The 229,720-nt window shown below is 49.8% G+C and overlaps 2 protein-coding genes across 8 annotated transcripts; both read left to right on the forward strand.

The window, feature by feature from the left end:
- Positions 1-48,494: 48,494 nt before the first annotated feature.
- Ano1 (anoctamin 1) lies at positions 48,495-195,141 on the forward strand. 7 transcript variants are annotated; one of them, XM_085841125.1, is made up of 27 exons: positions 48,495-48,685; positions 104,411-104,556; positions 113,583-113,915; positions 126,397-126,495; positions 127,768-127,919; positions 129,261-129,315; positions 133,030-133,081; positions 134,924-134,989; positions 135,485-135,540; positions 138,809-138,850; positions 144,913-144,977; positions 146,262-146,396; positions 149,714-149,874; positions 161,713-161,795; positions 164,461-164,532; positions 167,609-167,686; positions 168,659-168,733; positions 171,771-171,972; positions 172,140-172,251; positions 172,686-172,743; positions 174,641-174,741; positions 175,529-175,674; positions 179,932-180,084; positions 186,416-186,468; positions 187,992-188,176; positions 190,819-190,924; positions 193,483-195,141. In XM_085841125.1, exons 1-27 carry the CDS (start codon positions 48,550-48,552, stop codon positions 193,747-193,749), a joined length of 3,189 nt encoding a protein of 1,062 aa, XP_085697251.1. In that variant the 5' UTR covers positions 48,495-48,549; the 3' UTR covers positions 193,750-195,141. The 7 variants fall into 7 exon arrangements, with proteins under 7 accessions (XP_085697251.1, XP_085697250.1, XP_085697245.1 ...); XM_085841124.1 differs by having other exon boundaries at positions 48,495-48,682; XM_085841119.1 differs by lacking the exon at positions 167,609-167,686 and having other exon boundaries at positions 48,499-48,685.
- Positions 195,142-200,926: 5,785 nt separating this feature from the next.
- Fadd (Fas associated via death domain) lies at positions 200,927-205,280 on the forward strand. The gene is made up of 2 exons (XM_021167337.3): positions 200,927-201,495; positions 202,732-205,280. The coding sequence occupies exons 1-2, from the start codon at positions 201,210-201,212 to the stop codon at positions 203,061-203,063; spliced, it is 618 nt and encodes a 205-aa protein (XP_021022996.1). The 5' UTR covers positions 200,927-201,209; the 3' UTR covers positions 203,064-205,280.
- Positions 205,281-229,720: the final 24,440 nt, after the last annotated feature.

Below are 229,720 nucleotides of genomic sequence, written 5' to 3' on the forward strand. Positions count from 1 at the left end.
CTCAGATAAGAGTGTGCTGGTCTGGAGCCTCACCAGGGGCCAGGCACCACCTACACACTGTGCATGCCTTGACTTACAGGTCCAGCTATCAAAGAAGCAAGTGTGAGGACCAGGGTTAATTGGGGCAGGGAATGGCCACAAAACTGAGTCTCAAAGCCAGAGCCTGTGTAGTCAGCCATGAGGTCTCCAGGGGGAACTCAGTGACAAGTGCGTTTGCCCCACATCCCTGCCTGGGATCCACAGCTGTGGTAATCTGTCTGCTCAGCCCTGTCTGTTCATCCCCAGGGAAGATGAGCTCTAATACCGCTCCTTGGAGGAGTGCATGGAGCAGGAGTTCCCCAGGTTTGTGGGATCTCTTGGTCATGATGTGCTTACACCCTTGTTTCCTGTAGCAGGAGAGCTGCTCTGTGCATGCTGTAAAGGAATGGTGGCTTTGTGTCACTCTGTACCAAGGGGTGCTGGATTTGAATCCAGCATCATTTAAAGTTTTAAAGAAATATTCTTATTCTCTCTGACTTCTTTCTAACCACTTAAAGCTATCTCTTCTCCATTTGTGTCTGCCTTAGGCCCAAGGCTGCAGCCTGCCAGTCCCTGGAGTAGAACATGCTCAAGCTGAGATATTCATGACAGTAAAATAGGCTTGCAGGGTGGTGGTGGTGGTGGTGGGGAGTAGCTACGACGATCCTGGTTGTGGTATGTGCAAAGAGCCTGTGGCAGGAGCCTAGTGTGGGTAAGGTGTGACTAGGAGGTCAGGGGCATTGAAGGCAGGAACTCATGAGAGAGATCCAAGGGGCTATTGACCATTGGATGCTTTTGTTAGGCAAGGGTTCAGGGGTTAGAGCCCAGCCTGCCTTGTACCAACTGCAGTGGCCACCCTGTGGAGTCCCACTGCCTCTGTGGACTCCGAACAGTGTGGGTACGATGTTTGGGACCAGTCTGAGATCAGAGGAACATAGAGTTCAGGATGTTATCTCTGTACCAGGGGTGTGTGTGTGTGTGTGTGTGTGTGTGTGTGTGTGTGTGTGTGTGTGATTTTCTGTGTAAACATTGTCTTTCACACAGGCTGGGCATGTCCTTCATCTTTGACCCACTCTGTGACCTACACAGATAGCAGGGAGGCTCTGTGGCACATTGTTCACAGTAGAAAAGCTGCCAGGACACAGGAAAGGAAGAGGTGTGTGTGTGTGTGTGTGTGTGTGTGCGCATGCTCGCGTGCGCATGTGCATGCACGAGTGTGTGTGTGTATGCATGTATGTGCACATGTGTTTGTGTGTGTGTGTGTGTGAGAGTCACTGCCCCCATGTAAGAGGAGAGACTGAATCCTGAGAGTGAAGATGGGCCTGAGGTCACCTCATGGCTCAGGCAGTGTCACTAGGGTATGGCTGTCACTCTGTAAGTCTGCACAAGAGTCAAAGTTTAAATGGAACCTTCTAAGCTTCTCTTCAGGGTCCCCAAAGGCATCCAGGTCGTGGTTGGATGGCCTGCTCCTATCTTCCCCAGGGTACGTTCAGCAGGCCGTAGGTGCCCAACCCTGGGGGCTCTCTCTAGTGTGCTCTAGTGTGGTTCCTGGAGGGACAGACCTCTGGCTCACAATATGCATGTCAGCAATGTTGCTAGCAATGTGGTGGCATTTGAGCTACTGGGGAAGAAGTATGTACCTCTCTGTCAGTGAGCCCCTGAGCCTAGGAGCTAGGAGTCAGGGAAGAGGGACCCACAAGATCCTTGGCCTTAGGCCTCTCTCTCTCTCTCTCTCTCTCTCTCTCTCTCTCTCTCTCTCTCTCTCTCTCTCTCTCTCTTTCTCTCTCTCTCTCTCTCTACCAAAGGGTCTGGCCCTGATGGATCTGCTCCAGCAACTAGTGATGTTTAGTTCCCAGAGTGCTCTAGGTTCTCTGTCTTCCTGTCTCATTGTTTCTCTCTTTCTCTTTGTCTTCCATACCCACTGGAACAGCCTCCCATCCTATACCCTCTGGGACCTCCCTCCCATCCCATACGGACTGGGTCCTCCCTCTGCAGCAGGGAGTCCACCAATGCATAACAGGGCCTCAGAGCCACCACCCTGGGCTGGTCCTCACTGGCCACCGCTGGTTATGAGCTCTGATCTGAGTCAATTCACACTTCAAAACTCAGTTCCCTTTGGGTCAGATGGCTGAGATAGTAATGACTCCCATGGGAAGCTGTCCCTATGGCCTTCTGGTGGGAGTCCCATCCCCAGCTTTGGTTCCTATCTTAAATGGGCTATGACAGCTGTAGGGAACCAGGAACCTCAGCTGCCCTCCTAGCCAGAGCACTAAGGATCCTGGGGACTGAACTCCATCTGGACAGGTCTCTACTGGACACGAGCCACATCTTTGATATGTGGCACTGGCCATCCCCTCCCCCAGCTTCAACCCTTGAAAGGGTGCTGTGACAAGACTCCCTCAGCCCACCCTGACCCTCGATGATAAGACCCTGGGGCTCAGGGACCTCCCTGTGATATGTGAGTGGCTGTCCCACTAAGCACCACAATAGGGAGCTGGGAGCACTGCAGAGGGATGGGCACTTAATTCATCCTGTTCAGGGGAGGCTTGTGGGTAGATCTGACCAAAGGCTAACAATGTGCTCCCAGGGGGCAGAACTAAGGATTGTCTTCCCCTTCACGGGGTTGTGACTATCCCTCATTTACCCTCAAGACAAGGGCATCAGAGCCACTGTCCCCATCTCAGATGAATCAGCTGAGCAGATCCCAACTCCAGCAGGGAGAGCTACTGAGCCTCCTCACTGTCTGGGAGAGCCTGTGCCTCCTCCAGTCTGCCCATTCTTGTCCAGCAGAAGCCAATCAATGGCTGTGCCTTCCCTAGGACCAGAGGAAGGAGAGCCCAGGGGTTAGGTATGGGTGGGAATGGTGCTCAGCCCCATGGCACTGGCACCATCTTAGGGCCACTCAGGTCCATCACTTGGCTCCTCTAGCACCTCCCAGGGGCTGCCTGGGAAGAAGGGAGATGAAGTTGTCCCCTCCACATCACCAGAGGCCTCTGGGAGAGAAGGTCACACCCGAAGGCCAGAGCAGTGGGAAACCTTGATTCTCTGTTACACTTGGAGCTGGGGCAGCATGAAGGAAGGTTGAGAGATGCAGGGAGGACAAGAGGTTGCAGAGCCAGGGAGCAGGGTTGACAGGTTGTGATGGAGAACTGTGTTTGTGACTGCAGCTGCCTCCAGGAGTCACTGCGGCTCAGCGGGAAGACATGTTAACCCAGCTGAACACAGTGAGACAGGGAGATGCAGGGGTCTGGACCAGGGGCAGCTGCGGTATAGTTATGTCCTAGTCAGGATTACTATTGCTATGATGAAACACCATAAACAAAGCAAATTGGGGAGAAAAGGGTTTATTCAGCTCACACTTCTACACCATAGTTCATCATTGAGGAAGGTAGGACAGGAGCCCAAACAGGGCAGGAACCTGGAGGTAGGAGCTGATGAGAGACCTTGGAGGGGTACTGCTTACTGCCTTGCTCCTCCTGGCTTGCTCAGCCTGCCTTCTGGTAAAATCAAGACCACCTGCCCAAGGGTGGCCCCACCCACAATGGACGGAGCCCTTCCCACTTTATCACTAATTGAGAAAATGCCTTACAGCCAGATCTTATGGCGGCATCTTCTCAATTGAGGTTCCCTCCTTTCAGATGACTCTACTTTGTGTCAAGTTGACATAAAACCAGCCAGTCCAAAGTACCTAGAATAGTTAGCTTTAAGGGGTGGCAAAGCAAGGTAGGGGACTCCTGGAAGGGCACCCAATGTCCCTGCTCTGGCAGAGGGTTGGTAGCTGAGCCTTCTTCTGACATGGCACCTGGAGGAGAAGGTAGCTATACTTAGGAGCAGAAAGAGACAGCCCTGTGGGACCCTGTGGTGATTGGATGGTGGATCCTGATACCTTCTAGAGATACTGTCTCCACTTGGACTTTTTACTGCTATTTTGAGCCATATCTCCCACTGGGAGCATAGCAGAGTGGCCCTATGGGCTGGGCTGGGACCCTGTGTGAGTGCTAAGCCTGGGTCTTAGTCATCCTCAATGATACCTGGCACACAGTTAGTGCTCAATAGGTAACAGAGGAAGAGATAGTTCTCCTCAGAATATGTAGGCACAGCACACGCCCAGGCAAGCTTCCAGTTGCATTGTGCTGGCTTAGCTCTGGGGTGTGGCTAGCACCTTCCTCCTCAGCCCTTAGCCTGGCTCAGAGTCCAAACAGCTGGCATCCCAGCTCCATGTCCCCCTAGGTCCCTAGCTATTTTCACTGAGCATGCTCTGTGTGTTCATGAAGGACAAGGGGGTTTTATGAAGCCCCAGGCCTAGCTCAGTCACCATGGGACACTGGGGAGCCCTTGCAAACTCTAGAGTAGAACAGGACCTTGCTGAAGAGAGAGTCTAGCTGACACCAGTTCATACTTCCCAGATAGCAAACTGAGGCCAGGCCAGTTCTGGGGTGGGCATCACAGCTATGTCTCTTGCCAGTAGTAGCTAATACCTGATGGAGCTCACACTGGTAGGGAGCTCACACCACGTATATTATGAAGCGGGCCTGGCTTGCACTGCAATCCACAGCCCCATGAGCTGTGGGGACAGCGGGGAGATGGCCGTGTCTCCATCAGTGACCATGGTCACTGCGACACCCTGTCTGTTCCTTCCTGCTATGGGCCTGTATAGTAACAGAAATGACTAGGCTACAGTGGACTGAGCCATTGTGTGGCTGCTGTCTGGGTCCTGTACCACATTTCCAGATGAGCCTCCTGGGTAGATCCCAGCATCTCAAGGCCGGCAGCAGATGCCCTAATCAGCTGGGGTACCTAGAGCCTCTGGACTCTCCCCAAGTCCTATACAGGAGGGGAAGCTCATGCTCAAACAGGCTCCAGGCTTTAGTGAGAGCCCAGCAGATATCTTGGCCTCCTTTCAAGTCCACCCCCAACCCCCTTTCTAGCACCTCCATGGTGCCACACATCTGCTCTAGGCAGGACTGAATAGGAAAGGCTCCCTGTTTCCCTCCCTTGACCACTTGTTAGGCCCTCTGTGCTCCAGGCTTCATCCAGCCTGTCTCCCCATTACCTCGCTGGTGTCTGCCAGTGTCCCACCAGCGAGGCAACCCCAGCAGTGGACAGCAGCTGGGAAGTCCAACTGGAAGGAAATCCCAGTCTGTGGGTGGCCTTCCCTGGGGTATCCTCCAGTTCCAGGTTGGGGCAGGGAAGGAGCCCTGTATGGGAGAAAGGGAGTCTGTGCTGCCCACTGGAGGTCATCTTTGGAAACTGCAAGTACACAGCTCCCTTGGCTCAGGCCTGGATCCACACACAGGGACAGAGTGGAGGTCTGGAGGCCTGGGGCCACACCAGGGCTTCCATGATCTGTTCCCTGCATGTAGAGGATGGTTACTGTGACCATTCCTACGATCCACAAGACATGGGTAGCATTATTCATGGGCAGGGAAAACCATAGGGTTAGCTGCTGGGTGGCAGGATCTGAGCTGTACCCCCTCTCTGCATCTGGAGCCTGGACCACCACACCTGTAGAGAGCATTGCTGGGGGACAGTGCAGCTGGGCTCCCGTATGAGTGGGAATATTGGCTCGTGCGACGGGTGTAGGAGGGAGCCCACTCAGGCTTGGGCTTTCCAAGGCTCCTCCTGTTAAGAACTGAGGGCAGAAGTCAGAAAATGAAACTGAGGAGAAATGAGCCCTTCAAAGCCTCAGGGGTTATGTGGGGACAGAGGAGGTAAGAAGTCACTGCCCTCCAGCAAAGGGCTCCCTGGCAGAAAAGCCGCCTCACTGTCACCGTCAGCTTGACATGGTCTCTTCTAGAAGCTGGATAGCCTGGACCCAGAAGTCCCCCACCAGGGACTGAGTGTCACCAGTTGAGAAAGGCACAGTGTGAACTTTGGGGTTGTTTGAGGGGAGAGAGAGAGAGAGAGAGAGAGAGAGAGAGAGAGAGAGAGAGAGAGAGAGAGAGAGACCACATCATTCATAGCACCTCCTGTGGGCTCTCAAGGAGCCTGGGCTGCAGGGCATATGGTCATCCCACTTTTACAGACAGAAAAAGTGAGGCTTGGCAGATGTTGAAGGAGCAGGACAGATAGATGGACCCAGCATGCTTGGGCTTCCAAGGCCACCTCTCCCACTGGGTGGGGACTGGCTGGAATTTCCTGTCACTCCTTAACTCTGAGAGGTGTCCTGGCCAGGTGGTGCCAGGCTGGGAAGTCTCTCCAGAGTTTCACACCCACCCACACCTGGTATTTTTATTCCCAAGCAAGCCTGGTGCCAGGAGAGTTCGGGGAAAGCCCGAGGCCCTGTCGCCTTCTCTGGGGTCAATGGGGCCCTTATCTGTTCTGATCTTATCTGCGTGGCCTTGACAGAGGCTGGAGCTGGCTCCTGGAGGTACGGGGAGGCCCAGGTGGGCAATCACGAGAGGGGGTGTGGTTTCCCTTCCCCTCCCTTTCCGTGGAGTTGCCCCAGAGGTGGCAGAGCCAGATCGGGTAAGGAAGTCAGGAAGGAGAGCAGAGCCACCTGGGAGGAGAGATAGCTCCTCTGCCAGGGGTGATAACTCAGCCCTTGGTTATACACAGGATGGGAGCTTCCTGGTAGCCAAGGCAAAAGGGAAAGAAGATGGGAGAGCTGGTGGTAGAGTAAAAAGGTGGTTGGTAGCCATAACTAAGACATTGTTTGCTGTCGTAAAAGCCTTCTTCAGGAATGCTGAGAGGTCCTATCACACAGCAGGGTGTGAGTGTCCCCTGTACGTCCCTTCATTTGCCTCAGCATGGGAAAACCAGCTGAGCAGAGGACACAGGCCAGGTTTGTGTTGGGTGCTGGGGACAGAGAAATCAGAGGTAACATAGTTCCCATTCCCTCAAATGAGGAAGAACTACCTGTCAATCAAACATGGGAAGTCACTGCACCCAGACTGTGGGGATTGCAGAACAGTGTGGAATTAGAGGCAGCTCGCTCCTGTCACCCTGATACGGGGAAGCTCAGGCAGGAGGACTGCCACCAGTTTAGGGTAGCTTGGGCTTTCATAGTGAGTTCTAGCTCACAGAGGTATAGAGTCAGGCATGTCTCAAGACAACTAACAACTGAGACAAATGAAAAGAAAGGACATAGCCAGGCGTTGGTGGCACACGCCTTTAATCCCAGCTCTTGGGAGGCAGAGGCAGGTGGATTTCTGAGTTCGAGGCCAGCCTGGTCTACAAAGTGAGTTCTAGGACAGCCAGGGCTATACAGAGAAACCCTGTCTTGAAAAACCAAAATAAAAAAAAGAAAAAAAAAACAAAAGAAAAGAAAAGAAAAGAAAAGAAAAGAAAAGAAAAGAAAGAAAGAAAGAAAGAAAGAAAGAAAGAAAGAAAGAAAGAAAGGAAGGACAGCTGAGAGACAGAGAGAGAAACAGAGGTGCTGGCTAAGGGAACAACACACTTGCTGTGTGAGTGTGAGTGTGAGGACCAGGGCTGTGTCCCTTGTATTCTCATGAAAAGCCAAGCACACTTGATGGTATCCCAGTAGCTGGGAGACTGAGGCAGGGCATCCTGGAGCAAGCTGGCCAGCTAGGGTAGGCAAATTTTTTAGCTCCAGGCTCACGGAGAGATACCTTGCCTTAGTAACAAGGTGGTTGTTGAAGGAGAAGCTCGAATCAACCTCTGGTCTTCACGTACATGAGCACACACAAGAACACTCATGTACACAACAAACACATACACATGAGCAAAAAGAGAGTAAGAAAGATCAGGGGTAGATAATGCCTGTGTGTGACCCGAGGTGCCTTGCCCCTCGAGGAAAGAGCTGTGGGTCACGATCCTCCTCAGGTTAGAGGGTACCACCCAGGGGCAGGGCTGCACTGATTCATCTTTCTGTGCCTCGGTTTCCTCATCTATAAGAAGCCACATCCCTGTAAGGGTAGTCATGAGAACTTCACAGTGTTATCCCTGGCCCAGGGAAGCTGGCTTTTTCCTGGGGACATTGATGTGGCCTCAGCTCTCAAGTCTTCTACAACCTGAGCTCAGTCCATGGTGTCTCCCCAAACCTGGCCTAGCCCTGACAGAAGGTTTAGTGGTGTGAAGAAAGGGAAGAAGCTATTGAGACACCAGGGCCAGGGCAGGGCAGGAACAGCCAGGGTGTGTGAAGCAGTTAGCCCCATCCCTAGCTATGCTAGGGAGCATGGCTGGCTGGGGATGGGCAGAGACGTGAGGGCTGAGCTCGAACCACAAGTACCATAGGCTATACCACAGCAAAACTGCATTTTAACAAGGTGCTAAACCACTTTAAAAATAGCAGTATATTTTGTTTGTTTGTTTGTTTGTTTTTACTTAAAATATTTATTTTATTTTATGTGTATGTGTATGCACAGCTTGTAGGTGCCTGAGGAGGCCAGACAAAGTCATCAGGCCCTGAGTCGTTAAACTTACAGGCAGTTGGTGAATTGCTTTATGTGGCTACTGGGAACCAGATTCAGGTCCTCTGCAGGAGGAGTGTGAGTTGTTAGCTGCTGAGCCATCTCTCCAGCCTCATTAAAAAAATGTGTGTATGTGTGTGCGAGTATAAGTTTGTGGGAGCAAGTGTGCATGTGAATAAGAGTGTGAGTGTAAGTATGTATGTGTGAATGAGTGTGTGTGTGTGTGTGAGCATGTAAGTCTGTATGAGTGTGTTTGAATGAGTACATGTGAGAGTGTGTGATGTGTGTGAGTGAGTGTGTGTGTGTGTGTGTGTGAGAGAGAGAGAGAGAGAGAGAGAGAGAGAGAGAGAGAGAGAGAGAGCATGAGTCTGTGGGAGCAAGTGTGCATGTGAATAAGAGTGTGAGTGTAAGTATGTATGTGTGAATGAGTGTGTGTGGGGGCGTGTGAGCATGTAAGTCTGTATGAGTGTGTTTGAATGAGTACATGTGAGGGTGTGTGATGTGTGTGAGTGAGTGTGTGTGTGTGTGTGTGAGTGTGTGGTGTGTGTGAGAGTGAGTGGCGTGTGAGTGTGGAAGCCAGAGGACAGCTGGCAGGAACTGCTTCTCTTTCTCCACCTTGTGGGTTAGGGGACTGAATTCAGGACGTTAGTCTTGGCCACAAGCACTTTTACCAGAGGAACCGTTTTGCCGGCCCAAATACCAGTATCTTAGAAACTGGTTCCAGCAGAATGAGCTCAGTTAGGGGCTGTCAAGGGTCAGACCTCAGGAGCAAATGGTGGTTTCTTTCGAGAATTTCAGTGGGAGGTGGACTTCAGCAAAGTCAAATAAAATGATTCATTAGCCTCGCCCCACCCAGATCCAGTCATGCTCAGTAGCACTCCAGAGACTCTCAGCCTCAAGGTCAGATCCTCTCTGTTCTCCATCTCCCTCCATTCAACCCCCCTGGGTCACCTATCTATGCTTCTACCCTAGCACATACCCTCCCAATCGTTTTTCTCTTTCTCTGAATCTGGATCTCCTCCCCCTTCCCTTCTCCCTCTTGCTCCAGCCCACTCGCTCCTGGTCCCGATCACTCTGGGCCCCTGCATGCTCCAGGTCTCATATAGTCCAGGATGGCCTCAAACTTGCTACTCATGCAGCTCAAGCTGACCTTGAATTCCTGACCCTCCTGCCTCTACCTCCCAAGTGATGGGATGACCGGCCCATGTCACCATCCCTGCTTTGTGTGATGCTGAGAACTGAACCCAGGACTTTGTGAATGCTAGGCGAGCACTCTACAACTAAGCTACATCCTCAACTCCACTGGGGGCTCTTAGAAAAATGCCTTATAAATACATACCAGGTTCTTTTCTTCCCCAGGGCCTATTTGCTTGAAATGTCTATTTCTCTCTCTCTCTCTCTCTCTCTCTCTCTCTCTCTCTCTCTCTCTCTCTCTCCTTTTCATCATCATCTTCTTTTTTTTTTTTTAAAACGAGACACAGTCTCACTGAACCTATAATCCACTTTTGTAGACAGGGCTGGTCTTGAACACACAGAAATTCCCTGCCTCTGATGCGAGCTTCCACACTTGCCCTAGAATTTTTTTTTTCAAGCTTAAAAGTCAGAGGTGCCTTCTGACGACCCCTGCTGGCACTGTCTCTTAGACATGCCTTCCTCTTACATCACGTCCTGTCTTTCTTTGGTCTTTAAAAAGACCAGTGTTCACCAGCCAGGCTCCACCCTACCTACACTGAGCTGTCTTCCTCTGGGAGCCCACACTTCCTCGTCCTCAGTTCTTGCCTTACTTCCACACAGTGTTTCAAAGCAAATCATATATTTTGGCTTCTGGTGGTACCAGAGGCATAGCGATCTCTGTGGAGAGGAAGGCTGAATGGAGTTGGTGGCCCCTGCTCCTTCCCAGGCTCCTCCTCATCCCCAGAGGAGGTTCCTGGTCCCCCAGGGCATAAAGCACTGCAAGAAGTGGCTTAGGAATGGGGTGGCTCTTGGATGCTGGATGTTAGGGACAGCCCTGCATGGGTCTCAATTTCTTTTAAACTGTAAAGAGGAGGATTGTAGGACATAGTGGAGGGATGGATTAAAATCTAGCAAGTGACCAGGACAAACTGTGACCAGGCAGAGGCCCTGCCTCAGTGGGGGATGACCTGTACTATTGTCCCAGGTCACAAAACCCCACTAGGAAGGCCTCACCTTTAATACTTATCCAACAGTCCCTGACGGGCAGCTGCATGGAATAGGCATGCTTTGCCACCAGGGGGCAGCACAAGCCCTCACATTGGCTTCCCTGGGGACCTAGCTGTCTTCTCACCACCCAGAGTCCAGAGACCAACTCCCCAGAGCCCACCAGACAGTTCTCAGCCCCTTCCCTAGTTCTCAAAAACTCCAGAAGGGACCCCACAACATCCTGGCCACAGGGACTGTGTCTGCTCAAACCACAGCAAAGATATCAGAGGCTCCGTGCTGTGGCGTTCAGGCCCACCTGGGTGTCTGACTGGCCTCCTAGCCTGCCTTTCTACATGCTCCGGTGTGAACACACACCTTCTCCCAATGTACACGCATGCTGGCTCACATGTTCAGTATAGCTCCTTGTGCACACACTCCTCCAGGACTCTTGGGCAGGCCCTCAGTGTCACCAGGCTGCCCGGGCAGCATCCCCTCCCTGCTGAGGTGAAGGCCAGCAGATTGGTTCCCCTTCCTGGTTGTATCTATCTTCTTCACCATGATCTTCCTCCCCTGGATGAGGCCTCCCTCTTAACACAGGACTCTCTCTCCTGGAGTGAATCCTTCTCAAAGTGAATCCTCCCCCCAGGTCCTCCCCTAGAATGAGTACTTCCTCCTGCACAGGACCCTCTCTCCTAGAGTGAGTCCTTCTCAGGGTGAGTCCTCTTTGCCTGGATCCTCCCCTGCAGTGAGTCCTCCCTTTGGATTCAGCTGCTTCTTCCTGGATAACTCCTCCCTCTCTGGGTCTGCCCTCCTAGAGTCCATCTTGGCAGCCAGCTCCCACAGACTCTCTTCAGTTGCTCTTACAGACCCACATTCCCCAGGAAGGCAGGGCTCATACTCTCCTTTCCTCACTCTGTGCCTCAGAGTTGCAGCTCTGGGGGCCTATGGCTGCCCTGGCTACAGTGTTTGAGCTTGCCCCTCCCAGCACCTATGCTCACACCTGCCCCTCCTCGCAGCAACAGGTTCTGTGAGGTCAGCAGAAGCTCAGAGACGTGGCCCTTCTAAATCTTGGTTGAGGGAAGGTGGGGGGGGGCGGCATTTGAAGGCCACCATTGTCAGTATACACAGTGTTTTGGAGGCAGGATGCCAGTAACGGTGGCCTGCATACCCTAAGACATGCAGAGAGGGACTTGCTGTAGTCCCCGACTCATCCCAACTCTCTGGATAAGGGAGGACCCGGCACTTCGGTCCTCATAGTACCTTGGTTTTTCAGGGTCTCTGGTTGCCACTGTCTGTCAAATATCAAATGACCTATTTGTCCTTCAGGGAATAAAGCCCAGTGTTCAGAGAGAAAGAGAAGAGTCAGGACTCAGTCTGAGAGTGGAAATGGCCCTAGATCCAGAAAAGTCTTGAAGGGAGGCATGGCTCTAGGTGGCTGCAGAGTCCAATGTTGCATCTGGGGACGTGTGGATCCTGCAGCCAATGGACATTAGACAGAGCCTTTGTTTCAAGGACAAGGTCAGGAATGAAGTCCCTCTCTGGAAACCTCTATGCCTAGGGCCACTAGAACTGTGGCCTCAGCCACCCATTTCTGGGAGATTGGTGCCCTTTGGCCTCCAGGTCTGGGAGAGATTCAATTCCACGGTGATGAATGCAGTTCCCCAGTTATTCATCTAGACTGAGGGTTGGGACAGACCTGTCCTGCTTGTGGTTTATGTTCCTGAGTCACTTGGCTGAGGGGCTGGAGCCAGGGTTCCCACAGCCCTTGCTGATCCTGCAGCCCAGGAGGAAGGCTGACACACTAAGGGAAACAGCATCAGGCAGAAGGCCAGCACTGTCCCTACCACAAGTGGGTGGGGGACATCCAGGGAGTCCCAACAGGGCTGCCACCAGGGAGTTCCAGGATGGAGAAGGGGACAGTGTAGACAAAGCCCTGGGGATGGAGAGTTCTGGTGTGCTGGGAACACAGAGAAGCAAGTGTAACAGGAAGTGGTACCAGAGGGGGACTCAGATGACCTCTCCTGTGGGAAGCCAGACCTTGGTAAGTCTCTTCACTGCTTCCTGTCAGTTCAGCAGACTACCTGAGTCTGGAGTTCATAAAGAACAAAACTCTCTTCATCCTGAGGGCCAGGTCACCTGTGTGAGGGCCACTTGACAAGCACATAGTCTTCAGGGTCCTGTGGGGGCTCAGCATCACCTGGAGAGAGGACCATACACCCCACAAAGCTCTCAGCACTTACTAGTGTCTAGAGTCCCCAGCCAGCCCTCTATTAACACGGTATGGGGCTGAGGTTTCCACATGGAGTCTTGGCGAGACACTCAAGCCATGTGTCTGGTGGACAGTCCTGCAAAGTATCCTTCTAATCTTCTGACATTGCTGTCTTCCTTCGAGTGGTTCAGGGACCTTTGGGACAGGTAGGGCCCAGGTCCTCAGTGTGACAGGGCTAGGCTGGCTCTGACCCAAGAGCCTCTAGGCAGGGCTGCACCTGACCAAACAGTAGGAAGAGGAAGGGACAACTTAGCCCAGAGTCCCTTGGGGAATAGTGTCCTTGAGTTGGTTCCTAGAACTATGGACACTGAAAAAGCCCAAAGGCGGAGGCTTCTGGGAATTGCCTGTGGGAGACTGAGTGGCAGTTGGGCAGGTAGAAGGTACCGCTGATGGCCTGTCCCCAGCCTACCTCTTCTAAGCAAGTACCTGGCCTAGTGCCCCAAAGGAGATGGTATCTTCCAGGCACTTGTAAGACAGCTCTAGGAGGCCACGGAAACTGTTGTTCTCAATAGCCAAGAGCCGAGTGTCCAGGTTCAGTTCAAGGCAGGGTTGGGATGAGAGAGGCCAGTTCTCAGAGCCTGAGCTCCCATTCATCCTAAGAGGGACTCAGCAGGTGTCACAGTCTGAGTCCTGCTCCTTCCCCAGTGAGCTGCTTAGTTTTTGTCAACTTAACACAAACTCCAGTCACTTGGGAAGAGGGGTCTCAACTGAGGGATTGCTCCCATCAGAATGGCCTGTGGGACATTTTCTTGGTTAATGATTGATGTGGGAGGGCACAGTGGGTGACACCATCCCTAGGCAGGTGGTCCTGAGTATAGGAAAGCAGGTCGAGCAGACTAGGAGGCACAAGCCAGTAAGCAGCATCCACTAATGGCCTTGGCTTCAGGCCTTGCCTCTGTTCCTGCCTTCACCTTCCTCAGTGATGGCCTGGGGCCTGTAAACCAGATAAACCCTTTCCTCCTCAGTCATTCTCAGCCACAGTGTTTGTCACAGAAACAGAAAGCACACTAGAACATTGGGTTCTCATGGTTCAGTCCTAGACCCCAACATCCCAGAACAGGACCATCATCAGGGTGATGTCACAGCACACAGGGTGGCATTGATCCCATATCGCTGCTGGCCCCCTAGAAGGGGAAAACAGACAGATAGACAGACAGACTTGATGATAGGATCTCTGCCACTATGGAGTCAGGCTAGACCTGGGTAGACCCTTTCAGGCCAGCCTGTTCCTAACTACATCATGACCTTGACCTCTGACCTTCAGAACTGCCATGGGATCACCTCACAGTGGTGTACTACCACAGGAATCCTCCCACATTTGTGCTCTACCACAGGAATCCTCCCACTGTGGTGCTCTGCCACAGGAGTCCTCCCACAGCAGTGCTCTACCAAGGAGTCCTCCCACAGTGGTGCTCTGCCATAGGGATGCTCCCACAGTGGTGATCTGACATGAGGTTCCTCACACATTCACCTGGAAGAAGGCAGGCAGGACTATCAGAAGGGTGCCTATCCATCTTTTACCCCACCCTCCCACAGAGGGTCAGCTGTAGTGGGGTGCCCTTTCTCTCCTGCTCCCACTGCCTAAGACACTGATTCTCATTCTCTAAGCCCAGGCCCCTTCTCTCTGAGGCAGAGGCATTGTTGCCTTGGGCTTGCATGCTAGGTGACCAGTCAGGGTCTCCCAAGATGACTGAGCAGTGAGTGACAGTGTCTCTGGAGGAGCTAGCGGTCCCTCCGGGTATTGTTCCAGTATTGGGGCCTGACCTTCTGACATTCCCCTGCTCAGCTCTCTCCCATACTCTGGTCTGTCTCCCAAGACAGCAGTTCCTCACTAGAACAGAGCCACACTCAAGTCATTATGTTCAAGCTCAGCCTTCACCCTGATCCTGAGCATCTGTCATCCAAAGTGTCCAGGCAAGAAGCAATGAGGTCACATCATTAAGTAGTTGAGGTGCCTTTATCCCCTGAGCCATAGAGCCTCATGACTGTTGGGCTGTCATGGATGACAACCTATGGGGCCATGTGCTGGGCCAGAAGTGGTGAGGTGCCACCTGAGGCCAGGGCAGCAGCCGAGTTCCGAGTCTGTATACTGTCTGGGAGCTTAGCTTATGCTCTCCATGTTCCCAGACATGCAGAGGTATTGGGATTCCTGTGACAATGCCAGGTTATGGGAGAGGGAACCCAACTCTCCAGGGCTGGAGGGTCCTTCCCCTAGCTGCTCTATTAGCTGCAGCTTCGTGTTGACCTAAGGCCAGCGTTTCGCACACTCCTACGGCTGTCCCCTGGTCTCTGATGACAGCAAGCATGGCAGGGGCTGGCCAACCTTGAGCTGGAGGTTTGGTGGTAATCCAGGCGGTAGGCCCCACAGAATCAGGAGAGACGGACAGGGACTGAAGAGAGAAGCGGTCTAGGGGACAAGTGCAGAAGGTGAGTACCGCATCGCCTCATGGGCTGCACCTGAGGCTGCCCTCGCAGTGGTTACCTGCAGGCACAGCTGCAGCCCATCCCTTCCTGTACTCCCCAACTCAGAGGGGATATGGTTCTGTCCAACTCCAGCTCTGTGGGGCCGGCCAGAAGCCCCTTGTCCCAGCCTCATCACAGCGGGTAAAGTACAGAGCTCCGCTCAGGCTACCGTGGGAAGCAGCCTGCAACCCTCCAGGCTTGATACTTGCTCCTGCTTGTCCAGCCCAGATCTGATCCTGGCCTGAGGTGCCCCCCTCTGCTCTTCACTTTATTGGCATCACTTCCTTCACTCTGTTTCTACAGTCCATCCCCAGGATGGTCTACTCGGCTCTCAGTTACATGCTACCTCTATTTCCCCTTCATATATCACCCTGCAGTTCCTCCCAGCCCCCTCTTGTTCTGTCAGCACCCCACAGGCAGGGGCCTATCCTTTTCATCACATGACCCACAGTGTGCACATCTGGCCTGGGAAAGGCAATAAGTTCTTGGAGCATGGCTGGCTGGCTGCATGGATAGATGGGTAAATGGATGGATATGAGAGGAGGCACATGGGGAGGTAGGTGGGTGGGAAGATGGATGAATGGATGGGTGAGAAGAAGGATGGATTATTAAGTGTGTATAGATGCCATGGATGCTGGATGGACGGATGAACAAATGGATAAGTGAATGGATGACTGAGTGGGTGGAAAAATGGATGGTGAATGGATGGGTGGATGGGTGGATGGACAGACGGACGGATGGACGGACAGATGGAAGGATAGATGAGTAGACATTTGGATGGGTGAATGGGTGACTAGTGTATGGGTAGACAGATGTGAAGACAGATGGATGGAGAGTTCATTTACCTTATGGTCTCTTTCCTGATCACCTCCCCTTGAGAAGGCTGGAGGTCTGATGCCCCGTAATTCAGGAGTTGCCCTTGGCTAAAGAGCAAGGGTATCCAGACCAATACAGGTGACTAGTTCCTTCCATCACTCTTCACTGATTGTTTCCATTTGGAAAATTTGAGAAACACTGGCATTCCTATGCTCTTTAGGGTGGTGGCTTTGCAGACCCAGTAGGGCATCCCTACCTACCAGCACCCAATAAGCCCCAAGGTTTACATAGCTCGCTCTGTTCACTCTGGTCTAAGGTGATGGCCTGGCCAGCCTGTGCTACTGGGACAGACCTCTAAATACTTCTCCTACAAGAAGTAAATGTATGACAGAATTTATCTCAAGGAGGAAGCAGCAATAATTGGAGACACCCAGGGAGCAAGGCACATAGAATTCTGAAGACAAAAACCAGGTACGGACAGAGAGCGGCCCATTATTTAAAATTCCCCTGGCTGACAGATTGGAGAGTGAGTGGGCCAGACACCGCTGGGAAGAGATGAAAAGACTTCATTTCCTTCCTGCAGATAAACATACCAGCAGCCAGATCTCCAGGATGATGAATGGCTTCCTCCTGCCACCAGTGGGGGCGGGGGAATGCCTTGCCACCGTCCCAGGACTTGGGACTCAAGGAAGACCCAGAAACAGCCTGGGCCCAGGCACTCTAGCCCCACCATGACTCTCAAAATCCTGGCAGACACAAAGCTAATAGGGGTCCAGCTGTGACATGCTGCCAGCCTATGGGGTAGAGAACCTCCTGTACTAGTGGGTTCCTAGAAGGGACGGGTAGACAGGAGAGAAGGCAACACAGTCACTCAGGATGCTGTAGGTCTCTCTGTTGGAGCAGAGGATCCATAGTCCCCCTTCTGCTCCTGGCTCCCAGGAACATAGACTGCATTTATTTGGTAAAGTTCAGGTGTCCTGCACCATTTCAGGAGGAAATTGGTGTGAAGGGTATGGGGAGCCCAGGGCCATCCACCCACACAGGCAGCCTTTCAAACAAATGGAAGCACAGCTATTTATGAAGGCAAAATTACTGACAGATGCGTGGCCTCCGGAGCAGGAGATGGTGAGCCACAGTCTGAGCTCACAGAGATGCTCTTGCCGCCTCTGTTCATCCTCAATATTCTAGGAGCATTTGTGGTTTCCTGTCTGGATGTCCACCTGGGGTCTGCAGGATGCAGCAGAGAGCCTCAAGGAAGAGTTGTAAGGAAGCAGTTCCCCTTGTGGGTCTAGGCCAGCAGCTCCCGGCTCTGCAAAGAGAGGCAGTGGGGTAATGAAATGAATGGAGCGTGTGTTGAAACAGTGTGTGAACCAAAGCCACACAGATGAGGCCACGTGTGAGCTACACAAAATGTCCAGGATCAGGGGATGCATTGACGTGAAGTCTGGTACTGTATTAGTTAGTTAGCCCACCCCAGTGCAAAATGCCTGATAAAACCATCCTAAGGAAGGGAGACTGATTCTGGCTCACTGTTTGAGGGCGCAGTCCATCATGTTGGAAAGCCAAGACAGAAGGCCCGGGAGGTGGCTGGCCACATTGCTTCCAGTCAGGAAGCAGCGAGGAATGAACGCTGGTGCTCAGCTCACTTTCTCCTTTTTACTCAGTGTGCACACCAGTCTATGGGATGGTGCTGCAGACACACTGAGCAAATATTCACACCTCAATTTTCTCAATCTAGAGCCTACCTTATAGACATGTTCAAAGTCTCCAAGGCAATTCTAGATCTTGTCAAGTTGGCAACTATATTCACCATTTCAGGAGTCATTAGGGGCTGGTGCTGTGAAGATGAGAAGTGATGATGTAACAGGACTGGGAAGTGACGATGTAATGGGACTAAGGATGATGTAACAGGACTGGGAATGATGATGTAATGGGACTGGGAATGGTGATGGTACAGGTCTGGGAATATGATGTAACAGGACTGGGAAGTGATGATGCAACAGGACTGGGAAGTGAAGATGTAACAGGACTGGGAATGATGATGTAACAGGCCTGGGAAGTGATGATGTAATGGGACTGGGGATGATGATGTAACAGGACTTGGAATGATGATATAACAGGACTGGGAAGTGATGATGTAATGGGACTGGGGATGATGATGTAACAGGACTGGGAAGTAATGATGTAATGAGACAGTCTCCTTTTGGGGCGATGAGGTTTGAGGGCTTCATGGAGTGCATGCGGCCTCATTATAGGCTTTGAAATGGTTAATTTTAAGAAGTGGCAACTTCACCTTAAGGTTTGGAAAAGTGCAAGAGATGTTGGCAAGGCCTCCTGTCTGCTCAGCAGAAGGAGGAAACACAGGTGGAAGTTCACTGTCTGCAGTAACTCTGACCTAACAAATGCTGTTCTAGGCCCCGGACACTGTCCTCAGAACTTGTCTTACTAAGTCCTGCTCCACTGCTAGTAGAACAGCGGGCAGACAGGGTACCTGGAGCACACCGGTCGCAGTAGTCTGGCTGAAGTGAGGCTAGGCCCCTAGGAGCTCTGGGCTTCCCTTTTCATACTGCCACCTCAGAGGAAAAGGTCTCCCTCACCACTTACTCTCAGGGGCTGAGAACTGGAGACTGGAGGCAAGAGACATACACCACTTTAGAATCCCATCTGTCTTACTCTGTAGACAGGAGAGGAAAAGAGCCTCTTGCAGAACACAATAGGAGTTTAAGAGGCCACCCGGCGGCAGGAGCCAGAGAAGAGTGCTTATTCCAGAGATGAGCTGATGGCTCTCGGTTCTGTGAGTTCTGAGCTCTCCTGGTAGCCTCCTCTGGGGATTTCCAGGGCGGAGCTGTAGAAAACACCACTTCAGCTTTTTGGGATGGGACAGGACCACATACCTACATTCTCCTCACAGCCACAAGAGACAGGAAGGCACTTGCTCTCTGGCCGCTGTCCCTATGCTCACAGTGCCCCCCTGGAAGTGAAGGTGAGCCGTGCAGCAGAGTCAGTCTTGCTCTGACTTATGGGCAACTGGGTGTTTTCCATGCCTGTTCCTTCTCTTGTATGCCAAAGCACCCTGAAAACTCTAAGGGCTTAGAGAGGCAAGACCAGATGGAGCCTTTGAGTGACTTCTCAAAGCTGGGCTCCGTTTCTACATCACCTGCCTGCATCAACAGTACAACAAAACAGAAAACTCCCTGATGCTTGTGGTCTAAGCTAATTTCCTGGGTCTGGTTTCCTCCAGGCCACAGTGGAACAGACACTAAGGTGATTTTCATGGGGTGGGGGGGTCTTACCCAACCTCTTTGCCTTAGGCTAATAGTGGGCCTATCTGAGGTCTCTGGCCTTTCTGAGCTGTTCCAGGGACCATTGTCAATTGTCTGTCTCACTTGTCCACGATTTAGCTGCTCTCAGAACAGGAAGAGCTGAAGGGCGCAGAGCACATGTATCACCCTTTGTCTCTGAGTCTCACCTGACCCACAGCTCTGAGAAAGAACATTGACAAATGACAAAACACAGTCTCCCTGGTCCCAAAGTGTCAGAACTGGCCATTGTTCCCTCCTGCCCTGCCACTGCCAGCCAGCCATGTGCTGTCCTTTCAGATCCAGCAGCAACTGTGTAACCTGACACATTAGGGACTTGGTGGTTCCATTACCAGCCAGGTGCACAGATGGGACTGAACACAGAGCTCTACAGAGGGAGGAGGTAAGAGAATGTCGGGGAACATTCAACCACAAGGTAGATGGGACCTACGAGGCAGGAAGACAGTGCTGGGCAGCACAGCTCCTGAATGAGCATGCCGGGACACCTCTGTGGTTGTGGATGAAATGTAGAAACGGGAGTGAAGAGTTGTTTAGGTCAGACACTGCTAATCAGCCTGGCCAGAGCTGGGAGCTGGGAAGATGCTGATTTTCTAAGAAAATGTAAATTAGGGAACATAACCACAGAAGAGACAGAAAAGGACTACCCAATTTCCATTGGGAGAGAAAAAAGAAAACAATGAAAATCTCAGATAGGCTTCTTATCAGCTGCCAGGCCGCAGCCCGGCCATTTCCCATGGGAATTCTCTCTTAGGTTGAGGGAACAGATGAATCCAACACTTTTTACATTGCCCCAAGTCCTGGGAAAAGCCAACCATTTCCAGAGTCTTTAGCGTGGTGGGCCATGAATATCAAATTCAATAAAGAGAAGAGAAGAAAGGTAACTAAGCAGCTACAGTAGTTGTTGCCTATGATCCCAGCGCTAGGCAGACTGAGTCAGGAGGACTGTGGTGAGTCCAAGGCCAATCAAGACTACATAGTAAGTTCCAAACTAACCTAGGCTACAGAGTGAGAAAGGCCATCCTGGGCTACAGAAGAGTAGGACCTTGTCTCAAAACAATAGCAACACCAAAAGCAATAAAACAAGCACAGTTATACATGTCTACAAACCCAGCATGAGGGAGGTGGAGATAGGATTGGGAGTTCAAGGTCAGCCTGGGCTACAAGAGATCATAAATAAATACATAAGGGCACAAATACATAAATAAAATGTAAAACTACAGGTCAATCTCTCTCAAATATTAATTCAAAAATCTTGAGTCAGTGAGATGTTTTCAGGGGGTCAAAGTACTTGCTGCCAAACCTGATGATTTGAGTTAGAATCCTGGAAGCCATGTTGGGGAAGGGCAAACACCTACTCCCCAAGGTTGTTCTCTGACCTCTACATGAGGGCCATGGGATATATGTGCACCAACACCCAGATAGACACACATGTGAAAACCTCCCAAATACAGAGAAGGCATATAACATTTACTAATGGGTCACACACAGATACACACACAGATACACACACACACAAACATACACATACACACATACACACATACACATATACACACACACACATACACAAACATACACATACACACATACACATACATACACATACATATACCCATACACACACATACACTCATATACATATACACACACATATACACATACACACACATACACACACACACACACACACATTTTAAGGCCACACAACAAATTAGGAATGATAAAAAGTTCAGCAAAGTCCGTCCCTGAAACCTGGGGTTGGCAAGATCAAACCAGAACCCCACTCTCATGTCTCCCAAATACCACACTGAAGGCTGTAGCCAGAGCAATCAAACAAGAAAAAAACAAAGGAGAGGTTGCTCATCTGGCCCTGGAATCACCTGCAAGCCACATGTCTGGGCATGTCTGTGATGGTGTTTCCAGAAGGGTTTAACTGGAGGAGAAAGACCTACCCGGAATGTGGGTGGCACCATCCCCTAGGCTGGGGAAGGAGCAAGGGAACTAAGCTCTGGCATTCCCTTCTCTCTGCTTCTGTCTGCAGCCACGTTCTTTTCCTGCCCTATGCCTCTCCTGTCAGAGGTGGCAGCACACACTTATAGTCCCAGCATTTTGGAAGTGCTAGGAGTTTTCTCAAGGTTTTGTTCTTTTTCATTTAAAATTTTAATCTTTTCCTCCCCTTGAGAAATATTATTTTATGTGTATGAATACTTGCTTGTATGTATGTGCATCCTGTGCATGCAATGCCACTAGAGACCAGAAGGGGGTATTAGATCATCTAAAAATGGAGTTACAGATAGTTGTGAGCTGCTATGTGGATGCTGGGAATTGAACTCAGGTCCTCTGTAAGAGCAGCCAGTGCTCTTGCCCAGTGAGCCATCTCTCTAGCCCCTCATTCATTGTTCTAATCTTAAAAGGCATCTTAGCATACTCACTGTTTTCTGGCAAGTATGAGCCCAGAAGGAGACACACAGAGTCCTATATGCATCCATGGCTTCATGTCAGAGTACTTCAGAAACAGCAGGCAAGTTTGATCTCTGCTCAGCAGCTTCCAGGCATTCTGAATGTGTTGCAAGTCTAGGCCTTGTTTTCCTGCCAGGCGACCTTCTTGGGTTCAGACCCCTGCCCTAGGCCAGACCTCTAGAAGTTCTAACAGCATCAAGCAGGCCTGGCTGCAAAGGCCACGCGGCTCAACATAAACAGCTTGGTAACTTAGCAAGTGTCCCCGGGGTCCCTCCTCTGTTGCTGGGAGACTATCTGCACCAGAGGCTGCGAGGCAAGTGGCTTCACAGATCAAGGAGTGTCCAGCCATCTTTAGTTGTAGACCTTGTCTAGGGTCCTTGACTCTTCTGGAAACTCACGGGACCAGCACAACTGCAGGGTCATGCAGAAAGACCCAAACTGGCCCCTTGCACCAACCTATTCCCGCCTGTCCACTATGAGCATGAGCCACTGTCCTGGGAGAGACCTCAAGCTGGCCAGGGCTGTCTCTGGCTAGATGCCAGAGCTCATCAGCCAAGCTATCCGGGTGTTTAGTCCAAGAGCAGGGCTGGAGATGCTGGCTTTGAAGTCTTGCCTTCGTGTTGTTGGGTTGTGACCCAGCCTCTGCCTTTTATAATTAAAACTGCTCGGCTGACGGCATTCTCTCTTCAGAGATAGACTGGTGAGAAGGGAGGAGGCACGTGGGGCAGGGTGCCTTCCAGAGTTGGCACAGACACAGCCTTTCCTTTGCAGGAGCTTGCCCATACCCTTTGTGTATGCTCAGCCTTGCAAGAGTGCCCCCAGGACCTTTGCTGTGCTGTGCCTTCTGGCCTGTATCTGGCTCTGTCCCTTTTGACATGAGTTCATGGTTTTTATTTGTTTTGTTTTGTTTTGTTTTGTTTTTTTCCCCTCATCCTCATTGATAATCCTAAAGCCCGGAGCTCACAGCAACCTTTTATTAAAGAGAGAGGCTGCAGTCTCCAGGCAGAATCCACAGAGGCCAGCCTAGGCTCAGAGCTGGGCTGTGCATCTTTGGCACCCTTTACACTGATACAGAACTTTCTGTGTTGTGGGCTGTCCTGGTCTCTCTACATTACATCTGTCCTAGTTTTGATGACACTAAAGTTGTCTCCATCCACAGTGTCCCTTAGGGGCAGTCTGTCCCCAGGGATGGTGGGTTCATCTTAGTTCAGAGGAAGGAGAGGGACCTGGAAGATCAAGAGAGAGGGAGGAGGCCTTGGCCGTGCTGCATGCTCTCCTGCTGCCTGAGGGATTGCGGGACAGACCAGCCTAAGACCTGAGTCATCGCCACCCCCAGAACCTGAGCTTTCCCCCTTCATGCCCTCCTACTGACTGACCTGAGTCCCTTCCAGGATCTACCTTTACTTCCAGACCCAAGCCCCCAGGACTGAGTTCCCCTCCCAGGATGTGATTTTTTTTTTTTTTCAATTTCCCAAATCACAGGATCCACCGCACCCAGGAAACATGCCACAGGCTGGCCCAGCGTGCATTCCTCTAGAGTCTGAGCTTGCAGTCAGAAGAGAAGGTAGCTGCTCTGAATGGGTCTGGTCTCCTGCCCAGTGTGTAACCTCCAGAGCTGGACTGACGATGCTCTGCACCCCAGCAAGAATAGCTGGCCCCAATGTGTCACACCCTAGGGATGGGCCTAGATGTCCCTTTTTTGTGTTTTATGTCATATTTTGGTTGATGTTCACGGCTCCTCTTAGGCTTCAGTTCAACGAGGGCTGCATACAGCATGTGAGTGCAGAGACCTTTCTAGGTCCACAGGGATGGTCCACAGACAGGCAGGATTTCAAGAGTCTGGAAAAGGGAGCTCAGCCCGGACAAATCCTGTTGCTTTCTCCAGCTGCAGAGGGAGGGCCAGCTTCCAGTCTGTGGTGGCTTTGAAAGCACTGTCCAGCCCCTGTCACTTCCATACTCAACCATGAAGTAAGGCCCCAGATGACCAGCATGGCATAGGCTGACAATCTTCAGAGTTCTCAGATAGCTCTGAGGTTGGGGAGGATACGATCCTGAGAGAAGATGGAAGCTGAAATCCAAGAGTGGAAGATGTAGGCACATGGGCTCCTGAGGCAGACACTTTGCCTGTGGGATTCCCAGGCCAATTGGAGTCCCAGGGCACCTCTGTAAGGCCATGTTAAACCCAGATAATGATGTGGAGTGACCCCTCTGCTTGCTCCAGGGAAGCCGACCTGAAGGAGGCAGGCACAGTCTCCCAGACCTCGTGGCTGCCTAGCCACCCGAATTTCCCACGCCTCCCCCTCAGCTGCAGGGGACAGACCAGGCCCCAGGAGGGAGGCTATTACAGGGACTGACCCAGGACACCCGGAAGCCAGCACCGTGAGAACGCGTGGGCTGACAGAGAGGGGCCCAGAGAGCCCGCTGTGGCTCCGAAGCCCGCAGGCTGGGAGTGGCCTGTCCATCAACCCAGCCTGGCTGGAAATACCTCTCCAGGTCTCAGTTTCAGACTCTATAGAGAGTCCTACCTGCTTCTCTACCTCCACCTGTGGCTCCCCAGGGAGCATGCTTGTAAGAGGGAACCAGGTGAGGGCCACAAGGATGAGACCTGCTGGGATCTCCCAGCTTCAGCTAGGGGTGAGTGGCCTGGGGAGACATGGCGTTCTTTGTGCATGACTGGCTGGAAGATGATGGCTCATTCTGGCAGAATGGAATCTAATCTGACCCTGGGAAACTGATGGCTGGTAACAATGGCCTTGGAGATCTTCACTTGGGTCAAGCATATCCCTGGGAACAGACGCCTGCTGAGAAAGCCTGTTAAAGCACAGAGGCCCATCCCTGTGACTGCTTACCCTGGCCTGTCATGTGCCTGGCATGGTGTCTCCAGTGCGCAGTTTCTGGGGACAGAGAGGGCTGCCAAAAGATCCTGCCCAAACTGTCTGGGTTTCAGGAAGATGGCTAGCACACTGAGAGAAACTGAGGCAGCCCAGAGGTGGGACAGCACACAGGGGCATTCATAGCTGGCTGACACTCTCCAGGGTTTAGGAGGCTGAAGTATTCAAGGGACCAACTTGGAGAAACACCAGTCAGGGATTCCTTGCAGGGACCAAAGCTCTGGGGTTTGGTGTATTCTGTCTGAGAGGGTAGGACCTATCCCATGGAGGAAAGCACACCAGTGTTCACATCAGCTCTATAAAGCAGACTCATGACTCTGGACCATTATTAGTCAGGTGGAGAAACCTTCCCCTCCCAGCTGTGGCCTCCAGGCACCACTGCTGCTCTGCTCAGACCCCTTCTCCCACCTCAGACAGTGTGGAGAAGGGATGTGAATGGGTGAATAGATATATGAGTGATGAATGGATGTGTAAGTAGATGATGGATGGATGAGTGGATGAGCAGATAGATGAGTGGATGGATGGGTAGGTGGATGGATGAATAGGTGGATGGATGGACAGAAGGATGGACAGATGAATACATGGATGGATGGATGGACAGACAGATGGACGGAGAAACGAATATGTGGATAGGTGGATGGATGGACAGGTAGATGAGTGGACAGATGTGTGGTCAGTGGATTCCATTCTCAGTAAGGGACATGGCTGCTTTGCATTCTGTAGGGTTCCTGGGATGTGGAGGTGGAGTGTCTTGAGCAGGGATTTGCATAAAGGTGACTCGTTCTTGAAGATGACCTTGTTCTTGAAGAGACAGAACTCAGCACTACAGACTAGAGGCACCTATATATGGATTGCATCTTTTCTAATTGTCTATAGACAGACAGACAGATAGACAGACAGACAGACAGACAGACAGACACACACACACACACACACACACACACACACAGAGGAGAGAGAGGAGAGAGAGGAGAGAGAGAGAGAGAGAGAGAGAGAGAGAGAGAGAGAGAGAGAGAGAGAGAGAGAGATTGATTAGTGATCTTCTTGAGGCATGATGGAACATTCCAGAACACCCTGGAACCCTATGTTTAATACTCCAAGCATTAGTTCATAGAAATATTGCTGAGGCTTTAGCCTGTGTTTCTGAGTAACAGGTCTTCAGTTTCCCTCAGGTGCTCCTGGAGCAGAGAGCGACCACCTCTGACTCCATACTCCCTGAGCTGTGGGAGCCCTGTGTGTGCTAGCCAGCACTCCACCCCTCGGACTAGCACTAGCTTAATCCCTAGGCTCCAGGCAGGGCCTTCCCAAGGGTCTGTTGATCCACGTGGGTGGGCTCTGAGGTCTGTACATAAAATCCCCATTGGCAGCAAAGCCTGGCCCAGCAATGGAGAGGCCACGAAGCGAACAGACCAGGAGACACTTTAAAATAGGAGCCTGGATCCTGTGGGGGATGGGGGTGTGTGCTCAAGAGTGCTGGACACTCAGGGCACAGCCCTCTCTCCATACCACCAAAGGCAGAGGTAGCTAGTGGACACTGGAGTTGATGAAATGGCCCTATGAGATAATAGGCTTACACTGTGGGGTTGGGCAGTCAAGGGAGGAGAGAGGGGTACCTGCCAAAAGAAAGAACAAATGAAAAACATGAATGAAAGAAAGAGAGAATATTCAAAGTTTGTTAATTGGCCTCAAGAAATTAAAAATTTAACTTTGCTGTGCAGGAACAGCAGCATTTTAGATGGTGTTTAGAGAGGCAAAAAGCCTTGAGTTTCTTTCGTTTTTTTTTTCCTTTCTTCCCTTCCCTTCCTTCTTTTCCTTCCTTCTTTTCCTTCCTTCCTTCCTTCCTTCCTTCCTTCCTTCCTTCCTTCCTTCCTTCCTTCCTTCCTCCCTCCCTCCCTCCCTCCCTCCCTCCCTCCCTCCCTCCCTCCCTCTCTTCCCTCCCTCCCTTCCCTCCCTCCCTCCCTCCTCTCCCTCTCCCACTCTCTCTTCTCCCTCTCCCCCTACCCTCCCCCTCCCTCCCTCTCCCTTGGGTCTGGTAGTCCAGGCTGGCCTCAGACTCACTACGTAGCCATTGATGACCTTGAACTGACTCATTTGCTGCCCTGTGTGCGTTCTGTGCTGAGTTTGTCAGTGCAACTGAGTGGGGAGCACGGGGACAGTATGGTAGGATAGCAGTGCAATGCATGGCTGGCTCTGAAGACAGGCCTGCTGCCCACCTGTGCGCACTGTCTGTGTGTGATGCCTGCAGGCTCACCTGCACCCTGGGGCCCTCTGTGTCTCGTGTCCTATAACCGCTATATAACTACGTTCTGGGGGTTAATGAGTGGTGACTTCCCATCAGGAGAAAATTAGAAAGAGGGATTTAATCTAACAACTTCCTTGTCTTTCTTTTTTCTTTTTAATATTAAGCTCTCTAGACCTCACTTCTTATTTTAATTTCAACCAGCCTTTGTACAAATCCCTGAAGAGCAGCAGGGTAGCAGGCCCACATCTCCAGGAAGGTAGGAGGGAAAAAGGAGGTGGGGAGGACAGGGAGGAGGGAGGGCAGGGAAGAGGGAAGGGGCAGCAGCAGGCCCACAGCAGGCCTGGTAGAAAGGCCTGTGAGAGTCTAGTGAGAGAACATGGGTTATCCCTGGCTACACCCCCCCACACCCAGCAGGACCCTGCAGGAGCTGAGGCCGCATTCTGGTGGGGCCTGGTCAGGTGAAGCTAGGGCCTGTGCCATCAGGACTGTCCAGCAGCTGCCACCTCCCCCACCAGGCCTCTATCACACCCCATTTGTAACAAGCAGATGCCACCTCCTGGGGGTGGACAGCTGGCATAGTGAGGACTTCATGTATGCTTGTAGCCAAAGGCTTTTGCTGGAGGTGGGGTGGGGTGGGGTGGGGGTGGGGTGCCAGTGGAGGTGGAGTATTCATTCCAACACCTACATCATCACTTAGGACTGGGAGGGCTGCAGGCCTGGCTGACACCGGGTAACAGGACAAGTCATCCTGCAGGGGCCCAGCTGTGACAGACTCCCCAGAAGTAGGGATGTGCCAGGCACGGCCACCTAACAGTGGGGGGAAACCAAAGCAAGAAGGCAAAAGCCAGGCTGGGATGTTGTGAGTGTTCCTGGAGCTGTCAGGGTTGGAGCCTGGGCCCAGGCAGACCCAACAAGTCAGGCTCAGCTCCCAACACTGTCATCAACAGTCTAACAACTGAAGGGCAGGACACCTGCATCTCTAGATTATCTTGATTCCTGATGGAACTGTGACAGGAGAGTCATGGCACAGGCTTGTCATGGGTGGCAAGGATGAACCCAAGGCCACAGAACTGACAGGAGGTGGGGGTGTGTCACATCCAGGACTGTCTGTCTGCCATGCAGTAATGCTCAAGCAGGCCAGGGCCCTGGGTTGCCACGAGAGAGATGGTGACCATTGTGACCTGTCCTCAGAGACTCAAGTCTACCTTCTCTGTTGTAATAGTCCGTGTCTCCCCAGTTCCTGTGGTCCTCCGTGCTCCAAGCTGGGTAGCAGGAATGGAAGGATTAGGCCACAGCCCAGAAAGTTCCATGGTGGACTCACCTAGCTGGCTTCTGGTTGGGACTACATCCCTCCACAGGCTTGGTGGCAGCTGTCTCTGACTGGCCCACAACAGTAGCAGAGCAGCCACCATCAGCTCAGGTGTGGTCACAGGGGCTCCATCAAAATTCACAGTGTGCCTCTGAATGGACCAGCCTCAGTCACTGGCCAATCTCTACCCTCGCTGGTACTCAGGACTTCCAGGGTCAAGTCTGGTTCCAGGCCACACACCTTGGCTTCCAGAGAGAGGTCAGCTTGTCGGGGCCTCACGGTAGGGGAGAGGTAACCCCAGGGGAAACTAGGCAGTAAATTAAGACAGTGCCCACCATAGCCCAGGGCCCCTTGGGTACTCTTGCTATCTCTAAGACTGACCTGGAAGGGCCTACAAGGCCACAGGTTACACCGTACAGGTCACTAGACTTTATCCTAAGCATTCTTGGTGCTGTCCCTGGAAAACATCTGTGATGGCTAATTTTGATTGTCTGTTTGACACAAGCTGGAGTCATCTGGGAAGAGTGGAGCTCAACTGAGAAAATGCCTCCATCAGATTGGCCTGTAGGCTAGTCCGTAGGGACATTTTTTTGATTGATAATTGATGGGAAGGGCCCAGCCCACTGTGGGTGGTGTCATCCCTAGGCAAGCAGTCTAGCAAGGAAGGAAGCTGAGAAAATCTCTGCTTCAGTTCCTGCCTCCTGGTTCTGAAGGCCTTGACTTCCTACCCTGACTTCCTTTAGTGGACTGTAGCCTGGGATGTGTAAGCCAAATAAACCCTTTCCTCCTTAGATTGCTTTTGGTCATGGTGTTTATCACAGCAACAGGAAGGAAACTAAATAACATCCCATAGCTTGAAAGAAGCCAGGCTGGGCCAGGCCCTGCTGTGGCCAGTAAGCTCTGCCACTGGAAGAGCACAGGGCACCAGCACAGGGATGCTGCCTGCAGTCCCAGGAGCTCAGGACTCTGAAAGACTCTTGCTTCACCCTTCCCACATGCTTCAGAGAACCTTCCAGAAGGCTGTGTCTCAGGCGAGACTGGTGGGGACTCCCACATCCAGTCCAGAACACTACCTACCTGCTTCAGAATGGACATGGATTTGGCCCCTCTTCCTGACCTCTTGCAGCTCCTGGTCATATACTCAAGGGACATTTTTATTTTTAGTTATGTGTGTGTGTCTGTGGAGTTTGTGCATATGAGTGTGGTTCCCGTGGGGGCCAGAAGGGGACATCAGATCTCCCAGAGCTGAAGTTTCTGATGGTTGTGAGTTGCCCAATGTGGGTTGAAACCCAAAATTCTTTCCTTTCTTTTCCTTTTCTTTCCTTTTCTCTCCAACTTTTCTTCCTTCCTTCCTTCCTTCCTTCCTTCCTTCCTTCCTTCCTTCCTTCCTTCCTTTCTTTCTTTCTTTCTTTCTTTCTTTCTTTCTTTCTTTCTTTCTTTCTTTCTTTCTTTCTCTTTCTTTTTCTTTCTCTCTTTCTTTCTTTCTCTTTCTTTTTCTTTCTCTCTTTCTTTCTTTCTTTCTTTCTCTCTTCCTTCCCTCCTTCTTCTTTTTCCTTTTCCTTTTCTTTATCTTTTTCTTTTTCCTTTTCTTTTTCTTTTTCTTTTTTCTTTTGGAGAGGGTCTCACATTGTAGACCAAGCTGGCCTCCAACTCACAGAGGTCTGCACACCTCTGCCAATACATAGAATTAAAGGCATGTACCACCACATCTGGCTAATATCAAACATTTCTATCATCTCCCAAAGTGAACTATTCCTTTTTAGCAATTGCTGCCTAGCCCCTTCCCAGACCCTGCAGCGACCAATCTTAGTTCTGTATGTGTCTCATAACTGTGTAGTCTCATAGCCTCATGTGATAGGCCTACTTCTGAATTGATAATTATCATGGTCCAGTAATATTCCACAGTGCAAACAGACCCTATTTTACCTGTTCATTAGCTGATGGACAGCCTGGCTGTGTCCCAGGGCAAGTTACTTACTGTGGCCATTTACACACAAGATTTTGCCTGGATGCTCTTTCATTAAGGTTCAAGCCTGAGGAAGGAATACTGCCTTGCAGAGCAGCTCTATGTTTGATTTACTGAGAAAATTCTAGGTGTTTCCCACTGTGCCTGTGCCATTAAACACTCTGCAAAGGGCATCTTTGAGAGTCCCGGCTCTTGCAGTAATGGGGACACTGTTGCGAGCAAAGGTACCTGATGGCCTAGGAATGCAGAGAAGAGGAAGACCTGCTCCCTCCCTGCTAGGTTGCAGCTTTACTCAGGCTTGCAGACTGTGTGCTCCACGGCAGGTTACTTAACCTCTCTGACCCTCCCAGGGAAAATGTGAGCTCTTGGCCACTGAGCTAGGCCAGGGTTGGGCCTTCTGTGTAAGAGTGAGCTTTTGGCAGTCTTGGCTGACTTTCTGCCTGACCTTAGGTCCTCAGCCTGAACTTTCTGTCCCAATCCTTTCCTCTCTCCTCTTTCCTCTCTCCTCTTCCTCTCCTCCTCCTCTTCCTCCTCTCCCCCTTTTCCTCAGCATCTCCTCTCCAGACATGGGCCGGTGGAACCTCCTTGCCTTCCTGGAGGAAGAAAGCCGTTCTTAGGTCTCCTGGTTCCTCCAGTCTACACAGAGCCAAACCTGAGGCCTGACCTATCAGTTTCTCCTCTTTCATGGTTGGCCTCCAGAGACAGCACCATCACCACCCCCACCCTTGCCCCACAGAATTCATACTCCCATGCAAGCTCAGAACCCAGCAATCCCAAATAAGGCGTCTGTGCATTCTTGGGGAATCGACAGTCTCCCAGGCCTCAGCTGTCATCAGATCTCGAGGCTCAAACAAAAGTGTTATGGGGGCGGTCAGCCAAGCCACACCCCAGGCAATTCAAACAGCCACAGAGACAGGCGATAAGCAGGTTCAAGTTTAGTAGGAACGAAGTCTATTCTTCCTCGTTATCGCTTCTAGAGAAAGGAGCAGGTCCCAGATGAGAGGAGGGCATCGCACCACCTCACTTAGCCACTTAATGAGTGTTCTTTCTAGAAGTTTCTAAGAGAGCCAGAGGAATAGCCAGGTCTGCTGTCCTAGCTCTCCAGAGAAAGAAGCAAGGGGATTAGGTAATCTGTGGCTACACAACCAGTTTGAGAGCAGCCTGGGCTACGTGAAATCCTGCCTCAAGCAAACATTTCTGAAAAAATGGTTCTGCAATCCCAGCACATGGTGGGGCTGTGCCCCTCCTGGAGGTAGGAATTCCTGGCTCTTCTGAGATTAGTCTCCTTGCCCTCTGATATAGGAGGTTGAATAGGGTCAACATAAACATAGGCTCAAATCCTCTTCCCACATCTAACCTGCAACTGACCAATCCAGGAATAGCATGTCTCCAAATGTAGCCAGGAGTCCCTTGGATAAATCCATCTTATGGGAGTAAGGGTGCCTCCAGTACTGAGGATCCAGAGGGCAGAGAGGGATCTCCTAATACCCTGCTGCTCAGTCCTTCTCACTCTGAACTGAGCAGAATTAAGAGGAGAGATCAGACACACACACACACACACACACACACACACACACACACACACTCACACTCACACACACCTCTTGCCAGGGCCAGCACACAGCTCACAACCGTGGCCAGGTGCACTGCCGTGGTTACCAACTCATCCTTGGATGTGTTGTAGTGAGAGTAGGCTCTAGGCAAGAACTAAAATCAGACGTGCCCAAGGTCCTCCTGGGTCCCAGGTTCTGTAAGAGGTCTGCTCTGAGTTCAGGGACAGGACAGCAGTGGGCATGGGAGAGGGGCAGTACGGGGCAGTGGGGAGGGCTGGGCACCCAGGGACAACACTGAGCAACAGAAATGGGCCCAATGAATGCTCAAGAGGAGGTGGAGGGGAGGAACTTGGGAGGGTGATGGGAGCTGGGCCTATTTCAAAGGCAAGAACAGCGGCCACTGAGTGTCAATGACCTTGTCCCTCAGCCTGGCCATCTGGATCCTGGCCATCACATACTTCTGGAGTTCTCTTCATAGTTCAGAATACTTCATGTGTTGAAGAAAATGGAAATTTGTTTTCTGTCTTAAAAGCCTGGGGTACATGGATGAGACTGGGTGATCCCTAGTTCCAGAGGCCAGCTTCTTACATAGTGTTAGTTTGTGTTGTGAAGCCTGCCATTGGCTTCGAAAGGAGCCATCTTGCTCCTGCCATTGTGGCTCTATCTCACTCAGCCCGAGGTGACAGATTCTTACTTTGTGGTTTATTTAATCTCACTAACCAGGTGCCGAGGCTCATGACAACCCTTCAGGGTCATGGAGGCTTCTCAGCAAGCCCTTTTTACAGACAAGGAAACTGAGGCTCAGAGAGAACAGATGTGAGGCACATCTGTGCTGCAGTGTGGGTACAGGGCAGCTGGTTCTGCCATTCCATTGCTTGTGTCCTGTGGTTCCCTGCGACGTGTCCTGTTTGTGAGTCACCGTACTATGGCTTTAGGTCCTTCCCAGTGACTCAGGTCACCACCAGAAGGGGCACCTGGGCAGCCCTCAGCTGCTTTGAGGAGAGCATCCTTAACAGGGCCTTCTGGTGGATGACAACTAAGGGACGCATCCATCTCGAGAGGCTCAGGGGCTGCAGTCCTGTACCAAGGGGACAGACATGCAGCCCAGAGAGAGACCTTTGCAAGCCTTGATGAAGGAAAGCACATCCTGCTTCTGTCCCCAGCACAGAAGGCTGATGTCAACCGTACGGGATCTAGGACCATCATGGATACCTCTGGGCGTGCCTGTGAGGAACTCTCCAGACTAGGTCAACTGAGGAGGGGAGAAGTACCCTGAATGGGCGGCACCACCCCATGGTCCAGAACTAAACAAAGAGGAGAGAGCGAGCTGAGCACCAGCCTGTGCTGCGGCTGCACTGTGGCCATTGGCCTCATCCTCCTGCCGCCATGCCAACCCCACCGTGATAGACTGTGCCCTCACGTTGTGAGCCAGATAAGCCCCTCCTCATTCGGGTTTCTTTTTCTCAGGTGTTTTGCTAGCTCTTGGTCACTGGTGCTTTGGGGACATTGCTCTCTTAGCACCTTGCCCCACCTCAGGTCACACCTGCGCTGCCAGCACGGAGCTGTATAAAGCAGCGATGTCTGTGCAGCACCCCGGCTCTCATGCACAGATCCTCTGCAGCTGTGCAGGACCCCGAGGCAGTGCCTTCCCACCCACCACCCCAGCCAAAGAGGGGGTGGAATCCGTCCTTTCTCACACGGTCAAAGGCAGAGCGGCCTCTCGGTGATCACTGGGCTCTATGACCAAATAAGGCAATATTTCATTTCAGTGTTTATAGCGCGTGAGCCGGGCACGCAGGGCACCGCAGGATCCCAGAGCATGCTGTTTGCAGCTGGCAGCCAACAGCTCTGCCCAAAGCCAGGCTGGGGTCTCATGAAAATGGCAACCTGTCACTTATCAGATGGACATCAATAGACTTGTGTTTGGGGGGATGTCCAACCTGGATACCCGGAGCAGAGCCAGCACTGATGTCCAGCTGGAATAGGGTTTAAGTCTCCTAGAGGCTGGGCAGCACTCCTGGGGGTTCTTTGCTGTCCCGCCCCCAGCATTTACCACCAGCCATCTTCTCCCTGGGAGACAGACTCAAGCCCCTCCTTTCTGACAGTGTGAGATTCACCAGAGGGCTGAGCTGAAGCCTCGGTATTAATAATAAGACTAGTGTTGAGGTTTAAAGCCATCAGAGGCTCTGAACATCAAACAAATCCTCAAAGATCTGGCCTATGCTGGCTGCAGCCACAGAGACCCACCACAGGGACATGTGGCCAGGAGCACCAACGGGTGCCTGAGTGTGGGACATGCACACAGTAGGTACTCAGTAAATGTCAACTACATCTATATCACCTGGGAACAGAGCCCAGAGCAACACTGTGGTACCTTCCAGAGAGAAATCTCACCTGTTCCTCTCTCCCTGGGAGTCCCTACCTTCTTCCCAGCCCCCTCTTCCATCCCTGGGTGACCCTAGTCTCCTCTAGTCTCTGTTGTTTCAGGAATGTCATGGCTGAATGCATGGACAAGTGTGTGACTAGATAAACACATAAATAAGTGAATGAATGAAAGCATGAACAAATGAATGAATGTGTAGCTGGATGAAAGTAGGAACAAATGAATGAGTGAATTGGTGAATGCATAAACAAATCAATGCATGAACTGATGAATGAGGGAATGCACGAATGAATCAAGGACAAATGAATGAATGAATGAATGAATGAATGAATAGATAGATAGATAGAAGTTTCATTACCTCTGTCACTGAGCCTTTGCTGAGTCCCCTACCCATCCACTCCTGTGTCACCCTTTCCCTTCATTTCCTCAGCACCATGAGGCTGAGATCCTGCCTGCAGTTTGGCCTGTGAAAAAAGACACTTCATCCCTGTGTTCAAGGCTGAGGGGCCTGGAAGAGCATGGGGAATGCAGGAGGCACTGGATGAGGGCTAATGACCATGGGCAAGTAGATGCTGGCCAGGGGGTGTGAGAACTGAGGAGTCAACAGTTCCTGCTGACCAGTGCTGCAGGGCGAGGGTCCCTGGATGCCAGTCCTCGATGCCAGCGTCTAACCTGGACTTATGTCACAGTACCCATGGGCTTGTTCTAGGTCAGGAGGCCTGTCTCTATGCTCGAGGAGTCAGCTCCACTCTCAGGGGTCTGTTCCCACCTTGGGGTCTGTCTCTGTAATAATGATTAACCACCCTGGGACGCCTGTCTGAGAGCCGCTGAGTCATTTTGTAAACTCTTCTCGCCCTGGGTGCGGCTTCCCTGCCTGTCTGAGCTACCAAGGTGTCGCATGCCACCTCAGGTGGCCCTGGCATCAGAATTGCTGCAGGGAGCAAGAACCACCTGAGGCCGACGTGTGGAAGGCAACAAGATGGAGGAGCCAGTGAGGGAGCTTCTGCTGACCAGTAAGGTTGGGGGCTGCCTAGAGACTGACAAGGGAGGACCTGGGCTGGCTGTGACAGGACAGGCAAGGTGACAGTGGTCCAGGCATGGATGTACAGTACACATGCAGCTGACCTCTCAAGTGGCTCCTGGGGTGTCCTCAGGGATGAGTTCCTGTCTTCTGAGTGGCTGTGCAGGTTACAGAAAGCCTTGAACTTAGTTGCAGCTCTATCTTAAGTGGTATGGGACACTTTTAGCCTTCTCCCTGGCCTCTGCCCTTCAGAGCTGGTCTCCCTTGTGTAGCAGCTAAGTCACTCAGAGTATGGTCTCTACTTCTCTGTGACTTGGCAATCCACTGAGACACGGGCTCAAGTGGTACCCACTCTGGGAACCCAGGCTACAGAAGGGACAAGAATGAACCATCCAATGGCTACTGGAACAGGGCTCACTAGCTCCTAAAACTGGTAATATGGCTTTATTAGGAGTAAAGACAAGGCCCAGAGAAATTAAGTCACTGGTCTAAGGACACACAGTAGGTAGACTGGCTTGCGTGGCCTTTGTGTCTCTATCTTGAGACTCCTGTCAAGAGATGTGATAATGGAGAACAGAACTCAGAGGTGGAGACCTGTCCCTCCCTTTAGCTGTGGGCAGATCACAGCCCTGTCTGCTGCTTGGCTTCTTGAGATTGGTACCCTTCTGATCTTTGGACTCTGGGGTCCTTCCATGGGGTGGGATGGGACCTCAGAGCCAAGCTTCCTACCTCTGTCTCCTGGGAAGCCATCTGCCACACTTGACTGGTGTCCTGCTGGTTCTCTGATAGTGACCCACTAGTGCCCACCTAATTCCTGACTGCTGCCTGGCTCTCAGCCCCACCCTGGACCAATGATTGATGTATAAATGAAGGTCTTCACTCCTCCACTTATGAGGATGTGAGTGGTGGCCAGATAAGCAACAGACCAACATCTGGTACTCTGGCTGAGCCGTCTCCTCCCACAGGACAGAGGGAAGACTCCTCTAAGTGAGGCCTGTGCTGGGAGGTTGCTGCTTCCCACAGACTCTCTGGGCCAAGGCTGGCATACCCCTGAAACTAACCCCCTACTTCCAAGGGCAGATGGGAGAGCCTGGAGCTGTCAGTCCTAAAGTAAAGCTGGGGCCCAGAGAAGTGAAGTAAGTGCTGGTCTGCAAGTGTCCGCAAGTCCAGACTAGGGGAGGGGGCACTCACACTGGGCAAGGACATCTTTAATCTACAATCTGGAGTAACCTCAGGGGTATCCTGTCTTGAGGTCCTCGGCTATCTGAAGGCCCCTTCCTCCCTGTGGCCCTCAACCAGACACACTGGGTGTTGGACACAATAGCCACACTGGGTGTTGGGAAATAGCCTTACGGGTCTGTTGTTTGCTAGGAAGTCTCCCAGGTGGTTCTGGGATGCTTCCTGGCCTCCTTTGGAGAATTCTGAAAAATGGGGGTTCCCACCTATAGCTTTTGAGCTGAGTGGGTCAGGAGTCAGGACAGGGCTCTCTGGGGGCTCTCTATGGCAGAATAGAGTTTGTGTCTCAGCCATTTAGACCCTAGGGGTGGCATCCAGAACCTTCAGGGTGATGGAGGTTCAAATCGAAGGCAGACTTTTTTGCCCAGAGCTGCACAGGGAATGGGTGATATTCCTATGCTGACTGCAAAGCCCGTGCTTACTCCTGCCTCAGACACCTACTGGCAACACAGGCCTGTGACTTAGGATCCTCTCTCGTAAGATCTCTGGCCACACAGTGAGTAGATCACTAGCTGCATGGTGGGAAGTCACATCCTTTAGTCTTCTTCCCATTTCCCTGGTACTCTACACTTGATCTTAGCCAAAAGGCCGAGAAGCAATCGCCCTGGTACTCTAGAGTGAGACACCTGTCAGTCACATTCTCGAACAAATAAGGTTATCCTCTTTCCCTGGGGAGTGTGGGTTGAATGGAAACAGTCTCCTCTTCAGGATGCGAGGTTACCAAGCAACAGTGAGGGGTGTAGGGGACACATGAAGGGTCCACGATTTTCTTTCAAGGCAAAGGGAGTGAACTCCAGCCTGGGAAGGATCTGATCTGAGGCAGGGCATCTACAGATGCTGGGACTGCGCAGGTCTTGTCTCCTCTTTGGCAGAGTGGACACCACACTCTGCCATGACAAGGTCCTCTGATGACGCCAACTGTGTGACACCAAGAAGGGAAGGGAGACAAGAACCAAGCTGTAAAATGCCAGGCAAGGCTCTTGAGGACAAGGGCAGTGTGGGACATGGGTGATCTGTGTCACTGCCCTGTGAGTGTGGGGGTCTGTGGTGAATTCAGTATGGGTTAGAGATAAGGACAGCATCAGGATCCCCAGGTTTAGACCATACACTGGCAGTGCAGATGACAGGGGAGGAAGAAGGGGACCCTGAAGGAAATGTCCAGCACCCATGGCTGTGTGTGCTTGAGCAACATGCTGGCTGCCAGCTTCCATGGTGAGGCTTTAGGGTGTGTGCCTCATGGTCCTGTCTTTCGTGAGCTGTTGGGAAGGCCCAATGACCCTAGGGCATCCAGCTTGATGTTGCAGGTGTCTGCAGTTCTAGGAAGCTAGAAAAGGCCACACCCTTCTCATTTCTCAGGGACCCAGGGAAGGCCCTGCTGACCAAGCAGCAAGTCTTTCCGAGGTCCATCTTGTAGCCCAAGATGGCTGCCTGAGGGCAAGCCATTGAATCTGTATCCCATCCAATAGAAGATTAAAGGGCAAATAAGGATTTCCTTCCCATCCGGGGGCTGCCCACATTCAGTTTAGTCTGGTTTGGTTTTGGGGTGTTGTGTGTTATGCTGTCTCATACACACTAGACAGGTACTCTCTGCTGACTATACCCCACCTCATATGATATCACTCATTCTCAGGGACCAAGAACAAGTCAGGCCACATGCAGCTGCAAGGGAGGCCAGTAGAGGATGTCTGAGGCCTGGATAGTTGCCTGCTAACTGAAAGCTGGGGGTTCTTCTTATTATTAATATCTGCAAGCTGTAGGTTTGCATCAGAATAGAGGTCAGGGCTCTATATTCTTCTCTCAAGCCTTAGTTTCCTGACCTATGAGATGGGTTGGCTGAAAACCATGGCTGAGATTATTCTGTTTAGCTTGTGACTGTCCCAAGAAGCCTTCCTCATGGAATCTTCTAGAGGAGGGAAGGTCAAATGCCATGTAAACTGTGTATCCTAGGGGCTGGGAATTCTGTCACATGGCCTGTGTGTTTGTTGAATGACTGACAACTGCTCAAGCAGAATGAGAGGGGACTACTTGACTCTGTAGAAAAAGAAATCTTTTTCTTCTGCCATTTTTCTTTATTTCCCTTCATCATTCACCTCTCCTTTTTTCATTTAAGATTCCTAGATGACCTGTGTCCCAGATCCCCGATGTGGGTTATAGGAGTGGTGGCATGTGAGTGTCCTGGGCCTTATGATAACCCTCAGGCCAGCCTGGCAGGCTGTGGCTGACTTGGAGTCCTTGGCTATGGAAACTCTGAGCCCCTCCTTAGGCAGGAAGGTGGCTACAAGTTCATCAGCTGTAGTTAGATGGTGAGACCTAGGGCAGCCTGGGCTACTGAGTGAGACTGTGGCCCTGTGGAATGTGTGACCTGTGGGTACATCTGGAAAAGTCACTGTCACCTTGGGTGTCTGGGCTACTCCAGGACACATGGTCTTTTATGCAGGGGTTCCCCTGGAGTGGCCAGCACCTGCCCTGTCCACCTGTCTCCCTCCTTCCCCAGTTCTGTGAGCTCACGCCTGCATTCCAGTCAGAATCTAGGAGGCCCTGTGAGTGCAGTGGGTGGCCTTTCTGGAGCTGTGAACTTGTTTGATTTGCCATCAACTGGATGGACGCTCAGCTGCTGAGCTGTGTACGTCTTGATAAGAGCTTTCTGGGTAAATACATCTTACTCAGGGGCAGTGCCTGAGGCCTGAGTCACAGGGTGGAACATAGTCCTCCCCAGGATGGCATTCCAGAGAACAGGAGTGGATTTCAGAAGAGCAGCTCTCAGGGCCTTTGTCTACCTCTCATTTCTGTGGGCCTGATCTCCACCCTGTGCCCTTCAGGACCCATCTATGACAGTCACACCTGCCACCCTTGCCCAGGGTGCTGTCTTCTGACCTTTTGTTTCTTCATTTTTCTTTAGACTCTTCTTGTCATGTGTTTATTTTTCCTCTCACTCTGAAAAAACGCAGTGACCTTTTTCTCTTTCACTCTTGGGGACAGGACACAGAGTCTGGGAGATCGCTGGCTCCCCCCCTCGAACGGAACCTTTCAGAGCCTGTGCTCTGGTCCACTGAATCCACATTTTGCTTAGATTCCAGGCGGGTCAGCAGGGGTGGAAGGGACTTGATTTAAAGTCTCCTGCAAAGCAGACTGTGGGAGCACGGAAGGAAAGAGGCAACAGTAAAGCTCTGAGAGGAAGACAGCCCAGCATCCTCAGGGGCCTGTGATCTTAGTATTGGGAAATGAGGCAGGAGGGTTGTTGTGAGTTCCAGACTAACCTGGGTTACAGAGTGAGACTCTGGCTCCAAAACCAAAACCAAAACAGAAAAAAGAAAGAAAACAAAAGAAAGGCTCAAAAGAAAAAGACTTGGCTCCAGCTGTGAACCAGCTCCATCTTCCCCTAGCCCTGGTCTCTGCTCTCTGTAACACCTTGATAAGGACACAATCATGGATGTCCCTTGGTTCAGGCACTACTGTGGACGTCCATTTTCCGTATGAGGAAACTGAGGCAGGAGAAAAACAAGCTCTGGTCTAGGATGTCAGGGTTGCTCAGCTGGGCTGAGTGCTTTTGACACTGACACTTGACAGAAGGACCACGAGTGACTAACATGGGGATCTGAGTACCTCCCCAGCCCTGCCCCATGTTGTCTTCAAGTGTTCCACACTCAGCCCAAAGAGGGAAGCAGGGATCTCACTGTAGTTTACCCTGAGGGTCTATGCTGGGCAGATAGAGATGCTGGCTCAAGGACAAGCTCTCTCCAACCCAGAACCCCCAGAGACCAGAGAGGATGAAACAAGTTAGAGGCATGGACAGAGGCCCGGGGAGGCCGGTGAGCCAAGGAATAACGGTCCCACACAGTGAGGCAGGCCACCATTGGTGCTGGTCAGCGCCGCCTAACCTGTCTCCACAGTCCCATTTTGGCAGCTCCTGAGGTATTCAGTTGGTCACACCTGAATCATGTGACCATTCTAGTTGCCAGGGAGACACAGCAATGGGCTACCTTCTGCATCCTGAAGCAGGTACCATGCAGAAAAGGTGGAATGGGGATTCTGGACTAGACAAAGGACCCTTTCCTTCAGGTTAGCCCCTGGGAATGACAGGCTCCTGCAAGATTGCTGGTAGCCATACACAGTCTGCAATGGCTTGGGCTCCTCCTAGCATAGACTCTCAGGGTGACAGGGTCCCACAGGGTTCTCCTCCCCTTTAATAAAAGGGAATAGAAATATGAAACTTCTAGAGGTTCTCCCCTTGAAATGTCTGGAACAGTGGTTCTGGGACCCATGTCCTTCTGGAGGAATCCCCCTGGTGTGGAGACTGAAGCTAGCATTATCTGCCCAAGGAGGTGACACCTGCTGGATGGTGGTCCTTGAATTCTCAGGGCATTTGTCACAAGCTGCATGCCAGGCAGGGAGGAGGCAGGGGTGAGATTGAGGGGAAACAGAGATCCATCCTTCGTTTGTAAGGCTTAGATTTTTGACTGGGACAGAATGCCTACATGTTGTGTTGTGAGGGATTTCCTCAACAACACAGTCTTGCTCTCTGTACATGCTGGGCAAGGCCAGCCCTGGTGGACGATAAGATGGTAAATCCTCCTCTGACTTCCACCCAACTGCACACTCACATACAACAATAATAAACATTTTAAATTTAAAAATGACCCTTCAGGGCTAGGAAGATGGCTCGGTGATTACGAGCCCTTTCTGCTCTTGCAAAGAGCCTGGATTCAGCTCCCAGCACCCACATGGTACCTCACAATAACTTTGCCTCCAGTTACAGGGATCAGACAACCTCTTCTGGTCTCCATGAGTGCTGCATATAAGTACTACACATACATACACATACATAAAAAAAAAACTCTTTAAAGTGACCCTTTGCTGGGTAGATTGTGTCTCCATCCAACATCCATGACACTGCAGTGCATGACTATATTAGGATAAAACGGGGTACCTGGATGTCCCCAAGCCACACAATGGGTCCTTACATGAACAGGGATCAGGGCACAGACACAGAAGAGGCAGTAAGGGAACATCATTTATGACACAAGAAGAGAGGGCTTGTGAGAAGGCCACCCTCACATCCCCCCATCTGACTCCTAACATTCAGGACAGCAGATGGTGTGGGTGATTGCTATTGAAGACCCCATCTGTGACACTGGTCATGGTGGCTGCAGCTGACTCTGGTCTCTGGGTGATAAGAAGGCAGCTGTTGTACCACTGGGTCACCTGGGCTGGCAAGCTGTTATACTAGGAGTTTCCAGGAGATGGGCTCAGGCTGAGAATCTTGCAAATGTCACTCATGCTAGGGAGTGACAAAGTCTAGGCAATATTTAGTGGTCCCCAGCTGTTCCCCTGGTCCTCAGAGATCCCTGCTGGTCTCCAGTGGTCCCCAGTGGCCCCCAGTAGTCTCCAACAGTCTCCAATGGTCTCTAGTGGTCCCCAGTGGTCCCCCGTGGTCCCTAGTGACCTCCAGTAGTCCTCAGAGGTCCCCACTCACTTGTTTCCCTGAACGCAGGGGATGCATCTGTTGGAACAGGTAGGCTGCACTCAGCTGGCCAAGACTGTTATCATAGCTGTCAAAAATTAAGGCCAGAATACGACGTGGATGGAGTCCAGTATGTCACCTGACAGGTCAAAGTGCCTAGTATGACAACCATTTAAGTGGAGTTCTGAGAGCCCAGGAGTAGCTGACAGAACTTCTGTTTGTCAATCCTGGAGCCATTCCAACCTCTGCCAGCAAAGACCCCAGAACCAGCAAACCGCTTGCTCCAACTGCCAGCTGCCCCTCTGGACCACAGTTCATGGTGGCAGCACATTGGGCCTCCTACAGCTGACCTCAGCCAGGTGTGCCCAGCCATGGGCCTGAGTACCCAGTTTTCTGCTATCCTGGTAAGAGATGGCTTTAAGTCAAAATACCCATACAAGAACTTGGGGGCACAAGTGGATCCTTTAAGGTAGAAATAGACATATAACCGAGCCAGGGCAACCAAAGTCAGTGGGCTCCCACCCTTGCATGGGTGGCATTGAGGTCTGAGTATGGGCCAAAGCTTAACCCAGGTGATATTTGAAGTCCTAACCTCTCTCAGCCCTCCAGGGTGGCCTGGGGACATGCTTCACTCTCTGCTTCTTAAGGACAAAGGGACCTCCTCCCCCGCAGGGCTGTCTCCGGAGGCCTCGTGGGCAGTGTGTCCACTAAGATCCCTTTGTAGATACCTGAGGAGCAGTTCCAGCCCACTCTCAAGTTCCCTTCTCCTCTGGGAAACTGACCTAGCCCTGGAAAGTAGGGCTTTTGTGAAAGTGGCCCCCAGAGCCCTGTCATTTGCAAGTGGTGGCTGAAAGGGTCTGGGAAGATGTTCCAAAGGGACATACAAGGAGGAGACTGAGAGCAGCCTTTGGGAGAGGAGGTTGAGCCACAGGGCCTTTGTGTCCCTGAGGGCAGCCTGACCCCAGGAATTGTTACAATCCAAACCCACATTAAAGGAGGGAGAGGTGGCACGTGGGACACACTTGGGACAGACTGCTCCCTTCTACCAAGAACTCAGTGACTTTGAGCTTTGCCTTCTGTTCTTGGAAGGGGTATCTCAGGCCACCCCAGGGGCTGTCTTCCCAAGGCCACTCCTTAGATCAGATGACCACGGGACTGTTTCCAATGGCCAAGTCCATCCCAAGGCCTCGTTGGGAACAGTAGATATACAGATTGCAGCCTCTCCACTGTCTTATTTTAAACATTCAAAACTAAGTCTCTCCCCCAGAGGCATAGAGCCTGAGATCCCTTGGGCCATGGCACAGCCTCGTGGTCTTCGGGGGCTCCCTGTCCACACCCCTACTTTGCCACTGGAGATTCACCTGTGTTGCTGTGCTGAGCCTTCCGTCAGTGGTATTTGCTCTGTGCAAAGGCATCCTGTTTTCTCTGATGGCATAGTGAGGGCAAATATTTGCCTCATTAATTACAGTTCATTTAACTCCAAAAACTCAAGTGGAGTGGGCAGATTCTACGGTTAGATGTAAGCCAGTACCAGGCCATGCCTGGTGGACTGCCTTCCATGTTAGGCCCTTCACTGCCTCATTCCTGTGAGTAAACAAACTAAAAGTTAAGGGCAGGACAGAATGCCCAGGTGCAAGCTATGACAGGACAGGGCAGCACTTAGCACTCTTGTTTCTAGAACCTTCTTTTCACTACTCCTGGCAACCATGTGTGGTCACTGGTGTGTGTTCCCTACCCCTAAATGCCAGGAAGAAATGGTGCAAGGTTACACAGTGCCACAGAGAAAGTTCTGGAATTGAGCAGAACTTTCTAGAATAGCTGGACCTGGGATTGGATCCAGGGTCTCCACTTACTGTGTGGGTCCTGGCATGTTCTTCTTCCTCTCTACGTGTCATGTTCCAAAGCAGCTCATGGGAACAGTCATTTAGACATCACGTGGCTGAGACTGTGGGTAAAAATCATACGCTAGGGTTGAGACTGGCTGTGTTGTCTGGCCGGGCTTCTGAACCTCAGGCATCTAGCTTTTTCTCTCTAGAGTCAATGCTGGTGTGGGTTCACTACATAAGGTGATAAACTTCGTCTTAAAACAAAACAAAACAAAACAAGGCACAGTAGCATATGCCTTTAATCCCCCAGTGCTTGGAAGGCAGACTCAAGACCATCTCTGTGAGTTCAAGGCCATCCTAGTCTACAAATTGAGCTCTGGGACAGCCAGGACTACATAGTAAGGCCCTGTGTCAAAATAAATAAATAAATAAATAAATACATACATACATAAAACAAAACAAAAAAAGTCAGCCAGGCATGGGGGTGCAAACCTTTAATCCCAGCACTCAGGATCTCTCACTCTGACTTTGAGCTAGCTTGGTCTACAAAGCAAGCCCCAAGATAGCCAGGGATATATTGAGAGACCCTGTCTTAAAAACAAACATCAGACAAAACGGCCAGAGAGACTAGAAAAGGTGTTTGCTGTGCTTAGATCAACCTTGGGTACTCACATATGCCTACAATCCTGCCAACCTGGGATGGACAGAGACAGGAGAATGGCTGGGATGCCTTGGCCAAATGGAGATCCAGGGTCAGTGAGAGATTGAAAATTAAACTGAAAAGGGATGAGGAAGGTACTCAATGTCAGCCTGTGGCCTCTACTCAGATGTCACACATACACACATGCACACACACACACATGCACACGCACAGAGAGAGAGAGAGAGAGAGAGACAGACAGACAGACAGACAGACAGACAGACAGACAGTGTAGCCAAATCTCTGGCCACTTACCTGCCCCACTGACCACCACCATCCCTGCCTAGACACCGAGCACCCCTACTCTGCACTAGAGCCCCCTACGCCAGCACCTGTCACCTAGTAGCCTCACATTCTCTTGGACAGCTTCCTCAGACAAGGCCTACTGTGGGCCTAGTCAGCCTGTCCAGAGACTAGTCTTCCACCATGTCCTGAAGGATATGAGTGGGGAGGATCACCTGACTCTCACCCAAGGTTCCACAAACTCCCTCCCCACCTCCCTGCTATCCGGGGATCAACTTCAGGTCATTGGCTTTGGCAGCAAACACCTTTACCCACAGAACCATTTCACTGGCTCTGTTTATGTCTTTTGAGGCAGAGTCTTATGTCTTAAAGTTGACTCTGAAATCGATCTGTAGCTGAGGATGACCTTGAACTTCTGATCCTCCTGCTTCCACCTCTCAATGCTGGGATTACAGCTATGCACCTGCACCACTGAATCTTCCCTGCCCCTGCCATCCTCTGAGTGTCAGCCTCGAAGCCCGTGGTGTCAGTGGCCTAACCCACAGCAGATGCTCACAGAGCCAGACTTCCCTTGAGACGATGAGAGAAGTGTGTATGACATCAGGGGCAGGGGAATGAGATGGCTTGATGTTCCTTGGTTTCCCTAAGGGACAGAAAAGATTCAGGAAACCTAGAGGTTCAGAAAAGGTTGCTGGGAGAGTCTGGAGGGGAATGGAAAGGGAGGGGATAAGGCTACTCCTTATCCTCTTTGAACCAGGGGATCCATTTTCATATAGCAAATAGCGCCTTTAATGGTCTGGACATCTCTTAAATACTCCATTGGGAAGTTTATATTAAGAGTGAAATGTGTTTGAATTAGCCTTTGTCCCACTGCCTAGGTTCAGATGGGTCACAAGCACAGCACAGAGATGTTTCATTTCTCAAACTCAGTGTCAGCAAGCCCTGAGCGCTTAGATCCACATCTGGTTACCCTCTGCAAGATGCTAGCATCTCAGACCCTGAACAGTGTGCTTTTCTCTCAGTTTCCCATGACACTGAAGTCTCTAAGAGCAGATAATGGAGTGAGAGCCCAAAGACAGATGCAGGGCGCTCAGAGGGGACCCAAGGAGACACCTGTGAATTGAGGTATTTTCTTACTCTTGCAACCATCTCCCAATCCTGCCAGCTCCAGCCTCCAATACGCACCAGGGCTTGGCCTTCTGGTTACATGTGACCTTAAGTGTGACTGTGGGCAAAGAAGCTACAGGCCTTAATATGCCACTTGGGAGGACTGAGCTTGTCCATCTGGGTCCAGGGCATCACTAGCAATGTCTATTTTAAGCTGCACCAAACCCATGAGCTGTGTTCTGGCCACAGCCTCACAGAGTGCTGCCTCCTCCCTCCCTCTCCACCTCACCAAAAAGGGAAACCATTTTCCATAATGACACGCTGGGCTCTCTGATTACTGTATTCCATAATGATGGCTGTGTGTTCCAATGACAGGCACGTCACCTCCCTGCTCAGTCTGCTCACTCTCCTTGCTGCTGGTATAAATACCTCCCTCAATGTACGCAGGCCGGGGAGGCCCTCGCTGCAGAGGGTCCCCACCCCAGGCCTTCTTGGGACCTAGGGAGGGCATTCCTCTTAAGAGTCACTCTATCTGTGAGGGCCACATGGGCAGCCCCCCTTTGCCTAGCCTGGCAAGGCTTGCATATGACCTCATTGGCTAAAACAGTGGTTGAGAGCAATCATTTAAAAAAAAGGGGGGGGGGGGACTGTTCCAGGTGTTTGCTGTCATGTCTTTAGCATGATATGCCCGTGAAGTTTGGAGCAGTGCTCAGGGCAGTTGTGCATAGATTGTACATAGTTAAGGGATTTATATGAATATGACATAAGTTGGAAGCAAGATAATGACAAGGAGAAAGAAAGAAAACCTGGCTTCAGTCTGAATGAATCAACCTCTATTAAAGACTCCTTAGCATACTTCTGATAATAATATGTTTTTTAAAAAAATGTGTATTTTAAAACCTGGCTCAGTAGACAATAGCCAGCCCCGGCCCCCAAAGGTAAACAATGAGGGAGTAAAAATAGTCCCAGCAAGTGTTTACATTTTTGTCCCCCTGAGTCTTTTTGGTTTATAGTTCATCATTTCAAGGATAAGAATTCTAGAATTTTCTGTGTATTTATACAACAGAGCTATTGCTGTGCACCACGTTAGTGATCAGACCCTTCCAAGAAAAACCAGTTTTATCTTGACTCCCACACACTGGTCAGATGGATCATGACTGACTGTGGGAGGGAACCAGGGCAGCCCCTGGCTCCACGTGGTCTCCTTGGCAGACACCAGGTACAGGGCACACTATGGAGGGGGGGGCTTCTTAAGACTCCCAGTGAGAGGAAAAGTCCCAACCTGGCACCAAATGTCTCAGGCCAGACTCAAGGAGGCAAGGTCAAAACAACAGCGCCCACTTGGCTGGGGATGGTTCTCTGTGGTTCACCCACTAGAGTCTTTTCTATTCAGAGCAGTGTAGAGGGGGATCAAGCGGCCCCCTTCCCTCCCACCCACCCCTGAGGCTTGGCAGGGGGAGGAGCCATGGCTCATGCCCCTAGCTGGGAGCCCCTTCCCTGTGAGAGTGCAGTAGGTGCCACACAGTGTCTGGGACCTGTCTCAGTTAAGGTCTAACCAAAGCATTAGTGGAGAGTCCACTTGGCAGGTGACCCTGGGTCCTTAGCACTCTCTGTTGTCAACACCATCCTAATTCGCCTCCCCTGGGGATTACAAGAAGAGTAAAATGACTCTCCCACCCCAAAAGTTGAGACTGGACTCCCATCCGCCTACTCCCCCCCCCCCCAACCAGCAGATTAACGTTTTGTTTATGGTCCTTCTGTCCCACAATTTATGATAGTTATTTAGAAATGTCACACAAGAGGCACCTCCTCTGAGCAGTGGGGTGCTCAGAGTGCCCATCCCACAGAGCCTCCCAGAGAGCAGGGTCTCTGGATCCCTGCCCAGACAGAGCCTGCTCAGCAGCAGGGGCCCAGGACAAGCTAGCAGCCAGAGGCTCAAAGCTCTTGGCTAAATCCTCTTTGCTGCAGTTAATGAGAATCCCCACGTTCCCTTCCACCCTGGGCTATTCTCAACTATCCAGAGTCTTAAGTTCTGCACAGGTGGGGGTTACCCTAAAAGGTACCCTAAAACTCCCTGGATTTTTTCCAGAGGGTGATGGGTCGCATCTATAATCCCAGTATTTGAGAGATGAAGGCAGGAGGATTGTGGCCAGTTTGAGGCCAGCCACAGCAACATAGCATGACCCTCTCTCAAAATCCTCCCCCCTCTCCATATATGTAAAATAAAAATCAAATAGTGAGTGTGATGAACCCCCCCCCCTTTAATCCCAGCTCTGGGGAGACAGAGGCAGGTGAATCTCTGTGAATTCTATGACAGCTAGGGCAGCAAAGTGAGACCCTGACTAAAAATAAAATAAAACACCGCCGCCCCCCACCACCACCGCACTGGCGTTAGTTAGCCTTTTCATCTCTTCCCACAAACTGGCAGAGTGGTCGCCCAGGGTCCTGCGGGTTAGAGGCGGGGCTGGCCCACCCTGTGAGCCTCCCCTGTCCAAGGCTGCTCCCTGGGGCCAAGCTAGAGTTGGGGGCACCTCCCATGCAATGGGGGGCGGGAACAGGGCGGGGCGAGGGCGCGGCTGCAGGTGACCCCGTGACCCCCGGGGCGGAGAACTGGGGGACCCCAGGACCAGAGCGCTGGGGGCGGAGCAGCGCGGTGCAGGCAGCTGGGCTCAACCTTCCTCCCGCCTCTGCCGGTCCCTCTGCTGGACCCAGGGCGTCCGGAGTGAACACATCATGCAGGACGCGCAGGACAGCGATATCGGCCTGGAGGGCTTGACCCGAGAGGGAACCTCTGCGGACCGAGAGTGCCAGCGGGGACCGGAAACAATCGTGCACGAGGCACAGGACGCAGGAACCCCCAACTCAGGTGGTAGGACCTTCCCTGAGCCGCTCTGCAGGAGGAGAGCGCAGGGACTTGGGTGGAGGTTGCAGGGGACATGGACGGAGGGACAGACAGACAGACAGACAGAGAGACATGGTCAGTCGCTGCGCGGGGGTGGGGTGGGAGCTAGTAGTGCCCCCTTGAGGGAACCTGGCATCCCTAGAGGGAGTCTGTAGCATCCTGGAGAGACCCTGTTAGACCCCCGAAGAGGGACCTTGCCTGTCCCCTGGGGGGACTTAGGTCACCTGGTTTCGGACTCCCTCGGAGGCATCCCCAGCTTGCTACATCTAACTGCTCCTGGCAGATGTGAGTCTTCGGATGTTTTTACAGGCACTATTAATACTCTTAATATTTCCGCGCTGTTGTGGAGATTTATTTGGGAAGTAAAGTAACTCGATGACTCGAAGTCATAACGGAAACTGCTGGCAGAGCAGGGAGACAGATGAGGTCGGGAAGCCAGGAGGGGAGGGGGAGTCCTGGCTACTAAGTCATCACCTTGGATGTTTTTATATGAATAATTTTCAAATAAATGACCCAGGAAACGTTTCCTGCATGTTATCCTCCCAGTTCAGAGGTTATTAAATAAACCCAGAGTGGGGTGTCAGGAAGACGTGCACTTGATCACACAGTTGGAGTTTGCTGGGGCTGAGCCCTGGAAAGGATGCTCTCTCTACCGTCACAGCCTCCCTCCCTGTCTTCACTTAGACTCCCATGAAGCAACTTATCCCATGTTCTTTTCAAGACGACCCAATTTGGCTTTTTCAGCATCAAATTAAGGTAGAGGGGCACACCAATACCAGGGTAAGAGCCAGGGCTTCTGCCAAGGCTGGTGCTGGTTGGCCAGACCACTCTATCCCCCTTTCCCTCCCCCTCCAGCTCATATTTCTGTCCTTTTTGCAGCAAACCAAAAATGCCAGCACTGGGCTGGTTCTGGGTGAGCATCTCACTGGGTGCTGGGCACTAGAAGCAGGACTGTGGGTGTTAATCCTCTGACAACTGTAGGCAGTGGGACATGGCCTTTCCCACTCCACAGACTGGAAAACTGAGGCTTCATAGAAGACAGGGTGGCATCACCTGGGTGTAGCTGTTGTGAGGGTCCCCAGACTCCATCTCAGGCAGAGTCTAGATCATGCAGCCAAAATCTGACGAGAGAGCCTTATCTTGGCCTGTGTCTGCCAATCATTGTAGCAGGGAGGCCTGGGCTCTGCTTGCTTCCTGGACGTAGGCCAGGTGGGTCTCAGGTGTGGGCATCTGGGTTTCCTTCTGCAATAGGCTGGGTAGAACAGATTCTGGATGGGCATGGGGGCAGGATGACCACCACATTTGTAGAGGGAATCCCTCCGGTCCATCCCTCTACATCCCAACATTTATTCGGGCCATGTGCCAGGCAGGCTCTTGTCTCTCTGCCACCCTGGGCATCACCAGAGACAGGAGTAAGATCCGAGGACTGGTGGGCCAGCTTTAATATCTGGGTTTACATGGGTGCATGGTCCCACCCCACAGGCATGCAGAAATGCTGGACATGTGTGAGAGTGGGAACAGCTTGGGATAGAATCAGAGACCCGAAGCTGATAGCATTAGCTGGTACAGACTGCAAGGGAACCTCGCACTGCAGGACATAGAGAAGCCCAGTGATCAAGGTTGCTCCGTCGTCGAAGTTTGAGCCTGAGAGGACAACCTCGTGCAGTGCGGTTGTGGAGGACAGGGTGAGCAGGAATGGAGACTCCAGAGCTGGCCTCAGCTCTGAACCTCTGGTTGCCTCCATACCTACTCTGTAACTTATCCTCAAAGCCTAGAGTATTGTGAGAGTGGGCTCAAGCCTGTCACCTGCCTCTTGTCCCCAGCTCTCTTCCCAGTGTGAGTGAGGACTGTCCTCCTGGCCATCTTATTCCCATCCTTCTGAGGGAGGACACAAGCCAGGCAGGGGGAATGTGAAGTGTAACTGCTGTTGGGGCTCCTGGATTGAGGACCTGACAAAGACAGAGGATGGAGCAGGGAGACCCAGACATCCCAGGTGCAGCTTGAGCTGGGTGTGTATCAGGGGGATGGTCAACCAGAAGGCTGGAGCTGTGGAGTCAGCAGAGGCTCTGCAGTGCTTCACTGTGTTGTGCAGATGTGCATGATGCGGATGATGAAGGACACAGGATAGTGGGCAGGGGTACCCTGAAAGCAGAGCCTGAGGCATGGGCACAGGTGTGTGTGAGTGTGTGTGTGTGTGTGTGTGTGTGTGTGTGTGTGTGTGTATGCATGCATGTGTGTGTGTATGCATGCATACATGTGTGTGTGTGTGTATGTGAGAGAGTGTGTGTTTGTGCATGTGTGTGTGTATGTGTGTGCGTGTGTCTATTGTGTGTGCAAACATGTGTGTCAGTGTATGTGTGTCTGTAATGGATCTAGAGTCACTAGATTCAGGGCTGGGCAACTGCAAAGCTAGGGTTATAATGACTGAACTTTGATGGGATGGAGGTAGAGTGGAGCGGATCTTTTGGTTTATTTTTGTCAAGTTGAGATGCAATATATAAGATTTTTCACAACTGTTACAAGTATGCTCACTGCCATCAAACCTTGCCAGGTGTCTTAGTTAGGGTTTCCACTGCTGTGAAGAGACACCATGACTACGGCAACTCTTATAAAGGCAAACATTTAATTGGAGTTGTCTTATAGTTTCAGAGGTTCAGTTCATTCTCATCATGGCAAGAGCATGGTACCATCCAGGCAGACAGGCATGGTGCTGTAGAAGGAGCTGAGAGTTCTGCCTCTTGTTCCAAAGGTGGCCAGGAGAAGACTTAGCAACCTAAGGCAGCTAGGAGAAGGGTCTCCAAGCCCACCCCCATAGTGACACACTTCCTCCAACAACAAGGCCACACCACCTAACAGTGCCACTCCCTGGGCCAAGCATATTCAAACCACCACACCATGTCAAGTAACCACCACCTGACTGTTCTCACCCCACTACTCTGTATATCAGACATAGAATGTGTTTTCTTCCCTGGCTCAAGGAAGAGTAATTCTCCCACTAGTCTATGAACCTGTCCAGAGTCCCACATGTGTCAATGACAATGGCAACCATCTTTGTGCAAACTGTCTGTATAGCCTGTTCTCAGAATGCTTCTCCATTTCTTTTCTGCATGGCAGAGTGATACTCCACTGTACCAAATGTTTTACACAGCCACCATACCACAGCCAGTGGCCCAGGGAGTAGATACCTGGTGTATTTTTACCTTGGAGCTGTCTGCAACAATGCCATAACAGAGAACTCCAGACAACTCTACCCAAGAGCCTGCCCTCAGTTCTTTAGTGTAGCTACCTAAGTGAAATCGCTGGGTCTGACAGCTTTGCCATCTTTAACTTTAAAGAATTACTATTACTGGGCTGAGAGGTGGCTCAGCAGTTAAGAGTAAGTGCCACTCATGTAGAGGACTCAAGTTCAGTTCTCAGCACCCACATCAGATGACTTTCAACCACCTGCATCTCCAGCTTCAGAAGGATTCCATGTTTCTCACCTCCTCAGGCACCGACACTCATACGCACATACCCCACATGGACACACAGGGATATAGCTAAAACTAATAAAATAAATATTTAAAACTTTATTCTTATTATTTTGTTGTTGTTGCTGTTGTTGTTGAGGGTATGTATGATTGTGTCGGTATGCATGCATGCTGCTGCACATGTGTGAAAGACAGAGGACAATTTTGTGGGTTAGTTCTGTCTTTCTACCTTGATGTGTGGGGTCTGGGGCTTGAACTCAGGTTGCCAGGCTTGTGTGACAAGAGCTGTTACCTACTGAGCCATTTCACTGGCCCTCATTCGTTTCTACAGCCACTTCCTTATTTTATATTCCTGTTAGGATGGCACAAGGGTTCCAACATCTCTAACAACATTTGGCATTTATATAATTTTATTTGTTTGAGACAGCAATCCTGAAGGGTGTGATGTGGTCTTGCTTTGAGTTTGTCTGGTAGCTGGTTGCCCTGAGCATCATCAGGCTATCTGTCACCTATCAGCCTTCTATGGAAAAAGGTCTCCCAAAAGACAGTGGGAGCAGACTTACTTCTAAATGTTTGTCTTCTTGTTCTTTTCTAGAGTGTGGATATCAACCTTTATCTATTGTGTGGTTTGCAAATATTTACAGATTATGTCTTCCCCTTCTCCATAATATCCCATGATACACAGAAATCAATTTTCATGGTGTTAGGTTCATCAGTTTAATCAGTTTAGCATCTCTCTCTCTCTCTCTCTCTCTCTCTGCTGGTGTCATTGGCATCATCTCTAAGAACCTACTGCTGGTTGCAAGGTCACAGACTCATCCCAGCCATAAGAGTTTTGTGGGTTTTGTCTTATATTTAGATCATTGATCCAGGTTGAGTTAATGTTTATATATGGGGTATGGAAAGGGCTCAGTATCATCTTTCCTGTGTGACTATCTAGTCATCGAGGCACTGTCTGTCAGATGTGCCACCCTTTGGGGGTTTGCTTTTGAGCATATTACCAACAGTCACAGTCACCAAAGCTGACCCTCAACTTTTGATGAGCATGTGCAATTTATTAGTCTGGGTGTCTAGGTGCTCTGTGGACACTTCCTGGGAGGCCAGAGACACTGAGGATGTGTCTGGTCGGCTTGACAGCAGCCCATGCTCTGTCTTCTCCAGCAGTGAGGAGGCTGGTGCAGACAGCACTCCAGCAAAGCCTTATCCCCCTAGTCTCCAGGTGACCACCGGATGTGGTCAGAAGCTGATGCACTGTGTACGTGGCAGGTTTCCCTACTGTATTATAGTGAAGTAGAGAAAACTGTCTTCCTGCTCTGCAAATGCATACAGAATTCCATTATCATCAAACAGACACCGTGGGGCACAGGGTAACCACCTTCTCAGTAGTAGGGCATGGGATAGCCACCTTGTCAGGAGCAGGGTATGGGCTAGCCACCTTCTCAGGAGGAACAGGGTATGGGGTAGCAACTCTGTAAGGAGCAGGGAATGGGATAGCCACCCTGTCAGGAATAGAGTGTGCCGTATCACAGTTCTGTTCTCCATGTTTATTCCATGGTTTATACTATGCCAAGGACAAGTCTACCCAGCAGAGTAGTGACCCTCATCCCCACCTATGATATGGGGCATGATGAGAGTCAACCTCTATCCTCTTTAGATCCTGTGGCAAACTGGCACTCAGTTATTTCTTCCTACTGTATTGGCCTCTCTGGCCAGACTTGGACCCCAACTGTCTGGACTGGCATCTCACTCATATTTTCTAGTGCTAGCACAGGGTCTGGTCATGGCAGTTCAAAGAAAATCAGATAGATAGATGAATGGAGAGATAGACAGATGGATGAATAGTGGGTAGGTAAATGGCTGGCTGGTTCATAGCTGACTGGCTCACTGGCTAGATAATGTACGTATGTGTGGATGATGGATGGATGGTTAGTGATATATGTAGGTAGATGGACAGTGGATACATGGATAAATGATGGATGAAAAGTGAGAGAATAGATGGATGGATGGGTAGTGAGAAAGTAGATGATGGAAGGAAGGGAAGTGAGTGGATGGATGATGGATGGATGGATGAGTAGATGGATGGATGTGGATAGATGGATGTGGATGGATGAAGGGATGAGTAGATAGATGGGTGGGTTGGTGGATCAAGGATGATTGAGTAGTGAGAATAAAAAAAGGCTGTATGGGAAATGGGTGAGTGGTTGGACGAGTTACAGATGGATGAATGATGACTGAATAACAATGAATGATGGGTGAGTGGATGATGGATGACTGACAGATGGACAGGTGGAGGATCAGGTGGCTGAAAGCAGTGCATTTTGCCTGCTCTTCCTGCCTTGCAAGCCCTTTCTCATCTTAGACTCCCCTAGCACTCAATTGTCAAGTTCTTAATCTTAGGAGACATTTGACAGTCATGGGTTTGTCTTCAGTCAGGGGCTCATTGTTGGCTGCTAGAGAGCAGGGAATGGATTCCAATTCATACAACTAACAGCTGTCTACAGATGCTCTGCAGAGCCCCTGCCTAGCCTGATTCATGGAGGCTTGGGTACAGAGAAGTGAGGCCAGGGGTGAGGGAAGTCTGGAATTCAGCTTGGGCCCCAGATCTGGGGTTGCTGGCTTTGGTGGAAAAGAAAGTTTTCTGTGACTATCTGGCTGCTGCAGGGAGCCACACCCAGAAGGCAGGGCTCACCATGGTCTCCTATCTCTCCCCAGCCCAGCACCCAGCATTGTTCACCATTCCGTCTCCATCATGCCTCGGCCTTTGGTGCCAGGCACACGTGACAGTTTTCATGCTGTGTAATGAATTGCTAAACGCCTTTCCAACCTTCAGAGATCCATTTGATGATGGTCACGTGGCTATTAGGCAGACAAATTACTAGTTTTGTGTGTTTGTCAGTGGGTGGGCTGGGGTGGGTGGGTGTGCCCAGGAGCTGGCTCACCAGTGTTTCCTTTCTTCCTCTATCAGCTCATGGGGGACATTCACTCTCTGTGAGCCTTTTCCCATGGCTCCACTGGGCTCAGGGTTTCCCTTGTACAGCCCAAGCCACAGAACCCCCACGCACCAGGATCCCACCCCACTGGGCCAACAGCTGTGTCCCTATCTGCAGCACACTCTGCTAGGCCCTGGGCATGGTGTGCAAACACAACCTCAGCACCTGACTTTAATCCTTTCCCTATTCACACCCAGGAACAGACTCTACACACACATCCCCTGTGGTTCCTAGTGATTTTAAAACTCGTTCAGTGCAGAAGTCTCTGAAGGGACTGGAGATGTTTATCCACTATTGGCGTGGCCATGAGAGAGCAGATGACACAGGTCACCATTATCATGCTGCTTCCTGGGAGGTGAAGAAGCAGGGCTGGGGGCAGGTCCAGCATAGGTCCAGCCTGTGACTCTTCCTTGCGAACTCAGTGCAGTATCTCTAACCTGAGCCCAGAGGACCCCTTCTCTGCAGCACAGAGTGATCTTCAGGCTCTTCCTAGGGCAGCTCATGAAAGGGTGGGCGTCTGGGCTCTCTTTCCATGGTTCATGCCCCCACTTTCAGACAGGTTCCCTTCTATTTTCCCTTCAGCTCTGTCTACTACATGCTCATGTCAATGTCAGTTATTGCTTGGCCCCATCTGCCCTAGCCTGTCACTACTGAAGTGGCAAGAGGGAAGATGTCAAACAGAGCAAGATGACTCTACCCCTGGCCTTTGCAAGGCTCCTTGAGCCGCCTCTGGTCCTGTCCTGCAGGAGAGCACTCCTGTCTCCCTTCACTGTCTTCCCACAGCTCCTATCCTCTGCATTCAGCCTGCCCTGGCCCGCCATAGCCTGGCCCTCCCCATAGTCTCTGTACATCAGTTCCTCTCCCTGCTCCCACCAGGAGCTCCTCATTCTGCTCTGTGGTCCATCCCCTCCCAGGCTATCTCTGATGCAGAGTGGCCACTCTCTTCAGCACCAGTCTCCTCTCCACAAGCACAGACACGGCTGCTCTGTCATTCTTGTGAGCACTGTACCCACATGGCTGCTCTCAACATGGACAAGTTCCAAAGGACAGGGAGGATCTTTAGCCTCTTACGCTAAAGTTGAATGAGACCCTAACAGGTATTGCCCAGGGGGCGCAGAAAGCCCTTATACAGGGCTTTTTTTTCTCAGAAGACCTCCTAAGGAACTAAGCCACTGTTTTGTTCTTTCTTTGTGATCGATGGTAATAAAGTGGCATTTAGTGACACATCTTCAATTTGGATATTGGTCTATTATTGAAAGGTGTTCCCCCTGATGTTCGAGTGAGAGGACTGGGCAGATAGAGTAATGCATAGATAAATGGATAGATGTGAGTATGGATGAGTGAATGGGTGAATAGGTAGCTGAATAAGTAAACGGGTAGACGGTGGCAGTATGGGAAGATAAGCAGACAGAATGAGTGGGGAGATGGATGTGTGGATGGGAAATATCTGGGTAAATGGATGGATGAGTAAATGAATGAGGGTGGATGGTTAGATGGAGGGGGTAGAGGGATGGAGAGATTAGTGGATGAAATGGATGATTGCATAAATGGTTAAATGGGTAGATAATAGGTCAAAATAATTTGATGGATAGGTGGATGGGCAGACAGATGGATAGATGGGTGGATGGATGGATGGATGGATGGGCAGATGGGGGTGCATGGATAAGTGGATGGATGTGTGGTTAGATAGGTTAAAAGGATGAGTAGATGGTGGGTAGATGGAGAGACTGGTAGGTGAATGTAGAGATGGCTGGAGAAATTGAGTATAATATATGACCTCTATAGACCTAAACATATGCAAATAGAACTGTCTCATTCATGCCTGGAGCAAAATTTTGCACTAGCTCCTGTGTCAAATGCAAATGAGAAAACACACATCGAGACTGGTTTGTGGTTATGTGGTGACAGCACCCCTCATATTGCTTCCGTGCCTGTGGGTGTTCCTGTTTGTTTTCTGTTTCAACTTTTTCCTCCTCAATGACTCTAGATTTGTGGAATTACTGCAAAGGCAATTCAGGAAGTCCTCATGCCCCCACACCCAGGCCAGCATCTCACACTAAAGCAGTCCGTGGCCGATGCTGACATCTGATTGTTTCAGGAGACTGGAGGGTATGGAGATGTGTTTTTCACGCATGTCCCTTCTGGCCCTTTTACTCCTGTTACTTCCCAGAGGCCCAGGGCACATTTACTCAGCCTGATTCCTTGGAGTTCTGTTGACCTGACGGTGTCTCAGGCATCTGTGTATGGCAGCTGCTCAGACATGGGTAGACAATCAATCAGTAGGACCTTCTCCATGTGATTGGCCTGAGACTGTAGGTTTGGGAGAGGAAGGAACAGAAATGAAATGCCATCTCATGCCATCAAGTTGAGGACACACACTGTCAGCATGGTTTCATTTCAGTCAGTGTTGACCATGGTCATGTGGCTGAGGTGTCACCAGGCTTCACTGAAAAGTTTTTGTCTATATTTTGCCATTTTACATAGTAGAAGATTTCACAGATCTTCCCTGACCCCTGTAGCAGGGATAGAGCCCACAGGCTTGGATGCTCCAGGCTAGGCAGGCACTCTGCCACTGAATCATACCCCAGTCTCTCACTGGAGGATTCTACCTAGAGGCTCTACTACTGAGCCAATCTCTCATTGTAGGATTCTAGGTAGGTGCTCTGTCACTGGGTCACTCCCCAGTCCCCTCACTGTGGGAATATAGTTAGAACCCTACCACTGACATACACCCTAGACCCCGTAGAAGGTCGTAGGTCAGAACCATCAATTTAGAAGCTGTTTTCACAGCTGCACCTGTTGTGCTGCTGACAGTTCATTGGGTATATAAATTAAGCAATATCTGATTAAGAATAAAATCAAGCCAAGCAGTGGTGGTACATCCCTTTAATTCTAGCACTCAAGAGGCGGAGGCAGGTGGACCTCTGTGAATTTGTGTCCAGTCTGGTCTACAAAGCAAGTTCCTGCATAGCCAGGACTACACAGAGAAACCCTTGGGGGGGTGGGGAGAAATAAAAAAAAATCTACTTTAGACTCTCACTTGGGCAAAGCTCCACAGAGCTCTACTTGACCTCAGGAGATATCCCAAATTCCCATGAAGGCGTCCCAACTCTTGTCTCAACAAGAGAAATATTTTAAAATGTCGTTGGTTTTAGCAGTAGGCACATCTCTACCCTAAGAGAGCCAGAGAATGTTCTGGAACTTCTACAGAGATTCTTAAATAAGTAGGCCTATTGGAACAACTGGGGTATGGCTCAGTGGCAGCCTTCATGCTTAGAATTCACCAGTAAGTATTCCTAGGGTCAGTGGTTTGGTGACAGAGATGAGACTAGAGTTTAAAATGTTGGCTCTGAATCCAGTGCGTGCTCTCTCTCTCTCTCTCTCTCTCTCTCTCTCTCTCTCTCTCTCTCTCTCTCTCTCTCTCTCCTTTCCCCTCCAATCCCTCCCTCCCTCCCTCTCTCCCTCCCTGTCTCTCCCTTCTCTCCTTTACTCCAAATGGGAATTGTCTAGAGTGTATGAGTGGCAGTCCTTAAGTACCCCCAAGGAAGACCTGGAGATCAGCCTTTAAAATAGTCCTGGCCATCTCTCCCATTTTCAAAGAGACACACAGCTCAGTAGCCAGAGGCCATGTGTTAGTCTTTGGAGGAAGTGCACAGAACACCTTGGGCATGGCAATAGCAGGTGGCACATTGGCTACCTGCTGAAGGCCGAGGGTCCTGAGATCTCAGTGGGACATCCAGTTTCCCCCAGACATCCTGGAACAGCTGCTCCCTGGGGTGGGAGTCAACAACTGCAATACAGCTGTGCTTTATAACTGGTACTCTGCAAGGCAGACATTTTAGTGAGACTTACGTCATCATAGCCAAGAGTAGAACAGGGTAGTGTCTCCAGAGCAGACCCCAGACTGGATCACATTGCACAGTCATGCCTGGACTTTAAAATTACATTGTCTGGGACCTAAGAGACAATGGGTCTCTTGTGGTTAAGAATGCTTGCTGCTCTTACAGAGGAACCAGGTTCACTCCCAGCACCCACACAGTAGCTCATGACTGCCTGTAACTCCAGTTTCACTGAATCCAGTGCCCTCTTCTGGTTCCCACAGGCTCCTGAATACACATAGCCACATAAACTCATGCAGACACACACACACACACAGAATAAATGTTTTTAAAATTGTCTTGCTTATTTAACTTTCTTTACTTACTGATTTGTGTGGAAGTCTGAGGACAACCTGCAGAAATCAGTTCTCTCCTTGAACCGCATGGATGGCAGGAACTAACTCAGGTCTCAGACTCGGCAGCAAGTGCCTCACTCACGGAGCCATTACAGGAAAGACCGTAATGTCTGTTTGCTTGTTGTGTAGCCCAGGCAGGCACACTTACTATGTAGCCCAGGTTGGCACACTTACTATGTAGTCCAGGCTGGCTGTGAACTCCAGCTACTCCTGCTCCCCCTCCAACCCCCTCCAGTTGCTGGCATCACAGACAGGTAGCGCCACACCCTCATGTTACCTTGCCTTGTCTTCCTACCCCAAATAAATCCAGGAGCCAGCTTGCCTATGTGAGCAAAGTGTAAGAAAATAGCTCGTGTTAATCACGAAGGAAGGGGTGGGTGAGGGGCTGAGAAGTGGGAGTTGGCCCAAGTAAGGCAGAGCTCACCCTGGGCCCCTTGAAGCCAGAACTGCTGGTCCCACAATGCCTCAGGGCTGTGAAGTGAAAAAAACCCACCCAGTGGCTCCCAGCACTAGATGCCATGTGGTAGCCCCAGGGCTGTTGCTCAGCTCTCTCTACAGACCAGTCCCCAAGTCTCCCAGGGAATGTGTTCCTGGAACTGGATGTGCCCAGTAGACACTCTCAACACCTACCCCTCCCCTTTACAACCTGGAGGTTTGACAGCACAGTGTCATTTCCACACAGTGTCACACCCCGATGTTAAATATATAATTTGATCAATTTAACACAAACCCACGTGTCCTTGTAACCAACAGCAGCTGAGGTAAGGACAATGCCCATGCCCTGGAGACGCCCCCTCTCCTCACTGGGGTATGATGATGCTTTCATATTCTTGAAAGTAGATCCAGTTACACAAGACAAGGGTCTCGTGTCTGATGTCATATCTCCGTGTTTGTCACCTGAGCGTCTCCTTGTCCCTTGCTGGCAGCTGGAGAAATGGCTCAGTGGGTGTAGTCCCTGCCACACATGCATGAGGACCAAAGTTTGGATCCCCGGAAGCCACATAAAAAGCTGAGCTTGGTGTACACCCTGGGGAGATTGAAGACAGCAGGATACCCGGGCCTAAGTGGCTGGTTTAGTGGAGCTTCAGGTTGGGTGAGAGACCTTGTTTCAAAAGCTGAAAGCGGAGAGCGCTGGAGGGAGACTGGATATCAAGCTCCACAGGTATACGCATGCACACATACCACCCCCCCCCCCCACACACACACACGGACCCTGGACTGTGTCCAGTCTAGATTCAGTATGATGACACTGCAGAGAAGGTTTTGAGAGATGCAGGGCTCCATGTCTTAGGAAATCCCCACAGGGGGAAGCCATCGTCCTGGGTCATAAGACAGAAGTGAGTCTGCTCAGAGAACAGCAGCACAGCAGGTCTCATCCGATGGATCCTGAGTTTTGATTTTTATTTTTTTTTTGGCTGTATCACGTCTCTCCTTCTCTGTGTAGATGCCAGGTGGGCTTGTGTGTGGCTGAATGGGTACTTGCTCAGCAATGGTCCTGAGCAGATGGTGCTGGAGGAATGAATGAAGCATCCATGCTGCGCTTTGTTTTCTGTGCTCACAGCCCAGGGCCCATCTTGGGATGGAGCTGCCTGAGTTGACTTTTGTGACAATGGGGATGTAGTGAGATTGGAGGGGGAGCTGCTCTTGTCCACTGTAGACCCTGAGTGGGTGTCTGATATCAGGGTCAGGACTCCAGAGCTCTAGAGAGAAGGGTGAGTGGGCCCCAGAGTGGCCTGGTCAAAGCAAACCCCTTCTCTACCTCTGAGAAGGTTCTGGGTCCTGTGTAACTAGGCCCTGCTTTGCCAAGACCAATTCTTCAGAGGGTCTTTCTGTGGCGTCACAAAGGACCTCCCGTGAGAAGACTCCCATAAGGGTGACTGGGTTTGCTTGTCTAGGACATCAAAGGCTCATCTGAATGAGCTCCAGCAACCACTAAATCCACATGACTTGTTTCTGGAAGTGTCTGCAGGATGCATCATTGTGTGTTAGGGTTCCTGGGAGTAGAGAAGTAGAAGCCCCAGCCTGAGAGAGAAAATTTGTTACAAGCTCTGGATCACCCCGAAGTTGAGTCAGCTCATTGAAAAGCTTAGGGCTAGGGCCATAGCTCAGTTGATAAAGCACTTGCCTGACCATTTTGTAAAACTGCTCCTTTTGGTTGAACCATGACAGATCCCAAAACTACAGCCATTTAGTTTCCAGAGCTAAAGTGATTTGTTCGTCTAGACTCTTACCCTTCTCACCCTCATTGCTGATGTAGAGATGGCCTAACTACAGGCAGGTACCATGGGCTATTCACCAGTCACATTGCATGAAACCCCACCCCTTCCCTGGAAGCCTATACAAGGGACCCTCACTCTGCTTCATGCTTCACTCTGCCTGATTTCTCCTTAAGAACTGGCCATGCTGCAGTCTTTCCATGGTGACAGGGATAGAAGGATGGATGAGAGGGTGAATGGAAGGGTGAATTTGTGGGTGGGTGGGTAGATGGAAGAAAGGGTGGATTAATTGATGGATGGATGGATGAATGGAAGGACTCATGGATGGATGGATGGATGCATGGATGGATGAATGCACTGATGGATACTTGGATGGATGGATGCATGGATGGATAGGGGATGGATTGAAGGATTGGTGGATGGGGGATGGATGCGTGGATGGATGCCTGCATGGATGGGGATGAATGGATTGATGGCTGATAGATGAATGGTGGTTGGGTAGATAGATGGGTAGATGGATGAATGAACATACATTGTATACATATATGATGGATAATGGTGGGTGAATGGATGAATGAATGCATAGGTGATGGTAATGGTAGATGGTGATGGCTATTCTTGGTTGTCAACTTGACCAAATCTGGAATTAAATAAAGCCCAAGTGGCTGGGTACACCAGTGAGGGATTTTTTTCTTAATTAAATTATTTGATGTGGGAAGACCCACCTTTAATCCGGATCTCTTGAGGTAGGAAGACCTCCTTTAATCTAGGCCACACCTTCTGCTGGTAGCCTGTATAAAAGACATGGAAGAGGGAGGCTTCTGTCTGCTTGCCCTTGATCTTGCACATTCCCTCCTTCACTGGCATTAGAGCCTGCTTCTGTGAGGTTTAAGTGTATGCCATAGACTAGCTGAGACATCCAACATCATGGACTTAACAATTGATGGACTAGCTGTACCACACCCTTTAACTTACTCTGCAGACAACACAGGGATTGCATGAGGCTGTTGCTGGCTCTCAGCTCCTATCATGAAACAAGGCTGGACAGCACCTGTCCTGCCTTAAGGCACATCTCTCCCCCTCCCCCTCCTAGTATCTCATATCCAAGAGTTCAACAGGAGACTGATTAGCACCTAGCAGCCCACACCCTGTGGTGGGTGCTCATGGACCAGTGTTCTTGCCACCTTTGACCACCACAGAACTCACTCTAGGGCTCTTTCCTCTGTCTCTATCGCTCACACATGGCTGGGCTAAATCAATGGTGCTAGGCCTCTGTGGAAGGATGGACGGATGATGCTTCTCTGTTACTGTATTTTCGGTGATGTTCATGGAACATCTGGCTTGTTGGCTGTGGGGTAGTGAATAAAGCAGACCCCCTGAATATATGCATGTGTGCACACAAAGAGACAAGGGGAGCCTGCATGGAGTTTATCTTGGTGTGGACAGTCTGTAACTCTTCCCTGACAGGTGTCATCTCGTGATTCATCTTTGAACCCTATGAGGGGCTTCCTTCACCCCTCCCACTTCTCATTGAAGGAAGTACTGAGGTCAAACAGCCTGAAAGTGGTGGTCAGGGTGCAAATCCAAGCAGTGGGCCACATGCTTGCAGCTTCCTGACCCAACTTTCTGAAGGAAGCAATACGAAAACACATGGAGACACAACCTGTGAGTGTCTCTAAGTCTCAGGGTGTCCCTGTTGCTCTGCCTCAGACCACAGGACTGTGAGAGTCATTCCCTGAGATCATTTAGGGCTAGCAGTGGACTTTCCAGTGCTCCCTGGAGGGGGGCTAGCACCTGGGCTAGTGAGACCGACCACACCAGTGCACCAGTTGACAGAATCGACTGCTCCAATGTTTGTGCCGCGAATGTTATACAGCTGACTAGGGATGTAGCTCAGTTGGTAGAGTGCCTGCTTAGCATGCTCAAAGCATCCCCAGCACACATAAACTGCATGGTGGTACACACCTGAATCTCCACACTCAGGAGGCAAAGACAGGAGGGTCTGAAGTTCAAGCTTGCCCTCACCTATGTGATGAGTTAAAGGCCAGTCCCGGCCAAATGTACCCTGTCTCAAAAGATTGACTCCTGGTCATTGGTCATTGGTCATTAGACATCTTCTGAGTGTCCAAAGCTCTGTATTTTACTAACTTGTCACAAAATCTGTGAGGTGAGGAGTTAGATGTTGATGAGGAGATATTATTTTTCTCGTTACATAAGGGGGAAAATCCTAGTTCAGAGAGGTTAAATAACATAGCAAAGGTCACACAGCATTTGTTAATCTGTCAGAATGTAAAGCCTTTCTCTACAGCTTAACTAGGGGGAGGTAGTGTGTGTTAAAACGTCAATGAAAAAGGAAAGCGCTTGTTGGTCCACTGTCCTGGATCATTTCAGGGCACGTCTGTGAGAAATTCCTGTGGACTGAAGTCTACAGTCAGCCAAGCATGGCCTCATTGTGGACCTGCATATTTTTGGTGTGAGGTGGGTTATATTTGTTTCTTTTTTGATGAACAGCAAAATGAGATTTCTATAAATAAAGCAGTAGCTTTCCCCATGCCTGTGTTACAAGTGAGTAGGCCAATCCTGTGCACTTATGTCAGCTCTGAAGACTTCAAAACAGAAAGTTCTGGCTGGGTGGTAGTGGTGTACATCTTAGTCCCAGGACTTGGGAGGCAGAGGCAGGTGAATCTCTGTGAGTTCAAGACCAGCCTAGTCTACCAAGTGAAATCCTGTCTTAAAAAAAAAAACAGGAAAGAAAGAAAAAGAAAGGAAGGAAGGAGAGACAGAGAGAGAGAGAGAGAGAGAGAGAGAGAGAGAGAGAGAGAGAGAAGGAAGGAAGGAAGGAAGGAAGGAAGGAAGGAAGGAAGGAAGGAAGGAAGGAAGAAAGAAAGAGAAAGAAAGAGAGAAAGAAGGAAAGAAAGAAAGAAGAACGTTCCCCTGAGCAGTTCAAAGGGACATCTGGCCTCTGGGCTGCAGTCCTTTGGGAGGGACCCCTGCATGACTCTGGACTTCTTGCAGGGAGCCAGCGAGCCAGCACTCACCCATCCAGCACCCACCCATCCTGCCAGGGGAGACAATGCACATGCCTGTGAAAGCAGTTTCTCTCTTAACCTTGTGTGGCCTTGCTGGAATAGGTGTCCCCTTATTGGAGAAAGTATGTCACTAGAGGCTTTGAGGTCTCAGAAACTCAAGCCTGGCCAGTGTCTCACTCTCTCCCTGCTGCCTGGATCCAGATGTAGAGTCCTCAGCTACCTTTCCAGTACTGTGTTTACCTGCACTCCACCATGCTTCCCTCCGTGAAAATAATGAACTGAATCTCTAAAATATAGCCAGCCCCAGTAAAATGTTTTCCTTTATAAGAGTTGTGGTGTCTTGTCTCTTCATAGAATAAACCTCTAAGACAACCATCCTTTTCTACTTTAGAAGACCATGTATAGGTCTTCTATAGAAAAACGTCTATCTGGGGTCGGGATTAATTACTTTCCTGCTGCTGTTATAGAACACCCTGACAAAAAGTAACTTGGGGGAGAGGGTTTATTCTGCCTCACAGTCCCAAGGGAACACAGTCTATCATGGCGGGAAAGTTGTGGTTGCAGGAAGATGAGGATGGGTAGGCAGTCAGGAAGCAGACTGGTCAGTCACATCTCATATCCGCACAGGAAGCAGAGGGCTGACTGGAAGTGGGGTGAGGCAATAAATCTTCAAAGCCTACCCCATTCCCTGCAATATACTTCTTCCCCCAAGGCTCTAGCCCTAGAGTTTCCTTAGCACCCCTCAATGTACCAACTGCTGGGGACCAAGTGTTACGCACCTGTGCCTATGGGAGACATTTCTCATGATAACACCCCCAGAGTCCCTTGCTTGTTGTTGATCTCAGACTTGGTATCGTGGTTGTGTTCTGGATTTCGACCCCTTGTGGGTCACAGGGTTCCAGAGGGTTTTCTCTGGGCTGCAGATGGTCTCTTTGTCATCCAGAGGTTTTGAGTTTGATGAAGCCCTGTTTACCAGGCTTAACTTCTGGTGTCAGATTTCAGAAAACACCTGAATATTGCCTTTGTGCCTGAGTTTGGTAGCTTCAATCTGACATTTGGTGCTTGAACCATTTGGAGTCTGCTTTTTATATGCAGTCTCAGGTAGGTATGTATGACAGTCCATCTTCACTGTCAGCCTGGATGCTTTTGGAATCACTAGGGCAGTGGTTCTCAACCTTCCTAATGCTGCAACCTTTAAATACAATTTTTCATGTTATAGTGACCTCCCCCAACCCATAAATTACTTCTGTTGTTACTTCACAACTGATTCATAATGGCCACTGTTCTGAGCTGTAATATCAATATCTGATATACAGGAAATCTGATAATCAACCCTTGTGGGGGTCGAGACCCAAAGGTTGAGAACTACTGACCTAGGCGCCATCCCTCTTGCCCTGCCTGTAAGGGAAATTGAGGGAAGAATGTGGGAGGCAGCAACCTGTGGACTGGGCTCAGCATTCACCTCGTCTGCATCCTGACTGGGGATGGGACCCGATGCTTTCTTTACACTCCTGCCACCATGACCTCACAACCATGGTGGACTAAAACTTTCCTGAGTCAGTTGCTTTGTTGGGTTCTTTGTTGCAACAAGGAGCGAGACACAGACTCAGTATCATTGCCCTGCACACAAACAAGCAGCTGTCTCTGGCACTATATGGCGGACAGTCTTTCCTGGCAGGTGGCTGAATGAGTACCTTTCGGGGTCTCTGCTTGGCTTGGTCAAGGTCCCTGTCTTAATGCCAGGGCTATAGGGTTATGCTATTCTTTTTTTCCCTTTCTCCCTCCTCCTCCTCCTCCTCCTCTTCTTCTTCCTCCTCTTCCTCCTCCTCCTCTTCTTCTTCCTCCTCTTCCTCCTCCTCCTCTTCTTCCTCCTCTTCCTCCTTCTCCTCTTCCTCTCCTTCTTCCTCCTTCTCCTCTTCCTCTCCTTCTTCCTCTTCCTCCTTCTGGCTGGTTGGTTGATTTTTTTTTTTTGAGACAGGATCTCACTGTGTAGCACTGGCTAGATTTGAACTCGTTATGTAAACCAGGCTGGCCCCCTAGTCACAGAGATCCACCTGCCTCTGCTTCCCAAATACTGGGCTTAAAGATATATGAGACCACACATGGCTTTCTTCTTTTATAAAGATGTGATTATTCATTTTCTCTTGAGAGTGCACACCTTACACTACATCAATTTTGTATCTCTGTGTGAGCTCAAGCATGTGTGTGTGCATGTGCTTGTGCGTGTGCATGTGTGTGTGTGTTTGTGTAAACCTAGAGACTTGCTCATAGTAAGCAACCTGAGCTGCCAGGGGAAGCTCTTTCTATCTAGTTTTGGACAAACTATCCTTTCTGCTTAGTAGTGCTTGGTGGTCCAGAGACCTGGTGGATGTGGAGTCCGCATCCTCTGTATCTAAGTGGAGGACATCAATGAAGCAGTGCTCAAAGTGGCTCAGTGCCATCAGTGCCATGACAGAAGAGCATTCCTCACAGAATTAGTGTGTCCTGGGAGCCTGCAGGGACCAGGTACCTCAGCGCTTCCCACATGTACCCTGGATGTTGAAAGAGGAAGGTGTGTCCTGGGCAGGTTGGGTGATTTGTGGTAACACAGCAGGACTCTCTCCCCTGAGGAACAGTGGAGCAGCCATCAGTGCCCCAGAGTAGGAACCATGACATCCCAGCAGCCCAGATGAGGCCACACACATACCTGTAAACTCATACAGGAGCCACTACCTAGAGGACTTTTGTTGGTACCCCCAGAGCTCCTTTAGTGCTTACAAGATGATCAGTATTCTGAAATTCTCCATCTTCACTGGGGCACTGGGCAGAGGGGTGCAGAGGACTCTCTTCAGTGGAGGGGTGCCGGTTGGGAGCAGGAAGCTGAGAATGGGGCCTGAGAAGGGTCTTAGTGGCACGAACAGCCTCCTAGAGTTCTACCATGGCAACGGAGACAGTCAACACAGCAGGTGTGATGGCCTTCAGCCTCCTTGTTCTTCCCATACTGAAAGCTATTTCCTCCTGACATCCCTGTCTTGGCCACCCCTCTTGCTTCTTGGCACAGTTCCTCGGGAGGGCTTCAGGGCCAGCCCTACCCTGCAGTGTGGGGACGCCCTGAGTCCCTCCTTCTTGTTAAGTCCCCTGTTTATTACCATTTGCAGGTCTGGCCAGCCCACAGAGGCGCCTGTGCTAGGATATGGGACTTTCTGGGGTGGGGACTGTCTGCTTAGTTCTCCACTGCACTTCCAGTGCCTGGGTGGAAATCTGCACAGAGTAAGCACCCTATAAAAGCAGAATGAATGTTTAGGGTCACACTGGGTGTCTTGAGCCATGGGGAAGGGGGTAGTGTGTGGGAAGAATCAGGGCCTTCCAGAGGAAGCGTAGGCCTCCCCCTAACAATGCACTGGGTGAAAAGGAGTTGGTCAGATAGAAAGGGGAGGAGATGTTGGACTGATGGAACAGTATGTGAGGCCTTAGGAAGGTAGAGATTGGAGAGGAAGGGAGGAAAAGACAGTGTGGGTTGAACTGTCAGGGCAAAGCCTGGTGAGTGGCTAGAAAGACAGTCTCATAAAGTGGGTGAGGTGCTGGGGCCTACCCACCCTGTCTATCTGACCCTGAAGTTTATGGACTATCCCTTGGGAGCTACTGCAGATGTCACCCCACCATACACAGTAACAGCTGCCCACATGCTTCGGACTTGCCATCGAGATTGCCACCCTGACACTCAGGAAGTGTCTTTCAGTCACCTCCGAGAACTGGTTTCCTCCATTCCAGGCAGCCTGAGGCCTTGGCTGACATTCTGGGACAGTATGCCGTTAGTGTTTTCTAGGGGTTTCCAAACCTTAGCACTTAAAAAACATAAATATTTAAAGAACTCCCCATCCAGCCATCGGTGGAAACCTCAACAGCCTGTTCTTAGACCATCCCCTGAGGCTTGGCAGGGTATGGATGCTGGCCTGGACACACAGTGCTCACTCCTTGGTGAGGGTGCTGTCTAAATGCACGGGGCTGAAGATGTTGACTCAGAATTGGTAGTCACCCATGCCCATCTGATTTTAAATCTATCCACTTATTCTTCCAGCCAACCATCTACCCATCCACATGCTCATTTTTCTACTCTTGCATTTGTCCATTCCCCATGCATCCTTTCATCCATTCATCCCCCAGCCATCCACTCAACCACTCATCTACCCATCCCTTATCCATCTATCCTTTATCCATCCATCCACCATCTTACCATCCACCTATCTCCCATCTACCTATACCCACCTATCCACCGGTCCATCCATCCATTCATCTATCTATCACCACCCACCCACCTACCATCCATCTATCCACATGTCTCTTAGCCAGCCAGCCTGTAATGCATACGGCCATCCATCCCCCATTTATCTACCCACCTAAACTACCTTCACAAAAAACACAAGCTCATTGACCCCCACACTCATATATCTACCATCCTGTGCACCCACCCACCCATCTACGTGTTCACCCACCCCCACCATACACCCATGCTCCCACCTACCCTTCTACTCATCTACTTTTCCATCTATGTGTTGATCTGTTTATCTATCTACTCATCCATCCATCATCCACTTGGCCTGAACACAGTGACCAGTTCTATGGGGAGAGCAATCAGCAGGCTGCCTTACTTTGTTTACTTCCTCTTGTGTCAGGCATCAGGAAGGACAGAAGGTTTACACCAGAGGTGTGACTCATGCTGGTCAGAACAGCCTCAAGCGGGCATCTTTAAGACAGGCACTCTTAATCAAATGCAGAGCTCATGAATATCTCCAGTTTTTCTAGCCAACTTGCTCTGGGGACCCTATCTCCCACTTCTGAAGAGATGCAAGCTGCCACGCTCTCCCGGCATTTATGAGAACTGGGGATCTGAACTCTGCTCTTCTTGCTTTCATGGCAAGCTCTTTACCCAGTGAGTCATCTTCCCAGTCCCATATTTGACTTTCAGAAGAAAGTTTTGTTTGTAATATGCAGGCTGAGAAGAGTATAAGCTCCCTAAATGCTTGCAGATAGGTCTTCTCAGCAAAGATGGGTCTGCCCAGTGCAGGTAATACCTGACAGAGGATGGTCACCATTGACACACATCCAGGGTCCTCTGCAGTGGCTTCCTGGGCTTCAGTTCCTATCAGCTCAACCAAGCACATGCCGGCTCACCCCAACCTTGCTCACAGAGTTGTTCTTCATTGGTCTATCTTCAGACAGGCCTGACAGGAAAAATTTCAGTAGCCTTTATCATAGACTGAAAATAGATTTGGTCACCTCTGTCACCCATCTTAGACCCTTGAATAGTCTAGCACAAGGTACTGGATACTATTTAGAATAGGACCAATAGTCCTGGGACTATTTAGAATGGGTAAACTGTCTAGTTCTCTGTGTGACTCAATGGCAGAGCATATTTGGTCTTTTCCTACTCCCCAACCAGTTGCAGCAGAGACCTGGAGGCCTCCATGGGGAGAGAAGCATGGTCCTGGCTACTATGCCCCAGTCCCTTGCCTGATCCACAGCAAAGTGGGGGTGGACGCCACGGGGCAGGAGCCTGTCTTGGCAGGCTGTAAGGATCAGAATGTATCATTTAGGCTGGTGTAGACCCATCAAGCTAAGTCTTTTGAAGAATTTTTCTGGTATAATGAGAGCATCTTCCCAAAGGAACACACACACCTAGGATAACAATATCGAGACACTAGGGTCTCTGGCCAGCTCTCTGGGGAGCACTTCCTGTCTGTAGGAAGCCCTCTGACCCCTCCTTCCTGGCCACTTGATGTTCTTGTCGTTGGGACATATATTCATACTCAGTGTTGTACCTACCCTGCAGCCTGCTGTCTGGCAGAGGCACAGTCAACTGTTCCTCAGCTCTGGACACAAATCATCTTCCTCCCAGAAGGCTCTTTGAAACCTCCTCCAATCCACGTCAAGACGAATGCACCCTTTCTGTGGGCTGTGATTCCCCAATAAGTGGGGAGTAGCTTTTTCAACTTTGAAAAAGTTCAACTTTCAACCCAGCTACCCAGCTACCATCACAGACCATGTCCTATGGGCCACTTTCACTTGGTCCCTACACTTAAAGTATCATCCAGATAGATCTCAAAGAACCCTTTCTGACAGCCTGCTATCAAACAGATGCCCAGGGACACCAGGCTGGGTAAGGAGATGCCGGAGTGGATACTGGAAGTTTCTCTATCAAGCCGTATCTAAGCAGAAGCCCAGGGGCAGAAGTTAAACCAACACAGGACCAATCACATGTCTCCAGGCATCAATAGTTTTGCAAAAATAAGAACAAGCCGCCCCCAAGCCAGGCAATAAGCACCATCACTATCCTTGAGCGGCTATCATCAATGTCCAGTATTCTGCCACTCTTGGCTCTGGCAGAGATCTGATGCCAAGATATCACCAAGGAAACTGGAGTCCATTTTCCAGAGAAATAAAGGGACTTGCCTAACCAAAGGCACTCAGTCACTCAGGCTGGGTGGGGTGTGACCTTCCCCTTTCCAGAGGCCAAACAATCCCACTCATCTTTCCCTGCAGAATTGATCCGGGAAAGGAAGGCCACTGACCTGAAGAAGGATCCCGGAAGCTGACAGAACGTTGGAACATGCCACATGTATCTGTCCCACATAAGGCTAACCTCCTCATTGGTTCAGTATTGGTGTGGCCTTACTGTGTGCTGGGGACCCCAGTGGCCTCAAGTCAAATCCCTGCTCTGACCCACATTCCAGCCCCACCCTCATCTTTTTCTTTTGTAAGCTATATATAAATTTCAGTTTTTAGAATGAGGAGGGTTATTTTTAGCTCTGTTAAAAGGAATAAACAGAGACAGAATGGAAAATAAAGTATATTTTTAAAAAAAAGCCAAGGGCTGGGTTCGCAATCTCCCCGGAACCTGGGTCCATTTAAAACAGGCTTGTTATTTTTAATACGTCTGCTTCCTCAGCCTCCTCCATTTTCCCATGTTAATCGCCTGAGACACACCATCAGGAAGACTCGTTAAACACTGGTCAATGGCTGAGGGAGGTCCAGGAGCCACCCCACACCCAGGGGGGCTCCAAAGATGGAAGCAAGAGTCAGCGATGCCCAACCTCTCCACGTGAGCCCTGTGTGTCCGGACTGGCTAGGAGCGCCTTGGCTCCCGGCACCATGGCCACCAATGTCAAGAGCGTGTGAACTGACTCCAGAGGAATACATGGAGAGTTTGAAACTCCAGCTGCAGTCCCATGAGGGCTTGCTTCCCAAATGCCAACTGTCAGAGAAAAGTAGCTGACCATCTTTCCTGCACTCTTTCCTTAACATCTTCCTTCCAGGGGCACCCCCTCAGCCCTGGCCCAGAGAGCGAGGCCAGGGATGTATCACAGTGGCCTTAGATGAAGGGGTGCTCTCCTGCTAGGACTTGGTAAGATAGGTTCATTTGTTCCCTTTAACCTGTTTATTTTAATGGAAGACACTCAGTGGGACAAGGCCATAGCCTGGCCTCTTTGCTGCTGACCCCTGACCCCTCCCCAGGGCACCCAGCATGTGGCCAGTAAACAGCTAGAGATCTGGATGGACTACCTGGCCCAGGCTCTTTCCTCATGTGCAAATATATTCACATTAGCCAACGTGCCAGGCAGAGAGACACCTAGAGCCTATGAATATCTTAGATTGTACTTTGGGAAAGACATAATGTCAGAAGTGTCCCTGACAATAAGCTGACCAGAGCTGGGAAGTGGCCCTAGACTGTAGGTGACCTGGTGTCATTACAAGGTCCCTTGTGAGGAAGCGGAGGCAAGAAGGCCATAGTCAGAAGGCAGAGGTGGAGACAGAGCCAGTGGAGGGATGCATTTGCCTTGAAGATGGGTGAAAGCTTGCATGTCACAGCAGTTCCCCTAGAGTAGGAAAGGAACAGAAAGTGATCCCTGACCCAGACACACTTTGGCTTTAGCCCACGGACAATCCAGAATGTGAGAGAACCTTGTATTGCTCTAAGTTACTAAGCATCTGGCAATTCGTTACAGTGCAATAGGACATTAGGAACTGGAAAAGACCACACTAAATGCTTTGACGTTCGATTAGGGTCCAGCAGATATTTTGAGCATGTGTTGTCTCAGTGTAGACCCCCTTCCCAGGAACACGGCATGTCACACGTCAGATTCAGCCTCTATCCCTCAGAGCCCAGTTACACCAAGGCCAGGGTTCCCTACAGCACACCTCGGCAGAGGCCTCTCCAAGAGGATTGTGCAGAGTCAGCCTCCCAGATTCAGATGACCCTGGACCTTTATGTGGGGCTGGGGGTCACTTCCTTTCCTCTCAGAGCTGGGGTTGGGTCTGGCAGATGCAATGGCAAAGAATTCGCAATGTTGGCTTTGGTTCTGTTCTGGATTTGAAGTGGATGTTACATGCTCAGACTCAGAGACGACCATGCAGGAAGAGCTCGGCTTATTTTAAGAAAAGTCAAATATTTAAACTATCACTACATGGCTTAAAATAATGAGGGTGCTCTGCTAATGAATTCACATAAAACTTTATTTCCCAGAATCCATTCGGGAGAGTGCCTGTGTCAGGCCAGGCTGTCAGGCAGTCAGTGGCTCAGTGTGGGATTGGACAGGGGCTCATATCAGACACACTCCTGGAGATGTGAGTGGGTCAGTGGGATCCACCCACTCTGTTCTCTGGAGCGTGGATTGTAAATAACAAAACAAAACAAAGAAAAACTGGGTCTGCTTGTGCACTCCTGTGATCCAAACACTTGGATACTGGAGGCAAGGAGAACAGAAGTTCAAAGCCAGCCTGGTCTAAATAGTGAAGCTAGCCTGGGCTATACAAGACTATCTAAAGACAAACAAACCAATGCAAATTAAACTAGCTTCAGGCACAGCTGGATCCAGGGGTCCAACATAGCCAGAGTTCCATCTGTGACCTTCTCTACACTCTGCTGCCCTTGGGCTAGGCTCACCCTCAGGAGGCAGCTCTTGGTCCCCACTATGATTGATCCCAGTCTGTAGAAAGCACCACCCCAGGCCCCTGTGATGGAGTTCCATGGTTACTGTCCATTGTCTAGACGTGTGTCTGTTGTCATCCCAAAAGAGATGATGGCTGCTTAGACTATGTTTGTCTATAACCGACCAGAAGTAGAGCCCATGGGCTCCGGAACAGTATGCTTTCTGTTTCTGAGATCTGGGGCCACAACTTGACTGGAGTTTTTTCAGGAACCATGAATCCTAGCACCCACTTCTGACCTTGAGGAGACCCTTCTAATCCTTCTGACCTTTGACCATCAGGCATGACCATGGTGCACAGACAGTCATGAAGGCAGAACACTCATGTACACATAATAGTAAAATACTTTTTTTTAAGTCAGGGAGGAACTATTGAGCAGAGGAATCCCAAGGCTAAGAGAACCCACAGAGCCCAAACTTGCAGTCTACTGTGGGGCACCAGATCCTGCCAGGGACTCTCAGAGCTCCTTCTATCTCTACCTTTGCAACTGCTTCTGGTATTGGGGCTGACTGTCCCACTGTTCACAGAGGAGGAGGAGACTGAGACCCAAGTCCTTGCCCACCCATGTCCTGGCATCTTGTCCTGGATGGTTACTGCACACAGAGTTCTAGGATCATCCAGAAGTCTGGATGGGCCTGGGGTTCACTGCCTAAGCTGGCACCTTCAACAGAAGCACCACTGTCATGACCACCAGACTGCCTTGTGCTCCTGTGTAGCTTGCTTTTTTGTCCGCTTCTCTCAGCTTCACTATATACAACAATCTAGTAAACTGCCTGTAGCAGCAGGCTTCCTGTAAATGGCCTGTGGGCTGCTGAGGTGGGACTCCATTTCCCACCCAGCATGCAACAGGCTGCAGCCTGTGAGCCTGGAAACATGGGGAAGGGGCATGGACAGGGTCTCTGCCAGGTATGCATGCTACTGGAGACTCAGAACATGAGCATTTCCCGCAGTGAGAAATGTGTGTGTTCTGTGGTTGCCTGTGAGCCTACACTGTTAGCCACCCACCCCCAACACTCTGTTAGGAACATCTTCATAGCCCAGTCGCGAGCCCATCCTGAGAGCCCTAGTCTGGGTAGCATTGTTTGTGCATTTATATAGTTTTATGTCATTAGGGTTGGAAGCCTCTGTATTTTTTTATTCATATTTAAAATAATTGAGTTAAATATACCCATGGGCTTTTTTTTTCTTTTAAAGCATCTCTTTTTCATTGCTCTTAAGAGAAACTATACCCAGTGAGCGAACGTGGTTTAGGGGGTGGAGTGTTCTCCTAGGGTGCACAAAGCTCTGCGCATGCTAGTTCCACACCAGGACCTCATAAACCAGGCATGGTGGTGCTTGCCGGCTCTCTCAGCACTCAGGAGGTACAGGCAGGAAGATCAGGCATTCAAAGTTATCCTCAGATACACAGTGATTTTGAAACTAGCCTGGGCTAAATGAGACCCTGTCTTTAAACAAAAACCCACAAAGCAAGCATAAGCACATTGACAGGGCTGTCACACATTTGTACCAATATTGATAACCGCCCACAAGTGGCAGAAGGTGCTGGGACACTGGCCTTGGTGACCATGACCTTGTGTGTCATCTTGTTCCCAGAATAACTGAGCTAGGATAGAAGGCAGGTGTGTGTCCTGGGCATGCAAGTATGTGTGAGCATGTGCTGTGTGTCTTAGATCCTCTGGGCTGGCCATGCCTTACCTAGAAGTTTTTGGTGGGATCCAGAATGTAACTCATATGTAAATCCTCCCCTGGTGCAGTGACTTGAGTAGAGACTGAGCTGACAAGGTCATCCTCAATGCCTGTCTGGTCTAGGCCTTCAGGAGCTGGTGGCAAAGCTGGGAGGAAGTGTCACAAGGGGATTCTGGGGCCAGCTCAGGCAGAACCCTGATGGCCCTTTCTCCTGTAGCCTGGTCACCTCCACTTAGAGATGAGGACACCGAAATAAAGAGCACTTGAATGGTGTGCCCAAGGCTACACAGCTTCTGGGAATAGTTCACACTGTTAAATGGATCTCCAGTTTTAAGCCCACTGAATTTGACAAAGTGCCAAACTCGCTCCCCAGTGAGACTCCTCCAGGCTCTTACAAGCTGGTTGCTTGGTCTTTAAAATGCCTCTTGTCACCATCTTCTTGGGAAGATACCCCACCCATCCCCCACTTCAACCTAAGTTCCCAAACCCAGACAGCAGGCCCTGCCCCCACCGCACCCCCTCTTCTGCCTACTCCCATCAAGTCTGTGAGTATGTGGGGGTGCCCAAGACTCAGGTGCTTGACGCCAATGCCGGGAAGGGCTGGGTGAGTTTGAGGACTGGGAAGTGGGCTGTCAGAAAAGTGGTAGCCATGGAAGAGGTCGGCACAGATCCATGCCCCACAAGATGCAAAGACTTTCCTGGACCATGGAGAGGATGAAGGGTTTGCAGGAGTTTTTTGGTCTCCGCTTTGGACACTGCTACTGGGGAGAGTGGGGAGGAAGCTAGGCTAGGGGAGAACATGTGGGGAGGGGACATGTGGCCAAGGGCCATGAGTGTGAGGAGAAGTGGATGGACTGAGATGTCTTAAGACTGTGACTCACAGATTCATAGAGACAGGGTGGGAAATGATGGACTAGAGGTGTCTGGGCCTCTAGCTCTGGTTCTGAGTGGCTGGGTGACCCTGTGGGAAGAGCAGCATCCACTTCCAGCATGTTCTAGTACAAGGTCAGTTTGACCCAGTCAGTTTATACAGGTGTGGAGGAGGCTGCCTGCTGCCCTTCCAGCTGGGCAGATAGTACTTGGAGAGCAAGGGAGGAAGATAAAGACGGAAAAGATGAAGGGGGAAGGAAGAAGGGAAGAAGAAAGACAGAGGGAGGGAGGAAAAGCTATTTCATTATTGTATATTTGACGTCTCCTTGCCTGGGGACTAAGGGCCATGGGGAGAAGCAATCTTGCTCCTTCTCTTCTCTCTGTGTATCAGAGTAGCTGCTTCTCCGAGGGCACCCTGTATGGCCCAGTAGGTCCCAGAAGTTTCCAGACATGGGTTCTGTGCATCTCTTAGGCCTTCATTTGTGCTGCCTTACTCAGTCTCATGACACTTGCAAGGAACTCTGCTCACTCCATCTTCCTGAAGGGAACCCGAGTCAACTTCCCAGAGCACAGAAAGCACAGTGATGATTGGCCCCAGCCCGGGTTTGTGGCTCATCTAAGACAGGAGTCACAACTCACACGATTCACTCTGCACCTCAGTTGGTGTCTGTTCCCCTATCTAGGAGTCCCTGGAAGCACATGAAGACAACTGTGTTGATGTCCTCCAGACTCCTGCCAAAGTCTTGGACACTAGAACGCCAGAGTCTTTTTGAGCCCAAGATGTCTGAGACCAGAGGAACGTTCTCCACTGTGCGCTCTCACACCTAATCCAGATGCATGGTAGATAGGTTAGTCACCAGTGCATGCTATGTAGGCAGATAAGTGGGCGAGTGGATGGATGGATGGATGGGTGGTGGATGGATAGATGAAGGATGAAGGATGGATGGATGGAGGATGGATGGATGCATGCATGCATAGATGTGTGGGTAGGTGGAAGTTTTCAGGATAGATGCACACATGCACACATGGATAAATAGATGGGCAGAGGAGTGAGATGGGTAGGTGGGTGGGTCCATTCCTGTATAGTGGAAGGTGGAAGCAGCCCTGAGGTGCCTGCCTTGCAGGAACTGTTACAGAGCAGGGGCTGGTCTCTGTCTATGGAGATTTATGAAATGCAGCTGTGCTCGGTTCTTGTGGCAGAACCAAGTCCTTGTCATGGATGGACTTTGCAGATGTGTGACCAAGCACAGTTGTGCGTGGTCCATGCTTAGAAGTTACCCACTGCAACCCTCTGCCCTAGCAGAATTTCTTACTAGTCCTTTAACCAGGTGTCTCAGTCAGGGTCACCATTCCCTGTGATGAAACACCATGACCAATGCAGCTTGGGGAGAGAAGGGTTGTTTTGGCTTATGCTTTCATATCACTGTTCATCACTGAAGGAAGTCGGGACAGAACTCAAGTGAGGCAGAAGCTGATGCATGAGGGGCTGCTTACTGGCTTGTTCCTCATGGCTCCATCAGCCTGCTTTCTTTTAGAATCCAGGACCTCTAGCCTACACATCATCCACAATGCGCTGGGCCCTCCCCATCAATCACTAATTAAGAAAATGCCTTCCAGGCTTGTCTACAGCCTGATCTTATGCAGATGGGACTTCAGTTTGTGTCAGGTTGACATAAGACCCGCCAGCACACCAAGAACCTGCATTGTCACCTCGTGGAACCTCACCGATTCCACAGCCTTTTCTGCCTACTCGGCCCACATCGATTTTACAGAGGATGCTGGCCGCTGTCTGCTCTGGGAAACTAGGCAGGCATTTGACTCAGGACTGTTCAAGGTAAAACGGTCACTTGCCACTTGGGAGGAGCAGCACAGGGTGTCAGGATTCTAGGCAGGCTGGGGGAGGATGGGGTAGAGCCTCACTCAAAGCTGAGGAAGTCAGCAGTTGTGGACCTGGACCCAGCAATGTTCTGGAAACTTCCAGAAAAGACAACTGAGCAAAGTCTCTGAGGTCAGTTGGGATGCCATGGTATAGGGAGGGAGAACTGGCCTTTCTCCTGCCCTGTGCAATGCAGAGTGGGTCCAGCCCAACATCAATTATTCATCTCTAAAGCGAGAGGAGCCGGTTCACATTGATTCTGCTTACCTTCCTGGCGTGTGTTTCTGTGGTAGTCACAAGCTGAGCTGGTCTTCTCTGCACGCCTTGAGTGAGGTTTAAGATGCTGTTTGTACAGACAAACAGAGGTCACATGTGACAGAGGTCAGAAGTGGGATCCTGAGAGGTTAGCAGGGAGCTGAGACCATCATCCTGCACCCCAGACTGTCTGAAACATCAGCCATCTCCCCCAATGTTGGATGGAGCTGGGGATGCCGGTGCTGAGCCCAGGAACCACAGCCGCAGTGGCTGGGAACTGCTGGAAATGTATCTGCTTGGTAAATATTTGCTGAATTGACAATGGATAGTTTTCTCTCTCTGCTTTCCAGAGATATCTCCCCACCAAATCTCCCAGGAATACCTCACCCCACCCCCAGCTCAGTGGCTTAGTGAGGACCTTGAGGGGGCAAGTGTCCTAGTCCAGGTCTGTAAGAGGCTGGAGTTTACTATGCAGGTTTCCCATGGTCACCACATCAGGACACCAGGAAGCTCAGAGTCAGAAGAAGTCTGGCCTGCACCAGGGCTCTCCTCAATTATCTGCACCTACCTGTGATATGTCCCTGGAGTCCCAGAATCAAATGGTCACAAGCTGGGCTTTTCTGAAACAAGTTTAGTTCTCACAGTGAGAACCCAACCTGTGAGAGGCCCCATTGCAGGCCCCTTCTTCCTATCTGGCTCCTAAAGATCTTACATTCCTTGGCCTGTGGTCCTATTCCCCTTATTCCCCTCCCCCAGCCTCTGCCTCCCATCACTAGGGTCTTTCCCCTCTGACTCTCTCTATGTGTGTCTCTCACAAGGACAAGTTGTCTTTTGGGTTACGGTCACTTTGGAATGATCTCATCTTTGAAAATCCTTCCTTACCTCAACAGTGACCCCTTACTCCAGCATGTTCACATTCACAGGTCAGGGAAGTTAGGGTGCAGGTGTAGCTTTTAGGGGACACCAGTCATCACACAGGTCAACAAGGCCCAGATATGATGGGACAAGACCAGATATGACAGAAGACCTTCCTGCGTGGCCCAGCTCTTGTGCTTTGGCTTCATGTGACCTTTGGTGGATGTCCCTTCTCTCCAGAAGCCAGAGCCATACCCCTGGGTGTCTAAGCAATTATCAGCTGAGGCACTGACAGTAATTGGATTACCTAGATTATGTGTTCAATGGACCAGATACCGTGTCTGTGATTTAAGCTCTCAGAAAGCTGAGACAGGAGGATTGCCACAACTTCAAGGCCAGCCTGATCTATAGAAGACAACTCTGTCTTAAAACACAAAGCCCTGGGGATGTGGTAGTGCTTTACTTGGTATTCACATACCACACAAAGCTGCGTATAGTGCATGCCTGTAATTCCAGCACTTGGGAGGTAGAGGCAGGAGGACTAGAAGATCAAGGCTAGCCTGGACTACAGGAACTGAAGGTCTAAGGTCTAAGGCCAGGCCGCAGATGGGCACAGCACTGTGAGCCTTTGAGTTCCTGGGTGCCAGGGTCTCTACATTTGGCTGCTGAGTCTTGGGGTTGGGAATAGACTGTGGCCAGAAAGAGGTTCTCAGTGAAATGAATAGGAAGGTTCAGCCTGCCTAGTCCTCCTTTCTCTATCAGTGGGTAGGTGTGTGGAGAACACTACCTTGGTTGTAGTCATTTCAGCAAAAAGGGACTCAGAGCTTCCCACGTTTCTGGCTGTTTGCCTGATTAACAGTCAAGGGTGCCGGGCTTACCTTTTTATTACATCTAATTGTGGCATGAGAGGGCCGTATAGGCCACTGTGCTCATGTGGAGGCCAGCAGACAATCTTCAGGCTCACAATCCACCCCACCGTGTGGGTCCCTGGGATCAAAGGCAAGTTGCCAGGCTTGGCTGCAAGAGCCTTTACTCACTGAACAACCTCTCAAGCTCTTTGATTATTTTTTTTAAGTAAGTGAGGCTTTGTTGAAGAAGAAAGTAATAGCAGCCCAGTTCCAACTGCAATAAAGTCACAATGTCTGGTACCAATCAAAAATTAGCTGGAAGTGCTCATGGTGACACATGCCTTTGATTCCAGCACTTGGGAGGCAGAGGCAGGCAGATCTCTGAGTTTGAGGCTAGCCTAGTCTTCAGAGTGAGTTCCAGGACAGCTAGGGCTATACAGAGAAACCCTGTCTCAAACAAGCAAACAAAAATTAACAGGGAGCAAAAAAGTTAATAAAAAAAAAAAAAGCAATCTAAAGTCAGAAGAAAAGCTGCCAATGAAAAACAAAGCCAGAATGGAAGAAAATGGCAGTGTCAGAAGAAAAGCTGTCAAAATGATTCAAGATGGCCACCGTTTGTTCAAGAAGGTAGAGAAATTGTGAGCAGAGAAGAAAAATTAATTTTAAAAAAATCCAAAGGGAATTTCTCCCATGGAAACCTGCACAAGGGGCAGGAGAGCCAGCTCAGTGGTTAAGAGCATTATCTTCTCTTGTCTCATTCCCCAGTGTTTGCCTGGCAGCTCATGGCCATCTGTAACTCTGGTTCCAGGGGATCCAATGCCTTTTGTGGCCTCTGTTGACACCAGGCATGTATTTGGTGCATACAATACACATACTTGAAGGCAAAACACCCATATGTGTATTTAAGCAAACAAAGGACTGCACAGAATGGGATTGACAACTCAAGGGACACTGAAAAATAAAGTCAGAACTGTTATTGACTTATGACTCGGATGTAGAATCTTCAAAGTCAAGCACACAGAGGAGAAGTTCTGGGTAAAGTCATGGAATATTGGGGACTAGGGATCAATGGGAGGGGCCTGTAATATGCATGTTCTAGAAGCCCAAGAAATGGAAGCGAGGTACAGAAATACACAATGTAACCAATGAGCAAGAGTTGAACCTTGTCAGTGAGAGCTATAAAACCACAGATCAAAGAGACAGACAAATTTAACATAAAAAAATGATGTTGACACAAGACAAGCTGGTCAGTGCTGAAGAAGGGATTGAGGAAAAATCTGGAAGAGCAACAAGAAGGAAAGAGGCAGAGATGGTCTAGGTAAGGAGAAAAGTCATGGACTCAGAAGATTAGAATCAGGAGGACCAGAAGTTCAAAGCCACTCTGCGTTACTTGGTGGGTGGTGGATAAATGCCAGGTATTGTGGAGCACACTTGTAATCTCAGTACTTGGGAGTTGTTGACAAAAGGATTAAGAGACTAATGTCATCTGAGGCTATGTATCAAGCTCAAGGATACCCATCTCAATCATCATCATCATCATAACAAAAAAGAGAAACCAAGTCAGAAATCACTGAAAGAAACACAGAACCAGCCCATAGTCAGCAAAAAGGTATTTATCAGGCAGGGTAAACGGAAGGCTTCCCAAGAAACACAAAAGCTGAGCGAGCTCAATGCTCACAGATTTCTATCATAAGAGACGACAGAGAAAGTTTTTCAGGCAAAGCAAGAGATGGTAACAGATGTACTTTGGGCCTATTTAAAAAGATGAAATACACAAGACCAGAATGAATAAATAATAGTAAATATATGGATTGACATAAAGTATACTCTTGCTCTAAGATAAAAGATATCAAACCATAGCAAAAATGAGAATAGCATATTATTAGAGTTATAACAAATATTGAAGTAAAATGTAAGAGCTGGAGAGATGACTCAGCACTTAAGTACTTACTACTCTTAAAGAGGACCCAGGGTTCTGTTCCCAACACCCATATGGTGTCTCACAGCTACCCCTAACTTAGTTCCAGGGGATTCAACACCCTCCTCTGACTACAGACACTACACTCAGGTGCACATATTTTTAAATAGAAAGCATTTTAAAAAACAGTATATCAGTAAGTATGGCAACAGGAAACACAAGAGGCAGAAATGGTAGCATCTTGCAGAAAGGTTTTCAAGTTGAGTGTGACGTGGCATATTATTTGGAAGTAGACTATTGTTAAGATTAAAATGTATCTTGTAAACTAAAGAGCAACCACTAAATAAAAACAAACAAACAAAAAACATTGTAACAATGAAGAGAAAATGGAATAGTCATTAATATTCATTTAATACAAAGAAAGTACACTTGTGCATAAACTTATCAAAATAGTGGGTTTATATCCAGCTTTATTAATTATTACAATAAATGTAAATGGTCTATACTCTCCAACTAAAAGGCTCAGACTTTCAGTTTAAGAAAAATCTAGACCCTGTTGTGTGTTAAGTACAAAAAGGACAGAGGGGTTACCTAGAAGGTTTCAAGTGTAAAACAGGTTTTTAATAAAAGTAAACAACAATGTAACAGCTGGTTGTCCCACTCCCCCAATAACCACTACTGAGATAGCTGTCTTCAGCTCTCTTTTTGCTATTTATTTTTAGATATCATTTTAATAATTTGGCCAGGCTGACCTTGAACTTTAAATCCCAATGCCTCAGGCTCCCCAGGAGCTGAGATAATAGGCCTGTGCCACAAGTCCTGACTTAATATTCTTGAAAACTATTAAGGCCATGAATAGTAAAGAAACTCTAGATCTAGTGGGATAGGGGCAATATACTGGAATGCTGGCTCTGAGACAGAATTGTGCACCCGGGAACACTAATTGGAGCCTTGACATAGTGTGACTAGAGGCTGTAGAATTAGTCACAGTGCTTCATGTATATCAAGTTTCCGATTCCCAGGACTTTACTAAGTTTATCTAAGAAAAGATGTTTAATTATGAAAGACTATCCAGTGAATAATTCCAGCCCACACTCACATCTGGATGAGAGAAAGAGTAACATGGATAAACAGTCAAATACAGAGAATGAGGCAGAGATGGAGGTATCTGAAGGTAGGAAGAGACTATAGAGATAAAGAAAAGAAGGTAAGAAAGAGAAAGATCTGGAACAAACCAGGAAGAGTGTGTGTCAGCAAGAAGTGAACTAAGTTGAGCCCCTGATCCCCTTTTGCAGCCTATTTGTGCCTAAAACTATACTAGTGTGCATAGTTTTATACAGGCAAGATGGCTTGTACTTTATTCCTAGGGTGGTGAGATGGGAGGCAGAGACAGGTGGGTCCCAAGCACTCCCTGGCTAGACAGTCTAACTTTCTTGGAGAGATTTCAGGGCAATAAAAGATCTATGTCTCAAGCAAAAGGTGGAAGAAACCTGAGGAAGGGATGTCTTCTGACTTCTACATATGTGTACCTATATTTATGTATGTACAATTCCTGTACACACATGTTCTCAGGCACACAAAATTCATCAGTACAAAACTGCCCTCACTAAAGACATGGCATAAGCATTTAAAAGCACAGTCCTGGGGCTATGGAAGTGGTTCAGTGGGTAAGAGCACTTGCATTGCAAGCATGAGGATGTGAGTTCAAATCCCCAACACCCATATTTTAAAAAGGTGGCATAGACACAAATGCCTGTAACTCCAGCACCGGGGAGACAGAGACAGGCAGATCTCAGGAGTGCACTAGCCAGACAACCTCATCAAATGTGAGACCCCGCCTCAAAACCATAATACAGAGAGTGATTGAGGAATACACCTGAGAGCCCGCTCCAGACATTAATATATATATATATATATATATATATATATATATATATATATATATATACTGGAGCCTGGAATTTAACTAATGGCATGGCAGTGCTGGCTCTCAAATTCTGACAGCAGAGCCGGGAGATGCTAGCACAGGAGATTCAGCTGGCTATGCAGAAACTAACCATTCACTTCTGAAATCCAAAGCTGTTGTAAAATCGGAGACTCATTGAAACTACGTGCAGAATGGTAACTACCACACACTGAAACACTTCAAGGGCACGAGAACAAGAGAGAAGAGAGAGAGAATGGAGTCATCTGGGTGCCCAGACCTTGAAGAGAAAGTGGACTGAATAACTCTTTCCCTTTGCTCTGTAGGTGTAGGTGATGGGAGGAAGAGACCAAAGAGGGTTCCTCACTGAGCCTAGCATGTGGTCCTGTCATCTCACCTGCAGGAAAGCTGAAGCAGAAGGATTGACTGGGTTGTGGAATGAACTTCAGGCCAGGCTGGACAACTCACTGAGACCTTGCCTCAAAAATGAAGAGGAAAGAACTGGGGGGTAGCTCAGTGGTAAAACACGTGCCTAGCCATGCACAGGGCCCTGGGTTTAATCCCCAGTACTGTAATCATCAATTAAACCTTCTACATTAAGAATAACTTCCATTGACTGGAGGGATGGCTAGGCCCTTAAGAGCACTGGTTGCTCTGTCAGAGGACATGAGTTCAATTCCCAGCTACCACATGGTGACTCACAACCACCTGTAATGTGATCTGATGCCCTCTTCTGGCATGCAAGTGTGCATGCAGGTAGAGCACTAATATACATATAATAAATGAATAAATCTTTTAAAAAATAATAACTTTCAGAGGGCTTGAGAGATGACTTTTGCATAGTACCCACATAGTAGCTCACAATTACCTGAACTCTAGGGGATTTGATATTCTCTTCTGGCCTCCATGAGCAACCACATGTGCATACATTAACAAAACAAACAAACTTTAAATCTTTTTTTTTTCTTTTTGTTTTTTTCGAGACAGGGTTTCTCTGTATAGCCCTGGCTGTCTTGGAACTCACTTTGTAGACCAGGCTGGCCTCGAACTCAGAAATCTGCCTGCCTCTGCCTCTCAAGTGCTGGGATTAAAGGCCTGTGCCACCACGCCTGGCTTAAATCTTTTTTTTAAGGACCTTATTTCTATTTTGTATCCTTGAAGAAGCTTGTCAGATGAAAACCAAGCCAAAGGGGGACTTTCCATGTCTCTGTTTGCAGGGCACAGTTGGTACGCCATGACTTTCTGACAGGAGTTTGATCATAGAATAAAATTATTACCATGATTTAAAGAAAAGAAAAAAAGACCCCCAAAATTAGGAGAAATGAAAGAGTCTCCTCAAGTGAGCATACCCCGGGCTAAGGAATCGGGCCTGGATTTTCCAACCTGGGATTTTCAAAGAAGGAAAGGAGAGGGGAGTATTTAATCTCGGAGTCCCAGCTTTTACAAACTCTATGGTTTACAGGCAGTGTCTGGCTGCTCTGACACATTTTGAAACAAATTGTATCTTTGCGAAACAAATGTTTTAAATCCTGGTGAAGCGGTTTCCTGATGCCTGCAGCTAGCCCAGCTGTGCTCCTGCTGTGCTCGCAGAGTTCCGTCAAAACCTAGGTGTCCAGAGTAAAAATAAAGTAACTTTCCAAATATTTTGGTGAAAATAGAAACTTTCCGTTTCTATGGAATATTATTTTCGTCTTCCATCTGTACTCAGAAGTAAAACAAAATATTAAGGCTTAATTCCATTTTATTTCAACTGTTTAACTTTGCCCCTGAACTCTGAGATAAACATTTACCCAAAGTGAACCTGGTGGATTTGAATTTTTAAAACATAGTAAACACTTCCCTATGTAATAACCTCTCTCATTTCTATAAACGGTATCAATTTATTAGATGTTTTAGCTCCTTTAAAGGTTGAATAAAGTTTGACTCATATAGAAATTTTTATTAATAAGATCAGTTTATATTCCCGCCTCAGTTTTGCTTTAAGGAGTGATTATAGATTCTGTCTGAGCTCAGTTGTGCCTTATCTAGGCTAAGAAGTGAGGGGATGTGGTTTATTGGTTAGATGTAAGATTAAATGTTGGCTAAAAAACTGGCTCAGTCACTAAGAGTGGCTTGCTGCTTTTGAAGAGGACCCAAGTTCAGGTCTCAGTGTCCATGCCAAATGGCTTACAACCTGTTATGCTTACCTTTTCTGGCCTTTGAGAGCACCTGCACAGAAGTGACACATACACACCATGCATAAAAATAATCTTTAAAAGTCCAGGCCTCACAGTATCCTGGGTTCCTCCATCTTTCTGCTTCTAAGGCAGAGGAGGCACTGACACTCAGTTCCCCTTCTGGCCACTAGGTGCTGTCTTGTGCATGTGCAGTACCCCCATCCCCACCCCAAACACAAGGAACTGTCTCGTGCTCATGCAGATCCCCTTCTGGTCTCTAGTTACTGTCTTGTACACGTGGAATGTCCTTCCAATCATTAAGTGCTGTCTCATGTATGTGCAGTGACCCCTTCAACCACTAAGTGATGTCCTGTGCACATGCACTTCTCTTTCTGGTCACAAGGGGCTGTCTTGTGCACATGCAGTTCCCCTTCAGCCCACTAGGTGCTGTCTAGTGCACACCAGCACCCTGTCCAAGCTGCTGTGTGTTTCAGGAAACTATATCCCTGGGGGCCTCGCCACCACCTCAGAGAGTAGACAGACAGGATCCTGGCCTGGTGTTTGCCAGGGGAAACAGGTTCTTCTTGAATGTCAAGGGCTCTGCCTGGTCTCTCTGTGCTGCATGTGGGTTCTGTGGACACCTGGCCACGTGTGTTTTCTTCCCGATCTACAGCTGTTTGCTCCTGGCCATTGCCACCAATGGCACCTCTGACTGAGTTCTGGAGGCTTGTATGGGACTTGGCTGTGATGCCTGGAAGCAACAACCCAAGGCTCACAGGAGTTCCTGAAGCTGGGTTTGGCAGGTAAGTGCAGCAGTGTGCACCAGGGTTGGGTCCTAGGTTCCTGCTGCCTGCACTAGCTGCTGAGTCTGGCACCTCGGCAGGGCTGTAGGAGTCCTCCGGACTCTAGGTGCTCTGCCATTCCACCTGGAAGACCAAACTGTGAATTTGAACTTGACCCTTCATGACCAAGTGACCGTGGGCAAGTGTCTAGGCTACTTCAAAAGTTGTCTTTTGTTTGTTTCTATTTATTTTGAGACAAATTCTCACTCTGTAGCCCAGGATGGCCTTGCACTCACAGCAATCCTCCTGCCTCAGTCATTCCCTTGGATGACAGGTGTGAACCACCATGCCAACCTTAAAGTTGTTTTGAAAGACTGGGTAGATGGTTCAGTTGGTAAAGAGCTTGTTATACAAGCTTAGGGGTCTAAGTTCAATCCCCAGAACCCAGGTTGCCAGGTTGGGCAGTGAGTGTGTGCTTGTAATCTTAGCACCAGCCAGAGCAAAATCCTGTCTCAATGCAGGAGGATCTCTGAGTTTGAGGCCAGCCCTGTATACAGAGATAGTTCCAGGACATCCAGGGATAGACAAAGAAATCCTGTCTCAAAAAAAAAAGAGAGAAAAGAAAGAAAGAAAACAAAACTCAATATAATAATCTTTTATTAAGAGTATGTAGGGATGAGCAGACAGATGGCTTAGTGAATAAAGGCACTTGCTGCCAAGCCTGATGACCTGAGTTCAGTCCCTGGGGCCCATACCATGAGGAAAATTGTCCCTTCACCTTCATGCCCACACATACTAACTAACTAACTTAATTAATGAATAAATAGACAGGCATACAGGCAGGCAGACAGATCTCATTCTCATATACATGAAGTTAAGGGGCAGGGAGAAGAATAAGGATTTGGGTCAGTGGAGACTATTCTGTTTGGTTTCCAGAGTCACAAAGGAAATCACAATTAGGTTAACTAGGAGTCATTCCCCACTCTCTATTCCAGAATTGTTTGTGAAAGACGTTGTTATTTTTTCTGGAATGTTTAGAAAATTTCATGCATGGATCCAGGTGGATCTAGAAGGTTTTGGTTTTGGTTTTGTTCTTGTTTTGCATGGGAAGGGTGCTAATGAGAAATCAGACTTACCTTCTAAATATGGTCTGGTTGGATTGGTTGTCTTTGTCCTGTTCACACGAGGTCTTTGCAGCAACCCTATCATCTCTGTAGGGTCCGTAGTAGTGACTGCTTCCTCCTTTTCGCTGTTGATCATTTATGTTTTATTTATTTTACTTTCATGTTATTCTTCTTTCCATATATGCATGTGTGTATATGTATGAGTGTGTGCACATGTGTACATGTGTATATGGAAGGCAGAGGTTGATGTCAGGTGACTTTATCAATCAGTCTGAATCCTTTTTTTTTTTTTTGAGAAAGAGAGAGAGGTCTCTCACTGAATCCAGAATGCATTGATTGGTTAGACTTGCTGGCCAGTGAGTCCCAGGGGCTCATCTGTCTTTGAATTCCTGTTTTGAACCCAGGCCATAAATAACCCTACCCAGGACAAAGAGCCTGTAGGGCCTCCTCCCTGGGTCTGTCCTCCCAAAGGCAGATCACAGCACAGCACACAGGGAGGCCCAGTGGGGAGAAGCCTGAGGACAGCTGAGGTAAGGAATAGGTGTCTGTGACACAGCTTGTATATGCTGGCTCCTGGCAGCCCTGGTTGGCAAAGGAGAGTTAAAAGTGGACACAGCACTCTCACTAACTCATCAGTACACCAGGAGACATGCTATGCTTGAGTGGAGCCTTTCTGTCATAGGAAGTTGTATCTGTGTGTGTGTGTGCATTTGTGTGTGCATCTGGTGCCTGTGTGTAAACCTATGCATATGAGTGTGGGGTGGGTGCATATGCATGTGTGAATATGTGCATGTATGTGTGCATGTGTTTGAGGTTGTGTGTTTGTGTGTTAGTATGTATATGTGTGAGCGTGAGCATGTGTGTACATGTACATGTGTGCATATGTGTACATGTGAGTATGTTCGTGTGTGTGTGTGTGTGTGTGTGTGTGTGTGTGTGTGTGAGTGAGTGCGTGTGGAGCCAGAGGTCAGCTTCTGGTGTTGTTCCTCAGGAGCTGTCCGATTTATTTTTTGAGCCCCTGGGAATCCTCCTGGCTCTGCCTCCCACCACTGGGATCACAAGTGCAGGTCACCATCCTAGCCTTTTATGTGGATGTGTAAGGATTAGACCTAGAGCATTGGTCAAGTGCTCCATCCATACAGCATCTCCCAGTTTTCCATGTCTCTCATCTCATAGAAGCCTTTGTGCTACTGTCCTTTGCCCACTTCACAGGCACTATCTCCATCCTTACAGCTGCTCTGTGCCTGACAGTGGCTCAACTCTGCTGATGTAATAAACGGCTGTATGTGCGTGAAGAGAATGTGGATTGTGTACAGTGAGATGCTTTCTTGTAGTTCATCATCTTTTTACTGATTGTGTTAAATGCCAAAACATGTCCTCATGACGAAAGATCTTTGCTTTTGTTTTACACCATTGCTGTTGTTTTGTTTTGTTTTTAAACAAGGGCTCAGTATGTAGCCCAAGCTGGCCTTGACTGTGCTATCCTCCTACCTCAGCCTTCCAAGTGTTGAATGACAGGCATACACCATCATGCCTGACTTAAAATGACTTAAAAGTTTTGACTTATGAGTTGTCAACTTCACTTTGGTAAAGTGGCAGTATGAATGTGGTGGAAACCATGCTTTCAATTTGCCCTTTCTCAAAGTAGCCTTTGGCTAGCCTCTGCTGTAGGCATCGATGAGCAAAAACTATGGCTTCTCATCAGCTCAAGATCAGAAAGCAAATCAGTGATTGCATGATATGGTGAGGCCAGGAGAGGGCCTGCACTTAGTAAATTTAATACATCTTCAACTTAAGACAATGTGAATACGCAATGAGTTTAAAATGTACCTCCATGAGGCTGGAAAGGTGGCTCAGTGATTAAGAGCACTGGATGCTCTTGCAGGAGACCCAGATTAGATTCCCAGCATCTACATGGTGGTTTACAACTGTCCATGACCTCATTTCCAGGGGTCCAACTCCCTCTTCTGACCTCTGTGAATACTGCACACATGTGCTGCACATACATGGACCCAGCCTAAACACTCATATATACAAAATAAAACTAAAGCAAAAATTAAAAGATGTAGTACCACTGTAAGTTGAAGAGTGCCTGAAAATATAACTTTAAATTATTTTTTCTGCTAATTATGTCTAGTAAACATTACTATGTTTGTATTAGTATGGTAGTCTAATTAATTTGATATTGGTATGCTTGCACCAACTTAATCCAATCTCTGTGGTGTATATACTTCTACCAATTTGAGTTCTGGTCTTTATATTCAGCTGTGTTGTCTGTAAATGGTGAACAGCTAAGGCTTCTAAAAAGCTCCTGTAAAATTGTGGCCATTTAATTAGAATTTCTGATCCATTTATATTGATTACAATCATTGCTATATCTAGGACTATATTCCCTGTATAACTATTTTACATTTGTCTCCATATTTGGATCTATTTTTCTTTGAGGAAAAGGGAAAGAAAATAAGGAAGAAGAAAACTAGCTTTTCAAATTCCTTTTGGACTAGTTGAATATTTTTAAACTGCAATTTCTTATCCACTAGCTGGTTAGTAACTGATGGTTAATCTAGAAACTTCATATACATGCCTGGCATTTTCATCCTTAAATGGTGTTTAAACAACTATGGGCACGTCAAGAACTTTAAATGCAGTTTAATTCTTTTGTCCCTTGGTATCTGTGTGCTTTTCTCTCGTTAATTGTGCTTGCATTTTAGCCTCAACATCTCAAAGTAGCCTTTGAGTGTTCTTAGTGTTTGGATTTGCCCATGAACACTCCATTTTCTGGAGTTCATGCTAAACTTCTGCTTGGGATTCTGCTGATTCTGGGATTCTGCACGCGCCCGCGGGCATGCATGTACACTTATGTTCATGTATGAGCAACAGTGGAGGACAGCTTGTGGGAACTGGTTTTCTCCTTCCACTACCACACAGGTTCCAGGGATCAAATTTGGTTGTCAGGCTTGGTTGCAAGCACCTTTACTCACTGAACCCTTTTACTGGCCCATCAGTCATTTAAAATCTCCCTTTTGCATCCATTCCAGTACTAGTGATGAATCCTACCAGTTTAATTGTCTGAAGGCTTCTTAATTTCATCTTCTGCAGATAGAGGAGCCTAGGTCAGCATGTCTTTTCTTTCAACAATGTATAATTATATGTTGCTTATGACTTGGTCAGCGAGTGCACATGTGTGCACACAGGACTGTGGTTCCCAGAGAACGTGAGGTCAAGGCCTCATGTGATTGTGAATAAATCACTGTTTTCCTGTTGTGATAAGATACTCTGACAAAGCAATCTAAGTGAGAAAGGACTTATTTGGCTCACAATTCACAGTACAGCTCAGAAGAGTGGGAAGGGCACAGCAGCGGAACACAAGGAAGTTTGTAATGGCACATCTACAGTCAGGAGACCATTGTGAATATATGCAAGCAAGAGCTCATCTTTTTCCTCCCTCCTTTTTATTTAATTCATCCTAGGGAATGGTGCCACCCACAGTGGGCAGGTCTCCTGCCTCTATTAACACAAGGTAACTCCCTCAGGAACACCCAGAGGCCCCTTTCTCAGGTGATTCTCTAGATCTCATCAACTTAACAACTGAGATGAACTGTAGTAGTCACACAGCATCCTGTCTCTCCAAACACACTTTTCATGTCAATGACACTCTGTTGTCTTTGGCTTCCATAACTTCTGGGGAACAATCAGCAAAGTCACACACACACACACACACACACACACAGCTGGACAAGGGCCCCTGCTGCTGCCATCAGCACCATGGAAGCCTTGAGCTGGAGTAAACCCTTCTTTTACAAGTTGCTTTAATCAGATATTTCCTTCAGAATGGATAAGCAAAGTTGCTTTAGGCTGCACCACACTTCCATATGCATCCTCCGGGTCTACAAGCTTCTCCGTGCAGGACCCCATGCAGCTTCATGCTGTCAGGTCTGCAGTTCTGAATCACATTCTTCACATCTCTGGCAGCCCATCCTCCCCTTTTCTCCCTGCAGGGTCAGCAGCTGGACATCCCGCCTCCCTGGTTTCCTGCCTTGCCTCCTGTTGGCCTGCAGTAGCTTTCAGTGTTACCATTCTCTCCTCAGCCATCTTCTGGCCAGTGGTTTCTTCCTGTCTGTCCAGCCTGTTGTTGGCTCTGTCTCTCCCACCCTTAGTTTTGGTTTGAGAAGTCTAGTCTGGTTCTGTTTGTACAAGTGGCACTCCCCATACTGGGGTCTCCCCTCAATCCCTTCGGTCCTTGTGATGGTTCATCTGAGTCTTCACTATTTGCTGAGTTTTCCTGACTCTTAAGTGACTGACTGATCTTGAGTCAGGGTTTCTCTGTGTAGCCCTGGCTAGCATGGAACACACTATGTAGACCAGACTAGTTTTGAACTCACAGAGATCTACTTGCCTGTGCCTCTGGAGTGCTGGGAAGGTGGAAAGCATTCACTACCATGTTGGGTCATTTTTTTTTAAGTTGTATCTTGTTACAGAAGGAGAATGGAGAGGCCTGGGGTGCTGTTGGGCCTGATATCATATTATGTCTGTGTTGAATGCATAGGCAGGCTAGGATGAGGCTCCCCTACTGAGGCCTGGTACCTAGTGGCCAGAGTGATTTTTTTTTCCTTAAATATAAGCTCAAATTCCTGTTAATGGAGCTCTTACCATAGGGTCAGGACCCTGTGCTGCGAAGGGAGCAGTCTGTCTGGTGCTCTGGGTGTCCACTTACATGATAAGGGGGAGACTAGGTCCTAAGAGCTGTAGCAATCTATGGAATCAGGGCTCGGACCCCACCCACCCATGTCTCCCTGTCTCCCCAGCCTTTGTTCTGGAGAAACACAACCTGGCTGTGCCTGCCACTCTGTCTTTGTCTGTTTTGCTCATTTTTTTAAGGTCCTGTCCCAGTCCCCATCAGCACCAGGTGACAGGAGAGGGTAATGTAGGCGTAGCCAGGTGGCTTCTTGTTCTCACTCTCAGACCTGGGTGCGTCTTGTCTGAACGCTGGTCTCTTATTTCATACTTTTTCTTTGATCTGAGATCTTTCAATGCTTTGGGAGTAAGCAGGAGAAGACTTGGGGATCCTCCCACGGCATTTTCTCCCAGCACACCGTGGTTGTTTTGTGTTCAAAGCTGAGCCTGGCTGCAAAGGTTCTCTGGCCTTCCTCAGCGAGAGGTGGGGGGAGTGGAGGAGTGGGGCTGGACCCAGCCCTTCCCTGCCCCATCAGCACAACCTAGGGCTGACTCAAGGGTCAGGAGTTCAGTGCAAAGAATTGGATATGTCTGTAGGAGGGGGTCTGGAGGACTTTGCCCTTGGAGCAGAGGCTGTGGGCCATCAGCCAGCCCCCTGCCTCTGCACAGCACATACCAGGAAGAGTCTGTTACTCACTCCCCCACTCTCCCTCTGCTGGTTCTCCAGGGACCAGATTCTTATCTGAAAAGCCGCCTTCTCAGGCCCCCAGCTAACCACCACCCCCCAACCCGTGGATCTCAGCTTAACTCTTCTCTTCTTTATCTCTCTGCTGTTCTGGAAAGAGCTTTCAGACAGAGGTGAACATTAGGTGGCTCCTCAGTCAGACAGGTGTCACCCCCCCACCCCTGGTGTGGTTGCCTCCAGGGGCAGCAGCCAGGCCAGGCTAGCAGGACAGAAAGGATGTCTTTGTTCCTAGTCTCCAATCTTCTTCCTTGTTCCCATTTCCTTTGCTTTGGTGTGGGAATTTCTTCCTTTTCTTCATTTCCTTCAATCCCAAGATGTCTGTGGGCCTGATGTAGTGGCAATGGTGGAGAAAGGAATGTCATTCACACTTGAGTGTAAATTACATCAAGACTGCCCATTCTCAGAACATTTGTTATCTAAGCCTCAGTGGGGAATGAGAAACTCTGGACTGCATTACAGATGTTCCGGGGCATAACAGGAAGAGATGGAGGAGGCTGATCTTGGGAAGGAACTTCCAGAGCCCTGGCAGTCGTGCATATAAGCTGCCCTGAGTCCTGGCTTGCTTTGCTCACAGTTCATGTTCCAGGGCAAGGATTTTGAAAACACATGGCTGAGCCTGACTTGGAACCTAGCCAAAGGCTTGAAGTGGAGGGAACTGGACTTGCTGGGCTAGGCAAGGCAGAAGAGCATCCTAGGAGACCCCACTAAATCTTCCCTTGTTTTTGCTTCTTCCTCCTGGAGGAGGAATCCATGTGGCCCCAGGCACTTGTGGAGAGTTTGTGTGGAACAGGCAGCGCTGCCTTTTGACTCTTCGAAAACACATTGCAGTGATTCCCAGAAAGACATCTGCCCAGTGCACTGAGGACACACAGCCAGAGAGCAGGGTTGCTGGTACCCAGAGGTTGCTGGGAACAGACGGGGTTGGGGGTGGGGGGAGGTAAGGAGCTGCAGACAGAGGCATGCCCAGGGCCTCTCATTCTGACCCTCCACCTGAAAGAGAGCTCTGCCTCTCATCTCTGAAAGACCTTGTGTGTGTGTGTGTGTGTGTGTGTGTGTAATTATATATGTGTGTTTGTGTGTGTGTGCACATCTGTATATGTATATCTTTGTGTAGTTAATCATACATGCACACTCCTGAATATGAAGGTCACAGGTCAACCTTGGGTGTCATTTCCCAAGAGCCACCTGTCTTACTTTTTCGTGCCAGTCTCTCATTGAAACCAAATGGAAGTCTAGCAAGTCCCAGGGCCCCACCTGCGTCCACTTGCTGTGATTACAAGACTATGCCAAATGTTTTAAGTGGTGCTAGGGATCAAACTCATGTCCTGACTACCAGATGAGCCATCTCCCCAGCCCTCAAGACAATCCTTTAGTTCATGCAAAGACAGTGTTTCCCTCCTTTCTCCCTGAGCCTTGTACCATGTCTTAGGGTCTTACTGCTGTGAACAGATACCATGACCAAGACAACTCTTATAAGGACAAGATTTAATTGGGGCTTAGAGGTTCAGGTTTAGAGGTTCAGTCCATTATTATCAAGGCAGGAATATGGCAGCATCCAGGCAGGCATGGGGGGGGGGGGATCTGAGAGTTCTACATCTTCATTTGAAGGCTGTTAGCAGAATACTGCCTTCCAGGCAGCTAGGATGAGGTTCTTAAAGCCCATGCCCACAGTGACATACCTACTCCAACAAGGCCATTCCCTAATAGTGCCACTCCTGGACCAATCATGTGCAAACCATCACATACCTTGAGCCTATGAAGAGCTCTTGGCAGTGAGTCAGTGTGGGAAACTTCCCACTTTCTAGGCTGTGCAACTTGCTCTTAGATTGTGCCTGTCTGCTCTAAACCAACATCAGCACTCAGGGCAGGCTTGGCATGTGGGCGGTGGGTCCTGGAATCTTGGAAAGTTGCTTAGCAACAGCTGATAAGGGTGGCTTGCTCACCTGGGCTCCACTGCCTTGGCCCTGACCATCCCCACAGCCCTGACCCCTGTGTCCCTAGTCCATATGGCCCTGGTCCACACTCTTTGTTCTGGTCCACACTTCACTGATCTATACCACCCTGGCCTACACCTCCCTGGTCCACACACTGTCTTGGCCCACCCCTCCCTGGTCCACACACTGTCTTGGTCCACACTGCCTTGTTCTTCACTGTCCCACCTACCATATACTTGCCTCCTCCAGTCTTGCCCCATAAAGCATGAGTGTCTCAATACCCATTGTCCAGGTTCCCAGTGACCCTTTGAAGCTCCACTGAGAAACCCTCTGCAGGCTTCAGAACCATGTCGACTTTCGACTTTCCCTTCTCTTGCCTGCACACTTCACAGCCTGTCCCTCAGTCTTGCAGCTGCCTGGGCCCCTGCAGGCTCCCTGTAGCCATCTCTTTCCTCTATTCACAATGGCTGCATACAGTAAGGCTTTAATAGATGCACAGAATGCCCCCTCAGAGGACCATGATTTTTCTCTCAGAAAGAGCAGGCCATTCCCTCCAGGGCTAGGGAAGGCCACTGGGCTGACTGACCATGACCTAGGTATGGCAGCTGCCACCCGCAGCATCCATGGCTCTCTTAAAATGTCAAGACAACAAGCTGTCCTGCCTTGGGGACAATTCCACTGGCTTGGAGCTGTCGAGGGTGGGGAGGCAGGGGCTGTGGACAGATGGCACTCAGTAGCCGGGCTCTGGTCACGAAGCACCGTGATCTGTGCTTTCCTCAATCTTTGCTTGCTTTTCTTTAAGACAGGGTCTCAGTACGTTGCCCAGGCTAGCCTCTAACTCACTGTATAGCACAGGCCAGCCTAGTGCTCTCTTCTCTCTGCCTCAGCACTTGAAGTCTGTGCAGCATGCCTGGCTAGCCTCTCACAGACATTTTACACAAGGTCAGACCCAGTTGGAACTTGAGCATAGGTTCCAGGGAAGACAATAAAGGGCTTTGGTCTTGTGGGCCTGAGGGAACGCTGGCAGTCTTGGCAATAAGTCTTAGGCTCAAGGGAGGGACCAGGAGGACTCCATATGGCACAAGGAGGCCAAAGCCTCAGACATGATGTTGGAGGAGAGTTAAATGGCTTCTCAGGTGCACTGATAAAGCAGATGGGATTTAGGCTTTGAAGCTTGAGACCCCTGAGTGAGTGTATAAATGAGAGAGTGGGGAAATGAATGAATGAATAAATGAACCAGGAGTTCAGATTTGACTAAGGCATCTGTGAGTGATAGCTGTTGACAGAAGGGATACCTCTCTCTCTCTGAAGCCTGTGACACCTTTCTGTGGGCCCACCGCTCTCTACTCCCACCCAGGTTGAGTGGCCAGATGAGACCTTTTAATCAATGCTGTGGACAGGGAGTCTACCCCAGCCCCTACCTTGTCACGAAAGCAAGATGGCCAGTGGTGTGTGCATTGGAGCTACCGGGAGGCACCTCCATCCTATGTGGGCCTTGAACTTCTGCAGCTGGGCCAACGCGTAGGCTTTGTAATGAAAGAACTCTCTGTCAACAGATGTCAGAGATGCTCGGGCGGCCAGCCTCTAGGCAAAGGTGACTTTTTTACATCTGTGTGACCTAGATTAAAATCTGATTAATTAATAAGAGGCACCCAGATATGCCCACAGGCCATGCAAAAGGGCAATTCTGAATCAGATGCCTTCTCTCTGATAAGCCAAACAACCTCAGTAGAGTTCACAGCTGAAACCATAGGAAACCTAGAACCATGAAGACCAGACTAGAGAGCTACACACCTAGTCTCCTTTGAATAGTCAGGAAAGGCGAAGGTGAGGTGGTTTCTGGCCACACATGGCCTGCAGTCCCAGGAAGCATGGTGTTCTAAACCAAAGAAGCTCTGAGAGTATGAGGCAGCCAGCACATTTCCAATCCGTAAGAAAGGAGAAACCAGAAAAAACAAAAAAACAAAAAACAAACAAAAAACAATTCTGTTCATGAGTGCTTGTTGACAGCATATTGAAATTTACTATTATTTTTTAATCTAATGGGCTGCATGCAATGAGTCGTTCCTTTGACCTGTTTATTTTTACTCCACTAATGTGACTGCCAGAGTACCCGAAAGCAGATCTTCCATGGTCCCATTGGGAAGCACAGTAACTGACTCCTTTGTGTTCAGAATGTTCTGTTGAGAGAGTGAGGCCCTTGTTACTTAAAGGTTCTGATGTCCTGATATTGGGTAGGATGGGCTCACGGCCTTGACAGTGGGAAGCCAGGCTCATTTGTTCCTCCATCCTGGAGACCTGTTCCTGGAGTGCAAGGTCAGTGCCCCTGGAAGGACAGGACAGGCTAGGGAGCTGCTGTTCTTTTTCTATCTGGGGAGGAAATGTAGAATCTATCATTGAAGCTCTGAGGCTGGAGTCTGGTGCATCTGTGTTCATGGTGGTGAAGTTCACCCTAGTGCCTAGACAGGGCTTCTGATGTCACCGTGTCGCCACAATGGTCATCAGCCTGTTTCCCACCTTATCCTATCATGGAGAGAGAGAGAGAGAGGCTAATTCTGGCCCTGAACCTTTCGTGGCTTCTCCCTTGCAAGGCACCCAGGAGGGGCAGGGGTGTGAATCTACTCACAGCCAGCCACAATCAGGGTAAGACCACAAGTTAATATTTGTAAAGAGCTCAGCTTTGGGCCAGCTCGAATAAGACAGCTTGTTAAATAAATAAGCACAAATGGAGAAATCACACAGGGTGCCAAACACTAGCTCGCAGAATGCCTGTGACCAGGCCTGCTGGGGCAGCAGCCAGCCCAGGAGCCTGGGAAGAGGGAGCCAGGGCTGGTGGAACTGAGCTGAGTCAATGTCCCCAGCCCCACAAGAAAGGCTTCCAGGATGAGGCCACAGGAGGCTGGCGAGTCCTAGCCTAGCCTGGGCATGTTTTCAAAGGTGTGTGTGTGTGTGTGTGTGTGTGTGTGTGTGTGTGTGTGTGTGAGTTCCCAAGGATCGGAATGAGCTGGAGAAGAAGAATGGACCACATGAAGAAGCTGGACCTGGACCTTCCCCTGAAGCTGACAGTCCCATAGACTCTGCAGGTTCTGCAGGAACCACACAATCCCCTCACACTGGGCACCCGGCTTTGGCTGCATGCCAGGGCTGGTGGTTCTGGCAGCTGGGCAGCTCTGCTAGACGCTGATGTCATGAGAGGGAAGGAAATGATTGACATCCCATCTCCGTTAGCAACAGCCTCCTTTAGATCTTTCTAGAGTCGAGTCACTTTCAGCAGGCCATGTCATCTACATTGTTTGGCATCTGTTTGGTCCTTCCATGAGATACCACCAGACCTGACTCATATGTGGCTCACTTTTCCCTTGTTCCTGTCCCTACCCTCAGGCTGCAGTGAGTCACCAGCTGTTCCTAAGACCCCTCCCCTTTCTTTTCTTTTCTTTCTTCCTTTCTTTTTTCTTTTTCCTTTTTGTACATTTATTTATTCAGTACAGTGATTCTCAACTTGTGACTCAAGACCCCTTTGGGGTCAAATAACCCTTCCACAGGGGTCACATATCAAATATCCTCCATATCAGATATTTATTTTACAATTCATAACAGTAGCAAAATTATAAAGTAGCAATGAAAATAATTTTATAGTTGGAGGTTACACCATGAGGAACTGCACTAAAGTGTCACAGCATTAGGAAGGTTGAGAACCACTGATATAGTGTGAGTGAGTGTGTGTGTGTGTGTGTGTGTGTGTGTGTCTCGAGAGTGTGCATGTGAGGACAATTTGTAGTAGTCAGTTCCCTTCTTCCACCTTGTGGCTGTACCTGCCTAGTCATCATGCTGGCCCAAAGAGTTTCCTTTGGTAAATAGAATTTTAAGGTAGATTTTTTTTTTTTGAAGTGCAGTGGTCTATGTTTAAGGATGAGGGCTGGGAAGAAGGTTAAAAACTCTTCCTGCTTTTATGGAAGACCTGAGTGAGTTCTGTCCTAGCACCCACACTAGGCAGCTCACAACTTCCTATACCACAGGATTCAGGTTGATCCAATGTCCTTTTCTGAACTCGGTGGACAACTGCACTCAGGCGCACACATGAACACACACCCATATACATATAAAAATAAGTCTTCAGATTTGAAGATGAAAAGGCAGTTTAACAAGTTAAATCAAGGCCACGGACTTGCTGGTGAGTTTTTGTGGTTCTGAAACAGATTCTTATGTAGCCCAGGTTGTCCTCCAATTCTCTATGTATGACCTTGAACCTTTGATCCTTGAACTTCTGATCCTTGGCCTCTGCCTCCTGAATGTTAGGAATCACAGGATGCACCATGGTGCCCCCCTCTCTTTCTTTCAATACAATACTATGGCTGAAATTCAGGGTTTTGACATGCTGGGTAAACTCTCTACCAACAGCAGCCTCATTCCTATCCCTTAGGCGCCTCTTAATGTAGAACTCTACAGGGAGGAGAGACTGTCTACCCAACCTCCAACACCTGCACCTGTGCACACAGGACTCTCAGCAGGGGTCAGCAGTCCCTGGTGAGAGAGAGCCAGCTTTACTCTCCTGCCTGACCTTCAAGCCAAGTGCATTGTCTATCAGGCCAGTGACACATGTGGCCTGCCCAGCAAGGGTGACCTCAGAATGCTGGCCAGCCTGAGGGCATCTCAGGGATGTCTAACAAGTCTCAAGACCATGTTCACATGTCACAGAGGAACCAACAGGAGGAAGTGCGGCTTCTAGGAATAGAGGGGACTAAAGACATAAGATGTCCTTGGGGTCAAAGAATGGTCCCATCCCTAATGTCATGGGGGTGTTATAGTTACTTGTATCCTAGAGAACAATTTAGGGACAGACTATTTATTTGGGCTAACCACATCAGAGGTGCCCATCATGATGGGCATGGTGTGGTTGAGCAGAAGGGCTCACATCACAGCAGACAAGATACAAAGAGTTTGTGAAGGGGCTAAGGCCAGGTCCAGCCCCAAGGACATCACCCCATGGCCTACTTCTTCCATCTAGGCCCAGTCTCCTACCTCTCACCATCTCCTAGTCACTACATCAGATTATGAACCCATCAAACATTGATTCATTGATTAGGTCTAAACCCTCAGGATCCAGTGTCTCTGTAAATGCTTTTGTGTAACTTTTCCTAGGGAGATGTGAACAAATGTCCATTTACCCTAAATAGAGCACTGGCAACATACCAAAGAAACTACCAGAGTCTAGCTCAGAAGACCAGTAAGCTTATTGGGGTTATTTAGAGGACTATATATGTACGGAGATACTTAAATAGGAGCATGGCAGCTCAAAGGCGGCTGCATTATTGAAAATCTCACTACAGCATGAATGACATCTCAGGTGGCAGCATCCCTGCAGCTCCTACATGACTTGCATTCTAATATCTAAGCCAGTGGGGGAGTCTCCTCTCCCCAGCCACTGTCCTGCTTGTATAACTCTTGTGAAGGACCTTCTGAGTCCTGTAAATTTTAGGATCTTCCTAAGTCTCATGGTTTCCTTTATTTTCTGAGTCTTTAAGGAACTCCTGGAGAAGGAATGTTTCAATTGAGAAAACATAGCTATATTATAACCACCTCACAGACATCCAAAAGTCCAGTCTACAAAAAAAAAAAAAAGCAGAGACTGAGACATGGTGAGACGTTTGTTTGAGCCCAGGGTCTTTGTGACCAGTCATCATCTCTCTCTGGTGCAGAAGCCCTCTTTGTGTCTGACTTTGTAAAAGCTCATTGCTCCTCTCTCTGAGCTGCAGATGGCTATGCTATGTGCTCAGACCTGTGGTGCAGGGCAGGACAGAGGGCAGAGCCAAGGAGGCCAAGACAAAATGCCATGGGAAAGGCTTCCCTCCAAGCCTTGCACAAGGCAGGTTCTCTCCTCCCTCCTATCACTTCCTGCTCACCCCCCACCCCCACCTCACACACCCAGGACTAGAAATGTCAGCAAAGACACAGGTGTCTGTTGGTTCCTGGCATCAAACACTAGCCATGGTGCTTCAGGAAGGCAAGAGTCCCATCATAAAGAGTACCCTGCAGCCAGCCAGGAAGGCCATAATTACTAAATAATGAGGGGATTAGTCTCAATGACAGAAGCTGGCCCTTGGGGTATAGTGTGATGAAATCTGTTGCGGTCTGCAATGGACAAGACCTGTTTCTACTTTGCTACTCCAAAGGGAGATAGTCCCCCTTATTGGTTTAACTCTGTTGTTGGTGGTCGTGGTGGTGGTGGTGGTGGTGGTCATCAAGATTTCAAGACCCAAGAACTCTGGGCCTGGGCTGTGGGGACCTAGGGACAGCATATGTTCTGTAGTAGCTACTTGTCTCATTGTTCTGATAAAACACAACTTAAGGGAGGAAGGGTTTCTCTGGTTCACAGTTAGAGGGCACAGTCCATTGTGGGAAGGCATGGAAGCAGGAACGTGAGGAAGATCATGTTATGTCCACAGGAAGCAGGAGGATGGACACGGGTGCTCCCCTTGCTCGCTCCTTTCATTCACTTTAGGACTCCAGCCCATGGAATGGTGTCCCCCACATTCAAAGCAAGTCTTCCCACCTCAGGTAACCCAATCTAAGCTCCGTCCCAGACATGCCCAGTGGTCTGTCTCCTGGTGATTCTAGAACCTATCAAGTTGACAGCCCGCCTCAGCCGTCTCAGGATTCTTCCCAGCCCATCCGTCCCTCACACTGCATTGTGTGGAGGCCACTCCATGTCCTCTTTGCCCTTGCTGGGTCATCCCTGAACTGCACATTCAGAAGCCATGGAGAGGGAGGTAACCAGAAGAAGCAGAGAATGGAAAAGGAGAAAATGCAGTCTTCTAAGCAAGTAGTGTCAAGCCCTGGCCAAGGCAGAGCGCAGAAGCAGGCCAAACCTGAAAGAAGAGCCTTATCTCAACTTCCTACACCGTGGCTGGGTGCTGTCTGGCGAGAAGACAGACAGCTGCCATGTCTAGAGATGGTCCCCCACCTGGCAGCTTTCAGGACCTTTGGGAATAAGGCCAGGAGGCCACACCTGCCCTAAAACCCCCTCAGGGTTAGAGGAAAAGTGTCACTTCCCAAACACATGAGAACACCAGAGCTTCTTGTCATACATGCACATACACACATGCACACACTTCTACCCACACACATACTCACATGCACGTGCATGCACTCTTACACATGTACTCACACAGAAACATATACACCTGCACACACAAGTACTCACACATATGCACGTACACATTTTTAGCATAGCACTAAAGTTCCACCCAGTGCATCACACACAATAAGTATTCTACAACTGGGTCACATCCCTGGCCCTGATTAATTTTATTTTTTTTCTTTTAAAAGAAAAAAAAGTTCTTCGCCGGTTCCTGGGAGATCCTTGACACCTGAACATAAATTTAGGAGGAGGGTGTGCTCCGGTTACACAATGCCAGTTGTTTATCAACAACAGTATGAAGTTACATAATCCTGTGTGTGACTGTATGTCTTTCCAGCCCAGTCCCCTGGCACAGTGGAGGGTGGAGGAGGAGGAGAGCTGTTTGCTGCTGGGATTTGGCCAACTTAATGCATTTCTTAAATCCCACTTTAAGGGCACTTGGCACTTATGGGAGTGCGCGAAGCTCAAGGACCCAGTAGCCTTTTCAAAACCTCTCCAAGTTCAAAGTTACTTAAAGTAAACAGGAGCAGATAACTGGCAGAGAAGGGGTAGTCAAGACAGTGACAAGATGGCAGTCACATGGCTAAGCACACACAGCGAGGGAAGGTCTCTGTGATCACCACAAGACAAGCCTGTGAGCCTGAGAAGGCACTGCTTGTCTCTTTGAATTGGGAGCCTGGAGCCCAGTACCTCCTGTCTGTCCCTCCCGTTCCAGCTCTCTAGATCCGGCCTGGGAATCACCAGAGGCTGTTTTGCTCCTGGTGACTTTTCATGATGACTTCTGGGGGCCTTGAATGTTGTCATGCAGCTGCAGGTCCAGCTGGTGGGAATGTCTGCTGTGGGAAGCTGGTAGCCCACCAGACAAGGTGCTGAGTGCAAGTTCTGAAGCTGAGGTTCAGACTGGGTCTGAGGACAGTGAGAGGTTGAGGCTGGAGAGCCCAGGAGGGTGTCCTGGGGGACAAGCACTCTGATGCCCACCAGAAAGGTAGAAGAAAGAGAGGCCATCCTGCAGGGCAGGTGGCAAGGGTGGCCCACCCCTGCAGAGGCTCAATCAGGACAGCAGATGCTCCTGGAGCCTGACTCCTCTTCCCCCTCTTCTTCCTCCTCTTCCTCCTCTTCTTCCTCCTCTTCTCCCCCCCCTCCTCTTTGTCCTCCAGAAGGGAGACTTAAAAACACCCTACTGTGTACAGGGACCCTGCTAGGACCTGAGGTGAGAGAAAGCACAGGCTTCTAGCCACTAAAGGAGATGCAGCTGGCCTTGGAGGGTCAGATCAGGGTGCTCTGCAGCCTCTTAAGTCCTTAAGAGAAAACAAAACAAAATAAAACCCCACCAACCAACCGGTCAGCATTCTCTCCTGGTGGGCAGGAGTTCAGTTAGCTGACATACACTCTCCCCTGTGGAGGAGATTGTCTAAAAGCTCACAGGTGGGGGCTGCAGTACTTGGGAGATGATGGTGGGGGAGGAGGTCTACACAGGAGTGGGTGACTGAAGAGGCTCAGGAGGGGTCCCAGGTGATGGCATTGTGGTTAATCTGTCACCTCCTTAGCAAACAGCAAAGTTAGCTCCAGACCTTTTTTTAAAATTTATTATTATTATTATTAGGTATTTATTTCATTTACATTTCCAATGCTATCCCAAAAGTCCCCAACACCCTCCCAGCTCTGGGCCTTTTTATTTAAGGTGTGGTCTGGGGCACTTTCCCTTGTAAGAATCCTTTCCACCCTCAAATTTTAAAAAACAAAACTCTAAACGGGCTCTGACCCCGGGTAAAAATAAAACTCGGAATCCTTTCTTCCTGTGTTTAAATTTCTACGGAAAATCTGACCCTTGTGGCCGCCGCCCCTGCGCTTATATCTTTAAGGCGGAGCCGGCGCGCGGCCAAGTTCACGGCGCGCGGGCGCCCTCGGGACGGGCCAGGTGGCGGCAGCGCCCGGGAGGTCGCGAGGGAGGAGGGAGCGGCCACGTCCCGTCCGCGCCAGGCCAGCACCGCTTCTCCGTTGCAGACGCCACCGGGGCTGTGGATGGGGAGCGCGAGGCCACCATGAGGGTCCCCGAGAAATACTCGACGCTCCCGGCGGAGGACCGCAGCGTCCACATCGTGAACATCTGCGCCATCGAGGACCTGGGCTACCTGCCGTCCGAGGGCACGGTGAGTTCGGGTGCGGCCACGGGCGACCTCTCCACAGCGCGCAAGGTTTGGGGGGTTCCCACCCACGCACGTGTGGCCTGGGAACGCGCTGCTGCCGGAACCAAGTGCACGCGACCTGCTATACTCTGCGCGTCCTCCCACTCGCGGAACGCAGCGCCAGGGGTCCCCAGAGTGTCCCTGGGGTCCTTGCAGAGCCCAGCCCAGGGTTTGCAGTGTCTCTGAGATCCCCCTCAGTGCTCTGCCCAGAGTCCCCAGAGTGTTCCTGGGGTCTCTGCAGCCTATTGCTAGGGGTCTACAGAGTGTTCTGAGGTTTCTAGTGTCCTCGAAGTCCCCACAGCGCCGGACCTGAGGTTTACCTGAGGTTTACAAAGTGTCCCTAAAATACCCAAAGTGCCCCCTGAGATCTTCACAACACACTGACTGGGGTCCCTAGAGTATGCACAGAGCCCAGTGTTCCTGGGATCCCAAAATTGTCTCTCGAAGTCTTTGCTTGTTCCTGGGATCTCTAAAGTGTCCCAGGGTCTCCACAGTGCCCAGTGGGGGGGGGGGGGGTTCCCAGTCTCCTGCACATACAGCCCAAACCTGGATGAGACCCTCCTTTCTAGGCCCTTAGCCAGGAGCAGCAGGGTGGGTGGGAGTAGGAGTCAAGGGTAAGGATCAGGTGGCCACCCGAGTGAGCGAGACCACTGCACCGCCACGCCACCCGGTGGGGTTCGAGTCCCAGACTCCTCCTGCCTGCAGTGCTTAGGTCTCCAGCCCAATGCAGCTGGCACATGCTCAGACTCAACCCAGAGATTGCCAACCTCAATCTAGTCCCTCATCCTCTCCCAGCACCTTGGGCACGGGTAGGGGTGCAGGGTGGAGTCAGTCACCTGGTTGGGGAACCCAGTACAGAGGTTCCCCCCTCTATCATAGCATTGTCCCTGGGGCCAGACAGCAGGTCACAGGGATTCCTGGTGGCACCGCGTGTGTGTGTGTGTGTGTGTGTGTGTGTGTGTGTGTGTGTGTGTGTGTGTGTGTGTTGGGAGGGGGAGGGAATGGGATTCACTCCTGATGAGTCTGGTTTAAAGAACAAAGTTTCCCAGGGCCCAGGTGGGGGCGGGGCACCCCCAGCAGGCACCAAAGACCAAAGAGCTTTTTCTTTTTCTTTTTTCTTTCCTTTCCTTTCCCCCTCACCCCTACCCCCAGATCCCTCAAGGTCCCTTTCTAGGCTAGAGGGAGCATTGCTGTCCAATGCCTGGGGCTCTAGCCTGGGGCTGGAGTGGAAGGCCCAGTTTGAGGGATTGCCCCAGCCTGTCCTAGCCTGGGGCTGAGAGCCTGAGGGCCTGGGTGAATACACCCAGAAGCCTAATGGGAGCTATGGCTTGGCAGTGCAGGCTCCGGCTGTGGACAGTCTTGGCAGTCCTGGGGTCTCATCAGAGGGGTAGGTGGGGTTCTACTAGGTGGTACCAGAGTCCTGGGGAGCCTGGGCCAGGAACAGCTCTTGATGGACAGGAGCCTTCCTGTCAAGTACAGGATGGAAACAACCTTAGGAGCTCAGGGGACATTTGAATAGAGCTGTGAGTTGGGCCTTACTGGGCCTTGCTGGCCCCTAATATCCCCTGGGCACCCAGAGAGAGGGAGGGCTCTGCCCCTTCTGGAACTTAAAGAGATCAGATGGAATGCTCCACTGTGTCTATGACAGGACCAAAGGACAGATGCCCAGAGTTGGCTAGCTGCTTCTTAGCTTGCTTAACTCAAAACAATGAGGATATGGTGTGTGTGTTGGGTGTATGTGTGCGTGCGCGTGTGAGGGGGTACTGTTAATACAATTTGGAAAACTGAGGCCCAGAGGGACAGGTGTCTGCTTCTAAGTCACCCATCAGTTAGTTGAAAGACAGCTGAGGGAAACCATAGCAAGCCTGCCTGTGAATGGACATGGGGGGTTGGGGGGAGGAGGAACATCCATGGGACCCAGAGGCCAGAACATGAGGACTCCAGTTAAAGGCACTGGAGAACCGTGGTTGCCAAGGTAATAAAGAGGTGTTATTGTAGAGGTGGCCCCATGGGAGGGGACTTGAGTGAGCAGAGTCTGAACCAATGGCCCTGGGCACTGGCCTTCCCATTCAGAGACCTGTTATGTGCTCACACCTAGCAGCCACCAGTGACCCCTAAACCAAAGTCATTGAGTTCTTGATCTCAAAGGTGTCATGGTCCAGAAACAGACCCAGAGGAGGGTGGTGGCCCTTCTTGTGCACACAGCTTTTCCTAGATGCTTATACAGTGTTGCAGGCCAGGAGGGCTGTGGCTCTGGGTCCCTGTACAGGTCATTCTCAGGGGTCATGCTGTGACTGTAACTCTGAAGCCTGAGGTTCTGAGCATCCCCATACACTCCCGCCACCTCCATTAGTCATGGCAGAGTCACCCAGCAGAGGAAGCCCAATGGTCTTGAAAGCCAGAGGGTGTGGGCCACACCTTCCTTCCCTAGAGGAACAGCCTTAGAAAAAAACCCTTAGCCCAGACTGCAGCTCCCAGGTCGTCCTCCTTGCCAACTCCTTTTCAAGGGAAAGGGGGCAGATCGCTCCATTGGTTCAGTCAAGAGGCCAGAGCATCTGGGAAGGCAGAGGCCAGGTGAATGGGACTGGTTTCCTTCATTGTCTCTACTGAGGCCAGGCGAATGGGATTTAATTTTCTCTGTGCTGATCTTTGAGTGCTTCAGTCTTTAACCCAAGTTCTCCATGGCCTGGGATACCCATACCCTGAAATACCTGCTGTGTGGGTGTCAGCCTGCCTGCTGGGACAAGGGTATAGGCTTATCTGCCATCAGAGACTTCTGTTTATAGATTCCTGGACAAGCCCAGTGATCGGAAATGGATAGCTTGTGCTTATGAGTCAGGCACACACACACACACACACACACACACACACACACACACACACACACATGTCTGGAATAAAAATGAAGTTTTACATTTACATTCCCTGGAGTTGGACATGGTGGCTTCAGGTTGCAATCCAAGAACTGCAGCATCTGAGGCAAGAGACTTGCTGAGAGTTTGAGACCAGCCTGGGCTACAGAGTGAAGCTCTATCTCAAAATCAACCACAAGGCTCTGATGCTCCTTACCCATCTGGAATCCAAGTCTCCTGACCAGAAGCAAGATCTCAGGCCTCTAATGTTGTCTTTCCCATTTTTAAAGAAGTTCCGAGATATTTAGATTCCTTCAGAAGCATCAGTATTTTGTCACAGGCTATTTGAATTCAGCCTGTGCTCCAGGAACAGGGGCGGGTGAAGCACATTTAGGGTCCCAGCACATTTAGGGTGTGAACATGGGGCCCTGCCAATGCCTCCTGCTCTGCCCAGCAGCTGGCACCTTCCTTGTTTGTAGTGCTGGGACAGGATCTGCTGTCCATCTTTCTCTAAAAACTCCCTGGGGGAAGTTCTTTCCGGGAGCACTTCCCCCAAACTCCCAGGAGAAAACATCCACACATTCAACCCCTGCAAGGGTCCCTCCCATTCTCTGTGGCCACAGCACATAGTGGTACCTAGACACAAGCTTCTATTGTTCATTTGTACATGAACACACACACAAATGCACAGTCATCCCACAACCACCCATCCAGAGATCACTAAGAAACACGAAGGTGCCCCTTTTCTTAACCAGAGAAAGAGAGAACATTTAGAAGTTACACACAAACCCCAATCCACATCCTTTCTGCTGCAGTTTACATAGTGGCCTCTTTGTCCTGCTTTGTCCAGCAAACGGACATGCAGAGTCACCTGGTGCCTCTGCACCTTCTGTGGGACTTACCATGTCTTCCTCTGTGTCTCCCAGGCCCACCTCAAAACAGCTTCACAAACCCTGGGGGTTCCAGACAGGGAGCCCATATTGCCTGCCTAGAAGTTGCTACCCACTAACAGTGAACAAAGATGGCTTTTCCACACTTTATAAAGCCAATGCCTACATAGATGACAGACAGTTTTTCCAGTATAACAGGACGAATTACCAAGGACCAGGGCCCTAGGAATGACCACATGGGTGTTGGTGCCACATCCTACTACCCCACCCCCACCCCCACTTGGTCAGTTCTAAAATCTGAACCTGACTCACTACCACCTTTCTCTTATGGTTCCCTCTGACAGTAAGGTCCTTTTCCCTGTCCCACCTGCATGTGTGCATGTGTGTGTGCATGTGTGGTATATATGGTGTATGTGTTATGTGTATATAAGTGTATGCATGGGTAGTGTATGTGGTATGTGTATGTATGTATATGCATGTGTAGTATATGTGGTGTATGCGTATGTGTTGTGTGTATTTATGTGTATGCATGTGTAGTATATGTGGTATGTATATGTATGTGTGTGCATTTGTGGTGTATATGGTGTGTGTATATGTGTGTGTGTGCGTGTGTGGTGTATGTGGTGTGTGTGTATGTGTGTGTAGTCCCAGAGGGTGGTATTTTGGGTGACTTCTCTCACTCCCCACTTTACATTTTGAGACAGTCTCTCATTGAACCTGGAGCTTGCCAGTTCCTCTAGACTGTTTGGCCAGCGAGCCTGCCCCTGCTTCCCCAGTACAGTGACTCTGTGCATACTGCATCCAGATTTTTCCATGAGTGCCAAGGACCCGAACCCAGGTCCTCATTCTTGTCCTTTCTCTTTCTTCATGCCCCAAGCGCCCAGTGAGAATGAACCTCCCTAAGGACACACAGTCCGAGGGGCCTGTGGTAGATACTTTATGGTGCACACACTGAGTCCTTCTAATAGCACTGCCAGGGAAGTCCTGTTACATGAGGGAGGGCTTACTGACATGTGTCTCAGGGAGGTGGAGCCATGTTCTAGGAGCAGCCCACCAATCGTGGCTGAGTGGGTCTTTGAGCACAGGCAAGATGAAACCCACTTTGGTCCCCTATGTTTTCCCCTAGGACTGGTAGACCCCTGCGGGAAGGCCTAATAGGCCGTGTACACAGGAGGCAATTGCTCAAGTTGAATCTGACCCCTGCCTCACCTTGCAGACTCCTTGGTGGCTCCCTGGGGTCATTTCCCTGTGTGTCTCACAGGAAGGCTCTGTCCTTTTCTCTAAGTCTTGGCTGTCCATCTTCTTCAATGGTAGCCATTGTTCTGGCTCTTGGGTGCCTGTGTGTCAGGGCAGTCCTCGGTCTAGCCTCAGGGGCTCGTGCTGAGGAGAGTTAGAACTTCTTGGAAAGGTGGTCCACAGGAGACTAGCGTGGCACCTTGGATCCTAGACAAAGAAGCCAGGAAACCAGTTTGAAGAGGCTAAAGAAAGATGAAGAGAAGAAGGGGGAGGGGGGGAGAAGAGAGGACAGACAGTGTGCACGATAGGGCAGAAGGCAGGTAGGAAGGGCAGGGCAGAGGGGAGATGAGGTCCCAGCTTCAGGAATTACCAGGACCCCTGGCCAGCCTGATTGGATCCCAGGACTGTTTGGAAATGAGACTGAGACCTTTGAGCCTCTGGACTGATCAGGATGCCAACCAAAGCAGGTATGTCCTCAGCGCCCATTAGTATATGCCTATTTTGGCTCAGCATAGACACACTGCCTAGTGTGGCACAGGGGCTCCTTGTCTTCCAGGGCTCCCTGTTGGGGCCTGGTTCATCTTCCCCTTTAAGGCTCCTCTAGCAGCCAGCGCCCAGTGACTTTGCACTTCTCTGCCCTTCCTGGGATTCTGAGAAGGACCTGCCCTTAGCCCCCAGGATGGAGCCTGGCTGACGGTCCTGCCCCCCAGGCACCTGGCCCATCCAGAACCCTAATCAACCTGACTAATCCTCCTGGCAGGAGGTGGCCCTACTGACCTTCCAACCTCCCAGTGTTCCCAGACTTGAACCTGGCCCAGCCAACTTCAGGGCCTGCAAGAAACCACTGAGACCTTCCTGTCAGCCTCTGCTTACCAAACTGCCTGGTGGCTTGGTGACTTTGTGGTAGAATGGAGGCACGCTCCTGGTTACTTTCCTCAGTGCTAAGTCAAAGCTGGAATCCTAAGGTAGTGGGTGGGGATTTGGTACCCAGGGCATCGAGCTAGATACCTGTGGCCTACCCTCTCTTCCATGTGTCAGTCTTAGTTTCTTCCAGGCTAGGTGGACCTAGCAACAGTGCTCCTTCCATGTGTGGGACACTTGAAGACAGGGTGTCCCATTCTTAGAAAGTGTGTCACCATTTCTGTGAAGGGCAAAAATGCCTTGGGTGTGTGGACAGGATCCAAGACTAGGCCCAGCGCCATACCTGCCCCAGACATGGGTCCTCTGTCCCTCTACAGAGACGCATACTCACCTTAATGGCTGAGAACAGATGTTCATATTCCCATAAATTTAGCTTTTTACTGGGCCAGAGTACCGCTCCTGTTGTGACACTCCAGAGTGTCACAGCTCTGGTCTGGGGCTGTGGCTCAGTGGGTAGACATTAAACTGAGTTCTAGTCCCTGTTCTGCATAAAACAGGCTGAGGGTACACATGCCCCAACTGCAGCACCAAGAAGACAGAGACAGGAAAATCTGAAGTTTAAGGTCATCCTTGGCTACATAACAAGTTCCAGGCCAGCCTGGGCTACAAGAGACCTTGCCTCAAAAGAACTAAATAAAATAAAATAAAACAAACCAAAACCAAACCAAACCAAAACCCAGCCATCCTGAGCCTTCCTGGGGTCACACAAATATAGGGGTGTCTCTGGCCTATAGGCATCCAGATGGTATCACTCAAAGAGAACAGGGAAGAAACCCCTTAGGGGCACTTTGGGTAAATTATCCACACTCTCCAGGGCCCTGTGGAGCTCACCAGGATGGATGGAACCCCAGTCACCATGAAGAAAGTAGGTAGAGCCCTCCCAGTCTCTTGTAGCTATGAGTGTTTAGGTGGACCACAGGCCCTACTGTCTCTAGGAGATGTAGTCCTGAAATAAGGATGCTGGTCATGACTCCCCCCCCCCTTGCCCTGCTCAAGAGCCCCTCTCCCCTCCTTTCACTGGTCTGGACCAGATGCAGCTCTACTCTGCCTCCCCTTTCCTTTGTCACCTTCATAACCCACTGTGCCTCAGAGGACAGTGTTGTTATGCTACTTCCAAGGAAATACATGGCCCTTCAGAGTCACCTCTGAAGTAGGGGACATCTTGAGGTTCTGGGTGGCCACACTGGGGGAGGTGGGCAGTGGCTTCCTGGCTGCTGGTGTGTCAGGGTCCAGGTCAGATCAAGGTCAGGCCCCTGGGTATTGGTGGAGCTTGAGCCTCTGGCATGGGCAGGATACGATAAAGCAGCTTAGGGGACCAAGGTGATATGGAGGGAGTGGAGAATCCTGTGACTGGGGCTGTAGTGACAGGTGTCCAGAGAAGGGAGCAGAACCTAGCTGGCTAATACTGAGAAAGATATGTCTTTTAGTACTATGCAGGGGAAACTGAGGTTGCACCCTGTGTGGAGGAGAGGGTTGGATCCCTGCCTGGCTTAGGATCTCTTGGTACAGGAAGGGTTCCAGGAGGAGGTATCCTAGCCATGGTTCTGAAAGGGACATGCAAACAGCTGTAGTTGCTGGCCACTGTGTTGGACCTCACATGGCACCAGGAAGATGTAGCTGGCGATGTCCTCCCCACCACCCTGCTCAGGACCAAGAGCTGGCACAGGGGAAAGGGTGGGGCCTCTGCATGGCTGCTAAACTCTGAGAAAGAAACTGCTGGAATCAGGTGTTCAGGCTGGGCTGAAGCCAGCTCTGGAGACAGGTGGCAGTTCCTCAGCCCGTGTCCCAGTCTGGATCATGCCTGGATCTCAGGCCTCATCCCTCCACGCCAGAGTACAACATGGGAATTGGGTTTCTGAGGATCCTGGCTAAGTAAACAAGGGCCTCACACTTCTGAGCTCTGATCATCCAACTGGCTCATGGCCCTGAAGGCACCACCATGCTGCCTGGATGCTGGCTGCCAGAGGGAGACAATGCCTTCAGAGAGCTGAATGCAGTTCTGCCCTGCCTTGGGCTCTGCCCTGTGCACATGGACCACCTCCTTCATAGGGCTTCCACTTCAGGGATTTTACAGCAGATTTTTGCCAGGAGTCAAACAGGACCTTCCCATCCAAAGAGCAGGAGGCCCTGTTGGTAACCAGGCACAACTTGGCATCCTTAAGGGAGACAAAGGCCTCCTCCTAGAGGTCAGTCACTGTGTCTTCTACATACTTCAGTCCGTGGGACTGGGTCTGGCTCACAGTGGGCATCTATAGGGGTAGCTGTCCCTTGGTATGGCACAGTAGTGGTTCTAGATCCCTCAGATACTGAAACCCTCAGATGCTCAAGTCTCATATGCTATGATACAGTAGGGTTAGGGGTGGCTTGCCACACAGGCATGAGTACTTGAGCTTGGATTCTCAGCACCTACATTTAAAAGCTGGGCATGAGGATGGACATACTTACAATCCCCATACTATGGAGGTACAGACAAGAGGGATGCTGGACTCACTAGCCAACCAGCCTAATGGGAGAGATCCGGGTTCAGTGGAAGACCCTGTCTCAAAAAACAAGAAAGATGGGCTAGAGAGATGGCTTGGTGGGTAAAGGACCTGTGAACTCTGTGCCCAGCATTCAGGTAGAGGATCACAACCCTCTGTAACCCCGTTTCAGGGGATCTAGTGCCCTCTTCTGGCTTCCACAGACACTGCATGCTCATGGTACACACACATACCTTCAGGCAAGCACTCCACACATAAAAATAAACCTTAAAAAGATACATGAAACCAAGGGAGACTCTTGTTGACTTACAACTTCTGCCCACATATGAAAGTACAGGGATGTACACACACACACAGGAAAAGGAAAAATAAGTAATCTGCTGTGTGTTTGCATTGAACACATGGGTCAGTGAGGAGGAAATGGATGCAGGCATGAATAAACATGTTGTATCAGAGATTATATCTGTCTCCAACAAGTGGGACTATGAACCCTGGCGTGTTTGTTGAGTGACCGGGAACATGGATGAGTACGATACCCACCTTGAAGCACGTTACCAGGAGACCCCTGGAGAACCACTCCAGACTGAACATCTCTCTTTCTCGCCTCACAGTTGCTGAACTCTCTGTCCGTGGACCCTGATGCCGAATGCAAGTATGGACTATACTTCAGGGATGGCAAACGGAAGGTGGACTACATCTTGGTATACCATCACAAGAGAGCCTCGGGGAGCAGGACTCTGGCCAGGAGGGGACTACAAAATGACATGGTCCTGGGGACCCGCAGTGTCAGGCAGGACCAGCCCCTTCCCGGGAAGGGGAGCCCTGTGGATGCGGGCTCACCGGAAGTCCCCATGGATTACCACGAAGATGACAAACGCTTCAGACGGGAGGAGTATGAGGGCAACCTGTTGGAGGCAGGCCTGGAGCTGGAGAATGACGAGGATGTGAGTGTGGCTTCACATTGTCTGGGGATGCCAGGTGGACATGGGCTGGGCAGGTCTGTTTGCAGAAGGTGGGGTGGGGGTGGGGATGGGGGGAGGGCTGGTCACCTTTAGCTCCGCTCTTGCGTCCATAGTGGGCTAGAAATGGCTTCTAAACAGTTCATGAGAAGTCCCAAGCCAGCCTCCTCCTCCAGCAACCTCATCTGCCTGGGGCAGAGCGAGCCAGTGACTGTGACCTTGAGGTCAGACCATTTCCTGCCTCTGCTCAGTGCCCGGCATGGGAAGATTTGCTGGGTCAGAGGTGCAGAGTGTGGAGCCATTCTAGGGGTTTCTCCTGGATGTCCTCAGCCTTCTCTGAGCCTCAGTTTCTCAACCTGTGAAGAAGAGATTGGATTGGTCTGTAGAATCTTGGGGTCCCTGCTCTGAAACCCACATCTCTGTAACATTGCGTTCAGGAAGTCTAGAAGTTTTGCTAGGGTTCTGGGAAGAACAAAGGATCCACTGTCTCTGGCAGCTGCAGAGTGGCTCAAATCATTGCAACTTTTAACCACTCAGCCAATTGCTGTGTGCTTCCTGGTTGACATCTTACCCTCTTACTGGACAAGAGGATGTGGGGAAAAGCCTCTGCTTTGTAAGTGAAGTGGGCAAGTGTAATTCCTGTAATCAGACTAGCAGGAGGATTGAGTGTTCAAATCTAGCCTGGGCTACATAGCAAGAAACTGTTTAATAATTAAAAGGAGGGGCTGGAGAGACGGCCCCGTGTCTAAGGAGCTTGCCTTGCAAGCTCGAGGACCTGAATTTGGTCCCCAGAACCCATGTAAAAAGCCAGGCTTGGTGGACACACTTGTAATCCAAGACCTAAGGATGGATATTACCTGAGGAATGACAGTTTAATTTGTCCTCTGACCTACACACACACATGCACACGTGTACCTGTACACACCCACTGAGATTATCTCCCAGTGTATCTCAGTCTTGGGGTATCGTTCACCTTCTTGGGTCAGCTTCCCCTTGCAGATCCACTCTGCTTTTTCCTGTGGCAGTTCCTGGGGTGCATGAGGAAATGGAGGGGTTGGGCAGCAAAGGTTTGAAGCTGGCAAAGACTCAGAGGTCCTTTTTTTTGTTTGTTTGTTTGTTTTTTTGTTTTTTTCAAGACAGTTTTTTTCTCTCTATAGCCATGGCTGCCCTGGAACTCACTTTGTAGACCAGGCTGGCCTCAGACTCAGAAATCAGCCTGCCTCTGCCTCCCAAGTGCTGGGATTAAAGGCGTGCACCACCACCGCCTGGTGACTCAGAGGTCCTTGACTCTAAGGTTGGCAGCTAGAACCTGGATATCGAAGATCACTTTGAACAGGGCTGTGTCAGGCTTTCTCCTTGTCCACTCAAGCCACCAGGGGCTTTTGGAACACACTGCTGCCATGCAGAGTTTATTGTACATGTCATTTTATTCCTGGAGGAAGGAGAGGGTCTTTCAAAGGCTGGGGGTCTGCCTCCAGCTGAGACATCCAATGCCCACTGTGATCCCCATAGCTGTGTCTCTTGTGTGTTCCTCTTTATATCTGTGAAGTTCTTTCCTGGAACAATCTGAAATTCCCAGGTGTGGGCCCTCTGACGTGGGTGACTCAGACCAACCTGTCAGACCTCAACTTCTGACCTAGCCTTTCTGAACGGAAGGTCTCAGTTTCCCCACCTGGAGAATAGAGATAGCAAAAACCTTCACTCAGTGTTGGGTGTGGAGCACATCGTTGTTGGCTGTGTGCTGTTATGTCCAAGCACACCTAAGCTTCAACACCAGAGAGGGAATAAGATGGGATATAATGAGGAAGCTGAGGGCAGCCTTGGCTAAAGCAAAATAAATAAAAGCAAAGAGGAAGAGAGGGAGGGGAGGGGGAGGGAAGAAGGGTTTTAGTATGTGATGGCTTCTCTCCTCTTTGCAATGAAAAGCAAACGCGGGGCCGGGGGGTGGGCAGTGTTGCTGACTCTTATATAGAAGACCTAGTTTTGTCCCTAAATGACCCCAATTTCACAGACAATTTGGCTCTAGAGCTGAATAAGCTTTTGCAGCCATTGGTTTGACCCTTTTGAGAAACAAAATATGAGGTGCTGGAGAGATGTCTCAGATGGTCGAGAGCACTGGCTGCTCTCACACGGGACTTAGGTTCAGTTTCTAGCATCCACATGGCAACTCACAACCATTTGTACCTCCGGTTTCAAGGGACCTGATGCCCTCTTCTGGCCTTCACAGGCTCCTGCACACACATGGTGCACAGATGCACACGCAGGCAAATACACACATTTAAAAAAAAGTGAAAAAGTAAAAAAATGAAATGTGGGACTGGGTGGAGCTCAGCTGTAGAGAACTTGTCTGGTGTGCCTGAAAGCAGGACTCAGTCCCCAGCACAAAAAGAAAAGGAGGGGTGGGGGGTGAAATCATGATGAGACCAAGTATATGAGAGTCTAAGTTTTCTGTCATGTGTGTATATGTGCATGTATGTATATATATGTGTGCATGAGTACTTGTGTGTGCACATGGGTGTGTATGCATGTTTGTGCATGTGTGTATGAGTGTGCATGTATGTGCAGAGGACAGCCTCAGGTATTGGTCCTGTTTGAGGCAAAACTTCTTTGATGCTTGCCACTGTCCTGCATAGCTCAGGCCGACTTGTGTCTCTACTCCTGTCTTGCTTTAAGAGTGCCAGGACTAGAGATGCATGACACTGTGCCCTCCTTTACATGTGTTCAGAGGATTTGAACACGAGTCTTCAAACTCCACACAAAGGACTTTGTGCACGGAACTATCTCCCAGTCACCCTACCCCCACCCCTCCCCTCCATTTTTGAGAAAAGGGCTTCTCTCTCTGAGCCTGGACTTGCCATTACAGCTAGACTGGCAAACCAGCAAAGCCCTAGGATCCGCAGGTCTCTGCCTGTCTGCGCCAGGGTTACAGGTGCACACCACCACACCCAGTTTCTGTGAATAGAGCCTGAGTCCTTCCAGGTTCCAGTTCAAGCTTCCTAGGCAACAACACTAAGTGGTCTCCCTGCAGAGCCTTGAGGTCATCCCCTGGTCCCAGCAGCCTGCTGGAAGCTGCAAGACTACAGGGCTGACAGGGCCACAATCAGCAGCTGCTCTCTGTCCTCCCGGGTGGAGCAGAAGTTGGGTCTGGATGGGTTGTTTGGGCACAAGTAGCAGGCAGAGGTATGAGTGGCCTCTGGCTACTGAGATTAACAGACAGGGCCAGCCCAGCAAGGTCAGGCCTGTTTGGGGGTGAAGAGCTAATGAGCCTTCCGGGGTGTGCTCAGATTACAGGGAGCCTGAGGGCTGGCAGAGTTTGTAATGAGAAAGCCTAGACCAAGATCCCCCAATGTCTTCTGTGGGTAGGACATTTCCAGATCTCAGTAAGTACCCCAATACTCCATGCCCTCCCACACCCTACACGTGACATCGGAGGTGGTCTCCCAACCTGAGTTCCATGGCATCTGACCTTTAACGGTATCCCTGGGCTCTGCTGGGCTGATGGTAACTCTCAAGTTCTGAAAACTAAAACTGTCTGTCCCTGTGATGTTGCTGAACGTGCTTGGCGCCCTAAATTACCACCAGCCAGGGGACCTCTGTTTCCAAGGCTGGATGAGAAGGTGAATAATGACTTTGAAGGAGATGAGGTGTCATGAGCATGATCCTAGCCTCATGAGCTGACAATGAGGCAGCATTGCAGACAACTGCAGCCCAGCTTCCTACAGGCAGCTGAAGTGTATATACTACACTGTTTGTGATGTTACCAAAATTGGGGTCACAGTCTGTTCCCAGAAAGATGACCACATTAGATGTGACCACATTAGATATTAGATAAATCAATCTCTCTCTCTCTGTCTCTCTCTGTTTCTCTCTGTCTCTCTGTCTCTCTCTCTGTCTCTCTCTGTCTCTCTCTGTCTCTCTCTGTCTCTCCCTCTCCCTCTCCCTCTCCCTCTCCCTCCCCCCCCTCTCTCTGTGTGTGTGTGTGTGTGTGTGTGTGTGTGTGTGTGTGTGTGTGTGTTTGAGTGTGTAAGGGAGGTAGATGCCCTGGCTGTTCTAGAACTGGCTATGTAGAGCAGGCTGGTTTCAAACTTGCAGAGAGCCTTCTGTCTCCTGCCTCTGTCCCCTCATGCTGGGATTAAAGACATAATGCTCACACTCTGGGGATGTATTTTTCTGCTTTTTGCTACTAGGTTGACCGTTTCAAATTGGCTTTTTGAGTATGGGCTGGCAGAATTTGACTGGGAGCAGTGGCCTGGGAGCCCCATGCAGACCAGAACCGCTCTGTGCTTTCTGTCTCACTAAAGCCAATTTACTGTCCCAAGGTGTTCAGAATGTCATGTGGCCTGTGGCATTGCTACCATGCAGGGGAGCAGCTCTTAAAGACTAGGTGACAGGTGAGCACAGATGGGTGGGTGACTTAAGACAGCAGAAATTGCACTTCTGGAAGCCACAGGTTGGAAATCAGGATGTGGGTAGAGCCATAGTCTGGCCTCTTCTGCTGTAGCCCATATGTCCCCTTCTCTGCTTCATAGTCTCTCTGTTTAGGGCCCACCCTACCCCATTTCGGCTTTATCGAAGCCTGCTTACATCTGCAATGACCCTCTCTCCAAATCAGGGCACACCCACAAGTCTCAGGAGTGGCATTTGAGCGGTTGTTAAGGGAATGCAGCCCATTAAACCCACCTCGAGAATAAAGCTCTCGGCTCTCAAGTGGGGACAAGGCAGGGTGGCAAGAGGGCTTCAGCGCTTGTGGTAGAGGAGCAGGGCTCACATCTGGCACAAGGTGGGCTGGCAGCCTAGCGTAGGAACAGGTCTGCCTAGGCTGGGCTGGCCTGCCTTCCCATGGGGCCACAATGCACCCTGCATACCCTTGTGCAAACACAGGATCTGAATCAGTAGTCCCAGGGTTCTAAACTATCCCTTGAGCCGTAAAGGAGGGTACTTTTCTCCCTGGATGCATCCCCAGAAAAAGGCTCCCAACATCCAGGAATGCCCCTACCCACTGCTTAGTCCCCAGACGTGGCCCCAATATAACTGTAGAATTTGTAGAGTCACAGTGCCTGCCCCCACCCCCCTGCCCGGAGAAATCCAAGATGCCTTAGAGAGAGCCCAGGGCGGATGGGATGCTTTGCTCCATGGGAGTCTCTCACCACCCGCTGCCCTTGAGGGGTCAGGAAGCCCTAGATGAACAGCATGGTGGGGAATGGCAAGAGGTATTGTCATGAGGCAGAGGTCTTAAGACCCTTTCTCTTCCCCTCTGTCTGTATCTTCTTTCTCTCACCTCCTGTCCCTCCCATTTTCTTTTTCTCTTTCTTCTGTCTTTGTTCCTTCCTAGCTCCCTCTTTGTCTGCACTTCTCTCTGCCTCCCTCTCTCCCTCCCCCATCCCCTTCTCTCCCTCTTCCTCCTCCCCTCTCTCTCCCCTCTTCTTTGTTTCTCTCTCTCTCTCTCTCTCTCTCTCTCTCTCTCTCTCTCTCTCTCTCTCACACACACACACACACACACACACACACACACACACACCTCCCCCCATGGGATCAGCTTCCAAGGTTCCCATTAAAGAGACAAGAGAAATTTGTGACCAGTGTGTTTTCCTCCAAGAAAATCCATTAGCATTTTTGAAGGGGAGCCTTAAAGCCTGCTAGGCATTATTTATGTCTTCGGGGTCATTGCTAAGAACACCACAGTCTTAAGTCCTGGCTGTGTCTACTGGGGGTGGCCGGGTCCCTCACAGCCCTGACACTGCACTTGACCCTGGCTTTGGCAGATTCCCCTAAGTCAATGGACACAGAACCCCACCAGTGCCTGTTTGATCTCATGCCACTGCGCTGAATTCATGCCAAGCTGGGGGGACACAGAGCCTGCGGGAGACAAAGCTTCTGAAGTAGGGGGCTGTCACTCTATGGGTGCTACAGTCATGCTGGGGCCACCTCTGGGGAGTGAGCTGTGCATAGGGGCATTCTGGATGTTGGAAGCCCTTTATAGGGGAGGTATCTAGGGATTCACTTCAGATGCCTCCATGCAGATGCCGAATGAGATCTTGTCCCTGAGGAGAAGGATAGACAAAGGTCTCCTTGCCTGTGGACACCCCCTCCCACGATCTGCAAGCTGACTGGGGAAGTTGGAGGGCAGGGTGGCCATGGTCCAAGGGCATGGGTAGGGGCAGGAGCACCCATTTACTGCCATCTCTAGTGCTTGCAGCCAGTTCTAGAACTCAGTGACATGCAGGGGCAATAGAGGCTTGCAGCCCTGGGCTCCTTCATGAGATGAGGCCGTTGGCCCTGGACTTAAGGGGTCTCGTGTCTCCTCCTATCCCTTCATGGGCCTGGAAGCAAGCTGCCTCCAGCTCACCCCTATGGATTTCCTGGCAAAGTGTAGGAGTATGGCTCAATCAACTCACCTCTTATCCTATCCCTGGGCCCCAGGCTGTAGACCCCTGGCTTTGAGTTGCTCACCCTAATATGTACAGCATTCCCCCACCATCTCTTCCCAGGGAGAACTGACCTCTCAATGCTGCGATGCTCAGGTCCGGGCTGGATAGAGCCCTAACTCCCAATTCTATTACCACAGGGCTCTTTCTTTGGTCCCTGAAGCCTTTGCCCTCTGGCACTACTCTGAGGCTCAAAGCAGCACAGACTGCTGTCCCTCTAACTTGCTTCATTCTACAGAAATATGGTTCTGTGGTCCTGAACTATACTCTCTCTGTCTCTGTCTCTCTCTCTCTCTCTGACTCTCCCTCTGTCTCTCCCTCTGTCTCTCTCTGTGTCTCTCACTCTGTCTCTCTCTCTGTCTCTTACTCTGTCTCTGTCTCTCTGTCTCTGTCTCTCTCTCTCTCTGTAGTGTGTATTCATGTGTCTGTATGCAGCCATGTTGTGTGCATGCATGGGTATGAAGGCCTCAGGTGCATTTCCCCTTGTTCTTTGGCACAGGGTCTCTGGTTGGCTCGCTGGTTAGGCTAGCCTGGCTGATCAGCCCCCAGGGATCCTTTTGCCTCTGTTTCCCCAGCAGTGGGATTATAAGGGGTTAAGCTACCATGCTCCACAATATGGGTTCCAAGGATCAAACTCAGGTCCTCCAGAATGCTTGCAAGCACTTCCCTGACTGAGTCTCTCCAGCCCTTCCCACCTGACTATACAGCTCACCCTAGGCTAGTGGAAGCAGATAGATGGCTTCAGGTGAACCCAGTCCCATTGTGGCTGCCCTCTGAGGCCCTCTCTGTGGCCAGGCCTGAAGGAGTCTGCCAGGAACCCTGCTGGCAGCTGTTAGTTGGAAAGCTTGAGGTAGGCCACAGCCCAGAAGCACCCCATGGAAGTAAGCAAATGTCCCCAAGCCCTTTTGGATACCTCTAGCCCACACCCACCCTCTAATCCTGCTTTTTTCGGGGGCTCTGTTTGCCAACACCATGTCAAGATTCTAGTTCTCAGTACAAGTCTTTTAAATTCTAGACGTTCTGTTTGGTTCTTTCCCAAGTTGGCTGTGTCACTTTTTAATAGTTTCCTGTCCTTTCCAGGCCTTCCTGTCTTGAAGTTTATGTCTGTAATTGAGGTGAGCAGGGCTGACCTGTCTGTCATCCATCTAATGAGCTCACGCTCTCCAGCCAAGAGCACTGGCTTCTGTCTCTGTCACTTGCTGGTTCTCCCTGGCTGTGTCCCTGGGTTGTTTAAACCCAGTGAGTGCAGCTGGTTTTGTGCCCACCCAGGACCTCCTAAAACCCTGTAGAGTTCCCAGGGCTTGGGCTAACTGCCCCAAGGCCACAGTGACAGCTGAGGCCATTGCACCTTCTTGGGTGTTCTTACTCCTCGTGAGTCTTGCTCTTCTCTCCCTCAGTTTCCTTCTCCCTGTGCCTCGGAGTAACTTAGAAGAGCAGGCATGCTCACGGGAGTGTGGGGTGTTTGATGGTGTTTGTCCATTCCTGGGGTTTAAATCCTCCTGTACCCTCAAGTTCTCTATTGGCCACCAACCTACTGCCCGGGGTCAGAAGAAGACCACTGTTCCTTTGTGGAGCTCATGAAAGGGAACCTAGTCCTCGTGGGAGGGTATCTAGCCTGTTCCTTCTTACCAAGCCATTGAAGCCAGTTCAAGTCAGGCCTGGTGACCACCACAAGGTGGATGTCACCACCCCCTGAAGACACGGTTCTAGTGTCCTCTTGGATCTGCATTTGCTGTCACAGCATGGCTTGTGGCTCTGTGTCCTGGTTTCAGCTTTGTAGAATCTTGAAGATAGAGCATTGATTTTTTTTCCCACCCTAACTGTAGCCAGCATTTATTTTTTTCATGGAAGGTTGCCCCAGGGAGATGACTCCACCTTCAAAGGCAGCAGAGGTGTGACTAGATCTACCTGCTGACATCTCTGTCTGTCATCTGGAAGGCCTCAGGCCCAGGTCTAGAGAAAAGCAGATCCAGGGCCTATCCCTGCCATATTTTGACAAAGGACAACCTAGCGTCATCCACTCACTGAGACCCAGTCCATGGTTCCCCAGCGCCCTAGACTTAAATCTGAGGAGAACATCAAGAGGATAGCCCTAAGGATAGATAGGCACCCCTGCTCCCAAACCTACTCTTGCTGTGAAGTTCAAGGCACCCTTACACTGTGAGCATGCCAGTTATCGTACGAGGCTTCCCCACCCAGGCCCTACACTACTGACAACCTATCCCAACCCCATGGGCATGCCTCACCCTCTGGGAGCTGTGTGGGTGGAGGAACAGCATGAGCACAACAAGGGAGCACCAGACTGAGTTCCCATGCCACACCTGCTGCTCAAACATCTGGATCAGTGTCTACAGACCTTTCCATCCCCTCATCACCCACAGGGGTACAGGAGGTCTGAGAGTGAGAACAGGGCCAGATGCCTCGGCTGTCCCCACTTGGTCTATAGTAGGCGCTTACTAAGGACAGGCTCCTCCCGTTCCTCTATCACTTACTCATTGGATACTCTGTGCCATGTGCAGGCAGTCATCCTAGGGGCATATGGAAGCAGAGCTGTCTGTCTCAAGCTCACATCTGTGCAGGCAGCCATTGCCAGTGGGCAAGGCAGGTGGGAATCAAGGCATCAGGTGGGTGGTAGGTGTAGTTTGCCATTATTACCTTGAGTGACTGGTATACAGGCCTCCAGGCACGAAGATGAGGTGGTGACTTGGTGCCCTCAGTCATGTGAACCCTTCATGGAACCTCCTACCCCTGTCCTTTTCTTTCCTCCTCCTCCTCTTCTTCTTCCTCCTCTTCCTCCTCTTCCTCCTCCTCTTCTCCTTCCTCTTCTTCATCCTCCTCCTCTTCTTCTTCTTCTTCCTCCTTGTTTTATTTAGTTGTTTTGTTTTGTTTTGTTTTTTGAGATGGAATCTCATGGCTAGCTTTGACCCTGCTATGTTGGTAAAACTGGCTTTGAACGCCTGACTCTCCTACCTGTCTGGGATTATGAACTCAGGTCACCTGCCTGCTCAAACTTCTAGTTTAGTTTTCTTTCTGTGTTTGTTTGTTGTTGAGACAGTCTCACAATGTAGCCCAGGGTGACCTAGAAGTTAGTATGTAGCCCAGGCTGGCACCACAGGACACCTCCTGAACCCTGCTTTAGTCTCTCAAGTGGTAGAATTGCAGGAATGAGCCACCATACCTGACTTCTTCTGTAAAGACGGTTCCAGAACCATCTCTAGTGAATTCAAAGATCTTTCATTTGGAGCTCAGGATAGAAGACTGTAATTCCTCAGCCGAGTTATAATTGAATTGACCTTATCTCTCCTCTGGATGGAAGCTTCTTGGGGACCTGTCCCTTCACAGGCCCCTGTGGCTTAGCTAGGCTGTGCCCTCCCTGCCTTATGCCCATGAGTTTGTGGTTTCAAATGTAGTAGTTCAGGGTTTAGGAGTAGGGATAGAACTCAGTCCTTTGCAGCCTTTGGCTGTGGCTGAAGGGACCTGGCCATGCCCCAGGCTCCTCCTACTGTGGGAGTGCTGTGGTCAGTCAGGGTACCACGTTTTCTAAACATCTTAGTGTATTTTTGCTAAATGGGTCCCACGACCCCATTCACCAACCAGATGTTTCCTTGGGAGAGACCCGAGTGCTCACGTCAGCAGGGTCCACTTTCCCAGGGATGCTGGGACTGCAAAGAATATTTTGGGTCTTTGCGTGCGGGCAAACACTACACAGAGATGAATCTGGGTCTGTAGTGGAAAAGCTAGCCTCCATCACACGTGGTCTCTACTGGCCTCTACCACTTGTGAGACAACAGACATCTCCCCTGAATTAGGGATGTCCCATGACATCAGCCTGTGAGTCACTAGGGCTGGGGACTCTGTGACAGGGCTGGCCCAAGCAGGCATAGCCTAATCTTCATCAGCGCTGAAGCTGTACTTAGCTCCTTTGGTCCCTTGTATTGACTTTGCCTGTAGGGCCAAAGCTGGGGCTCAACTGCTAAGGTCACCAGAAACCTGTCTGTCTTTAAACCAGACCTCATATCTGCTTTTAGGTGAGGGAGCAGGGTCTAGAGAGGTTGACACTTGCCATAGACCATTCAGCTGAGTAGGATTCTGACCCCAGCCTCCCAAGCCCATCCCACATGCACCAGGGGTGCAAAAGGACAGGGGATTTCCATCCTAAGACTTGAGGGTGTCTTCTGTATCCTGGAATGAGATGTGTCGCTTCACAGAGGAAGAGCAGGCCTGTGGCCAGAGTCTTCCATCCCTGAGCTCTGGCCTGAACTATCTTGTTTGTCTGTCGGGGAATCTCAAGGAGCCCATGCTGGCCGGGCATTCCCTGTGAGGCTGAGGATGATCTTGAATTTCTGATCTCTTGCCTCTTATCTCTGGAGTGCTGAGATTACAGACATACAACACTGCATCCAGTTTATGGGGTACTGGAGCTTGAACCCAGTGCCTCATGCATGCTAGGCTAGCGCACCACCAACTTTGCTACATTTCTATTGTGATCTAACTCTTTGTGCCAGGTGGGAGCTATGTGCTGCTGTGTCAGCTCCCAGAGGCACCAACCTCGTGGTGGTAGCTCTGGACAAGCATGCTTACTTCCCTCCCCCCTTTCAGATGTTCGGTTAATTTGGTTGATTGCTTGTTTGTTTGATTGGTTGTTTGATTGAAACTCATTATGTAACTCAGAATAAGAGCCTTAGAAACAATCCTGCGTCAGCATCCCAGAATGGTGTTTCAGATGACATTGGCCCATTTCTTTTTGCAGTCCAGCAGCCTGTAGTACATCTTTGGGCTGGGCCACTCACTCAGCCTATGGTCCTGAGGTGGGCAGGCCACACTGGCTGCTCTCAACCCCATGACAAACTCCTTCATGTCTCAGAACTGTAGATCCTATAGACCTTCTGTCTTCTAGGCCTTGGGAAAGATCTGGGCAATGTCCTGCATATTTGTGTGGCTATGTTGTCAGCTGTTGTCTCTTGATAAAGGGCCTTTTCCAAGGGACATGTGTCTATAGGGAACCAGGGGCCAGGCATGGCACTGCTGTCTTTGGGGAAACACAGTTTGGGTCTGAATTGGGTGGACTCTGTCAGCCAAGAGCTTGTAGGCTAAAGGGACTTCTCCACAAACTTAAGTATCCCTTGTGCAATGGTGCTTTTCTTCTCCAGATGGTGGTAGCAATCAGTTCTTGTGAAGCCATTAGTAGCCCTTGGGTTCCCTTCCTGTCACTCAACAGAGAAACATGACTTGTGGTGGTAACATACACTCATGGAAGCTTATGGGGAAATAGGTTCATTTAGCTCACAACTCCAGGTTGCAGACCATTGTTGTAGGCAAGTCAGGCAACAGGAGCTGGAAGCAACTAATAGCATTCACAATCGAGAACAGTGAGTTAATACATATGCACTTCTACTTAGCTTACTTACACTCTTATTCAATATAGGATCCCATGCTCAGGGAATGGTGCCACTCACAGTGGGCAGGTCTTCCAATCCATTAAGACAGTCTGTCATGGAAATGTGTCCACAGCCCAGCATGATGTTATATTGTGTCGAATTGACAAAAATCACCATCACACTTGTCCCAAGTCTAAACAGCACTGGACTTGAAATCTTGGTGTTCCTGTGTCAGGCTGTCAGCACTTAAAGGATAAAGGTCATAGATATGCAGGGAAACTGGAGTTAGGTTATGAGCAAGGAGAGAGGACTGCATGAGCCCCCAGGAGTATCTTTTCAGTGAGCTCTGAGAGGCCCCAGTCAAAGCTGAGGGGTATGGACCTGGAATCATGAAGGGTCCTCTGTTGTTGCTAGGCTTTGGGGACTCTCACTTAACCCCTGAAAACATCCCAAGTGTTTCATACCCCTAAGATCCCCCTGGCTGTGACCTGAGGATTCTTGCATAACGTGCTGTATGGAAGGAAGGTCCCTTAGCCCTGTTGAGCACTGTCATGGGGCTGGTGGCAGGCAAAGGCAGCCACATGTCATCAATTACAACTGGGTACCAAGGTGGAAAGGGGCTCTAGCTGCCAAACACACTAATAGCTCCTTTTCTCTCTCTAGACCAAAATCCATGGTGTCGGGTTTGTGAAGATCCATGCGCCCTGGCATGTGCTCTGTAGGGAGGCTGAGTTTTTAAAACTGAAGATGCCCACAAAGAAGGTGAGTGGGCATGTTTATATTACAGAACACTGGTCTTGATGTGAGGACACCTGGAAGTGGGAGTGAGGACACAAGGGGAGATATCCACTGTGAAGCATCTGACCCTGCCTGGGGTGGTCTTCAGAGACTCTAGACCAGGGCTAGATAGATGCCTGGCAGAGGATTAGAGTTCAGATCTCAGGACCACAAAGGGCAGCTCACTGTATTGTCAGCTTCAGGGGACTCAGCGCCCTCTTCTGGCCATTGTAGGTACCTGTGTATATACACACACACACACACACAAAATCTTAAAAAGAGAGAGCGAGAGAGACCTAATACCACACCCCACCGGGACACCAAGAAAAGATCCCAGCAGAAAAGCTGCCTGCTCTGTCCCAGGAATTTGACCTGAACAAATATAGTTCAGCTTGAGGCCTGGCTTCTTTGATGCTTGTGGGGTCTCAGATAATTTATCAGATTCAATTTAATTACATTTTCTAGCTTGCTGGGATTTTTCCTTTTAATCTCCAAGAACTTTATGGCTGAAGAGCTGCCTGCCAGGGAAGCTGGGCTGAGAGTCCATATCTGCATGTGTGTGGGTGGAAGGGGGACCTCTGCAGCGTGGCTTCTCAGATCCGCCGAAGCCGCTGGATTACAGCTTTGGAAACAGAAGACACATTTGGGGCAAATGTTTTCTAGAATGTGTTATAATTGAGCTGTTGGCCCAACTCTCCTAAAATGCTGAGCTCTTTGGGTAAGCCTGAAACAGCAGATACAGGGCACCCTGGCTACCCCACTCCCCCCAACCCCCATACTCTCAGCTGCTGTGTTCCCAGAAAGAACAATGTTTTTCTCACCAGCCAAGAATAGGTACTCTGACTTAGTCACTTTACACATTGCCCTAACAAAAGCAACTTAACGAAGAAAGGATTTATTTGCCTTGCAGTTTATGGAGATACAGCCATAATGGTGTGGATTGCATGAAGACAGGGGCGTGAGACAGCTGCTCATGTTGCAGCCATAATCAGAAGCAGAGAGACAAACCCTGGCGCTCAGCTTGCTCCCTCCTTTTGATTCAGCCCAGGTTCCCAGCCCATGGGGTGATGCTGTCCACGCTCAGGGTGTATCTTCCACCTCAGTTACCCTAATCTAGAAACTTCCACATAGACACTCCCAGAGTTTGTTTCCATGGAAAATCTAAATCCCATCGAGTTGACAAGCAATGTTAACCAACCATCACAAAAGTCAGAACTTGGGAGAGCAGCTGATTTCCCCGCCTGGTCTTGCCCACAGGTGTACCACATCAGTGAGACGCGAGGCCTCCTGAAAACCATCAACTCGGTTCTGCAGAAGATCACAGACCCCATCCAGCCCAAGGTGGCTGAGCACAGGCCACAGACCACAAAGAGGCTCTCCTACCCCTTCTCCCGGGAGAAGCAACACCTGTGAGTGAGAAGTCCAGGTTGACCCCAGTTCCCCACCCCGAACAGGGGAACATGTTCTTATAAGTACCGTGTAACTGTGGAGCCCAGAAGAGGCCAAGGAAGCAAATTCCAAGGCCATAGAGGAGAGGGGGATTGAAGAGTTTTGCCCTGCTTGGGAATGCTTAGGGAAAACCACCTGGGCCCTGGCTAGATAGGTCTAGGGTACCCAGCTCTGCTTTGTCCCTCCGAGCCCTGGTTCCATATGAAACCTCAGCAGCCCCAAATGGAGCAGCTGGTGAGGTAGCAATCAATTGAGCAAGAAGCCTCCCTCAAGGGACTCTGGAGGCCCTGGGGATCTGCAGCCAGCAGGGCGTTGCCTGGCAGTGCAGAGCCTGTTCCGGACCCTACCATCCTCCCTGTTCCCAAGAGGCGGTGGTACATGGCTACCTGGCTCAGCAGTGGCAGTTGGAAGGCCTACCCAGGCCTGGCCTTGCTGGCAGAAATGGGAGAAAAGGCTGGGGTACCAGGAACTCAGGTAGTTTGAGTGGCAAGGCCCAGGGGCAGGTGGCTTTGAGGTGCTTTGACCTCAGGGAGCAAGGAGCATGCACCCACATTTTAGCTCAGAATATAGCTCTCGGCTCTGCAAAGATAGTGGTGGCTGTGACCAGCCTTTGGCAGAGCCGCCCAGTGGCCTCTGCCAGCTCAGGGACATGAGAGGGCCACACCCATTAACCATACCTAGTTCACTTCTACCCTCCGCTTCTCCACTAAGCACCCCAAAGAACAAAGAACGGTGGGTGACTTTAGAGCTATTCCAATGTCCCAGAAACCTCGGGCAATCTCAGTGTAGCCCAGGACACCTGAATGCAGACCATTTCCAGAGAGAGCATCCTCAAAGCTGAAACCTTCATGTGGAGGGATGACACTGTCATCCTCTTGTCACTGAAACAGGGGCTTGAAAGACTGCCTTCCAGAGGTATCAAAATAGGGCTTGACTGATGCCTGCCATCCCAGTACTAATGAGGTGGAGGCAGGAGGATGAGGTATTTAAGGCCATCCTCACCTATATAGCTAGCTGGAGACTAGCCTGGGCTACATGAGACTTTGGTTCAAATAAAAAGAAAGATATCAGCACTAAAGGGCACCCTTAGTTCCCTTCCCAGCAATGGGAGGTCTCAGAGTCTCCCATGTAGGGCTAATGAGATCTGCTAACCTCATGCCCAGGGACAGGGGGACTTGTGCCTGCTGTGAGGATAGTGAGGCCCCTCCCTCATGGTCACTGTTATTGGAGAGAGAATAAGTCCCCAGGCTTGGAGATCCCTAAGGCCTACAGCAATCCCCTGTCTCCTTCTGTTCCTGCAGATTCGACCTGACTGACAGGGACTCTTTTTTCGACAGCAAAACCCGGAGCACAATAGTGAGTAGGCGTCCTGGAATTGCCTCATCAGAGGGTGCCCCCGGGGGACCCCAGTGATCATTTCATTTCTCTGAAACTCCTCAGGGTGGAAGCCAGCTCTAATTGCCTGTGACAAAAATAATTAGACTAATGAATCAAGAGGGCAGTGGGTGGCCCAGGGGAGGGAGGCCCTGGCTGCTCAGTTTGGAGGAGGAGCGTGAGAAAGAGCTAAGCTGCAGGAAGCTGGGGGAGGGGATCTCCAGGCTGAGTTCCAGCCAAGCCTACTGAGCCCCCTTTGTCAACTTGGTCCTGGTAGAGATTGCAAGGGGCTTGGCTGAGGGTATCAGAGCAGGCCAGGCAGCCCGGGCACATGCATTAGGATAACATCCCAAGGCCTTTGCCAGTGCCTCCAGCCTCGGTTGCAATCTGAACACGAAGGCCACCCTGCCCTACTCAGGGCACTGGCCTGGTGTTTATCCTTCAGCTGCCAACTTGAGTGCTAGCCAAGATGAGACTGTGTGTGCCACAGGACCCAATTTCTATCTAGACAAGAAATTCGCCTGGCAGTTAAGGCCTATTCTGTTCTCTTCTCCTGCCTAGAGCATCCAGCCCCTGGCGAGGGCTGAGGGGAGGCTGCCCAGTTGCCTGGCACAGGGGGCTCAACTCTTCTTGCAGTCACCACCCTGCAGGGGGATGACACGGGTCCTGTTGGTGAGAAACATTCAGACCCACGGCAGGCAGATGTTTCCCTCAGCTGCCTCTCCCTTTACCTGTGTCTCCAGGACAGTTCCCAAACCTGTGTCAGAACAAGACTGATTCTGGTTTGTCCCCAACAGGGGCAGGCAGTACCTCCATCAGGACAGTCCCATGGGCAGTGTAGTCCTGTTATCACTGATGTTGTTAATTTAATTTTTTGCACATCCTATTAACTTATTTATTGGGTGTGGTGAGGCACATGCTCTATAGTGTATGGGTAGAGGTCAGGGGCAACCCAAGGGAGTTGTTTCTCTCCTTTTGGGTATTGAACTCAGATGGTCAAACTTGACAGCAAGAACCTTTCCCTGGGGGTGGGAGACATGGCTCAGCTGTTAAGAGCACTGGCTGCTCTTCCAGAAGTCCGGAGTTCAATTCCCAGCAATCACATGGTGGCTCACAACCATCTATAATGGAATCTGATGCCCCCTTCTGACATGCAGGTATACATGCAGATGCACTTATATACCTAAAGTTAAATACATGAATAAATAAATCTTAGAAAGAAAGAAAGAAAGAAAGAAAGAAAGAAAGAAAGAAAGAAAATACCTGTCGAGCCATTTGGCCTGTCCACTATTGATTAATTTTGACAATTATATTTCATGATAACATGCAATGAGGAACCTGAGCAGACATGGCCTCTGGGAATTGGGACTGGTGTGTTTGAGGGACAGTCATACCCCCTCTTGGCCTCCAAAGGATCTGGGGCTGGCATGTCTAAGAGACAGTCTCTTGGAAGCTTGTGTCTTGGGAGAAGCCCTCCAATATGACCAGCACAGTGTCTCTTCCACTGTAACAGCTGCGTGCCTGTGCTTCGATATGTGTGCACCTTGGCTTCGCACACTTTCCAGGGTGTCTGTCAGATGCCTCCAGAAAAATGCTTGCAAACACACTTTTGCTGTGGGGAGGTGACAAGCTGAAGGGGCTGTGAGTGATTCTGATACCTCTTCCTTGTGATTAGCTGTGAGACTATTTAGTCTGAGGTTCCCCTGAATGTTACTGTTTCTAATAAGCCAGAGAGCCATCGTGCCAAGGACAACAGATGTGGAGAGCCATGACTGTTTGCTGCTGGAGGAACGAAGGAGGAACACTGCCTCCAAGAGATCCTGGAGGCCTGTGTGTAGACCACCTCTGTGCTCCAAAGGCATCTGCTGATTCACAGATTTGTGGCTGGCTTGTCAGGTCTCATGGTTTAGACCCAGGTGTGACAGTCTCTTCCTGCACTTGGACTGGCTGCTTTTCTCCTGGGATTAGGGTGGCTCCATATACAAGCTATTTGGAGTCGGAGACCAGCAGGTTCCAAGAGACAAGGGCACATTGTGCTCACTGGGACCTTAGTGGGCCTGCAGGCAGTAGAGAACCATAAAAGGTGGCTGGGAAAAGCTTTTTATATCAGCTATGTTCACTCCTGGGGGTTAACTGTGGGGAGTGGGTGAAAGGTATGTGTGTGTTCACATGGTGCAGATGGATGGATGTGAGTCATGTGGTGGTAGAGGTGGATGGATGTGGGGTCACATGATGAAGGTGGATGGATGTGGGGTCACATGATGAAGGTGGATGGATGTGGAGTCACATGATGAAGGTAGATGGATATGAGGTCACATGATGAAGGTAGATGGATGGGGGGGGGGGTCACATAATGAAAGTAGATGGATGTGGACTCATATGGTAGTAGAGGTGGTTGGTGTGAAGTCCCTTGGTGTGATAGATGAATGTAAGACCACATGGTGGTGGAGGTACATGGATGTGAGGGTCACATGGTAGTGGAGGTGATTGAATGTTGGGTCACATGGTAGATTTCAGGAGGTTCTGGGTTTGATCCCTAGCATCACATATACCAGGCATGCACACCTCCAATCCCAGCACTTAGGAAGTGAAGGAAGGACAATCAGAAGTTTAATGTTCAGGCAATGGTAGCATACACCTTTAATCCCAGTACTCGGGAGGCAGAGGCAAGCAAATTTCTAAGTTGGAGGCCAGCCAGGTCTACAAAGTGAGTTCCAGGACAGCCAGGGCTACATAGGGAAACCCTGTCTTGAAAAACAAAAATATAATAACAAAAAAGAAGTTTAAAGTTATCCTTGGCAATATGTTTGAAGCCAGCCTGGGCTATACATGAGACCTGTCTCAAAAATAAAATGAGGGCTGGCGAGATGGCTCAGCGGGTAAGAGCACTGACTACTCTTCCAAAGGTCCTGAGTTCAAATCCCAGCAACCACATGGTGGCTCACAACCATCCGTAATGAGATCTGATGCCCTCTTCTGTGCGTCTAAAGACAGCTACAGTGTAATTACATATAATAAATAAATAAATCTTTAAAAAAAAAATAAAATAAAATGAAAGTAATTAGGCCCTGGCTATTTATCCCAAGCCTATTTTTCAAGGAGTTAAATTGAGGCACGGGAGTGGTGGTGCAGTTTTTACAAGATCTCCTAACTCAGCCCCAGGCTAACAAGACTACTGATCCAGGGCTCCTGAGACCACCAAGCAAAATATCTTATTAGTCAAAAGGATGACAAAAGGGATGAGATCTCTTCTTGGGGGCTTCTCGAGATCCAGCCCCCACCTTGCCCTCCTCCAAGCTTCTAGCTCATACAGAGATGCATGCAGGCAGGATCTCAGCTCCTGCTCTTGTGTCCACATAAGGGGCAGTGAGTAGCTGCAGAACACAGATCCAACTATTATGTCATACACCCCCTACACACACACACACACACACACACACACACACACACCTAGTCCCTTAGTTCTTAGGAAGGTGCCTACTGCACACAGTTGGCACCTTGTGAGGCCGGTAGGATCAGTCCAGGACCAGGAGGGGAAGGCTAAGGGTTCTCTGTGACCCCTTCTTTGCTTACCTCTGGAAGTCACCCTCCTGGTGTTCCAAGCCCAGAACCCTCCTAGTGCCCAGTAACTGTGGGCCTTTGACTGGCAGAGCAGCAGAGTAACCGCTCACCCCTTTGCCCCTCCCTCTGCCCTAGGTCTATGAAATCCTGAAGAGAACGACGTGCACCAAGGCCAAGTACAGCATGGGTAAGGACTGTGTGGATTTGAGGTCAGCAGCAGTTTCTCAGTATCCATCTTGTCTCTCAGTGGGAGGTGGGCATCTGGCTTGGGGCTTCCTCAAAGAGATTTGATTTAAGCCTATGTTGGTTTAGAAAAGAAATCTGGGCGACTGGCAGAAAAGTTGTGCCAGAGACCTGTTCCCAGTGGATTTACAGCCATTGGGTTTTACATCCAGAGCTGCTGTTTCCTTAGATGAGGGTGTGTGTGAATATAAGGACAGGGTCCTGCAAAGAGACCCTAAGCCATGGAAAAGAACCACACAAGGGGTCCTAACCCCTCTTTGATTGTAAGTCCAGTAGGAAGGTGTCCCTTGGGGACCACAGCCCAGGTCTAGGCCATTGGAAATAGCAACCCAAAGAGAGCAGTGGCCAAGCCCTTGGGTGACCTGGCTGAGACAGGAGGGAGGGTTCTGCCAGGGCCCAGAGACTGCATGTAGCTTGACTGGTGTGGCCCACAGTTGGCCACAGGGACGCTTCAAAATGTCTTAGCCCATATCTTGATTCACTGGAATCAAGGAGTTCTGTCCCCACTGGCCTGGTCCCTTCAGACAGTGAGGATCTCCAAAAGGAGCCTGTCTTGTGCTCACTCAACAAGGGGCTTGTTCAGGTCACTGCTGTCAGATCACAGCTGTAATAAGACCACCAGAAGAAGAAAAGGTACGTGACTCCAGGCTAGGCGCTATCAGGTCCCACCCATCCATAGAGATGAATAAGGCTTCCATGAAGATCGGTAGAGTATAGCTGGACTGGAGCTGACCTCTGTTCTAGCTTGGCCCTGAGGCAAAGTAGCTGGCTTGTTTCCCACCCATATTTTTACTTCTCTGGTTTCCTTACCTCTGGTAGAAGAGAGAGATCAAGGTGCCTTCATAATCCTACCTCATGTTGGTACCTGGCCCAGGAGCTCTGGTCACTTACTGATCTTCTATCAAGTAGAGACTGGCTCCTGCTGGCCCCTGTCTGTCCCAGGGTCTGCTCTCAGGTACTTGTGTTCTAGGACAAGGAAACAGTTAAACCAAGAATATAGCCTCACTGACAGAGGGCTGGGGGAGCTCCAGTGGTTAGGAGCCCAGGTCCAGGCCTCTCAGGTGAAGGCTTGAAAGGGTTGGTTAGCCCAAGGGAGAGCCTGTGGAGACTCCACCCTGGATGAATCCTAGGAAGGGTGAGGAGACCACATACAGGCCAGGATCCGGCCCCACATACGTTCTTGATGTGAGGTGAACTTTCCACTTGTGGCCATGACTTCAACCATGTGTTCCAGCCACCTCTGATTTTGATTCCTCCTTGTCCCCCAGGGCCTCTGGCTATTCCAGGCCACTATCTGAGGAGATGGGCCCTGTTTAGGTTATTTTTCAAATGTCATCTAGCCACGTTGCATAAAGTCAGCTTTCAGGCTGCAGAGAAAAGTTGACCCACAAGAGATCATGTAGAAAGCCACTTCTGCGGGCTCTCGGGCAGCAGTTGAGGTTTGGGGTGGGGATGGGGGGTGAGGATCAAAGACATTGGTTCTGAGTGTGTCAGAACCAGAGCAGTTTCCCAGGATCCCCTCCTCCTGGGGTCCACTCTCCTCCACCTCTTCAGTACCTGGTTCCGGAGCCAGTTACAGCATCCTTTCCAGGAGACAGGCTGTAAATTATTTTTTTCTCCTATGCCAGTGTGGGCTCCGGGCCCAGCCAAGAAAGGGCCCAGCCATCTTTCTTCTGTCCTGAGCACTTGACTGTGAGCCCCTTGCCAGCACCAGCTCTGTCTCCCCAAAATGTAGCTTTGATCCTTCTAGGCCCTTCTGTGTAACTAATAGCCAATGTGTAAACAGGGCAAGGAGAGGGAAGAAGGAAGGACTCTGCCCTTCTAAGTAAACGGCGGAAGTGTGGGAAATACGGTAAGAGCGGGGCCTCCTCTTCCGCTTCTCCCATCAACTTACAAGCTAATTTCAAATTGTATGTGTGTTTCCCGACACCATCAATTTCCCATCCGTCATTTCTCATGATCAGCTTCTCTGACCACTCGGAGGCCATCTGTCCATCTTGCAGGCTCTCCCTCAGGCCGGTGGGGGTAGCTGGCGAATCCGAGGTTTGGGGGTGACTGAACTGTTCTGCCTCCTTCCTCAGGGACAGAACTTCCTCTTGGGGTGTGCTCTGCGTCTTCTTAACCCTGCCAATCAAGCATGTTGAAATCATCTCTAGTGGATAGCTAACTCGCCCTGCTGCCTTCTACCCAGGGAAGAACCCCAAGATGGTGACTGGGCTCTGGGTAGCCTGGTTCAAGCTTCAAGCAGCATCCCTGTGAGCAGGAACGCCCTGTGACAGCTCTGACTTCCAGATGCGGGGCAGCAGGCCTGCTAGTCCTTAACATCTCTCTACTTCTGTTTTTAAAGGTATCACCAGCCTCCTGGCCAATGGCGTATACTCAGCTGCATACCCTCTGCACGATGTAAGTCATCTTTACACATAGCTAATTTCGACATCATTTGATCTCCCCAAATCTTCAAGGGCCACCCCCCCCCCCGGAGCTACAATTATCCTTTGGTCATAGCCTCCTGCTTCGCCTCCTCTGTGCCCCCTCAGTGGAAGATAAAAAAGTTACACACAGGGCAGTTTTGGCTGGCAGAACAGTCCCATGAAGACAGGGGCGACTGTGGGAGATGCCAGGCTGGCTTCCTCCATACCTCATAGCCAGCTGATCCACAGGGTGTTTGCCCTGGCTCCAGTTCTGCTGCCCCAGGCTCTGGCAATCACCAGGGTTCTGTGTACAGCAAATGGCCAGCTTCCTGGGCTGAGTGTCCGAATCCAGCTGGCCTCTTCTTGAGAAATTTAGCTTTTGCTGTGGCTAGGGGTGAAGAGGGGGTGTAGAATTCTCTCCTTATCGTCTTTATTGAAACAGGAACGAGGTCATGTGTAGGGCTTGGGTGGTGTGTGAGCCCCAGACAGAGACTCTCTGGAACTTGCCAAATGTGGAGTGTAGCATAGTCCAGGAACCCAGAGCAGGAGGGAAAGAAGACAGGGCTGGGGGTCAGCAGACCCAGACCCTGTTCTGGTCTCTTGCTTTCACTGGCCTCGAGCAGTCTGGTTAGAGACCTGGTGTCCTGGTAAGACTGGTACCTGTCTAACAGCATGGCAGATGTGGATGTCAGAGCAAGCCCAGGCAAGAAACCACTTTCAGGATTGCTAAAATAGCTAGCGCAGGGGGACCTTGGCAGAGAGACCATGCTAGGCTTCTCTGCCACCTCAGCTTCTTTCCCCCAAATGGAGCCTTCCCCACCTGCAGAGCCAGAGATTTGGGGTCAGTTGGCCCAGCCTCCCTACTTTGTGCCTTTGCATGAGCTGTTCTACTGACCTGACAGCGATGCTTTACCTGCCTTTTCTCCAGCACCCTTGTTTTCATCTTCCCTTCACTGTCCTTCCAATGCCCCTTATCTCATAGTGTGGCCACTCTGTGTGTGTGTGTGTGTGTGTGTGTGTGTGTGTGTGTGTGTGTGTGTGATTTGTTTGCATGACTCTGGATCTCTAACCTCCTCCTCAAGGGATATATCTCCTTGTGAATATTTCCAGGGTAGGGTCCTGATCCCTCGTCTTGACAGTACTCCTGGTCCCTTCCATGAAGTCCCTGTTCTACTGTTGATCTCCCTCTCTGAAGGATTCCATTGGACTCCAGGATACAGTCTTGCCCAGTGCTGGCAGCCTAGCTCTGCCCTATTTCCCCTAATGTAGCTGGCACCCAGAAGCTAAAATGCTGGGTAGGCTTTGACCTGGCCCTTTAAGTCTTAAAGAGAAAGATTGGAAAATATCTCTGAGAACCTACACATGCCAAGCACTGCATACAGTAAAAGCTGTTTGGTTTCAGACCCTGGGACAAGGGGAAGCTTTATCTCATTTAATTCAACGCAGACACAGACTTAGAGAGGTTTAGTAACTTTTTTTTTCGTGAGGAATCGGGGATAAAGTGGTTGGCAGCTGGCTGTGTGTCTCCAGTGGTGTCACATCTTCCTTCACTGAAAATCAAGCTTCATCTTCACTCAGCAGCCCTGCCATTGTTCTCATGAAGCAGCCATATGGTAACCAGTGTGGTGGCCACACTTCCTACATTAAAGATGGGGAAGCAGAGACTTGTGGAACTCAGGCAGTTTGCCTAGGAACACACAGCCTGGAAGCAAAGCCCAGACCTCTGGACAATAAGGAACTTTCCAACCATACACTTTGCAAACAACTGAAGAGTACCCACCCCTTTAAATACCAAAGCTCACACTGAAATAACTAGGGAAGCCAGGAGGCTGAAGCAGGGGGATGGTGAGTTTGAGGCTTATCTGAGTGACACACTAAGACCTTGTTGTAGGGTCTAGGGGGAAGTAGCTCACTCTGAAGGGAGCCAAGTGTGCTCCATGTCCTTAAATAGAGGGCACAGATTGCGGGGCAGTCAACCTGGACCAGCATGGGATTCATGACTATGTTCACTGTATGCTTGTTTGCATTTTCTGTATATATCTTTTAAGTTGTCCTCCATCCATGCTCTTGTCTTCATTCCTGGTTTGGGACTCTCCCCATACCTGTGGTCTGCTCATTCTTTCACCTAATATCTCTAGGAGGATGTGGCACACCATGGTCATCTGGGTAACCAGGGTGTATATGGGGCACCATGGTCATCTGGGTAGCCATGGTAGATGTGGGGCACCATGATCAGCTGGGCAGCCAGAATTAGTCCTGTGTGCTGACCAAGAATCACCTGTTCTGAACAAGACCCTGGGGGAGGTCTCCAATAATTAGAGGTATCACCTGTACAGAAAAGCTGGTGACATTTATGTTGGCTGCTTGGTGGCTTCTTAGCTTCCTTCCGGGTTGGCATCAGGTCACCATGAGCAAGCCTCTGGTATGAATGAATCCACAGTGGAACCATGAGACTCATTCATGAAAACACCCACAGGATCTGAGCCTGGCATAAGAGGAGCCCCAAGAATCCAGAAGGAAGCTGGCCCTATTGTCTTTAGACCTTAGCAGTGGGCCACTTGCTTGGGGACATGGCCAGATCCTCCTCATCTGGCAGGGGGTAGCAGACACTGAGAATGTTACTGACCAATGGAGGGGTTCCTAGACTGACTCTAAGAGGCCAGAGCTGTACCTGCCAAATGACTAGAGAAAGCAGGTCACTGGCCCAGGAAAGCTATATGTGACAGAGACTGCTGTAGAAAGCCACTTTCTTGCTGTTCCCTCTTAGTGGTTTGGGGGCTCACTTTCAACTTTTGGATCCTCTCTTCCTTTGACTTTAGAGATATGGTTGTGAGTTCTGGGTCTGATCAAACTTAGCTGTGTATCCTTAGGAACATCAGGCTGCATCTCCAAGCCTCTGGCCATGTTGGTCTCAGAGATCTAGATATGCAGAAATTGTGGAGCTTACTGTGGGACACCTGGCAGTGGATGCCTAGACAGGGCTCTGGGACCATCACAGAGTATACCACATGTTCTTGTTAAAGGAAGAGTTTCTTTCCCCTCAAAACCTCCTTTCTTTAGCCCTGCCAACTTCAGGGCAACTTGATAGGTCTCCTCTCAGATCCCACTCTAGGTCAAGGGGAGACAAAACTTGAGTCTGGAATCAGAAGCCAGCTAAGTAGCCAACAAGACTGGTATAGTCCTGACCATGGGAAAAGAGACATCTGGTCAACCTCACGCACTGTGGCATGGTTGGAACTTACTTTTGCTTTCATTCACAGGGGGACTATGAGGGTGACAACGTTGAGTTCAACGACAGGAAAGTAAGTGTGTGAAAGTGGAGTGGGAGGTATGGCTGGGAGGGGTGAGCACCTGGGGGCTCTCTGTTTCCTTCCCTTTACCCTTGACCATGCAAAGGAAAAACACTTCTTGGGATCCTACCCCCTTCCTCTCCACCCTCCTCTCCCACACTGGCTTCCAGGGAACCCCTGTCTTAAGGGGTCTCCCTGCACCATGCTCCTGACTCTCATGGTTGTTGAAGGTACCTGGCCTCATTCCACCAGCTCTATGATCAGTATACATGGACTCACTGTGGCCAGTTGCCCAGAGAGCCACAGCTTCCACACACCCTGGGGAACTGATTTCATGGTGTTCAAACTTACCTGGAGCCCTTTTGAATAGAGAAGTTACTGAGCAGTTCGGTGGAACTCTTGGAAAACTATGTGTTATTCTTTGCTGGCCTTCCTCATTTCTCCAGCAGTAAGAATCCTTGCTCTGCTCAGGAGATTCCCCCAAGAAGCTGCCCCTGTGTGAGTGTCTCCCCCCAGCTGCTGGTTCCACACTCAGGAATGCCCCTACCCCTTGCTAGACTTCCACAGTTACATCCAAGCAATCCTGTCAATTAACCAAACCCAGGCCTTCCTCATGGAGAGGGAGCCCTCCCTGGACCTCTGCTCCTCTCATGTCCCCCTGCAAGTGGTATGCAGGGTGCTCCTTTATGAGGCTTACAATAGAGGCCTTGTCCCCCACATCCCAGGTCTAGGGACCTCTGGGTAGCATGTCCTTCCCTCTCAGACTCCTCCAGCCCCAGGCGTGTTTTTAAATGGTTAGTACTTGATGCAACTTGCCTGCCTGGGAATTTAACTGAAGATTCTATCTGATTTAGCATTAAAATGACATATTTGGTTATTTTTAGTGTCCCATCTGGCATTCATCTGAGACCCCATGGCCCTCTGAACTCTCTTATCCTGTCCTGCTGGAAAAGCACAGTCTACCCCATGTTCTAGCAAGCTCTGGGCTCAGAGTCCACCCCCTCACTCTTTGTGGACTTCTTGGCTGAGGTCCTTCTTTCATGAACAGCAGCCACCTCATTTGTCTCCACCATCCTAGCCCCCTACTCTCCTCAGAGCTTCAGCCATACCAGCCATCATGCTGGTCCCAGTGATGCAGCTGACAGTCACACCATGCCAGGAATAGCTATTACTTATCCAGATAACTTCCTGGCTCTGCTGAATGCCAGGTCCAGCAACACAGCTCCAGGTTGTCCAGGCCCAGCTATTAACTCTGCTGGGAACACTCCACTCCAGCGAATTTTATGTCCCAGCAAAGAGTACAAGGCCTGGCCAAAAAAAAAAAAAAAAAATGTTAGATGGGTGGCAGTCATTATTTGGACAGATAGATGAGTGGGTGGGTGGGTAGAAAGATGGATGCATGGATAGGTAAGTAGAGAGATGGGTATACCTCAGGATAGTTGAATGAGTAGATGGATAGATGGGGAGTGGGTAGACAGAAAAATGGATATAAGGATGGATAGATGATAAGTAGGTGGAGAGAAAGATGAGTGGATAGACAGATGGATGCATGGATGGATAGGGGAATGGATGAGTAGATGGATGGATGGATGAGTGGATGGATAGATAGATAGATAGATAGATAGATAGATAGATAGATAGATAGATAGATAAATGGATGCATGGATGGGTAGGTGGGTGGATGAGTAGATGGATGATGATGAATGAGTGGATGAATACGTGGATAGATGAATAGATGGACGGATGCATGGATGGATGAAAGGGTGGATGAAATGTATAGGTGTATGGATGGATGGGTGGATGGTGAGTTGGTGAGTCAGTAAGTAGATATGATAGATGGAAGGAAGAGGGGAAGCTACAGTAAGTATTTTGATCCTGTCATAGAACCTCTGTTCTCCCATGATGGCTCCATTTTAAAGTGGGTTGGTTTGAATGAAAAATTTTCCCTTTTCTGTGACAAAATCTATGGCTTCTTCTTTGCTATTCCCATTATATCTGTGGATAAATAGATGGATGATGGATGGGTGGGTGGGTAGGTGAATGGGTATAAAGATGGATTGTTAGATGAATGGATGAATGGGAACCCCCAGAACCTGACCCCAGGTACCTGAGAGGACCAAAGAAACAAGGTGTAGCAAGGACATTTTCCTGGGCTGAGCAGTGTAGCAGTGAGGTTTCTGCCAGAGGTGGGTGTGAGCATGGCTCAGCACAGACTTGCTGTCTGGATCATAGTCACTGGGGGCCTCTAGCCAACCTCCCCCCAGGGCCACAGGCAACTTCTGATCTACACCAAGGCAAATGCTAATTAAACCTAGGACATAACACCTGAGTCAACTATACGGATATATGCATATACGCATACACGTACATATACACGTCCAGTTGCTGGATCCTCCCGAGGCCAGTCAGAGTCCCACAGATAAAGAGTCAACCAGACCACTAAGGAAGGGGTTCTGTCATCATGGGAGATGTACAGATGTGGTTTGAGCGAGTCTGCCCCGTCTCTGTCCTGGACTAAGAACCACAAAAATATGGAAAATGAATCCGAACTCTGTTATTCATCTGTTGAGCAGTTAGCAAAGATGGTCCCCAGCCTGACCATGTCTGCTGCAGTTCACAGCCCACCCACCCTAAGCCCTACTCCTCCTGAGCTGACTGAGGCTAAAGAGGCCCCCCAGGCTACTCCCATGCTAGTGAATCTCCCTGTGAGCCGCTTGCTTGACTGCAAAGGGTGAGGGAGGTTGCCTCAGAGCAGGAAGAGTTCACAGTGTGGTACTCATGGAGAAAGCTCACTGTTGTCTGCCAACCTCCGTCAGGACGATGATGAGCCTGCAGAGGCCACACAGGCCAGCCAGACCCCCTGACAGTGGTTACATGAAGTTCAATTCTCCAGATTTAACACTTTATTTCCAAGAAGCTTGTAAATTCTCACCCATCTGTCTGCCTCCCTCCCTCCCCCTTCCCACCTCTCTCTGCTTTCCTTCCTCTTCCCTCTCCCTCTTTCTGTCTCTCACCCCCATGCTTCCCTCCCTCCCTTCCTTTTCCTCTCAGCTGCATCCCCTGCCTCTCTCTTTGTCCTTCCCCTCCTACCCCAAGTCTCTTTCCCTGGTCTCCTGCCTTCTTCTCTGATGAGTATCTCCTGACCCCTGCTGCCATCAGGTTTGGTACAGAGCAATATGGTACAGGCGAGCTAGAGGTTGGTCACCTGACAAGGGGTTAGTATTGATTCATCAAGGTTTGCTGGTGGCCTGCGTTGCTCTCCTGATAAAACTGTAGCCTTCTCCCATGTCTGTATAGCCTGTGCAGGTCATAGTGACACACATGAGCCATCAGGATCCTATAGTGACCCAAGAGGAAAGAGCACCCCTTAGCTAGCCTTTGGTACAAAGGAGAGACAGAAGCAGGTCTGCCTAGGGCTCCCTGAATCTGCCCTGGCTCAGGCATGGTGACACTTCCTCTCAAGTTCCTACCGGGAAGCCTCTCTGAGAATGTAGTGGTGTTCATCCTGTGTCAGCCCAATCTGGGACCTTAGGGCCAGAGACAGTCGTGCTGGTAGGGATCTGGCAGGCAAGTCCCAGCCTCCCAGCAGGGACCCCTATTCCTCACAATTGCCTCTGGCTCTCCCTTGCTTTTTACCCTGCTCCCTGGAGGTATGTGGACTGCCTGTTAATGAAACACACAATTGTTAATTCACAGAGCTGCAGAAGGAGTGTCAGGAAGAGGCTGGGCATGCAGCTCCGTTGGTAGAGTGCTTGCCAAGCCTTCACAAGGCCCTGGGTTCATTCCCAAGTACTGCATAAACAGACATGGTAGCGACACCTGCAATCCTAATTATTATCCAGGAGTTAAAGGCAGAAAGACCAAGAGTTCAAGGTCATCCTCAGCTACACAACAAAGTCATGACCAGCCTCTAGTACTGTCTCAAAAAGAGGACAGGTGGATGGATGGATAGATAGATAGACAGACAGACAGACAGATAGACAGGCTGGCAAAGAAGGAACCCCCCAAGTGGAGATTATGCTGCCCTACCTGTCTTTCACCTTTAAAGAGTCACATGAAATCTGGGCATGGTGGTGCACGCCTTTAATCCCAGCACTCGGGAGGCAGAGGCAGGCGGATTTCTGAGTTCGAGGCCAGCCTGGTCTACAAAGTGAGTTCCAGTATAGCCAGGGCTACACAGAGAAACCCTGTTGGAAAAAAAACGGAAAAAAAAAAAAGAGTCACATGTATCAATCTTCCCCCTCTACCCTGGACCTTTGAGTTGAGACCATCTCAGGCAGCGTGGGACCCACCGCTGCTTATGGAAGACTGAACCAACGGGCATTCAGATAGCCAATAAGATGACTAGCTGAGTTTCCTACCCACATATAGCAACTGCTCTGCTCCATCAAAGATCCATGGTGTCTGGAGTCAGGGCCCCAACTATGTGACCTCAAAAGGTCCTCTCAAAAGGTCCCAGCTGCTAGTACCCACATGAGACTCAGGGCTGCACATATGCAGGGAGTCCACATGTCCAGTCCCTGAGAGTGTCTGGGATGATGTTTTCATGGATGTATAACACCTGAGTACAGAGACCCACCCCACCCTCATTTTTAAATTTGAATGTTAAGGGGCTCAGGAGAAAGCTCAATTGCTAAAGTGTTTCTCTCATAAGCACAAGAACCTGAATTCAATCCTCAGAACCTGTGTGGAAAATAAGTCAACATGGCAGCTTGCAAAGAGAAACAGGAGTGTCCTGGGGTATTGTGGACAGCCAGTCTAACTGGTGAGCTCCAGACTAATGGGGGATCAAAAGAGGTGAATGGCCTTCCTAAGGATGACATCCCAGGCTGCCATCTGCCAGATGGCACATACCTGGACACAGAGACACACACACATACACATACAGACATGTACACACATACACACACACATGGCAGGGGCAGGGAGAGAGCCAGAGGCATATAATTTAAATACATAAATAGAATTGAACATTACAGAAAGAAGACACATGACAAGTGACAGAGTGAGAGTAGAGACAAGGACCATGGGAGTCCTACCTAGTCTCCTCTCAATTAATATTCTGTTGTCAATAGAGGAAGGATAACTGAGGACCAGATAGTCCTGTCCCATGAAGATTGGCTCAGGAGCTCTGACATGGGACCCCCTTGGGAAGTGGGGACACAGTCCATTGCCTGGTAATTCCTTGCCAGGCTAGGCATGGAGGGTGTGTGCCAAGGAGGTTCTCTGGGCCCCATTTACACCCAGTCTGTGCACAGTAGTGGTGACAGTACAGACAGCTATGTGGGGTTTGGGCCACTCTGTCCCATCATGAGAGACTGTGCAGCAGGAGAAAGGGAGGGAGAGAGACAGAGAGAGAACACGTGTTGAGGCCAGAGGACCAACTGTAGGAGTCAGTTCTCTTGTACCATGCCCTAGGGACTGACTTCAGGTTACCAAGCTTGATGGCAAGCACCTTTGCATGCTGAGCTACCTGGCCGGCCCTGGTCTCTTTTCTTTCACAACAGGCGTTAATTCAGCAGCCTGTCCTGTGCTATCTCTGTATACCAGGAGATTCTCTTTCAAGTTTACCATCCATGCATCTCTGCTTGAATCCCAGTGGTTTGACACATTTTAGATAATAAACTATTTGGTATCTGACCCAAGTGACCTCTTGTCAGTTGTCGTAGGTGAATTCCCAATCCAGTCATGAAAAGCTGAGATTCCATAACCTTCTAGAAACATCTTTCCCACACCCACCTGAATCCATAATGCCAGTCCCTTCCCTGGCATTCTTGTTGAATGAATAAGTGAATGAATGAATGAATGAATGAATGAATGAATGAATGAGTGGATAACTGAAACCCAGACGTTCTTCTAGGACACAGTGTGAGTAACAATGGCAGCTACACAATAACAGTACACAGACAGCTGTTCTGGGATTCGGGCCACTCTACCCTGTCATAAGAGATCCTGCAGCTGAAGAGAGAGTGAGTGTGTGTGTGTGTGTGTGTGTGTGAGAGAGAGAGAGAGAGAGAGAGAGAGAGAGAGAGAGAGACCTCTCCACCAACTTCCCCCCATTCCTTCCTCCCCAGCTCCTGTATGAGGAATGGGCAAGTTACGGAGTCTTCTACAAATACCAGCCCATTGACCTGGTCAGGTAAGTGGGGGTACCTGGCCTCTTAGCCAGTGTCTATGTGAAGCAAGACTCAAGGCTGTGTCAGGATTATAAAGTCTCTGGGCTTGTCAACCGCTCCAAATCTTCAGCCACTTGGGAATCTGCTTGAATTCAGAGGCTATGTGGGCCATTGAGTGTCCCTGAAGCAAGGCAACTTAAGTAGGATTTGTGACACTGCCTAGTTATATCTGCTGGATGGCCAGCATTTGACCATGCCCACTGACTCTCTTTGAGTCCTCCTCAGCCTGATCACCAAGGCAGCTGCTGAGATCACCTGAAGAAGCATCTGCCTCAGTGTGTGAGAATTTGTAACAAGGTCTGAGAGGATCTGCAGGACAGCCTGAGAGACCAATAGGTTGGGCAGCCAGTTGGGCTTCGAGTTCTGTGGGGGCTTATGGATGAGGATGTGAATGGTGACAGTTCATGTCAGCTAGGGAGGACTAACAGACTCTATGGGGGTGGGAGGGTTTGCCTGATGTCTCTGACCAAGTTTCTTTTGTTGCTTACACTGAATGGGGCTTGGGATGGAACCTACAACCATGGCGACACACCTGGACCACCATTGAGGGCTTCACAAACAGAAGTGCGTCCTTCCCTAGGGCAGGGAGGAGTGACAAAGTCCAACCTGGTGACACATAGACAACCCCAGTCCTTGGGAGGCTGAGGCAGGAAGAATGGGAGTTTAAGGCCAACCTGGGCTATATAGTGAGGTCAAAGCTGCACTATAGAGAAAAATCCAGTCCCCAAAAGAGGCTGGAGATTCAGCTCAGCTGGTAGAATGCCTGCCTGGCATGCCTGTGCCCTAGGTTCCATGCTCAGCATGGTGTAAGCCAGGCATGGCAGTGCCTACCTGTAATCCCAGTACTTGGAAACTGAAGAGAGAGTCACAAGTTAAAGGTCATCCTCAGCTATATAATGAACTTGAGGCTAGCCTGTTCTATGAGAGGAGGGGGGAAGAGCAGAGGAGGGATGGATGGAGGGAAGAGAGAAAGAGAGAATATAAATATGTTCGGGGTTATAGTTTAGTGGGAGAGCACTGGCCTAGCATTTGTGAGGCCCTTGGTTCAAATTTATTACTGAAACATAAAGAAAAATAGGTAAGGAGGAACAAACAGAGACAAGATCTATGTCGGATGGGGAGGGTATACTAGAGCCTCACACTCGAACTCTCCAGAAAAACAGTGGCACAGCATGTCCCACTGGGTGGGGGACATGATATGTCCCTTGGTCTAGGGTGTGAGTGTATCCCTTTGTTTCTTGCCATAGGAAATACTTTGGCGAGAAGGTTGGCCTGTACTTTGCCTGGCTTGGAGCCTACACCCAGATGCTCATCCCTGCCTCAATCGTGGGTGTCATTGTCTTTCTCTATGGATGTGCCACCGTGGACGAAAACATCCCCAGGTAGGCAGCAATCCTGGGCTCTGTGGAGGACATGATACCTGTGTCCTGAGGTCACACAGGGGATCCGAGCTGGCTCGACCCCATTGGCAGCTGTAGGACCTTCTCAGAACTGTGCTGCTCTGGCATGGAGTTGCAGGTTGGAATGTTAGCACTGTTTTCAGTCAGTAGAGAACTTGGTTTCTGTCAGCTGGGGAAGAGGTGGGATCTCATCAGACCAAAACAAACAAACAAACAAAGCAACAAACCACCTATATCTAGCCAATTTTTCTGTGTGATGCTTTAATTTTGTGTATATGAATGTTTTGTCTACATGTCTATGTGTGTACCATGTGTGTGCAATACCCACAGAGGCCAGAAGAGAGCCACAGATTCCCCTGGAGCTGGAGTTACAAAAAATTGTGAGCTATCATATGGGGTTGGGACTCTAGAGCCAGTGCTCTTAACCACTGAGCCATCTCTCAGCCCCTTCCATGTTTTAATATGTAAATAAGGCGTCTGCTATTTCATTCGCCAGGATTCCCTCCCCAGTTCTCTCAGTCCCAAGCAAAAGAAAGCTTGTTTCTGTGTCTGCATGGATAATTCAAGGATTTGTAATGCAAAGATAATGCAGTGCATGCTGGGATTTGCTGATGGGACAGATGAAAAAATGACTGAGACTTGGTGTGTGTGTAAGGCTCCCTGTCAACTGCCAGAACTCAAAGCTTGTGAGAAGCAGGAAGTGGAGTGGGGGTATTGCCATGATGTGCTTGAGTAGAGGGGGCTCTGCTCGCTCAGGGTGTGGACTCCCTAGAGGAGGCACCGAGGTTTTTCACTCTGGCAGCTCAGCCTCCTTAGATCACATGGTCAGAAAGGCAAACAGTAATCATCTAGGGGCACAGACAATGCCCAGGCCTGTCCAACCTTGGCCTCTGCCCCAGTTGATCTTGCATGGCAGCCAGAGGCATGTAGTCCCCCTTGGAGTCTGTCAGATCAGAACTGAGGTCACAGGGAAGGGGTGGCCAGTGACAACCACCCTGTGTACCCTGCCCCACCAGTCCTCTCTGAGTACTGGACCTTCAGGCTGTGTTTCTTGATTTGGGCTGAGCTTAAAGCCCCCAGAAAGAAGCTGTTTGTTCGCTGCTGGCATTTGCATTGGAAGCTGAGGCTGGCAAGGAGGACAGCTTAAAGCCACAGAGACACATAGGCAGGCAGGCGAGTGGAATTGGACCTTGGCACTCCCTGTGCCTAAGGCCAGTCCTCAGACCCTCTAGCCTTCCCCAGTCTTGAGCCAAGCAGACAGCATGGCCTTGGGACACAGCTGACCCAGCAGGAATAGCCTCCTACCCACCAGTTCCTAGGGTGAGGGGCTCAGACCAGACTGGTCACAACTGGGATCATCCTGTCTACTCACTGATCTCAGTTTGAAGAAAGAAGTGGGCCTCACAGATCCTGGGCATCTGGTAACGTTGTGCTAATTTAAGGCCCTAAGAGGCTGGTGACAGCAGTGGCCACATTAGAGCCGGGTTGTACTGGCCCCTGAAAAGGTCACACGCATGCTGGTCCATGTCACTTCACCTTCCCAGCCATCCAACAGCATTGTGCTCTTACACTCAGTTCATCTAGGAAGGCTGAGAAACTGAGGCATAGGACTCAGCACCCTTCCCAAGACTGCACACATGTGCCAGAGCTGAGACTTGAACTCAGAACCTCAGGCTCCTCCCTCTCCTCTGGGTGCCCTCCTCTCTCCCACATGTGCATGCATATATCACATCTCCTCAGAAACCCCAAAACCACTGTCTTGGTGGCCCTTAGCCTGTTCTCGACTTCACATCCGTTGTGAATGACCAGCTTCCTTGATGCTCAAAAAGAGAATGGAGCTGGTGTTCTCCACCTCGGGCACAGAGGGGGTTCCCAGAGAGCCAGCACAAATATGTGCACAAGTTCATATGGACCCAGAAATCTGAAAAACAAAGCAAAAAGCAAAAACTCACTTCAGCTTTCTCCCGGATGGCCATCTGCCCCCTGGGAATGGTCGCTCCAGCCTGAGCATCTATTTATAGGTCAGGGTCTGGTCCAAGTTTGAAAGAAGGAAAGTTCGGGGTAGGCTGTGGCTAGAGGGCAGTATTCTGGCCCCTCTCCTCATTTTCCACAGACATTGAGCCTGAAGCTAGTGGACTGGATCAAAGTCACGGAGTACAGGACAGTGCAGAACACAGCCCAGAAACCTGAGCTCAGCAGGGCCTGTGAAACCAAGAGCCATTCCAAGCCCAGGGCTCTCGTTCCAAGATCAGGCTTTAATATTCCCACCATGCTGTATGCCTAAGGAATTTACTTTTTTTTTCCCCTCTGGGCTCCTGCTCCCATCTATGAAGCTAGGATAGCCTCCCAGTGCCAGTCCAGGTCAGGGGACACCTCCAGATTAGTGATTAACACCAACACCAACCCCACCCTTCAGCTAAAGATTGTAAACTTCAGGATGTATTAGCATGAGCAAGGAAGGGCCCAGTGCCTTGGCCTCAAAGCTCCTCAGCTACCGAGGCACTGCCTCAGAGCCAAGCTGAGCCTGTGTACTTCGCTCATCAGGACCTGGAACCTCCCCTGTTTCCCAAGTGAGCCCCTCAGGGTACTTGGGAACCTGGGGCATGCTCCTTTGAGCCTAGCCACCCAAAGAGAGAAGCGCTGGGTACCCTTTCTCCACCTTTTTAGCTGTCCAGTGTGCCCTATAAGGGTCATGGCATGATGCCCAGTGCCACCAGTCACTCAGCATAGGTCTGGCCACAGTGAGGCCTCCTGGCTGCAGTTCACCCTCCCTTGGGCTTCTGAGCCTGACCATAGAAAGAACTGGCTTCTATGCACGTAGCACAGCTTTGGGGTCCTGGGGACAATAGGGAGGCCACCTGGGGGTCCTGTGCTATACAGGTATCAGGAGTATTGATCTCAGGTATCACCCAAGGTAACCATCCAAACCTCACTCCAGAGAGGACACTCGGATGCCTCTTTCTGTCCCAAGAGAAATGTGGACATGATTGTGTGTTTCCAGAGCTGGTTCTATCAATGTTCTGTTAAAGGTGATGATCTAGGACCCTTCCCCCCAAACCATGAGAGCCTAAGTCAAGGATATTGAATGGAACCTAGGGCCCTGAAACTCATGGTCAGACATGGGTCCCATGCCTGTAAAGCATGTGACAGGGATAGAGAGGGCTATCAAGGGATAGAGTGGCCACAGCTAGCCAATACACCTATGACTGCCGGGGACACCCTCCATTGACCCTGGAAAGTGGACTGGGACTTGATGACTTGAGGCCACTTGGGAACCTGAGGCCATCTCTGTCTTACAGCATGGAGATGTGCGACCAGAGACACAACATCACCATGTGTCCTCTCTGTGACAAGACCTGCAGCTACTGGAAGATGAGCTCAGCCTGTGCCACAGCCCGTGCCAGTCACCTTTTTGACAACCCTGCCACCGTCTTCTTCTCTGTGTTTATGGCCCTCTGGGGTAAGTGGAACCTTCAGCCCAGGCCACCCGCATTGCAGGGACAGGAACACACTCTTCTGACTCTGAGCCCGATGGTCCACGGGTCTTTGTACTGGGTGTGAAGATGGGTCACATAGTATACCTGATGGCCACATGTCTGCACTGAATCCCAGATGAGCAAGGATCTTCTAACTCGGCTGAAAGGTGTCAATATAGTCCAGGCTTTGAGAAATCCTGCTGTGGCTTGTCATCCAGAGGGTCACAAGTTGTCTGAGGTCACCCAGCTCTGAATAGCAATGGCAAAATTAAACTACAGTCCTCAAGCCTGAGCCTGATCAGAGTTAGGGACAACTAGCTGTTCCCTACAGAGACTCTAACCCCAGCTGTCACAGTCTGGGGCCCAGACTTCAGCTTTGAAGACAAGCTGGGAGGAGGAGGAGGAGGAGGAGTGGTGGTGGTGGTGGTGGTGGTGGTGTATGCGTGTGTGTTGGTGCACATGTGTTCACATGTATGTGGAAGGCAGAGGACAGCTGGCCACTGTCCTTGGCCACTGTCCGTGTGGGGTTTTGTCTAATTCTGGATTACATTTATTCATGTTTGTCTTGTATGCATGTAGAGAGGTGCACATGAGCCACAGCACATGTGTAGAGGTCAGAGGACAATATTCAGACATTGGTTCTCTCCTTCCACCACATGGGCCCCAAGGGTTCCTTGGATTGTTAGGTTTGGCAACAAGTACCTTTGCCCAGTGAGCCATCTCACCAGCCCTACCTTGTGTCTTTTACTGATCTGGGACTCACCAAGTAATGCTAGACCATCTAATCCAGGGAACTCCGGGGATCCTCCTGTCTCTGCCTCCCCAGCACTGAGATTACAAGTACATGCCCTAACACCCAGCTTTTCCTATAGATTGCAGGGATTGAATGCAGGTCCTCATGCTTACACAGCAAAATCTTTACCCCCAGCCAGCTCCTAGGCCTTCCATAGATGTCTGATAGCAAATGAGGCAGATCTCTTCTTTGCAAGCAGGACTCTGCACAGCCTTGCCAGCAGGGGATACATGAGTCACACAGGGGTGGCTGGTTCCCATACTGGCTGCAGGCTCTGAGCAGGGCTCCCAGCTGAAAGGAAATGGCTCGGAAGAAAATGGCAGGGTCACCTAGGAGAGGCTGCCTAGAAGAGGCAGAAAGCTTGTGAACTGAGCTATGATAACCTTATAAGTAGCATTTGAGGGCCTGCTTTACCACCTCTGGACTCAACTGGCTGATGGGTTACAGGGCAGTAACAAAGGCCAGAACATCCTTGAACACTCTTGGCTGTGGGAAGCCATAGTAGACCAAGGGGGTAATTCTGGGTCCCTTCCCAGTCTGTGTCATTTTAGCCTGTGCTGGTCAGACAAGCACCTTACTAACAGGGAAACGTGGCCAAAGATGCACCAGAACCTTCTGTTCACCTGGATCTCATGCAGCCCACATTTTCTCTCTGCCTGAAGGCCCCAGTCTAAGGGTTTCTTCTTGGTTCCAAGGTCCTCAGAGTCGGACTGAGCTACATGGTTAGGAGGCAGGTATGCAGACAGCAATGAAGACGTGCAGTGGGTGAAAGTCCCAGTGGTGAGTCTGACAGATTATTCAGTGCCATGTCTTAAGCCACTGGACAGCCCAGTATGTTCACTGAGACTCTGAGCATTAAGTTCAGCTTCCTCATCTGTCTCTAAGCTGGGAATGTGGTGAGAGGAGGCAGGCCATGGGCACAGTCTCAGCCCATGTTCCACACCTTTTATGAATGGTTGCTGCCACTGAACACATTGGACTATTGGGTTGGGGGTGGGGTTAAGAAAATGCCTATGAGAGTGCCCAGAGTAGGGTTTTGGAGACAGCTCAGTAGATAAGAACTCCTGTTATGCACGCTTGAGGATCTGAGTTCAAATCCCTAGTATCCCTGTTGTTTTGTTTGTTTGTTTTAAAGTGTGTTTGTTTGTGTACCTGCAACCTCAGAACTTTGGAGGCAGCAACAAGGTGATCATTGAGGTCCTAGGGCTAACAGAGTCTCTAAAGAGACTTACCAGTCAGTGTGTAAGGGATGCTGCCAAGTATTTACCACCTCAGAAACCACAAGAAGCAAGCCCAGTGGGGTTCAGTGCTCTTAAGTCTTAACAACTAGGATTCCAAGGAAACAGCATGTGCAAAGGCCCTGGGGGTGAGGTGCAGGACACTGAAGGAGCCTGCTGCTGCAGGAAATGGGTGGGAGTGTGTCAGGGGATCTTAGAGAGGTCAGCAGGGACTTGCTCTAAAGAACTTCATGTTCTTGCTAGGAGGAATCAGAAGCCAACACTCTGGGTCACCATGTCATAGATGTTTTCCTGCCTTGCACTGAGTCAGAGGCCATAAATGACAGAGTAAGTTCTGCAGTGATTGGTCAGGAGGGACTCAATTGCAATGGAGGACAGTGGCCAGAGCATTCTCTGAGATGGACATCAGCTCCTCAGGGTACTTGGGTTCACATCACATTTCCCAGGGTGCACCGCTACCCACCTTGGGAGGATCTGCCTGGAGGTTGTGTCTGACCATGAAGTCTCTCCCTGGAGAATTCTAGGAGGAAAGGTGGGAGAGGAGCCTCTGGAGCCTCAGCCTCCCTCAGAGCTTGAGCAGCAACCTCTACTGTGAGGCTCCTCTAGGAGGAAGGAGGCCTCCGCTGGAGGGGAGGTGTTTGTATGACCCCACACTTCATTTGAGCTAAATCATTTCTGAGCTCTCCAGGGACAGCGATTTGGCTGCAGCCCAAATATGGAAACCACAACCTGCCACAGCAGACCTTGAGTTTGTTTGTCTGTTTGGTGGGTATGCTAGGGTTGGAACTGGAGCTTCCTGCAGCCAGATTCATAGGGGCTAAGCTTGGGTTCTATCACTGAGCTGTGCCCCAGCCCTAAAGGTTCTTGAAGGGTCCTCACCGAAGTTCCACCCACATGGCCTAGCCTTGAGGGTGGGAAGTGTTCACCAACAGTGAATGAAGTCTGTCACAGGTAGTGGGTAACACCTCCTTTGTCGTGGACTCCCCCATGTGTACAGAGTCATCCATCTTGCCTTTGCAGAGACCTGTTGTCCCTACTCTGTATCCTGTTCCAAAGAAGGTGGCACCTGGTGCCTCTTAAAGATTTTTTTCTTACTTTTGGCTTTTTTTTTTAAATACAGGGTTCCATGAAGCTGACACTAGCTTTGAACTTGATCTATAGCCAGGGATGACCTTGAACCCCTACTCTTCTTGCTTCTGCTTCAAGTGTATAAGGATCAGGGGGTATGTGAGATGGCCATACAGACTCCGTCCCTCTGACACCATCTCTCTCATACTGTCCCTTATTCCTGCCCCCCTTGCTGCTGCCCCAGGCTAGAGCACACACTGCTCACCTAGGGCAGCCCCACAGTGACACCCCAAGCCCCAGTACAAGCATAGAACACTGCCAGATTGGTCACATTGGTCCAACTTGCTTACTATCTCACTGGCCTAGCAACATGCATAGCAGCTGAGGGATTACCTCAGCTTCCCTCTGGCAGCTATGTAGTAGTAGGAATAGACCCTGTGCATGTGTGTGTGTGTGTGTGTGTGTGTGCATGTGTGTGTACCTGTGCTCATGCACGTGCATGTGCGCTTGAACGTGCTTGAGTGTGTGTGTGTGTATGTTGTGTGCACATGCACATGTGCATGTGTGTGTGTATGTACATGTGTGTGCATGCATACATGTGTGTGCATGCATACATGTGTGTGTGCATATGTGTGTATGCATTCACCTGCCATGTTTTGGTGTCACCCTAATGAAGATGACTAGAAAGGACATTCTCACCTGTTCTCTGGGGACAGGGGCCATTTGCCCATTTTCCTCCCAGTGAGGGTAGGACTTGCCATTTCAGAATCCTTCAGGGAGCTTGCCAGAGAGCAACTTCTAGGGCTGATGTGCAGTTTAGAAAGATACCGTGTCTGACCTACTGTGTTGTCACCCAAGACCCTAAATCTGTGTGCTGAACAAGGTTGGTGGGCTGCCCTGTACCTACAGACATCTTGGGGTATATTCTCTAATGAGAGATCTGAAGCACAGAAAGGTTAAGTGGTTTGCCAGACATCACACAGGTTGAAACAGAGGGCAGCTCTACGGCCTGCTTACCTGCCTGTCTGCCTGACTGCCTACCTCTAAAAGTAAGCAAGGGCTCTCTGTTCATACCTTGACATTCAAATGCTCTCCTAGCCCCTGCAAGGTGCCTTCCTGGGAAAGCAGATGTGTGCCCTAAGCGGTCGTGAGGGCACACAGGAAGGGGTTGCCCAGCATGGCTCTCAGGCTGGGAATGGGAGGCTTCTCATGAAATGCCTGTGTGTGGTGCTGCAGGCAGTGAGCCAGTTGTTATTGAACAATGAACATCTACTTTTCCAAGTGCTGTCAGAGTCAGCCTGGGCCCAGGTAACCCTGAGCCTGGCTCAGCCACCATCAATTGATCAATTACACGGGTAAGTAACAGTATAAATCAGAGAGGAGAGCCATTCAGTGCAGCCACACTGGCATGAGGGTCAAAGAGTTCACCAGTGATTCTCAAGTCTGTCTTTAGGGTCAGGACTCAAGGCTTAGGTTTAAACAGAGGGCAGGAGGAGTGCAGAGCTAAAAGTCCTGGTCAGGGTGTGGTCCTGCCCATCACTGACCCATCACTGTCTCAGCTCCAGTCTCTCCTGCAAGGTGGTCTGACAAGTTCTCAGACCTGTGTGAGGTCTCTTGGGGAGACAAGCTCCCCTCTGTCTGGCACCAGGCTTCAGCCTTTCTCTTCCTCAGCATGAGACTCCTGGGAAAATTCCAATTCCTTGGGTTCCATTGTTTGAACAGTCTGATGGCAGAAGGGAGGGGCCCAGGAGTCTCTTCAGAATTTCTTTGCTCCAGCCAGGATGGTGGGAGTTTGTCAGCGGCCTCTCTCTGAGACCCCGTTACTCTGCACCTTCAAAGCACTGCCAGGCCTGAGGAAGAGCAGCTAGAAGCTTTCATTCTTCTGAGACTGGGGTCTCACCAGCATGTCTCCATTGTGTGCCTGTCCATCAAGTAGAGACGCAAGTACCGGCTGGCTCCACGCCCACCCATTTGAGAGAAAGAGGCCTTGCATCAGAGAAAGGAAGCTTACGTCCAAAGGAAAGAAACAAGAAGGGGCCCACGGGAGAGAGCTGCGGGAAGTAGTAAAGTAAGCAGGAAAAGCCATCCTGGGTCCTTTGCACTGTAAGCTGTCAAGGGCCTTTAGCGGAGATCTCAAATCCCTCATCAATTACCCTTTCATTACCCTCGGAAGGATTAGTTCTCCCCAAATCCCTCCTTCCATTGAGCTCTTTTCCTGCACTCCAGCTGTTCCCAGCTCTGCACAATGGCAGGCCTGCGGTACTGTTCCCCCGCTGGCTGCAATGAGGAGTGGGGCTCCGTGTCCCCCTAGAACTGCTGTTTTAATCTTTAAAACTGCTCTTTAATCTTTGCCTCACTAGCGTGGGCTCAGCAATCCTGGCTTCCGACGGCTCCTGCCTGCGATGTCTGACATCTTAAAGCTCGTAATGAAATGTCACGTTGAGCAACTTTGAGCCCATTTAGCTATTTGCCACCATCAATTTTCCGACATTATAGAATAATCACAGGTCTCAGTCGTCTGTCAGCTTCGTGCAGAACAAAGGACGGTGCTTTCTGCCCAGCGGCAGGGTCTGGAGGGACTTCTGAATGACATGTCAGATTAGAGCCTGAGATTCGATGATGGTGTCCCAGACTGGGCCCCACCACCTCAAGCTGGAAGGGGATGTGGAGAAAGTTACAATGAAGCTGTTGGCTGGGATCAAAAGGCCAGTGGTGGGTCATGAGCTGAACTTCTGTAGCGGGTAGATTGGGTCTCAGTGACCCATGTCAAAATGCAGGGATGCCATTGTCTGCACTGAAGGTTAGGCAGTGGGGAGTCCCAAGGCCCTGGAACTCCCTGGAAACCCAGCTCTGAGTTCTGACCGAGCAAGCATCTCTCCTGATGGGAATAATGGTATCACAGGCAGCGATCCAGGGAGCATACCCCATTTCTTTGCATGGCCTGAAGGCCAGACATCCCAGATTCAGATCCTGTGGGGGCAGCAGATCCTGGGGTGTAGGTGCCCTCTCTCACCATGTCCTCACACAATAGGGAACCCTTCAATAAGGGCTCCTTATTCTACCCTCAGGGGTCCCAGTGGCACCACCTCCCACACCATCTCTTTGAAAGTGGGGACCACAACATAAAAATGCAGGATTTACATGAGCAGAACTCTATCAGGGAGCTAATGCATACATGGCTAAGTATGGCACATACCATCATCTCATGCTGGCCCTGAGCTCAGCCAGTATTTAAAAACAAAAAACAAAAAATCTGGAGACAGGGAGGTGGCCAGGTCAGCAGAAGCACTCGTACAAACATGAGGACCTGAGTTCAAATCCCCAGAGCCCAAGTAAAGATTTGTCATAAATGTTTTAGATGTTTTCATATTTGGGGCCACATAGAACGGTTTCATCACTTCCGTCCGTCCCTGACCTGGGCTGTGCTGACTGATATAGGAAGTGTCCTTCAGAAGAGCTGGATGATAAGAGCAGGTCCTCCAGAGGGCTTCTGGGAGCATACAGAGCTCACGTCCTGGTCTGATCCAGGCAGGTCCAGAGACTTGCTCACCACCCAGTGCAGGATCCTCCAAGTGAAGACAATTGTGTAACACACTGTAGCCAAAACAAATGCTTAAGGAAGGAAGCAGGACTATGGTTCCGTGCTGTTCCGGCCCTGGCTCAGCTCCTCCTCACTGTCTGTCCTGTGCTGTCCTAGCCTCTGTACTCCAAGCCACGGCTCCTCCTTACTGTCTGTCCTGTGCTGCCCTAGGTTTGGCACTCCAAGCCAAGGTGGTGATCCTGCTATTTTGGATTCTATGCATGGCTCAACCCCGGTGTGGATAAAGAAGTTTTTCCCCTCCACAAGCCATGTTGCTGTCACAGGATCAGGGTACAGGTCTCATCATTTATAGAGGAGGCCCCAGTGCACCTGTGTCTCAGTTTGCATCTATGAAGTGAGGTATATTATTCAAGCAGCAGTGGCCCTGGGAGTCCATGTGGGAGGATGCTGGTATGTGATGGTATGTGTGGTGCGGGATGTTAGCACCAGAACAAGCACCATCAGGACCATAGGAGTCCTAGGAAGATGAGTGGTTGGCTCCCCTCTGGGCTTTGCTCAGCCCATGTGGAAAGAACTTTGCTCCCTTGCTCTGATGCCTAACATTGAGGTCTGACCCCGCCTCTGTCTGAGCCTCCTTGACCCCTTCCTGCATGAGCCTCCCTTGACCCCTCATCTGAGCATGGTCTCACCCTCTGTTCCATCTCAGCACAGAGCCCGGCTGATGTGTGCCATGGGGCCTGTGGCCAAGTGCAGAAGGCCCAGCTCCAGCGCCCTAGTGCCAGTACTGGCCTCTAATTCACATGAAAGAAACCAGCAATTTCCACTTTAATATTAAATGTTTCTTTCTCAACACAGTTGAGCGTTGTTGGGTCTTGGTCAGCCTGGATCCCAGTGGATTAGAACCCTCATACCTCCCTTTAAACAAGCAAAGAGTGTTCTGGAACCAGCTGCTGTGACCTTAGGCAAATTGCTTAACATCTCTGCTTCACTGTTTCCTCCTGCCAAAAGGATGTGTTCAGCATGGCATGAGGGTGCACCCCTTTAATCCCAGCACTTGGGATGCAGAGGCAGGAGGAACTCTGTGAGGTCAAGGCCAGCCTGGTCTATATAAGTGAGTTCCAGGCCAGCCAGAGCTGCATAGAGAGACCCTGTGTAAAAAGAGAAAGAGGGAGGGAGGGAGGGAGGGAGGGAGGGAGGGAGGGAGGGAGAGAGAGAGAGAGAGAGAGAGAGAGAGAGAGAGAGAGAGAGAGAGAGAGAGAGCGAGCTTGAATAGATTGACATATAAGATAGGACCTGACTGTTTTTCCCTTAAGGAGGTCTAGCATCTCTCAGCATTATTGCAGTGAAGTAACTAAGCATAGACCCAAGGGTCAGCCAGAATCAGTTCCAAGTGACACAGCGTGGCACCTCATTCCTTCTGTCTCTGATGCTAGTGGACACGAAGTTACCCCACCTCCACAGCAGTGTGGCACTCTACTGCCAGTCAGTGACTGCAGCCGACAGGCCAGGGAGCTGGGTGTGCAGAGCAGAAGACTGTAAGTGGCAGAGCCCAGCCATCTAACACTGCCTGAGGTCTTGGTGTGTTATCTTGGAGATAAAGCCAATTGTATTAACACTATAAGGGGCAGGGACTTCAGAGGCAGGTGGAGGTGACCTTGGCTTCTGCCATGGTGCCATATCCCAAGACAGGTAGGGGTATCTTTCTTCTGGGGTCTGGTTCCTCTCACAGACTTCCCAAGCAAATCCCTTGTCCCCTATTACCTCCCCATAGGCGGAGGAGGGTTCTACAGAAAGGGTTACTCCCTCTCAGGTCCTGAAGGAAGGATTCTTGGGTGTGTCCTCAGCTCAGCACTGAAGTTTCCAGACCCCTCAGGCATCACAGCCCTGCTGAGGGCATCCACAGTCCTGACTTCCAGTTCTCAGAATCCAATGATATAAGACTGTAATCGGTCATCCACTTGTGGAATGTCAGCCCTGTTCCTGGCCTTGCACATGTCCATACACCCAGCCTCTGCTCACCTCTGGTCCTGGTCTCTGATGACAGCACCTCCCTCTTCTCAGCCTCCATTCCTGTATTTGGACATCTCATCATGGTCTCTGGTCCCACTGTGGATAAAAATGACAATTTTGCCTCCTTATGTCTAAGGCACAGCTGCATGTACCCAGCACGTGCTCCGCACCCACCCACCCACTCATGCATGCTTGCTGAGTGCTAGATCTTAGCTGCCCTGAACAGCACTGTCCTATGCATGGGTGCTTCCCTTGGCGATGCTGACACTGCCCTTGCATAGACACCCAGTAGCTGGATGACTCATGGTGTGGTGGTCCCAGCCCGAGGTTTCTGAAGCCCCTGTGCTTTGAACAATGGTTAAGATTGTGTAGTCCTCTCCCACCAGACATAAGCAAACAAATATTCTCCTTTCTTTGTGACTTGACCAACATTTGTCTTTTGTCTTTAGTGTGTGTGTGGGGTGGGGGGGATGTCTTACTCTGACTGTAGTGAGGGAGGATTTTGTTTTTAGTTTTGATCCCTGTTTATTTCTCTTTTGTTTGAGTCGTTGTGATTGTGGTTTTTGGTCCCCTTGTTGGAGAGCAAGGCAGAGCCCCTCTATAAACCTGTTGCTCATTTACATGTCTCCTTTTGAGAATTCTCTCTTCACATCGTTGGCCCATTTGGTTTGGGTTGTTTTGTTTTGATTAATATAGTTGTATGTGTGCTGTGTGCTCATGTGAGTTTGTGAGTGTTATGTACATGTGTGAACCCTTGGAGCAGAAGAGGAATTACAGGTGGCTGTGAGCATCATGTGGGTGCTGGGACCCAAACTCTGTGCTCTTACAGTCCTATGTCCTCAGCTTTGAGTCTCATCTAGAAGTAGGATTTAGGTGTGTGTGTGTGTGTGTGTGTGTGTGTGTGTGTGTGTGTGTGTGTGTCTGTCTGTCTGTGTGTGTGTGTGTTTTGCCTATACATGTTTCAGATATGTTCAGGTATCCACAGAGAACATCAGGTGCCCTGGAACTGGAGTTACAAATGGTTGTAAGGTACTACATGGATGCTGGGAATCGAACCTGGGTCCTCTGAAAGAGTAGCCAATGCTCTTAACCACTGAGCTATCTCTCCAGCATAGTTTGAAATAGTAAGAAAGGGCATTAGGATGCTTTTCCCTATGTCCTGGGACTGTGGCCATATCCTCATGGCTCCGACTCCTGGAAGCCCCCACTGGGATTCCCAAATGGGGCATCTTATTTCTGTCTTGATGTCCCCACTTATCAGACAAGCCATTTACAGCCTGTGAACCTCATTTTTGTCCTTTGTGAGACAGTGTGAAATCAACCCTGGCCAGTCACTGCAGGGTCTCACGGAGGTACTCCACATGGCGGTTCTTAGCACAGCATCTTGCATGTGGCAGCCTGAGAATCTCAAGCTCTGATGACCATCCCCCTGCCTCTACTGACTTTCCTGAGGGCAGTATGCACAGCAAACATTCAGCTGTTGTGTCTGCCTTCGCAAGCTGTCTGCTCATAAATCACCTATCCATCAGTGAATACTGTGGAGAACCAGTCTGAGCCAGGTACCCACTGTGTAGGATGAACAGAAGAGTTAGGCCCTATTCTTGCCCCGGATACCTAGAAAAGCCTCCCATGTAGACAGGGATTATCCTGGAAGGTGGCAGGAACAAATGCAGTCTGGGGTCAGTCCTGTATCCTTTCTGTTTCATACAACAATGAAATGTCGGAGATGGGGTCACTTTATAGAGCAAAGAGGTTCATTTTGGCTCATGGTACTGGAGGTTCGAGGTCAAGATCCCATCTCTGGGGATGGCCTTGGTGCTGGCAATATCATAGGGCAGCACAGGGACCCATTTGCAAAGGTTTCTCCCTTTCCTCACAGAGCTGTGGGGCCTCATTCACCAGGCTCCATCCTGGGGACCTATTGGAGCTAATTGGCTCCTGAAGGCTCCACCCCTGAACAGCACAGTGGGATTACCTTCCACTGTCTTCATAGCTCCCCATGGTGATCAAACTTCAACACTGTCTTGGAAGATGCTCCACCTATACCTGCACTGTAGCATCCTGTGAGGGGTTGGCTGATACGTTTTCTTTTAAGATGTATATACACTGAAGTGTATGTATGGGTTGCAAGTGTAGTACTTTCAGAGGTCAGAAGAGGGCAACATATCCCCTGGAACTGGAGTTACTGATAGTTATGCGCACCATGTGGATGCTGAGAACTGAACCTGGGTCCCTTTACAAAAGCAGCCAGTACTGTTAATTGCTGAACCACCTCTCCAGCCTTTGGTGTATTCTGACACTGGGTTTGTATGGACAGCGGGGCTGGGAGTGGGGAGTGTGTGTGGGGTCACCTGCATCCCCTAGAAGAGGTGGCATTCAAACATTTGGTTATTTTGTCAGGTGTATAACACAGATCTAAGGTATGATGGTCCAGACTTGTCTACTCTGGAAGTGGAGGCAGGAAAATCGGGATTTCCCAAGACTTGCTCCCAGCTTGCCTTCTTTGCCTATACATTTTAAGGCCCAGCCCATGAAGAGGTTCTGCTCACAATCAGGGTGGGTCTTTGACAATCAAAACAATCCCCTGCAGACATACCCACAGGCCAGTCTGATCTACACAGTTGGTTGGCTTGAGACTCCTTTCGTAAGTGATTCTAGATTGTGGCAAGTTGACAAGTAAAACCAGCCATCAGAGCCACACAGCAAGTTCAAAGCCAGCCTCAGGTACATGGGACCCTGTCAATAAACAAACAAACGGAACACAGGACACAGTGGCCAGTGGTGCAGTCAGCAGACAGATACAAGGGATGCCTGCAGGACTCAATGCTAGTGTGAGTTTCTAGCTAACCCTTACCTTTTCTGACCTCAAGACCTCCCCAACACTTGTGCCCCAGAGTCCCTGAAAGCAATGAGCTATATTACTAGAGATCCAGGGTCAGAGGCTAGCCAGTCTAGCCCTCTCTGCCTACCGAGGGACCTTGGCCAGAGCTTACATCTACCTCAGTTTCCTCATCTGCAAAGTGGGAAAGCAATATCCAGGCAGGGTCAGTGAGAGGGCTAAACCTGTTTTCTTATGTGGCCCTGGCCTTTGCTCAGCCCATGGCATGGAAGAGACAGGTTCTGCATCGTCCAGGGTGCCCAGTGGCCCTAATTGCTTCCCAATATCCTACAGCTGCCACTTTCATGGAGCACTGGAAACGGAAGCAGATGAGGCTCAACTACCGATGGGACCTCACAGGCTTCGAGGAGGAGGAGGTGAGTGGCTGTGTCTGTCCTACCCAGACTCCCCTCTGCCTTCTCCTCTGGCTCACGTGGACGCGCCAGGTCCCGACTGGCCTCTGATCCCAGGCGTGGCTCCTGTGGCTCCTCCACTCATCGCTCTGGTATTCCTCAGTTGCCAGGGCAACTGTTTTCCATCTACCAGTGTTTTCTGTCTCCATGCTCCCAAAGACATAACACCCACGAGTGTGGGCTCGGGTGCTGGCCAGGGCTCCCCATGCTGACCTCATCACATCTGCGGCTGTGGGGTGTGGGCAGGGAGTCGCTGCCGTCCACAGGATGCCTTCCTCTCTGTCCTCGATCCAAATTATCCCTGTCTACAGCAGAGGAAGTTGGGAAGCCCGGCAGAACCTTTAATAACTGGCTCAATGCAAATGTGGCTGGGCTCCAAAGTGGAGCTGCTCACTGGTAGATGGCCCTGGAGTCAGGGACAATAAGTCTGCCCAGAATCCCCTGACTGCCATCTCCTGCAGGAATCCCTTGTTAGGGTCATCAGGGAGAGCCTTGATGTAGAGCCTTGATGTTCCCTGCACGAGCTGAGGCATGGCCATGGCCTGGTGCACCATGCCATCTCCTTTCTGTTCTACAGTACAGTCTTCAGGAGCCTCCCGGCAGCTGGAGTTACAGGGCTGAGGCACACTTAGTGGCATGCCCCACCCCACCCCACCCACTTTGAGACTGTAGCTGAGGCTGCCTCTAACATGATGCATAATCAAGGATTACCTTGAACTCCCAACCTCCCATGTTCTACGTCTGGAGGGTTGGGATTGCAGGCAGGCATGTACTGCCACATCTGATTTATTCAGTTCTAGGAATCTAACCCACAGCCTTGTGCAGGCAAATGCTGTCCCATCTCAGCTACGTTGCCAATGCCCCTCTCATGCTTTCCTTTTATAAGTGAGACCCCATTTATGTTTTTGATGTGTTATAAATCTGTCTCTCCCTTCCCCCTTCCCCCCCTCCCTTCCTCCCTCCCACTCTCTGGAGCTTGAACCACAGTAGACACGTGCTGCTACTAAGCCCCACTTACAAACCCTTATAAAACTCAAACAGCTCACAACCTCTGGAGTCCCAGTCTGCTGGTTACTCTTGGCCACATGCACCCTTCAAAGTAGCCTGTGGTGGCTTCTGCTCCATGCTGAAGCCATGCTGTTCTATGCTCCCAGCTTGGCAGCCAGGTTATGGTTATAAGCCAGGGCTCTGGGACCACAGTACTTGACTTCATTTGATCTGATACCACCAGTGCTGTGTAACCTTCAATATATTGGTTAACATCTCTGTTCCCAGTGCCCTTTACTAACCCTTAGATATTGAGAGGCAAGCCTCACTTGACCAGACTAGGGAGGTCTCTGCTGGGCAGAAAGGACACAGAAAGCTTCCCAGAGTGTTACTTGGTTAGCCACAACCGGGCTTCACCTGCCACCCACCCACATAACAGTGTCTGTCCTCTTCTGCAGTGAGTCTGTTTCACAAATGATTGGTACTCTGTACCCGGTGCAGGAGGAGCTCTGGCCTGAGTGGGCTCACTGACCCCCAGGTGGCCCCTCTCCTTGGTTGCTGTTTCCATGTTGATAATTCCAAAAGAAGAAACACCAGCTGGGTCTTACTGTCCTAGTGGACACATTTCCAAGGTGTCCTGAAAGCTGAGGGGAGCAACTCACCACCCCCCATCTTGACCCCACCACCCCAAGGTCCCTAGGGCTTGATCTCTGAGAGGTATCCCTGAGGCTTCCAGGCATACAACCCCAGTGGACCTGAGTAGATTCCCCAAAGTAAGCCACTCATATCCCATGGCCAGCCAACCACCGTCCAGGTGGGGTATGTGACCTCAGGTGAAGAGGCTGCCTCTACCCTCCTACCCCCATCCAGTGGTCTGAATGCCAGGTTGACTACCAGGTCATTGTTCTGTGTACTTCTCCATTGAGCTGAGAATTGTGGGAAGCTTGCACAACTGGCATCTTGAAATGGCAAGCATCCAGACCCCTGTTCTGCTGGACATTGCCACCATCCTGGTTCTACAGACAAACATCCTCAGTAATGCTTCTTTCTGTTTTTGTCTTTATTCCCGGTTCCCCGCAGGAAGCTGTCAAGGTTTGGAATTGTTTTTTTTGGTCACTCTGCCTTCTTCTAGCCTATCTCTGGGGAGAGGGACCTTTGCACACACGCTCCTGTCTTTCCACCAGACAGCTCCTCATGGCTCTCACCTGGGCTCTGCTTTCTCCTGGTATCACCTGACCTGTTCTTTCCTTCCAGCACCTTCTGCTGAATTCCTCTCGGCTCCCCGAGGCCTGGCACCTCCAGCCTGCCTGCGCTTGCTGCCTTTCGCTACGTCTCTTTTGACTCCCGTGGCTACTCTACAGAATATTCCAGAGGGTCAGTTCACAGCTGGGTGTTCATTGAAGCATAGCCAAGACCCTATGCAGGACACAGAAGCCAGACCCTCTGGCTATTCCATTGAGCTGGGGTTCCTAGGGAGAGGGGGAGTCCAGGGCTGAGATTCAGGCCAAGTTCAGGGAGTTCAATGTTGGAAATATGACAGCCAGCTGTGAACTGGTCCCCAGAGTCCCAAAGGCAAATACATCAACTCCTGTGGAGGGACTCAACACTAATACATTCTTTCTTCACTTGCTGTCTTTCTCAGGATCATCCCAGAGCAGAGTATGAAGCCAGAGTCTTAGAGAAGTCACTGAGAAAAGAATCCAGAAACAAAGAGGTACAGGCTCTGCTCTTTACTTCCCACAGTGAGATGCTGAGTGTCTAAAGTGTGATCAGGGGTCAGCAAACATTATGTGTCTGAGGTATGACCGCGGGTCAGCAAACACTATTGTTTATCAGGTATGACCAGGAATCAGTAAACATTATACACTTATAGGTATGTCCAGGAGTCAGCAAAAACTATATGTTCCCAGGTATAGACAGGTGTCAACAAATACTGTGTGCTCTCTGCCGACTGCAGCTTAGCTCAGATTGTAAATATTTAAGCTGTGTAAGCCTACACCACAGCTACTCAGCTTTGCCACTATAGTGTGAACAGGGCTATTGATAAAAGATAAACAAATATGCAAGACTGTGTTCCCATAAAACTTTATTTACAAAAACGGGCCTGGGGCCAAATTGGACCAAAGGTGCAGAATTGGCCCAGCTCTGCTCTAGACTGTCCCCTGATGTATCCTGAAAGTAACCTCAACTTCAGCAAACATGTCACACTAGATCTGGTTGCTGGGAAGGCTCTGCCCCACCCCGTGCAACCTGTGTTCTGTGTTGAAGAATGAATTAGGAGCATTTATAGATCCGGGTCTGTGAGCTTCTTGTTTCTCCACGTCCTAGAGTCTAGGACATAGGACAGGGAGAAGATGTGGGTGTTGTGATGTGCTTCAGGCCTCTGTCTTTTTCTGATAAACTGCCCCAAGCCTTTTGTTCTGACTGGCAGCTTGTATGTGCAGCACACATTCTCGCTGCATACCTCTAAAAGCATTGACCTGTTCGTCATTAATAGTTTTCACATGAGGGGGACAGGCCAGGACCTCCAGGCTGCCGGGTCATGTTGGTACTTGGAAGTACTAGACAGTTAGAAGATGTTTTTCCAGGCTCATGGTTTTCCTGATACCCTCGCCCCTTCAGCCTCTAGAGTAACAAGACAAACCCTGGGCTCTTCTTACCTTGTTTGTTATCATGTCCCGTGTACAGAACTTATGGTACCTAGCAGCCTCCAGGTATGGTCTTTACAATTACATGGAGGTGGGTACAACAGAGGCTTCAGGCAGGCAGGTACAGGGCTCCAGTTTTGTAGCCAGGAGGGGGGTACATCTCCAAGAATACCCTAAAGGAATTGAGCAGGACTCAAGAATGAAAAAAGTAAACACGGCCAAATGTGGTGGTGTACAATCATCATGGCCAGATGTGCTGGTGAACACACCTTTAATCCCAGTGCTCGGGAGGCAAAGGTAGGCAGATCTCTGCCAGCCTGGTCTACAAGTGAGTTCTAGAACAACCAGGACTAGACATTGAGACCATGTCTCAAAAAGAATAAAACTATATAAACAATTGGATCACTCTCAGGTGTGTCCGGAGTTCTGACACTGAGGCACAACATTGTCATCTATAGAGCCGAGACAGCCTTACATTCAAATTGCAAAAGTAAATGGCAAAAAAAAATTCATGTTTGAAGTTTACAATTTTATGCTGGGTCACATCCATAGCTGTGGTAGGCCATGTGCAACCCATGGGTTAGACCAGCCAGAAGCCATCTGTCTGACTTAACATATCAGCCGGGTAGTTTCCTCTGTATACAACCTGGTGGCCTCCCCAAGTGAGTCATGTCACCAGGGCATCTCCCTGGCCCTAAGCCTTCCTGGAGAAATCTCAAGAGTCAGCCTGAGCTCCCCAGTACTGTGGGCCTAGTGGCTTTCTGGTCACAGATCTCAGTCTGGAATGAACACAGAGAAGTGTCTGCTCATTCCTAAAGCCACAGAGGTTTGCAGCCCCCATATACCACACCCATTGCAGCAAGCAACTTCAGAGAGCAGGCGCTGCCTCACCCTGCCTCAGTTTCAGCCCCAGCTCTTGAATCATTAGAGAGTCACAAAGATGTTAGGAGGGTGTGTTTTTCTTTTTCTTTTTGTTTTTTTGGTGGTGTTGTTGTTGTTGTTGGTTAGTTTTATTCTGTTTTGCTTTGTTTTGGTTTTGAGTTTTGGGGTTTGGGGTTTTTTTGCAGACTTCAGGAGAATGGCGGCCCTGAGCCGATTGGGTTCATATAACCACATTCTCTCTCTTGTTTCATGTGGCTCCCAGTGACAGCTTTGCATTGATTTTCCCCAGTTATGGAACAACATTACTTCATGTGGTTTTATTCCTTTTTTATTTTTTTTTTTTATTTATTTTTTTTTTTTTTGGTTTTTCGAGACAGGGTTTCTCTGTGTAGCCCTGGCTGTCCTGGCACTCACTTTGTAGACCAGGCTGGCCTCGAACTCAGAAATCCGCCTGCCTCTGCCTCCCGAGTGCTGGGATTAAAGGCGTGCGCCACCATGCCCGGCTTTTTTTTTTTTTTTTTTTATTCCTTTTTTAAATTACATCTATTTGTATGTCTATGAAACAGCACATGTGTGGAAATCAGAAGACAACCTTAGGAAGTCTGTTCTCTCTTTCCATACTGTGGGTCCTGAAGTTTTGATAACAAGTCATCTGGCTTGGCCATAAGCACTTTTACCAGCTGAGCCTTCTTGCCAGCCCATGGTTATATAGCCCACACTGGCTTCCAACTAGCTATGTAACTGAAGATGACCTTGAATTTCTAATCCTCCTGCCTCCATCTTCCAGAGTGCTAGGATTCCAGGGATATGACACCACCGTGTGTTCGTGTAGGACTAAGATCCATTCTACCAACTGAGCTCCAGTCCAGTCCCATGAAATTGGTTTATTAAAACAGATCAATCACTGATTGCCATGCCAACTTGTGTTTCTGGGTGTGGCCCCCTTTCTAGTGTCTTAGGGTGGTAGTGGGAACAGACCCAGGTTCCCCAAGCTCTAAACCATTGAAATCATGTTGCTGAAGGAACCTATGGGGACTGTATGCTGGATTCTTTATTCTGGAAACTTGTAGTTCTCCTTGCCCTGACCTTGAATTGAGACTCTGTTATGTGTTAACTTGTTTAAAATGCCAAGAGCCTAGGTCAGCCTTGGCAAATGGTGCTCACAGAGAGAGTGAGCCGTTGCCTAGACTCACATCCAAGATCAGCAATACCCTGCCCTTATTCTGCCACCCAGTGCTCTCTTTCCCCACCCACCCTCAGAAGTGCCGCAATGTTCCAGAAGAACCGACCAACAAATGGAAGCAGAGGGTTAGGACAGCCATGGCAGGGGTGAAATTGGTACTTCTCTGTTTGGGGGCAACTCAAGGCTTGACACTGTTTGCAGGTCTTCTTGGCCACTGTGTCTGTCCCTGGCCACCTCTGTGGTGTGTTCTCAGAACATTCCCATCTGTGTCCTCTCCCCACCTCTCACCTGCAGCCTGCCGTGTGTTGTGATGTCACTGCATGGCTCGCAGGGATCCACAGGGAGTAAGGCAGCTTCATGTGGGATTCTGGAGACATGCTTGTCACGAGTGTCCACGATTGCTTCTTTTTTCCTTGTGAGCATGCATGCAGACACCTCTGGAATGAGTGGCCTCCCACGTGACATCAGTGCCAGCATGCTGGGCTCAAGTGTGTTTTTGTCTTTGAAAGCCCCTCCCACACACACTTGAAACTGCCCAGGCTAGCGACCAACTGCTCCCCAAGGTCCTTTCAGGCCAGACAGCTCAGGGCCCAAGGGGCTAGTGACCAACTACTGTTCCCCAAGGTCCCTCCAGGCCAGCCAGCTCAGGGCCCAAGAGAGCCTCTGTGAGCTATGTGGCCCCAGGTCAACATGGCCTTACAGTGCTCTAAGTTCTAACACGTAGTGCTAGCCACTTGTTCTGACCTGCTCAGCAAAGAGAGAAATAGCTATTATGGTTTGCACCCAGACAAATGGTCCAACAGCTTAGGACCTGGAGCCCTGGACAGGAGGTTACAGAGAAAGAAGAGTGTTTCAGATGTGGGCCTCTCCCTCGCAGGCCACCCAGTTCTTAGGGAGCAGTAGGCAATGCCATGCCCATGCAAAGAGGAAACCTAGCCCCAAACCCATTCCCTTCTCTGTCACTGTGTGACCCTGTTTACAGGGGACTAGGCCCTGTGTGCTTCTCCTCTCACTGCGCCATCATGTTTGCTCAGCACCTTCTGGAAGTTTCTCTGAGTTTTTGTGCACACTCCTGTCCACCCACTAGGGTGGTTCCCAGTGAGTGAGCAGATGGTTTCATGTTGCAGACCGACAAGGTGAAGCTGACCTGGAGGGACCGATTCCCAGCCTATTTCACCAATCTTGTCTCCATCATCTTCATGGTAAGTTCTAGAAGGTTGGAGGGGCTTGGAATCAGAGGTGCCCTGCACTCATCTTGGGACACAATGAGACAGAGAGGGAGTGAGGGATACCCTGCTTCCATCCCTAAGATGGGCTGGGCTAGGTTTTTTCGTTGTCCTGGGGTATGTGATTTGAATTCAGTGACACATGGTTTTCCCTAAGTGGGACATGCCTCACACTGGGATCTCTGTGCCCTCAAAATTCTTAGAGAGTTTTGACAATTCTTAGAGAAACCAGTAACAAAATTTCACAAGATGATCAGGCAGGGCAGTATACTCGTGTAATCCCAGTACTCAAGAGACTGAAACAGGAGGATTGCTACAAGTTCAAGGCCAGCCTGAGCTACATAGTGAGGCTGTCTCAAAATCTAAGAAAAAGAGGAAGAACAGGACAGGTGGCTCTAAACTGATTCTAATGATCCAGCAAATGCCTCATGGTTTTTACGAGGCTCTCATTCCCATTGGCCCCACCAGGCCTCTGCCTCAAACCACCTGTACTTGTCTTAACCTTCACGTGGCATGGGCCACTTGTCACATTTGTCTAGCCTGGGAGGTTTTGATGAAATCCTGGCACAGCCACCTAGTCTCTCAGTCCAAGATGCCCATCAGCCATCTGCCCCAAGGGCTTTCCAGGGAATGATCCATTCAGTCATCACAGCTAGCCAGCCCTGACTCCACAATGCTGCTGCTGAGGAAACAGATCTAATGGCTGTTCCTTGGAAGGCCAAGCCAGAAGGGGCAAAGCTAACAGCTTATTTCTTCTTCATCTGCCCTAGGGGCCCCTCATCTTATATGAGATGGACAGACAGCCTTAAGTCAGGCTGGGTTTCCTGGGCAGGGTGGGCCTCTGGAAGCCAGTGTAGGCTTTAGCTTCACCCACCTTTTCCTGGAGAAGCCAGGAACTCACAGTAAGTAAAGCTCTCACTCATTTGCTCTGATTCACTTTGATGAGGCCTGTGCTGCCCAGGCTCTTCCTGAGCTTCTGAACCTTGACCTCTAGAGTAGCTGGGACTACAGACACACTCTCAGCTTCATTTTGAGGGTAGCATGTTCCCTCGGGTACTGAGACATAACCAGAGAATGATACCCCCAGCCCTTAGTCAGGGAAGGGCAAAGCTTGGGGTTCAAGTGACTCCAGCAGCCCCACAGTTCAGCTGCTCCTAGCAAAAGGGCCAGTGTTGGTTTAGGAAGAGGGTAGGTAGCCTAGGGCCTAGTGTGGCCAGAGGCACTGGCATCTCTGGACTTCTGCTCACTCATCCCGATTGCCTTATAGCTCCTCCTCCTCCAATATCACTTCTGCATTCCAGGTAAGAAAGGGGAAAGCTGAGAATAAGGCAAAAGATGAGCAGCAGAGGCTGCCTGTGTGTGAAGAGGGCTTCCTCAGAAGACCCTCCCACAATGTATCCCATTGGTCAGAATCCTTTCTCCTACCTACCGCCCCTGCCTTAATAAGGAATATAGGGTGAGCTAACAGAGGTAGGTGAGTGAAGCCAGGTAGACAGACACAGGTAGGAAACCAGCTGGGGCTGTCTTTTTTTAAGGGTCCTGTCACAAGAGATACAGGTTCATGGCTGGTGGAGATGCAGCTTCACTTCTGACCCCAGAGTTCCATTGAGGCACAGATGCTGGTGCCGCACATGTGCTAAGCCTGAAGACATCAGTGTGCATGGCCAGCCAGAAGTGCAGGGCACATGGCTTGTGACTCCCTCAGAGGAGGAGGGTGGAGGGCTGCCTCTGCTGAGTCACCACAGACCCAGAGCCTTCCCCACCTCTGCACGCTGGCACAAGAGACGTCCTTATGGCCAGGAGTGGCCTCTTGGCAGACCTGAGGGGTGTTCCGAGGAAAACCTCAGTGCCTGGCACAGCTCAAGGCGTGGTATCCATGCCTTGTGCTTACAGGGCATAGTGGGGGCTGCAGATGGTTTCCCAGGCAGGGTGTTTCTCTGTTTAGTCACTAACAGATGTCTGGAAAGGCCTGGTTATGGCCCATAGTGTGCAGGGCAAGTCTTCTGAAGAAATTCCAAAGGCCATGTCCCCTGAGTGGGCAACAGAGAGCAGCAGTGCCAGGAGCCATGAGGGACCATGCCAGCAAGGACAAGGTTTCCCCTCCATCCAGGACTTAGGGGCATAAGGGCCCAAGCCCAGAGCAGCCAAAACCTACACACAAGTGGTTAAAGCCCAGCTATGCTTTGCTTTTTGAACCTCAAACATGCCCACCCTCGCCCAGCAAGCTCTAGGGTGGGGTGTTCACACCCTTGGGCTGGGCAGAGACTGGGTCTTACCCATGGACCTGTGCCAAAAGGAAAAGGAACCCAGACAGACGACTGTAGCAGGCGGAACAAACCTGTCACCAGCTTCCCACCCATCTCTCAGGCACCAGCAGTCTGAGTTCCATGGAATGTTGTAGCCTGAGATGGGTTTGGCTAGCTTTGGGACTGCTGTCATGGAAGAGCTGGAAGGTAGCTGCAAGAAATCTGTGGGATAGGGACTCTGGCCATGCCCCCAGCAAAGCTGCAGGATGCCACCATCTACCTGATCACAGTGAGGGCACCTAGCTCAACCCTGCACACTAAGAAGACTGCTATCTTAGTAGCCCCAGGTTGGGCAAGAAGCATCCACAGCAGCCAGTCTGCTCTACCACCCATCAGAACAGCCACTGGGGTTGTGGCTACAGTGTCCTGGGATCTACATAGGGGACAGTAAGGAAGGATTGTAAATAGATCTGGTGAACTTTAGGCTTGGAAGAACCAGCTGGTGAAGCCTGTCCCAGAGCTGGGTGCCCTGACCCAGCTACACGACCTCTCTGATCCTGGGAGTCTTCCCACTTTTTCTTCTTGTTCTGCGGGCAGACTCCTGCCGAGCACCTGGCATCGGGTGGGTGACTCCAGTAATTCCAGCTTTAGTTCTGATGCAGGAAAATTGGGGGTTAGGAGCAGACGAGCAGGTTCACAGGAGCTCTTCACCTTCCCCCAAACCACCCCTAGCATTCCCACTAAGCATGTCTACGCCTGCCCTGCAGATCGCAGTGACATTTGCAATCGTCCTCGGAGTTATCATCTATAGAATCTCCACAGCTGCAGCCTTGGCCATGAACTCCTCCCCGTCTGTGCGGTCCAACATCCGGGTTACAGTCACGGCGACCGCTGTCATTATCAACCTCGTGGTCATCATTCTGCTGGATGAAGTTTACGGCTGCATTGCCAGGTGGCTCACCAAGATTGGTGAGTGCCACGTGCAGGACAGCATAGGCAGCATGGGCCTGGGGCAGGGCCAGCCTTGAGGTGGGCAGCCTGGTCACTGAACTGTGGCCAGTCACAACTTCCCCTGACCTGGCCTGGCTGTGAGTGGCTAGCAGCTGGCACAGTCAGCACCGTATGTCTCTCCTCAGAGGTCCCGAAGACAGAGAAGAGCTTTGAGGAAAGGCTAACCTTCAAGGCCTTCCTGCTCAAGTTCGTGAACTCTTACACTCCCATCTTCTATGTCGCCTTCTTCAAAGGCAGGTAGGAATTCCTCCACCCTGGCTCCTTGCCTCTTCCTCACTTGGGTAGAAGGCTCTGTCCTACCTTATCCCTCTCGATGGTAGGAGATTCCCATAGCCCAGGGAAAACAGGAAGTGCAGCTTCCACAGCCCATGATGCTCTGGGGAGGGCTGGGTCAACAGAGCACAGAGGTTTCCTAATGATGCAGACCCTAGGCAGTGGGGACCTTTGTCAATAGACCCCAGACAGCAGCCAAGACAGCAACCTCGGCTAGTCCCCTCAGCAGACCAGGTGGCACAGAGGTGTATATACTGAAGATCCACTGGGAAATGAGGGAGCCTGTTTAAAATCCTGGTGGCTCAGACTGGGGATCCAGAGAAGCACAGGTCCTTTTGGGTGGCAGCTCCTAGGGGCTGAGTCCAGCTCCTCCTTAACCACTGCCCCAACTCTCTCAGGTTCGTTGGTCGGCCCGGCGACTACGTGTACATCTTCCGTTCTTTCCGGATGGAGGAGGTAACACATCACCCCCTTACCAGCAGCCTTCTACTTAGCTTCCTGTCCCCTGGGCTTCTGCACCACAGGGGGAAAACTTTCTTGCATCTTCACACATCCACATAGATCTATAATGTCATAGTTTCTTCCCTGTCACTGTGAATGACATCCTGATAAAAGCATCCTCAGGGAGAAAGGGTTGATTTCAGCCCACAGCCCTAGGGTGCAGGGCATCATGGAGCAGAAGTCAAAGCAGCAAGAGCTTTGTACATCAGATATGTTCAGGTGCCTGCAGAAATCAGAAAGCATCAGATCCCCTGGAACCGGAGTTACAGTTGGTTACGAGTCGACTGATACAGATACTGGGAGCCCAGATCCTTTGCAAGAGCATTTAAATGCTCTTACTATCACGGCCATATCTCCAGCCCCCCTTTTAATCTTATTTTGAGTGCAATTTCTTATTTGTTGTGTGTATGCTGCAGCACATGTGTGGCAGCCAGAGGACAAGTTGCAGAAGTCAGTTCTCTCCTTCCACCTCATGGTTCTCCAGATTGAACTCAGGCCAGGCGTGGGGGCTGGAGAGACTGCTCAGTGGTAAAGGTACTTGCTACTCTTGCAGAAGACCCAGGTTTGATTCCCAGCACCTACACTATAGCTATCTATAACTCCAGTCCTGGGGCATCTGATGCCCTTTTTTATACTTCCATGGGCACCACGCACTTACATACATGGTACACAGACACACATGCAAGCAAAACACTCATATAGATAAAATAAAAATGTAAAAAATTAAATTAAATAATTAAAAAAGCTTCATGGCTTCTGAGGAATGACTGACTCCTAAGATTGACCTCTGCCCTCCACATGCATGCATGCACATGTGCTTGTCACATGCACATGAGTATGTATATGTGTGTATGCACACACACACACACACTAGAGAGGACACTGGCCTTCCTGAGAAGTGGGAAGAGTCACAAAGGGATGAGCGTCAGACACAGATGACTCAGTAGTAGAAGGTAGTCTGCTTCAGTTATCTGACCACAGGCTCAGGCACTGCAGGGAGTCCTCTGCAGGTGTGGGGTTTACAGAAAGTCTGTAACGTGTGCTTTGCTTCTTGCATGGCATCCTCTTATGCTTGTAAGGCAAACACTTCGCTGACTGAGCCAACAATACCCTATTCTTTTCTTCTAGACGAGGTCTGACGTAGCTTAGCTTGGCTTGGATCTAACATAGCTGAGTTTGACTTTGAATTCCTGCTCCTCCTACCTCCACTTCTACAGTGCTGGGATTATAGGTGTGTGACACCGAGCCTGGCTTCTTGGTGGCCCTCTCTGCATCACTCCAGTGCTGTCTCCCTCTGGGTCTTTGTGTTCTCCTGAGGACACTGGTCACTGAAGCAGGGCAATGACTTCTTCCCAAAATTAGGTTTTATTCTCAAGGTTTCAGAAGGTGCCGATGTGAACCACCCCCAGTATGTGTGTGTGTGGGTGTGTGTGCACACGCATGCACAAGGACATGTGTGCACACATATGCACAAGCACATGTACAGATAATGTGCATTTGAGGTGGCTAGAGGAGAATGTCAGGTGTCTTCCTCTACTACTCTCCTGATGCTTTGTGGTAGGGCCTCTCACTGAATTGGAAGCTCACTATTACAGCTAGGATGACTGCGCCGAGAGATCTTTGTGTCCTCTTGCATCTGCCTCGACCCCACAATGCTGAGATAACATGCAGCCACACTTGGCTTGGGATTCAGACTTGGATATTCCTGCTTGCAAGCAAGTGCTCTTACCCATCCACCATTTCCCTAGCCCCTAACCTAACTTTTATGAGGCCATGAGTCACCCCACAAGTTGAGGGCCAGCCTTCCCCCGACCCAGAACCAGCCAGACCTAATGGGCCCTCTTCCCTACAGTGTGCCCCAGGTGGCTGCCTCATGGAGCTCTGCATCCAGCTGAGCATCATCATGCTGGGCAAGCAGCTGATCCAAAACAATCTCTTCGAGATCGGCATCCCGTGAGTGGTGCCTGCTATGGGTGGGGACATAGCAGTGGGGGGCGGGGGCTTGAGTGGACTCTAGAAGTGGCCTCTATGACAAGTGAGGCATCAGCCTCTTTGGGGATAGGAGACATCAGAAACCAGGAGGTGAGAAAGATGGGGAGGGGACATGAAGCAAAAGTTGCCCCGTTGTAGACAAGGAGACATGGAGTCCCACCTTCAGGGGGCCACACAGCCTAGCTGCATGCCGGCTCCTGAGTGGCAGAGTGTCTAGCCAGGGGTTAATCCCCTCATCTTGCTCCTCAGGGGTGCAGGTTCCCTGGAGCCGGGACCTTAGTGTACTGATGAGAGTCCACAGGGGCATAGCACAGCCCACACTTCCTGGTCCCCTCTGGGGGCCTCCCATGGCGATAGGTGGCCTCTCGTTCTCTCTGACCTTCAGCAGCTTAGGAAACCAACAGAGCTGTGCTGCCTCTGGGAGGAGGTCAGAGCTTTCAGTCCCCTTCCAACAGGTATCGGGCCGGGCATGGTGGCACATGCCTTTGTTCCCAGCATTAGGGAAGAAGAGAAGGGTAGATCTCTATGAGTTTGAAGCCAACCTGGTCTACATAGTAAATTCAAGGCCAGCCAGGGCTAATAGTAAGACCCTGGCTCAAAACAAAACAACAATTAAAAAAAGATGCCTCTTTCAGGACACTAACGGTGGTTCAGGCTTAGAGCAGACAGAGCAGTATAAGTATAACTCAGAGGTGCAGTGAGTGCAGCCCCCACCCCTGGCTGCCTATTGACACAGCGCCCCCTGCAGGAAGATGAAAAAGTTCATCCGCTACCTGAAGCTGCGCAGGCAGAGCCCCTCAGACCGTGAGGAGTACGTGAAGCGGAAGCAGCGCTATGAGGTGGACTTCAACCTCGAACCTTTTGCTGGCCTCACACCCGAGTACATGGAAATGAGTGAGTAGTATCCTGGCCAGGGCGGTGGGCACCGGCCATGGGGGATGCAGATTAGACAAAGACTATGGATCTTGGCACAGTGATGGATGCCTGCCTGTGATCCCAGAACCTGGAGGCTGAAGCAGGTTGCTCTTGAGTTTGAGGCCAGCCTGGGCTACATAGTGAGACCCAGCCTCAAAAAAACAAAACAAACAGAAAAAGGGAAAACAATCTAGGGAGATGGCTCAGTTAGTAAATTACCTTATCAACTCTAGGATTTAAGTTCAATCCCTGAATCTACATTTAAAAGAGAGAGAGAGAGAGAGAGAGAGAGAGAGAGAGAGAGAGTGAGTTGGTGATGTATCCTTGTAATCCTAGCATGGAGGAGGCAGACAAGAGGACCCTTGAAGCTCACTAGCCAGCCTAACCTAGCCTGCTTGATGAATGCCAAGCCAGTAAGAGATGGGGGCCAAAAAAATTTAAAAAATGAGCCATACCTAAGGAATGATACAGGAAGTTGACCTCTGACCTTCACACAGGAAACAGACTACCACGTTAAAAATAGGGAAAGGGCTGTGGGCTGGGATGCCCATGACCTGACCCTCAGTGCCCTTCCACAGATGTCAGGCAGAGGCAGGACAGGAGATGCCTGGCCTTGACTCTTGGCTCTGGGTTCTGTTCTTCCTCCAGACTACAAACACTGTCCCTTTTCTTCCAAACTCACCTTCCAAAGGCCCAGGACAGGCAACACATGGTCACCTGCCACACAGTGTGACACACAAGGCCAAGCAACAATTCCTCCTCCCTCTACTTCCCTCAACAGCAATACCAGCTCTGTTGGAGGCCCCCAGCATTCGGGGTACCATAGCCACACACTTTTAGAGACCTTCTTTGGGTCTGTGACTTCTCTCTTCTTCTTCCTGATAACCAAGATACTTGTCTCTACTTGGGATTGCTGTGACCCTAACATGACACCAGTCCTCTTAGGGAGGCCTGGATAAGCCTCATTAACAGCCAGTGTTAATGCAATCCCTGCATGGAAGGATACTGAGTGATGGGGAAAGCCAGGTGCAGCCTGTGCAGCCTGTGCAGCCTACGCAGCCCTGGGGCCTCCCACGCTCCCTTCTGTCCATTGGGCCTCTATGCTGTCCTCACACTGAACTCCACATTGTTCTGTAAGCATGTAGCTCAGGCCTACAGTGAGGCCTCTGCCTTTATGATAGATACCTCTAGTGGAATGCTCTCCCTCAAATACCTGCATGGATCCTCTCTCTTCTTCCTTCCTTCCTTCCTTCCTTTTATTGGGAGACTCTGAGTATCCCCCAATAAAAGTTTTCTCTGACCACAGTGACTAAAAAAGTTAGTCCTTCCCCATACCTAGGACCCAACTCCTCCTCTGGCTCCATTTTAAATCCAGCTGACATCATAAGTTAGTTGCCCTTCCCCCCCCCTACCCCTTTTTCTGTCTGTCTCACAGAAGGATGGAGCCCTATGGAGGGAAGATCTTTCCTTCTCACTCTTGACTGTTGTCCCCTACCCTAGAATGGGCCCAAGTATACAGCAGATACTCAATGAATGCCTGAGTATACAGCAGATGCTCAGTGCATGGTCACTGAACATATGGATGAGCGAGCACAGACAGGAAGACTCAAGCAGAGGGGGTTTAGACTGGCATGGCCTCAGCCTCCATTGATAGGACTCAAAGCATGCAGTATCAGGTCCTGGCTGGGAAGGGGCTGCTCTGGACTCTGCATTATCCACAGTGCTGAAAAGCAAGGCAGGCCTGGTATGTGGCCACAGAGCTCCTCTGCCTTGGCGTAGAGGACAATGGTGACCTCCAGGCTACAGCACAATGGCCAGAGCATTCTGCCCCCATAAACACCTCCCAGCCACTCTCTGTTCATGTTCCCAGCTGGAATCATCTCACTTCAAAATTCAGGAGAGTATGGGGGTGGGGAGCAAACAGGACTCCAGGCTCCTATCTTTCCCTGTTCATCCCCAGATCCATGGCCAGTAGAGTCTGGGTACTGATCTCCCTTACCCACAAAGTCAGGCCTCCACTCTCTGAGGAGGCTCTGGAAACAAGATACCACAGAGAAGCACCCTATGGTTGACTGAGATGTGGTCAGTTATCTTACTACTGAACTCTCACCTCAGGCTCCCATGATTCTCCAGGGCTTAGGAATAAGGAGATCTCAGGGACAAAGGTCTCTTTGTTATGTGTCAAGTAGCTTACCCCAGCCCAGCACCAGGGTGCACTACTAGCCTGGCTCTCTCTCTTGGTCACATCAGCTGCCATCTTGTCCTCCAGGAAATCTAAGGCTAGCATGGGGGCTCACAGCTATGGATGGAAGGATATCCCACACCGGCTTCAGTTCCAGAATCCTTCCCTCCCACTTCCCCTCCATTTTCTCTTTCTCATCCCCTTCATGATGGATGAGGCAGTGACATCACTCTGAGTGGAAAAACCAAGGCTAGGACTGTAGCTCCTTTGGTAGAGTGCTTGCCTAGCATGTACAAGGCCCTGGGTTCAATCCCCAGCATAAACCAGGCATGGTAGTGCAGACATGTACTGCAATCCCAGCACTTGAGAAGCAGAGACAGACCCATCAGAAGGTCAAGGTCATGTTTAGCTATATAGTAAACTGGAAGCCAACCTGGGCTACATGAGCCCTTGTGTCAAAAAAAAAATTTTTAAAGTGGGAAAGCCCACCTATAGCAGCAACCTTGAGCCTGAGCCTCATGCACATAACCATGGCACATGGCTGGTCCTGTTTCATCATAACCTACACACACACACACACACCAACACACACCAACACCTACATTCCTCAGCAGAGGCATCCCATCCCACTGCCCATACTTTAGGGCCAAAGAGAGGTCACCAAGACATCTGGGAGACAGTTCCCACAGCCTCCTGCCCTGCTTACCTTGCTAACAATGGCCATACTCAGCCATCTGAGCACGGAGTGACATTCTGTAGCTTCCTTATTTACCCCCTGGCACGGAGCAGCCTTTGGACCAGGTCCCACTATACAGCCTCTGGACCAGCTCTCCGACTCTCATCCCTCTAGTGACCTTTTCCTGACCTGTTTCAACTCAAGTTGATTGCGGCTTCTAGGACTGAAGAAGCCCAGAGCTGGTGAACAGCAACATGAAGCCTGGGGACAGAAGGCTGGGACAGTCCCAGAAGACATGTCCTCCTACTCTCCTAGGCCTGATGGAAGAAGAAAGGAGGGACTCTTGAAACAGTTATGGGAGCAGGTCTTCCTGACCCTAGGGAGATTTGGGCACAGGGATGGGCCGGGCCAGGCCAGGCCATGCGCCTACTTGGATCTGCCTATGAGCAGAGACTTCATAAGATTGGACCTGTGAACTTCAAGCATGCATGTAACTCAGGAGTCATACCAGGGTGAACATGACAAGAGCACATTTATAAACAAGTATAAAAATTACACAGTGTACAGCTGGCAAGATGCCTCAGTACATGAAGTGCTTTCTGCACAAACATGAAGACATGAATTCAGTTCCCAGAACCCTTGTAACAAGCCAAGGGTGGTGGTGGTGGTATGCTTGTAATCCTAGTACTGAGGAGGGAAAATCAGGAGGATCCCTAGAGCTCCCTGGACAGTCAGTCTAGGCTACTATGAGCCCCAAGTCCCAGTGAAAGAGTCTACTTAAAAAAAAAAAAAAAAAAAAAAAAAAGGAAAGGAAAAGAAAAGAAAAGAAAAGAAAAATAGAAATAGAAAAGGGGTAGTTGCCACCTGAAAACTAGCATTTACAGTGTCTTCTGGTCCCCATGCACACATGTACACCCATGCAAATGTGCACATATATGCACAGACACACAAATAATCCAGACATGATGGTACAGTGCCATACTTGGGAAGCTGAGGCAGGAGGATTGTCACAAGTTCAAAGCCAGCCATGTTGAATTCCAGATACAGAGACTTCTGTCTTCAGTTCCCGGGACCTGGGCACTGTCCAAGATGATAGTCTGTCTGTCTGTCTGTCTGTCTGTCTGTCTCTCTCTCTCTCTGGAGGCAGGCAGGTCCATGGAGGTCAACTCCTTTGAGGTAGGGTACCAGGCAGCCCTGGTCTGAACCATTCGGGGTTGCAGGGCTCCACGCAGCTGCACTGCTGATGGTGTTCAGGGTACAGTGTGGTGTGCAGGGCACCCTGTGGTGTGCAGGGCGATGCACAGCTGCACTGCTGACAGCGTACAGGGCACCGTGTGACTGCACTGCGCACTGCTGACACTGTGTGCTCTCCCTGCAGTCATTCAGTTCGGCTTTGTCACCCTGTTTGTTGCGTCCTTCCCTCTGGCTCCACTCTTCGCCCTGCTAAACAACATCATTGAGATCCGCCTGGATGCCAAAAAGTTTGTCACCGAGCTACGGAGACCAGTAGCCATCAGAGCCAAAGACATCGGTAAGTGAGCTGGGAGATGGACTCAGAGCACATGAGCAGGGGGTCTTGAGAAGCCAGTGGGTTCCAGACCTGTGTTCCCTACCAGGGCTTTCCCACCACCTTCCCAAGTGGTGCAAGATCTTGAGTGTGTCCCACTGGTCCCCCAACATCCAAGATATGTCAGCTACCAATGACATATGGGACTATTTGTCAGCCATCTGCCTGTCTTGGCCATCCACTCATGTAGGTCTCCCAGGCATGTCCAATAATCTTATGGTGTTGTGACATCACATCGTCATCCTCAAAGTTCATGTTCCAGAGCAACACAACAGAGTTACCAAAAAAAAAAATCTCTCTCAGACACACACACACCCCACATACACCACACACACACACACCACACCACACCAAAAGTCATGTTTTAAGTAAATTTGTGATGACTCTCCTGGGGTGCATCAGACATACATGAGGGGACATTTTTCTCTATGCTTATTCTCAACACCCCATCCTCCAACACTGGGGTAGCCCCAGAGCTAAAAGATAGAGCAATGGAGACAGAGCATTAACTGCTCAGCAAGTACCCCCTGCCTCCTGTATGCTACAGCACTCAGACCTCATGGTAGAGAAAGTAGCTGGGGCTGGAGAGAGTGTGCAGCAGTTAGACATACTGGCTGCTCTTACAGAGGACCTAACTCCATCTAACCAACTAACCTCATGTTGGGCTTCTCACAATCTCCAACTCCAGGGGATCCAATGCCGCCTTCTGGCTTGCAAGGGTATCTACACACACACACACACACACACACACACACACACACACACACACACTAAAACCTTAAAAGAAATGTTTTTTGAGAGGATACCTCCCATAGCCAAGGAAGTATAGTTTTGTCTTGATGACTTACCCATGAAGTTCATGGCCAGGAGGAAACTCGGTGTGGGACTATGAGCCCTGATTCTCCTGCCTGTGTTATACATGGAGAATGGGGATAGGGGGAGAGATAGAGAGTGGGATACACAGTGCTGCAATAGTCCACAGCATCAAAGGAAGAGCACACATCCCCCTGGTAGTGAGCATCCCATCATCAGTGGCAGTTAAGGAGAGACACTGGGTGTATCTGGGAAGAGTAGAGGACATGGAAGATGGAGTTCATAGAGCTCCAGATGCCATGCATGCCACAACCAGAGCCAGTTAGGATGGCGTCCTCCTTATCCTACAGTGAGACCCACTATCCTTTAATCCATCTCCTCTTGAACAGCCTCAGTAAGAAGGGCATCTCTGTGCAGACTGAGTCACATGAGGGAAGCCATAGAGATTATAGTTCCATAGTGATAAGGGATCTTTGGGTTAGGTTCTGTGACCCAGATAGGAGTTTTCGAGACTGTTTGGGGTGGCACTGGCCTCTCTAAGACACTTCCCAGCCCCCAGCACATCCATGGAGAACCCTTGGGTAGTACCAGCCACACCTGTGGGAACCCTCAGATGATACCATCCACTCCGTATTCTCTCTTGCTTTAGTTAGTGTCTCTGTCAGGCTAGATGCTCTTTGGGCCATCCATGGCTTCTGGCAGCATGACCAGCCCCTGCCAGGGACAAGCACATCTTCCAGTCTCCCAACTGCCTCTGAGAAAAGGTGCCCTGGGCCTCTCTGTCACCCTGTGATCTTTTACAGTGAGCTGGATGGAATTGCCATGGTCACAGTCAAGCACATGAACTATGGTGACTTCATCTGTTTGGTTCTATAGCCTTACTCACATCTTTGCTATAAGCCTGTAGAAACATACACCCTGCCCCTGCCTGCCCCTGCCCCCGCCCCCGCCCCCACTCCTGCCCCCAGCCTGGAGAGAGTGGCCTAGAAACATGGTGCTGGATGAGGAGGAGGTCAGAGCCAGGGTTCATGTGCAAGGTTCTCATCCTATGCCCAGACACTATGGCTTCCTGATGCCACCTCTTACCCAGGCAACTCAGACAATGGAAACAGACACCCAAGTGGGTCTGGATTATGCCCACAGACTTTAAAAGCACTGAAATTCTCTAGACAAACTGATCCTCTCAGCCCCCAGAGTCCCATACTCTGCCCCATTGTGGTCAGCATAAGCCACACTCAGGCATGGCTAGACTGGTAACTCATAGCTACAAGAGCCCTTCAGGAGCTCTTGGCTTACCTCAGCTTTGGGGCACAACTGTTCTCAGTGGAAGGCCAAATCCCTTCTATTCTTAACATTTAAAAGCCATCCTCCAGATACAGAAGCAGCCCTGGGCCACGTCTGAGCAGCAGGATGGGTGCCCCAAACCCTGCTCTCAGACAAGCCCAGAGATGTGTCTATTGCAAAATCCTCCTGGAACTTTCCACCTGTTGGGCCCTTGGAGAAACCTTGGAAGAAAAGAACCTGGGCAGAGTCTGAGTCCCACTGCCCAGAAAACCAGAGCCCCTTGGCTCATAAATGAATAGAGGGTCAACTTTGCAAACCCTGTACTGAATGCTGGAGGCCCAAAGGGAACTTGGGCTCTCCTAGGTAATTTTTAGAAACTCTTCAGTTTACTGTCCCATAGCTGGAAAGGAAGAAAAGCATATGGTCACACTGTGCCCTGTTGAGTTTGCAAAAATGCCCCTGGTACAGTTCCCAGTGTATGTGCCACTATTTGGTGAAGTCTGTTTCAGGACAGAGGCAGGCTATCCCTAAAAACCTAGAAACCCACCAAGCCGAACAGGGTATGTGGGTGGCCTCCTGGCTTCCCTGTCCTCCCCACCCCCATGGGGCTCCTGGTGTGCCCTCAGAATTTCTGCCTCCAGGCTCCTTGCTTTTTCCCAGACCTCACGGATCAGCGGCTGCTTCCTGGTTCCTGCCCAGTTGGTTGAGGCATGATCTGCCTTTCACATGGTTGTTTGTGGCCTCCTGTGCAGTAACCTTTTGCTCAAAGGGGCTTTTGTCTTCCTCCTCTGATCCATGCAGAGTCTTTGGGACAGTGTTCCCAGGGGACAGGAGACCCAGTGGCGCCGCTGGCCTGCACCCCCACAGACCCTGGCTAGTAGTAACTATGCTCCTGACTACAGAAGCCTTTATCACATGGCCTCTTGGGAGGGATTCTCTGTTGGGGGCCAACACAGTATGTGTAGGGGACGCCAGAATGTAGGGTTTTAGGCAGTAATGACTCCCTACGCTATACTGCATGTAGAAGCCCTAGCCGCTGATCCCAGCACTGAGGTGAGTAGGTGCCATACTCTTCATGGAGAGCCTGGCTTACCCAGCATGCTCCTTTGTCAAGCAATTGGAAATGGGGTTTAGAGTCCTCTGGAGTGATAGAGGAGGAGGAAAGGAAGAAGGAGAAAAAGAGGCACATGTAATGGCATACACCCCTAATCCCATCACTCCAGTGATAGAAGCAAGAGGGTCAGACATTCAAGGTCGTTCTGGGCTCCCCATCTCAAGTTCAAGGTAGCCTGAGCAACGTGAGAGCCTGTCTCCAAAAATAATAAATAAAGTACAAGTAGACTTTAGCCAGCTGTTCTGGCACATGCTTTTGATGTTTCCAACAGGAAACAGAGGCAGGTGGATTTCTGTGAGTTCCAGGTCAGCTAAAGCTAACACTGTGGGACCCTGTCTAAAACAATCAAATAAGAAGGGGAAGGAGGAACTCTCCCCTCCCATTCTGACTGGAGTTCTGAGATTAAAGTACATTGCAGAATTATCAGTCACCTGGCAAGTCTATTCCTGGTTTATGCTCCGGAAAATTAAAAACAAATGTTCAAATAAAAGCATATCTAAAGCCGGGCGGTGGTGGCGCACGCCTTTAATCCCAGCACTTGAGAGGCAGAGGCAGGAGGATTTCTGAGTTCGAGGCCAGCGTGGTCTACAAAGTGAGTTCCAGGACAGCCAGGGCTACACAGAGAAACTCTGTCTCAAAAAAACAAACAAAACAAAACAAAACAAAAAAAGCATATCTATAGATGGAGCATAGCCATACTTGTAAATCCAAGCTCACTCAGGAGGATGAGGCAGGAGGATTGCTGCATATTCGAGGTCAGCCCAAGCTACATAATGAGTTCCAGGCCAGAACCTGGGCTAATAGAGTAAGATCCTGTCTCAAAAATAGATTTATGTTTTAAGTTAATAAAATAAGCTTCAATGTGAGTTTTACCAGTTGTTAAACACAGCAGTGGCAGACTTTGAGTCACATAAAGTAAGATGGAGGCCATCTGGAACTACACCTTGGCTTGGCTAGGGCTTTGGCCTTGGTAGAGTGCTTGCCTACCATGTACATCGGCCTGGGTTTCACACACACACACACACACACACGATGGCACATACCTGTAATCCTAGCACTTGGGAAGTAGAGGCATGAAGAACAAAAGTTCAAAACCATCCTTGGCCTACAGGCTCATGGTGTAGTCTGGATCACATGAGACCAAGAGAGAAGGGGTGTGCAGAAAAAGGGAGAAAGGAAGAGAGGAAAGGAGGGTGGGAGGGTGAGAGGGAGGGAGGGAGGGAGGGAAGGAAGGAGGGAGGGAAGGAGGAAGAAAGGAAAGAAGGAAGGAAGGAAGGAAGGAAGGAAGGAAGGAAGGAAGGAAGGAAGGAAGGAAAGAAGGAAAGAAGGAAAGAAGGAAAGAAGGAAAGAAGGAAAGAAGGAAAGAAGGAAAGAAGGAAGGAAGAAGCTAAAGCAGTAAGAAGTGAAGAAGTGTCTGGTGGCTCCAAGTGTCAGGGACTCCCTGTATGTAGGGAAGAGATGTGGTCAGATGACCTGCAGGAGCCACCACTGTCAGACACAGGAACTCCACAGGAACTATTTCTTACATATTTCCCCACTGTTTCCCACTGTGGTTCAGGAGGTAGAACTCTGGTCATCAAGCCTAGGCAAAAGGAGTGCTTATCTGCTGAGCCATCTCACCAGCCCACCAGTTTTTTAGGAGTGTGCAGCCAACAGGCCTGCCTCTTTGTGTCCTTTCCTCTGGTTTTGGTTTTTGCTTTGGGGGGGGGGGAGGTTGGTTGGTTGGTTTTCTGAAAAAGCTTTGCATAATCCTGCAGCCCGTCAACAAACACTTAATGGGTAAATGCTATGTAAGGGTTCAGGAAACACAAGAGTGCATAGGCCACAGCCTGCTCTGAGTCTATAAAACAGCTCTCAGCTCCTGACGTGTAAGAGACCAGGCACGAAGTGTTCCCACGGTTACTGAAATATATTTGCAATGGCCCAACAGGGATACCTTCCCCTCCTAGTGTTGGCTCCCTCATGCCTATGGGATTTTAGCTTTCAGCATCTGTCTGCCTAACACTTCTGCTAGCAGGAAACTAGACAGAGCCACCATCATCACAGGAGTCTCATTGTTGTGAGGGAAACTGTTTTAACCTAGGATCATCTCTGACTGGGGCAGGAGTATGTACCTAACACATGTATATTGCTGTGACCTTGGCTGCTGGGATGCCCAGGGCTGAATACCTGCTGGCCTCATGGGCCACCAGTGTGAAGCTCAAAACTGAGGTTTTGGAGGCTGCCTTGCTGCTCCTAGATAGGGAGGTCACCATGTCGCACTGGGCCATACACCACACCTGGAACAAAACACCTGCCATAATTTCCCCAAGGGTAGAGATGTCAGGGCTGTCAGACCTGGGATCCAGTACTGGGAGTGACATATAGACAGGACATTCTCTTGGCCTAATGGAGTACACTTCAGGATAGGGCCCCTGGGTGCACACCCAACCTCATGGGTAAAGTCGGGGCTGGGTCATGCAGGGCCTGGGACTCCCTGTAGGAATCTCAGCCTTATGGCCCCAACCAGTCCCTTGCCTCCTTCCTGGGCCTTGAACCTTCTCTTTTCCAGTGGAAGAGCTGAGGAACAAGGTCCCACCACACTAGGTATAGACCTTCTGCCCATCTGGGATCATAGGAGTGGAAGCCAGGCCATATCCAAGCGCAGTGATTGGCTGAACACTGATACCCATCAACTCTGAGGCTAGATCCTAGCCTCACCAGTCAGGATGCCCTAGCCACAGCTGCTCAAGCACTGGCGCTGGAGCCAAATCACTGGCCGTCGGAAAGGGATCTTCCTGTACTGAGCACCTAAAGACGGGTTCACAGGGAAGGGCCAGGGTCAGTAGGGACCAGGTTGTCTAACAGATACCCTGTGAGGCATTTACCCATTAGGTTGCTCATAGACAATCCATTAGGTGACTGCAACACAGTGTAGCCAAGGGCACTGGCAGTCCCTAGGCTCCTCCTGTGCCTTCCTCAGCATTGCTGGTGGTAGCCCTCTTATCTGCCTCAGGGCCTGCTAGGTTGGGCCCACCCAGGCACTTCCTGGGCACCACAAATCATATACCTGACCACAGGCACTCCAATCTGCTTCTTCTCTAGGCATCTGGTATAACATCCTCAGAGGTGTTGGGAAGCTGGCTGTCATCATTAATGTAAGTGATGGGAGTGGGGATCCTGGCTGGGCATTGAGACCATCCAGGCTGTTGGGAGGGATGTCTCTCTTTAGAAACCTCACTTGAAGACTAAGGCTGTGGCTCAATAGGTAGTGTACTTGTGTGGCAGGCATGAGGCCTGAGTTTCATCCCCAGCATTGAGTAAACCCAGCATGGTGGAGCACACCCGTTCTTCCAGCACTAGGGGTGGCAGGGGGTGGTGGGAAAAGAAGAATCTGAAGTTCAAAGTCATCCTCAGCCTCATAGAAAGTTCAAGTCCAGCCTAGGCTACATAAGGCTCTGTCTCCAAACAAACAAACAAACAAACAACCCCGTTTGTAACATAGCTGAGAAGGGAGAGACAAGCTAGCACCCTTATCTCCATCAACCCCAGTGTTACACTCCTGGCTTTCTTCCCAGCCCATGACCATGTCTTCCCAAGTCATCGTAATGGCCTCAGGTCAGGAGTGGCATAGCCCTTGGCCACTGTGGTCCTCACAGCCTCCATATAATTGCAGCAAAGCCCAAGGCTGGCTCAGAAATGTGGGAACCACAAGTGGACCTCCACCATTCACAGCAGTGTTCTATAACCTCCCACCTCTCCATCCACTGACTGAGCCCCATATGTAGACCCTGTGCACATGGGAAGTAGGGGTTGCTCCCAGAACAGTAACAGGCCCAGGGCATCCAATGCAGAAGCACCTAAAATACAGTCCCCACCAGACATAGGGATAATATTTGAGCTCCTAGGAGCCTCCAAACTCCACCCTGTTGTTCCCTCCTGCCAACTGCCCACTTCTCCAATGAAGGCCTTGAGGACCTTGTTAAAGGAACTGGGAAGGCCTGAAATACAACTTGATATCTATGCTTCCCTCTGGGAGAGTGACAGTAGGGTCCAAAATGAAGATGCCCCAGAGTACAGCCTGTGCAAAGCCAGGGCATACATGAGACATCTACTGAGGACAACTGCAACAATGCTAGGAGCTCCCAGAATATTCTGTATTCTTGCCACATACCAAACCATACTCTGCATACAGCTGGAAGAGATATGGCTGGCAAGCACCCTGTTACAACTAACTAAGGCACAGAAAGGGCAGGTGACATAGCCAAGTCCAACTTAGCCATCAGAGGCTGCTGGGCTTCAGGCCTCTGTGTGAAGTCACTGCAGAGACAGATCTGCCTTAGAGGTAAACAGAAACTTTAAAGTTTGCAGCTTCCTTCTTTGGACTCTTGAGTTTCCCTAGCAAGCCCAGGAGGTGAGGTCTGTGCTCAGTGGGCACAGTCAACCAATTGAACAAGAACAGAAGGATGACAGCGCCCAGAAGTCACATAGCCTATGAGAGGCAGCCCACTGTCCCTGTGGTCCCTGCAGTCCAAGGAGAATCATCACCATAGACAGTCAGGCTCCTGCAAGCTGCAGAGTAGGGTAGGAACCTCCTGACCATTCGTTCATTCATGTGGCTCCCCTGCCCCGCCATACCCTACCTCACGCTGGATCCGTGTTCACTCCTTTTCCCTGGCAGGCCTTTGTGATCTCCTTCACATCTGACTTCATCCCTCGCCTGGTGTACCTCTATATGTACAGTCAGAACGGGACCATGCACGGCTTTGTCAACCACACACTCTCCTCCTTCAATGTCAGCGACTTCCAGAATGGCACAGCACCCAATGACCCACTGGACCTGGGCTATGAGGTTCAGATCTGCAGGTACTGCCTTCATGTCTTCTTCTGAAGAGAGCCCCTTGCAAAGAAAACTGGGAAAGGCTAAGGAGGAGCCAGGCTTCTTCAGGGGCAGGACTCAATGAGTACTTACATGTAAAGTGCCTGCAGGAGTAGTACACACCTGTAACCCCATACTCAGAGCCTGAGGCAGGGGGATTGCTATGAGTTTGAAGCCAACCTGGACTACATGAGACCAGGTCTCAAATGTAATATACTGGGAGGTGAAAACAAAAGATCAGAAGTTCAAGGCCCTCCTCAGCTACATATTGAGACTGAGGCCAGCCTGTGCTATATCAGATCTTGTCTCCAAACAACAACATGGGCTGGAGAGATGGCTTAGCAGTTAATAGCACTTGTTGTTCTTGTAGAAGACCTGTGTTTGAGTCCCAGAACAACAAGGTGGTTCATAACTATCTATAACTCCTGCACCAGGGGATCTGAAACCCTCTTCTGGCCTCCATGGGTAGTAGACATTCATGTGGTACACAAATATTCATATACATTATGTGTGTGTGTGTGTGTGTGTGTATGTTCCTGATGATTTGGTCTCATGAAAACAGAGACCAGCTCTGGTCCCCAGCTCCAGTTCCAGCCAGATTTCCCACCACCTGGATCATAATCCTGTAGGCACCTTGAGCTTCCCACATACACCAGATGCGCCCACCCCAGCCACCTCCCAAAGCTGGAGCCCAAGCTGGCCCAGAGCATAGTAGAAGCAATAGCTAGGACCTGGGATCCCTGCAGGCCCCTGTTTATTTCTGAGCTAAAGCAAGCATAGCCCAGGTCAGCCCCATCCGCTCTGAGAGAGCACATTCCCTCCCCATGGGGGTGAGAGGAGGGCTGATTAGTAAAGCTAAGTAAGAGAAGAAAATGAATCTTCTAGAAGTCATTATGACTGATGGGAGATTAGTAACTGAAGAGCTATAGAAAGGGCTTTCAGGGATGCATAAGAGTTTTCCAGGCGATCCAAGGTTTTGAAGGAAAAGGAGAAACAGACATTTGTGGTAACACTGGAAGCACAGGACGCTTGTTCCTCTTAGAGTGATGATACAACCTCTGCTCAGCACCTGCCACTGTCCCCAGCCAGTTTCATCTGGGGAGCTGGTAGTTCCATGGCAAACAGGCCCCAGAGACTCCTGTCCAACTCCCTTCCAGAACAAAAGGCCCCATCTGCTGTGTTCTTACCAATGTGTCCTCTGGGATGGGGACGGGACTTGGTAGCTCCTGATGGATGCTCATGACACAAACAAGTGAGGGAATGCTCAGGCTGAGGCCTAGAGAGGCCAAGCAGGTGCTGAGGAACACACAGCAAGTTGACAGTCAATGGGAGCTGAGCATCAAGGTTGTGCATCTGGGGCCAGGTGCCTCTTTCTGTGTTCTCTTCCTCAGCCCCGGCTGATAGTGACCAGCCTGGGACATCCCAGCTGCTCTAGAGGCCTGTCCCTGACTTTGGGAATTGTATTGTATTAGTTATGGATCTCGCTCGATGCTGTGACAGAATACCTGACAAAAAAAGCAAACTTAGGGAAGAAAAGGTCCATTCTGGCTCACAATCTAAGGAAAGTCAGGGCAGAAGGGTGTGATGTGGCTGGGCTGGTGGTATTGTATCCAGTCAGGAAACAGAGAGCTAGGAAGCCTTGCTGTTTTACTTTGTTTTCAGCCCAGGACCCCAGCCCATGGGAGGGCTCCACCCACATGGGAAGGCTCCGCCCACATGGGACCCCCGCCCCCAACCCCATGCCCATATTCAGTATGGGTCTTCCTACCTTAGTTAAACCTGTCTGGAAACATCTTCACACCTGCCCAGAGGTCCATGATCATTCTATAACATTTGTCTGCTTTTGGTTGGTTGGTTGGTTGGTGGGTGGGTGGGTGGGTGAGTGGGTGGATGGGTGGGTGCACATGTACCATGGTGCACATGGAGGGCAAAGGTCAACTTTTTCAGGAGTCAGTTCTCTCTCGCTACCATGTTGATCCTGAGAATTAAACTCAGGTAGTCAGTCAGGTTTGATAACTGTCTTTATCACTGAGTCATCTCCCCAGCCCTCCACGGTGATTGTAAATCTTGTCAAGTAGACAATCAAGACCAGCCGTGTGGGCAGAGTGACTAAGAGCACTGACTGTTCTTCCAGAGGACCAGAGTTCAGATCCCATAACCCACATCTGGCAGCTTACAACCTCCTGTATCACCAGCTGCAGTGCGATCTGCCACTCCCTCCTAGCCTGTGAGAACACCACATGCACCTTCATAGACACGCATGCACACATAATTAAATGTAAAAGAAAAAATGTATCATCCATTGTTAACTCAACACCAAACACCAATTTAAATCAGAACATCCCACCCTGGCCCTAAAGGCTCAAATCCATTCATAGCACGCACTGCAGCAGCTAGTCTGTCTCAAAAAGTCCCCAGAGTCTTAACACTTCTAAAATTGCTCAAAGTCCCTGGTGTCTGTTTTATGTCAAGCCCCTGGGCTCTGACCACCCTGTCCAACATGGAGAGAATTCCTAGGCAGAGAGCAGTCCACCACTGCAGCCAGCCACAGAGCCATCTCAGTCCTGAAGCTCCTCTCGAGAGCCCAAGATCCACTTGACCTACCCGTGACTCCTCGTACCCTTTGCAGGTATAAAGATTACCGGGAACCCCCATGGTCAGAACACAAGTACGACATCTCCAAAGACTTCTGGGCTGTCCTGGCCGCCCGACTGGCATTTGTCATTGTCTTCCAGGTATGTGTGTGTTGGGGATGTCTGTCTAATTCTGAAGAAGGACAGCACTTGGGAAGTACTGATAGGGGAGGGGGAGCTGACAGTGGCAGGAGATGTCGTCAGGGACTCTGAAAAGGACGCTGACCCACCTGAACCTGAGTAGTCATAGAACAGGCAAAGAAAGGGTCACCTGGTAAGAGCCGTAAGATCCATTGAGCAGGCTTGCAGGAAGGAGAAGTCAGTCTCTGTGCCTGCTCGTCTCCCTCTGGGTTTCTGGGCCAGACCAGGGCAAGTTCAGACTGGAGGCAGCAGCTCTCAGATGACTCCAGACCCTGGCTAGCAGCACCTACTATTGGGCTGACTCCAGATATATGTGCACACACACACACACACACACACACACACACACACACACACACACACTGATTGAATGGCCAGAGAAGAATTACTGAGGCCCATGTGTGCTGCCTGGGCCATGTCCCTGCACATCCCTCTGGCATCAGGGAAATCTATGCCAGAGCTGGGAAACTCCAAGACCAGGTACTCACTGCTAAGCTCCTTACACGCCCTTGCTGGGCTGGCACTCCTCCATTCACCTTTCACTGAAGTGGGTGCAGAAGACATAAGGCTAGGATTGGGGTAATGCCTTAGTTCCTTCTCTGTTACTGTGATTCATACCATGACCAAAACCACCTGGGGGAAGACTTTGTGACATCATCTCTGTGGGAAGTCAAGATGGAAACTGGAGGAGGAGTTGATGCAGAGGCCATGGAGGGTGCTGCTTACTGGCTTGCTCCCTATGTTTTGCTAGGCTTGTTTCTTCTATAGGGACTACCTGCCCAGGGATGGCTCCTTCCACAGTGGGCTAGGCCCTTTCACATTTCAGTTATCTGTCAAGAAAACACCTCATATAAAGAGGTAGCTCAGCAGTTAAGAGCACCAACTGTTCTTCCAAGGAACCTGGGTTCAATTCCCAGCATCCATATAGCAGCTCACAACCATCTATAACTCCAGTGCCAGGAGATGCAATGCCCTCTTCTGGATGCCCTGAGCACCAGGCACTTACAAGTTGCACATACACTCAAGAAAAACACTCAAATACATTAGAGAAAAATAACTTTTAAAAAATTTTTATAAAACAAAGAAACTGTCCTTCAGGGTTACCTACACGCCATGCAGGTGAAGGCATTTTTTTCACTACCCAATGACTGTAGGTTTTGTTAAATTGACAGAGAACTACCCAGTACATATTAGGGCTAATGAGCTCTTAGATAGCGGCTCTCAACCTTCCTATGCTGCAGCCCTTTAATACAGTTCCTCATGTTGTAGTGACCCCAACTATAAAATTATTTTATTGCTATTTCATAATTGTAATGTTGGTACTGTTAGAATTGTAATGTAACTAATAAGCAGGCTATCTGATATGTGACCCCTCCCCATGGAGTCTCAACCCAAAGGTTGAGGACTACTGCTCTGGGCTAAGTGGATAGCACAGCAGGCAGGGCTGTAGTGGAAAGGGATTGCAGTGAGGCTAGCTCTGCCCATCTCAGCAGGCACACACTGCCCCAGCCACCAAATTACAGACCCATAGCTGTAAAATGGCTGGTTACTGACTTCCACAGCCAAGCTGGAAAAGGGTAAGGAAGAGGGTTCCTAGCTGTCCCACTGTTCAGAGCCGGGAGCATAGCTAGGGGAATCACCTTTGAACAAAGGTGAATCATCCATGCTCAGGTGCCAACAAATGCACCTCAAACGCTGAAGAATCAGTCTTTCGGAGCATTTTCTTGACAACTTAGTTCAGATTCCTCAAGTAGGCCAACAGGGGTAGTAGAGTGCAAGAACCAGCTTCATCCCCAGCTTCTCAAAAAGAAAAAGAAAACACCAGGTCTCCCGTGCACCTCCTTGTCCTGTTTATACCTTCTGGGAACCTGAGACCTGGAGGAATGGAGGTGCACACAGGGACAGAAAGTGAAGGGATGGGCTTTGCCACGTAGAACAGGCAGACAGGAGGTAGTGTATAGGTGGGGCACTAGGTGAGGATATGTAAATGGGTGCACAGGTGGGCTGCATAGGTGGGAGTACACAGGTGGGTACACAGGTGCATAGGTGGGAGTACACAGGTGGGTGCACAGGTGCATAGGTGGGAGTAGGCAAGTGAAGGTGCACAGGTGGGAGTACACAGGTGGGGCGCACAGGTGCATAGGTGGGAGTAAGCAGGTGAAGGTGCACAGGTGTGTAGATGGGTGTACACTGGTGGGTGCACAGGTTCATAGGTGGGTGTACACAGGTGGGGCGCACAGGTGCATAGGTGGGAGTAAGCAGGTAAAGGTGCACAGGTGTGTAGATGGGTGTACACTGGTGGGGTGCACAGGTTCATAGGTGGGTGTACACAGGTGAGGGTACTCAGGTGGGGTGCATAGGTGGTAGTATACAGGTGAGGTACACAGGTGGGATACACAGATGAGACAAGGAGGTGAAGGTGTGTGAGTAGGGTACACAGGTGATGTAGACACTAGGCAGAGGCTGAGGCATTCCTCAGACACCTCCCGCCCCACCCCTAATCACTGCTCTCCCTGCAGAACCTGGTGATGTTCATGAGTGACTTTGTGGACTGGGTGATCCCTGATATCCCCAAAGACATCAGCCAGCAGATCCACAAAGAGAAGGTTCTCATGGTGGAGCTGTTCATGCGTGAGGAGCAGGGCAAGCAGCAGCTACTGGACACGTGGATGGAGAAGGAGAAGCCAAGGGATGTGCCTTGTAACAACCACAGCCCCACAACCCACCCAGAGGCAGGCGATGGCAGCCCGGTCCCCAGCTATGAGTACCATGGGGACGCGCTGTAGCCATGATGACAGGCCAGCAGGCCAGCAGGCTTCTGACTATCACCAAGTGACCACTCAGTTTCCTCCAAAGCCAGCACTTTTAGCCCCACCAGGGCCTGTGGCTCTTGTGTCGTCTGGATGTGTGGAGGACCACTCTGATGCGACAATGGTCTTCTTTCTTCTTTCTGTTTCTTCTCATTTTTGCACAAGGCCATTATGCAGGGAAGTTTTTATCTTTAGTATTCAATGCCAAGGATGGCTGGTGATGGGGATGAACAGGGTGAGGCATGTTCCACAGACATATGGAGGAACATAGAGCCCCCCTGCAGTGGCAAGGAGCCAAGTCAGCATCCTTAGTCTGAAGGATGCCCTGGGATAGATGCAGAATGGTACCTAGGAACCTGCTGACATTTTACAGAAGGGTGAACAACTCAGACTCAGATTCCCAAAGATGTCACCTGCTCTAGTTGGACAAGCTGGAAGACTCCACTGTCTTTCCTTCTGGGAGCTCAGAAGTTCAGACCCGGGGTCAGAAACAGAGGTGCCTGACCACCCACACAGCACACACACATGGAGGCTTCACATTGTACTCCAGTAACGGAGGAGTACAGGGGCTCCCAGTTGTCCAGCACCCTTGGGGTCCCTGGCAGGCTACACACAAGCCACTCAAGGGCCCCTCACATGAAGCTGATGTCCTCCTTGTGAGACAAGCTGTCGTGACAGGCAGGGCATCTCTAAACAGGCTGGAGGGCTTCACCAAGCCCTGGGGCCTCTGTGGATTCATTTTTTTGCTTTTTAGACCATCTATTGGTTTTTGTCTAAAAATCAATAATGTGATGGATTTGAGGGATTTTCTTTCTGTAGCTGAAGGTGGAAGGAGTTTATTTCATTAGTTAACCAAATACTGATAGGAAATTAAAAGATCATTACTACCAAAGATTTTTCTCAATAAAAGCTTCTATTTTGGTAACACACCTATATTTTCACTCGTGGGGATGAGACCCTCAGCACTTACCATTGTAATAGCTTCTAAAACAAGCCTCATGGGCCAGCTTCATTTGATGTGCTAGTCAGCTGTGCAAGGCCTCTCAGCACCATTGCCAGAAGTGTCTCTCTCGCCCAAGCTGGAGAAGGCAACTCCCTGCACTCGTCTTAGGGCAAGGCAGACAGTGCTATAGTTGGCAGCTGGGGTCCGAGTCTCAGGCTTCCAAGGTTTTCACTGTTTGCTAAAATCATGAGACCTGATGCTTCTATTTTCTCTTGTGCAGTGATGTGGTTTCCAATGATGTTTTGTATATAGCTACTGTATCCAAAATTAGATAATTACCAAAAATTCTTTTACAGAAACCATTTTTAAAAAACAAAAACAAAAACAAAAAAACCTAAAAAAAGAAAACAAAAAAAAAACCAAAACTGAATGTATACACACCCACAGGAGACTGTGGCTGAGCGTTCATCAAAATAAATTTGAATACACAACACTGGCCTCTCCTGACTGTTCTTCTCCTAACCTGCTCCTGTCCCCCAAAGTCCCGGATGAGCCCTGTGGTTGGTTAATACAGCAGATTTGAAAACGACCAACCTTTTTTTTTTTTTTTTTTTGGTTTTTCGAGACAAGGTTTCTCTGTATAGCCCTGGCTGTCCTGGAACTCACTCTGTAGACCAGGCTGGCCTCAAACTCAGAAATCTGCCTGCCTCTGCCTCCCAAGTGCTGGAATTAAAGGCGTGCACCACCACCGACCTGAGAACATTCAAGAACACTTATTTCTTCTGTGGCCAGTGTCTAAATTGTTCTAGATGGTCCTGGGATGCCATCTCCCTGTACTGCGTGCATGGGCTGTGCAAGTATTTGTGTGTGCCTCTGAACGTGCACATACATGTGTATACTCGTGGTGCTCATGTGTGCCTGTGTGCGTTTGTGTCTCCATGTTCATATTTGTGTGTACACGTGCACATGCGGACCTGTATGTACACACAGGTGTGTGTGTGTATACGGATATGTTTCAGAAGTGCCTTATGTATCACTCACTTGCACATGCACACTTTGGTATGTGGGTATGTTTATACACACTCCACACAGGCATTGGTGTGTTTGCGTTCATGTTCACACACTCGCTCATGTGTGTATATGTGTATGTGTGCATTCGTGTGTCTGTGTGCAGATGTGCTTTTGTGTTTGGGTGTGGACAGGTGCACTTGACCCTGCTAGGCATGAGCTCTGCCTCAGTGGAGATTACAGTTGGCCATTAGCTGCTTGTCCCACAGCCTCACAGCTAAGGCACCATCTATAACCCAGTGCAGTAGAATCAGCATCACACATTGTCCCCAAATCCCATGGAGAGCAATTTTATGGGACCAGTGTATGTGAGTGGGCAAGTGGGGACATTTATTTAAAGATCTGTTGCCCATATTCACCATAATTTCATAACACAAGAGCTCTTTCTAACACCCCAAAAGGCCAGTAAAGCATTAACCCCATAGCTATGGAGTCTGCATACCATTTAGCCCTGGAACCTCCCCAGAGCAGCAGTGGCCTCTGGTGCCCCCTGCTGTTGGCACTCCTGCAAACCCTGTAGAAAGCTGCAGCTCCTAATCTAACTCTGCCCTAGCAAGGGGGCCTGATGACATGGACACCTTTAATCCCAGCACTCAGAAGACAGAGGCAGGTGGATCTCTGGAGTTCAGGCCATCCAGAGCCATAGTGAGACCCTGTCTCAAAAAAGAAAAACCTGTTTAAGCCCTGGAACATTTCCTTCTCGTCTATAGGATCCAGACAGGACATCAGCGCAGTTAGCATTGCAGGGTCCCTCTTTTGAAGCCTGCTGGGGTACAGAGTAAGGGTCTAGAGCTGCACTACATGCATGATGTCTCAGACCCCTTACTAGCTCTGGGCAGAGGTCTCCTAACAGAGCCTCCTCCCCATTCTGCAGAACTGAAATAGCATTTGCAGGGACAGAGTGAACATGTCCCCTCCCTCTAGATGGCACTACTGAGAGTGTCATGTGTTGACTCAGAAGACGAACCCCACAACCATATCATCCCACAAGGAGGTAAGATGCCAACAGCTTTATGAACACAGGTGAGGCTGTCTCGAGTAACTGCACTGGGTACAAGCAGTGAGAGCCCAAAAGGAGGTAGAGTGAACAGGAAGAGCATGTGAAAAGGCCCTGAGGTGGCCCTAAGGTGCCTGATAAATTCTAAGATGAGAGAGGCAAGGAGGTAGCAAGATAACAAGGAGGACAGAAGACCAGGACTGACCCAGGCAGAGCTCTCCGGCTTCATGGAGACTGAACATGATAGCCTGGACTTTAGGAAGAGGAGTATATAGCACATCAGTGGAGTTTGGTTAACACTAGGGATTCATGCCATGGCTGAGGGGGAAAATAATGAATGGGACCAAATAGAGGGTTGCAGGCAGGCATACAATAAGCCTAGCATGAGGTGGATGGAGAATGGTTAATATTGCTCAGGACCTGGTGACAAAAAACAACCCCAGACAGCCAGGGGTGTTATTTTAAATAAGAATTTAGAGGCTTAGAGAGGGCTACATTCACCTAGCAAGCTGGCTGGAAAACCATCTCTTCAAACTACAACTTCACACTTAGGCTTGAACATTTCTAGCATTGCAGAGACTTCATGGATTGAGCGGGGTAGGGAAGGCCCTAGGTCTGCAACTTCTGTGGTTTTTTTTTTTTTTTTAAGATTTTCTTTTATTTTTAATTGCATGCAAATGCTGCGGTTGATCTCAGGTTCCCAGGAAAAGCAGCAAGTGATCCTAACCATGGAACCATCTCTCTGGCCCCAAGTTCTGCAAGTCATACTAGGTGCATAATGAGTCTTGTCAGACCACGGGGACAGTGTTTGTGGCCTGCTACTTCCAAAAGTGGGGCCTGTCCTGGTTATAAGGCAGCTCTAGTTGATCTACACCACTGGTTCACATCTTACTTGCTTCTAAAATGTCCTAAATAAAAGTCCTGGAAATCTGCATTTAAATGTTTAGATTTGTCCAGGCCTGGCGGTTCGTGCCGGTAATCCCAGCACTCAGGGGAGACATGCTAGGTCTCTGAAGCAGAACACTATGGCTCCTCCGAAGCCTCTATCCCTTCATGTCCCATACTCAGCAGCCTCTTCGCTGACCACCATGCTGACTCCAAGCCAAGACAGGCACTGCTGGCCTCTTTCTGTTGGTGGCTGCCGCCCTCTGCTGGCAACCCTGGGATCTGTACCCAGAGAGCATAAACCAAATCCTTGGTGCAAATGATGCTGCTAACAGAAGCCTAAAGCTTCAGATCTGAAGGGGACTCTGTAGACTGAGTTCCAGGTTGGTCCAGCCACCCCAAGTCCCCAAATCCAAGGCAGAACTGCAGTGCCAGCCTTGACTTTGGGCCCTTCCTCTTCAGGGCTCTTTAGTTGTTGAGTGTACAGGCCCAGATGGGTCCTCTGAGGCACGCCAGGCAGATCTTCCAACCTGGGGCCTTATCTTCACTACATCTACAAAATCTTTTTCACTCAGCAGGCCTTCATGGCCTCCATCCAGGGGCCAGGGCTAAGCCTGGGTGTCACAGGTTGAGAATTAAGATACGGGTGTCTAAGATGAGGCTTCTACAACGCTGCCCGTCCCTGCATCGGAGGTTCCATGATCCCTGCTGGACATGGCAGGGGCACGCCTTTAATCCCAGCATTCCAGAGACAGGGGCAAGGAGATCTCTGTGAGTCCAGGCCAGCTAGAGGTACATAGTGAGACTCAGCCTCAAACAAACAAACATAACAATAACAACCACCTCTGCGAGGAAAGGCAAGGGATGGCAGAGCTGAGGAAACCTCCCACCTAGCATTAGTGGAGCAACAACACTCAAGAAAAGACAAACTTGAGAGACAGACAACCCTAGAGAGGAAGGCAAGAGTTCTAACCATCGTCAGCACAAACAAGGGTGAGTTTACCTCCATGAAACCAGTAAGGGATGTTCAAGCTCTCCCTCCTTCCCTTCTTGTTTCTCTCCTCCCTCTTTCTCTTTGTTCTTTGTCTTCCTTCTTTCCTCCTCCTCCCATCCTGCCTCCTATCACCCCCTTTCTTTCTCTTCCTTTCTTTACCTTTTTGTTTGTGTTTGGTTTTGTTTTAGACAGGGTTTCTCAGCCTGGGCTGACCTAGAACTTATTCTGCAGACCAGACTAGCCTCGAACTCAGATCTCCACCTGCCTCTGCCTCCTGAGTGCTGGGATTAAAGGTGTGCGCCGCCACAGCTGGCTCTCTTCCTTCCTTTTGGTGTCTGTTGGGATGGCCTCCAGCTCATCTTGGTTCAGGGACTTTCAGTGCTCCTCCCTCATGAAGAACTTCTTTCTGGAAACCTTGTTCTCCCTGCTGTAGGAGCAGCCAACATGGACTATGGTGGCATGACTAGGGATTGCATATGCTCTGGGCATTTCACAGCTGTGAGGTGGGAACCTGGCTCTGTAGCGCCCTGCTTCTGTATGTCCTCTTCTCTTTTGGACAAGGATGGTGGAGGCCATTCTTGAAAGGCGTGTTCTGGTCGCCACCACCAGAGAGGCCTTTTCCCCTTTATTAGCACAATGGAAAGAAAAATACATGCACCTGATTTTATCAAAATTATGAACTTTTAAATTGCAGGATCTTATGAACAGACTGGAAAAGTAGTGCACGTGATGTGGGGGTGTTTACAGAACACACATCTAACAAGAGATTGACATCCAGAACAAAAATAAACTGGACCTTGTGGTGCACACCTGCAACCCCAGGATCTGGGAGGTGGAGGCAGGGGGATCAGAAGCTTAAGGGTCATCCTGACCTACATGGTGTGAAGGGGAGTAGTTCTGGAGCAGCCTGAGCTACATGAGATCTTGTCTCAAAAGAAACTACCATAGAGGAAAAACTATAGACTCAACAACTATAGGCTCTCCAGGGAACCCCCAGACTTTCAAGATTGGATTCTGACTATTGAGGTTTCCAGCTTCTGGGATTGAATCTCCTCTGCATTTACAAGATACATACACTCAGCCCCCTCAAGTAAGCCAGTCCAGTAAATCCACTTCTGTTGGTCTGCTCCCCTAAAGAGCCCTCCCCCCACCTAGTAAAAATGTGTTCGTGTGTGTGTGTGTGTGTGTGTGTGTGTGTGTGTGACCAGCAGAGGCCAGCAGAGGGCCCCTGATTCCCCTGTCTGTAGTTACAGACAGTTGTAAGCAGCTCTGCATAGTTTGCAACCAGACCCAGGTCCTCTGGAAGAGTAACAAACGCTCTTAACCTCGAGCCACCTTTCCAGCCCCATTTGTCATTCTATACAGCCTCAGGTGTCTGTCTGGGCTACAGCGTGAGACCCTGTCTCAAAAATCAACCAAAGCACCAAACTTTAAATGGGCGAATTATAAGTCAATCTAAAGAAATATAAGCCAACCCTGCTGGGTATGCTGTGCATAACTGTGCCCCACTAACCTGGAGCTCAGCCATTCAGCTAGAGTGCCTTGCCACTGAGCACCAGGAATCCATCTGTCTCTGCCAAAGTTGGGGTTTCAGATGGGCACCGTCTTGTTCGTCTTTTTATGTGGACACCAGGATCCGAACATGGGTCCTCAAGCTTGGGCAACAGGAACTTTTTAACTCATGAGCAGTACTTGTGTGTGGCTGTGGAATCAGTGTATTGTTAACGAAAGCTCAAAGCAGGGCAGTTGGCATCTCTACAACCTCCGGCACACATCAACTTTTTCTGATGACAATATTCCAAATCCTCTCTTCTACTCATTTTAATATACACGTTATTGGCCCGGTGAAATGGCTCGGGGGTTAAGAACACTGTGTTGCTCTCACGGAGAACCTGGATCCACACAAGAGTTCACATCCAAACGGAACTCTAGTCCTAGGGGATCTATGCCCTTTCTTGTCCTCCATGGGCACTTGAAGACCTGTAGGAGCACTAAACCACCTACAAATGCAAATACATATACCAAAGAATATTTAATGGTTTTTATATGTACGAGTATTTTGTCAGCATACCTCAAGTGTGCTTGCCAGAAGAGGGTGTCAAAGCCCCTGGAACTGGAATTACAGATGGTTGTAAGCCATCATCTCTCTCTCTCTCTCTCTCTCTCTCTCTCTCTCTCTCTCTCTCTCTCTCTCTCTCTCTCTCTCACATTATCTGGCAGCCGTAGGCATCTGCAGCTGCTCTTCCAGCCCCCCACACACACAGTAGGGCTGCGCAGCTCCTCAGAGCCCCAAGAGGATCCACATCACACTTCTGGTGAACAAGATCTGTTCCGCCTTGGGGCGAGAAACAACGCGCGCGTATGCTGAAGTCAACGCGGCTCAGCTGTCAAAGCTACTAGGACAGCGGATGCCAGCCCGGGCGGAAGCGGTTACAGCCACATCCGAAGCGCATGCGTCGGATTTGTACATCCCGCGAGACGCTAGGCGGGAAAACCTAAGGTGATTTCCTATGTGGGATCGCTGAGGGGCAGCCCGGCGTACCACTGCCATGGACCCATTCCTGGTGCTGCTGCACTCGCTGTCCGGCAGCCTGTCGGGCAACGATCTGATGGAGCTCAAGTTCTTGTGCCGCGAGCGCGTGAGCAAACGAAAGCTGGAGCGCGTGCAGAGTGGCCTGGACCTGTTCACGGTGCTGCTGGAGCAGAACGACTTGGAGCGCGGGCGAACCGGGCTGCTGCGCGAGTTGCTGGCCTCGTTGCGCCGACACGATCTACTGCAGCGCCTGGACGACTTCGAGGCGGGGACGGCGACCGCTGCGCCCCCGGGGGAGGCAGGTGGGCAGGGGGCGGGGAATGGGCGGGGAGGCCTGGCCTCAGTGCACCCTCCGCTGGCTCCGACTGGGATGGACTCTAGGGCACGCCCACTTTTTTCTACCGCTTGAGCCGGAAGCTGGGAGGTCTTGTTTCTTACTGGCAGTGCCAAGGTTGAACCCAAGGGTTCGTGCCACTTGCCCAACCCCAGTATTAACTCGCCTCAGACCTGCATTGCTTCGTTGAAAAACTCAGCTAAGAAGTGAATGTGACTAAGGCATCTTAACCCCAGTGAGGGTAGCGTTGAAGAGTGGGCAGAGGTCACGTGTGCTGGCTGCTCGGCGCCATTTCCGTAGTGGGAGTGCCTGTGTCCAAGACTGCCCTTCCTGGCCAAGGAAAGACTACTCGGCATCTGGTCCAGAGTACAGTGTCTGGTTATCGGCAGTTAAATTCTGTTTTGCGTAGAGAGGAGGCGCTGTGCCTCCCCATAACGCACAGTGGATAGCAGCCACAACTTGAGCAACACCAGACTGGCCTTGGGATGTAGATACAGATTAAGCATATATTAGCCACTTGATCACTTGTGACAAATACTCGAGAAGCCATTTAAAGGGGCAAAGGTTTATTTAGTTCCTGGTTGGTTGTCACCGTTGCTCTTGTCTACAGTGACGCAGAAAATCAAAGCAGCTGGAGGGCCTATGGAGTAAAGCTTTCCACTGCCGGTGTGTGCAAGATCCACACGAAAATGGATTGTGTATTCACATCTCCAAGGCATCCAATGTTTGTTATTATTACAGGAATCCAGTAAGGGGTCTTCAGTCACTGCCCAGGGCTCCCTACAGAGATTACACCTTGCCTGTGTCTAAGCAGGGGCTCCAGAGTAGCACAGAGACAGACCTTTTGTGGTGTCTGGTCAAGCCAGCAAAGGTCACAGTGTAGGATGTAGCTTTGGGGACTTTGGCCAACCCACTATTGAGCGGGGTGTTAGGGCAGCCCTGCTTTTTCCCTCTGACACTCCAGTCCTCAGTTGGCAGTCTTCTAAGCCATAGCTCCCTGTGGCCTAGGCTGAGAGAATGTGGCTGGGCAGATCAGGCCACTGTGGGTATCTTGAAGTAGCTCCTGTGCTACTTAGTGTCAGTACAGGACCTGAGTGGCTTTGAAGTGATGTTGCCTTCGAAGTGTTCAGGCCCATGCTTGGTGGCCGGTGGGGAGACTTGCCCCAGCTCCTCAGTCAAGTCACACTGCTCTTTTCCCTCCTAGATCTGCAGGTGGCATTTGACATTGTGTGTGACAATGTGGGGAGAGACTGGAAAGCACTGGCCCGAGAGCTGAAGGTGTCTGAGGCCAAGATTGATGGGATTGAGGAGAAGTACCCCCGAAGTCTGAGTGAGCGGATAAGGGAGAGTCTGAAAGTCTGGAAGAATGCCGAGAAGAAGAACGCCTCGGTGGCCAGACTGGTCAAGGCGCTGCGGACCTGCAGGCTGAATCTGGTGGCTGACCTGGTGGAAGAAGCCCAGGAATCTGTGAGCAAGAGTGAGGATATGTCCCCAGTGCTAAGGGATTCAACTGTGTCTTCCTCAGAAACACCCTGACAAGCCTGCAGCTCCTCTCAGGAGTCACTGTGGACTTGTTCACACCATGATGTAGCACCAAGTGCCTTTTGTGCCCAGTGCCAAAAAGACCTTGCTGATTCAGGCCAGGTCCCCTCCCACCAGCTCCTGGAGTATATCTGTATCTACGGAACCTCTGCTCCCTGGGCTTTCGGAACACATGAAGGTTCCCCGTTGTGTTCTCCACCACTGCTCCTCCCACCCCACCCCCACCCCTAAGAGGTCTCTGGTCTTGCAAGGAGGAAGTTGGAGCTGATGGCACATGTGCTGACTGCAGTTTGAGAGCCTTCTTCTTGTTCCTTGGGGGAAGACACCATCTCAGTTAAGATCACTTGGCTGCCTTATAGTTGGCCAAGAGGACATCTGTCTCACATCCTTGGAGGCCATCAGACAGCAGCTCCTGACCCCACCCCCACCCCCAAACAAGTGCAAGACCCCTGTGAGGACTGATTGTAAAGTTCACTACCAAAATCACTGGCTCTGTGAAGGACTGTGGTTTAAAGGGTAGCACCTTGCCTCCATGGTGGTCTGTAAGCAAGTGCCCTGGGCCTACCTACATATAGTGGCTCACTCTGAAATCCTAGCACTTGAGAGTTGAGAACTGCACTTTATAGCAGCCTGAGCTACAAATGAGATGTTCTCCCCAAAACACACAAAAGCGAGTGCCTTTACCTGGAGATAACTTGTGTCACCAAGAATTTCTATTATATTAAGAACCCTTCTAACCTCAGAAATCCCTCCCATCAGGCTGACTACAGTGTGCTTACAGCCCTGGGTGCTAGTTGTGAGTGGGGTGATGTGATTTCCTTCACACCAGCAGGTGCCCTGACTGCCACACTTGGAGCCCAATAAACCATTGTCTCAGCTTTCTAACCTTTGGCTGGGTGTGGTAATGCATACCTTTGATCCTAGCTTTTTAGGGAGGTGGAAGCAGGTGGATCTCTGTGATCTATGAGTTCAAGGACAGCCTAGCCTACATAGAGAACACTAAGTAGAAAGACCATATCTCAAATAAATAAAAGTTCATGTCTGGAGAAGAGGATCCTAGTCACAGGTTCTCCTGACAGAGTCACTGTCCTAACCTAATGTGGACTTCACAAGTGACCAGCCTGGGGCCTGTGCTCAAACACAGATCAGTCATTTCCTGGCACTTAGTTTCTATGCCCTCATTTCCTGCTCCCTGCTCCACCTATCCACCAGACAGCTAACCCCTCAGCACGCTTGAGCTCTCCTCAATCCCCTTCCCCATTGTTGGTCCCTCCTGCATTCCTTGGGTTGCACCCTCCTCCACAGCCTCAAGCCTACCATGTTCTTCAGCTCAGCATTGCTCCATCTGACTGTTCTGCTCAAATTCTTGGCCATTGAGGCCTCCTGACTACTCTAGGGACTCATCCTGTTTTCTCTGAGCCCATTTCTCACCTCGCTGTAGCCACAATGCTTTTGACTCCCCGGACTATGCATAGGCCTGTATTAGGTGTCTGGTGGGTGTTCTCTGTCATTCTCTACCCCTCCCCCTTTCTCCAGTTTGAAGGGTTTTGGTTTAAGACACGGTTTCTTATAGCCCAGGTGTAACCTAGGTTGGCCTCAAGCTCACAGAGTAACTGAAGTGACCTTGAACTCCTTTCTGATCATCCTATGTGCTAGGAAGCCTGGGCAACCCTACTGAAACTCTTGCTGATGCCTTTTAACTGTCCTGTGGCAAGTCACAGGTCGATGGGCTTAGATGTCACATTTTTTGTACAGCTCAGGAATCCAAAATGGCTCTCCAGAGTTCAGCTCAAATATGAGCAAGCTGGTTTCCTTCTAGATTTAAAAGAATGTCCCTTCATTGTGTCACTTGCTGTATTCCCCTCTTTAAGTGGCAGTATTGAGTCTCAGTTACTATTGTTGCAGGGCTTTTGGGCCACCAGAGAAACTTATCCCTTTGTACAGAGTCCCTTCAACCACGTTGGGGATTAAAACGTGGTCATCATCAGGGTGAGCACCCCACACATCTCTGCATCTCCCCAACTTGTGCCCAGTTTTGCCCTGAACACCTCAGCATCAATTCCTCCTGCTGCTAATAAAGGCTTCTCAGAGCTGCACAGCTCACAAGTGACTCTCCTTGCCTGTCCTTCACTCCTCAGCTCCCATCAGGGTCTTGGCTCCTACCCATCCTTCACCAAGCATTGGAACCACAGACCCGCCTGTTCCTAGAAGCCAACCGCCCTGCATATTTTTAGCTTCCTATTTTTGAATTCCACAATCATTTCTGAGTCATTCAGCTGACTGCCTTCTGGTCACAAGGTCCCAGTGTGAGCTGTGTTTCAAATCAGACGATGGGACATGATGTGATGGAATGTGTGATGCATCCACCATAGGCCGTGGGCCTCCAGTAGCTGATGCAAAACAGTGCTGGTTTTCTGGGAGATGCGGGAAGCCCACAGAATCTTGAGTCATGTGCTAAGTGGATGCTTGCCTGAGGGATATCTGCCAGCAATGGGACTCATTGTCACCAAGGTTTTGCTCAGCCAAAGCCAAGTGAGAGGGCTGGAGTGTTTTAGGTGTGGCTAGAACAGGACAGCATGGTAGGCATGCATGTGGAGGTCTATGGCTCCCAGACTCCCAAAGCTTGAATGGACTGTAAAGATGAGGTCTGCTCCCTGTCCATCAAAATTTGATGAGCATACTGTCTTATGCCTGTGGTCTCAACACTAGAGACAAGGGGAGGAGGGGTCACTGCATTTTAAGACCACCCTGAGCTAAATAGACCTTATCTCAAATAAAAAAGGCAGGTGTGTCATGGCATATACATCTGTAATCCCAGCATATGGGAGGATCAATTCAAGGCCAGTCTAAGCTACCTGAGACCCTATCTCAACAACCCCTTGACCCCACTGCCAATACAAAAGCCACACTGCATATTTAGGTAGGAATAGGATTCCTGTAGAGTGCAGAAGACAGTCCCTGTGCTCAGTGGTGACTGTAGCAAATCAGCTCCAACACCTCAGTCTCTGAGCTTGGTGAGAGATGTAGTTAGTTACACGGGCCTGTTCTCTGTCTTCCTAGGTAGTAAGTGCACACCTAATTACATTGCTAAATTAAATTCTATTGCTTTGGCAGGCTTCTTGTTTATTGTTGATCACAAAGCCTAGGTTTTATATGTGGCAGAGATCCACTGTTAATAAAAGCCTGGCACAGTGGCACTTTTTCCAGTGGATCTCATGGTTAGAGGCAGCAGGACACAGGCAGTGCCCTCTAGATGAGGCCCTCTCCTTCCCTTGCTCATAGCTAAGGCCCAGCTGAAGCTACCATCAATTTGACTTGACCCAGGGCTGGCCTTTTCCCTACCATCCTGTGTCCTTGAGGGGCCTACTCAGGCTCATCCCAGTCTCTTCTAAGTAAAGACGTCACTTCCTCGGAGTTTTCACAGAGACAGTGAAAGGCCCCTGTGTCCCCTGGTTTCCCCACCAGGCAGGAAAAGCACATGCAAAGATGCCGTTTCTTTTCACTGGAAGGTCAACTTGGGCAGGAACAGTCGTCTTCTGGGGCCAAGCCTGTCCATTGGTGCTACAGCCCTGGAAGTTGAAGCAGAAGAATATAGACCAACCTGGGCTGTGTGTGAGATCCCGTGTATGACTCACCTGTGATCCCAACACCTGGTAGGCTGAGACAGGAGGATTGATACAAGTTCAGAACTAGAAAAACCCTCTCTTTAAAAAAAAGAAAATAAAAAAAAAAAGCCTAGGTATCTAGTTGCCAAGTAAGTAAGGACTTGGGTGTAGCTCAGTAAAGTGCTTGCCTAGCACACACAAAGAAGCCCCAGGTTTCAGTCCCAGCACCACATAACCAGGCATGGCTTCTCAGTGGCCACAGACTACTTCTGCAGCCTTCATTGAGGGAGCATGCAGAGACCATGCCAGCTCCAGGGTAACCACTGGGCAGAAGCATGCTCCTGCACTTAGGAGGCCTTGCCCTGCCCGAGGCACCACTCCAGACAGTGTACCCAGCCCTAGCCTGGATGAGCTTTCACTTACTGTGGGCATCTTCAGCCCTTTGGAACTGGAAGCTGATTGGTGTAGATACAATGTTTCATTTGCGTTCTTTTCCACAGCACCTTGCTTTGTTTCTTTTTGGAGTTGCAACATTACCCCCCCCCCAAAAAAAAAAGGCTTTTCCAAAGCAACAGGAGGCCCGGGCTGCAGGTTCCTGGGAGTTGCCAGTCCTTGAAGGATGTGTGCACCCAGAGCTCAGGATCTGTATAGCATAGCCACTGTTTTTGTTTTGTTTTGTTTTGTTTGTTTGTTTGTTTGTTTGTTTGTTTTTTGAGACAGGGTTTCTCTGTGTAGCCCTGGCTGTCCTGGAACTCACTCCGTAGACCAGGCTGGCCTCGAACTCAGAAATCCGCCTGCCTCTGCCTCTGCCTCCTGAGTGCTGGGATCAAAGGTGTGCGCCTCCACGCCCGGTGCATAGCCACTGTTAATGCTACTGTTGTGACTGTATGCCTGGAACCTGTGGCCCTAGGAGGCATGTCCAACTTGCAGCCCATAAGGCACATGGCAAGATTATCATTGTGTATGTGGGAGTCAAGGGACAGCTTAATGGAGTTGACTTTCTTTTTCCCTCTTTTTATTCTGGGGATAGTACTATGGCTGCCATGCTTACACACCCAGCACCTTTACCTGCTGAGCCATCTCACCTGCCCTGAGGGTTGTTTTTTTTTGTTTTGTTTTATTTTGTTGTTGTTGTTTGTAACTTGATTACAATTCCGAGGTGAACTTGGGAAATAATATCTTCCTTGGACGTCTGAAAGTTGGACACCCACCTTCACCCTGAGCCATCAGTCTCTGTCTCTGAGGCCTGCAGTCATCCCTGTCTAGTTCCCAGGGCTTGGAGCTATAAGCCTGTTTCTGGTAGCACTGTCCAAGCCTTCAACCCTCCAGACTGAGGACTACCAACATCAGAAGGTCTGCCCTCACACCTGATAGATAGCTCCATACTACAGCCTTCTGGCTGGTGCGTCTGGTGGGGAGATTGTGTTTGTGCTCTTCAAGTACCTCCCTGGCTTCAGGGAGCAAGAGAGGACTTAGAGGCAATGAGAACAACCGGGGTAGCTATAGGGACAATGGTGGGAAGAGGGCTTGGGTAGTGTGCAGGGATAACAGCAGGAAACAATCTGGGAGCCGTATAGGCTTGGCACAGGGGTTAGGCACAGAGGGATGCTGGGCTAGGGATCCTGTGTTCTATAAGAAAGCAGGCTGAACAAGCCACAGAAAGCAAGCTAGTAAGCAGCACTCCCTTTATGGCCTCTGCATCATCTCCTGCTTCCAGGTTCCTGCCCTGTTTTGAGTTTCTGTCCTTCAGTGATGGACTATGATCTGGAAGTGTAAGCAAAATAAACCCTTTACCTCAACTTTCTTTTGGTCATGGTGTATCACCATACCAATATGTCTAACTAAGACAGACCTTGTTTCAGGATAAAAAGAAAAGAAAAAAATGTTTGTTTAAATTAAAAACAAAAACAAAAAAATGAAACCAAAGAACAGCAAATGACTGCTGACGGACGTTTGGCTCACTTTCTTCATTTTATTATTTTTTAAAGTTTTTATTACATTTTATTTCTGGGATGCGGAGACTGATGTATGGAGTTCAAAGGAACTTGCAGGAATTGGTTCTCTGCTTCCACCTTGTGTGTCCCAGGAATTGAATTTGCATTTTCAGGTTTGGCTGCAAGTGCCTTTACCTACTAAGCTATCTCCCTGGCCCATTCCTGCCTTGGGAAAGTCTCACCTACAATTAAGATGGGTCTTCCCACATCAATTAATGTAATCAAGATAATTACCCACAAGCTGCTTAAAACTCCATCTCCCAGATGATCTGGGTTTACATTCACCATCACAGTTGGGTTTCATAAGGTTAGCAGAAGTTCTCCGGGAAGCAACAGTTCAGTCCTAGGAAACAGTGATGGGAAAGGCCAGGGCGGGGGGGGGGGGGGTGAAATAAAAGGGGATGAGCTGGCCTCAGACAGGGGACTGAGAATTGAAGACCAGCCTAGGCTATATCCAAACTACTACTCTCATACACACACCCCACCAAACAAGAAAAAGCTGTGTGGTGGCACACACTGCAATCAGAAAGAGAAAGGCAGGAAGATCAATGTTCAAGGCCAGCCTCAGCCACATAGAGTTCCAAGCCAGCATGAACTTCAGGAGACCTTGCCTCAAAGAAACAGAAGGAGCCAGGCATGGTGGTGCACACCTTTAATCCCAGCACTCAAGAAACTGAGTTCCAGAAACAAAGGAAGGGAAAGGAAAGAAATGGAAGAAGAAAGGGAAGGAACTGGGGGAAAGGGTGGGGGGAAAGAGTAAGGAAAGATGAGAGGAAGGGAGGAGAAAATTTGCTAAACTAAATGAGTTCCAGAGTGGAGCCCCAGTTGACTTTAGCCCCACCATTTAGGATAGATTGAGGTGTTCTATCCACAAACAGCTCTGGCTCCATACTCTGACAAATTCTATGTTACAAGTTGCTCTGGGATCTCCTGAGCCTGGTTGTATAGAGAAACAGGTCTCATCCTCCCCTTCAGCAGATGAGAGGAAGGGCTTCAAGTTGGCTGATTAGGGCTGGATTAGGATGGCCCAGGGTGAGTGTGGAGAAACAGAGTCCAAGTCCTAGACATTCTACCAGCCAGATGGAGCCATCCTGACCCACAGAACCTTCTAGTGCCCAGTCAAGTACCACTGACCAGTCACAGTCTGTGACAGAGCAAAGATTCTTCCTCTTTGTCTCAGCTGGAGCCACCTTTGGTTTAAGCCAAACTGACAACACACCACACACACACACACATACCCATGTATGGTTTGAAAAGTCCTCCATAAAGACTATATTAATCAGACTGTCAAAGAGACCCGGTTGACCTCCCTGTCCACCACCAGCTCCCCCTTGTTTAAGCCCAGTGCTGCCATCTGGGTCAAATGGGTAGGTAGCTAAGGAATGGTGGAACCAACTTGGAAAGGACCCAGCATGGCGATTCTTACCAATCCTACAGCCCTGAGGGCAGTAGGCATATACCAGGGATCCACCACCCCAGATCAAAAAAGCAGAAGCCAACTAGAGAATGGGTGAGTTGGGGAGCAGGGCAGGGGGAAGGTATAGGGGACTTTGGGGATAGCATTTGAAATGTAAATGAAGAAAATATCTAAGAAAAGAAAAAAGAAAAGGAAAGGAAAGGAAAGGAAAGGAAAGGAAAGGAAAAGAAAAGAAAAGAAAAGAAAAGAAAAGAAAAGAAAAGAAAAGAAAAGAAAAGAAAAGAAAAGAAAAGAAAAGAAAAGAAAAGAATCATTGTGCTTGGAATATTTTTTGCCAAACACAGGTGTGGAAAGAGATGGGTTTAGTTGTGGCTGTGTCTATTCAACAGGTGTGGGGGACAGACAGCCTTGTGAATGTGTCCAGCAGGCTGTGCAAACATGATCTCTGCTGGGTTGAGAGATTAGGTTTGGTGTTGGGGCTCATTAACGATCAGAACTCAATAAAAGCTATGGTCTTCAGTGAAAACACAAAAGGTAAAACCAATATAGCCCAGGGTGCTCGAGTATCAGCCGTCTGAGCAGTGTTCCACGATCATGATCTAAGTGAATATGTTTGTGGCTTACATTGCATTGAAGTTCTAAGCTGCCTGACATTATTTTTTCTCTGTCTATACTGAAGCCTTCTACTTCTTCCAGCGTGGTTCCCCAACATTCTTAATAACTCCTTATATATTTTCTCTCCACTGTAATGTCTCATAATTAAAAAGAAAGAAAGAAAGAAAGAAAGAAAGAAAGAAAGAAAGAAAGAAAGAAAGAAAGAAAGAAAGGGAGAAAGGAAGAAAGGAAGGAAGGAAGGAAGGAAGAAAGGAAGAAAGGAAGGAAGGAAAGGAAAGCAGAAGCCAGAGACACTGCCTCCAAATGGACTGTCTCCTGAACTACGGACTCATTAAAATTAAGTTTCATCTGGCTGGTCTGGACCCTTTCCCTCCCTGCCTCTCTACCTCCTCCTTAGCCTTGTGTTTTGCCCTGTGGTTATGAGTATAGGGTCATGGTCCAACCCCACTTCCCTCAGGCTTGAACTAGGGAACCGAGAGAGACAGATACCTGGGAGGTATTAGCTAGCATGACTACAGACCAGCAACCCATACTCCACTTTGATCTTTGCTCACTGATGCTCGCTTTAAGTGTCTGGTTGAATCAGAGAAAGGAAAGCTGTGGGAGATATATATATATATATATATATATATATATATATATATATATATATGAATACAGAGTTTATAATTCTGTGCATGACCTGTGGCTGGGCACTCTAGTTACCAACAACAAGGGGGCAGAATGGGTTATAAAACAGAGCCCTCATAAATGAAAATATGTGTATGGAAAGGAAGGCCCACCCAAGGCATATACAATAGGAAAATGCAATCCAATGACCATAAAATTAGAAGTCTGGAAATTCGTTAAGAAACATTCTGGCCTATGGGAAACAGGGAAAATTTGGGGAATAAGACTCTATACCACAGGAAAATACCCTGGGGGATAGATTCAGTACCCAGAAAACACCTCACCCCTCTTTCCCCAGACCTTTGGGTCCTAACAAAAATCTCCTACCCATGCCAAAGCCCTGACCAACTCTCCCTTCCAAAGACACTCACTACCTTATTGAGCACATCAGGGCACAGTCCCACCTTCCACTGTCCCTTAGCTAATCATTCCCAGCCAGAAATTGGCCAGGATCACTGGGTATGCTTGGATCCCCAGCCCCCATACTACATAGGGATAGGAACTTTCCAGACTGTCAGCCCATTGACTGAAAAAACTCATTGTGACTAGGGGCAGCCCAAAGTAATGTCAGAGGACCTACAAAGGGTTGGAACTTGTCTAATATCATCCAAAACCTTTAACTTAAGCACTTCCCTTATTCTGATGCTTGCTATTCTGCCTTTTGGGTTAACTCATCTGGACAACAGCAATATTTCCAGACCCACGTGACTACTTGATGAGCCTGTACTAATGGTTTAACTATCTGTGCCTCTTCTAGTGCTTTCCAAACTAAGAAATCCATTCTGTCCCAGGCATACCTCTATAATGGGGAGGAAGGGAGAATGTTTTTAAATATGGACCCTGGATTACAAAGGAAATAAAAAGAGTCTGGAGGTGGTGTCATACACCTTTAATCCCAGCACTTGGGAGGCAGAGGCAGGCAGATCTTTGGGTTCAAAGCCAGCCTGATCTACAAAACAAGTTCTAGGACAGCTGAGACTGTTACACAGAGAAACCCAAACCCTGTCTCACAAAAAGAAAGAAAGAAAGAAAGAAAGAAAGAAAGAAAGAAAGAAAGAAAGAAAGAAAGAAAGAAAGAAAGAAAGAAAGGAAGGAAGGAAGGAAGGAAGGAAGGAAGGAAGAAAGAAAGAAAGAAAGAAAAGGAGCTAAGCCTGTCCTCATCCCATTTCTGGTTGGAGAAGCATAGCTGACTCAGCATGAGCACATCAGCCTTTATCACAGGAATAAAAACTTGAAGGAACTAAGCAGGCAGACTGATCAGGACCCAGAGGTGTTAAAGTTTCCACTTCTGAATTAGAACAACAGTTAGCTCCCTTGCAGACACGGTCCTACAAAATCAGAGAGGCTTGGGCTTACTTCTCACAAGACTGAAACTGGGACTGCTTTGGGAGAAACCTGCTGCTCCTGTGCTAATTGATCGAGTAATGAGAGAAAATCGTGCTGTGGTTGGGGAAAACCTCAAAGAGAGAGAAAGACAAAGACATGAATCAGATCATTGGTGCCAGTCTCTGTTCTCTTGGTTCCCAGCTAACTGCTCTGTTATCAGCACTGACTGGGTCTTTGATTTTCGTTCTGATTGGATTAATGGTAAGGCCCTGCATCTTAAATTATATGGCCAATTATGTAAAACAAAAAGTAGTGCATCAAATTAATGGTCTTTAAGACAAACTACACCTCGTTAGAGCAGGATATGTCCATGATCTGATTCGTTAACTAAGACTAGTGGGAAATGTGATAGAGCAAAGGTTCCTCCATCTTGTCTTAGCTGGAGCATCTTTGGTTTAACCTGAAACTGACTCCTGCTCCCCTTTCTACTCCCACTGTGAAAAGTACCATGGAAAAGTACCCAACTGGGGGCTGGAGAGATGGCTTAGTGGTTAAGAGCACTGACTGTTCTTCCAAAGGTCCTGAGTTCAATTCCCAACAACCACATGGTGGCTCACGACCATCTATAATAGGATCTGACGCCCTCTTCTAGTGTGTTTGAAAGCAACTACAATGTACTCATATAAATAAAATAAACAAATCTTTGGAAGGAAGGAAGGAAGGAAGGAAGGAAGGAAGGAAGGAAGGAAGGAAGGAAGGAAGGAAGGAAGGAAGAAAAGTACCCAACCCTGTTTTAGACACTTGGGTTTGAAATGTCTAAGCTAACTGTGTGTTTTGGGGTACTCTTAAACTGCTTCCTTCTTCCCTCTACAGCTGCCAACCAGGATGTAGTTTTGCTGTGTTCTTTGCCTTTAAAAGCTCCCTGTAAAATGTACCTGGGGCTGCACTGTGAGCAGTGTCTCTCTCCAGGCAGTCACTGGTGGCTTAGTACAGACTCTCAACTTTGGTTTTGTTGAATGGTCTACCCCACAAGTCCACAGGAGGACACAGTAACCAGCAGCAGCATGCTGACCCACAGGGAAGAGCAAACAGGCTGATGACACCAGGCAGTCAAAAGTGGTCAGTGTCTAGACTGGGGCAAGGGACTCTCGTTGAGAGAAGAGTAACGTGAGGCCTAGGTTCCAGAAATGCTCTCAGGCTTTGGCAGTTCCACAGCTAAGCCTACGTTGGCCAGAGCCCAAGAAGAGAGGGCGGTGATGTCTGGACAGCTTCCCAAACCCTTTCATCATGGGAAAACCAGAGTTTCCCCATGCAGCGGGGAGAGGAAGGGCAGGACATCTTCCCTGAGACGTTGCTGGAGGTTGGGTTCAGAGCAATGAAGACCCTCCAGTTTACTCACTATTAATTTAACTCCATATACTTGGGGGTGGGTGGGTGTTGACATTTTTTTTTTTTTTTTTTTGGTTTTTCGAGACAGGGTTTCTCTGTGTAGTCGTGGCTGTCCTGGAACTCACTCTGTAGCCCAGGCTGGCCTCGAACTCAGAAATCCGACTGCCTCTGCCTCCCGAGTGCTGGGATTAAAGGCATGTGCCACCACGCCCGGCTGACATTTTATTTTTATTTCATGTGTATTGATGTTTTGTGTAGGGGTGTGTTTGGACACCACCTGTGCCTTTGAAGGTAAGAAAGGGTCATTGGATCCCCTGGAACTGAAGTTGTGAGCTGCCATATAGACCTGGAAACTGAACCCAGGTCTTCTGCAAGAGCAGCCAGTGTGCTTAACCACCGAGCCATCTCTCCAGCCCCTGGGTTGTGTTGGTTTGGTTTTTGCTGACCTGAAACTCACTATGTAGCTGAGGATAACTTGAACTCCTGGAGCTCCTGCCTCCATCTCCCAAGGTTGGGATTGTTGGAATGTGCCACCACACCCAATTTTCTGTAGAACGTAAGGAATATAACCCCCAGCACCGTGTATGCTAGGCAAGCACTCAACAAACTGAGCTACATCCCAGGCCTGGTCATTGGGTCCATGCTTTGCTTTGTTTTGAGGCCAATGTCCCACTCTGTAGCTCGGTCTAAAAGCATGGAAGTCCTCCTGCCTCAGGCCCCAGAGTATCTGGGACATAGACATGTGCTATCACCCTGACTTTTTTTATCATTCATTTACCCTGCATGCAGGGTGCCGTCCTTGGCATCAGAGTATGGATCAGGTATGTGCCTCAACATGCACCTCCACTGCTCCAGTGTCCTCCCACCCCGTACATGGAGCTGAGGTGATGACAGGATTATTGAGCTGTGTGGCCCTCCACACACATGCTCTTGGTTCTGGCCTGCTAGGTGCTTGTCTTAGTTACTGTTTTGTTGCTGTAATAAAATACCATAACCAAGACAACTTATAGAGGACAGAGTTTGTTAGGGGCTTACAGTTTTAGAGTGAGTCCATGACCATCATGGCAGAGAGCATGGCAGCAGGCAGACATGGCACTGGAGCAGTAGCTGAGAGTTCACTCTTTTTTTTTTTTTTTAATTTACATTGATGTGTTACCTCCATGTATGTTTGTGTGAGGGTGTCATATCCCCTGGAACTGGAATTATAGACAGTTGTGAACTGCCATTTTGAGTGCTGGGATTTGAACCTGGGTCCTTTGGAAGAGCAGACAGTGTGCTCTTAACTGCTGAGTCATTTCTCCAGGCCAAGAGCTCATATCTTGAAACAAAGTCACAAGGAGGGGGAAAAAGGAGCTAATTGGCAACAACATGACCTTTTGAAACCTTAGAGCCCACCCCCAGTGACACAACTCCAGCAAGGCCAAATCTTCTCCCTCTCTCTCTCTCTCTCTCTCTCTCTCTCTCTCTCTCTCTCTCTCTCTCTCAAAAGGTTTATTTATTTTATGTATATGAGTACACTGTAGCTGTCTTCAGACACACCAGAAGAGGGCATCAGATCCTATTATAGATGGTTGTGAGCCACCATGTGGTTGCCCGGAATTAAACTCAGGACCTTTGGAAGAGCAGTCAGTGCTCTTAACTGCTGAGCCATCTCTCCAGCCCCAAGGCCAAATCTCTTAATCTTTCCTAATCTGTTACACCAACCAGGGACAAAACATTCAAATACAGGAGCCTATGGGGACCTTAATCATTCAAACCACCACAGCACTCTATGGTCCTCCAGAGCTTCCCTTCTTCACAAACTAAACTCTGCCCTTGGTTGTTTTTTGAATGCTACTCTCCAGGCACATTGCCTTTGCTGCCTTGAGCAACTGTCACAAAAAAAAACCCTCAAGATGGAGTCCCTTGAGTACCTTGTAAAAGGTGAGATGGGGATGGTCATCAGATCCTCACCTGAGATTCCAGCCACACCCTCCTGCCCTTCCTCTCAGCTGTATGTTAACCCCAGATTGATTCAGGAGGTCACAGGTTCAGGAGACAGAGAGGACTCCATTATGCAGCTATGCAAGTCACTGCAGCACTGCAAAGTCACCCACACTCCTGAAAGGAGCCCCCCTCTATGACAGTAAGCTCGACAATGCACTGACTCAATGTACTGGACTGAGGTGGAGTGTTCCTTTGGTCTGAAGGCACCTCTCTGGGGGAACCTACATCTACTCATGTCTCTTCAGGAAAGATGTTGTGTAACCCCTGCTGCCCCATCTTGTCTTTCTGCCTCTAAGTTAGATTGCTGGAGGGACCTACTGTGGCTTTCAGGGTTCACCTGCTGGGGAGATGTGAGATTTAGGTCACCTTGTTTTATCACAGGCTTCTTGGCAGCTCTTCTATTCTAAAAAGAAATGTCTGGATGGATCTAGAGCCTTGCTTCCCACCAATCACAGTGACAGGAGGGGATGTGCAGAGGCCAGAGGGGCAGAGCCAGCACCCAGGGAGTTTCCCAGGCAGGGCGCTGGGGAATGGCATGTTCACCCTAGAGGCAGGAGGTGACTAAGACTGAGGAGGGCCAGCAGGTAGGACAAGGTCAGGTGATCTTGGCTGAGGCCTGGTGATCCTGCCTGACTTCTTTCTGTGCCATCTGCAAGGTGAGCTTCCCGAGTCTGCTCAGCCTCTTGTGCCTTCCTGGCTGTGCCCTCACAGCCATGGTGGACTCCATTCCCTAGCCTGGTGCTGGGGACTTCCATGCCAGCTTCAGCTAGCTTCACCTTCCACTCCCACAGACTCCTCCCTGGCCACCCAGCAGGCTTTGACTTCACTGCCTCTGACCTAAACCAGGGAGTGGCAGCAGAGGCATGCCTTTTTTTTTTTTTTTTTTTTGATAAAGAAAGTCTCACCATATAGCCCTGAACTCACAGAGATCCACCTGTCTCTGCCTTCAGAGTGTTGAAATTAAAGGTGTGCATCTCCAACCTGGCTGGTTTTTTACTTGAGGAAGGGTCTTATCTATCCCAGGCTGGTTTTGAACTGGATATATAGCTGAAGATGACCTTGAACTACTGATTCTCCTGCTTCCAGATCCCAAATTCTGGGATTACATGAATTACACCATGCCCTTTCTCTTGGTTTTAAAGCGTTATTAAACTTAGCCTGTGAGAGACCCACCAGGTAAAGACATCTACTGCCAATTCTGAGGACCTGAGCTGGATCCTGGACACCCACATGGAAGGAGAGAATTGACACCTGCAAGTGGTCTTCTGACCTCCATATATACATCATGGGATCTCTCTCTCTCTCTCTCTCTCTCTCTCTCTCTCTCTCTCTCACACACACACACACACACACACACACCCCAAATGATGTAGGTTTAAGATTTATTAAAGTAGTAATCACTAATGAAATGAGCCTTAGGAAAAGGAAGTGTTCTCTCCATGAGGACTCTGGAGCATTTGGGGAGGAGCAGCAGGCTGGGAGTACTATCTGCTAGACAGGTAGAAGGCTGTGCTGGCCCAGAATGGGAACTATGTAGGCCTCCTGGGATGCTGTGACAAATGGCCACACATGGGTGGTTGAAAACAATAGAAATCTATTTCTGTCTTGGAAGATACATGTCTAAAATCAAGGTGGCTGCCAGTGGTGCTCCCCAGTGGTGCTCCCCAGTGATGCTCTCCAGTGGCTAGAGGAGGCTCCCTGCTGCTCTTGGTCCCAGAAACCTGGTGGTTTACAGAGTGTTATGGTACCCCAGCTTACACCATGCTACCCAATGTCTGCCTCAGTCCCAGTTGAGGGTCTTTTTTCCTCTGGGATTCATTTGTCCCCCTCTTTTAGAAGGACTGCAGTTGATTGATTAGGGCTCAGAGAGTGGCTCTGTGACCTCAACCTGAGTCACATCAGCAAAAAGTATTTACAAATAAGTATAGAAGGGGGACTGTTTTGAATGGAAGACTGCCTGAGCAGATCCACTGTAGGAGAGAGAAGGTTGGAGTGGGACCCTGAGCAACCCCAATGCTATCAGAGGCAAAGAGTCCCAGAGGAGAGCCAGGGGTTATATCACAGAAGGGGAGAGAAGAAGGATGAAGAGTCAGAGGAGTGAAGGGCTGTGGGATATCAGCAGAAGCACGAAGCCACCACGGTGACACACTCGTGAAACCCCAGCATTCAGAGGCTGAAGCAGGACTGTGCATTCTCCAAGACTCATGAGCACCATTACAGTTTGGGCTCCACTGTAAGACCCTGTCTCACAGAGAAAGGGACAGGCCAGTATGCCTAGGCATGGCTGCCTACTAGACTTTGCTGACAGCCACCACAGGGACTGCCTGGGGAAATGCCACCTACATAGAATTAGGTTTTCCCACTTGAGAGACTGACATGAAGACGAGGAAGCCATGGTGTATGATGTCCAGGATGCAGAAATCTGGTCATATCCAGAAACTGCAGTGCTTCAGGCAGAGCACAGGGCTTCAGACTGACCACCAACATTTGTCACGGAGCAGGCTACAGTGTCCACATCCCTGTCCCTGTGGGCCTGTGGCCTGCTTTTGAGATCCCCACATATGTCTGGGTCTAACCTTGTCTGGGTCCTGGCTGCATTTGTGCTATTCTGTTTGCCTTGTGAGGCACCTGAGCATGTGGGTCAGAATGTAGGAGATTCCCCCTGGAATAGCCACCATTTTTTCTTATGCAGAGCACAAGATGTCTCCCCAGTAGAGAAGTCTCTCCAGATCTGGTCCCAGATAGTGCAGGTCCCTACATACCTTAGTGGGAAAAGAACTGCAGAGCCAGCACCCTGCCCTTACTATCTCTCCTGCACCTCACCCCCCTCTCTCCCGCCCTGTGGGGAGCCCTCTGCCTTGGCACTCTCCTAGTTGTTCTTGGAGGTCATTATCTGAAGCCCCATTATCCTTGGGCAAGTCCCTGCTTGGCCAGTGGGTGGGGGTGGCAGGGCCAGCTGCCCCCACACAGCCACATCCTGAGCTTACAAACTGGGGTGGGCGTGGGAAAGCAGGGAGGGAGACGGCATGAACACTCACTCATACCAGCTAGCCAGGGAGGGCTCTCCTCTGCTGTCTTCCATTTGTCCCAGATGCTACAAGCTGTCACCAGACAGGAGACAGGATCAGGGACTCTTTTCCTGTGTAACTTCTCCATAACTAATCTAAGGGCTCTCCAGGTCCCTAGGAAGGGGGAAGGGGCCTCTGGACCTGGGTGATCACTGCCTCCAGGCTTCAAGGTTGTTTGTCCCTTCCTCTACTCAGGCTTCAAGTTTGTTTGTCCCTAGAACCCTCTGTCCCTTCCTCTACTCATAGGACTGACTGACTACTGATGACTGACTTATTCATTCTTCTGACCCCGCCCCCTATTCATTCATTCTTCTGAACCCGCCCCCTTATTCATTCATCTTCTGACCCTGAACTCACAGAGATCTCCCTGCCTCTGTCCTCTGATTTATTCTTAAAGTTGATTCTTTTAGACAGCTCTTACACTCAGATCCCAAATGGTGCTTTCCACCCCCTATGTTTCTAGAACATTCATGATCGGTCTCCTTTTCTTTCTTACGACAAAATTTAGCTTCAAAGCCATGTTTCCTTGCCTACCTGTCTCCTCAGCCCCTGGCAGCACAGGTCACCTGGGTGGGCAGTATTGGACAGGAGCCAAATCCACTGCTCACCGCTTACCCTAGCCTCGCCCACTGCCTAGGGCTCTTGGCTTCTCCTTTCCCCACTGGGAACAAAGCCAGCCAGGAGCAGGATGAAGCACAGGGAACAGAAGCAGACGAAACGGGTTCTCAGCAGGATGACATCTGGGAGAGGCGAGAACCCAGTCACTGCAGGTCATTACCCAATGTGAAGGGTGAGGACAAGGTGTTTAAGGTGGGGAGAACAGCCAGTGCGAAGGCCTGGGGCCAGCGAGAACCAGCAGAGCGAGGGCCACAGGGATGAGTATGGTCTGACTGGCAGCACTGGCAAGAGAGGTCTGCCTGATGCCGGCTGCCCATGAGTTCAGGAGGAAGGACAACACTCCGGAAGGTTGAAGGCCTCTGGGCCTCCACTGCCCTCTGCTAACTCTCTGCCCTGACTAGAATAGAGAAAATGCCAAAGAAGACCAGATAGGGTCAGCAGAATGGCTCATCAGGTAGGGATACTTGCTACCAAGCCTGGCAACCTGAGTTTAATCCCAGGGACCCATATGGGAAAAGAAGAGAGCTGACTCCCAAAGGTTGTCCTCTGACCTCCACATATGCACTAGGGCTTGCACACATGCATCATGTCCCCTTACACACACTAGGCAGATAGATAGATAGATAGATAGATAGATAGATAGATAGATAGATAGATAGACAGATAGCAAATAGGTAGATAGATAGACAGATAACATGTAGATAGTTAGACAGACAGACAGACAGACAGTAGACAGCAGAAAAGGTGGCCTGTGCTCAGGGTAGCAAGGTACATCTCATATATCTCATCTTCCAGTTCTGGGGGCAGGATAAGACTGAGAGAACCTGCTTTTCAGGTGGTGCAGGGGTGTGGGTGGGAGACCTGGGATGGGGGTGGGGTGGGGCGAGCTCAGTAGCAGAACACCTTTGAGTCTGCAAGGCCCTGGGTGCCATTCCTAGCACCACCAAACAACAACAATCCAAACCACAGCTGTGGTGCCAGCATCACTAGGACCATGGTAAGCGCGAGTGTTTTCCTACTAGGCTGTAGCTCAGCCTCGCTGCTCACCCTCTGTTTTCTTCCTCTTCTTTCTTTCTCCCCTTCTCTCTTTGACAGGGTGTCACTCTGTAACCCAGGATGACCTTGAACCTTCAATCCTCCTGCCTCAGTCTCCTAAATGCTAGATTACAGGTATGTACCAATAGGTCTGGGGGGAGTAGAGTGTAAAGAAATAAAAGGGTGGCTCACGCCTTTAATCTCAGCACTTGGGAGGCAGAGGAAGACGGATTTCTGAATTGGAGGCCAGCCTGGTCTACAGAGTGAGTTCCAGGACAGCCAGGGCTACACCGAGAAACTCTGTCTCGAAAAAATAAAAATAAAAATAAAAATAAAAATAAAAATAAAAATAAAAACAAAGCCGGGCGTGGTGGCGCACGCCTTTAATCCCAGCACTCGGGAGGCAGAGGCAGGCGGATTTCTGAGTTCGAGGCCAGCCTGGTCTACAAAGTGAGTTCCAGGACAGCCAGGGCTACACAGAGAAACCCTGTCTCGAAAAACCAAAAAAAAAAAAAAAAATAATAATAATAATAAATAAAAAAATAAAAATAAAAATAAAAGAAAAAGAAAAGAAACCCAGGTGCAGCGGGAAATATCTGTAACCTCAGCACTAGGGAAGCTGCAAGAGGCAGGAGGATTGCAAGTTTGAGGCCAGCTATACACATGGTGAGTTCCAGGTCACTCTGAAAAGTGGAGGTCTCCAAAACCTGATTTTAAAAAGGAAAGATATTCACTTGGCCTACCTTTCCCTGCAGGCTGTAGCCAGGTCTCTAAATCTGTCCCTTTCTCTCCCCATTCTGATTGTCCACAGGAGGGAAGCAAGATGCTTAAGCTAAGCACTAACATTTACATATCTGACTAACATTTACATATCTGAACCACTTTCCAGCTGGCTACAACAACCACCCCACGGGGGCTTAATGTGACAAGAATGAGTTCCCTCTGTCCTGGGGGCCAAAGGTCAACAGTCAGCAGCTGTCAGAAGGTGTCAGCGGGGTGACCCTTCTGGAGGCTCCAGGAGAGGTCAGTTTCAAGCCTTGGTGTCCCTTGGCTGTGCTGGCTGAATCACTAGGTCTCTTCTCCATCTTTTCATAGCCTTCCCTGGCTCCTCTGTCCTTTCTTTCTCTGTCTAAGGACAGTCATTCCCCAATCCTGACCCCCCTCCAGTCCACGAAGGCACTTGCTCAGAAAATCCAAGGTCCCCAAGATTTGATAGGGTGTTCTGTTCTTTTTTTTTTTTTTTTTTTTTTTTGGTTTTTCAAGACAGGGTTTCTCTATATATAGCCCTGGCTATCCTGGAACTCACTCTGTAGATCAGGCTGGTCTCGAACTCAGAAATATGCCTGCCTCTGCCTTCCAAGTGCTGGGATTAAAGGCATGTGCCACCACCCGGCGGGTGTTCTGTTTTTTCCTCTCCTCAGTAGAAGCCACGTCTGTGGCTCTCTGTACCACAACTGTCAGTGGGGCAGAGTGTCAAGGCTTCAAGATGGAGGAGGAAGTGTCTTTGGGGTATGGAGTGAAGGAAAGAGATTTGAGAATGGGAGAATGGGGTCCCTGAGCCTCGGGATTCAGGATTAGGGGCCTCTGGGCCTTGGCTGAGACTAGAGGGAGACAGACTGTCCTTTCATTCAGCATGGTCATCTGCAGAACCCACTTCTGTCCCTGTCCTTCTACTCCTATCAAACTAGCTTAGAGCTCTCAGGGTAGACTGGATCCTGACCCTGTCCTTCAAGGCAGCTCCTACTTTGTAATAGAACAGTTGGTGCCATTATTGCTGTGGACTTACTCTCTCCCCACCTCTAACAAGTGGTCCTTCTTTTTTTGACTTTAGAAGACGCTGGGTCTAAGTGTTAGAAATCCTACCTGGGCTACCTCAACCTGGTCCCAGCTGGGTCTAAAGAATTCCCCCCAAAGACTGGTCTGGATCACAGCGAGGCAGCCTGATTTGGAAGGGAGCAAGGACTCAGGCCAATCTTCCTAGTGGGCTAGTGGTGTAGCCTGCCTCCTTGGGCCCACCTCCTCAACCTCAGGCTGGGAAGTTCTCAAGGACTGCAAGCAAGTAATCCATAGAAGATGTCAGAACACCTACTATGTGTCTATCAGTCCACACTGATGGGCCTGCCACTGTGAGCCTGTCTCTGTGTGCTGGCCCAAGGGAGGCCATTTTGCCATGCCTGGGACCTGTGGGACTCCTGATAGGGATCCCACACATTTCCACCATGTCTCTGGCCTAGCACCTGCTGCTTTAACATGGGCCTGCTATACTTGAAGCTTGCTTGGTTAAGTGGCCCCAGCCTGTGTGCTTCTATACCTGGTTCACCACACTGGATGTGGCTTTTCTAGAGAATCCAGGTTCCCGGAAGCCCACTGCAGCAGCAACACCTCCTGGCACAGATGTGCTTCCTCCTGTGTCCCAGAGGTTGGCATTAGCTATCTGCTTGACCAGTCACTGCTCTACACCTGCTCCCGAGTTGGGAGGTCATAGGTCATCACAGATCTGGCCCCCATACCAGGTGACCCTGCTCAAAGAAGCCTTGCTAAGAGTGGCCTACTTCATAAACACAAAAACAAAGACAAAAAACAACCTCCCCACTCCCACTATGCTTCTCTCTTGTGATCCCACCCAAGATTTCTGTACCACCACAGAACAGAAGGGATGGAACATTGCCCCTCCCTCTGCCCCACCCCCCACTGTTCCATTCTTGCTGAGCTGGGAGGAGTTCAGGATTGTGTGGAAAGAGGCCTGAGGGCTGGGCACAGTGAGTTCCAGTCTGTGAGGAGAGGAGGGCTGGCCACTCTACCATCTGACCAGTGTTGAGGAAGAGACATGGTTCACTTACCAGACATGTGCAGATCTATAAAGTGTGAGAACACCACACATGCAGAGGCCTGGCAGAACTCTTCTGTAACCTCTACACATGTGGTGTGGCACACATATGTTCCCCCATAAAAGTTAAACAGAACTTTAAGAACTTGAAGTTGCTGGGCGTGGTGGCACATGCCTTTAGTCCCAGCAGAGGGATTAGACAAAGGGATTAGACAGAGGCAGAGGCAGAGGCAGAGGCAGAGGCAGAGGCAGAGGCAGAGGCAGAGGCAGAGGCAGAGGCAGAGGCAGAGGCAGAGGCAGAGGCAGAGGCAGAGGCAGAGGCAGGTGATTTCTGAATTCGAGGCCAGCCTGGTCTACAAAGTGAGTTCCAGGACAGCCAGGGCTACACAGAGAAACCCTGTCTCGAAAAACAAAAAACAAAAAACAAAAAACAAAAAACAAAAAACAAAAGAACTTGAAGTTACCTCCACAGAGATCTAGTTTTTAAAAAAATGACATGACATTTTTTTAAACTTACTTATTGAGGAGGAGGACATGTCCCTGCCACACAAGGTGTGGAGGTCAGAGGACAACTTAATGGGAATCATTTTTTTTCTTTTTTCTTTTTTTTTTTTTATCCACTTATCAGTGAGTACATATTGTGTGAGTTCCTTTGTGATTGTGTTACCTCACTCAGGATGATGCCCTCCAGGTCCATCCATTTGCCTAGGAATTTCATAAATTCATTCTTTTTAATAGCTGAGTAGTACTCCATTGTGTAAATGTACCACATTTTCTGTATCCATTCCTCTGTTGAGGGGCATCTGGGTTCTTTCCAGCTTCTGGGTATTATAAATAAGGCTGCTATGAACATAGTGGAGCATGTGTCCTTCTTACCGGTTGGGACATCTTCTGGATATATGCCCAGGAGAGGTATTTCTGGATCCTCCGGTAGTACTATGTCCAATTTTCTAAGGAACCGCCAGACTGATTTCCAGAGTGGTTGTACAAGCTTGCAATCCCACCAACAATGGGAATCTTGGCATATATATTTTTTTAAAAGATTTATTTATTGATTATATGTAAGTACACTGTAGCTGTCTTCAGACACTCCAGAAGAGGGAGTCAGATCTTGTTACGGATGGTTGTGAGCCACCATGTGGTTGCTGTTGTGAGCCACCATGTGGTTGCTGGGATTTGAACTCCAGACCTTTGGAAGAGCTGTCGGGTGCTCTTACCCACTGAACCATCTCACCAGCCCAATTTTTTTCTTTTTTGTGGGAAGCCACATACGCCATTACAAGGTGGCGCTGGCTACCAACCATAAGTTTGGGTAAACAACCAATGTGCACATGTGCAGTAGCGTTTTTTTGTTTGTTTGTTTGTTTGTTTGTTTTTTTCCGAGTCACTGCCTGGCCCGAGGCATGCAAATGAGGTACTGAAAGCATAACCAATTGGGTGTAGACACACCTCTCCTAGGCCTATATAAGCAGCGCCAGTTGGAGATCGGGGTCTTTTCGCCTCTGCAATCAAGCTCTCCCAATAAACGTGTGCAGAAGGATCCTGTTGTGGCGTCTTTCTTGCTGGCGAGTCGGGCACTCACACTTCTTACCTTGTGGATCCTGGGATTCTAACTCAGGTCGTCAGGTTTGCCGCAAGCACCTCTACCTGTGAAGCCATCTTGCAGCTCTTAAAAAAAAATTAAAAAAAAATTAATACCTAGTATTTAAAAACGTTAGTTGCCCGGTTTGATAATCTTGGTTTCATGACAAATATCCTGGTGCATGCCTTTAATCTCAGCACTCTGGAGGCCAAGGTAAGTGGGTCTCTGAGTTCAAGGAGAGCTCTAGTCTATATAGCAAGTGAAACCCTGTCTTTTTTGTTTGTTTGTTTGTTTTCTGAGACAGGGTTGTTTCTCTGTGTAGCCCTGGCTGTCCTGGAACTCATTCTGTAGACCAGACTGGCCTGAACTCAGAAATCTGCCTGCCTCTGCCTCCCAAGTGCTGGGATTAAAGGTGTGCGCCACCACGCCCGGCAAGACCCTGTCTTTTAAAAAGGCAAATATTCTAGTGATAGAAATATTCTCCAGTAAAGTGTTCAAAGTACCTTCAAAGTTGGCAACAGAGAGTGCTGGCTGGTTTATTTTTATGTTTTTGAGGTGCTGGGCATAGAACCCTGGCCTGTGTTATGTTAAGCCAAGCACCCTAGCCCTGAGCGACCTCACCCCAAAGCTTCTTTCTACTGTGATCAAATATAGACATCATTTAGTGTCATAATCATTTACGTGCACAGTTCAGTAGCAGGAAGCACATTCAAGGGGTTGGTGGCCACCCCTACCATCTTGCCCCTGCCTGAAGCAGGGTTGAGAGTGGGCATAGCCATGAAATTCATAACACAAGCAAGAGTGCCTGGTTCCTCCCACACCATCCCTAGCCCACCATGTCTCTTAAACTCCCAACTCGATACCTAGCTGAGAATGACCTCAAATTTCTGATTCTTCTCTCAACCCATAGAGAGCTGAAATTTTAGGTATTCGTCGCCATGCCTCTGCCTTTTAAAGATTTATTTACTTTTATTTTATAGACATGAGAGCTTGCCTGTGTGTCTATATGAGCACTACATGTATGCCAGAAGAGGGATTCAGTCCCCCTTTATCCAGCCCCCCCAACTGGAGTAACATGTTTGTGAGCTGTCTTGTGGATATTAGGAATCAAACCTGATCTTCTGAAAAGCACCCAGTGTTCTTAAATACTGATCTGTCTCTCTTCTCCCCCTGGTTCCTTTGTTAAATTCGAGACTATTTTATCTGTGTTGATGATGTTGTGGTGGTGGTTGGTGGTGGTGGTGGTGGTGGTGGTGGTGAGCTGCTGCTGCTGCCAACAGCAGCCTACAGTGGATGTTTAGACATGGCCACTTCCTGCCAATGTTCAGCACCCTGTAAGTTTGCTTATTTTTTAGAATCCCATTCCTTAGACTATTGTACACCATATGATGTGTGTGCAGAATCATTAATATTTATTTTATTTGAAAGAATGGCTTGCTCCTGGCTGAGGCAGGGTTGAGAGTGGGCACAACCATGCAACTCACAACGTAAGCATGAATGCCTAGTCCCTCCCACACGTTTGCACCATCTCCAGAGCACTAGCTTTGCCTGCATGCTAGGGGACAGCAACTCCTACCTTTGGACGTGACTCCAGGGTATAATGGGGGTTGGAGGTGAGTTTCCTCTGGACCAGCAACCTCTCTGTGTAGATTTTAAAAGAATGTTTTATTATATTTATCTCTCTTTTTTCTTTTAAAGACTTATCTATTTATTTTATGTATATGAGTACACTGTTGCTGTACAGATGGTTATGAGCCATCATATGGTTGCTGGGAATTGAACTCAGGACCTCTGCTCGCTCCAGTCCCGCTCACTACTATTGGCCTCACTCACTCCAGTCCATAGATTTGTTTATTATTATATCTAAGTACACTGTAGCTGTCTTCAGACACACCAGAAGAGGGCGTCCGATGGATGGTTGTGAGCCACCATCTGATTGCTGGGATTTGAACTCAGGACGGTCAGAAGAGCAGTCAGTGCTCTTATCCGCTGACCCATCTCTCCAGCCCTGTATTTATCTCTTGTGTGTATGTGTGCAGGGTGAAATGCCACAGTGGGCCTGTGAGATCAGAGCGGGAGACAGTTCTCTCTTTCTAGTAAGTGGATCCCAGGGATCAAACTTGGGTATTCAGGTTTGGTGGCAAGCTCCTTTACCCAGACCTCAATATAAATTATTAGTTTTAATTCTCCTGAAAAAAAAATGCAGTGGTGTTTTCCTTAATTTCTAAGTTTCTTGCTTGACTTTTCTTGCTATTTGGACCAGAAAAAAAAGAGGGGTGCGGGGGAGTGGGGAATTTCCTGAGAGACAGTGGAAAGGAATTTTCTGAATGGACAGCAAGCGATACTGTTACTGATTTCTGATCTGGGCTATTTTCTCCTCTCAGAAGTGCGAGAGGCCGATAACAAGAAGTGCTTGCAGAGAGTGAGTGAATTTTTATCCTTTGGCCTAGGATAGGAGTTATGGGGGATAAACTCAGCAGCCAACTTCCAGGCCTGGGAGTTGGAAGAGTGTGAGCCTCGAATGCAGGGCTTCACCTTCAAGTCCTCACAAAATAAGAGCAAAAGGAAGGAAGGAGAGAGATAGATCAATGTGGTGGGGGAGGGGTGTGACAGCTTCGTCCACTGACGAGACACTGGGGGCTCTTGTAGCACCTCAAGGACAAGTACAATTAGGGCAGTGATGGATGAAGGCAAAGCAACAGTATTTTTCTTTTGTGCTCTCAAAATGGCTGTCACAGAATAGCCTTCCAGAGCCTGTCCCAAAGAAGGAGGGAAGGGACTTTTGCACTACTCCCCTTTATCAGGAAAGACATACTCCAGAATACTCTGTGTAGTTTACCTTACATCTCACTGATGAGAAGCAGATGCCCAGACCAACTCCTAGGCTACGGGGCAAAGGAGAGCAAGGCTCTAGCTGACTGACATCAATCCTCACTCACTGGGGGATAGAGGAGTGGCCAGGAGAACATAGTATGGAGTTGGGGATAATGGGATTTCAAGGGTGCAGGGCTCTTGGGATGAGGCTTTGCAAATGTGACTTTCATGTGTGTAGACACATGTGTAGGTGTCATCCTGAGGAAGGCCTGGCACCTTGTCCTTTGGTTTGCCTCGAGTCCCAGCCCCAGGGATCCCAGTGTCTTTACTGCTTCAGGCTGGGATTACATGGTTGCACGGCCAAATCCAGATTTGTTTGTTTGTTTGTTTTGTTTTTTTTATTTTGTCTTCATTCTGTTTTGGTTTTGGTGGGTGCTGGGGACAAAGCTCATGTCCTCAGCCTTGCCCAGCAAGCCCTTTACTGAGTGGCCTCTTTAGCCCCAAATTGTTTTTGTTATCACTCCATCTAGAGGTATCTGTGTTTCCAGATCAACCCAAACAGACCACATTCCCAGCAAGGAAGAGCAGGCTTGCCCGTGAGCAAGGTTTCAATAAAGTCTAGCCCAGGCAGGAGGAACTGCCTGAGGACTGAAGATTCTCAGGTGGACTGCCTTTTTGTTTCAGGAGCTCCTAGAACCTGCCTCCTCAGCCTGGGACTGAGAAGCCATGTAACAGGTGTGGTGGTGAATGGTTATCTTCACATGCTTGAGACATTTATCAGGAGGAGTTCTAAGGCTAGCCTCTGCTACTTTGTAACTAGTTTAGGGTACTTGATACCTCTTCTCAAAAAAGGTATGGTGCTTGGATGGGACTGGAGAGATGGCTTAGTGGTTAAGAGCGCTTGAGGCTTTAGCAGAGGACTTTGTCCATTTCCATTACCCACACCTGCATGGCGGCTTGCAACTAAACGTAACTCCAGTGCATATATATATATATATATATATATATATATATATACACATACAGACACTCACGCACATGAAATAAAGATAAAAAGAGGGGGCTGACAACGCCATGCATGGTAGCACACATCTGTCATCCCAGCATGTGGGAGGTCGAGACACGTGTGGAAAGTTGCACATTAGCCTGTCTCAAAGAGCCCTAGCCTCTAAAATAAATAAAATGTGGACCAGTGAGAAGGCTCAGCAGGTAAAGGCACTTTCTACCAAGGCTGATGACCAAAGTTTAATCCTTGGGACCCACATGGTAGAAAGAGGGAAATGTTTCCTGCATGTTGTCCTCCTGCCTTTACATGCATGTTGTAGTATACACATGTGCAGACATACACAGACACAGAGACATGGATAAATAAATGGGATTAAAAAAACTAAACCACTGTGAATGTTAGCCATGTCTCTGCGATCCAGAGGGACAATGGCCCTGTAGCTTCTGTTCTTCACATCCATCTCTGCTGATTTATGGTCTTCAAGAATAGGTGCCAATCAGCGGGAGCTGGGATTTCCACAGGCAGAAAGCTGGGGAAGAGCTCTGAGCGTTAGGGACCAGCAGGATGACATCTTTCTGCAGTTACACCTCCCCATTCACACATCCTGCAAAGCATGCACTGCTTGCTAAGGGCAGCTCAGCTTCTCAGCTTGTGGTGAAACTTGCTGGAGAAGCATTGTTTTCTTTAGCTTTCTACCATG

The sequence above is a fragment of the Mus caroli genome, unplaced genomic scaffold (genome assembly GCF_978045245.1).
Source record: "Mus caroli unplaced genomic scaffold, Mus_caroli_1 scaffold_8, whole genome shotgun sequence".
NCBI classification, from domain to species: domain Eukaryota; kingdom Metazoa; phylum Chordata; class Mammalia; order Rodentia; family Muridae; genus Mus; species Mus caroli.

What these genes read in the sequence shown, in the direction of transcription:
- Ano1 (XM_085841125.1), top strand. Translation starts at nt 48,550, where the DNA reads ATGCAGGACGCGCAGGACAGCGATATCGGCCTGGAGGGCTTGACCCGA. An exon ending in AGGAACCCCCAACTCAGGTG is followed by an intron (nt 48,686 to 104,410) that starts GTAGGACCTTCC and finishes TCTCCGTTGCAG; the next exon opens with ACGCCACCGGGGCTGTGGAT. An exon ending in GTCGCCTTCTTCAAAGGCAG is followed by an intron (nt 172,252 to 172,685) that starts GTAGGAATTCCT and finishes CAACTCTCTCAG; the next exon opens with GTTCGTTGGTCGGCCCGGCG.
- Fadd (XM_021167337.3), top strand. Translation starts at nt 201,210, where the DNA reads ATGGACCCATTCCTGGTGCTGCTGCACTCGCTGTCCGGCAGCCTGTCG. An exon ending in TGCGCCCCCGGGGGAGGCAG is followed by an intron (nt 201,496 to 202,731) that starts GTGGGCAGGGGG and finishes TTTCCCTCCTAG; the next exon opens with ATCTGCAGGTGGCATTTGAC.